We start from the raw sequence: 288,358 nt of genomic DNA on the forward strand, positions 1-288,358 counted from the left end.
GACACAGCTAGAGACACACTAACAGTGAGTATTCATCCAAACACACACACAGACACACGCCCATACTGAAAATCTTTGAATACTCAGCCAGAGATACACACTAACTCTGAACATCTCTGAATACTCTGCCAGAGAGATGCACTAACTCTGATCCCACAGCCAGGGGGACACTCACTAACACGGAATATTCTCCCAGACACACAGACAAACTCTAATCACACAGCCAGAGAGTCACACTATTCATGAATATTCAGCCAGAGAAACACACACACTAAACATTCAGCCAGAGAGACACAAACTTTCAGAATCAGAGAGAAATGCACAAATCTACACATCTCTGGATATGCAGGAAGACAGGCACACTACTGTAGCTCTAATCGCACAACCAAAGAGACACCCACTCTGTAAATTCAGCATGGGACACGCATCAACAACATAATCACTTAACTAAACAATCATTCAGTAAGAAACACAGCCAGAGAGACATGCTAACCCTGAACACTAAGCCAGAGAAACCCACTAACTCTGAATATTCAGCCAGAGAAACACACACTCTGAACATTCAGCCAGTGAGACACTAACTTTCAACATTGAGTCAGAGAGAAATGCACTGCCAGAGAGAAACTGTAACTCCAAACATCTCTGAAAATTCAGACACACTAACTCTAATCACAGACCCAAAGAGACACACACTCCTAAATTTCAGCAAGAGACACACTAACCTAATCACTAACCTAAGAAATCATTCAGAAAGAAACACAGCCAGAGAGACAAACCTAGCCTAAATATTCAGCCAGAGAGACACACTAAATCTGAATATTTAAGCGGAAAAACTTGCACACTCTGAACCTCCAGCTAGAAAGATACAAAACCCTGAACATTCAGTCAGACACACTTTGAAAACTGACTCAGAAGGAAACACACAGCCAGAGAGACACACTAAACCTAAACTTTTCACCAGAGAGATACTCTAACTGAATATTTGATCAGAGAGACACAGTAACTCTGAGCACTCAACCAGAGAGACACACTCATACTGTAAGACAGCCAGAGAGACAAAATAGCTCTAAAGAACTAGCCAGAGACCTTGAAAAGAAATGTGAGACAATGTTTTACCATCACGAGTACTGGACTGTATAACATGTTGGCAGTATATTGTAAATACTGTCCCCTGTTCGGTTGTCTTTGCTATACAATTTCAGCAGGACAGTGTTGTAATAGTTAGCATTGTGGCTCGCACCTCCAGGGTTAATGTTCCATTCCCACCTTGTGTTCTTGTACATGAAGTTTGCATGTTCTCCCCATGATTGATGTGTTTTCTTCAGGTACAAAGACATGCAGAGTAGGATAACTGACATTTCCAAATTCCCTTTATCAGTGAGTGTCTGTATGTGCTTTTGCGCTCTGCAATGCACTGGCTCCCCTCCCGAGTGTACCCGCCTCATTCCCTGAGTCCTCCGGGATAGGTTCCAGACCCTGTACAAGATATGCAGTATAGAGAATGAGAGACTGAATACATTTGGGTTGAAGATTAAAACATGACCATGCCATGTTTTAACTATTATTGCAGGTTTAATTATTTGACATTCACATCTGTGTTAAACAAAATGGCAACTTTGCTGGCAGACCTCCCAAATGTATACGGACAGAATTATGTTGTATGTTTTAGATCATACGAAGATCCTTTTTTCTTTGGATTTGTCATTACTGTGTATTAATTTAAATATAAATATACACACCAGAAAGATCCACTGCAACCCTGTGGGGAGAATTAATTGATTCTGATCTTAATTATTTTGGAATTTGTACATAAGTCTGTGTGTGAGTGTTTATTTTAATATATAGAATAAATATTATTGTATAGTTGTGTCCTGAAATAATATTCATATGTGATACATGGTTCTATTTTTATTTGATAAACATGCTTAATTTTTTTGTTATCTACAGTTGAAAACAACTGATTTAAATGTTACAGAATTTTCATATAGATACCAGTACTAGAGCTAAATCTTAGTTTATACTTTAGGTTGGCCCAAACGTCTGGACTCATAGGCCAATATTCCCTATGATATATATCTCATATATATTATATATAAGAAACTCTGTTTTCTCAAGTCAATGCTCTCTAAATTCTACCAACATGGACTTTGCAAAGAGAGGAGTTACTGTAACACATTGGATCTTGTTTACAAAACCATTCCCATTGTGTATGTATCAGAACTACTCACATCTCTGTTATACTAATATACAAACTGCTTGTCAGATGCTCCAAACTGGTTCTGGACCTTGTACTGATTTTACATGCTCCTCATGAATGTTTTAAGCACACTGGATGGTATATGTTCAAGAAGGCTGAAAACATTGGTGACGCCAAAAGTTTAATGAAGTGGTTCCTTCGAGTAAACAGGTTAGTAGTAAACATGGTTCAATGGTTCCAGAACAGATACACTGAGCATGTGGCAGGGAATTTACTACTTTTAGAAAAACTGCCTGACTCTGACACTGATGCCGATTGCTGAACAACTTCTATGCTAAGTTTGAGGGGCAGAATGATGAAGTAATGTGGAAGACCACCCCTCCTTTAAAGGAGCAGGTACTATATCTAACCACAGCTGATGAAAGGAAACCTGCTGGGCCAGACAATATTCCTGGCAGAGTGCTTTATCTCTACAAAATCCCTCTAAACAGTACCATAATTCCAATGCACTTTAAGGCCACCACCTTCATCTCCTATGCCAAAGAGTCTTCAGTGTCCTGCCTCAATGATTACTGTCTCATTATACTCAATGATTACTGTCTTATTATACTCACACATTATACCTATTCTTCATAAAGCATACTAAGATCTTGCTGCCTCCTTAACAGACCACATGCAGTTTGCATATCATCCCAACCATTCAACAGATGATCAACATTGGGTGTATGTTCAAATGCTTTTTATAAACTTCATTTCAGTGCTTACCAAATTTATTCTTCAGCATCTAATTATAAAGCTGAGCCTGCTGAGCCGAAATGCCTCCTTCTGCAACATAGACGTTCTGAGATAAGGCATCTTCAACACCACCACAATGAGCACTGCAGGGCTTAACAGACATGATGGAGAGCCAACAACCTGTCTCAGAACATGTATGTGGAACCTGGGACATGGTTAACTGTTACCTGCAGACAGATAGAGGGGGTGCCTGCAGGTAACACATAATGCTTTTTATCTGTTGTTCATTATCAAATTTATTTGTTGATGTCTTTTTGTGTTAGTAGAAGAGAGCTCAGAGCTGAGCAACACAAAGCTATGAGAGTGTGTGTGCATGCTTGTCTGTGCTTCGTAACTTTGCTGAGAGCAAAATAAAATAAGCATGAAAATTCAGCGAAATTAATTCACTACTGAGACTGAGAACCTCCTTTCAATCCTTTGGGTTAAATACCCATAAATACATTACACCAAATCCAAAACCCAGGTTCAAAAGAGATATGTTGCATCATCTGCTCCCTCCCCCCTATCTACAAAAAACAAAAACAAAAGCTCATCTAACTGCAGGCAGAACAGACAGAGCCCTTTAAGACCCCACTCAAAGTTCAAAGTGCAGGCAAAAGATCAGCAGGTTCTCCGGGACACGGTCCAAGCCGGGGATGATTCAGCCACTGAATCCATACCCTAAGTAATGCTTATGAGTCTTCCTGAAGTTGTTTAAACATCTGGCCAAAGCATGTGGCCGGCTGGCAGAGGAGCAAGACACTAACAGGATCGTCAACCTTGACATTCACTTGTGGTATTAACTGTGTGATGGTGCACAGTTAAAACAAGGACAATAATGTATGAGAGGTAGATTTGGACATTAGAGCAAAGCTTAATCCGGGCAAATCTCCTCAAACTAAAAAGTTTGCTGGCTTATCTGAAGCCTATCAGGGGCATTAGGCAGGGTACTGTACATAGTGCAAGGGATACCTATGGCATTGCACACATACACACTCCCACAGTAATTTACTCACTATAGGCAATTTGGGAATGCCAATTAGGCTACTTTGTATGTCTTTGAGCTGTGGGGGGAAATCAGATTCCTTGGAGGAAACCAACCAAGCACCAACCACCATGCCAGCTTGCTGGTCATAAACACCATAAAAAAGCTCAAGAAGCAGTCTCTGTTAATGTCCAAAGGAATAAACATCTTGCCTGTAGACATGGCTCAGCTGATGGACGATCTTGGATTGAGATCAGATTATTTAGAGGTCAGCAGTTCTGGAGGTCAGAGTCTTCCATATAGCTCAGTGATCAGGCATCCTTCTTGTTCCTTATCAGATGAATCCATGGATGCTATGTCTACAACTGTCCTTAAGAGCTCGTTCAGGCTGATAATGACATACCACCACTTTAAGTCTCATCAGTTTAAAGAAAGAGGTGTATGATAAATCTCACTGCAGGCTTAAATCAAGCTGTCATAGGGAACATGAAGATTGCTGTGGCTTGTGTAAGGTTGGATTTTTGTGCATGGCACCTGTGACAGCAGGGTGTTGCATACCTTAGTACAAGGATTTTATTGATAACTTTCATGGGGGATCCAGGCAGGCCACATGATGTAGGGTCTGGCGTACATGAGCTTACCTGAACTCTGGTAGGCCTCTATATAGAGATGTAGTCCATCCAAAATGCATCCACCCTCCTATTTCAAACCACATTAAAGTGATCTCAGAAAAAATGCTCTCCTACAACAGGACACATGTTCATCAGCACAAATCTAGGTTTACTGAGTATTTTAGCCACACCATCATTCTAGTGTGCAGTGTATGTAATTATGCTTGTCAATTAAAATAAAAATTTGCTGCTATGTCCTGTGTTAAGGGTGCTTTTACTGATGATTGTAGGTATATGCTTGCTTGGGGCTATATGCATTACAAAAGTAAGTAAGCATCTATCAAATCTATCAAAACACAAGGCTTAGACAGCATTGTGGCAATGAAGCATCATCATACCATGAGCTCAGGTATTGTTACTCAGCACAAAAATACACTTAGGTGGGCTAACCAAGGACTACCCACATTGTAAGCATTTTTTTCTGCCATCTCAAAGCGATCGTTATGTCTTAAGGAGTGATTTCTGCACTCAGAGGTGCTAGAGAAAATTTTAGCTACTCACTATTCGTGAGTTGACAAATTGTGGGTCTTCCTAGCAGAGCCAGATAACATGCAGGGACAGAATGCCCTAGGCCCATAACTGACCTCACAATTTATATTCTTTAGGAGGCTATAACACCAAGCCACGTTCCCACTACATCTTCAAAAAAAATAGTGAATGCAGTAAGAACTTGTACAACATGGCAGTTACACAGCAGAAACTGGCAAGGATGTAGTATTGTTTACCTTGATGTGGAGTGGTTTGGACAGGTTCAAAAAAGCCTGGTGAGAACGTGGTTAAAATAAGATGCAGAAAGAAATATGTACAGTAGTAACAATGGCATTGACAAGGTAACAGGAAAAATTACACATCTTAAGGACTTTATTCATGCTTTCCGAATAGACAGGAAAGATTGGATGTCTGAGTCGTTTTGGGGTTGTCCATGCATTGTTGTTAGGTCAATGGAGTTATCACAACAACTGCTTCAGTCTTGTGCTATGACCATGGTATGTACATGCCACGATGTAGAAGACCGCATTAAGTTCATATTATGGTCTTGTAGTGTTTAAACTTTTTATGGTACACATGCATCACATAGACATTAGTGTTTCTATGTCTTGTTTTGAGTTTTTAGTATAAATATTGAATCCAGTTCCTTATACCATCACTTTGTGATGAAAAGCATTGCACTTGTCACTGTATTTACACCATCCAACTGGACACAATGACAATGTAGTGTAGTAAGTGCATCATAAGCGTCTAGTAAAAGCATGGTGTGTTCTGATTGGACATAGTAGTAACCCAGGTTTTCTGCAGAGGTACTTCTCAAAATAATGTCTATACGGATTTCCACTGTGCCCTGAAAATATCAAACAGTGCAGAGTGTTCCCTCTGCACTCTTTGATATTTTCAGGACACAGTGGGAACTTCATGATCTCCATCAGAATGTGATGGCCCCCTACTTTTGTTCTGACCCCTCTCAGTTTTATACATTTTCTCAAATATTGCTAATTTTTACTTCTCTGTGCTGCTAGCCAACCACAGAATCAAATCCGCAGAGTGACTCCATGATGGCAGGCAAGACCTTGGTTCCCACTAGTACTTTTACTTCTCCGAACACCAAGGCACCAAAGCAGATTCATTGTTCCAGATCTCAGTGTGAGTGTCACCCTTCAGAATGGATTACTGACTGATACCAATACCATTTGATGAAGCACTTCCAGACTTCCTGATCACTTACAGTTATCTTACAGTAAGTGGATATTGTCCTGTTTAACCTTCCATCAAAGCACAAAGGAAAGAAAGGATCCCATAAACTTGTTTTTGCCTTTCTGTCTACCAAACCCCTCCACGTACATTGACTGGAACCTCTAATTGTTGGTCAGATGACCTTGGCGTACCCTGTGGTGTTATTTGTTTGACACAGCAGCTATCAAATTGCCAAGATGAACTCTTGGTTTACTATTATAAGTCATAGGGACCTCTCTGAGTGAAGAACTTCATCACCTAGAAAAGAACCCCTCGCCATTCCATCAGCACTACCACGCATTCTCTCGAAAGGAAGTTAATCGTGTCCCTACCAGTGGTGTGAGTGAAGCCGTCATCGCTGAGCACCTTTGACAAGTGTCCTAGAGTGAGTCTTATTTTTCATTACATTATTGGAAGATGTTACCCAGATGGATGTTACCCATGCTTATAATTTGTTACAATGGCATCTCTGCCCCCCTGTGAGAAACCTAATTCCCTCTCATTAGATTAGTTCTAATGCTGGCTCTAAATCAGTGTATTACATTTTCTCTTTTTGGTCTATCATTTCACATGGTCCCACAGAGATTTCAGTTCTACCTGTCAGTATATCCCTGCCTACATATCTCTAGCTTCCTTCTGCCTTACTGGCTACATACACACTGTCTTTCTGCCCAGGTCCATGATGCTTGTTTCCTTTCATCATTTGATAACTTTTGTTACTCAGTCCTGTACCCTGTATTTATCAGTTGCATCTGCCCAGACACTCTTGCTGCTTGTCCATATTTTTACCATGCATGATGAAACTTCTGGCATACCAACTCATAACTCACTCTGTCTTGAATTAGAATACATTTGCATTGTCTGTTTATTAAGATTTTGACTGTTAGACAATGCATCTAATTCTCAGTGGTCCCTTTCAAAGCTAAACACTTTCCAAATTTGCAGCCATTTTACTTTGAACTTTAAAGTCCTCCTGTGAGCGAGACTGGGCTTCATGATATAGATTAAGTAAGGCCTCATATCGACTTGCAAATGAGGCTGTCATTATCACATCCCATATACATCTAGGATCCTAGTGTTTAATTAGCATATCAGCCGTGTCTCCATGTGGGTTTTACTGTGGTCAATATCTGTTCTCTTCTGATAAAACAGGGCTGTCAACAAGAGACCTTTAATATTTAAATACCTCACAGAAAAATTAAGCCATTAAGCCGAGGGGCCACGGGTCTACTCAGACACATAACTCCTATTATCATCCAGTCAACACACACACACACACACACACACACACAGACACAACACCATGTTTGTCTTGTTAATTCTGTAAGAACCTTCCACTGACATCATTATTAATGCAGATAATTAGTACTATGCCTACACCTATATCTAACACTTAAACACAATAATAAAAAGAAGGAAACCATTTAGCTCTTTTATTTTTTCAAGTAAAATGAACAGACCAAACAAATATCACCAAGTCCACAAAGCATATTATCCTTTAAAATAATCTTTATTTTGCAGGGTTTGAGAAGTTAGAACAGTCATATGCACAGACTCATCAACAGCCAATGTGAGTCATCTCAGATTCCCTTCGCATTTGAGAAAACATTTAAGGCGACAGAACACATCAATATTCTCACAGGGGTGCAGTGCAGTGCTGGATTCATTAGACAGTTACCTAAACACTTTAATCAAAAGCAATCTGTAGCGCAATCTATGATAAACTCGTTTAGGTAACTTTAGTGCTACATTGGATTGCACCTGAATTAAGTTTATGCTTCTCTAAATTCACCAGGTAGCGTACCTTACTTTGATGTGAAAAAAGAAAATAAATTTGTTGTTGATTGTCAAATTTATTGATAGTCTTCTACTGAAAGAGACTACAAGGGTTCACTGTCTATTACTCCAACTGGCATGTGATTAAATAAAAATTTGCTTGAATGTATTGAGATCTTCTATTGCAACACTGCTCACTCAAGCATTCACCGCAAATACTGAAATGAGCAGTGTGTCTCAGGCACATGAAAAAGTCTGGTGGAATTATCCCTAGAGCATTCTCTGTAGTATCACAGTAAGCCCTGAGAGGCTGAAACATTGTTGAATCAGAGTTCTGTTTTTATGCCATTTAAAATAAGGTTTACACATCCTGCCTTGAATAATATTTCTTAGATCCTTTACTTATGTACCTTTGCTGCTTTTACAGTCTGACTACACCTTTCTGACTACATATGTTGTTTCCAAAGTGAAGAGAAATTCCCTTAACATATTGTCAGTTAGCACTGTAAGCATAAAAATGCTTTAACCTTGAGTTCCTGAGCCTGGCAAGCCTATAGCCTTATTATATTTATTGTTAGAGGCTTTCCCTAAAGTTGTCTTTCAAGGTATTTTTTTTTCTTGGTGCCTGACCAGTGACTTGTTTGTTCAAGTCATAAACAAAATGGCTGACACCACATACTGCTTTTTCTAAAAACCTTTTTACTTCTTAAAAGCATTCTTGCTCTTACAAAAAAAAAAAAAAATCATCTAAAAAATGGCCAAGCTAAGAAGGAGAAGCCTTTATATGTCACATATACATTACAGTAGAGTGAAATTCTTTTCCTCACATACTGTATGCCAGGTAGGAACCTGAGGTCAGAGCACAGGGTCAGCCATGATACAGTGCCCCTTGAGCAGACACAGATAATGGCCATCTGATTAGTCACCCATCTAGTGTGAACACAGCCAAAAGTGGAAAAAGTGTTTCAATGTATACATGTACATGTAAACAGTGTATTACAATTTATTACGAGAAACAGTGCAAACATACAATTACTGGCCACTTCATGATTGTTGCTAATATTTAGCCGATCAGTCAATCAAATTGCAGGAACTCAATGCATTTAGGAAGGCATCAGAATGGGGAGGAAAGGAGATTTAAGTAACTTTGAACATGGCATGGTTGTATGTTCCAGCTGGTCTGAGAATTTCCGAAACGGCCAATCTAATGGGATTTTCACACCTGATGATCTCTATGGTTTACAGAGAATTGTCTGAAAAAGAGAAAATATCTGGTGAGTTGCAGTTCTCTCTGTAAAAATATCTTGTTGGCGCCAGAGGTCAGAGGAGAATGACCAGGGTGGTTTGAGCTGACAGCAACAGTAACACAAATAATGTCTTTTTACAACCGAGGTATGCTTAAAAGCATCTCTGAACACACAGCATAATTTAAATACCACTACTTGAGTATTGTTGCTTACCAGGCCCACTCCTTGAGACAATGAGTTCACGGTACTCAAGTGGATGAAAAAGAGCACCTTTGAGATGCAGTGAAACGAGAGATTTGCCTCATGGATGTGCAGCAAAAAAACTGCAGCAACTGCATCATGCTATCATCTCAATATGGACCAAAATCTCAATATGGACCATTTCCAGCATTTTGTTGAATCTATTCAATGATTAAGGCAGTTCTGAAGGCTACCCAGTACTAGCAAAGTGTAGCTAATAAAGTGGTCAGTGAGTATATACAGTACTGTACATGGAATACTTAAAAAAAGGCATGAGCTTACGTGCAAAAACAGCTAAACCAGATGTATCTCAGGACCAGGAATACAATCACAATCTGCAGGATTTCAAATTAATACTGTTATCATGGGGACATTTTATCATAACAAAGGGCACACCTGGGTCGTCTATATTTGTATTTACACTATGAATATTATTTTTATGCATTAATGAAAGGGATGTTATACGCCCACAGGTCAGATGAATGAGTGATTCTGGTTTGTATTAAGGATTGTGTGTGAGAGAGCAGAAACAGAGCCCACAGAGTCAGAATAAACTCTTCTCAACAACTTCAGGAACCTGCAATGTTAATTCCATTATTGCAGTAGCAATCTGTTGTGGCTTCTCTAGGGCTTTACATCAGCTTTCCCTCATAGATAGCTAACTTCATTTAATAACTACACCTACTACACCGGCTTATCCAACTCCTCCAGCTTCTAAATGACTATATACTCGTCTAACATGAAATGATGCCAGCATGTTTTCACCTGCTGCCTTAGCCTTAGATTATAGGTCCTGGTTCTTACAAACGCCCCCTTCTGCGCCCAGTGCTACTTCTACAGTGTTTCCTCACTCACACTTCTCCCACCATTATTGCTCTCTCCTCCTTCTCCTCCTCCTCTCTTCTTTTCATCTGCTCTACTGCCTGCAAAAAAAAAAAAAAAAAGCAGACATGCTGTGAATATGAATAAGAATATGGAGCAATGATCAACGTGTTTCGGTAACACATGAAAACCCACTTGTGTTTTACAGTTCAGAGACACCGCACACACTCCCACTTCCACCCACACTGAGTGCTCAGAAGCACCATTAACACACAGTATTTAGAAAGCTAATTTGCCTTTCTTCCATTAGAGCAATTCCAATGCTCTGACAGACTCCATTTCACCAACGTAATCAACATAGATCAAAATACATTTATTCAACACAGTATACATACAGCTTCTACCTACACATACCCATGCACAGTTTATTCAGATTTCCTATATCAAAAACAGCCATCCCTGAGGGCATATGTAGTAAAAGCCAGGCTTAACATTGCAGAGCTGCACACTTCAGCTATGATTAAGAAATGAAACTCGCTTGTGCCTTGTGCCAAACAGCAGGCTTTGAAATCTCACCAGGAAGGCAAGAATAAGTTTTCTCTTTCCCTCTGTTGCTACATGATGGAGAAGCAAGTGGGAATGTTTCCCGGGGGAAGACACATCGATCTAGACACATCTTTATATATTTTCTTCTGCAAACATGGGCTCAATACGCTAACAATTGAAAAGAATAACTGCACTGTGTCTATCAGTCTATCAAGTATATCAAGTTTAGGGACACTTCTAAAGGGATATTGGTCCTCTCCTCAATGCAAAACATTTGAATCGCCTTTACACGCTTCGGTTTACATGCACAGAGAGTTTCAGAGCTGAAACAGATGAAACACATAGCTCAAAATGATCATTGCAAAACATGCCCATGTCCAAATCTCCAGGCAGAGGCAATCAGGTTTGGGATTGTAATGTCCTGGTACTCACCATCAGTCTTCACAGGAGCCCATGAATCACCTGCCACAAAACAACACCAAAGCATCACTGAACCAGATGCATATTTTACAGAGGGATGTGAGGTGTGCTTAATTTGTTCAACACCTATATATTGTACATATACATACAGCTTCTACCTACACATACCCATGCATAGAGAATGAGAATGAGATTGCATGAGAAAGGCTTTTTTCTTGAAACACTTCAAGAAAACAGTTTGTTGTTATGAAAGTGCTATTTAACAGCTGATTATGAAACTTGAGATATGAACTAACTAGAAGAATTTCAATCTGTGATTTTTTGGGGGGCTCTTTTTTCCCTCTTTTACCATCCTTTGCACTGTGTGGGTGGACAGTGTGTGCATGACTCTACTCCCTGGCATATTTCCAACCATTTTAGTCAAGGGAACCTTTTTGTTATGGCTGTACTTGGCCCTTATGGTATTTTATTCACTATTGTATTTTTATATCAGTTACCTGATTTGTGCAGGTCAACAACCATCTGTCTGTTTTGTGTTTAACAATTTTTAGCCTACACTATGATGTGGGAGGACATGGTTTTATACAGTATGTGTGCAGCTTCATTTTTACATCCCAATTAAAACAGTAACTACTCAAAGGCAACAACTGTGTTCTTAAAAATGGAAAGAAAAAAATGGTTTTCATTTCATTTATATGCAGCTGATTTAAAAGGAATACCTGTATTTTTGCTCATGCAGTTCAGTCCATTCAGCCAATCATGTGGTAGCACATCAGAAGATTCTGTCAGTGTTCGCATAAAATCTCACTCACTCTCACTCTCACTCACTCATCGTCTATACCGCTTCATCCTGTATTCAGGGTCGCGGGGGCCTGGAGACTTTCCCAGGAGGCTTAGGGCTCGAGGCAGGGTACACCCTGGACAGGGTGTCAATCCATCGCAGGGCACAAACACATACACACACTGCATAAAATATCAGACTTGGGCAAAAAGTATCTTAGTAAAATTGTGGCATTTCTGTTGCCAGGTGCCAGATGGGTAGTATTTCAGAAACGGTGAGCAGCACTTTTGTGTTGGAACACTTTATTAATTAGAGAATTATGTCTCCAGACTGTTTCATTGCCAATAGGAGAGTTATGGTAACTTATTTAAACACTCTTTATAACTATGATGAGCAGAAAAGCATCTCAGAATGCACAACACAGTGAACCTTGAGATTTATGGTCTGGACAGTCTTAGATCATGAACGATATGGTATGAGTGAGCCTGTGCCCATTGTGGCCATAAATTCTAGTTTTTCAGCTGTCAGAAGTGCAGATGATGGTAGTTGTTTGATGTTGTACTCCATCTCCTTCAAGGGTTTGCATGCTGTGCATTCGGAGATGGTTTCTGCTTAGGTGTAGAGAAGGTTTTTTATTTTTTATTTTTATCTTAGCCTTTCTGTCAGCTTGAACCTGTTTGGTTATTTTCTTCTCAATTCGTTCACCAAAAAAGTGTGTTCACTGACAGAACTGCAGCTCCCTTTTTTTCACACTATTCTGTGTAAACTTTAGAGATGGTGAAAATACTGGGTGATAACTAGTTTTTAAATGTCTTAAACCAACAACCAGGAAACAGTCAAAGTCACTGAGACCTGTTGCAATTCAGGAGTAAGAAGTTGTACAGATGTCCTGCATGAATAATATTTATTTTCAATAAAGCTGTTGTTCTCATAATGTCTGAATATAAATAATATTTGTATCAATCAGAATATAATCCTAAACCTTTTTTTTTCTTCTCAGTGTTGGAAAAACAGCCTGTCCACAGGTACATCTGCCTCAGTGGCAGGGAAATCCTGGCGTTGTGCAGCACTCTGACAGGATCCAGAGACGAGGATTTCCAATAAAACCCGGGCATGGTGTTCCCAGAATCAGCTGCAGAGCCGTCCACCACTGATGCTTTGATAATGAGCCCTTTGTCCTCCGTTCCTGTTCAGTTGCTCACAGAGCCTCCAGGAGAGATGATGCAGAGAAAGAGAGAGACAGGCTCATTCCAGAAGTGTGTGTGTGTGCGTGGCAGAGGGAAACTGTAAAGGAAAGGCTGATTGAGAGTGTATGTGTGTGACAGTTATTGAGACAGATGAGCTGAGAGATTGAATAGAATTTAGAGATAAGAGTGTTGCAGTGTTAGTGTGTGTGCTGTGTGTGTGTGTGTGTGCCTGACAGAGTGGGCAGCCAGGTGTGGACTTGTGTAACTGAATTCCTGAGTACAATGAAACAGAAATGTAAAATGCATTCTATTTTTCATCATGTCTCATACATTTAATAAAAAATTCTGTATGCAAAATCCAAATCCTGAGACATAAAATAAATAAATAAATTAATTAATTAATTAATTAATTAACCAACTGTGGAGCAGATAAAACCTTTTCTGTCTGTCTTTCTATCATTTTGATTCTGTCTCACTCTTCTACCTGTCTTTCCTTTTATCTATGCTTGTCTGATATCTCTCTTGACAATCCTGTCTGCTCGCATTACACAAGAGTTTTATCCCAATCCCCATCACTCTCCTTCTCTCTTATCCGATCCACTGTTGCTCTAGTATGTCTAGTGCTTTGCTGATACCTTTCAAAGAACCTTCACACACAACCGTTCGTCCGGTAAGTGCATAAGCAGCTCCTTACAGCATGTGACTTTGTGTGACATTTTTGTGTGACATCGTACATTTTGGACTTCAGTATAAATGTCATACAGTGTACATAGTCTTTATGAAGTCTCATATATGACTGCAGCCAGGATGGTATTTATAATTACTGTTAAAGAAAACCGAGATTATGAGATAAGTATACTGAGACTAAGCCGTCACAATATGTAAATATAATGTGCTCATTGTCAAGTCATAGGAGTTACTTTATTATCTGAAGATTACCCAAAACGTTTTGGTTTAACATACAGTACAATGTGGAAACAATGTGGCAAGTACAATTCTTTCTCTCTTTGACTCCCTATTATAGCAAATTGCCTTTAAGATAAACTAAATGACTGTAACAACTAAGGAGAATAGCCTGTCCATTTGGATATTTACATCTGTAATGAGTGGACCATGGGGGAATTTAAGCCCTTTTAATGAGCTCGCAAATGTCTGCATTCTAGTAGCAATTGCATCTCGAGTATGCTGCTGTTCTGCAAAATGACCAAAGAAAAGATATTGCTGCTACGAGTTGGGAAAAATTCAACTAAATCTGTAACACTCTAAATGGAAATTAAAAGTGTTTCACATTTGTTTAGTACATTTTAAAAAGCTTAAATATAAACTCTTTTGAGAATAGCAAATACTGCGATTCCAATAAGCAGAGCACAGAAAATAAAACAATAGCAGAAAAAGATCATGATACAAACAATTTGTACACGTGATACAAATTGGGGAAGCCTCAAGAACAGAATGGATTGCTAACAAGCACATAAAAGCAGCAGGTGTCTGTAATTTGGTGTAATATTCAGTTTAATTAATCTAATATAATTTAAATTAATTTCTGTCAGAGTGATGGGATATAGAATGAAGACATAAAGAAGATAAAAAAATCTTTATAAACCAAGCATACAGTATGAAGAGGAACATGAGACAGCTACAATTATGGCTGTAGTCATGGCAGAACTTGAACTTAAAATATCCTTATTACATCAAGCATTCTTCTGTAAATGTGACAATATAGTCATTTTCTTTGATGGAATGTCTGATATTTAAGGAGATTTAGTGAATAATCTCACATTAAATATACTACAGTATATAACAGAATTATAGAGGTACTGTATATAACCCAAGCAAGGTTGTATTGAGAGAATTTTATAGAAAGTGAAAGTGTGGATGTTAAAGGGTGCATGTTATGCAATATTTTTTATTTTATTTTAATTTGACCAAAGTCCAAAGTGGTCGTGTCATATTTCTTTCTTTATATGTTTACTTTATTTACTAAATCATGTGTGTATATAATATATAAAAAATTTTCTGCAGTGAATTTTTGTTCTTTAGGCCTATATGTTAGGTGACTTTGTTGTTGAGCTTAGACACTAGGAGGGTGGTCACCATGTTTCTGTGGAAAAGCTCATCGTGTAGCCAATTACTTTTTAACCCCTGACCCCTGCCTACTAACAAGAAGCTGGGATATGTGAAGAATAAAGAATTTCACTGTGCAGTAATGTATGTGTGACGAATAAAGGCTTAACTTAATGTTCTATTTGTATGAACAATTATATCCTCGCTTATATTTTTAAAGGATACTTTTGGATTTTTTCAAGTCTGGCTTAAATCATATTTGAGTTGCATATAAGTACATTTCTATTGATCCCCTAAAGAGACTTAGTTAAAAAAAAAGAAAGAATGCAAAACTTTTTCATGCTAAGCAGCAGGGGCAGCTGGTGCAATTTTTTTATTTTTTTATATAATCGCCAGTAAATAGCCATAAGAAGTGCTGGAAAAGCACAGGGTGTAAGCTCGGCCGCGATCACTTGACTGCTGCTTAGGTAGAAGATCAGGTCTATCTGGTCCAAGCTCTTTAACTTTTTTTTCTTCGTCCAATCGCCTTGCGAAGGGTTATTTAAGCAAAGAAATTACAGAATTATTACATAATTATTTTACATTAGATTCTATTACATAATATTACAAATATTACATATTTAGCTGACTTTCAGGTCTGTTCATTTTAGTGGTAGTACATTTTACCTGATAGTCAAGTAAATACAACCAGTTGTGTTCTTTTCTTACTTTTGAACTTCATGCTGCAGAATTTATTCCTGATTCATACTCAAAGGTGTTTCTTAATTACTTATTTGTTCAAATTGACTAGTACCGTATGACCTCTAAATATCCAACAATTGTCTCACCTTATTATACAGGAAAGATAAGAAACATATTTCTTTGTCAAAATCAATGTGTTTTGATTAGAGCTAGGTATATTATAAATGCTGCTATCCATCATGATTTTGCAGAGTGATCCTTCTCTATCCAGTATCTCATATGGGTGATCTAATTTGTCCATTCAAATGTATGTTTTTTAATGAAGTAGCCATTATCTATCAAAAAACCTAATGTTGTGTGATGTTTCCATATAAATGTAATTAGGTTGAGATGTCACCCACCCAAAACACAACCAAAACAAAATTAGACCATGTTTTTGTTGTTTTTAATGTTACTAATAAAATGATGTTGGGATAATGTTGAATGACCCCAAAACAAATAGAACAGTAAGACATCAGAACATCAGGTCAATACATCTATGTAGAGCATTTATACCAATTAACATCTTTTCTTACAACATACAAAAAATTCAGTTTCACCAAACAGATCACTGTACAATCTTGGCATGCTCATATTTCTGATGCAATTTTTTCCTTTCAGTTGCTTTTGTAGTTGCTTTTGCAAATGAGTGGTTTTGTGTTGCCTTTTGTTTAACAAAATAGTTAGAAGAAAACATAATAAATGTCACATTTATCACTAATCTGATATATCATGATAGATAATATTATATCTAATATTATAATGTTATCTAGATAATATTATAAGCTAAACAAATGTATCACTATTCTAATGATAAAAGCCACATTTTCAGACTTTTTCTAATTCTGGCAAATTATTTTCAATACAAGGTTGTCTATAACACTATAACAATTCTTTTACCACTGTTTATGTTTAGTTTTTAGTAAACTTCCATGTTTTATAAAAACCACAATATGGAATGACCAGATTGCTTATCATATTTTTATCTTTACATACCCTTCTTTATATCACATGAACTGAATTGTTGGCATTGTTTTAATATTTCTCGTGCTCTTCAACAATCTTTGTAATAATAATAATTTTTTAAAAATTGTGTGCATCCAAACCCACCACTGTTCTCCTTGCTCCAATTTTCTGCCAGAAGTTTGTTGCATTTTTTTAAACTCAGCTAACATATTATTGATACTAAAATGCATAACTAAATTACCAAAAATGCAACTGTAGACAGATGTACCATTAATCGCACAAAATTTCAACCTGTTATAACAAAAACAATTTTGACATAGTATGCCATTTGTGATTTTTATTATGCTCATATATTCTCTACTACTTTGCAATACCTCATGCTTTATTTGAAAAATAAGCTCCTTCAAAATGGAGTTCTCTCATTATGCTGTCTAAATATTTATACATTACTTGGCCAAAAAAAGAAAAGTCACTATTTTAGAAAGCAAAGAAAACAAGTAAGAAGATATGAACTGCACCTGGGTTAAGAATCCTTTAACAAGTTATAAAAACCTGGAAAGATTTTGCTGAACTGTCAGCTCGTCTATTTTTTTCATTAAGAAAAAAATATGAATGAAGGAACTTAAAGATTGGACCTTTTAGCAAAGGTCTGATGAGTTTAGATTGACCTTATTCCAGATGCACCCATAATGCCTAGTGCCCACAGTACAAGCCTTTTTCTTACTGATGGCACAGGAATATTCCAGGACTCAAATGACTTCAAATGGTAAAAGAGTGGTTATGGGAGCATAAGAAATAGTTTTTATTCATGAATGTGAAATGTTATTGAATTGAATCTTAGCGTGTGTGGTTTCTTATGTTACTCTGTCATATGTTATTGACATGATTCCTAGCACACCTGTTGGTTAAGAGGGGTTAGATAAAGCTAAGTGGGTTATAAATGTTAGTGTTGTTTTAAGAATCTTGGATAATCACAACCAGTGACTACAACCAGTGCCAACCCAATAACACTTCATGTAGAATTTTCCAGGGAAAGATTGCTGTAAGAGTGTTTATTGCAAATACTTCACCATAGTACATCGCTTGTTGACTTTATTGGAAGGCCTTGACAGGTGTGTATACACACAAGAAAGTTTCCTGGTTTTTCTCAACAACTCTGGGAATTACTTAGGGTGCACAGAACCACAATTATCTACATAAGTGACATTTCACTTGCCGCCGACAAATGGTGGTTCAATATCATATAAATCCAATCCACCTTTATAAAAGTTACTACAATAAGTAGATTTGCTTTATGAGCTTGTCCACACTTTTCTTTAGACCGAGGTGCTTACTGGGATAAATCTGTGCAGCATATCCAGAATTTCCGGGTTTTGTATAGTAATGTAATCAGGACTTATTATGTAAGGTTTGTTAAATAGTTTAGACTACCTTCAGGGTCTGTGTTCGATTCCCGTCTCTGTGTGCATGGAGTTTGCATGTTCTCTCCGTGTTTGGTGGGTTTCCTCCAGGTACAAAAATATGCATGTTAGGCTAATTGCCGTTCTCAAATTCCCTGTAGTGTGTGAATGGGTGTGTGAGTGTGCATATCTGTGGGCCCTGCGATGGATTGATACTTTGTCCAGGGTTTACCCTGCTCGTGGCCTAAGCCTCCAGGTCCCCATAACCCTGAATACAGGATAAAGCGGTATAGAAGATGAGTGAGTGAGTGAACAAAAGATCATTTAACCCTGATTGCTAAAAAGAAGTTCATTTTAACAGCTAAGTCAGGGCTTAATTTAGGGATTAATTTGTGCATGCACAAGCCACAGTCGCAAATCCTATATTTATTTAAGTAAATACAAAAATGTAAGCTAAATGTTACGTTAATTCTTATGCACTTCAATGCTTTTCCTGCTGACACTTTAAACCAGACTAGTATGGCTTTAGGAAGATTCCAAATATAGTAACTCAAATGAAAAAGCTCTTAGATTAAATAAACTAAGATGAAATAATTTATCATGCAGGCAGCCAAAGTGTTTTGGTTTATACTTTTGGAAGATTTTATCAGTCATCTCTATGATAAATTAGCCTTAGGATACACAATGCACTGCAAGTGTTTAAAAAGCTTAAGAGCTCTTCATCCGCATGGAATTATTTGGAGTTGGATTATAAAAATTGTCCATCGCAATGTTTTCTGGCTGATATGTATACAAATTGAAAATCTATTTTGAAAATGCAAATCCATACTTTTAATTGGCACTGCATTTTACTTATAATTTCTTTTATTTGTTTTTAGTTTTTATGGTTGTGTTTTGGGTAGAACAAGAAGTAGAAAAATAAGTAATGTTACAAATATCCTCACTGTTATCCTTATATTTTTAGAATTACAAGAGAATCTGTCGCAGCCACAAATATCTGCTGATTTCGTCACTTCCTCTGAAATGCATTGTGCACCAAAAAAAAAATCCCTCCCTCCCGCACTGTTTGATGGACAAGTCTACCTTGTTGACAGTGAAAATGTAAATCCAAACAGGATTGCAAGGGCATTTTATATTTAGCCATGCAGTGCGGGGATGATGAAGTGCAATTGCAAATGGAAGGATTGCTATTACTTTTTCAATGTGGTAGAATCACAAATTGAAATGCAATATCGAATAAATTTTGCATTTGCATTTTTATTTCACCAACCATTATACATTGCTGTGCACGAAAATGTAAATGCAAATAAACATTTTGAATTATGTGCTAACATATGCACATTTAAACAAGAAAAGCAAATGCAAGTATGAACTGCCATTTTCAATTTAGAATGTAAATAAGCCCAGAAGATAATTGGAAGTTTAGGGGTTTTGCAGTGTGACTTTGTGTCATGTTTAGTTTGAATTAATTCAAGAAGGGTTGTGCTTAGTCAGGCAGTGTCTCAGTTGATTGGACGTTGGATTTCAGATCCTGAGCTTTTGGAGTCAGAGCTTCAATACACTTGAATCTTTTTTCAAGTCACAGGTTGAAAATGTCAATTGGTTTTGTCTGTTGCATGTCCTCGGTTAGACAATTTTTATCTTAAGCATCTTAAAGGACTCCACTGCACTTCAAGAGACTCCACTGGACCTTGTAACGTGGGCAGATGACAACACTACTGTAATTAGACTGACACACAATAGCAGTTTGCTTGCAGGTTGTCGATTTAACAGTTAGTTTTCTGGTGTTATGATAATTTCTAACTCAAATTGCAATATGGTAAATAGCAGGAGAAACCCCGCATGTCAGTCCTCATTCCTCTTGCTCTCACTCACAACCTTAAAAGGCAGTCTAAGTTCAACTCCATTGACAATGCAGCTCAGCAGCAGATTTAAAATTGTGCAGTCTTCCTAAGTCTTCTCATTGTTGGTTCAGTGCTTCATGGCCTTCAACAAGTACATTCTCACCTCCTCCATAACAGTCTGGTTCAGCTCATTCGCCGCCCAGGACAAGGCCAGACTATAGCACATCATCAGCAGAGTGCATAATCTTTGAATTGCAAACTCTTCACAATCTTTATCTTTTTGGAATTATGAACATTTTGCACGGTAGGGCAATCAGAATCCTTACAAAATAATGTTTGTTGGTACAAGATGTACAGATTATATCCTCTGTTGTCTGATCTAGACAAAACCAAACATTGTAAACTTAATTTACTGTATATGGAAAAAGTTAGACGTTAAAATTATAACTTTTTAAATTTTAGCAAGCATTAATTAATATCATTAATACAAAGCAATATTGACATTATTTGCACCATATGAATATAAACATTATAATAGATGAAGTGAAAAGAAATGTCAATTGATGGTCAATAAAGCATGGAACTGTTTTGCATTGTATTATAAATATAATACATATCATGGATTTGTATTATATTGTATAAGGGTCAGTGACGTGACGCCCCCTTTTTCTGTCCGGGTTAATTTTATTTTGCAGAAAAAACTAAAAAATACATAAAAATTTCTCATCTACTTGTTATACCTTCTTTACCTACTAAACCACTCTAACTTCTCCAAATTTTTAAGTTTTTCATCATTTTTCTGCTATCCGAAGTGCCAAAACACCATATGGGCCGACCGTCCGGCCTTGACTTTAGTTAAGACCAGTTGTTTTATTAACACTTTAAATCAACTTAAATATATCCCTTTTCCTAGTTGGCATAATTTTAAACATGTTTTACATCATTGACAAAACTATAAAGCATTTGCTCATATATTTCTATCATGATATACAAACAAATGTTGTCCGAATTATGTTGATTCTATCCATTTCATCCGGGGCGACCATCAACAAACCACAATTTTGGGACCTTTATTTTAAAAAACATCTCAAGGATGGGATACTGCATCAGCCAGACACAAGTGAAGACCCCCTGGAAACAACTGTATAGTAAATCAGTCTCTCTCATATAGTAAGAAAAAGCTGTTTTTTAACGGCTGTGATGTCGTAGTCACTTTTGGTCATCATGTGGGGCGAACACCCCAAAACTGTGAATTATAATTTTTTTCCACAAATCTATATTTTGATGATAAATTTGATAGTGCTTTGTCACTAGAAGAAGCTAGTTTGGTTTCTAAGGCTAACTGTTAGCCTGTTATATTTGAGTAAACTTGAAAACATCATATGGGGCGACCGAGTATCATGTGGGGCGACCACTGCTAAATGTGTTAAATGATGGATATATGTCCTATATTTGTAGTTTTCATATTCTATACATCAATTATATACATAGAGTTAATTGTTTAAGTATAATTATTTGTATATTTTATCTTTTTTTTTTCTAAATTCAGCCACTTTCCATTCCTTTTATAGGGATAAACATTTATTTTAACTGGATAATGAAGGAGACTCTGATATTATAGAATAAACTTGTGAAATAATGGTTTTCATAAAATGAAAGGGCACTAAAGTTTATCTTTCTTCATCAGTTTATCTACATACTGATATGAGTTCAACTAGTCTTAATGATACATAAAAATGTGAATTCTGAGATATATTACGGTCGCCCCAGATGACTTTTTTAAGGCTATGTTTTATTAACTTAAGTGTAAAAACACTAAAATAATATTTTTTTTACTTTTCTTTATAAAGGCATGTGTACACTTCATTCCAAATGTTTAGAAAATGGCCAAACATATTCATATTTTTGGTATTTTAAAATTGGCCTATTAAAAAGTCTTATCCGTCAATGACCCATGACCATCAAGATCAAATTAACTCTACACACACAACAACTAATGCAACTTAAAATAATACACAATTACTATTTTCAGGCGTTACGTCTTAGAACTGGGCCAAAAATAGGGGCAACTGGGAATACAGTCCTTATCTTATTTAAACCATATTTATTTTCTAGCAGCTTGGAAACCTCTGCGACCCCTGAGATTAGGTCTCAGTCAAATATTTTGCTATTACATTTTGACACCTCTTGGCTAACTTAATCATCAATATATTATTAGTTTTTATATGCTGATGCCACATAGATTTAGAATATGTCTATACAAGAATTAGCAGTGATTCCATTTCTCACGGTACAATAAACCCTACAAACATGGCCACCTAGGAGCACAACTCACCTCCATTATAATCTCTCTCACATTCACATTTATACAACTTATCTCATCTATAAAATATCTTCTCAATCTCAGACACTACATACTGTATTGCACACCAGAATCACATAGCAAAGTAAACAAAGTTTTGATCCAGTTTATGGTTTAAACAATTTTCCCCTGCCTGCCCTAATCTACTCAGTTTGTTACTCACCCCTTGTCTGCATCCTTTTTTGTCTTTGACCTAAATCTTTGTTTTTAGATTAGTATAAAAAAAGAGTTTCAAGACTAATATTGTAACATACCAAATGATGGCAGCACAAGACTGTGTGCATAGTCATCTGAAGCACCAACGTTCCTAAGTCAGTGTGCCAAAAGACAATGTCCTGTGTACATTGGGAGCTGTGCAAGTGGTGATATTCTGACCACACGCATTACCATGTCTGCTATTTCATCATAGATAGCAAGTAAGAACAATAACAAATTTGAAACTCTTCATAAAACTGGGCAAATCTGCCAAAGAGACGTTTGACATTGGAATTGGTTAAGGTGTTTTGAGTGGCATGCACGCTTCAAGAGTGGAAGAACATCACGGGAAGATGACGAGAGATCAGGAAGACCCTTAACAAGCCCCAAAAATGTCTACACCATTTGGCAACTTGTGCTTGATGATCATTAGGGAACCTCTACACCGACCCCACTAAGTATGGGGAGAACATGCAAACTCCATGCACACAAAGACAGGAATCGAATATAATAATAAACTATTAATAAGTAAGCAATAGGTAATAAAGTATTTGCTTGTGGACATATTTAAACTTTGATTTTGATACCACTTTGTGGTAATTTAAGTTCTAATTTTAATAAAACACTGTCTGCCTTGACTTGTGTCTGTGCCTGTCATCATGACAGTACAACATCAAATTAACATTTTTTTAATGGCCTGTGTAAATGCTAATGATAACTTGATATTTGAAACCTAAATTTCAAGTTTCAAAACTTTGCATCAATATTTATGTCCAATTAGTTGTCCAACATTGGCAGGTTACAGTTCCCAATGTCGCCATATTCAGCACACAATGTGCAAACTTGCTTCAATGGGTATTGGCAATTCATTTCCCATTCTTGAGGAAAGTCGTCTATAAGTGTAGAAGGATCATTATTATTATTATTATCATTTTAGTAGTACTGTAGTAGTAGTTATGGTGGCCATAGTTTAAATAGTAGTAGTAGAAGTACTATAAAAGTAGTAATAGTAATCATAGTCATTGTCATTGTAGTAATAGTGTTAATAGCTCTTTAAAGCTTGAAATAAAAACAATTAATCAACACCCCAAAACACACTCCATAGGAGGCAGAAGGCAGTGCAGTGAGACAGTGATAACTAATATGAATATATAAAGAAATCCCAGCAGTGCAATTCTAATGCTTGATGGAGTGTTTTCCACTGTCACATTTTTTATTCAAGCTTTCCTTTATTTACTTTGAAACACCACACATGTCAGTAACAAAACAAGATTTCTTAGTTAGCTCAATAGCATCTATTACACCCACACTTTCTGCAGTGTCTCATCAATCTTTTAGCAGCCACAGTCCTTACAGGCTAATTGAATCCATCGTTCAGCACTTGTTTAAATGACAGACAGCCTGATACAGTTTTACAACAGGTAATGGTGTGAATATTAATGCCACAGCCACAAAGCAAATGCAAAATTTAAAAGTTGTGGCATGGGGAACACATGAAGTGCGGGATTTGCACAAAAAATGTACAACATTGTTTATGTTTAAATACTCTATGGTAGTATATTGGATTTTAAGGTAAACCATGCACATCTGGATAAATCCAGATTTAAAAATAAAATCCTAAGAATAAACTGCAGCATGGTACAGTACATAGATTAACAGTTTTTACAATTATAACTGCCAAATCTGTTAATGTGATAACATGTTCATTCAGTATATTCGGGTCATTTATTTTTTGATCAAATAACATTGCTGGGCCTAGACCTGATCAGCTGAAGTAGCCCCAGATCATAACCCTGTCTCCAAAGGCTTGTACAGTGGGCACTATGCATGACAGGTGCATCACTTCTTATGCTTCCCCTCTTACCATGACAGGCTCATTGGTCTGGAATAGCCTCAACCTGGACTCATCAGACCACATGACTTTTGCCGTTGTCCAAAGTCTAATCTGTATGCTCCTCAGCAAACTGAAGCATTTTGTTCTAATTAGCCTTACTAACAAGTGTTTTTTTTATGGCTACAGCTGTTCAGTCATAAAGCCTTTAAAGTCCACTTAAAATTGTGCATGTGGAAATGCTCTTTGTTTTACTATTAAACATAGATGTGTTTTTTTTTTTTTACAATGCAACTTTGATCTCCAATTGTCATTTATGATTTTTTTTCTGACCACAGTTCTTGCTGAGGTTGACAGTTCACCACTATCCCTAAAGATTTAAATAATGCTTTGATCTCCATATTTATATCTCCATATTTATTTCATTTGCTTTATGCAGGCCAATTACAGTATTTGACCATTCTGAAACAAAGTACATGTTTACCATGCCCACACTATATGTATTCTGACATGTTTTATATATATATATATATATATATATATATATATATATATATATATATATATATATATATATATATATTAATTGCTGCAGTAATTTGTTATCCAATCAAATGCTCTTAAACAAGTGCTTTAGTTAAAACCAAAGGCAACTTTTTTGGGCTAGTGTATTCATAAAAAAATTAGTCTGTGCAGGTTTAGGTGATATACATACAATGCACTGATTATGTAATAGCTGTATAATGAATTAAATATTTTGCAGAGTAATAAATAAGTAATGTGTGTAAGTGCAATAAGCACAATTAGTGACATTTAAGTACTGCACATAACCCTGTGCAAACCCTGAGTCAAATATTTACGCTCTGTACAGAGTTTTACCAGGTTGATGAGAGATATAATTTAGAAAAAGAAGTAATTTTAATATTTAATATCTGTTGACATTGCTGCTGAATTATATACTATGTGATGTGTGTTATATTTAATTACAATATACAGTGAAACCTTGGATTACAAACATAATTTGTTCGGTAAGCAGGCTCGTATTTCAAAATACTCATAAAACACATAGAATTTTCCCATAAGAAATAATGGAAAGTAAAATTATTCGTTCCAGAGATCCAAAAAATAGGTGTTTCTATTTGTGCGCGCAGGTGCTGTGTATGTGTTTAAAGCTAAAGTAAGGAGCCCCTCCCCCTTTTCCCCTTCTCGTCTTACACAGTTACCCTTCCTTCACTCTTTTCACACACACGCGCACACACACAACAGAAATTCTGTTTTATCTAAAAAATAAACAAGATATCTCTAACGACACTCGATTGAGCGACACACGAAATCACTGCTGTAAAGTAAAAATAAAAAAAATTAACCTGCACTTTACCTTTGAAAAGAATCTCGACAGAGCAGTTTCTGTGTAGAGCAGAGAGAAAGAGTGTGTGTGTAGCACGGTGTTCAATGACACGCGCGCACACAGACACAAAGAGCAGGCTGATACAGAGAGAGATAATTAATCTTTAACCTCTCTAATGAGACTTGCTTTTGCTTTACACGTGCACTGTACACGCAGGCATACAGACACAAAATAAAATATGTTTTACATGCACACACAAGGTCACAGTATTATAGTAAATAGTACACGCGTGCACGGATGTTGATTATACCAGTAAGAGACGTGTAATAACCCCAGCAGGGGAGACGATTAACCACAATTCCGCAGCGCAAGAGAGAGAAAAACCATTGGCTCAGTTGTGATCATGTGATGCTCTAATTCAAAATAAAAATATTGATACATGTGATACTTGATACTTGGTACTTGTAAACCAAGACATGTTCATTTTGCAAGTTAAAATTAAAAATATTTGCTCGTCTTGCAGAAATCGAATTACTCCAAATCCGAGAGTTCACTGTACATCACACCACAGTGTTAGATTCTCTCATTAGGTGATTAATTTACAGCAGCTTTGATGACAGTGCTGGTTGTAATTTAAAACACAGATTTAAACACTGCATGGTCAAAAAAAAAGAAGGAGCACACTTTAACATTTAACTCATTAATCTTTAGCCTTGATTACAGCACATAATGCGGTGGGCAGTTCATGTAGGAAAATGATTTCTCAGGCTCTTTCACAATTTGAGTCTGTGCCATCAGGAAAGGAAAACTCCATTAATGTGATACCTGGTCATTCAGTACATTCAGGCTGTCAGCTGACTTAATTTTGTTGCCACATAATGTTGCTGAGCCTAAACATGACACCTGAAACAACCCTAGATCATAATACTGCCTCCAGAGCCACCATGCATGATGGGTGCATCATTTTACCCATTTATTTTCTTCCACAAAGTGGACGCTTTAGCACTATTGATAATGTTCTGAAGTTTTCTCCAGCCAGTTCCAGTAGGTTAAAATCTTAGTTGTTTTGTTTTCGTGATGCAGCCCAATACTTTGACTTTCTGAAGCGATGACTTTTATGTTGATACTAATAAGTTTTCTGTAATTGGATATTTATGTAAATAGAAGGAAGCTCAAGTGTCAGGCCTAATAAAGGTTTTAAAAGTAAGTTTTCTCCTTATTAATAAAGAATTAGAAGTTGCTGAAAGAATAGCAGGTTATAGTCTATAATGTAACTGATAATAAGAAGTAATGTTACATGGACTTTCCATAGCATAATGGTTAAAAACTGTTCTGTTTTTAAGTCATTAAAAAAGGCAATTAGCTGCAGTAACACTTTTTGAGGGACATTTATGTGAAAATAATTTTAACAGAAATTTACCAGTTTTCCTTTGCACCACCCCTTACATTGAGTAATACTGACTATAACAGCACACTACTACCATGTCACCAATTATATACATTTTAAAAAGTCCTAGTATTTTCTTTTAAAAAACTAAAACTCTACGAATATATGCTTGACCTAATATAATATAATATATAAATAATATATAAAACATATTTCCTGTCAAGTTCAAAGTAGTCTAGATGTTTAGGCAATTAATCCATATAGGAATAAATTTTCCTTAAATTTTTCACTTAAAATGTGAAAAACAGCCTGAAGAATATCATGTTTAATTTAGAGCAATGTCTAGATTAATATATCTAAAAGATATTTTAAATATATCTTTTCTGAGATTGCATTATGATGGACTATGAGTTCAGTGTTGCAAATGTCATTTAAAGCATTCACAGTTAATTCATTAGAATTCTGACAATTTCCTTAAGTCAGCATGGTGCATGGATCAAATCAAGAGGTGTAATGCCATGTTGTGTACATCCACACACAAACCTAATTCCGCTGCAGATGAATGAAGTAGCCTACAGAAGCCAAGGTTAAGATTATACTGTATGTCAAAAGAGTATAATAAAGTATATACTTTTTATATGCTCTGTGTATTTATTTATTTATTTATTTTTTTTGTAAATAAACGGAAATGAGTCATGGTTCTGTAGGTTTTCACCATATTGCAGTGAATAATCCCTGCATTTATTTGTTAGTGATCCACTTAGTCAAGGTTTGGAGTAAAACATTGCCCTCTTGTTCCCAACTAATGCACTGCAGGTACATGGATGCTTGCAAGCCAGGTTTTCATCCTAGTAATGCAATTATGACTAAATGTTTTTTTTTTTCCCGCAAATCCAACACTTTAAATTTTACTGTCAGAAAATTTAACTGTGCAGATTTAATCAAATGAACTGTTTGAATGTAAATATTTAAGGAAACAAACAACAGAAAGTATGTAATAAATACTTAAACTAAATGGATAGTAATTAAAAAGCTGTTAAATGTTTAACAGTAAAACAGATAGAAATTGTAAAATGTTGTGAGAATTATACACTGGGGTGTGTTTGCCAAGTCCATGAAACCTAGTAAAGTAGAAATACCAGATAATGACAGAAAATTGCCCACAAGAGTTTCCAGGATAAAGCTTGTTTCATCAATATTGTGCCCGCTCTTACAGGTCTCTGGAAGGACAGAATGAAAGCAGGCACGCTTTTTCCACATTACTGTTTGCCAAATCTAGCAGCTACTAATATTGATAATGTAATCATCATTTAATAGCTAGCAATAATATTTCCATTTCCTTTCTGCCAGAACAATTTGGCTTCTGTAATAACTTTGAATGTTTAGCTTCTAAAGACCCATCTATAATTTAACCACTGAAAAACATTTTTCAATACACAAAATTACTACATGATTTATTTTGACAAGAGATGCTATACACAAGCAAATCTTGTCTTATGCTTTGGTGAGTCCAGTGTGGAAGATTTTTATCTTTCACTTGTTAATGTTACCTTAATTAATAATATTAAACAAACGCTGTATGTCTAGTCAAAAATGACCAAAGAAGACTCAGGACTCAGGATTTATTGCAGCAATAAAACCCAAGTGAGCCACACTTGCAATGCATAGGTCGTAAATCCAAGCATTATCAAGAGCAGACTGTCTAACAGTTACATTCAGGCTCATTATATACAGTTTTCAAGGGGAGGGATGCATACCTTATCTCCTCCCTTAGTCCTTTTTTTCTCTCACTACCAAATTATTACCCCATTATAGGCAAACTGTTTCCAAGGAATTCTCCCATTATGTTTATGTTTTTCTACCATATTGTTACATCATATACCTCGTCATCTGTCTCCCTACGCCTTTTGTACCTCGTGATTATATTTTTTTACATTATAATTAATTTTTCTTGCAGCTTACTTTCCATATTCTTTACACTTTTATCATTTGATTTATAAAAAAAAAATATTAGGGTGGCGCTTAATTTTACTATACATTCCTGTTTTTTCCAGGTTTATTCTACAGTTCTCAAGAGACAGACCATGTCTTTTTCAATATTTCAATACAAGACAGCACTTTTTCAATATTTTTGTCATGTTGGCATTTGTACTGACGTATTTTATTTTAATCTTTTAGCTGATTATACTTGGCTAAGTGCTCATTGCATCCCTCTGGACGACTCGGACACCATTGGCAGTATGGATTATAACCCTACCGAACCTGCCATCCAGGCTGAGTGTCAGCTGCCAATGTCCTTGATGCAGTTTCTTCGTGAGCAAGGGCTTACATATTACATTTAAATTTAGGCATTTGGCAGACGCTTTTATCCAGAGCGACTAACATTTTTATCTCATTATACATCTGAGCAGGTTAGGGTTAAGGGCCTTGCTCAAGGGCCCAACAGTGGCAACTTGGTGGTTGTGCAACCAATTCTGAACTGTGGCATTTCTGCTTTTGTTACCACTTATTGATCTTCCTGTGGGTGTTGTTCTTTTATTTTTTATTTATTTATTTAACCTTTATTTATCCAGGTAAACTGTTTGAGAACCACTTCTCATTTACAAACATGACCTGGCCAAGAGGCTACAAGAATCAAAAGGGACATACTGTACAACTATAAATAGTCAAATACATGACACACAAACAATTAATATGTGTATAAATATGTTTCATAATTGTCAGCAGGAACAAGAGTCAACTATGTAATTTTGGAGGTTTTGCTTAAAAGGTGGAGATTGGGATCAGAGATGTAAGTTTCAGGGTATTTTGTAGTACGTTCCAGTCATGTACTGCTGCAAAGCGGAAGGCATTATGTCCGAAGACAGTAGAAGTAGGAGGGGTACTAAATTTAATCAAATTACTTGATCTTGTGCAATAGGCGTTATGAGCAACATGAAGAAGAGATGACAAATAGAGAGGTGTCTTGCCCAGGATTGTCTTGTATATGAAAAGAAACCAGTGATGGAGCCGCCGAGTATGAAGGGAGGGCCAGCCCACCAATTTATACAGGTCGCAGTGATAAGTGTGAAAGGGTGCATTAGTGGCAAAACAGATGGTTGAATGATAGAGTGTTTCAAGTTTTTTTAAGGCTGTATTTGGTGCCATTCTATAAATAATATCGCCATAGTTCAAAATTGGCAGTACTGTCATCTTGACAAGGGTGCATTTGATAGCATGAGTAAAGAAAGCTTTATTGCGGAAAAGAAAAGCTAGTCTAACTTTAACTTTTATTTGAAGGTTATTGATGCGTGTAATGAATGACAGAGATGAATCCAACCAGATACCTAGATATTTATATTTGTTGACATACTCCAGAACCATACCATTCATGCAAGTGATTGTAGATGGAGTCACGGTGACTGGCTTTCTGCTAAAAAGGACACATTTTGTCTTACTGGTGTTAATACGGATGTGGAGATTGTCAAAGAACTGCTCTATAGAGGTGAAGCTGAGTTTAAGACTAGAAGCCGCAGAATTGGGAGAAGAACCAACTGAATACAAAATGGTATCATCTGCATAAAGATGAATCCTGGAGGTGCCAGCAGCTCTGGCTATATCATTGATGTAGATAGAAAAAAGGGTTGGGCCCAGAATGGAGCCTTAAGGCACACCTTTAGAGATATTAAGTGGGTCTGACATAATGTTTTCAACCTTCAATTGCTGGGCACGGTTAGTAAGATAATTGGCAAACCAAGCACAGCTAGAGGAGGACAGACCAATACTGGAAAGCTTACGTAAGAGGATCCTATGGTCGACAGAGTCAAAGGCCTTGGCGAGGTCTATAAAGGTGGCAATACATACCTGTTTGTTGTCTAATGCTGTAATTACCTCATCAAGGAACTTTGTAGTGGCTGCAATGCACCCATGTCCTGTCCGAAAACCAGATTGTATGTCAACTAAAATATGAATATATATACAATGGAAATTGGGCGATAACGATTTGGATCAGATTCAGAACCCCCTTTAAAGAGAGGAAAAATTATGGCTGATTTCCAATCAATAGGGAACTCAGAAAGCTGTAAGAACATGTTAAATAGTCTTGTGACGGGAGAAGAAATAATACGGGATGCTGCTTTTAAGAACATGGGATCAAGACCATCAAGGCCAACAGATTTGTTTGTGTCCAGCTTGGAGAGTTCATTCTGGACTTCAGAGGTGGAAAGAGGCATAAAAGAGAAGCCCTTGTTGCTTAATGGAGAAAGTTGGGCATCTGCTGAGGTTATAACTGAAGTATCCGTTGAAACTGGATTAGGGTTTGACATTGAAACTGTATGGGTTGCATTAATAAAGTGATGGTTTAGAAGTGAGGCCATTCGAGACTTCTCAGTAATAATGATGTCATTAAATAACATAGAAACTGGTAAATGAGGTGAGATAACTTTATTTTCTATTACCTTAACTATTTTCCAAAATGCCCAAGTATCAGTGCCACATGTGGCGAGTTTTTCTTTAAAATGCGAGATTTTGGCATTTCTGATAGCCTGTGTTGCTTTATTTCTGCATTGACGGAAGGCCAGCCAGTCAACTAGAGTCTGGGTAGAGCGGGCTTTTCTCCAGAGAGCATTTTTATGATGAATAATCTCAGCCAGGTCACTAGAAAATCAGGGACTATATCGATTTTTTATTCAAATTTTTTACAGAGGGGCATGCTTACTCAAAATCAGACTGAAAGTGTTTTTAAAAAAGACCATGCCTCGTTCAAGAGGTGGAAAGAATTAATCCTGTCCCAGGACACGCCGCAACATCTTTAAAAAAAAAAAGCTTGCATATCCAGTTTTTTTCAAAAAGCGCTTAGTTACAATTACTGGAGGCCTTTTGAATGAAAGGCCAGAGCGTACACATGCAATAGCGCAATGATCACTTATTTGACTGAAAACTCCGGCTTGATAGTTAGATGGATTATTAGTCAAAAGGAGGTAAATCAGAGTGGATGATGAGGAAGACTTAGGATTAAGTCTGGTGGGCTCAGATATCATCTGAGTATGGTTTAGAGCATCAAACTGTTGCAAAACTATATCTCGGGGATTGATCATATCCCAGTTCAGATCACCCATAAGGACAAACTCAGAGGATATGTATGGAGCTAGGAATTGACTAAAGGCTGTGAGTGCAGAAATTGGAGCTGAAGGTGCTCTATAGAAAACAGCAACAGAGGTAGAGAAAGTAGTTGAAAGCCTAAGCTTTAGTACCAGTAGTTCAAGTTGTTTAGGAACTGACTTAGAAACAACAACAGTACATTGCAGATAATCTTTAACATACATAGCTACACCACCACCTCTGGTAGCTCTGTCCTGATGAAACATTATAACCTGGTATAAAGATGTCAAGCTCAGTGTTTTCTTTTTAAGCCAGGATTCAGAGATAGCAAGAACATCAGGATTAGCTGTGTGCACCAATGTTTTTAAAGTGCTTAGAATTCAACAAACTGCAGATATTTACATGTAAAAAACCCAATAATTTACGGTCACAAAATTCACCAAATGACAACTGGGCAGTAACTAAGTTAGCTGGCCCAGGATTTGGATGAACATTACCAGAGATAAATAACATGAGAATAATTAACATGCTTCTAAGAGCAACACCAGAACAAATCGATTGTTTGTCTTTTACAAAGGGCAAAGCCAGTAACAATTTAGAGTCAAACAGTTCCTGCAGTAGCATAATTGAAAAATATGGAAGGGTTCGAAATACCTGGGTGACAGAAAGTCCGAAAGATTTAGTAATCCAATAGAATATAGGGCATCTCTCGATTGAAGAATGAAGTCTAATGTTCCCCGACAGTGAAATGCTGTGGCAGACCCTAGAGTGCATTTACCAGCAGGCCCTGGGTCCTAAAACTGTACATGCAGCAAAAAGGTAATGTAGCACAGGCTTCAATGTATGCTGGAAACAGGCCTTGATGGATCTTGATGTAAATCCTGATCCGAAAACCCCTGCCACAGATCTAGGCTGAAAGCGGGCCACACTGCAGCAGGTCCATGTAGGCCTCAGACCAGGTGGAGTAGGCCGAGATCCTCTCAGAATAGCTGTAGCCAGATAGCGTAGGCTTTAATGTGTGCTAGAAGCGAACCACAATGCAGCTAAAGATAGATGTTGTTTTCTTGCTGTAAATCCTATTTCAAGAACCCTCTGGATCAGAGAAGGTTGATGTTTGCTATTGATGCTTACCCAGGCCCCCTATGTTTTTTGTATTTTTATGTTGGGCCATATACTTTGTAATTTTTATATAAAATTGTTTATGATTCTCCTTGTTTGTCATTACGTAGATGCACATACTGGTTTGTTTTTGTATCTACTCTTTTGGTTGTTTGTCTATATTCTTACTTAGACATGTGTGGGCAACTGCAGGTGCACATGTAGCACGTGTATCCAACACCTTATCCAACATTTAATCCTTCATTAGGTGTGCTTGTGTCTCTGCCAAATCCCGAGCACACCTAATGAAACCTGGCGCCTTATCTTATGCTTGTGTCTCTGTCAGTCCAGCACCTGGCGCCTTTTCTTGTCTATTTATCATAGACATGACAGCTAATTATAAAACAAGTACAGATCATGTCTGGGTCACTCTAGGGTTTTTCCCATGTACTTTGGGTACACACTGTACACTGAGTATCACTACCCACCCTTTTACTGTTTATGTTTTATGACCTGTCTCATAGTCATCTGCTTTTCTTGTTTTACATCAGAGTGATCCCATTATGTTTTTTTTGCCCTGTCATACTCTGTCTGCTTTTCTTACTTTTAAGTGAACCCAGGATGTTTTATGACTTGTTATACTCTCTACCTACTTCTATATTATTCCACTAAGATTAATATTATGTTGATTAATATTATCATATTGTCATAACATTTATTTTATTTTGATTTTCTGTACGCGCTCGACTCTGTGCTCACTCAACTTTGTTCAGTGTTACAAAACTGCCACAAAACCAGCCAATCACAGACTTCCACACACTACTTCTGATTGGCTGTTCCTTCTCTATCAGCTGGCAATATCGACCGCATAACAGAGGCAATGTAAAAAAAGGTTTCTAAGTAAAGCAACCAAGTTGTCCGATTTGAAGACACTGGGAGACACTGCACGCGCATAGAGTGCTTTGTCTGCTCGAGCTGTTGAATCAGAATCGAGCTGTTGAGCGCGAAGTGGAGACACTGCATGCGCATAGAGTGCTTTGTCTGCTCTCAAAATGTCAAACTGCGTGCTCAGAATTGTGGCAGGAATATAACGCCATAGTCTGTGAGCTCATGCAAGCGGAAGGAGAGGATGGCACTGTCCTCTGAGTGTGTTACGCGTGAGCGAGCAGCTCGAAATTATGCGGTCGGCTGGCGCCACGTGGTTCGGAGGAAACACGTGTTAGTCTTTGGCCCTCCCGACTGAGTGGTAGTAGCCTTAATGTGGAAGCCCCCTAGTGACGGGGAGGAATTGGACATGACTAAATTAGGAAAAATCTGGAAAAATATTATTTTATAAAATATAGTATTTATAAATAAAATATAGTATATATGAATATAATGAGTATGTAATGGGTATAATATGAAGGTGAAAAAACCTTCAGTATGGCCAATTCAGAAGGAACAATTCCCACCTTGCCAGCTTTTCTGTGCCACCAGGACTCAACCCCTACATGACTCATATATGGTTAAAACATTGGTAGGCATTAGTGCCATTTAAACAGCATGTTAGGATCCCTGGGTCTTTCAGTCCCTTCTTCAGTCAATGTCTTTGGATCTTCATTAGTGAATTCGAGTACATACAGGTCCACACAGTTCAACAGCATTGATAGTGGAATTCGGTTTGGCCTGCCCATATCAAAACGTGGAAAATCTAGCCATAGTTCAGCTTCAGGAAGAGCATCCAGTGCACGTTGCAGGGGTGTCGGTGTACCTGTCCATAAAAAATCATCCCCCAGCAACACCTTAGTTATGGTCTTAGATGCTTCCATGTAAACGTTGTCAAACTCCACCGTCCAACAAACATCATATGCAGCCCAATCGTCATCGAGAGGAGTACCACTACAAAGGTCTAGTTCCAGGTGTCTTCCAAGATGATATGAAGTTATTATCAGACGAAGTCCTCGGCTAATGTCAAGGTCAAAGGTTTCCTGTGTCTTCGTTTTGATCCCATTGATGTCTTGTTAGAACATCAGCCATGATGATGAACTCCCTAGTTCCTCTGGGGTGTTATGGATGCCAGTCAGCCAGATCACTTCTCAAGTCTTCCCATCTTTTCTTTGGGGTCTTCTCCACAACTTCTTACCATACATTACAGCAGACTGAACAGGAAACTGTTTACCATGGGTCATGCACCGGTTCCATCCTGCAATACATATGTGTACTGTATAGCAGAAACAAAACACAAATACAAAACACACTGATTCTATGAAACGTTTTCTAATATGGTAACCTAAAACATAGATTAAATATGTTGGATTAAAATATGTTGTCATGCTAAATTTATTTTCAGTATACATGTGATTAATAAGTATATAGTCATTTGCCCATTATGCAACGTGGTTGTCCTTTTTACATTATCTGCATGTAGGTTGAGTCCTCCTCGCTCTTCTCGTATGGTGGCGTCCACCTGGGAAGTTCCATAACCACCACATATTGTCCTACCATTTTCTGAACACTCGCTTTGGCCAGTGGGATAACACAACATAAGACGATCAGTACACCCAGTACTACCAAGATCATTGTGCTCAACTTCACTAGCCATTCAAACCAGGTTGTAGACCTGGCCATAGTCTTGTATGTACAGCATTAAATGTCAGTGCATGTACAGCATTCTTCTCCAATTAAGCTACATACCCCTCATTGAGGTGCTAACACTGTGTCTAACGCAAACCTATGTTGCATAGCCACTAATGTTGTCCTATCCAATTGTTCCTGAACTAGTCCTAAAACATTTAACATGTGATTCCAAAATCTCTGTTGATTATACCATAGTAGGTTTAACCACCTTGCGTTTTTAGCAATTTCAACCCATGGAAGGAAGAATGTCGTAAATCCTGCTGCTACCCTGTTTACAACCTTATGCTCATTCGGCACGGCAACTGGAACGCCATCCCAGCACACTGTTATACCTCCATCTCTATCAAACTCTTCCCATACCTTTAATTCATCCATACCAACCTTATCCAAGAACTTTACCCCACGTTCACTCCTTTTATCTTCTTTGCTACACAATCCTATTACAATTAAATCTCCTTTTTTAATTGAAGCATCCACCCCATTCTTCTGGAATGGTATGTCTAATGGAGGATCCGCCACAGTACCAGACTATGTCCGCTAAAGGGGAGGTACCATATGTTAAATCTGGCTGTTGTACTTTTACAGTTTCTGAAAATGAAGGATCACTTGTTTTATTAGCACATATTTGGCGCATTTCTATGAAAAAAACAGCAGCTGGCTTTTCTTTGCAGCTTAGTGATAAGTTACCAACTTCTAAACAAATGCACACTTTATTGTGTAGGTGTCATTTCTCGTTGTACAGCATCTAGTGTTTCTGAGTGTGATAGGAAACGGTTGTAATTCACTATAAATTGGATTCTCCACACATTCCCTTGTTCCCTGTGTTATCATTACATGTGGGGGCTTACTGCCTCTGTCATGGCATACTATACATGAGTCATTAGTAGTGGTCTCAGCTGTAAATTTCAGCCATTGTTAGAACATGTTACTATTCCATATTGGGCTAGATTGGCCTTGGTTCTAAGATAACTTTTTTTATTGCATCTGGGACTATTATTACATAGGCTGATGAACTACAGTAGTATCTGATATTTTTAACTTTCTAGTTGGTCTATGTGCTATACATCCATACTTATAACAGTCTCCCTTTATTACACCCCATGTCCCTGTTTTAAAAACACACCAACCACTGTTTTCTGGAACAGCCACAATCATTCATGAACTCATTTCATTTAACATAGTTAATCCTGTTTTAATTTCTACCAAAATCTGCTTTTGTTCTTCTAAAGCTTTTGACTTATCTACCTGTATTTAAAAGTCTCCTTCCCATTTTCCTTCTTTATATCGTCATCTAGAGCTCTTGCTCTGGCTACTGCTGCTAAGGTGAATGCATCTCTTTTTCTCTAAGAGACAATGTGGACTACAAACATTATTTCACTTTGCTTAGGGTCCAGATGGCAGTAAAAGAGTGGTTTTTCCATCTGGATCACAACAGTGACATGTGGGTGTATGACCAAATAATCTACAGAATGTATTCTTTGGGGTACTTTTTGTTGGGTATGTTCCTTTAACTGTAGTTGATTTAATTAGCCTAATCACTATCTGTAGTTCATGTGAAGAGTCTTTGTCAAGTGTTTCTTCTTCTTCTTCTTTTTCTTCAATCTGCTTTCAAACTGTGTGATGGTCCACCTTGTTCTGCTTCTGCTTCCTCTTCTTCGAATTCTGCTTCCCAATCTTGTATGTCTTCTTAAAGCCACTCTGGATAGTATCCTTGTTCCTTCACCCAGGATAGTCCTTCTGTATATCCGTAAGGAGCTGGTACCTGTTGTCTGGGTATCTTGTTACCTCCTGAAGCAACTGATGGTCCTGCTTCTTTCGGTTGCCTTGGAGACCTCTTTTCATGGTTAATTCGATCTCTTGCCTTTTATGGGTTTGGAGTCTGCTGCAATGATTAAATGGTACCATACATTTTTACCTTGTACCTTTACAGCAGTTGGGGTTGCCAACACCACGTTGTATAGTCCTTCCCTTCTAGCTTGGTTCCACCTTCTTTTGAACACTTGGATAAACACCCAATCACCAGGCAGCATGGTTCTTTTGTTTGTCTTCTCTGTGTCACCAGCTTCGTCAGCTGTCCTCTGTCCGGTGATGTCATGTAATGTGGCTCCCTTAACCTGTTGGAAAATAACTTTGTGTATTTCAGAAAGGGGTTTCACATAATGATCAAGTTTATTCTGTAGTTTTTCGAGTGTAGGCAGGTGAATAAATGATGTGAGAATAGGTCTGCCAGTAGGCATTTCATGCGGGGTTAGATGTGTGTTGCGGTTACTTTGCAATCTCATGCACATTAAGGTTAGTGGCAACGCTTGAAACCAATTCATATCTGTATCTGCACATATTTTAGCCAATTTCCTTTTTTTTTTTATTCCATTCACTCTATCTACCATCCCCTGAGATTGGGGTGGTACACATATCCAAACCTGTGCTTGATCTTTAACCACTGAGTTACTTTTTGTACTATCCTATTGGTGAATTGTTTCCCATTGTCTGAACTAATTGTGTCTGGAATTTCAAATCTTGGTATTACTTCTCTGCACATAAATTTGCAAAACCGTGATGGCGTTCGATGAAACATAGGACCTAAATAAGGCGACCACCATGACTTTTGGATTCTTTTTATCACTTTCCCTTTTGCTACATGATCTTTACCCTTTTGCTACATGATCTTTTCTCCCTCTGCTGGAGTTATTATGCGATCTGCGGGATTTACTGTCTCGCACCTTCGTATACAATGGGGCAAAAGTATTTAGTCAACCACCAATTGTGCAAGTTCTCCCACTTAAAAAGATGAGGGAAGCCTGTAATTTTTATCATAGGTAAACCTCAACTATGAAAAACAAAATTAGAGGAAAAGAAATCTAGAAAATCACATTGTAGGATTTTTTAAGAATTTAATTGCAAATTATAGTGGAAAAGAAGTATTTGGTCACTTACAAACAAGCAAGATTTCTGGCTCTCACAGACCTGTAACTTTTAAGAGACTCCTCTGTCTTCCACTTATTACCTGTATTAATGGCATCTGTTATAAGTATAAAAGACACCTGTTCACAACCTCAAACAGTCACACTCCAAACTCCACAATTGTAGACAAATTTAAAATTCAAATTCAAATTTTATTTGTCACATACACAGTCATACACAGTATGAAATGTAGTGAAATGCTTACACGACCGCCAGTGACCTTAAAAAGAGAATTAAAACTTATAAGTAATAAATATCAATATAAGAAATATGATAAAACATTTAAATAAAAATTTAACTAGAAAAAATAGAACCTGAAAATAGAAATATATTGTATACATAGAACTATAATTTTGTGCAAGTATGCATAGAAAAAGTGACTTTGTGCAATGGTTATTAAAGTGACTTTGTGTAATGGTCCAGAATGTAAATGTGAACATGTAGTGTAGATGTGATGTGCGTGGAGTTGTCCATAGTGTCCATGGATGTATAAAGATTGATTGATTGATTTTGAGAACTGTAAAAATATTGTGTTAGTTTTGCCTAGTGGTGTGGTTGAGAGACCTTATCGCCTGCGGGAAGAAGCTCCTCCTCAGTCTCTCTGTGTTGGCCCTCAGGGAGCGGAATCGCTTCCCAGACCGCAACAGAGTAAACAGTCCATTGTTGGGATGGCTGAGGTCCTTCACGACCTTCCTGGCCTTGGTCCAGCACCGCTTGGTGTAGATTGAGTGCAGGTCAGGGAGCTCAATGCGGATGATGGGCTCAGCTGATCGCACCACCCTCTGTAGAGCTCGTCTGTCCTGCATGGTGCTGTTCCCGAACCAGGTCGTGATGTTTCCCGTCAGGATGCTCTCTATGGTGCAGGAGTAGAAATTCCTGAGCACCTTGGAGGGCAGTCTAAAGTCTCTCAAGCGTCTGAGGTGGTACAGACGCTGCCGGGCCTTTTTTACCACGGTGTTGATGTGACAGGACCATGTCAGGTCCTGCGTGATGTGAACACCGAGGTATCTGAAGCTGTCCACTCTCTCCACTGGGCTCCTGTTGATGATGGGGGTCTGCTAGTTCCTCTTCTGCTAGACATGGACCAGACTGGGAAGACTGAATCTGCAATAGCTAAGCAGCTTGGTGTGTAGAAATCAACTGTGGGAGCAATTATTTGAAAATGGAAGACATTCAAGACCACTGATAATCTCCCTTGATCTGAGGCTCCACGCAAGATCCTTCCCTGTGGGGTCAAAAAGATCACAAGAACTGTGAGTAAAAATCCCAGAACCACACGGGGGGACCAAGTGAATGACCTGCAGAGAGCTGGGACCAAAGAAACAAAGGTTACCATTAGTAACCCACTGCGCTGCCAGAGACTCAAATCCTGCAGTGCCAGACGTGTCTCCCTGCTTAAGCCAGTACATGTCTAGGCCCGTCTGAAGTTTGCTAGAGAGCATTTGGATGATCCAGAAGAGGATTGGGAGAATGTCATATGGCATATATGGGAGAATGTCAGATGAAACCAAAATAGAGCCCAAAATAGTGTTTGGAGGAAAAAGAATGCTGAGTTGCATCCAAAGAACACCATACCTACTGTGAAGCATGGGGGTGGAAACATCATGCTTTGGGGCTGTTTTTCTGCAAAGGGACCAGTTTGACTGATCCGAGGAAAAAAGGAAAGAATAAATGGGGCCATGTAACGTAAGATTTTAAGTGAAAACCTTTTTCCATTAGCAAGGGCATTAAAGATAAAACGTGGCTGGGTCTTTCGGTATGAAAATGATCCCAAACACCCCACCCGGGCAACAAAGGAGTGGCTTTGTAAGAAGCATTTTTAAGGTACTGGAGTGGCCAACCCCACAGAAAATCTTTGGAGGGAATGAGAGTCCGTGTTGCCCAGCGATAGCCCCAAAAAATCAACAGGAATGGGCCAAAATACCAGCAAAAAAAAAAAAAACAGTGTGTGAAAACCTTGTGAAGACTTCTGTGAAGAAATGTTTGACGTCTGTCATTGCCAACAAACAGTATACAGTATATCAAAGTATTGAGATGGGTGGTGTATAGCGTAAATGAATGTTCCGTATTAATTGATGATAAGCAAATGCTTCTGCTGCCATCCCTCGGTAGCAGGGAGGCATGCCTTTGTCAATATTATCAAGCGCTGTACTATAATAAGCAATTGGTTCCTTGCTAGGACCTTGTTGAGTCAGAACCCTTGTGGCAAAACCATTACACTCTGAGACATACAGGTGGAATCGCTTATTATACTCTGGGCTAGCAAGTGCTGTACAGAGTTCTCTCTTTAGCTGTTCAAAAGCTTTCAGTGCGTCAGGTGTCCATTCTAACACTGCGCTATTTTTCGTTCGTCCAGCTGCTTTGACTATTGCTCTCAAAGGGGCTGTTTTTTAATGCAAAGTCACAGATCCAGTCTCTACTAAATCCTTCCATACCTAGAAAAGATAGCATCCCTTTTACAGTCTGTGGTTTAGGGGCTTTCAATATTGCTTCTATATGTTCTGGAGATATGTGTCTAGATGTTTCTTTAAACATTCTGCCTAGATATTCTACCTTCTGCTTACAGAATTGCAACTTTTCTCTACTAACTTTATGTCCATTTTTAGCTAGCACACTTAATACTCCTAATGAATCTGCTTTACACTGTTCTGTAGTTGGACTACAAATCAATAAATCTTCACAGTACTGTATTAAAGTACTTTTGATATTTATCGAGGACAGGTCTTGAGCCAGCACTTGGTTAAATATCGACGGACTTTCACAGTATCCCTGAGGTAAACGGTTATAGGTTAAATGTTGTCCCTCGTATGTAAAAGCAAACAAGTGTTGTGATGCTGGATGCAGTGGAATGCTAAAAAATGCTGAACATAAATTTATGACAGTGTACCACTGAGTATCTTCCGGTATATTAGACAGTAGTGTGTGAGGATCAGGCACTACAGGTAATTCTGCTTCTACGGTTTGATATATGGCTCGTAAGTCATGCACAAGTCTCCATTTATTTGAGTTGGGCTTTCTGACAGGAAATATAGAAGTATTACAAGGACTTTTATCTATTGTATGCTTAATACCTGCTATAGCTTGAGGAGTCAGTGTGTATTGTCTTTGATAAGGCAATGTTGTATTTGATCTTATTTTTATTAAAGCTTGTCCTCCAGACTTAACTAATCCTACATCTGTAGAATGTCTTGTCCATAGTTTTTCTGAGATTGTTTTCATCAATTATTACTCTAATGTTAATTTTCTTTTACATCTATCTGCCATTCCATCTTAACTGACATTCATGTGTGCGATGACAGTGTTACACATCCCCCTCTGAGGGTGTGTTGACAAACTCATGTTCCCATCTATCTGTGTGCGTTGCCATTATTCTATCTATTCCTAAAAAGGTTATTTTTAAAAACCTTTGATCTTGTGAAATATGTGCAGATGGATTAGGTTGGTTCCCACCTAGTCACTTCAGCTGCTTGTTTGACCATAAGTCCTAATTCTTATGATTGCGTCTTTTTCCCCACTAATAGAGAAATGTGAGGTGCTATGTTAGGTACTTGATGCCTGTGTTTCATTTGTTCGGTCAGGTGTACATTGATGGCTGCTCTTAGAACTTCTACAGTTATATCTCCTAGTAACACATCAGTGACTGTGTTCTCCATCACATCTGACAACAATTGTGCATATTCTTCATCTCGTTCGTAGTACATAGTACAGTACAATGGCAAGGTTACTCTTTTGCAATCTGGTTGTCATTGCACAATCCATTCTTCTCATGAACTCTTGAAAAAAAAAGAACTGTCCTATTGTCCTATCACATCGAATTCTTGCCCTAAGTTTACACAAATTAACTGGAGTAGTAGGTGAGAATAACAATGGTGCTGTTATGGTAGTGTCTTCTGATGTTATTAATTGGAGGAAGTTGTGAGCCTTCGCGTCCTATCAACTTGGATTTTATTTTGCTCATGGAAACTTGGCTAAAACAAGGTGATAACAGCGCCTTTTTCGAGCTCCTCCCTCCCGGCTAATCCTTCCTGAGTATGCCGCCAGTGTCGCGTCGTGGTGGAGGACTGGCTGAGATTTTCAAACAAAAATTTAGCTGCTGTTTAATCCCATGTAAAAGCTACAATAGCTTTGAGCTAGAACTGGTTTTAATTTAGTTTGCATGTCCTGTACTGTGTGCTATTGTTTATCGTCCACCTAAATACAATAAGGACTTTATCTCTAAGTTTTCAGAGTTACACTTTAAATTAATGCCGAAATATGACAGCTTACTCATTTATGGAGATTTTAATATTCATGTCTGTTGTCCATCCAGCCAACTGGTAAATGACTTTTAAAGTCTTTTAAACTCCTTTGACCTGACCCAATCAGTAAATGACCCTACACATCAGCATGGCCACACACTGGATCTTGTTATTTCACATGGACTTCCAGTATCCATCTCAGAAATAATTGATATCTGTATTTCGGACCACTTCCCTTTTATCTTTGAATAGTCAGTTACAAATCCATTGTATAATGTTCCGACCTGTGTATCAAGGTTATTCTGTGATGAATTTCTTAATCATTTTGTTAATAAGATAGCCTCTGTTAGGCAGAATGTTAATGTCAAAAATTGGGGGGTTACTTTAGACAGCAGTTTAAACTTTCAGACTTACATTGACTCTGTTGTCAGGGCAGGATTTTTTCATCTTCGCCTCCTTGCAAAGGTCAAACCCTTTCTGAATCGGAGCGACCTGAGGAAAGCCATTCATGCTTTTATTAGTTTGCGGCTAGACTACTGCAACGCACTTTATGTGGAAATCACTCAAGATCGTCTACATCGACTGCAACTTGTGCAGAATGCTGCGGCTCGTATGCTGATCAATAATCAGAAAAATTATCACATCACACCAATCCTGTATCCCTCCACTGGCTTCCGGTACAGTTCCGGATTCAGTTTAAACTTTTGATGTTTGTTTTTAATGCGATTAATGGTCTGGTACCGTCCTACTTGAGTGAGATAATAAGTCTTTATCACCAAAGTAGAGCCTTACGTTCTGCAAACCAAAATCTGCTAGTGTTCCCTCGGTCAAGATACAAACAATGGGGTGATCGCTCCTTTGCAGTTGCTGGTCCTAAACTCTGGAACACCATTCCACCAGTGTTGCGCAAAATTACGGACCTCCCTTTGTTTATAGCACAAGACCCGCCTATTTAGAATGGCTTTTAATATTTTATCATTTTATGCTTTTTCATAATTTTATCATTTTGTTTTATTTATTTTTATTATTATTGTTATTACTGTTACTATCATTTTCATTTATATTGTTCATTTATTTATAACTACAGTATATGTTTTATTTTGTTCCTGTATTTTTATTTCAATTTTTATTGCTATTTTATTGTCATTTTTAGTGCTAATGCACACTTGTTTTCTACTCATTAGGTATGCTTGGCTACTGCGTTTTGGTGTGCTCATCTGTTTCACTTTTTCTGTTCCTTTTCCTGCTTCTTTTTCATGTTTAATAGTCATGTACCCTTTTTCTTATCTTTACTGTTTTTTGTTGATCACTCTCGATTACCTCATCTTCCTCTGCTCCTGCTTCATCACTGTCGGACTCATAAAGCGATAGAGTGTGGGATTCTCCAGGAATCTATGTTGTTCCTTCTTTCTAGATTTTCTCCTCTCCACCTCTCCAGGGAGTGCTTTTTTTTTTTTTTACTGCGTCCCGTAATACTTTTTTCAGGTGTGACTAAATGCTTATTTCTGAACCCCTGTACTTCTGACAGAAATTGTTCAATTTGTTTTTAATCTTTTCATATCTATTCCTCTTTTTTGTAGCTTAGTCTTTCTTGACTTCTGTGACTCTGCTGCTCTTTCTTCACTCCATTCCCTTCTGTTGTCATTGGGAGCTTGTCTAGACATCTACTCAGAGTCACATAAAGTCACTTTAATTTGTCCTGTCACATGTCCTTCAATTCCCCATGTTCCTTTATCTTGTTCATGCAGCTCCTGTAGTGGGTACATTCCCCTGACCACCTTTTGCATGTGTTCCTCAGTGTATGGTGGTGGTCTCTCTAATTCTAAGTTTGTCTTTTCTTTTCTTCCTTTCTGAGCTTTTTCCTTCCTGTCTTTACCACTTTCTGACTTCTCGTTCTTTTTTCCTACATGCGTTTCCTGTTTTTCTTTTTTTGTTTGTTTCCTTTTTTCCTATTCCTTTCCTTTATTTTCAAATCATTCTACAACTTATAACCTCTGTTTTAATTCAATCCTTCCCTTGCTACCCTTTTCCTTAATTTTGTATTTGAACATTTCCTTTACTTCTTTACAACATTATTCTTTAAAGGTCCCTCTTTAGGCCATTGTAATAGGCCAGAGTCTGGTACTCTAGCTCCTTCTACTCTAAGGCCTGTTTTTCATGTAAGTGTTGCCACCTAGACTGATTTTAAAGTGGCCGTTAGTACACAAACTAACGAGAGTGCAACTCTTGGTACCCAAACGGATTTTCCTCCTGCACCAATTCTGCTTTTGTCCCCCTTACTGATCTTCCTGTAAGGAATTTAGATTTATGCTGTTCTGGCTCAGAGAAGGTTGATTTTTAATACAGTGGAACCTCGGATTAAGAGTAACGCGGTTTACGAGTGTTCCGCAAGACGAGCAACGATTTTTAATCATTTTTGACTTGAAAAACGAGCATTGTCTTAGTTTACGAGCACCGAGTATCATGTTTCACGCATGCGCTTCTTGTTTTGACACCGAGCGTCACGTCATTACAAGTAAGCCAGCGGATTTTCTCTCTTTTGCAGCGAAATTGTAGGTAATCGTCTCTTCTGCTGGGTGAATACACACACACACGCTGTGTGTGTGTTATGTGCGTGCGTGCACACACACATTAACGGAGAGCCGTTTAAAACTGTTTAAAAATTAGCATGGAACATTGCTAGTCACACTCGCGTAAGCGCATACTAACGGGATCACTACTGTAAAGTAAAACAACAACAACCAAAAAAAAACCTAATTAAACAGCTCCTCGCCTTTGAAAACAGTCGCGACAGAGAAGAGTTTGTGTGTTTGTTTGGCAACCTGAGTGAAGGGGGCTGTAAATGCGAGCGAGCCCCCCTTCAGCCCCTCTTTGCCAAACAAACACACAAACTCTTCATTGTCACGATTGTTTTCAAAGGTGAGGAGCTGTTTAATTTGATTTTTGGTGTTGTTTTACTTTATAGCAGTGATCCTGTTAGTATGCGCTCACTGGAGTGTGACTAGGGATGTTCCTTGCAAATTTTTAAACGGTTTTAAAAACTGTCTATCCGTGAATGTGTGTGCGCACAAACGGAAACACTTATCTGTCTGGATTTATTTTTACATATTTTTTATGATAAAGTACAGGTTAATTTGTTTTATTTTTACTTTATATTTTGTATTAATTATTTTTATGTATTTATTTATTTGGGCTGTAGAACGAATAATTTAAGTTTCCGTTATTTCCTATGGGAAAATTAAAATTGGTTTACAAGTGTTTTGGAACACGAGCCCGCTTCCGGAACGAATTATGCTCGTAATCCAAGGTTCCACTGTATGCGATTTCTTATGCTTTTTGTTTTGCTAATGATGCTTACCCAGGCCCCCTATGTTTTTGGACTTTTATGTTGGGCCTTATACTTTGTATTTTTATATCGAATTTTTTCATGTATCTCCTTGTTTGTCATTATGTACAGTAGATGCACAAACTAGTTTATTTTTGTGTCTACTCTTATTAAACTCGTTTCCCCCCCCATGTACTTTGGGTACACACTGTACACACTACCCACCCCTTACTGTTTATGTTTTATGGCCTGTCTCATAGTCATCTGCTTTTCTTGACTCACCTCTGAGTCAACCTATAATGTTTTATGCCCGGTCATACTCTGTCTGCTTTTCTCACCTCTAAGTAAACCCAGTAAGTTTTATGACTGGTCATACCCCCCTACCTACTTCTATATTATTTCACAAAGAGAAATATTATGTTGATTAATATTATCATATTGTTACATTATTTTACTAAAATATGCTTACACAAGCATTGTATGCTGTAGAAATGAATTATATTAATGAAGATTCTCAGGCATAGAAATGAACCAAGAAATATAAAAGAAGAGAGTGATTTTTGTAGAAACATTTTTAAGCCTTTATTGGAATGTTTTAGGCATCGCATTTACAAATCCAAACCTGCTATAATTTGGTGTTCAATGAAATATAAAAGTCCACTAGATTAGCAATACTGGTCCGATAGTCATTCCTGTTCAAGCTCATTATAATCCTATTATTATTATTATTATTATCGAGAAATGCACTTTCATCCTATCAGAGAGGAAAATGCAAATATATGATATGATCGGAGGTAAAAGCAGTCACATATTTAAACCTAATTTGATGAAAATGCAAGAAAAAAAAGGAATATATTTTTTTAATTAATGAAAGCGCAAGAAGAATGAAAGCTCTGGAACAAACAGTCTTTTTTTGCCTGGTCTGAGCTCCCCCTGCTTTGCCTGTTAAAGGACATGAAGCACCTCGAGTATGACGCAACTTGGAAACAGGGGGAGAAGACTGCCATGGTCAATGTATTCGGGACTAAATCACTTGAGTCGCTTTTTACTTTAAACATAAACAACACCAGCAGTTTTCTGCATCAGTAACAAAGTGTCAATATTCCAGTTAAATTTATTTTTTACTCAGTGGGGGATTTTTTTATTTTATTATTATTATTATTATTATTCTTAGACACCCACAAATTACTGAGCAGAGGCAGAGAAGAGCTGGAGTCATTTTGGTCTAGTAATCGCATTTTCCCTTGTACTGGGAATAACATGAACAAACGAACAAACAAACAAACACAACATTCATCATCTGGATCCAGCAGACAGGTTTGGTGTTAACCGAAATGAGCTCTCTCTCTCTCTCTCCAGTGGCCTGCTCTTTGTTCTCCCTAGCCCCGACCACCCCAACCCCAATCCCTTTGTGTATATGTGTATGCGTAGGTGTGTGTAGGTCGGTGGACACTTTAGGACATGACACCAAAGACAGGGTTGTGGCGACAGATGCTGGGGCCGATTTCCTCATAATCCTTCTTGGTATGACACACCTGGTAGAACTCAGGCTAGTTGATGGAGGGAAAAGAACACACACACACACACACACACAGAATCATGTTATAAAGGCATGCTGACTTCCCAGTGGGAATAAATTGTTTAGTAGAGGTGTAACACGAAGACATCTGATGCAATTATAGGTTTAGTGTTTCAAATATGGACATCTAAAATGAGTGTGACCTAAAGTAGACGCTTTTTTGTTTGCTTGTTTCTTTCATTATGATTTTTATAAACAAATATGGACCTTGTGCCACCAAAAACAACAGAAATACCCTGATGTAGAAATATCTTCAAACAGCTATCAGGTCTTGTGAATTTTGCAGCACCTGTATCTGATGTTAGAATAAATGTAGTTGATTCCCTAATTAGGTGGATTTAAAAACACACCTGCCCATATCAGGATGTTACTAAGGATGCTGTAAATGCATCTATCTTGCTTTGTCCAGAATAAGTATTGTATTGTCATATTTGTATTTTTATTGATTTAGAATATCATTACTCTGTTCTGAGTAATACATCCCTATTGTGTAGGTTTGTGTGGTTTATCGCTGTGTGTAACTTACTGTTGAGGCCAGCATAGACCCTCCGAACCACACAGCATAGCGCTGCATGTGGTGAGTGATCACCTGCACATCAATAGGCTTGGGCTGCAAGAGAAACACGATCACATACATGTAGATCAACGAGCAACGGTTCAAAATATTACTTTCTTTATTCTAATGCTTTTCTGTCAGACCTTCAATTTGCCACCACTGAGTTCTTCGCTCAGTTTCAGACGGGCATCCACTGTCCTCTTCAGGTCTCTCTGCAGGCGCCGCCCAAAATCACGGAACATGGTAGAACCTCCTGACAGGACAATGTTCTACAGAGGGGACACAGTTTTGAATACACTGCATAAACCTTCTTAGCACAGATTTATTTCCTGAACATTATGACTTAACCTGTACAGTAATATTCAGGCTTGTGTTTATCTTTTTTGTTCCTGAACTTTAAGAACTTCAAGAGAAGACAAGTCGACATTTATTATTAAAGTTTAGAGCAAACTCTAAGTAGAATAGTCTAGTAAAAGTATCCTGTGAATTAGGCAACAGTTCAGCACTCAAAAATAATTAGGATGGCTTAGACAACAGTGTATTGCGATTTCCACCGATATAAAAAAAACAACAACAAAGTAATGGCACCTCAGAGAAAACATGACTGCTGTTGGCCTACACCATAATGAATATGAAAGCATTACAGTAAACAACTGCTCCCTTTCAAACGTACCTTGTAGAGGGGACGACGAACATCAATGGGACAGTTCTGGATCACCTCATCAACCACTTCCGAGATGGGCTGAGTGAAGTCCGGATTGGCAAACTGTCGAACACAGGGACAGATTGTAAGAGTAAGGTCTATAATGTAGTGCTGTTTTCAACACATCCATTGTTTTTTTTAACTGTGAGCACACTGTGTGCGAATCTCAATAACATAATTGATGCGTCCTTGATTCCTACGTTCTTTTAGTCTGTGACTCAGAAATCAATTGCAGCCATGTTTAAGCATGTGTCAATTCTTTAACTGCACTCACAGGACTCAAAGTAAGAGAAAATGATGCCACAAGATCATAGATTACAGAGGTGTTTTCAACGTCAAGTATTTTTCGTGAAGCAGATGATGTACGAGTACAATATGAATCCTGTCCCCTTTAATTTATTTAAACATTAATGCTAATAAACAAATCATAATAAATGAATAAATAATCCTCAAAACCATTTTTCACATACAAAGTGGTTTGTGGTCTTTTTATATAGATTGAAAAACACATTTGTGTGCTGTAATATTTCATTACGATTTATTCATTAATGTAAATCAAAATGCACTGTGCATGCAAATTTACAATACACTGTACATCATGTTATAAATAAATAATAATTTTAGCATTATTCCTAATTCTATGCCTTTTTTTTTTGTTGAAAACATTTGACCTTGATTCCTCCATCCTCTCCTCAGATGAAATGACTTGCAATTAAAGAAATGAAAAGCACCCGCTGTGTGTACATGCAAGTGATACAGACCTCAGGGTGGAAGAAGATCTCTGGGCCAAGGAAGCGCTCATATCCCACATCAATGGTAAACTCTTTCTTGCTGATTGCATTAATGCCGGTGTATTGCTTTATCCATTTAGAGCCATCTGTGTCGTACTTATTAAATTCCTTCACCAGGTCAGGGCACACATAACTGAAGCGCTCCTACAAAAAGAACACACGCACACATTTGTATTACAGTATTTTGGGTCTAACTCCTGAAATATATTTTCCCTCTGTACGCCAGTGAAAGGACTCGTCAGAACTAATGGCTCATGTCAGAGTAATGACTGGAAGCCTGGGGGAACAACTTCATTATGCGAAACTAAGCGAAGCTCATCCAAGTTAAGCTCCCACACAACCTTCCAGCTGCATGCACAGTAGGAAAACAAAACAGCCTGGCAATTCAGGACAGACGAAATAACTGATGCTTATGCAAACAACAAAACAAAACATTAATGCTTTGGTCTGAAAAACATCAAACATTTAAACTGAACATCATTCAAAGAAAATGCCAACCTTAATAGTTTTGTGAAAAATCACTTACATAAATTGCCCATTTAATTTCCTCAACACTGAATTTCTTTTAAAGAGAATTGCATCATTAAACCTTAAAACATGAAGGATACTCTCTCTCAAACTGCAGTAAGCTTCTAGCAAATAAGGTTTCATTAGAAGGCAAATTTTACATGTAATTCCTAAGGCTAGTCTTGAAATTGGATTGCTGAAAGTTATTTCCTAATTCTTAGTTTATTTTAGTTTTGATATACTATAGTTACTTATACAGCCATGATATTTCCATTTACATCATACATATTAATGCAAAAAATAAAAGTAACACACATCTATAACCCTAGATTCTCAGTAGGGAGTGTATTCAAAGTTTATTAAAAAGGGGGGAAAAAAGCTTTATTCTTTGTACTTAATCTAGTCTTTCTAGCAAAGATCTTTACAGGCACAGTGTTTGGGAAGACATTGACGCTGAAAATGTTATGCCTGTCAAATCTGTAACACTGATAAAGCTGCTATAAATCTGTGACATGTAAATAAACATTTAAATACCGGTCTGTTCTCTCTGAAATGTTACATGACCTGATATGCAAACATTCTCACCAATGCTAAGCCCTGTGCAGGCAACGAGCCACTTTGCAAGTCAATACGAGCTCCACTGTGACCTGCATAACGCTAGAGTTGCCCTAAAGCACTTTGAAGATTTACATGGAGAAGTTCTGTGGAAAATCTTCCACAGCATTTGTAATTAGGTTTTCGAACTTTCGTTCTGCCTTGCACTACACAAGCCAAATTAGCAGTGATAAATTAATTTTTAACATTAATTAAATTAAAATAAAGGGTTACTGTTTTAGTTGGACAATTAGCAGCTGGATAGCTCAGCTTCCAGGGAGTCATTAAAACAAAGAATCTAATAAGTCAAGACTCGAATGTAAGGTGACTCAAATCTAACTCGGTTACACAAGCAACCGCTTACCTTGACAGCCTTGGCAGTCTCAAGGGACTGCTCAGGTGGAATTCCCACCTCTCTCTCCCTCAACAGTTGCTGTGTGAAGTAGGTAATGTCACGGCCTGCGATGGGGATGTGCTTTATGCAGCTGCCAATCACATAACCCTCAGCCTAAAAAACACAGAAATACAAAGAAACAAAATCACCTTTGCTTACCAATTACAGACAACTTTACTAATCAAAAGTTACAATCACATTATTTACCAATAAAATTAAATTGCAATACAAAATATGAAAACTGACATTTTCTCTTTTAATATAAATACTATAATTATTGTGAATAAAAATGAACACATTCTTTTTTTTTAAATCAAGAAGTCAGTTTGCATATGAGCACAGCATGCAGTGTATGTTACTAACCACAGGGATGACGTGAGTGACTCCATCTCCACTGTCAATGACTGTACCGGTCAGAGTCCTTTCTCCAACCTGCCGAGAGGTCCAGGACGCTGCTAAAGCCAAGACTGCCTGAAAAACACACAACAGACTAATGTTAATGCACCATAATTGCAGTTAGAAAGAAGAAAAAAAATAAGTTCATCATGACTCTTCTTGTTCTGTTTGTATATTGTACCTGCACAGCGATATAAAGTCCCGGCACATTGAAGGACTCAAACATGATCTCTGCGGTGTATTCTCGGTTCTCAGGTGTGTTTAGAGGAGGCTCGGTCTGTAACAGATTCACCATCAGTGCACAAATATCAATACATATGCACTACCTAAATATCAACAATATCACACTTGTCCAGCACAGCATTAATATGCACTAAATTTGCATTAAATTTTCCTTGCGGAGTCATATGGTGTGTTTATTTATAACTGAGTGAAATCATGTTTTTTAAACTATCTAGTTAATAGAGTATTACACTGGTTTGTAAACAAGCATGCTTAATAAAGACGCAAAATCAAAGTTACATTAAGAAACTAATAGCTGTATTTAATCAATCTTCCATAACTGCTTTCTCCAGGTCAGAGTTGCTGTAATGAAGTATATTATTATTGCAGCATGTCTATATTTATACAGAGAGCATGTAAGGAATAAAACAACAGGGTGTGCTGTGTTGGGGAAATAATTAAAGACGCAGTGACGTGATGCACCCTTAAGCAAAGTGTTATTACTGGTATAATCCAGATTCTTATTCCTTTTCTAAAAAAAAATGTCATGAAATGTTTTATTCTCTTATACCACAGTTTTTTTTTGTTTAGATTTCGTGGGAAATCCATTAAACAAACCCAAATTAATTAAATAAAACACTCTATTTCGTTTAATTTAGTTTTATTTGTATAGAGCTTTAAACAAAGAAAATTGTTACAAAGCAACTTTAAAGAAATCTGAATTTTTATTCTTCCCCAATGAGGCAATGGTGGCAGGGAAAAACTCCCCGAGATGACAAGAGGAACAAACTCAGAGGAACCTGCCTTAAAAGGGAACTAAACTTTATAGGGTTGACACTGAATACTCTGATTATAAATCACTCATTTTATGTGACCGTATACTGTAAAGTTAAGCAGTGCTGTGACTGTGCTGTGACTGTGAACCGTTTTACCTAATGCTGTGTTTAGGCTATCCGTGCACTAACATTAACTTTAGTGTGTCTGTTTGTTGCCACATGCAGTCAACCAACGGTATTACTGTACCTCTGACTTGTACAAAGTTCTGACACTGGAAACGCCTTCTAGAAAAGCTGACTAAACATCTTCAGATTTATGATTACTTTTCTTTCTGGGGGCCAGAAGCCATACAAGTATGTGTACAAGTTGTTACTACTTTTCAGCTCTTGAAGTCTACACTGAAGTCTGTCTGATAACCTGTGATTGGCACAATAATATGAATAACCTTTAAAAACATATTGGACTACTCCATATTGGTCTACTAAAATAGCCAAAAAGTATTTATAAAAGGAGAAGTGGCCAGGCAAATTTTTAAAAAAAGGATTCACTATTTATAAAAAAAAAAAAAAACAGAACTGGAACCATGTTGCTGTGGTGCATCACTAACCAGCAGGAAGTAATGGTCCTCAGGCTCCGCTCTCAGATACTTAAAGATGACCTGCTCCATGAATCTTTCCATTAGATCCCAATCCTCTACAATACCGTGCCTGATGGGCCACTGCATGCAAAGGAGGAATATGTTATCTGCGGTGAGCGCATGTTTCAAGAGCAGCCCCACTATAATGTTTAACATTGCACTTGAAAAGTGGAGACTTTAGTGCAGAATTACAGCTAATCACCTTGGTTGCATAGGTGGGCTTGTCGATAGCCTCGTCCCCGATGAAGAAGTCGAGGTCATCCACGCCTTTCATCATCCTTCTCTGGGCCTGGTCTCCCACCTTTGCCGACTCTTTGATGGCAATGCCTGAGCAAAAACAGAGGATGATGGAATAAAATGAAACTGGCAAAAACTGGCATTACTGGGAATAGGGAAAAAATTATAAAGAAAAGAAATCGGATTAAACACAAATATTACAAGATTCATTTATTTATTTAAATTACAGAGGCAGCTCTTGGTTCAACTGTTATTCATGTATAAATATACATTATTTAAATTATTTAGTATTAAATAATTAATATAGTTATTGGGCTATAATGTCAATAACATCTCTTGCACGTAAAATATAACTTGAAGGATCTGGGAATGGAAAATATTTGGTCATTAAACATACATTGTTTGTACACAATTTCAAATTAAAGGGTTTTATTTAATTTGTTTTTAAAATTTTAACAGGTAAAATGCAATCACAGAAATCACATGGCAACGAGACAACCAATGCTGTAAACATTAAATCTTATGTTTTTATGTGAAATTGAGTACTCATGAAATTAAAAGCCATTATTGTCTTTTTGTATACATCACCATGCTTTAACTTTAATATGCTATAACCTTTCTCTGTGAAGATGATGTACACAGTTCATTTTCAGGTTCACCAAGTGGTTATCGGCCTATGAACAAATGATTATTCTTTGAAGAATTATCTGATTAGATGCCATACAATGTTTTACCCTTAACTGAGCAAAAAAAACTGAAACACTAATCACAGATCAATGACAAAGCAGCTATTTAATAGACAAGCTAGTTTTTTCCACTGGTATGAGATTTCAGCTGTGTTACTCATTAAAAACAGCCCCAAGTTGTTTTTAATCACCCGAGTATCAGGAAACTAATTTAGTTGGGTTAATGGGCTGCGCTATAGACTTCACAATATTACAAATTCGCCCACTGTGGATGGTACAACACATGGCTGCAGGGATCTTAACTAAAGGGAAGAGCTAATTTTATGTCTGTTCTTAAAGAATTACACTGGCTACCTGAGGCATCAAGAATTAGATTTGAACAACATAATTTCAAATTAAATCTTGACCACCCCAAGCTATTCAAGAATCATTACAGGGAAATTATGATACAGTTGTACTTACATGATGGTACGATGAACTGTGGTTCTGTGTTTCCGGCATATCCCAGCTTAGTATATCTGAGAGAGAGAGGGGGGGCTTTGTGTTAAACAGCTCTCTTAACAGCACACACACTACTTGTAAAATGTACAATTACTGCTAAGCAATTTAACTTTTAATGCAATTATGGGAAGCATAAATTTAAATTTGTTACATTTTAGATCACACAATTCATTTTCTATGCATTAAAATTCATTTCAGAGACCAATTTAGCTAATATGTTGTCGAGATCCCTGTGGCCAATAGCGCTCATCCTTGCAGCTTTACACCTAGCTGGCAACACAAAAGCCACAAACTTCTCAAGTTTACAATGTAATGCAAGCACAATCTGCAATGCTTGGCTTCCACCGCCACGTGCTGCCTGCCATAGAACAACAGCATGAGGTCATTCCGTCATGTCTAAGTTTGACAAAAACATCGGGTGTTGTCTTTAAATCCGGCGAGTACGCTCATGAGCTTTAGATCACACAGGCTGCAGAGCATCCAATACTACATCAAATCATGAGGCATGAAGACATTTATGCAATGCATGACAAATACTCTGTGCTCTGTAACGAACTAACAAAACTCAAAGAAAACCTTGGTTAAATTATACTTTTGTTTAACCTCTACAAGAGTGAATTAATACCGGTGTACTAAAAATTTGTACAAATATGATTTAGTACAACAGTGCATCATGCGTTCTGGCGCTTCCAATCAGTTTGTAATTTTTATAAAAATACAAACAAAATCGTACAATGGTATACGTGACAAGAAATCACATTATTAGTTCTTGAGATTTGCGACAGAACCGTGTTTGCCCAATCACCCAGAGATAGTGATTTCGATTCATGGATGATGCTATGGCCATCTTCAGCTAGGAGGTTAGCAAGCAGGTTGCCTGTGCTCTCTCTCAGCTGTTGGGGCGGGGTATCATACTGACATTCCAAAATCAATCACAGTGACACTATGGGCTCACGCAAGTGGAATGAGCAGAAAACACTTGTCTTTAAGTATGTTACGCCATTTCCTGATGTTGCATAAGCAGTTTGAAAAGATGAGTGAGTGCAGCAAGATAAACTCCTAGGTACCAGGATTTCATGCGACTATCGTGGATGCGAATCTGATGAGTATACTGGGCTTACAATTCATTTTTTTTAAACTGTTTTTGGTGCCACATCTGCTCCTTGCGCTTTTGATGTAACCTATTTAAACCTGCCTGGTGTTTCCTTTTAGATCCTGTGTAGTGCTGGTGCTGCTGTGATCTTTATCGTCCTTCTTTTTTTTATTTAAACAAATGTACGCGCTTTCGCCAATTGTGAAAGCTGTACAGCCTCCTCTGCTGCTGCTCTTCTTGTAGGTATACAACTCCAATAAGTTAATCACTATATCAATATTATATTCTCAGACTTGCTCAGCCATTACCATTATCAGCTTGCACATTTGCTGAAACTCAGATTTTAGGGTGAGCTAGTGAACATGCACGACTGCACCAAGGCTAAAAGAGATCAGCTTAATAAAGCATATTTGCATGTAAATCAGTCCACCATGAATTCAAGTGCATTTTATAAAAAAATTTCCTGACCACAGGATGCTGAGGTCTGTGCTTCTTGGCAAATTTTTAGAGCAGACTTACAGCTAGTTGTATGTATCTTAGCTGCATGAAGCAGACCAAAAAAACAATAAAGCTGTGTTTAAAAGGCTTAAGCTGGTCTCCTGCAGCCTCACTAGCTCTATAAAGTACTTATGCAGATTTTAACTTTTTGGATTGCAGATGCACTAAATATAATGGTAAGTTTTATCTTTAAAAAAACATTTTTGTCTTTCACTGTCGGCATAAGTAGTGTGCCTACCTTTAGCAGTGACATGGTGTGGAAAACAGAATGGTGTCTGAATCTTAATACAAATCCACACCTACCAAACCACTCTGACTGAAAAATGTCCATGCAAAAATGACAGGAGAAGAGCATTTTTCTGTTATCAGACATTCAAAAGGTATGTTCAGAGAAAAAAAGAAAAAAAAATCAACAGGTTTCTAAAGATGAAGTAGGAGGAAAAAGAAACAAAAAAAAATTAAGTCAGTGACTCAAGCAGGTTTGAGTTTAAAGTAAAAGGCTTTGCATAGGTTGGTTCTGAGTATTAAAATAGCTTTGTTTATTTAAGCTCTTTGCCTTGTAAAAAATGTATGCGTTATAACCACACAAAAAAGCTAAATATTTTCAGGGTCATTTAATATTACTCAAGCAAATACTACCTACAAAATGTTTATACAGAGAGAAAAATAAAAAAAGAAAGAAAATATGAACGCTGTAGGTTTGATTCTAAGAGCTTTTGAACAGGCTGTGTAAAGGGAAGTCGAGTCTGCCTAAGCATGATGTGGGTTATATTACTACATTACGTTAGGGGCCAGAGTTATAAAAAGCAGTTTTGACTAAACCCGAGGAGAAGTGCAGGTCAGCATGCGAGAGAGGATGTGAGGCTTTCACACATCTGATACACACACATGCACACTTGTGCACATCAGAAGCTATGAAATGAACTACTCTTCCTCATCCATGCAGAGAACAGATGCTGGTGTGCTTTGCTCAAAGCAAAGAGGGGGAGGAGGGAAAGGTATGCACCATGGAATGTTCAAGTCTCTACATGCTAACACAACCACTGGGTTTAAAACAAACCAACGACAGGACCAATTGCTTGTTATACATGTATATTTTTGTTAAGGGATAAGCAACTCTGATATTAGACACAATAACAGAGGTTTGATTTAGAGATCAGACTAAGGACAAGCATGGTATTGAATAATGAAACCATTTCACTAGGATGTTTGTGTGTGTGTTTTAGAGACACATAAAACAAGCTTGCACTCAGTCTTGTTTGTAAAACTTCTAAATTTAGCTAGATAGTCTGGCACGTATTGTCAGGAAGCACAACTAAGAACCACCTACTTTCACAAGAAGAGGTGTTTTGACAGAGTTGGTACACAACCAACCACCTTTTTTTGCAACTCTTAAATTATCTACCTTTAGTGTATGTATGCCATGGAAATTTGCTTTAATTCTATGCCTCACATTGTGCGTGAGTCACCTTTAGGAATGTACTGCTCCAGTACCTGTAATCTGTATCACTGATTTTATTTCCCCTTCCAAACCAGTCCACTGAGGTAGTTCATGGCTGATGTGTAAAAGGGCAGACGGACTGGGGCAGCTTAGTGGTTAAGGCTAAGGTTCGGAAGGTCCCATGTTTAAACTACAGCACCACCTGCAGTTGCCACTGTTAGGCTTTTAAGCAACTGCTAAAATATATAATGAGATAAAAACCTTGGATAAGCGCGTCTGCCAAATGCTGTAAGCAGTACAACACTAGAACCTTACAGTCTTATGACAGGTTTCATCCTGGTCCTGGAGCACATTTTAGTGTTTTTCCGACTCTGAATCTACCACCTCAAAACAGGGACACAATGATGTGTAAAGGACAGTTTTTCAGGACCAGGGGTGGAAATGTGTGGAAATGCTTCTAATTGTTAGTAGAGTCTGCAATAATCATGACATATCAAGTGATCCGATATCAGTGTCATGCCGATAAGTGTTTGGTTTGGACTCATTGAACAAACTCCTGTCAAGTATGTATATATGTATACATATAAACACACATGACAGCAGGTAATAGCTGGGGGTTTAGGGTTTCTTTTACCCTAAAGCATCATTAAAATGCATTATAGACATATGCAATATAGGCAAATACATTCACATATGTAATGAAATATTTCAGGATTTTTTTTATTGAAAAGATTTTACTGATTTTAAATGTATGTTGTCACACTATTGCTTTGAGCATAGTAGAAAAAAAAACATACTATGAACTAAGTTAAGGGGGAAATAAGCAAATTCTATCTGTGGTACAATGCAATTAATGCATTCAAAAGATTGCTGTGCTTAACCAGTTAGACAAACGTACAAAGGCTACCATAAAGCTGCTTTAAGGTGAATATAATGCTCTGTTTGTTCTTCCTCTGAGGAAGTGAATGGTCTGATTCGGAGACCCAGCTGCAGTATCACAACCAACATCTTTAGCTGAGTACAAAAAAAACCGAAGAGTCGAAATCCATTTTTCAACAGTGGCTTAAACGGAAAGCAAGAATATAGAAGTGAGGAAAACATAAACGGTACTAAAAGGACGGTGAAATGCCGAACACGACCATATATGGACTAAAAGACGAGAAGCAGGAAGCGGCGAGCGCTGTCAATAAAATTAGGAAGTTGCAACTGCGCGTGCGCAGATCATTAGAATGACTTTTGCAGAATTTAGCATCGATTAATATTTTTAAAAACGGCATTACCGATAAAAGCTTTTTCACCTATGCATCCTGTGACAACATGCACGACGTTTAAACGCGTGTCTTGTTAGTCAGTTCAATAAACATTTTCGAAACGAAGCTAGCAATCCAGTGAAGACAAAATACAGTCTAGCTAGCTAGCTATTCACATCGCATTCATGTTATTGTTGTGCCTGGTTTCGTTTACAAATCTATACCTCACTGTACAACACATTTCGAAAATGGTACAGAGAATAAAATGACAAAAGGCGTAATCAAACAAGACTATTTTAAACCAAGTTGTGAACTGATTACGCTAGGCAGTTAGCTCGCTAGCGCTACACACCCCAGGCAGAGCTGACAGTGCTGCTGCTGCCGCTGCTGTTTCTGCCAGCGGATCTGATTTACACACGGGTTGAAAATACTTTACCCTGTACCGCAGTCCACAACACACGCCGGTAATCTCCCAGCCATTCCTCCTGTTTCTTGACCGAAGACGTCTCACTAAACAACAGAAAAAATGGTAGAAGTGTCGGACACAGGATGAATGTAAGGCGGAACCCGTTCACCCGCACTGTGAAGTTTACAGTCACTTCCGCACTCGCTGAGCGGCGCGCGACGGGGAGAAAATGGCCGCCGCCGGTCACAGGGTGGGAGGAGGGAGGGGACAGGGGAGTTGTTATCATCATCATTTATGGAAAGAAACTAATATATTAATGGTTCAGTAAATATTAGAAAAGAACATGAACTTAAGAAAGAGAAAATACAAAAAGAAAGGGAAATGTGATGTACGGTGCTGTTGGCAGGCTCATTTTAACTCAAAACATTATGGCTAACTATATAATGTTAAACAATGTCAAGATAAATAAACACAGAAAGCTGCTATGTTTTGAGCTAAAATATAATATAGACAGGTTCTATTAAAGTGGTTTCTTGATTTAACAGGTCTGGCAGTAAGCAGGCCTGGGTGTGGCAAGTGAAATTCTATTTAGCTTTCCAAAAACAAAAATCACAGTTCATTCATGATTTAGCGGGTGTGTATTGGGGTGGGGTGGGGTGGGGTGGGGGGGTGGGGGGGGGATCTCTTTTTCACAGTTTCCCCCCCCTTTATTAATCTAATCATCGTTTATAAACTGGATTATGTATTTACACAAGTTGTCTTGCAATTCCAAAAATGTGTTTGCAAAAAAAAAGGAATGTGGCAAATAACTTTTTATGGCACTGTATGTAAAACAATGCTAAAGGCACCTAAAATAGGCTATAATCTCTTTTAAACAGTTGATATTAAGATGTGTTGACACAATATAAACAACTGTTTATATTGTATCAATATAAACAGTTGATATTGATGTGCTAGAACGCATAAGCTTGCTAGGACAAGCATAAGGATCTGAGAGACTGACAAGGGTTGCATTGTCATGGTTAAAATGCTGGCACATTAATCTGCTGGGCTAGCCTGTTCGGGCCAGTTTCACAGAAGAGCTACTGTAGAGGAATCTGCTGAAAAAGTTCTTTCTGGCTATTATAGGAAGATGTTAAAACCCACAGTGCATCACAGCTTGCTATGTATGGCATGCATAACCAGAGACTCATCAGAGTTCCCATGTCCACTACTGAAAGTTCCTACAATGCGCATGAAGCATTGACCATCCAGCAATTGAAGGCCTGACTTGATGGCTTTGTGTGTGTCACTTACCTAGGCTCTAGGATACATTATGGAAGGAAGGCATGTTTACAAAGACAGGGTGATGCTCTGAGCAATGTTTTGCTGAATAAAATTAGGGCCCTGCATTCATGTTGATTTTACTTAGATGTGTAACCATATGCAGACCAATTGTTTGCTAATGTCAGTGCCCCTTTTCAGGTATGACAATGTGCCCTGCCCCACTGCTAAATCAAGGTTTAAGGAACACAATAAAGAGTTACATATGTTGACTTAGCCTTTAAATTCCCTAGATGTCAATGTGATTGAGGATCTGTTGGGTGTGCTGGACTAACATGTCTGATCCATGAATGCCCCACCTTGCAACTAACAGGACTTAAAAGATCTGCTGCTAACACCTGGGTGCCAGACACCTCAGCACAGCTTCAGACGTCTTATGGATTCCAAGTCAGAGTTGTTTTGGTGACACGAGCCTTTGTTCGGGATTGGCAATTTATTTTTTTGGACTATTTGCAACTAGTGTGACAACTGTAGTGTAAGTTTATGGACATTTTCAGAATCAAGTAGTCTACCTATTATACGTCATATTGACACCCGGAAATCCTAAACTGGATTTCAGTGATTTAGTTTGTCAGTGAGCAGCCGAAAGAACAACAACAGTTTGTCAGTGGTATAAAACAAAAAAAAATTACAAATAGTAGATAGAGCAATAACACCGCAAAACATTTAACTACACGGTTTGCTTCCGCTAAAATGGTAGTCAAGGAAGTACAATTCAATTTTCAAAAAAGACTGATACGAGCGTCGTTTTTGGTGCATCCTGAGAAATGTAGTTTTCTACATGTGTCATTAGAATACTCAGTATTAGACGTCTACCAGTATTGAAACTACAAATCCCACCATGAATGAAGATCAACGCCAAACGAGTGAAGTGAAGTCATAAACATCAGCAGCGTACCTAAAAGTCATGTAAATATTTACTGCACCAGTTGAGCTGCTTTTTTTCTGACAAAGAATATTTGTTCTGCTCCGGTTCATGAAGAAGAAGGATTCAGAAACAGGTAATGGAGCCCGACAAGGTTTGGTACATTTATTGACTTTTTAATTATTTTAGAAATTATTTTTAGCTGATGTGGGCTCATGTGTAGTAGCTGTGTTAGCTCTGGTTCAGTGAAGCTGCTGGGTCTCAGTCTGGGTTTAGCTACATTTTAAACTGCGTTAATGTTTGAGAGATAAACAGCAGCATAGCGACTTACTGCACTCAGACTCTGGGCCAAAAGAAATCAGTATCTACTCAAATCAAAATGTGTTCATTTAGATTTATATTATTATTATTATTATTATTGCTCATTAAGCAATGTTACCGTCAGTGCTGATTATTTACCTGTGTAAAGATAAAGGGAAAAACAGGCTTATTTTATGAACTATTTTATTGAACAAATATTAAACGCCATTAGGCAAATGTATGCAAACGTGCAACAGTATATTTGTTTGTTTGCTAGATTTTTTTGTTTAATTTTTTAGAAGACAAATTTTTTATTTGAAAAAAAAGGTCAAAACAAAACAGGTTGTAGGTATATCAGTGTCAAAGTCAACAATCAACAGAACACTTCACCAGAATAAATGCACAATGTTAACAACTAGATGTTAACCATTTGTAAGCATTAAAAATAGTGCTTAGTGCATTTCTTGAATCACATTCTATAGATCGCTAAGACATACATCTACTTATACAAGAAGGATTGGAAGTGAAGAGTTTGGATTAGGAAAGGACTGCTCATGATCTGCAGCATATCAGCCTATCTTATGGTGTGCGTGTGTGTGCAGCTGTCCAGAAACCGGTTCTCTTGTGTTTATTAAGGATTTGAATACTGACAAGAGCAGTGGGATGATTAAAGTGTAGAGAGGTATAGATTATACAGTATGATCTGCTCAGATCCAGGCAAGTGCCTTAGAATCATTGCAGGGATTTAAAGCTGTATTTGATATGAAATGCTCTAGGTCTCAAGATTTCTTCCAATTGTCATTTCAGAGAGTTTTGTCTTGCCGCGTTTGCTCTCAGCTTGCTTATCATGGACAAACTGATCATTATGATTTATACGTGTTTCCTCAAACTCATTTCCCTTCTATTTTTTTATTTTATTTTATTATTTAAAGCTACTTTACGACAATGACCATTGTTAAAAGCGCTTTATAAATGAAAACTGAATTAAACTGAATTGCCTGTACAATGTCCAAGTCGGTCACCTCACCTGAATCAGGTTGATCATGGATTTCACTTGCTAAAAACAAAATATCATAAGAACTGGCAGGAACTATGACATCTGCAGTAAATAATTAGTTAAAATGAATGCAGACATTAATGCAAAAGATGTGCAACCAAGAAGTGAAAATGAGAGTAAGGGGAACGTAAATCCCCTTAAATTACAGTATGAAAATCTGCACATTGGGCTTCTATTTTTATTCCATTTTAACTCCAGGAAACTGTGCTACGCATCTTAAATAGCAATACTTGGTTATCCCCAAATATTGATGGATGTATAAAGCTATATCTAATTATAACTATAGTTACTATTAGCAGTTGATTAGGATGTCCACCACAGTAACATTAAAAGAGAAATTGTAGAGCCTATGGATATGATTATCCTTTGCTTATTAATTGATTAGCAACCAGATCGGCATTAGACATATACATATTTAAGATTATACATTTATGCCAGTGATTAACTTGAGATTCAGTTCTGTCAGGGGCATTCCATAAATTCCAGGACATCAATCAATGCAGTCTTTTTTTTACACACACAAGACTGCAGGTACAGACTGTGATGTGTTTCTGGTGTTGCATCGTGGAGAGAGAGGCTGGCAGAGACAGGCGCATCCAATTCTAATGCGCCCAGCACGGTAAGAGTCCTTTACTCCACCTCTGCTATTCATTTTTAGTTTGTCTTTACAGCATAAGTTATTCAAGTAAATTATATGGTAGTGCTGCATTGTATTTGTGTTTGTGAGTGTGTAGGATGAATTGGGGACTATGTGGTGCCCAGAAGAGGAGGTTGGTGCTGGGTGTCATTGTCCTGTTGCTTGTGGACATAATCTGGGTTGCTTCATCCGAACTCACTGTAGTAAGTACAACATTTACCATGCCGCGCTCGCTTCCCCACACATTTGGATTATAATACAGTTTTAAAAACATAGCTACAATGTAAGATGCATTTTACTAGTCCATTATGCAATATAATATGACAGCACAATTAAATGCACAATTTTGAAAGTATTGTATTATTTTCTATTTTGGCAGCTTGGCCTAATTTGTTATAGTTTATAGTAACAACTAAAAAAAGAAACATGTTTTAAGAACATCACACATAAAAACATTTTATAAAGAAGGCAATAATTGATATGGAAGGAGTGTCCCTGTCTCCCTAAGGGAGATAAAGCTGTTCCATTACATTTTTAGACGTGGGAGAGTCTTCAGGACAGATGACTTTGTGCAATAAATAAAGCATGACACAATATGCTGTTACAGAAAACTTATTAACTTTTGGGTAATTCATATCACCCTATTATTGGTTATTTTCCTATAACAGCATGTCATTTGTGTTCCTTTATTCACCGCTGTCCTTAATGCTTTGTGTAAGAATGGAGTATGGTAAATATAATTAAGTCTCACTCAGGTGTGTGTGTATGTGTATGTCAGTATGTGTTTGTGCAGCAGCAGTACAGCAAGCCCTTTTTCAGCACGTTTGTGAAGACCTCCATGTTCATAGTGTACCTGCTGGGCTTCCTGTTCTGGAAACCATGGAGACAGCAGTGTGCAACCCGACAGCAACGTGGCATATCTGTGAGTTCTGCAGCTTTCTCAATGTAGATTTCAACTGCTTTACACCTTATAGTGAGGCGAAATCCAATTGCATTTCACCCAGCAGTTAGCAGATGTTATAAATTCTGAATTAATAAAATGCTAAGCTTGGTATATAGTGTAAATCAGGTGTGTTCAGAGGTGGGCATAGTACGTAAATCCTGTATATAGATAAAAGTAGAGATTCCCTAGGGCAGCCCTTATTCAAGTCCTCCAGTCATTGGTGTACTTAAATAAAAGTTCAGAGTACTCACCTTTAAGTACCAAAAGTACAGGGCTTGTATATTCACAGTACCCTTATTTATAGAAAAAAAAATCTTTCTCTCTCTTTCCTGATTGTGAACGTGCTGTCTGTCAACCAGCTCTACCTCTGATTTTAAGCAACTGCTATGTTATTAGTCATGTCTTAACAGAAAACCAAGTCATGCAATTTTAAATAATGGTCAGCAGGTGGCTTTCCCCTTCAAATACTACACACCAATGTGGTCAGGTAACACAATGCTATGCGGAAATGTAGTTAGGTAGGAGTACAGATATTTACATTATTTTTGCACAGAGTAAAGGTAGAAAGTGTTATCTAAAAAAACTTGTTAAAGTACAGATATGTGAAATATATACCTGGGTACAATAACGAAAAACATTACTGTTACCTCCTACCTCTGAGTATACTTAATATTTACATTTAGTCATGTGGCAAACTGTATGTTTGTAGAAGAAACTTTTATTCAAAATTACCAACAAGAAAAAAAAAACAAAACATTCCAGCACAGAGCTGAGCAGTTACGTGGTTAAGCTGAGTTATTAAGGATTTATGAATATTGCTCAGTGGTCTAATAGTGGCTCTCAGTCAGTCATCACATTCATATCCATCACTAAGCTGCATTCTTTTTGGAATTATTCATGAATTCAATATGCACATTTTACAAACAAATAAATGGATGCAGCTTGTTGTTTCTTTTAATGCACTCTCCATTGTTAGTTCATGAAATAATATTTGAATGCCAACACTTTATCCATTTAAGAGAAACAGAGAGAATGTGGTGGGAGTGACAACTCTTGTCTCATATTGAGCTCTACTGTCTGAATTCTCATTTAATTTAACATAGAAGGTCATCATCTACAAGGAAATGGTGGAAGCTTGTGCACAAGATTATTTTTAAACTCTACAACATCTTTTTTTCACTTCTTATCCTGCCAGCTCCTCCTCCTTTGTCCTCTCTGACTGCTGATGACATTGCTATATTTTTTTCATGTGGAGATTGAAAACCTCTGTCAGACCTTCTTTGCTACCCTGATTCCTATACTAATAACTCAGGAGTCTGCTTAAAATAGTTTGACACGTTTTTCTCTATCCACGAAGAGATATTCTGCAAGTAATCTTGCTCTGCAAGCCCACCACCTGCCCATTGGTTTCCATCCCTTACATCGTGCTTTTCTTCATCAGTTCTTTAATTAATGACTCGTGATGATTTCCAAGCTGCATTAAAGCCTGCAAGGGTTATTTCCATTCTTAAGAAACTCACTCGAGTCCCCCTTACTTCAGTGACTAACAACTTGTCCCACTTCTTACTTTTCTGTCAAAAAATTCTCTAATGCACCATTAACAATCAACTGTCCCTCTATTTCACTGCCAAGATTCTACCCAGTCTGGCTTCAAAGCGGCACATTTCACAGAAGCCGTTTTTGCTGCCGTCACAAAGAAGTTCTATTCTGCTGGAACACCTAATCTACCATCACCCCTCATCCTCCTCAATTTTTCAACAGTGCCTGAAACTTTCAACACAACTGAACTGTCTTATCCATCCTCATGAGTCTTGGAATTGATGGTATGGCATTTTGGTGTATGTAAATAAATGCTGAAATTGCTAGAATCATAAGGTTTAATGTCATTTTCAGATTTCTGATGCTGATCCACCTGTGATTGCTGTCGGCACTGAAAACAACTATAATAATTCCCTAGTAAGTATATAAATTAAAATTTCTGATTCATGAGAAATTTAGGTGTCAGAATTAATAATTTCCGAAATTATAATTATGTATTTTAAAATATGATATAATTAATGCAGGGTTTTATTGACCGCACCATTTTAAAGGTTTCTGTGTCCTTTAGTGCCTTTGATGACCTTCATGTCTATTGTTAGAGCATTGTTTTTCACAGTGCATATAGAAACAAAGCCCCTACAGTATATAGAAAGAAAGTCTAGGTGGCTAAATGACTTAAGTCTACACTAGTCTGTGTACTAACTGTGTGTCATTGCTTTCTAGAGTGAGCCACTGTATGTGCCGGTGAAGTTTCAGGATGTTCCTGATAACAGCCTCAGTCGAGAGTCTAAGACTCGTAAGTATTGGTGCAAAAACTTTATCCAACATAAAATCGCTTCATTTAAGCGAAGTCAGTAAAGGTTTGTTGTTCTATATACAATATTTAACCTTTGTAATAAATTTTTTAACTTAGTTTTTATGATTTAATATTCAGTATATTAACATTTATGTAATGTTCACCCTTATACACTTTTCAGCATATACAATATGTGCCCATAAGTATGTGGACCCCCGATCATTTTTCAAACTTTAAAGCTTTTGTTTGCTGCAGCATTATCATTTACCTTAAGCAAGTCAAACCTGTTCTTGCATGAGCATACATCTGTGTACAAAGCGCAGTTTGCCTAGGTTGGACTGGAAGTACTTAAGTACCCAGCGCCTTCTTGTTCAGTGTTTGTGCCTGATGTGACAAGTCCTCTTGTAGCTCAGTAATCCCAAATCCCGATAGCCAAACTCCAAATCAAATGAAAATTCTTCCTTGGTGACCAGAAGATTTTTTTTAAAGCCAAGGGGACTAAATCTGGAATGGAAATTTTAACAAACACAAGTTTGGTACTCAGTGTTTACAAACTTGTGCCAAATAGGTTTTGTAATCTGGTTGTGTAATTAATTTATGTGCATGTATGTGTAAAAAATGTGAATCAAATGATTTAAATGGCTATAAATGTAAGGATATATATATATATATATATATATATATATATATATATAATTATTTCTAGCAATTTAAAATGGCATGCTGGCAAAAAGTAAAACCAAAACTATTTTTATTTCTTGATGCATGATGTTGTTTCTTTTCCTCTTTTTTTCTCCCCTGTGTGTTTTCATGTATCTGTGTGTAGCTGCAAGGAAGCAGAGAGTGAGGTTCAGCAATGTCATGGAGGTACGAGAACTTCCTCACTCTCAGGCTTTAGAAGCCAAACTGTCTCGAATGTCTCATGCTGCCACTTCACTCAGGATTATGGGTAAACTCAGCATCAGTGCTGTGGCCAAAATCAGCTTCTTCTTCTGTTTTGTGGTAAGAGCTCTTTCTCCCTCTCTTTCTTTCTCTTTCATACACACAAGTTCAATCAGTCTTGCCTCTTTCTTGCTCTCTGGGAAGAATTGTAGTTCTTATCAGTTGCCAAAACATTAAATGGAGTAAAGGAAAAATAATAGTACTGATATGTAAAAAATGAGACCGTTAAACATAGTTATTTATTTGTTTGTTGTTTGTTTCACTTATATTTACTATGCACTCAGAGTAATAATAGTCAATATAAAATAATAGTCAATATAAAGAAATGCGTACAGATTTCTCTTATATATTGTTTGATCGCATTTAGCTTTGATTAGAGCGCTAAGTGTGAAAATGAGTCCTCATGCTCCACCACTCTTTAGACCTGACCAACTGAAGCCACCCGGATCATAACACTGCCTCTAGAGGCTTGTACAGTATACACTATGCATGATGGGTGCATCGCTTCATATGCTTCCCTTCTTAAACTGACCTACCCATCACTCTAAAATATGGTCAGTCTGGACTCATCAGACCACATGACCTTTCTTCATTCCTCCAAAAATCAATCTTACAAACCGGAGCCATTTTTCCAACTGACTTCGCTACCAATTTTTGTTTTTATGGCCACACGGCTGTTTTGTCCTAATCCTGTAATATCTTGTCACATTGTGAGTGTGTAAATGCTCTGACCAGCTAAACTACAAAACATAAATGTGATTTTATGTTTCGTAAATCTTCTGTGGGAACGTACTGATTTATTCTGACCATTTTTTCCCCCAAAGTTCACTGTTCAGCACTATCCTTTTACTTTTTATTAATTTGTTGGATAGTTTGAACCTAATTCCAGTGATGTGTGTTTAGTCAGGTAATCCGCTTGAATGTAATGTCTAATCATCTGTAATATTCTAGTTTATTCTCTCTCTTTTTCTTTTTTAGTGGTTCTTGGCTAATCTAGCCTATCAGGAAGCTTTAACAGACACACAGGTGGCTATAGTAAACATTGTGTCATCCACCTCAGGTGAGACATTTAAACTTCAAGATGGTTAAAAAGACTTATTCCATGCTTTCCACATATGAATATATAAATATGCACAGTGCATCTCATAAAAGTTAATATCAGAATGCTTCTGGCTTATAGCTCATAAAAATATTTAATTTTGAGGCTTAATATTAATTTTTTTGAGATAAACTTTTTATACATGCATAAATAAAATTAATTGCACAAGTCTATTTAAATTGCTATATGTGTTTTGTGGTATTTGTTGGTTAAGGTCTCTTCACATTGATCTTGGCATCCATATTTCCCAGCAATAGCAGTGATCGTTTTACACTTTCCAAACTGCTTGCTGTTATTCTCAGGTGAGTTGACTATTGCTCAAATTTTGTCAAAATTTGTTAAAGGTTTATTTGTATCCATATTAGTAAGGTAATTTGTGTTTTTTCCCTCTTTTGCTAGCATGGTGGGAGTGGCTGTGGTCAGTTTCTCCGGGATGGACAGGTCTAGTGGAAAAGGCATTATTGGTAACCATTAAAATAACTTTAATTATTTGTTTGGTGTTAGTATGGCAATGTATTCATTCTTACTTTAAGTAATATAACATGGTAGGGAGTGCTATACTGCTGGATATAGCACAGTTGTAATACGGTCATAAACATGGACAATAGTTCTGCAAACACCATTTATTATCAAAGGGTTATGATTTGTTTGTTTATTTAACAAATTATTTTGCTTTGGGGATGTGCACCTAGGATGTGTAGTGATGTACAGTTTATAGTTTAATGTCTCAGGGGTATTCCTGTTCATTATCACCACTTGTGTATTGTAACTAATTACTTTCTTTCTTATGTAAAGAAGGAAAAATCTATTAGAGCAAAAGAAGTATAAATGCAAAGTAAAATGCAAAAAACAACAACTACAACAAAAAAAGTAAAGAATTAAACATAACAGCACATGTTGCTATAGAAGAATAACCAATGATGAGGTCATATGATGTGACGTGGGATCAGACCCACCTCAAGGATTATTTTTGAACAGGCCATCTTAAAATGTTTTTATCGACATTTTGGAACATGCTGTCTTTTTATATCATAGACAGAACAGTTTGCCAGCAATTACCTTGTTCTAATAATCAAAGAATGATACATTATTCTTTTATCAGTTTGTACTTAATAATGTAAACACTCTGCAAACAAGTTAGTTCCTGCCATCACATAACAGGATATAAACTGTTTCTTCACCAGCCTATTTTCTCTCTTTTGGAGCAATGACTGTTACAAAGCTCACATGAGATTTATTCCATATATGTTAAATAAACGTCACTTTGTAAAAAATAAAAAAATAAACTTCTTATCAACTATACATTTTTATTTTTATTAGCTCTTTATTATTTAATTAGATTTTTCCTTGAATTAGATAGTTCCTTGTGAATTAGCTGTGCAATATAAGATAATTATAATAACCTGTGATTTAAATTACTTTCTGCTGTAAAAACACTATAGTCAGAGTTGCTCTAGTGTTAAATTACATGTTAAAAGCTATCAGTATAAAATCTGACAAAAGATGATTTATGTTTTAGTGACCCTGCGGTTTTTGTGTAGGCTCTCTCTGGTCACTGCTGGGAGCGATCTTGTATGCTGTCTACATTGTAATGCTAAAGAGGAAAGTTGACCGAGAGGAGAAGCTTGATATTCCGATGTTCTTCGGTAAGTAGATAACACTAACCCTCTCACATCCACCAAAACCTCACAATAATATTCAGGGCGTCCATGATATATGTTATATGTCTAGGCTTTGTGGGCTTGTTTAGCCTGCTGCTGTTATGGCCTGGCTTTGTGCTGCTGCATTACTCTGGGTTGGAGCTGTTCGAGATGCCTAATCGGATGGTAATCAGCTACATCCTCATCAACGGCTTAATTGGGACTGTGCTCTCGGAGTTCCTCTGGTTATGGTACGTGACATGATGGTTTATGCTAGTGTAAAGGAGTAAGTACATGTTGTTGTATTGATTACATGTGCTTGCATAGAAAGGATGGCATTGGGTCAATTTTGGAGCAAACTGGGGAGAAACGTATTTTCACAAATAGTACTGACATAAAAATAAAATATTTTAAACAATACTAATGTATTGTCTAATGTGAACTGAAGGTGAGTTTTATAGCAGAATAATTAAAAAAAAACAGTGAATGCTGCTTGCCAGACAAAAATTTATCCTAAGTAACTCACAGCACCCAAAGGATCTGCTGGTAACATCCTAATGCCCTACACTGCAGAACACCCCCAAGGCGTTTGTTCACAAGGACATCCTAAACAACCTTAGGGGTGGTGGTCAGGTGTACTTTTGGACATTTTATATAGTTTAATTCTAGTATTTCAATTGTTTCAATGTAATATTGTTTCAGTTCTAGTGAAGTAATTGTTTCAATGTGATATTGTTTTAATCCTTAGCATATTGACATGCCCTAGCTTAGGTTGTAGGTATTGGTTTACATGTTGAATTGTAAGTTGCAAAAAAGAGCTTGTACTTAGTATAAATATACTATAGGTCTCAATACTCATTAAATTTGCTATATGTACGTTTTTCTTTTTACAGGGGCTGTTTTCTCACTTCATCTCTAATTGGGACACTGGCTCTGAGTTTAACAATCCCACTGTCCATCCTGACTGATATATGCTTGCAGAAGGTGAGGTGTTAAAACAAGTGTTTATGCGTATATATAATATATTATACAGTGAGGTCCATAAGTATTTGATCACCCTGTAATGTTGCAAGTTCTTTTACTTAGTAATTTAGAAATCATGGAGGGGTCTACAATTTTTAGCATCGGTGCATTTCCACTGTGAGAGACAGAATCTAAAAAGAAGTTACTTTTTAGTACTCTGTGCTCTGTGCCCCTGATATTAATGCCAGTAAACAGTTGTTAGCATCTCACTGCTATAGATAGCGGTTCAGTGGCTAAAGTAAAAAGTAAAGGGCTAAGGGGACAACTTTGTCTAGTACCACTTGACAGGGGGAAACATTTTGAACATACTCTATTTGTAATTATATATGCTTTAGGGCAGGGGTCTCCAAATCCAGCCCTGGAGGGCCAGTGACCAGCACAGTTTGTAATTTACAAACACTTAAACACACCCACTGAACCTAGTAATTAACATATTAGTTAAATCAGCTATGTTTAAAAAGAAGAATCACCAAACTGTGTTGGACACTGGCCCTCCAGGATTGGGTTTGGAGACCCCTGCTTTAGGAAAAGCATATAATAACTTAATCAGTGAAAGATGATGTATTCCAAAGCCGAATCTTTCCGTCACAGAGAATAAATATTTCCACTTCACCCTATTAAATGCTTTTTCAGCATCTAATGATATGACTGCCTGAGGGACAGGCATAGAGAATTTAGACGAGTAAATCACACCTAATAATTTCCAGATATTACAATAAGAGTGACAGCCACTTATATATGGAACTCCAAAGTGTTCAAAATTAAATAAATAAATAGGACATGATGAAATAAATCACTATGAATAAATAAAACACATATATGTAATATGAGAATGATATTGTGAAATAATGGAACATATTTTGAAAAAAAGCTTATTATTGTGAAATATATTGCACGCTGCTATATACATTTTCTTATTATTATGAAATAATATTTCATGGTCATTATTTTTTCCAATAACAAAGATTATTGCAGAGGCATTTTATTTAATTCATGCTGTTTTTATTTCAAAATGTCAATTTTTCAAAGTCAGTTTTTATTTCAAAATCTCGTTTTTCACGATGGCTTATTTATTTCATTATGCGACTTTTCAGCAGAATGAGTCGTTCCGTCAATCAAGAGCGATAGGGCGAAGCCAGCTGTGTGATTGGTTGCTCCTTTCAGACATAAGTATTAGCGCATGAAGTATCGAGTTAGGTCTAATGGTGCAATACGTATTGTATTATTCCTCTCTATTTGATCTGCTAAAATGAGCAGAACTAACTGAAGTTTACACCAGTCCGCCATCTTCCATGACTTTTGACTTAGCACACAACTTACTAGTATAAAAATATAAAGCAATACAGAAATAAATTCTTTTTAAATATATTATTTGAAGTATCACTGAACATACACTACCGTTCAAAAGTTTGGAGTCACTTTCTAACTCCATCATCGTTACTGATTTTTATTTCTTTCTACAGTGTAAAGGAATGCTGAAGGCGTCCAAAAATGCATTAATCTCATTTGAACAGTTGATATTTAGATGTATCTGCTACTTCTGCTCTGTAAAGACTTCATAACGCCTCTAATCTGAGGTGCTGTTAATTGGTCATTTTTCAGGCTGATAACTCTAAATGAACTTCTCGTCTGCAGTAGAGGTAGGTTTTGGTCTCGCCCTCCTGGGATGGCCTTCATGAGAGCCAGTTTCATTATGGTGCTTGACGGATTTTGCAAATGCATTTGACAATACTGTTCTTGCAAGAACTATTACAGAAAGGCTGACCTCTGTGTCTTCGAATAACAACTAACTGTTGTTTTTGTTACATAATTACCTAATTCTATATGTGTTATTTTATAGTTTTGAAATCTACAGTATTGTTGTAGTATGTAGAAAATGAATCACTAAACAAAAAGAAGTTTGCAAGTGACCCCAAACTTTTGAACGGTAGTGTATATTGAGTTATGTTTGTAAAACAAAAGAAAGAACATTAAGACAAACAACATATAAAACTATAAAGACAATATTTTAGGGGGGGGTCATCTTGATGCAGTCAGTGTTAGATACACCACTCATCAGTGTAAGCTGCAAGTGCAGCAGGTCAGTGATGATGAACCAGTGCCTGCTGATGATGACCAACACCTCTCCCCTGATCTACCTGAGTGAAAATAATGCCAATCAAACTGAACAGGTAATCTGGAATAAAATCAGTAGCAGCATCAGCTCATGCTAGTAATTATTATTGTAGTCAATATTATTTCAAAATAATATTTTCTCAGCCTTATTTTGAATTAATATTGTCTACAATAATAATTAAAATGAGTAACTAATTTACTAGCCCGAACTAATGCTGTCTCTGTTTTTATTTTAGTTTACCTGTTCAGTTGATTTTCACTTGGCTCGGGTACATAAGGGGAGAGGTGTTGGTCAACATAGTCACTGACCCTGAGGCTGCTGGATCCAGACTCGCTGTCCCTGACCTTAACGTTAGAGCTGTCAGAGCCCGTGGAACTGTAATTTCCCCTTACGCCAAAGGCATAATCTGTTCATTTGAGGAATTTCACAGAATCCGCTTTTAAAGCTTTTTCTTCTTGTTGCGTAAATTTATTTATTTATTTTTTCATCCATGGCAGTTATTCATTCTCTGCTGTATCGAGAAATAATCCATCTCTCTCCCTCTGTAAATTAAAAGTGAAAGGGGGCGTGGTTTCAGAACACGTATGAAATAGGATCACAATACATTCACATGCACTCAAACTGTGCCGCTTTGGGCCGGATAGTTCGGGGGGAAAAGAGCTCAGAGCCAACAATAGCGTTCAGCACAAAACATTTATCAGCCTTTTTCAGCGTCACAAAATTATAATACAAAACATACAGTAAAAGTAAAGAAAAGGGTAAAACAATAGAGCGTTTCTGTGGGGAGCAGCTGAGCTCCTGCTCCGTTCTCTCCTCATCACGCGCAGCAACTCATAAGGGGGCAACATACTGTAATACAACATAGTTTTGCCCGATACAAAACACGCTCTTTGTCTGCGGCGCTCGTACGATCAACGCACTCATCTATCTGCGTAAAAATGAGATGCAATATTATAGTTTCCGTCATTTTAAAAATAAATTTACGTACTGACTGGGCTGGCCACATTAGGAACATAGGGTGACATATAAGAGTGGAGGCAGAAGCACTCAGGTCGACTACATCTTGTGTCGACGTTGTAACCTGAAAGAGATCAGTGACTGCAAAGTGTTGGTAGGGGAGAGTGTAGCCAGACAACACAGAATGGTGGTGTGTAAAATAACCCTGGTGGTGAGGAAGGCGAAGAGGACAAAGGCAGAGCAGAGGACAAAATGGTGGAAGCTGAGAAAGGAAGAATGTTGTGAAGTCTTTAGGGAGGAGTTGAGACAGGCTATGTGTGGTCAGGAGGGGCTTTCAATTGACTGGACAACTACAGCCAATGTGATCAGGGAGACGGGTAGGAGGGTACTTTGTCTATCATCAGGTAAGGGGAAAGTGGACAAGGAGACTTGGTGGTGGAATGAGGAAGTCCAGGAGTGTATACAGGGAAAGAGGCTAGCTAAGAAGAAGTGGGACACTGAGAGGACTGAAGAGAGTAGACAGGAGTACAGGGAGATGCAGAGTAAGGTGAAGGTAGAGGTGGCAAAGGACAAACAAAGAGCATATGAGGACTTGTATGCTAGGCTAGACAGTAAGGAGGGAGAGGTGGATCTGTACAGGTTGGCAAGGCAGAGAGATAGAGATGGGAAGGATGTGCAGCAGGTTAGAGTGATTAAAGATAGAGATGGAAATGTACTGACAGATGCCAGGAGGGTGATGGGAAGATGGAAGGAGTACTTTAAGGAGTTGATGAATGAGGAAAACGAAAGAGAACAAAGAGTAGAAGAGGTGACTGTTGTGGAACAGGAAGTAGCAAATATTAGTAGAAGTGAGGTGAGAAGGGCGTTGAAGAGGATGAAGAGTGAAAAGGCTGTTGGTCCTGATGACATACCTGTGGAGGTATGGAAGTGCTTAAGAGAGGTGGCAGTAGAGTTTTTGACAAGTTTGTTTAACAAGATCTTGGAGAGTGAGAGGATTCCAGAGGAATGGAGGAGAAGTGTATTGGTGCCAATTTTTAAGAACAAGGGAGATGTGCAAAGCTGTGGCAATTATAGAGGTATAAAGCTAATGAGCCAGACAATGAAGCTGTGGGAAAGAATAGTGGAAGCTAGGTTAAGGGCAGAGGTGAGCATTTGTGAGCAGCAATATGGTTTTATGCCTAGAAAGAGTACATCAGATGCAGTATTTGCTTTGAGGATGCTGGCGGAGAAGTACAGAGAAGGTAACAGGGAGTTGCATTGTGTCTTTTTAGATTTAGAGAAAGCGTATGACAGGGTGCCAAGAGAGGAGCTGTGGTATTGTATGAGGAAGTCTGGAGTGGCAGAGAAGTATGTTAGAGTGGTGCAGGACATGTATGAGAGCTGTAAGACAGTGGTAAGATGTGCTGTAGGTGTGACAGAGGAGTTCAAGGTGGAGGTATATCTGCATCAAGGATCGGCTCTAAGCCCCTTTTTGTTTGCTCTGGTGATGGACAGGATGACAGATGAGGTAAGACAGGAGTCTCCATGGACTATGATGTTTGCAGATGACATTGTGCTCTGTAGCGAGAGCAGGGAACAGGTGGAGGAAAATTTGGAGAGGTGGCGGTATGCTCAGGAAAGCAGAGGAATGAAGGTTAGCCGCAGCAAGACAGAATACATGTGTGTAAATGAGAGTGACCCAGGAGGATCAGTGAGGCTACAGGGAGCAGAAGTAAAGAAGGTGCAGGATTTTAAGTACTTAGGGTCAACGGTCCAGAGCAACGGAGAGTGTGGTGAAAGGAGGTGAAGGGGCGGGTACAGGCAGGTTGGAATGGGTGGAGAAAAGTGTCAGGTGTGTTGTGCGATAAAAGAGTATCAGCGAGAATGAAAGGAAAGGTGTACAGGACAGTGGTGAGACCAGCAATGCTCTACGGCTTAGAGACAGTGGCGCTGAAGAAAAGACAGGAGGCAGAGTTGGAGGTAGCAGAGCTGAAGATGTTGAGGTTCTCTTTGGGAGTGACAAGGATGGATAGGATCAAGAATGAGTTTATCAGAGGGACAACCCACGTTAGATGTTTTGGAGATAAAGTCAGAGAGGCCAGATTGAGGTGGTTTGGACATGTTCAGAGGAGAGATTGTAAATATATCGGTAGAAGGATGCTGAGGTTGGAACTGCCAGGCAGGAGGTCTAGAGGAAGACCAAAGAGGAGATTTATGGATGCAGTGAGAGAGGACATGAAGTTAGTTGGTGTGAGAGAAGAGGATGCAGAGGATAGGGTTAGATGAAGGCAAATGATTGCTGTGGCGACCACTGAAAGGGAACAGCCAAAAGACAAAGGAGAAGAAGACTGGGCTGGCCAGATTGACCAGTGGCCCACCGGGAGAACGCCCGGTGCTCCAGATGGCCAGTCCGCCACAGAGCCTAGCACGTTGTTGCTAGCTGTAGCAGGTCCGCGGAGTAGGTATTCAGGGAAACTAATCGATGTTAAAAGATCAGCCAATAGGCGCGCAGGTCCAACCCACTGACGATGATTGACAGAACGACTCATTCTGCTGAAAAGTCGCGTTCTGAAATAAATAAGCCATCGTGAAAAAGGGGATTTTGAAATAAAAACTGATTTTGAAAAAATGACATTTTGAAATGAAAAAAGCATGAATTAAATAAAATGCCTTTGCAATAATCTCTGTTATTGGGAAAAATAATGACCATGAAATATTATTTTATAATAATTAGTAAATTTATATAGCAAAGTGCAATATATTTCACAATAATAAGCTTTTTTTTTTTAAATATGTTCCATTATTTCACAATATCATTCTCATACTACATATATGTGTCTTATTTATTCATAGAGTGATTTATTTCATCATGTCCTATTTATTTATTTAATAACACTTAATAACACTTCGGAGTTCCATACTTATAAACTCTTTTTGGTCTTTTGAGATCAAGTTCTCCAATACAGTATATAAGATTAAAGCAATTTTTGACAAAATTTTAACATTGGAATTTAGGAGGGAAATTGGCCTATAAGAATTATATTTTAAAGGATCCCTTCCAGGTTTTAATAAAATTATAATGTTTGCTTTATTCAAGGTCTGTGGCAAGCTACCCTTTTTCCAAAGAGTCCACAAAAATTTATTGAAGAATAGAGGCTAGTTTATCTGCAAATTTTTTATAAAAACCTATTGGATAGCCTTCAGGGCCAGGAGCTTATTTTGCTCTGCATTTGTATGATAGAGTTTAAAATGTCTTCTGTTTGTATGTGCTGATCCAAATAGGTTTTCTCCACTGAATTGAGTGGGTATATCTATACAGTCTAAAAATTCAAACATTTCCAAGGCTTTTGGAATTAACAAATTTAAGAAATGGTTCTTACAAATATTATTAATTTGAGTACGGTTAACTATTAAATCGTTGTTACTATTATAAATTTGGGGTATAAGTTTGGATCATAATAATAACAAATACCATTCAGTTTTGTTTGTTGATAACAGGTTATACTGAAAGTTTAACCTTTCCTTATATAGTTTGGATGTGGGCAACGTGGAATATAGGTAATCTAACCTTCAAACTTTGAAGACAGTTAGATTATACAGCTTTTGTTTGTTTTTTATTGAAAGTTGTTGTATATGAAATTATTTTTCCCCCAATAACTACTTTAAGTGTCTCCCATAGTGTAGATGCATAAATAGTTTCTGATCTATTGTATAAAAGGACATTATCCATAGCCGTTGATATAAATGTACAAAACTCATGATCCGATAAAAAGGTTGTATTTAGTCTCCACATAGGCTGTTCGTTATGCCTCAAATTACAAATATGATCTAATTGTAAAGGAACCTGGTCTGATTCTACAATAGGTAAATACTGAATTTGTTCATTATAGGGAAGTCTAAGATTAATATATTTAAAAAATAATCAATTCTTGAGTAGGAGTGGTGAATTTGTGAGAAGTAGGAGCATACTTTGCTCTGTGGAAATAGAAAATGCCAAGGATCAACAGCCCCCACTTGATCTATAAACGTAGACAAGGCTTGTGCCATCTTTAGGATAAGAATTTAGGGTTAGAAGGGTCAAGGGATGGGTCCATAACGCAATTTATATCACCACCAAAAAGATGGGAATTTAGGTCTGGCAATGAAGAAACCAGACCCAAATTTATTAATAAAACTCAAATTGTCCCAGTTAGGAGCATATACATTGCCTAATAAAACGGGGACCTGGGATAGCATCAGGGGAGATACAACATATCTTCCCTGCAATAGAAGCAGAGGCAGTAAATTGAATGTCCTTATGCATCAGTATATATTTCATTGAGTGAAAAATTTGTCCCACCCAAGATTTTTTTTATTCTGAGATGATCATCAATGTAGAGGTGAGTTTCTTGTAAGTATATTTTTTCAGATTTTGCCCCTTTTGTTAGGGCCGTTTAAGCCTTTCACATTCCAGCTGATAAATCGAACTTTCGAAAAATCAGCTATATTCGACATGGGCTAATATGAATTAAACCAGCAAACATAAAACAGAAATGCCAACAGCAATATACACATTTCCTCACTATTAGATTCATGTAAAGGCCTAAAATAAAACAAAAATTTTTTTAAAAATGTAACACACAACCAAACTTCCAAAAAAAAAATTCTATGCTTGCTTCCCCAGCAAGCTGCAGAAACCCTTTTACCCTTTTTGGCTCCCGATTATCCAAACTTACTTCTCGAGATACCCCCAACCACGATATTTACATTGAATCCAACATCCAAGTGTCGTAAACATTATACTGAATATTCTTCAAGGCAATGCACACACACACACAAAAAGATATACAGTGTCACCTAGTCTCCGCAGGACAATTGTGTGTAGAATGTACCTCGACAGCCACCTTACACCGAGAGCCGTACTTTAGTCCTGTTCGAGGATGGCTTGTAAAAAGCAGCCTCAGGTGAGTCAAAAGTGTGAGTTTCCTCTCCGAGTCTCACATGGAGACGGGCAGGATACAAAAGTTAAAACTTTATACCTTACGATGGAAGCAGACGAGGAATGGTCTTGAAGATTGCCCTGCTCCAGGTTTGGGGCGAGGTGTGCGATGCACACATTCCATTACAGGTGGTGTTTCAAAGTCACAGCTTAAATGCCACAGGCTACCTAAGTATTGCTGCTGACCATGTATATCCCTTTATGACCCCAGGATAACGCACCATGTCAAAAAGCTAAAATCATCTTAAACTGTCTGCTTGAATGTGACAATGATCTCACATGTCCATGGATGCACCATGGATGTGCAGCTAAAAAATCTTCTTTAGCTGTGTGATGCTATCGTTTCAATATGGACCAAAATCTCTAAGCAATGTTTTCAGCACCTTGTTTTATATTATGCCACAAAGAATTAAGGCAGTTCTGAAGGCAAAAGTTTTTTTTATATTTTAATTAAAACAGTGCTAGAATGTTATAATACAGACTGTCAGTTTAAATTTAAGGGTATTTCCATTTATATTGAGTGCACCATATAGAAAATAATACTGGGTAGTACTGGGTTTATTTACTCATTTATTATTAATATTTATTTACTGGGTAGTAATTAGATTAGACTATACATATATTCTCAGCTATACAAACAGTGTAACCTAATCTATGTTTCCAGACGAGTTTCTCTTGGTTATTCTTTGCTGGAGCAGTTCCAGTTTTTCTCTCCTTTTTCCTGACTGCACTCCTGAGCCAGTACAATAACTGGGACCCAGCGATGGTGGCGCTGCGGAGAGTTTTCTCCTTTTTCTGCCGCAAGCACAGGATTCACAGGTGGGGATTCCTTACTCAAACCTGAAATTTAGTATTAATTTAAACTCTAAGACTACAGTTGTATGCATACACATACCTCAACAAATTACATACAAATTTATTTATATGTATACTTTTAACAATGATCATAAGACGTTAACTCAACCTTTGCAGCAAACTGTAAAAAAAATAACGTTGGTTTTGTTTGTTAATGCATGTTGGATGTTTTTTTTTTTTTTTTTTTTTTTTTAATTAACAAAAAAATGTTATGTAGCCAGTCTATTTTATCTGTCTATTCTTGCTTTAGTAATTTAACTACTGTTGCTAGAATTATTTTTCTGGGAAATTCTTAAACTATGTACAGCATGTTTAAGACCAACCCAGTGATTTCACATAATATTCAAGTGAGGGGTCTGCGAGGGAGATTCCAAAAGCATTTCCTGGAGTAGTTTATGGTTGATTTTGGGGTGAATTTTGAATCATTGATCTGTTGTAGTAAATAAACTATCGTTGTCAGACTTTCTGTATTACATTTGCTTCGAGAATTTGGATAAGCCTAATTTGGTTCAGGGTGCCCAAACCTTTGCATACAGCTGTTAACTAGACTAAGAGTAATTGAATGGCTACATTTTAACAGAATCCTCTTTATCGTCTAAAGACCTTTTGGCTAATTATCCAGAGGTCCATGTTTAAGATTGTTTCATGGCCATTCCAAAGTTTTTAACATGTAATTTCAGAAAATCTGCTTTGAATAAGTGCATTGTACTTTGGAAGCAAGTTTTCAGACTTTGTTTGGTTCATATTTTCTTTTAGTCATCACACTTTGACAGCTCCTACCTGTCTTTCAGATTTCTATTGTATTTGAGAGGCAAATTACTTTTTTGCCTTCCTAAACAGCTTCAATGTGTTTGTAATGTCAGTGAAAGTGATTACAGTATTCTGCATTGAATCAGAATATAACCCACAGTGACAGCAGGATTAGTAATATATGAATGTTTTAAAAGCAAGCAATAGTAGTCAAGTAATATCCCTGCAACAAAGGAGGGAAGTATATGCAACTGTTTCTTTTGTCTTGAAATAAAAAATGAAATTCCTTATGGTGATTCATTGTCATTATTATTATTATTATTATTATTTTCATTATTGTTATTACATAATTCTTAATGAGATACATATACTGTACATGTTTATTGTGGTACATGTGTATGTATGGCCCATACAAACACAGGAAATCGTGAAATTGTAGTTTAAATTCATGTATATTTTAAAACAGTGAACTGTCTAAGTAAAAAGAATAAAACTAAGACACACAGATATTCATTGTTCGATGGAAGTTCTGTCCGTTTGATGTGTGTGTGGTATTGTGTGGGTGTTTTATAGATTAGCAGAGGACAGTGAGCAGTGTGAGAGCCTCATCCCTTTACAGAGCTCTGCCCTGGATAACAGAGGTTTCTGCTCTTGATTAACATTTTAAGAGGTAAGCTATGACCTTTGTACGTGCATGTGTGAAAAAGCGGCATAAGCACTTCCAAATCATCGTGTTTTACTTTCTATGGATGTTGTTTGCTTAGATTGTATTAAAATTGACCTTGATTTGTTCCACATAAAGTCTACAATTTGGTTAAAAACAATCCAAACTCATCATTTTGTCTAATATATATTTTATGGTCTGTTTGGAGTCTGTAATCACATTTGATTATGTTTTGTTATATGTGAGATAGATAGTAATGCTATGTAAGTGTAAAGACGGGATTGTAATGCTTGTGAAGCCATTTTACAAAATTCAGTGTTTGGTTCGGAGGACATCTTATTGCAAATTTTCCATCTGCTATGTGTCCTAAGACACAGGAATAAACAAGAGCTAAGGAATTCTTTCTTGAAGACAGATGGAGGGTTGAAAACTGTTTAGTTTGGGTTTCTCTAATTCCAAAGCAAGACAAGGCAATCATGCGTCCTTGGTAGCACATTACTCCTGAGTTAACTGACCCCATGTTCATTTTATTTTGAATACAAATTAGATGGAATGAATGAAAAAATGTGGCAAACTGCTTCTGTCTGTGTCTTTGCGTGTTTATACAAAATTTTCAGAGAGAAAATATGAATAACATGCCTCAGATTGAATCACCACCCACCTAGACACATGTTTACAAATTGACATCAGTCTGCTATTTTCCTTGTGCAACTAGTAATATTTAAGCCTGTATTTTAAGAAATACTGTTTCTTTAGAAACAGTTCTTTATCAAAGAAAGCTAACTAAAGTAAAACTTCTTTACACAGGAACTGAGAAGCAGCAACGGACAATCTAAAACCTGCCATTGTGCCTCGTATCACTTCTTCCTTCTCTTCACATATACTGAAGACCTGTGATTGACCATTCTTATCCTCATTTTGTTGGCTGTGATATCTCAGGGCCAAAAACTACGCCCAAGCAAGCAGCCTTTATCAGCCATGATGGATGATCCAGACACACTGACTGACTTTCCAATCACAGTATCACAATCCGAGCCCTTCCCAAGTAAAAATGGGATTGTGATCAGTAGCTTCTGAGCTCTTGTAGTAACACTTTGTGTGTGTGTGTGTGTGTGTGTGTGTGTGTGTGTGTGTGTGTGTGTGTGTGTGTGTGTGTGTGTGTGTGTGTGTGTAAAAATAGGATTGTGATCAGCAGAGTCTGAGCTCTTGAAGTAACACTTTGTGTGTGTGTGTTTGTGTGTGTGTGTGTGTGTGTGTGTGTATGTTTTCATCAGTATCTTACAACATAAATTTATACAGACTGCACACACTACATAGTTATTGTTTCGCATTTTGATGTACATGCAGATTTGCTGGTTTCAAATCACCAATACTCCCATGAAGTATAAATAGCCTATAATCTTTTTAATCTTTGTACTGTAGATAGTGTCTAGATGTCAAGGTCCTAGTAAAACTCGCACAATCCCATTTACCATTGAAGGAAAACACTAAAGCCATGTACTATTGTAATTAATACATTGTGTGTATAAATTACCATTTAAATGTAATTAATACATTTTGTGTATGAATTACTAATTATAATCCAATACAAGTAAACACTATAGAATGTATGTATTCTCCTGCTTTTTTCACCCTCTTTAGCACATGGGGGAAAAAATCCTGTTGTCTCTTTTGTTGTGTCTTTTGCACATTGTGCTCTGAGTTTATACAGACCGCAGTGACCATGACACATTCTAGTTTCAATTTTGAAGAAATCAGACTGACTCACTGGTAAGTGGTGTAGGAGTTGGTCTGTTGTTCACTCACCAGATTTGCACTTTAAAGAAATACCTCAGACTATTTCAAAATTTGTTCACAGAAATCTTTGTGGACCCAAAAATCTTTTCAAATTAAACCTGAGCCAAGTTTGTGATCCGAGATCAGATAAATATCTAGTATGTGGCATGAAATGAAACACTCAGATCAGGGTTCATCTGACAGTTTCTCAAATATAAATATAATTTTATTACTGGGCAACAAAAAAACAGTGTATGAAAGCAAACGCTACAGTATGTATCTTCTGTGCATATTTTTTCCCTAATATTTACCAGTCCAGAAAAGCTATATATGCCAAAACTAAGAATTTATGCTAAAAACAGGCATTTAAAAAGTAATACCAAAGCTATTTGATATACTCTAAATTTCTAACTTTTCAATGCTGTAGCAGTGCAGTTAAATTATTATTCGCATTATTTTTAATCTGGTTCATATTCTGGTTATTTATATTATCTCAACATTTTTTGTAGCTACATTATGGTATCCATGCCTAATTAGAGGTCTCATCTATAAAAAGACAAATTATGCACATTAATGTAACATATATACCTTTTAGTAAAGAATGAAAACATTCTACAAAAAATTGCTGGTTCACATAAACATTTACTGTAAGAGAGTTTAACATAAACAGGCTTTCTATCTTTCTTCTATTGGAGGTCTTAAATGTCTTCTCTTTGGTAAGCCATATGATAGACTTATTGTACATGGAGATTAGGTTAAAAATCACTAAGTTTATTTTTGGGAACATGCTGTGGAGACATCTGTCGAGTGTTAATACTTTGACAAAAAAAAAATGTTCAGAAGAGAAAAGACATAAGAATTATTTAGCCCTAAAGCCTCAAGAACCATAACTGTACAGCTTTTCCTATTATTTACTGTATTCACTAATTATTAGAAATTATCGTTTAAATATAGGATCATGATCTAATTCATGCTTTTCCCTTTAAAAGTGGTCAAAAAGAATTGTACAAAAATGGAATGTATCTCATTGTAATTTGTTTCTTTAGAAGAAAAAATATAGAAACCCTGTATATTTCCACTGATGCAGCTTCTGGAAGAAAGCCTGAAAGCCCTTGGCTCTTTGTAACACGGGGAACAAATTCTAACACAAAACTAAGACAAACACAAAGCTCCATTGCTTTACTACAGATCCTGACCGACACTAGTTCACAGTGTGTCAGCCCAGCCTGTACGGTGGCTTATCTCTGTTATTATAGCACTTTTATATATGTGTATTGGTTCAGTACTGAGCCCTTATGCTAGCAGACAAACTGTAATGTTAGATGACTTTATGAGCTGTTTACTTACTAAGCTGGTTATTGCAGCATTGCACATGCCTTTATTTAAGTATTACCCTTGCTAAATAATGTCATTTACATTTTCTGAAGGCGATTTTGTTACTAAAAAACGCACAAAGAACATATGAAATCAGTGCTGTGATTGAAAGCGTTTAGTGCTTTGATAGAAATATCTTAAAATTTCTTGACATTGCAGTCTGCCACAACCATGCAATAAGGATACCTTACAGGACTAGGGCATGAAGAAAATAATCTACTGCAGTTACTACATATGTCCTATGTGCTTCTAATGCCTGGTTAAGCATTTTAGGTTAATATAGGTATTTAAGGTATGGCGTAAACATAATGGCCTTGTGTTGAAGAAATCCAGTGTTTTGTTGTATCACAGCAATATGAAGACATTTTTATTTATTGAAGAACGTGTTTTTTATGCTTTTATAGTAACCTTTGAATCTTAATATACTGTATTAACATTGAATCCTGCTTTAAATACAGTCAGTGGTTAAGACATTAAGACTACTAATTAGAAGGTCACCGGTTCAAACCCCAGCATCACCAAGCTGCCACTGCAAGGCCTCATATAAGGCCCTTAATTCTCAACTGCTAAGATGTATATTGAGATTGATGCAAGTAGCTCCGGCTAAGTGTGTCTGCAAAAGCCATAAAGTGACGTAAAAGCTCCCGTTTACGAGCCTCTCTTTTTATTGTCGCTCTTAATGGTAATAAGACAAAACACCTCAAAGTGCAAAGCCCTGCATCCTGAAGACTTCAAGGTACAGCTTTACCTCTGTGTATTACAAAGCATTGGTTATAGAGACTTCTTCCAAAAACTATTTATATGAAACAAGTGTCTTAAATATCACTATGCAACACGGTACTGCAGTGACTGATGACATGAGAATGAGCAAATAAATAACAATCTGTTCCAACTGCTGTCACAGAAAATGAATTAACACCTTTTGAGCCATCAGAATGAAGAACTTGATCAAGAACTTATTTACATAAATAATTTTTCTTTGTCACCTCATTTCCAAAAAAATAATTTACAACTGGCTAATTTTCATGATGACCAAAATGACGTGTATTAATGATAGCATACTCGTAAAATGAATATGCACATGCTTTTTAATATGGTAAACAAATATGAGCAGCTGATTCTGTCTTCATTTCTTAAAAAAATCTGGCAGAACTAGTTGCTAGAAAAGCAAAAGATGCATCATTCCAGTTTCTGAAACTGGTTTTTTCAGCATTTGCAAAATTCAACCCTGTGCTGTATCTGTATAATTTAAACAATTTGTAAAGCAAAATACAGAATTATATTTGTTGTATAAAGTACATCATGGGCTTTTGTAAGTCTCAGTGTTCTAAAAAAATATTTTCTGATAGTTTAAGAGCATATGTTGAAGCTTAACACACATTCACGTTGCATAAATTTAGCATTAAACATGATTTACTAAATAGAAATGTGTCAAAATAAGAAATATGCTGCTGTGACAATAAATTACAAGGGGAAGTCAAACCAGGACTTTTGTTGAAATTACTCTTAAAGGCATAAAACCAATTGACATTTACAAAAGACTTCAAGCACAGTGCAGTGATGAGACTCCTAGGCGCAGTGAAACATTTGAATAGTGCAAATATTTTAAAGAAGGTCACACGCCCATGAAAGATGATCCTGGACGAGAAAAATGAACATGAAAAAACACCTGGTTTAATCACCAAAGATATTCTATTTTTTTTACAGGACAATGCACAACCTCATACTGTTCACCACACCTTTCCCCAACTTACATTACAGGAACTCAGCTGGGAGTAATTTCCCCATCCCCCATAGAATCCTGACCTTTGCTTTAAGGTTTTTTTGGGGGGCTCTTGAAGGAGTTCCTGGGAGGCCAGCATTTCAGACGCGAAATGGGCAGTGCAATCATTGCTTTACCATATGGAAAGACAACATTTCTGAACCACTGGCATAAGTGCATTAGTGTTGCAGGGAATAACATATAGAAATAAAGGTATTTTTTACTCTTATAACTGTGTTCCATTTTTCTGGTTTGATTTAAATACCCCTTATACATTTGGCATCTGCATGGGAATTCACCACCTTCTTGATCGTACATGTGAATTTGAGCCTTACTGTATTATATACAGGAATAATTCAGGCCACACCTCATATTTGTGCCATGTGACAAAAACTAACCACTTTAACCATGGCATCACCATTTAAGATATAAAATATTCAAAATCTTGGATATCTTGCATATCTTAAACTCATGATGACCAAATTAGGTTAAAATTTTATAAACCTTGGTTATTTTAAAGTTTTATTACATGCTAAAACTAATTTTCATCAGAATCCATAATGGCTGATGTCCTGTTGGGAGGAGATTATAAATATTTTGGTATGTTTTAAGAAGACCTGTATAAATACCAAATGTGGTGTATGTAGATGAAGCTAGATCCCCATAATTAAGAATAAAATGTCAACCAACGGCCTTGTTAAAGTATTTACCACACCCTGACAGTCAGGACTTGTGATGCATATGCCAAGTCTCATAAATTTTTACCAAGAAACTAAAAATGTCAGGAAAATGAGAAAAATAATAATCATAACACATAAAATAGGGTCTTACAGTAGATTAAAGCTGTATTTCTAGAAGTGTGGTATTGATTTAGCTGGTTTTTCAAGTATGAACTAAACAAGGGCTCTCTGCGATTCTGAGTTCTTGGATATGAAGCATTAAGCCTTTACCTTGACTTAAGGCAGATGTTCTGATGAATAATTCAGGATACAGTATATCCTGAAGAAAGAGGATGGAAAATGATCGTTTTATCTTTCTTATACTTCAGAAATGAACAAAAGGTTAACAAGGCTCATTAAGTAAAACAAACAGCAGAATGTTTCCTGATTCCAGCTTATCTGCCTGTTTCATCCATGTTGGACAGATTCAAATTGCTGTTTTCATCCTGTTTACGTTAGACAGTTGAGTCAGAGGTGGGGCCCAGCATTATCGGTTTGGCTTAAAGTGGGAGGCTCTGCTAAGACTCTGATTCACTGAGACGTTAAGACATGTTTGGAAAACTTTACATGACTAATGAGAGTTTCTTGTGTGTGTTCTTGTAGCAGCCTAATGCATGTTTGAGAAATCAGTGTCTGATTCCATATGGGAAAAAAAGGATGTGTGATATGAAAGTCATCGTTTCTTAAACTTTCTATCTGATTACAATGGCCCAGACATCATACTGGGGTAAACAGAGAACATGTGACTCAAAGCTCCAACTCATACAGAGGTGCTGTGGTTGTAAAGTGAGGGCCAGTCCACTTAGCTCATGCTGATTAACACACATCTACACACACACACACACACACACATGCATACACACCCTCTGCCTCTGAGTTAAACTGTAATCATTAACTCAGGTGGCCTCAGAGGAAGAAAGAGAAGCACTGCTTGCTTGAACAAAACCAAGCCGAAATTACATATTAATGATCAGAAGGAAACTTCAGCCAGAAAAGGAGGGACACCCTGAATCTGGTGTTTATGGAGGCGTTGTGAGTTGGGGAAGCTAATGCAGGAGTGCTGGACTGGTCAGATATGAGAACTTAACTTAGAAGGTATAAACTCTACATTGGCTTTTAATTCTTTATAGAAACCTCGCCATGGTTCCAGCGGTAGTTTGATGATTAATAGTGCTGATATCAGCGTAGCATTCCTGGAAAGATAAGGCAATCTGGGCTAAAGTCAACAGGGTAGATTGGAGCAGAGAGCCCGAGTGAGAGAATATGGACGAACAGGAAAGAGAGCGAGACTGGCGAAAGCTGGAGACGCACTTCGAATTGAAGGTCTTCCTCACGGTACTGTACAGCCTCATTCTCATCCTTGGAATTGTAGGAAACAGCATCACTATTCACGTGACGCAGGTGCTTCAGAGAAACGGGTACTTACAGAAGAACGTTACCGATCACATGGTGAGCCTGGCCTGCTCTGATTTGCTAGTGCTACTGATAGGCATGCCTGTGGAACTCTATAGTGCCATCTGGTTCCCCTTTAGCTCTGCTTCTGGAAACGCATCCTGCAAGATCTATAACTTCTTGTTCGAAGCCTGCAGTTATGCCACCATCCTAAATGTGACCACTCTAAGTTTTGAGCGCTACATGGCTATATGCCATCCATTTCGCTACAAATCGTTGGCACACGCCCGGACCGCTCATCTCATCCTTGCTGCATGGCTCACCTCCGTCCTTATTGCTGTGCCACTGCTAATTACTACTGGAACACAAGGTCATGTGGTGGAGCCAGGAGGTGCGCCAGCGCAGAACCTGACCTTCTGCACCAATTTGCATGAATACTGGGGAATGTATCGTGCCAGCGTGTTCACAGCTTTCATCCTCTACCTGCTGGTCCTTGGCAGCGTGGCTTTCATGTGCAGGAGCATGATCGTTGTCCTCAGGGCACCCATGATTACTATGGACACTTCAGGTGCTAGCGTGCCTAAACACGAGAGTGCCAGAGTCAAAGCATCCCGCAAGCAGACCATCATTTTCCTAGGTAAATCACCTCATTTGCACAACAGATTGATTACATAAAAAACTAAATGAAGTGTTTATATAATATGCACACATCCTCACACATCTGCAAAATCGGTGCTGAGATATCTTTGATAAAGACAGCGGACAGGCCGTTCTCTATTACAGTTGAGTGCAAAAATTTGCATATCTGCATAATACAAGATTTTGATATTTTATTTTCTTTGTTTTTATTATTAAGGAGATGCATTATCTATGAAACGCATTATGCCATGACATCATAGATTGTTTCGCTTTACTTAAACTGACAAAAACCTAAAATTATATATTGTAAGGTATTAATTCTGAACAATCTTTAAATCATTTCTGAATACCAAAAGCTAAGATATCTTTTTTTGTCTCTCCTGATTTTGGCTTTGAACTGTTGACATAATGAAGAATATATCCATGTTTATTATGTATAAAACATTTTTTTTATTGTGAATACGTTTTAAAACACAATACACTGGGATCCTGGGTAAGGTAAATGAAAAGCCTTTGCCATATTTTTGGAAGATGGTGATATTAAGTTGAAATGTATCTAGGGACAAGGGAGCAAAATTGGCCCTAGTGTTTTGGTGCGTGGAACAGCACATTCTTTCTCCTGTCAATTACAGCTTCACTAGTCAGTCATGGCTTTATTTAAGCTTTTGATTATCAAAAACATCAATACTGCATTCCTCTATGTATGTGACCGTAACATAGCACAAGCTTCAGATTGAAAAGATGTAGGTGGCTGACGTCATGTTTCTCGATGTGTTGGTCTTCATACTTTATAGTGGTAGATAAGAGAGACCTGACTGGTGAGTGGGAAATGGCAAGTCACAGAACTGGGGAGAAAAATGGGGGGAAAGTAGACTTCCCTTGTTTATACAAACATAATAATGGAGTATACAAAACTATGAACCCAACATTAGATTTTCTGGACACAGGGACAGACTTTTTTTTCTTTCCGCTCTAGTTATGTAAATCTTTTTTTTACACAAATGCTTGTACAATGCACTGAATATAAATATTTAGTGCCATATGAATACATCCCTACTCATTTGCACTCGTGTGTTTGTGTGTGGGTGTCTCTCTCAGTGCTGATCGTGTGTGCGCTGTTCGTATGCTGGATGCCAAACCAGGTTCGGCGCTTGATGACGGCAGCCGTACCCAAGGATTCCTGGACTTTGAGTTACCTGGTATCATACGTCAAACTGCACCCTGTAGCTGACACCTTCTTTTACCTGAGTTCCGTGCTGAACCCTCTGCTCTACAATCTCTCATCACGGCAGTTTCGCACAGCCTTCCTCCAGACGTTGTGTTGCCGTCTCTCTGTCACCCACGTTAACAAGAGAACGCTGGAGAACAGCAAAGCTTCCCACGTCTCCAGCCATTCGCTGCGTCCGCTGATGTGTAAACAATCCCAGCGCAAGAGAACGCAGCCTTCCAGCAGAGATGCTGAGACTCTGACCCCGAGTGCAGAGAGCAGCCCTGCTGTTCAGATCTTGAACACATCTCCACCTGTCTCATCAGAGACGGAAACATGAGTCATGTCAAGCCTCCTACTCCACTAAACACCCTGGAGCTCCAACAGGCCACTATTTAGACACATTGTTGGCTCACCTTATAAATGCAGTTATAGACTATTTCTCATCCTGTTTTTTTTTTTCATGTAGAATTTGTCATCAGGGATCACAGGATTGCTGTTGGCTGAATGTTTCTGGTTGGCAAACTGTTTCTCAGCTTAGCGATGACTCACGTGATATTCACATGCCAACACAACACATGCTGCCACACTGCTGCTGTATTGAGAATGAATCATGACAAGATATTATCTGTTCACCAGTCCTTTTTCAATTATGAACAGGTTAAGTGCAGGGTCTGTGCATTGTGCATAGCAGCAGATAGGCTACACTCAGTCATCTAATACTGCATGTATGAATTCACTTATGTGGTAAATTTACCTAACAAAATGGGTACCAACAAGAATACCTTAGGTGCCAACTCAAGGCTACAACTGGAAGCTATAACAACTTACATTATTTACTGCATTGCTTTACATGAACCTTGACATCCTATTTGAAATCCTAAATATTCTTAACAAATATAACACATACATTAACTGACAATTGTTTAGATGGTTATGGATTACATCTGGATTAAATATATTTATTTGTTCCATGACAAAAAAAAGGGCAAACATTTTAATCGCGCCATCTTCTTAAATGCTGATTGAATAAACTCTAAATATCTTGGATCTAAATTGTGACAGTTAAATGTTACAAAACATGTTAATTAAATGATTGCTTCATAACACTCATTGTGAGCTTTATTTTATGCACTTATGGGATAAACATTGCATAACCATTAATTTATTAAAACAAATTTTATCAAGTAATAGACGTGTTAGTAACTTTGTTAGGTAATGTCACTTAAATTAATTTTTCATTTTTTTATACTGTGGCGTAGCGTCAAGGGTTCAACTACTATCTGGGGTCTACGTGCATGTTTTCACTGTGCTTTGTGGGTTTCCTCTGGGTACCTCAGTTTCATCCCAAAGTCATCCCAGTTTCATGTCCAAAGACATGCAGATTAGGCTAATTGGCATTTCCAAACTACTCATGTACCCTGTGATGAATTGGCACCCCGTCATGTCCTGAGTCACCTCCAGGTCCCCCCATGACAGTAAACAGGATAAGCCATATAAAGAATGAGTGAGAGAGTATTCATTTTTACCAATTAATGTATGCCAGTCATTTTGTACAAAAGATCATAAAAAGGTCCTATCTAAACGATTTTATTATTATTATTATTATTATTATTATTATTATTATTATTATTATTATTATTATTATTATTATTATTAACTTTATAACAGACACAAATTCCAAAGAAGCACTATCATTGTCTTGTGTTTTTATCTCAGAGACTCAGGACTTGTTTTCTGTTGGTGTGTTAATGAATTCTGTCACGGGCCTTAATTAAAAAGAGGCAGAACTATATTTTTCTTTATTCTATGTATTGTTTACTAGATTATTTTAATAAAATGCAGTCATGTTGTAATAGTAATGTGTTACAACAAAACAACATTTGTGTCCATATTGTTCAGCTGTAACAAAGGTCATCCAAACACATGTAAGATGTAGGTTTCTGTTCTTTATTAAACAGGACATCTCCATTCATGGCCATTGATGTAAACAAAGCTGAGTTACAATATGTGGTATATCCTGAGTCAGCTATTAGATATATTAAAAAACTTATTATTTTCATAATAATAATAATAATTATATATATATCAAAATATATATATATCGTTCAAAAGTTTTAGAACACTTTCTAACTCCATGATCGTTCCTGATTTTAATTTCTTTCTACATTGTAAAGGAATGCTGAAGGCGTCTATAAAATGTATTAATCTCTTTGAACAGTTGATATTGAGATGTATCTGCTACTTATGCTCTGTAAAGACTTCATAACGCCTCTAATCTGAGGTGCTGTTAATTGGTCATTTTTTAGGCTGATAACTCTAAATGAACTTCTCGTCTGCGGCAGAGGTAGGTTTTGGTCTCGCCCTCCTGGGATGGTCTTTATCAGAGTCAGTTTCATTATGGTGCTTGACGGATTTTGCAAATGCACTTGACAATACTGTTCTTGCAAGAACTATTACAGAAAGGCTGACCTCTGTGTCTTAAAATAACAACCAACTGTTGTTTTTGTTGTTGTTACGTAATTACCTAATTCCATATGTGTTATTTTATAGTTTTGAAATCCCAAGTATTGTTGTAGAATGTAGAAAATAAATCACTAAACAAAAACAAAGAAATTTGCAAGTGACCCCAAACTTTTGAACAGTACAGTAGTGTGTATATATATATATATATATATATATATATATATATACATACAAGTTTTTGTTTTCTGACTATAAACATATTTTTGGCTGAAAAATACAGTTGGCTAAAAGATTCTCAATGTTGGTAAAGAAAGTGTACATTTTCATACATTGCAATACAATATTGCAGTATTGACCATATTTTAATGCTTTATTTATTTCAAACTTGCATGCATTTATGTTTATCTCTTACTTAGATGCACTATGAATAATGCCTTAAACCCGTCTGTTGCATGCTTAAACAAATATATTGTTGTTATTTAATATTTACTGTTGCACTACATACTGTATAAAATCTTCATTTGTGTATGCATATTTTGCATAATTTCTTTCTGTCTCTGGAGAGGGAAAGCTGTGCGTGTGGCCCCTAAAAGCCTAAGGCTTGCCATATAATGCATACTTGAATGTGAGCAATCTATTATTGTCTTTTTTGCAGAAAATATATACAAAAGTATCAAACAAAGAAGATTTTATTGTTATTGTTTTTCTAAATAAAGTGAATTTATCCTTAAATATTGCAAGTCCATTTTTTTTTTTAAAGTTGTCATTGTTATGGAAAAGCACATTACTTTTAGAAAAACCTTGAGCACAAGTTTCTTGTACAGGCCATAACTTTCCCAAGAGATTTCTAAACTCTGTAGATGCATGTGTGCTAGAGTTTATGGTATTTGAAATTAAACTGCACTTGCATGTCTTTATCTGGTGAAACAACTCACCTTCTTTTCTTTTGTATATTGTGTAAAATGTGGGGGAAAAAACAGGATGATGTTTTATTTAACATAACTGAACATTTTTGTGCCATTTTCTAGTGTATGAAATCAGGTAGACAGAAGCCAAGTACTTCAGTTGATTTTTACAACAAACATCAGAATCTGGAAAAAAAACCAGCAGTGATATCAGTGATTTCAAACTTGACATGGTTGTTGGTACCAGCGATTCTGATATTTTCTCACACGAATCTCTCTTATAAAGAGAATAATTTGGGGAGACAAATAAAAAAAACAGTGAATGCTGGTTCTGACAAAAAAAAATGCCTTATGGATGAGAGACTAAACTGACAGAAAGGGTATAACATAAAAAAAAATCCCTCTTTACATCTCTTGGAGAAGAAAAGCTCAGAATGCCTAATTTAATAAATCTAGAGAACTTCAGATAAGTCTCAGTTTGGAATTACTCAAAAACATCAATCTGACACCAACAACCATACCATCATACCATGGTCTCTGAGTCAGTGGGATTCTTCTCTCATTCTGATGTTTGATGTGTACATTGTGTATGCATTGTGCTGCTGCCACATGATTGACTGACTGTATAATTGACTGAATGATCCTATTAAAGTGAACAGTGACTGAATCGTAATAATGCCTACCACACTTTTTTGAATAGCGCAAATGTGATATTTAACATGTATTTAAATTAGGCTAATTAAATTTAGGGTGCATATGGCAATGGTGGCTTAGTGGGTAGCACTGTCGCCATGTGCTTTCAGGGTCCGGATTTAATCCCTGCCTCGGTTTGTCTGCATTGAGTTTGCATGTTCCCCAGTGCTTGGGAATAAAAAATATTTTTCATTCATATTCTTATTACTTTATTGATTATACTATTCCTATTAAATCCTTCTTTTTAGATCACAGGCAGTTGTATAAACATTTCACTGCAAGCTGTACTTTGCATGGCAGTGTATGAGACAAATACATTTTTTATTTGTCTTTGAATTTAATGTACAGTAGACCGTCAACATGACTTCATTTAGTAGACAAATGTCGGCAACGATTAGTACCACCAGATGGCGCGCTGTCCACTAAAATAGGCTAAATACCTACTACGACTGTACTGTTGTCAAATTTGGTTGCTTTTTAAAAAGACAAATGTTTATGTTTTTCAATCTAATCCAATTTATCCTGATTTAATGTAATATAGTATTATTATAATATATTACTTAAATAATTTTCTAAAAATATATATCTAAAGTTGCGTCAAAAGAATGGTCGAATTTGTGTGGCTCCTATAAACCCCCCAGCCTGGGACTGCCCTTTACAACATGCTTACTGAATGCATTTTACTGTGTCGTTTACCCCATATGTGGCAATCTTACTACAGAGAGGTGCTATCACTCTGTCTAGACTCCCCTGTGTGGGACTAGCAGCGTTGTCCTGTTGAACAACTGAAACACACAGCAGACAGACAGCAGACAGACGGAGGAGGGAGGAGGGGTGAACTGTAAAAGCTGTTCGGCCCATGAGGAGTCGACTCCGAATTCGATTCCAAGTATTTGGAACAAAAAAGAGTCGACTTCAGGAGTCGGTTCCACAGAATAAAACATACTGTATTATGATTAATATGAACAACAAGAGTTCTTTGTATTTTCAATAATATATTTATTTAGCAAATGGGTAATTAGTTATTGTTAATTAGTAATACTAATAGGGAACAGTGAGGAATAACTATTTACCCACTCAAACTCTATTCCACTTTATCCTGTATACAGGGTCGTGGGGATCCGAAGCCTATCTCATTCGACTGAGGGCATGAGGCGGACTACACCCTGGATAGGGTGTCAAACCGTAGCAGGCACAAACACTCACATGTTCACACACTATGGCCAATTTGGGAACGCCAATTAAATTCATGTCTTTAGACTGTAGGAGGAATCTGGAGCAGCCAGTGGAAATCCACCATGCACAGGGAAGAACATGCAAACTCCACGTACACAGACACTGAGGCGGGATTCAAACCCTACACTCTGGTGTTGCAAAGTGCTAGTGCTAACCACTACGGCACCATGCCATGTAGTCAATGGCAATTTGCTGGGTCAGGGGTAGCTCAGTGGTTAAGGCATTGGACTACGGTTCGGAAGATCTCAGGTTCAAACCCCACAACCACCAAGTTGCCACTGTTGGGCCCTTGAGCAAGGCCCTTAACCCTCAACTGCTTAGATGTGTAATAAGATAAAAAAAAAAAAAAAAATGTAAGTCGCTCTGGATGTAAATGTAAATGTTGTCATAGTGTTTAGGACTGTAGCATTCCACCTCTGGGGTCCGTGTTCGATTCCCGCCTCGGGTCGATACTAAGAGGGTTTCCTCTGGGTACTCTGGTTTCCAAAGACAGGCAGATTACGCTAATTGGTGTTTGTGTTTGCCCTGCAATGGATTGGCATCATTCCCATGGTGTACCCCACCCCATGCTGTAAGTCCTACTGTAAGTCTCCTGCGTTAACCACCCCTCCCAGCACAGGATAAAGCTGTATAGATGATGAGTGAGGGTGTGAGTAAAACATAGTCATGAGGTGCTTATTGTTATGTTGTGTTTTACAACCTAAATCTTCTTTGCTGAATATTTGTCAAAATCTCTCTTCAAACCTGAAACTTGAGCTCGTACAAGCTGTGCAGTCCTGTAATCAAGGAATCGACTCTTAAAAAAAAAGAAAAAAAGAGTCGATTCGGTTCTTCAGTGAATCGATTCCTCCAGTTTGCGTCCGCGTGCGTGAACAGGAGGAGAACTTAGCGAGAGGTCGCGCGCGCACGGCTGCGACTCGCAACAACAACTCATCCATGCAAAATAGCAGCGCGATGTCTGACCGACTCCTGACCGCGCGCACACTCAGTCGCTTCCACTCAATTTATATGGTTAAAAAATAATATCATTTCGCAGTTAAACGTGTCCTTTTCCCTCCCTTTTTGGATAAGAGAGTCAGACACGGAGCTATTTCGACGCAGTTGCCTTCCTGAGAAGAAGTCGCTCTTGCTTGGAGAAAAAATTTTTCCCCCTCAGACGGTGAAGGAGCTCGACGACGCCGGTGCTGGCTGAGTGTGTGTGGGTAACAGATAAGTTCAGTTTTAACACAGCGACGGTGTTTGAAGGAATATCTGAAACGCGAGTGAGAAAGTAAATAATCCTGCCAGGTGCTCGAGGTGTCCCTAGCTGCAGGAGCTAGCTAACCAACCGACATGGACCGTCCCGACGCTCGGCAGCGCGGAGCTGACCCACTGCTAGTCACTTTCGCTAGCAAACTTTCCTCTGCTTAGCAGCCGAGCTAAATCCTAGCTACATCGTCATTTTAGCTAAGTGACGAAGACGCGATGCCCGTGAGTCACAGAGCAGGCTGGCTAATCTTCCCACAGCATCAGGGCGAGACTGTGGTGCTAGCAGGCTAGCTAGACGGATCGATTAACTTGCCGAAGCTAACGAACTTAACGCAGCGCCTGGGGAAGGAGTCGGAGTCAACACCGGGCGAAGTGTGTGCGCAGGGGATCATGTACTGTCCGTCCACTCACTCCGGTGTCGGACTGTTTCATCGTCGCGAATGAACTCGGATACTCGACTGGGGGGAAAAACAAGAGGAGGCAGATAATCAGCTGGGAGCACTGGGAGCACTGGGCCCTGTGTGACTGAAAAGATGTCTGTCCCAGTCCTGACTCTGGGGCTTTACGCCGTGCTTCTCCTCAGTCCTGTCGCAGGTAAGACTTATGGATGCAGATAGGATCTGTCCTGTCCACACAAAGTCCACGGCCTAAAGCTGGTCCATTTTAACACACAGTATTAATGCTGTTTGTTCACCTGATTCTGACCAAAAACTACAAACAAACACGTCTCCATCATATCTTCTAGCTCATCTCTGTTAATATATTATCAACTCTGTGGTGTAGTTCCTTAAAATGTAATAAATATTGCTTAGTAGGTATAGTAGATTTGGTAGGGCTTTAGTGGCTTAGTGATGGGTTTTATCACCTGCCAGATGGAAGGTTCCGGGTTCAGTTCCTACCAAATGCCCGAACCCAAGCCACTGGATGCAGTACAGGCCCTGGTAAAATGGGAGGGTTTAGACAAAAAAAAAACCTGAGCCGAGTTGTTGTTGGGCGGAACAGCCGAAAGATATATATATATTTATAAAGTGTGTATGTATGTATAGTGAGAGAGGTTAATTATGAAGTTAGTTGTTGTGAGAGAAGAGGATGTAGAGGATAGGGTTAGATGGAGGCATTTAATTTGCTGTGGCGACCTCCGAAAGAAATCAGTTTGAGGGGCAAAGAAAAATAATAATAATAATAATTTTATATATATATATATATATATATATATATATATATATAAAGTCCAGTCTTGTATTTTAGGTCTTTTATTATTTATTTATTTATGTAAAGCTATAGAAACATTTGGCATCACTTGGTTGTACTCCTTCTTAGCGTTTAAGTTCCACTTAAAATCAGCTGCGAGAGCGTCGTCTAATTAATCCAGAGCCATTTCCTGTCTTTCTGATTAGGACTTACACTCTTAGGTGGAAAGCTTTAAGCTGTTTTTTTTTTTTTTTTTAACTGTCCTGGAGATGAGATAACACGTGTAGTGCTAAATGATTTGTCATTAAATCTTCCTCTTCAAACCAATGTAAAACCTGATAACAGTTACTCAGACAGTTTGGGAATTTAATCATTGTTTAGTATAAAACGTTGCTATTTAGATGCCCTGAAAGCGTTGTGCACTCTTGAAGTTCAGTGGTGACCTTTGTCACTGAATACAAGGAGTATTGACATTGAGTAATGGCTTTATTTTTATTCACAGCAGTGAGTTCCCCTTGCAAGTCACTAAAACCAGTTTTGATTAACATGACCTTTGTGCAACGCACCCTTGTCGAGTTAAGGAACGTGAGTGCAGGCACGACTCTCCTACCTCACGTTTCTTCCCTTATTTCATTCATTTACACGTTGTGAAGTAATTGGAAATCTACTTTTTGTTGCATTTGGTTTGTTTCAAAAGTCACCCCTGGAACAGCTTTCCAGCCGTCGTATCCTCTCTTTCACTTCTGCAAACTCGCAGCATTCCTGAGGAGATGGAGAGCAGCGTCTGTGATCAATGGTCACAGGGAATAAGGATGATCGTGGATCTCTGATTGATGTGATTGTTGCTCAAATGCTAATGATGCAGAATCGATTTTCTGGAATTGGCTTGTATTGAGAAATTAATCGAGATCAGTCTGCAGCTCGTCGGCAGAATGGGGCAGGTTCCCACAAAAATGCGGTTAGATATAAAATCAAATCTAATCTAATGTGTTCACGCCAGATCCAGTAATGCATTTTTTTTGTAGTAGAATTAGGCTTGCTTGTGCCGCTCTAATGCAGTTGACGTTTAGCTTAGCCTGGACTTTGATAAGTATCTCTCTCTCTCTTTCTCTCTCTCTCCCTCCAATGCTACAAGGGGACTGAAGATAATAGAGAAGGGTATTCTGAGAGCCTGCTTGTCTGAATTATTGTACAATACAGGGAAAAGAAGTAGATTAACAAGTTGGGGAGAAGTCATTGTTTATTGTTGGAGGTCAGGCAGTTGTTTTGTAATGTCTGTTCTCTGCGAAAGGTCATTCATAAGAAATCAGTGTTTTGTGAGGCCGATTTGTGATTTCCTTTTTTTCCTCCCTGCAACTAGGCTCAGATAGTACAAATGTTGCAAGCACTCTGGTCTTTACAGTCTTGGGGAATTGGAGTCTCATTTTATGTCCCCTGGTTTTCTTTAAAACCTAGATTCAGGGACACAAATAGCTGGAAATAAAATCATCATAAATTTGGGCGATCTGTACTAAATAAAAAATAAATCTTAAGTGTTTTTGTTTTGCCTTGACCTAGAAATATTTCTCAAGGGTCAGGTTAATGACGATTTCATTTCAATGTGTATGCTGAATTCATGCTTGCATATATTTTGTCGGAGAATTGGTGCACATTTGGTAGACTAGATCTGATCTCAAGAAACAGAATCAACTAAATAGCTTTTGGTTTCCTGGAGCCTTATTAGGAAAACGTTCCAGGTCTGAATGCTGGCTCTCTTGGTCTCCTAGAGTCGGTTGTAAAATTGCCCATCAAGTTCAGCCCCAGTGCTTTACTTAACAGCTTAGCCAGTTGCCTCTCTTACTGCTGGTTGATGGCACATTAGGAAGCCCAGCACAAATGTGGCACTGCTGTGATTATTCTCCATCACTCTGAGACTGGTGTGTGAGAACGAGGGAGAGAGCCATTACCCTGTCTCTGACTTGTCGATTCAGCATGAAGCCGCGGCTCCTGTTCGCAGTCTGCTGAGCCCGGCAGCGCTCATTACCCTCTGCGGTGAGGGAAGAAGCCAACACACATTAGAGCTGTCGGATTTTCCCAGAAATGCCATTCAAACGGTAAAGTTATGAATGTACAAATAGAAAGATGGAAGGCCAAAACAATTACTCATATTTTAGTGCGTACGCCTTTGCATAGGAAATAAATTACACAACCTTGTCAGTGTTATTCTCTATAGATGAACTAGGGCGAGGTTCATATGGGACAAAGTGAACCAAAAACATCCCCAGTTTTATTTTGTTCATTAACATGGCGGGGCGTTGTGTTCTTTGTGTTGCTGTGTGATGTGTATTTCTGGTTTCATTCATTCATTTTCTTTAACCATGTCTTATTTTGGTAAGAGTGTGATCAAAACAGTCTCTCTCTCTCACACACACACACACACACACACACAAACACACACACACACACACACACACCCCATGTGTCCATGTGGAGGTGGTTGATGTGACGAAAAGCCATTTGAAACAATTTCATTCTACATCATCAAGCAACATCAGGAGATATTACTACTGCACTAAATTAAAAAATGTTGTGTGTATTAACAATCATAGAATATGGTATTGATCCAAACTTTATTTCCTTTGTTTAAATAGTTTTGTTGGAATAAAATAAGGCAAGCCTAAACTGCAATAGTCCTTGAGTAACAATTTTGCGATATATATTTTTCTTAATGTACACAGTCGAGGAACATTTGAGTTACAAATTACTGCAGATATGGAAGGACTGCGGCTGTATGAACATTTGTAGATGTGAACAAATCTCAGAAGTAGCTCAAGATTGTACAAAAAATAAACACTGCAGTGCACCAGATACCAATATTTACAGTTATATTCAATATTTTTAGTGAGTCAGTAAATGTATAAAATGCATAAAGTTCAGTATATTGTATGTGCGTCCATGTAGGGGTGCGGAGAAATTAGTTGACCTCATCGGTTTTAATGAAGCAGTTTGGAAGGACGATGGTAGAAAATGGCTGGTAGTAAAGCTGTCCTGATGGTGAATAATCCTAATTTTGAATAATCCTTAATGAGACAGAGTTTACAGTCTGAAACAAACAGCTCTGATACAAAATGGGGTCGGTTCAAATGTGCAGTTAAACGCCATGTAGCGTTGTCCTCCCCTGACGTCTTCCCGTCTTTTTTTTTCTAATAATATACATTTGTATATTTATGTCAAAGGAGTATAAAACAACTTGCTCCCAAATGGCTCCCAACTTGCGTATGCGCTCACAGAATGTAACTTGTTCATAAGTCGTGGACTTACTCTATCGGCCCCGCAGTTTATTTCATGTAGTGCGATATTGACATTTGACTACAGGACTATAATGTATATATTGGGGGGGAAAAAACCCTACAGAGTGTTTTTAGTTATTGATGTTAGTGTTTTATCGTCTTATTGCCATATACGTTTTCACATCAAGCCAAAAACAATTGACTTTATACGACAGCATGCTTTGTTTTTGTATAATGATAAGTATTTCCAGCTGTGACATGAACATTAATATTATTGCTCTTGTTTCAGTGTTATTTATTGTTTCTGTACAGCTCATACCCGGAGACTTGTATGACTGATGTCACATTGTAGATAACTAATAATAAATTGACTTGAGTGTGTAAAAAGTAAAACTTGTCAAATTGTGTCGTATTTTTATAATGAGACATTTATTTTTCTGTATATAAAAGGAGTCCTGGTTGTGTAAGTGCTTTCTAAACATGTTGAGGACAGTCTTAAGTTTACACTTTCCAGATTTCTAGTAAAATGAGAAGCTGTGTTTGTAAGGAAAAAAGACAGAGAGAGAAGGGGCTGCTGTGTCTGGTGAGGAAGTCACTTTATTGCAGCTGTAACGTAAGTGAGAACATGAACTAACTTGTTTTTGGGACATTCCACGGCATCAAATCTGACAATAAATGCCTACAATGTGTGAGTTTTTGTACGGTAATAAGTGAAACACTGCCGAATAGATGTGAATTTAAATTCAATTCAATTCAATTTTATTTGTATAGTGCTTTTAGCAATTTTTATTGCCGCAAAGCAGCTTTACACAGTCAAAAGAATTATTTAAGTTTGTATGAAATGTGAATTTGTATGAATCAAAATGGTGAGTTTGCCCCTGGTGAGCAAGCTGAGGGCGACACTCCAGTTCATGCTGTCTTTTAAAAACAGTGCTCTTCAGGAGTTTGCGGGACATCTCACTCCGCAGTGGTGATTATTTTTGTACACCACCACGCTGAGTCTTGTGTTGTTCCACATGTACAGTAGTATGGATTAGTAGAGTAGAACCTAAAGGATTTGATCTGTCCTTGCCTATTTTTTATTTTTTTTGTTTTGTCCTGCTAATAAGAGGGATATGGTAAAAATGGCTGGACATATGTTTATCTCCAGTCATCAGTGTTAGAAAGAGTTAACTCTTTAAGGCTGTGTGGCTTATTCAGGGAGTATAGGGTTAAAGGGAAATTACACACAGGGAATGCTTGCCTTGAATTGGAATTCCTGTCCTGTAATTACCACAATATGCGAGACATTTTCATCTGGGATGAATTGTTATTTCTATTCAAGTCATTTTGTCTTTCAGGCATGTTTGGTGACTGAACATTTTGGAAGAATTCTAATGTGACCTCAAATGATACTGGGCTTACAGTTTTACTTTTTTTTTTTTTTTTTTAAAGAGATGTCAGCTATGCAAAATGTCCCAATGATGCCTTTTCTTTTTTCTTTTGTGTGTGAGAGAGACAGAGAGAGAGAGTCCAGCACAGGCGGCATGAAGAAATTTGTCTATTTGTGGGGTAGGGCAGGAAGCAGAGTTCGAGCATTGGTTGCACGCTCTCACTGCGTCATGTTATGCCATGTTTTTGATTTGTACTCTGATTGTGCGAAAGAATGCGCAGGTCGCCAGTTCACCGAACCCCGCGGTCCTTCCCGTTTGATACCCAGCGTGTTGTTGTGTGTGTGTTTAGCGTGTACACCACGGTTACTGCCTGAAAATTGAGTTTTGTTTTTGTTGTGGATGCTTTGCAGGATAAATAACATTGTGAAAGTAGGCTTTAACTTTATTTTATGCCTGTAGGTTAGATCTCCTCTGAGGGTAGTTAGATACTCTAATCAGCAGTGTGTGTGTGTATGGGGGGTGAAGGGGGATGTCTGGTGTGTACAGTGTGGCGCTCTGTAGCAGCAGGGTTTAGACTAAACAATGTGTCTCTGCCTGGCTCCATGGCAGGCGGAGTAGCGTGGTGGGGGGAGGACCGTGTCTTCTGGTGAGGAGGGGGGGGGAGGACATTCCCTTGTGTTGACGCTGAGACACGCACACCAATTCACCAACAGCTGAAAAGATTGAAAAGTCTCCTGTTATTATTTTTTTTTTAATCCATGAAGTTGTAGACACTCCGTCATCGCCTTGCAAACGCATTTCGCACGACTGTGAAAAATGACAACATGACGAAACTCTAAAAGCAGATCTGCCCTTTTCGAGTGCCTACTGTAGGTTTTCTGCCCCTTTTTTTATTTCATAAGAAAAATGTCCTCGTTTCCCAAATGTCATAGTTTTTGCCTAGTTTCCTGTGCTGTGTTGAATGTGAATCTAATACAATTATAACAATTCCTGCTAATTCCTATAAACGTTCCTCCCACACAGTTTTGTAAACACGCTCATGCTTTCTCCCACTCGCTTGCACGTTGCCCACTATAAAATGGTGTCTCTCAGTTTGGCTGGTGGCCACAGTAACTGCAGTGCTCGTCTTTCCCAGCTGCCCCTGTCTGCCTTTGTGCTGGGCTTCAGAGGCTCGGATCACTTTACACTCACTGTGACATGAAGGAAAAAACAGATGCCATGTTAATCTCTTGAGTTGATGAACTGTTGTCATTGGAAGCAGGAAATGCATTTAAATGTGTGTATATAATTTTTTTTTTCTTACCAAGCTGGCTTTACTTTTTTCCACGTTTTACATATTCCTCCTTCACACAATCGTTTAAACTTATTTTATGAGGCAGTTTCCTAATCTAAGGAAGTACACTCTCAGCCCTGTCCGTGTCAGAGATACAGTGGAGGGAAATTGACATTACAAAATAGGCTTCCTGTGGACCACAGATAGCGATTAAGCTGCTTTTAGCCCTTGAGACCGGAGAGCCGGGTGCACAGGCATGGGGAGCTGCGCTAGGAAAGCTTTGGCAGAGTCGTCAGGTCATGCAGGGGGACGTGAGCAAATCTTCTGCCAGCAGCACCCACACGTCTGGGTGGCGAGAAGCGAGTGCAGAGTAGTGAAGCGAGCTATCATGTGGGTGTGTGTGTGGGGGGGTATTTGTAAAGGGCTATTTCAAAACCTTGGCATTGCCCTCTGTGGTCAGAGCTCAGCGGTGAAGCTTTTCGCACCGTATTTTGCTCTGCCAGTTGCCTGACTGACCACAGGCTGTGGAACAACTGACTAATGCGCGAACCTGTAGCCATGTTAAATTCCCATGAACTTGTTTTAGTTGCAAACCAGAAGTGGGACAGGACCAGGTGTAGCTCTTTTTTTCTGTTTTTTTTTTTTTTTGCCATGTGGTTTTCTTGAACAGAGACGGGTCTGTCTTGTAAAGGTGTTTGTACTGAAGGAGACTTGTGTTTTATTAGGAAATATTTACAATCAGTCTAATTTTAGGATTTAAAAAAAAAGGAAGTTTGTGGCCAAGTTTGTGTTTTTGGTTAAGTTTCGTGTTCTTTTAAGATTGTTAGTGTCTAAGCTGATTGTTTAAACGTCACCACCACCACCTTATATACTAAATGATCTTTTTTAAAAACAAATCTCTCTTCCACAGAATGTGTTTTAATCCTTTTGGCCTCATCAGGCCGTTATCTATGTTTTGACTGTGTGTAATTGTTATGAAAGCATTGCACTTGTTTTGATTGGAATAGCACTTTGCTTGTTTGAGGTAAGTAGCTTTAAATATAATTTTCTGCCATAAAAACAAACAAACAAAAATGTCAAGACCTCATTTAGTGTGTAATGTGTAGTCTATAATGGCTATCCTGTTGTATTGTTTATCACCTGCGCTAGAACCACCGCTTTGTTGCTTCTTAGCATTTTATTTTCCCTTACTGTATTTTTATTTTTATTTTACTAGAGCTCTTTGTGCTTTGTCTATAATCTGTAATTTGTTGTTTATTGTACTGCAACCAAAACATTTCCGTTAGAGGTCAATAAATCTAAACTAGCAGGGGAATGGTGTGCGCATATTTTTATGTATGTTACAGTTACGAATTGCAATTTCTTTGTGTGCTGATTCATGTATCTCCACATTGACTTTAAAATATATTTTTTAATTATTTAATTATATTTGTAATAAAATTGCACTGGTCGATCAGCCAGTGACGGGAAGTGTCTGTTTCTCAGTTTGATTAGCCGTGACGCATCAGCTTTGGACATCACCGATTCTGTGCCGAGTACAAGAGCGTCTGAGCGCTGCAACAGAAACGCATTTTTATGGCGTTACATTATCAGAAGTTGCGCATGTTAAAAAGTCTCCCGTCTGCTTTTTTTCTTCAAAATTTCCCAGTGAGTAAGTCTCGAAACACACATCAGTAACTGCATTGCACAACCGCGTGCTCACTTTGAAGGCATTGGAGGCGGTAAAACGTCATTGTTTCTTTGTGATCCTGTAAGTGGCGCTCTAAACTATTCACACACACTCTGGCATCTTTTGCTTTAGGAATTAATAATTTCTTAGAATAAGTTATAAATTTTAGAAATAATCATTATAGTAGTAGAGAGAGCAGCATGCTCAGTAAAAATGTGTGCATATCAATCTCAAAAAAGATATTTATAAAATCGTGACACAGAATCACAATGTTAATCAACATAGCTGGCAGACATCGTGATAGTGTATCGGTCGTGACTAATGATTCCACTCCGTAATATAAATGTATTTTAAAGGTGAGAAGTTTTACTTTATTTTTGATTCTTTGCAAAGCTGTGTTAATTTCACATCACTCTGTAAACAGAAAAAAAAACTTGTATTTCAGAGTAATACATCACCCTTTACTCTGTCGGGAAACAACGGTTGATCTGAGTTGTGCAGAAATTAGTAACCGAGCCATCAGCAGCAGCAAGTACTACAAATGATATATATAAAGAAATCCTTTAAATACCTCTTACCTGTGACTGATTGTGCATTCCTTACACGTGTGTTCAGGGAATTATGGCCAGTTTGTATGTTTACAGGTTAAATTCATAATTTTAAAAAAGCTTTTTGAATCCTGCATTCTCCACTACAGCAGATAAACTTCCCAATTTCCAAAGGGATTTCTTTACCCTGGTCCGAATCAGTAAGGAAATGAAGCTTGTTGTGCTATTTATAGCTCTAATAGAGCTCTGTTTACTTAATGAGTCTGTTTACTGAGTTTGAGCGAGCAAAAATACAGTTCAAGTGTTCGCAAAAAAAAGTATTTTGCTCAAGAATGGGTCATAACACTGTTAACATGTTTAGCCCTGTGTAATGTATTGTAAACAATTGGTGAGTTCGGCAAAATGTAGTGTTTTAGGTCATCTGCAAGACTTGTTTTGTGTTATCTAATTGTAGAGGATCATACAACAAGGGCAAGGCAAACCTGACATAAAGGAGACCACATGATGGCTATCACAAGACCAAGTAATGCATACTGTGATATTTTTGTATCACAATAAACATGTTTTGATATATTTCCCCATCCCTACTGGCTATTAGTCTGTCTGTTGTTTAACAAATATGCATATAGAAACAGAGGAGCCCCTATTTCTGTGGGGTTGATCCAATTCATGTTATTCAACAGATTCATGATTTGTGTAACAAGTTATTGCCAGTTTTCTGGGGTGTTGTCAGTTGTTCAGGTTTGTATTAGAGATATTTAACTTAGTGAGTGAGTAAGTAAGGGTTTGTGTCTTCACTATTCTGTATATCTTAAGGAATGTGCTGCTGCTGAAGTACCAAGGTTTTTTAATCTGTTTATTAACTGAAGGGTGCGCAGGAGTATAGTCGGTTAGTGTCTCCCTCTCAGTAACAGTTGGGGAAAAGATCCAGTCGCCTAGTTACACTCCAGCCAACCATGGCTTTTTTTTTTTATGTAATGGAAGCTTCTCTGAGCAGGTTCCCATAGTGACAGCAAAGGAGCTGTAAAAGGGTGCGGCTGCTTTTCACAAGATGGAAGAGGTTGTTGGTGTTAGTCTGGTCTTTCCTTTCTGTGCACACAAAACCCCCCTCTTACATGTCAGCTTGGCAAACCTGTTGATGCACGTTCAACAAGTTTTAACAACCCGGCGCACATATACTGTATAAGCGTAACTTGACCATTTGTTGTGATATGCCGGGGCGTCTTTATAGCTTCCAGTAGATAAACAAGACAGATTGCTGGTATAAGTGGTTAAAGGTGCTCTGATGGACAGGTGAGTGAGGACGAGATGCTGTCTGTTCAGCAAGTCACACAATTCCACATGTTATTATCAGAATCAACATTCTTCACCTGTCTGGCAATGGGAGCTAAATGTATTGGTCCTGCAGGGTCTTTTTTAATTTTTATTCATGCAATGGTGTTTCAGACTAAGCAGCGTTGAGTTGTGCAGCTCATGGTTGTAATGGCTGATGTTGCTAAAACAAAATGGATATAGATTAATGTGGAAGACAACCAGCAGCAGGTGGCGAGGTGGGGACTAGGGGTATGAGGTTTATCAATGTTGATTAATCTCAGTTCTGTCATGTTAATTGACTCTATGATGATGCTTATGAGTAAAAGTGCCATTTTGTTTTTGCACTCAGTTCTAGAGGATGTATTTCAGGCTTCGCTCTAAATGAAAAACATGCTTGGTTGTCTTTAAGACTTGAGACTCTACAAAGCAAACATGTTGCTCGCAGACTTCCGAAAACGGCCTTTCCTAAGGGCCTTGACTTGAAGAGGTATGTTATAAAAGTCTCACAGTTGGCGTTTTTTTTGACGAGCAGTCGTAGTAGTAGCCAGCACTGGATCTACTCCTTTTCTCTGTGCCTCCTGTAGAGCCGACGGTTTCAGAGCTGAACCTCCTCATCCATAACAGCTGGACATCTGAGGAGCTGTAGGCTTCCTGACATAGAGCTGTGCATCAGTACCTCCACGCTGTGCCTCTCCTTTCCACCCCGCGCTTTCTATCTCCTGCATTATCCTGTATCATAGCCACACACAATCCTCACGTATTTATCCGGGGTGAACAAATCCCCAGTCCTGGGACAAGCTGATTTCATAGTATTAATTAAACCCCCCCCCCCCCCCCCCCCCCATTCGTAGCGCTGTGAAGTACCAAGAGGCTGTAACTGTAGCGCACGCTTCTGAATCCCACCACCTGCTTCACTACACACATTGATCAAGTTGCAGCATGGATTTCACTAAAGAAAATTATTATTTTTTTTTTTAGGCTGGAGCCACTAGGGCAAAATTAAGTGGTTCATGGTAAAGGTCTCATTTAGCTTTTTTTTTTTTTTTTGCATAATCCCCCCCCCCCCCCCAAAATAAAAAAAAAATCTTAAAAGGAACACTAAAAAGGTATGTATAATTTACTTGTATACAAAGTTTATATTGAGAGGGTTTTGGTCTGCTCTTATTCTTTCTACTTGTAGTCACTTCATAGTTAAACATATTTGAAAAGACATTTGCCAGATTTGAATAAAGTCTTTTACATGCAAAGTGAGGACAGAATATCATGGCTCACAGCTGAAACATGTGCTAATTTATTTATTTATTTATTTTTGTGAGGTGCAGAGTAACTATACATTTTTTTTTTTTTTTTTAATACCCTTAGTCAATATGTGTGTGCTTGACTTTCGAGCTAACTTACTCAGCATTGTTATAACATGTTATTTGTTGTAACTTGTTGGTTAGTTTTTCATGCACCAGAAATATAAGACTGATCACACTGCAGCTTTCACTTGCCTGGTAAGCAGTCTGCTGCATTTGTTACTTGCTTACCTCTGGTCATGTTTTATGGCTTTTGTGCTTCGAGCCTTTGCCACTGTGGTAAAAAACATTATGTACAATTTAAAAATTTGACTGTTGGGTTATTGATTTAAAGCGATATTAACTAGCAGTAGTACGTTATTGTCCTAACCTCATATCAAGCTTTAATGATTTCTGAACATTTGACAGCTTTTGTTCTGCCCTCAACTCAGACAGCATTTAAATCTGTGTATAAATATGTAAGGACGATGGGCCTCCGAGTGGTGCAGTGGTCAAGAGCTCTGCCCAACTATCTGGAGATTACGAGTTTAATTCCCGGGAGATCCTGTCCCCTCTTGCATTTGGAGGACTGGAGAAAGCTGATTGGCTGAGCTCTCTCAGTGGGGGTGGGATGGGAGGGACTTGACTGTCTCACATCAATCACTGCTCTACAGCCAATCAGCAAACTTGTGAAAGCGGAAGAAGCGGTTAATGATTTTGTTACAGCGCCCCCAATGGTGCGTGAGCATGCAGTTAAAAAAAATATGCAGTCGGCTGGCAGCATGTGGTTCGGAGGAAACTCCCTGATTGAGTTGTAGCCTTGATACAGGAGTCCCCTAGTGACGGGTGGGAATTGGATACGACAAAATTAGGGAGAAAATCTGAAAAAAAAAAATGTAAAGATGTAAGTAAGTTTTATTGAAGGGGATCACGATTAATGAAAAATATACTTCCATCACTGTATTCCGCTCATAATGCCAATCTACAGTTTCTTTTACTCTTTTTTTTCTTCAGTATATTTTTTTACTTTGTCACTGTTTACTTTTTCTTTATTATTTTTGCTTTTACCCATTTCTTGCTTTAATTTCTTTTTATTTTCCTTTTACCTTTTTATTTCAATACCTTTTTCTTTCATTCTTTCATTACCTTTAGAATATCTCCCAGCAGTGTGTCTTGGAAGAGAGCCTATTGGGTTGGATAAATTTAATCTCATTTGAGCTTGGTACTTGTATTCTGAGATCAACACGATTAATTCTTTTTCTTCCTTTCATCTCTGCTCATATCTGTCACTTCATAAACTGGGTTGGCATCAATGTTTAGTGCTTTGCATCTCTTTTATTATTCAAGTGTGTGTGTGTGTGTGTGTGTGCGCGTGGCCAGTAACCAGTGTATTTTTCAGTACGCTGTCTGGAGTATGTTTGCTTATTTCCATGTATTTCTTCTGTCTATGTTGTGTGTGTATAATTTGTAGCTTTTACTGAGCTACGCGACAGTAAGAGATTGTAGTTCCTGTCTGCCGGCCAGACACGCCAGACATTGTGTGGTATGTTTTTTTTTTTTTGTTTTTTTTTCCTCTCTTACTGCACCCCCCCTCCCTCCTTTTTTTGTTCTTTTTCATGTCCCAAATGGCGTCGGCAGTGCTGAAGGGAGTCTACAAATACTCATTAGTGCATTACTGAAGTTTGGAGTACTGCCAGCAAGTCCATGCAGCCTTCCTTGAGAACTTGGAATGAGGTGGAGAGGATTGAGGGAATGAGGTGGGGATTCACAGGGTGGGAGGAGAGAGGAAGAGAAGAAACCCCCCACTGCAACATTGTGCGGATTGTGCGTTATGTAGAACTGAATCCTCTTCAGTGACTGTCGATATCCTTTCCTTACTAAGTCCGTATGAATACTGCTTGATAAAGCCCGTATCCTATGTATTGAGAGGCTGACGAACACTTTGTTGAGAGAGACGTGTGTTGTGTGTGAGAGAGAGAGGACACTCAGAGAGAGAGAGGAAGAGAGAGTCTGTGTGTGTGGTGTAGGCATGGGGTTTGCTGCTGTCATGAAGACCTGCAGGTAATTGGATTCAGCAGCATCAATCAGGAGGAGAAGGGCAGCCGCTTGCCATGGAGCTCAAATTTCAGTCCATAAAGCTAGAGAGCAGGCTCAGCACCGGCTTCCTTTCTCTCCTGCTGCACACTTATTCTGTGCCAATGCAAGCTGTGCAAAAAAATGTAAAATAAATAACAGACTTTTGCCATTAACAGAAGGCTCATCTCGGTTTTTATGCATCTGGTCAGTTAATTAAATCTTTGCATTCATTATCTTTGAACCTTAAAATTATAACAGGATTCGCCTAAAACATCAGCATGTGTAAGATTGTCTTAACAGCACATTTGGTTGCAGGACTCCTTCTGTCCACTCATTCATTCATTTATTCATTCATTCATTCACGTTAAGGAACTGCTTTTTTGGGGTTAGAGTTATAGCTGATCTGGTGTTTATCTGGATTAGGTGGATCAATTATATTCTGCTTAAATATAAAACGTTTAGTTTATTAGGTGACTATCACTTTGAGTGTGACTATAATTTATCTGTCTTTTATTAAACATATTAATATAAAGGTTTGTCCTCTGTAGTAACCTGAGGACTCCTCGAAGGTGATTCTGACGTCATTTTATGATGAGGTATACCCTGTCTGGTTTCATCGTAACCCGATAATGCACTTTGTCATAATTACATTCTGTGATGTGTAAAGGCTGCTGTCGTGCTGAAGCTCCTTATTCAGCGACTGTGTGGTTTTTGTGTCTTTAAGTCTCCCTGCCTGAGATCTTTTTTTTTTTTTCCTCCACATGTTTTATTAGCCTGGGTGGGAGTTGCAGGAGGATTTAGTAGAAAGGGGGGCTATCTTTGATCTATTCTTTTGACATAGATCACAATGCAGGGATAGAGAACATGATCCTAGAACAGCTCAGCTCTGGCATTGTTACTACAGTCCCAGATCATTTCTGCACCCTGTCTCTTTCTCACATGCATTTGATGAATGCGCATCGTCTAACTGAGGGTTTGGAAAGTGCAGGACGTCCCTCCCTGTCTCCTGTCATGTATGTATCAAGTTCTAACCTTTGCTTTAGACATTTGCTCTGAAGACATTCACACAACAGTCCTGGTCTCTGCTGATCGTCACAGGAAGAAATGTAAAACGAGATTTAGTTTTGTTTTGCATATGAATAAGCAATTTTGCTCAGGAGTTGTGGCAATAACTAGGGCTAATTCACATTTGTCACCTTTTACAGCCTGATATGACATGTTGTGCTGACCTTTTGATTTGCACTACAAACAGTTGTTTTAGTACACTTGTGCAGTCGCCTTGAGACACTGATGAGCCATTAGGAAAACACAGGAAGTTGTAGACAAGCTGGGTTCAAGCTAATGTCAAATCTGACCAGGAATATACTTATGATTTGGGTCACAAACTACATGACTAAAGTAATGTTTCCAAAGTAGTTTCAATAAGCTCGGACAGTGTACTAGATGGAATGTATTTGCGTGGCAGGTCTTGTGCGCAAGAACAGATCTTCTACTCTATTCTTCTATCTTTACATATAATAATTAATCTGAGAAGTTGTCATATCTGTACATAGAATATATTTGCAAAAAAATATTTTTTGGAGAAGGAAGATAAGTGACAGAACACATCAAGATGTTTTCTTTGGTAGTTTTGTCTGTTTATTTGTCCACACGTCACATAAAAACTACTGAAACTATTTTATCACGAGATTCAAGAGAAGATATGCTATTTTAAAATTAAAATGAAAAAATAATGTAAAAATGAAATGAAAAATAAGGTAAAAAACATGTAATTTTATTTTAGTTTAGACATTGTGCATTTTTGTAAAATGTGCCTCAGTGTGCAATTAAATTTAACTCGTAAGAAGTAGCAGGCTCATCTAGTTAACAATACGAGACGTGGTCCCGTTTAGTGGATTTAGTTTTTCAATGTTGTACCGATTTATTGACCAAAACCGTTGTATGGTCAATATTTACACAAAAATAAGAAATATATTTTTGTTGGGCTGTGTAAGTACTGAACTCTTATTTGGTATGTCGCTATTGTTCACAGAATAATCTGCCATGTGTGGAAGCTTATATTAAAGATTGTTTCATAAACAGTTATTTTATAAAATGAGGATTTTTTTTTCTGGCACAAAGATAATAATGGGGAATTAATAACAAAAATGAAGCAGAATTTTGTAATCGGTGCATCTCTCAATGATGACCTGTAATGTTTCCTCTTACAATTCTTAAAGTGAACTAACAAGCAAGATCAAGCTTTTTCAGCTGAAGGTAAAATGCTTTGCTAGAAGTGCTTTGCATGGATTATGTTAAATGTTGGTCATGGCAGCAAACAAAAGTGAGCTTTATAATCAGTACATGGACAAATGTGTGTGAACACCTTAACATCACATCTATATGTGTTTTCTGAACATCACATTCCTGTTATAACAAACTTCACTCTTTAAGGATTTCCGAGCATGGCTGTGGGAATTTGCTCGCTCAGCTAAAAGAGCATTAGTGAAGCTGGACACTTGTGCTGGATGAGGAAGCCAGTAAAAAGTGAGTGTTTTTCAGTTCAAGCCAAAGGTGTTCAGTGGGATTGATGTCACAGCTCGTTGAAGACCTCTCCAGTATTTTCTCATTACCCACATTAACCTTGGAGAGAGAGGGAGAAGTAACTAGTGAGTGGAAACTGACAGGTGACCAAAACAGGGGAAAAAATACATTTTATCGTCCTTAGTAACTTACTTAATATCTAGCATTTTTACAAATCTACAAATAAAAAATAATTTTAAGATTTATCAGTTTCCTCAACTGAATAATTTTTAATTGATAATGCGGTGGACACAGCCATAAATATGCAGTCATTAAATACCACTCAGGTATCCTCAGTGGAGCAAGATGGACAGATTGGAGAACGTATGGAGAGCTAGAGGATGAGTTGTTTCCAGATGGAGAAATATGGCTGGCTGAGAAAGAGCAGGTGCTGCCCTCCGTGTGGACGCGAGTCGTACTCCTCGGACCATGTCCATCTCTGGCAGACTTCTCAGCCACATGCAGGCGGCTCAGCGTGGAGCGTGGAGTCACTGAACATCAGTCACTGAGTCGCCACACTAACTGGATGAACACCAGCTAACACACAGGGCCAATCCACAGTCTCCATGTGCATGGCCGGAAGAGTGTGATCAGAACTTATCATGACCCTGTTATTCCTAGTTTCACCATTAATCATTTTAATTAGACAATTAACTTATCGCTTGAGACAGCCGAAAAGGTGTTTTGGGGGATTTTGTATGTTAGTGTTTATTTTAATTATGTCAGGCTTGTTCCTCTGGTTGGTTATTGATGAATACAGATTGATAAACCCTCTGTTTTCCCACCATGCTGTTCTTTAGAATATATGGCCAGAATAAAAATATATATGTTTGTTTAGCTTTTGCCGTTTGTTTTATTATTATTAATATTTTATTATGCAGACTACAATCTTTGATGACTTTTTGAGTTTCAGAGTCAGTCAAAGGGCTAAACAGTGAATGCCAGCAAGAAAACCTGGCCATGGTTCAGAGTCTAGTTTTTTAAACATGAACTGGCTCACCTTCTGTATCAGATCGTCTGTCGTGGCACATGCCTTTATGGTAAATTATTTAGCTGAAGGCATCAGACCAGAGACTAGCTCTAGGGCTGGCGATACGTTAAGTCGGAAAGACGTGTACTTTTACAAACCTTCACAGACCGCCCTCAGCCTATTTTATTTTCCCTCTCTAGTCTGATCTATAAACTCGAGTCATGGTTTATTTATGAGTAGTCCGTTTAAAGTCTGAATAGACAGAAATAATGTGTTTATTAACCGTGAATCAAATCAAATATGTTGATTATGTAACTGGACGTTACTCGTAGGATTTTTTCCCCATTGAATTCCTGTCTTACAGAGTTGTCTGCTGCATATACATTGGTGTGACGGCTCCTTCAGGTGACTCAACACATGAGATAAATGAACAAAGCGTTTCCTGGTACTCTGACTGATGTCACAGACATGCCGCAGACAGCCGGGGCTAATCAGTCTCCATATCATTCATTCTCTCTCAGCCACTGCACTAGTCCTGTGAAAAAATATATACTCCAAGTCTCTTTCAGGTCAATAATTTAGAGGTTGACTGAATGGAAATTCTTTTTGCCTTCCTGAATTGTGATGTGTTGGTATTAAAACTATGGGTATATTTACAGTATCTGGGATGCAGTTTCATGTACGCTGTATGTGTGTATATATATATACACACACACACACACACACACACACACAAACGTATATATGCGCGCACAGGCATAATTAGTGTGTATGTCTATGCATGTGTGCACATGGAAGTTCAAACTGAAGTTGCTCATGAGAAGCTGTATGTACGTCCTCTTTCACCTAGAGACAGAGACTGGATTGGTGCTGTCTGTTGCCTAGGTGACAAACTGAAGGATGGGATGGCTGCATGCTCTGGACACAGGCTTTTATTCTCTGCTCTCTGTACAGCAGCAAGTTCATGTTCAGATATGCCATTGTACAGCATTATTCTCAGCATCCGTCTTTCCTTTGTTTTTTGTTTTTTATTATTATTTATCTATTTGGTTGAAATGTCAGTACGGTTAACACAAATTAAAATTTATGTAGTGCTACAAATTGAGGCATCTATTATTCACACATTAATGGTCCACTTATGACCATCCCTTCTTGCTCACTTTAATAATGCATTTTTAAGAAATGTGTCTCACACATAAATATACCCATTTCCATGCATCTGTGCTCAGAGAGGGAGCTTTTTTTCCTTTTCTTTTTTTTCTTTTCCAACCTTGACCTAGACCTGAGCCCTGTTCAGCCCCGATGCTCTGTTTGATTTGTCAGGATGCAATCAGCCATGTCGGTCTTTAGGGCGAGGGAGTCTAATGGACTGCCGGCCCAAGTAGTTTTTTTAGGAGCCCACAGTGATGAAGCTGAGTCGAGTGTTGGATTAGAGGGAGGGCTTCAGACAGGCTGAGCGGTTTCCTCCATAAATGTTTTGCGGACCCACCCTCCTCCAAACCCCAGGTTCATACTCGGACAATCACAGTCCAACCTTTCTGGCATTTAAAGTATAGGATTGCATTAAGGGTGTGAAAATTTTTAGCATTGTCTTGTGTGTGCTTAAAAAGGACTGATATATGCTGTGTGTGCGTGTCAGTCATAGTGTCTCGGTAGAGAATGTATATTTAAGTGTTTTATACGGTTACATTTCCGTCGTATGTTTTAACTCTTTCTTTTAATTAATTAATTATTCTTATTGTGTTTTTTTGGTTTTGTTTTTTACCCAATAGCCTTGTTTTGCTGAGCTATTTCGCTGGAATGTATGTTGATTTCCCAATCTAGTCAAGTGATTAATGTCTGTCTGGGGAACCTCTGTGTTAACATCACTGTGGTATCCAGTGTACCTTTCTCTACAGACACCAGAAAAACTTGATGCTTTATCTCTTTTTCCACTGCATGGGTGGTCTTTGTCAGCAACCTTAAATGAACCGTGGTTCAACTCTGGCCTTCACCGAAGCCCTGAGGTTAGGTTCATTCTAAGGAAATTACTTTCTAATAGGGCTGCACGATATTAGGAAAATATGCGATATGCAACATTGTTGAATATTGCGATAACGATATTTCTTGCAATATAACATTTCCCTAGAGAAATGCATTTTTTAATTATTTTTATTGCCTATTTTTAAAAATCATTTATATGTAATGATCATACTAAAATAAACAGGTAATAGATATTCGTCTGATGTAATTAAATCTTATCCAGGCTAAAAAGAAACCTTATGTCAAGGAAGTTGCAAATATTTAGACTTCAAAACACTATGAATGACTTAAAACCCTCAGCAGATATTCTGATTTCTGGTTTGCTGTTACCATAGACCTGCCAACACAATATGAATTACTTTCAAACATTTCTTTTTATTTACGTGTAACCATACACTCATCAAGAGTGTCTTAAAACAAGAGCATCTTTTAAACAGAATATTTCCTTTGGCTTGCCTGTTTTTTTTTTTTAAGTAAAAATAAATATTATTAAACAAAAATTAAATAAAAAAATACTATTAAGTATAAAGATTGTCAGGAACTAACCGGAGCTGAACAGAAGACGTAGCGATTAGCAGTCAGCCCTTTGTAGCGTGGATGGTGAACCCAAACGCGGAAGTGACACGAATAGGCAGGATAACCACGCTTGTTATTTTTAGGACTCTCCCGGGTAAAGAGCAAGGTAAAACACAAATTAACCCGCGTCCTAGTGACACACACTCAACCGAGAAGATTACCAAATAAGGTGAGTACTCACAGATTGGCCGATGTAGCTCATGAAACGACATGGGTGAACTCAATGACTGAGCGATGTGCCGCGACATGTTTACCCCTCTTATACTTCCTGGTTCACGACCGCATTACTTTCGGGTCCTATTGCCGGTCGCGGATTGAGGTATAAGTATAAAGATATAAGCGGGTATAAAGATAGTAAGGGTCCGTCTGATTGGTCAAATTTGGACACACAAATGGTTGGCACATAAATTAAATTTCATTTATCGCAACTCTTTGTGATACAGATATCGCTTATACCATTATCGCGATAACGATAATTTTTCGATATATTGTGGAGCCCTACTTTCTAAGGAAAACTGTGAATTCGTATATACACAAGATAATGAGACCTCCTGAACGTCTGCATGAAGGTCGCTGACTAATGCCAGCGCCTCTGACTTGCAGTGTGATTGACCATGTGCCTTTATACTGTATTTCCTTCATACTGAAAGAAACCTTACTGTATTTATTATTGTTTAATTTAACTTCATCTTAGCCAATCCATTGTTACTGTTAAATAATCACTTTCATAGATCTGAGGCCTATTTTTTATATAATATAGGCTTTTTTTTATATATATATTTTTTTTCATTTCCACATGTTGCAGCTAGTTTTAAAATAGAATAAAACCTCATCTTTTGAATTTTATTTTGATCGCTGTCTATTTTAAATAAAAGTGCTTTTTTCATCTCGCATGTAGTTTTGGCTTACAACTGAGCACTTTGTTGAAAATACCAAGATACATATTGTTTATTGCCGTTTGGCCTAAAAATACAGAAATACTATTTTTGTGGTCCATGTCGCCCACACCTGCCTTTGATCTAAACAAGCCCACACTAATCTGATGCTGTATTTTATATGTAGGTGGGGTGAAAATAGTTTCAAATGGTACTACTAACACATGATCACTTCATATTGTTTATTTCTTCTTGGTTTTATGCAGCAAAAAGAAAGTTTCAATATCTTAACTGTATGGAGTAAAAAAATATTAGAAACACTTCACACAGTTGATGTCTGTGTATTGCAACTTATTCTGCTACAGATTTTTACTTTGGAGATTTTGCAACAAACGTCTGCCTGCCAAAACCTCACAGCACTGTATATCAGTCAGCTACAGCGCATTGGCGGCGATCACACTCACATTAACTAGCAGTAATGAAAGATCAGCACAGACGGATCAGAGCTCATTTGGTGGAACGTCTTAGAAGCAGTTAATAAGGAGACAAAGGGTTTGTTTAAGATGACAGAACGTTATCGGGTGTCTTTTCTCGCTGAAAGTTTCTTTGACTGGTTGAGAGTGTGGGTTTTGGCAGGCTGCTGCTCTCAGCTTTTTCCATCACTGTGGAGCACCACTTTAATCTTTCAGTGGTTTACAGTACCAGCCTGTACCGGCCTACTTTCACCCATGTATGTAGGTGAATCACATTGGTGCATTACATTTTCCAAAACAAGCAGTGTCCCTCCTAACTCTCTTTTCAATGAGTGTGTACCTCAATTATGGTAAAAATACAAATGGCGTATGATTCGGCTGAAGGCAGCTCACAGGAGTCAGGTTTACAGGGTTAGGGACAGTACCTCAAAAGGACAGAGATTATACATTTCATTTGCTCTTTATTTTTGGTTTAGGGTTAGTTGGATGAGTGTGGGAATGAGAATATGATGACAAATGGATGGATTGTTATTAATTTTTCAATACAACAGAAGCTGACCTGTTTAGACACAGAAAATGAAACGTCAGATGCGCTTTGCATTTGAATTATACATTTGGCTGCCTTCCTATGCATGAATTTGCTTTGCCAGAATAAATTTGACATAAAATGGATTTAAAATGTCTTGTTATGTTATTCTTGCTCATGAGGGGAGGTTAGCTGCAAATAGTATTTTTTCAGTTTTGTAGTTTCTGATTAGCATTTGAATAAAGTCTTGAAACCATGAAGGTAGGTATACTGAACAGATAAAGGTTTTTTTTTTTTTCATTGGAAAAACATGGATATAGTGTTCTGCACATATCTACATCTCAACCAGAAGACGATACTGGCTGTTGCCTGTTTTTAAGACAAAGCGGGATGAAACACAGAGTACGAGAATAAAGGGGTGAGGGTGCGGGGATGTCTGAAGAAACTAATGAGTAAAGTTCGGCCTGATCTGAGAGTACAGACAGTAGAGTCGTTTCATTGCTAGACCGCACATACTTTAACTAATGGTTTTAAAAGGCTGTGGTAAACTGGGTCTGAGTTAAATTTGATTGTACTGTACTTGAAGTGATGTCAGGGCATCAAATACAAGTGGTGCGTGTCGCCCGAGGTGATGTTGCCTGCAGGCGAACTAGCACTGCTTTCTCCTCAGGGAAATAGTGGCTTTGCCAGCACAAACCATATGATTTAGAAAATCGCCAGCAGGCGGTAGGGGTTTAACATCTTGTTAGCATTAGCATCAATTCATGCCATTTTGTAAACCATGATGGGCAAAAGGCTGAGACTAAAGTGTCCTGTCTGTGTGGTGCTTTGTTTTGTTGTGTTTTTACTTTACAATTTTCACATTGTAACTTCAAGTCGTATGGACATGCCTACACCTTTTTTGACAGAGGAAAAAAAATATTTCCCCATAAATATTCTAGCCTACATTTTGGGAAACATTGAAAATTGAAGTCAAGCAATGTGAGATCCATGGCTGCTTTACCATGTAGATCAGAAATGGTAATTTTTTTTTTTTTTTTAAGTCACCTTAAGGCCAACTTTCCAGTATTTGGAGAACTTTTCCTTCCCACCTTAGTCAGTCAGTAAAAACAGCCCTGTTGATACTTTTTTATCCAATGACGCACGCATGCACACACGTACACACACACACACACACAGCAGGCAAAGAGCAGGCTAAACCTTGAGCAGAGGGAGAAAATGGATTTTTAACGTCTCTAATAAGACTTTCATTTGCTTTACACGCGCGCGTTGTACACACACGCATACAAACACAAAATAAAATGTTTTACGCGCACACACACGTGGTCACAGTCTTATAGTAAACAGTACACGCGTGCACGGATGTTGATTATACCAGTAAGAGACCCGCGTTGCGCGACACAACCACGATTTTAAAAATAAAATGTGTGTGCGTAAATTTGGAAACATGAAAACTTTTAGCAAAACAATAATAAAATATAGTACGATGTAGGGCTGTTTTTATTAATTTTAAAAGCTTGCGTTATGTTTTTGTGCAATTATTTGTTGACGGAGCGCATTTGACAAAGTGCACTTCCCACAAAGCGGAGGAGACGCAAACAGTTAACTGTGTATTAATTTGGTGGCGCGTTCTGTTATGGGCTGCAAAATGGAAAGGAGCGATTAAAAATATCAGCGAGCCAAGAGATGAGGAAACCGGCAAGAGAAAACGACACAAATTTTCAGTAAAGTCTTATATGTTATACCTGAGATATAGATTTTGAAACTTTTAGTCCTGAAAGTTTAGTTGCACACCTTAGTGTTTTTGTATAATTATTTATTTTAATGTGTGCCTTAGTTTTTTGATCCTTGAAGGCATTTGAAATATCTTTTTTTTGTTTTTGCATCCGATAAAAGGCTTTAAAATAAGAATGTATGGCACTATAATGCACTTAATTCATCTCAGGCAACTTTAATACCCCCAATCTTACCTACGCGGTTTCGCACGGTGGCCGGAAGTACCACGCATCATGATTCCCCGCGAGTTTTGGCGCTGCGATTAAGTTTCCATCTTCCTGCACAAAAATTTAAACACGTTTAAGCTGCTTTAAAAACATGGTTTTAACTTTTTTGGCGGACCTTACAGAACTTTGCGGAACGACGGCGGGCAGTCGCGCCAACTCACAGTGCCCAACACCGCATCTCACCGTGAGTCAAACCGCATAGGTAATATAGGGGTATAAGCTATTCCTTGTATTGTGATTAATGACAGTGTTTATTTTTGATAAAATGCTGTATGCATTTAAAAAATAAAAGTAGATTTTTCGAAAAAGAAAACCAATTAATCATTGTTTCTTTTATATATTTTACATTGCTGTTTAATTAAGCAAAAGTACATTTTATCGATTAATCGATTAAATTTGTGGTAGGATACTCGATCACTAAAATATTTGATTGCTACAGCCCTAGTACGGTGCAGTGTAGAGCTGTGACGAGGCCCTGGATCTCTAGTTCAAGAAGTCTTTTATTGTCATTTCAACCATACATAGTTTAGTACACAGTGAAACGAAACATTTCTTTAGGACCGTGGTGCTACATACAACATGAATAAACTAAAACTAACTAGCTAACTAAGAAACCTAATTAGTCTCAATGTCTAAAACTACACTCTGTTTACTATAGGTTACATTTACACACTATGTGAAAACAAGTGAAAGCGAAGCACTTGTTCATTTTCTCTGTAGAGAACTTGTGCTATCAAAATGAGGACAATGCATAATACCAGGCTACTCCTCTTTCTCTTGGCGTTCTTGAATGAGCTGCCCCCTCGTCTCGTTCCTCTTCAGTCTTCCCATTCAGCACTTCTCAGCTTGCTAGCTAAGTGATAAAAATCAGATCAGACATTGTAGTTTAACATGATTTTGGTTTTGCGTTCTCGGCATTTCAAAGAATGATTTGCTTTCATAGCATTGCGTCGTTACTTTGACTGTTATTAGCCATAATACAGACAAATATTTTCTTTCTGAACGTGCTGGAGAAAATCCAGCTTCTGAGAGCCGCAGTAATGGCAGCTTGCGCGTTTTATGAGAACTGTTCCAGTGCTTTGGCACATTTCACACAAAGTTTGTACTTTGTCTGTTCCAGTGTGACGGAAAAATCTATTTCCAAGCCTTTCTAAGCCACAAGCCTAAACACTCGTGCCAGACAATTATATGGCCTCCCTTTCCACTTGCTTGGACAGTGATAGCCATCTTGCATGCATTGTCTGTTCTGAAGGCAGTTGAATAGGTTTTGTATTTCAGTATTATTGTCAGTGTGATTTTTTTTTTTTTTTTTTTTTCCTCCTGATTTCTAGCCTTAAGTATGTCGGCTGCTATTTTTCTTTCTTTTTTTGGCTTTTAATTTAGGTTGTAATCAGTGATATCGCTCATCAGACTGAAAGCAAGTTTTGCTAAAGCAGTGGACTGTGTGTGAATACTGACATGGAGCTCGCAAGCTTTAAACTTAAACTTTTTTTTTTAGCCAGACATATTGTCATGTACATTGCTCATGGTTTTTTATGTAATTATCTAATTAGTTGCAGCAAGATACATTTTCATTCTTTTTAAACTTGTTTTAATGGCAAAAAAAAGTCAAGAAGTGTTGAAACCGGAGGAATCCCACCAAACGCAGAGAGAACATGTAACCTCCACACCAATAATCTACTGCACTGTTGATTATATTAATATCTTTAATTAAATGTTATGATACAGTGCTGCACAATTAATCGCATAAAAATCGTATTAAAAAAGGGTTTCCAAAAACAGCGTTTTTTTTGTTTGTTTGTTTTTGTTAAAGTATCAGATGATTTCTGACCTACAATTTTTCTGGTATGGGCGCAACACTAATTATGTGCCGTCCTTGTCTTAAATATTGGATATAATGTTGCTTGTGCGGAAGCAGATGGTCCTGGAAGCGCAGAACACTTCCCCTTCCTTTAATTCTTCAGTCTCCCTAAGTCCAGATCAAGGGGCGAGATCTCCGCTCTGTGCCCTGATATCAGTGCTCCCTCCTGCTGTCACTCATCTGAGAGCCAGCCTGGCATCTCCACAACCTGGAGAGAGAGAGAGATGACGCTTGTGCCAAATCCCCAGACAGCCCTTATTAAAACACTGAGACTCTGGCCCTCTGGCCTTATGGCAAACGCTGCCTCCGCTTTTAGACGGAATAATGAGGATTGGTATTCGATTTGGGTTTAATCCCTTTCGAAAATGTTACAGCAAATGACGCACTGTTTTTTTTTTTGTTTGTTTGTTTTTGTTTGTTTTTTTTTTTTTTTTTTTTTGAATAGGGCAGTGCAGGCTGCTAAGTAAAAAAAATAAATAAATAAAAATTTTCTACAGAAATACAGAAGGAGAAGGGTGGGGGTAGGGGTGTAATGAAGTTCTTACTAAGGCAGAGTTTTGTGTTATCTTGGAAATGCGGCAAAGCTAACCTTGAGCTTGAACATAAACAGTAGCAGAGCTGGTACAGCCTGCCTCTACTGTCCCGAAAACAATGAAATCACCCCCTCTTCCCCTGCTCCCCACAGCCATATCAGCTTCCCTGGGTTAGGAAGGGCGTAATGCCCCCTAGAGCTGGGCAGGAGAAGCGATGTGGAAATAAAAAAAAATCTCAGGTTTGAGTTGAGTATCAGAAAGCTAACATTGTGAGATTTTAAACATAACGGGTCTTTAATCTGATTCATGTTTTGTGCTCTGCCCTTCTCTACGTCTTTTACGAACATCTCACTACTAGGAACCTGTTTTCCAGCAGAGGCGGTGTGTGTGTTTTTCTTTGCTCTCTCTCTCTCTCTTTTTCTGCTGTTTGATTGGACAGCAACATCTGTGTGAAAGCTGCCTTGTTCTCCAGCCCTCCGCTCCAGAGCTCTCTGGTGGCTTTTAACCCAAATTACAGGAAACTGTCACGTCTAATAACCTCTCTCTCCGCTTCCACAACAAAGACACAGGCTAGAGCTCACCAACTCGCACGTGCACGTAAACATACACAAGGACTGGGTGTTTTTTTTTTTTTTGTTTGTTTCTTACCCTCTACCCCAACAAAACAGTAGAGGAGGAGTAACCTCTGCTCTAACGAAATCCAGAAAACTGTAAATGTAATAATTTTGTTACGTACAAGTAACTAACATGCAGGTTTCTAGCATTTAAAAATGAAGCACGTTGAATTATTTAGTTTGGTTCGTAATGTAAGTTAAGTTTTTGTGCAGGCAGAAATGCCGCAAGCGAAAGAAGTGCGGTGATGAAACCTTCATCTGCACAAGCGGAGAACAATTTATACCCATCAATAGATTTGTGACTCTCTTACAGAAGGTGCTCAAGATTTGCTTGGAAATTTGTAATACTCAGTTCGTTGTTTAAAGTGACCATCGCCGGGGTGTGTGTATGGCAGGTGTGTGTGAGTCCAAAAAACAGAAGTAGACTAAATGTACCTGCTCTCAGACTTTTATATTGCTCATTCTTTCTGTGTGTGTGGAGAGTGTGTGTGTTTTGGGTTATTACATTGATGTGAATTGCATTTCAGTGGGCAGAAGTTTTTTTGTTGTTGTTTTTTTTCCTCTCTCTCGGTGAACAGTCCAGTGAGTTTGTTGAATTTCTCATGTAGATGAAAGCGCAGTCTGTATAATGAGCAGCCCTGTGGTGTCAGGCAAACCATCACTGTGTGTGTGTGTTAAGAGTGGGGGCGTTATGGTGATTCAGATGCAGTACCATGGTAAGGAGGAGCTGGTGCAGCCATTTCAGACTTTTCCCCGTGGAGACGCAGCCCTCCCCTGAGGCCAAGCATCTCTTTCTCTCTCTCTCTCCCTCCCTGTCTCTCTTATGTGTGTGTTTGTGTGCTTCATCTGCTTTCTCAGCATCTATGAAGTAGCCTTCTTCATAACGTGGGTGGAGTACAGGATGGACGCTTAAGTGGCCCCACCCCCAATACTCGCCTGCCTGAAAGCTGCTGATTTAATAGCACACTTCTATGACTTTAGCCAAGTTGATAAACGACCGGCACCACAATTTTTTTTCCCCTCTGTGTGGACTCCGGTGTGGTTATTTGCATGACAGGGTTTAGAGCGAGGCTGGCACAACGGAACGGGGAGAGGGAGAGCAAAGCTTAGAGGAGGAAGAAAAAAAGAGTAAATGAAAAAGAAAGTGTGAGGATTAATTTGCTTGGTACAGGTGGGGTGAGCGTAGGCCAGCTGCAGCAGAGATTGCTATCGGCAGACAGGCAGGCGCACGCGGCCGTGTATGGAAATAAGGGCAGACGATTTCACAGCGCCTTTATCGCTAGACACGCTTTTTTTTCTCTTTTTTTCGGCGGCATTAAATGCTGCCTGAAAGTTCCTTTGCCTTTTCTTTAGGAACCAATGAGCCATGATGAGTGGCTAGGATGCTAATGCTTGGGGATTTGGTCCCAATCGAAAACCTCAGTGGTATAAATGTTCAGGAACATGATCATTACCGATCTGCATCTATAGATCATCTGGGTTTTAAACACCAACATAAAGAAAATGTATGCTGTTTCTTAGAGGTGTTCCCTCCCACCTCATACTGTCGTAGCACTTGTTGAAAGCATCTTTTTTTTTTTTTTTTTCCCAGCTTGTGGGGCTCAGCAGGTGCAGAATAGGACACGGGTGCTCTGTTGTTCTGCTACCATTGTAGGTGTTCAGACCACCAACAGACCTCTGCTGATTAATTAAGATTTTATACGTTTGCTCTTCTTTGGCCTTTAGTGTTTAACTGTTCCAGGCGGATTATTATTCTTAACGTAAAGAAAAGTTCGCTTAAAGGAAAAGTGAGTTTGCTCAAATTATGTGATGTTTGTGCTTATTTCTGTTTTTTTGCCCCCCTGCAGCTGCCCAGAGCGAGGAGAGGGAGTGTGCGTTTACCGACCAGCACCAGCAGTTTGATGAGCAGAGTGTGGCTGGTGATTGGCATGTGTCGCGAGAGAACAACACCATCCTGTGCAGCAAGAGCAGCCGCTGCTACGGTCTCTGGGAGAAAACCCATGATGGCGACATTCGCCTGGTCAAACAAGGTCCGCTAACACTCCTTTTGTTTTGACTCGTAACTGACAGTGTGATGTGATGTATACATGTGATTTTCTGCTCACACACACTTACTAATAGTTGTCAACATTTCATCACAGGCTGCTGGACGTACATAGGTGACCAGCAGGATTGCCATGACGATCGTTGCGTGGTGACCAACACGCCGTCACAAATCCAGAATGGCACGTACCGTTTCTGCTGCTGCAGCACAAACATGTGCAATGTGAACTTCACTGAGAACTGGGTGCCCAGTCCCACCAGCGCCACCATACGTGAGTTCTTTTCTCACACGGTTTCATGCATCTTAACAGCACACACCAGGGTTCATGTATAGCATGAAAATCAGCTTAGTGTCATCACCAAAGTCACCATTAGATTCGATTTGATGCGTGCAGCAGACAGTAATGGTCACTGGGTAATGGCTCAGTGCTTGGGGTTCTCGCCCTTTTTTGGTATAAAAATATGTACCAAGTTGTAGTGGACAGTCCGCTGTGGCGACCCCTCGATGGGAGCAGTGAAAGACTAACAATAACAAAAAAACATGAGTGCAGTAGACAGTAACTGTAGCTTATAAAGGCAAAGGTTTGAAATTAATTTGCTCTTACGGCGTTTTCACATTAAGTGCGATTGATTTGTACCATGCCCAGGAAAGCTTGCACTGGCCAGTGTTTTAGTTCACTGTTCTCAAGTACACTTGTGTATGTACACTTTTAAATTTGAGAACAAACTAGTTAACTTTTGCACTATGCCTACTAATAGTGATGTTTTTGAAAAGATTTCAAGACCTATATTAAGATGTCACCAGAGCTCTCTGGGTTTAATGTAAAAACGCCTTTAGACTTAACTTTCCTATATTTGCATGCATAAGCAAAAATCAGTCTGCTGTCTGTAACCTTATTTTTTGTACTCACACGTTTATCCTTGTCTTTTAGTGGAGGAATTGGGACAGAGGTCAAAACCCAGATTAGTTCAGAGGCGCCAGTTTAGATAGAATTTGCAATATCAACTGTAAGACTGGTAGCTGTCATGTGACACAAACCAAATTCACATTTTAATCACCTTGGATCCACTCAGTAAAGAATAATCTAAAAGTATAGTAAGTAATTTTGAGTCGCTTGGATATGAATTATCTAAACAAAACTGTAGTATACAGTAGCAAGATAAATTTAAATGTAGATCCATGTTTTTGTACAAAAGCATTCCTGCTCAAGGATGAAACTATTGCTCTCAACATTTGGCAGTAAAGTAACACCATAACTTCAGGCCTAGAGCAAGATAATATGATTAGGGATGAAAGATTGACTGGTTTCACTCTGGAAATCCTCTCATGAATAAAAACATGCTGTACAAACAGCCTTCTGTTGTGTAATTGATTTGAGTATACATTTTTCAATCAAATTACATGGTTAAGAGGTTGATTTTCTGGTATGAGTTTTGCTTGGTTTCCTATAATCAGAAACGGGGGTGGGGAGATTACAGGATGTCGCCCTGACAAATCTCGATGTAACTAATTGTACGCTTGACAGTAAGAGGCTCTGGTTAATTGCACAACGGTGTCAACATTCTGTTCGTGTCTTTGTGGCTGTTGGACTTTTGTGTACATGACTCTAATGCGCGTGGTCGTCTGGGTAATCCCATGAGAAAGGTCCTGAGGAACAGGGTTTGAGCGGAGTTTCTCTCAGGAGTATGTGATATCAAGAAGATAAATTGCATTCGAAGTTTTCAGGGAATTCGTGTTGTGTTTAAGTTAAATAATCACAAAATCAGAGCATTGTCACTGAAAGCATAGGGAGCTCCATCCTGCACAGCTTGTACCCTGGAGTTTGAGCTGCTCTGTCTGTGGCTGAGAGCCCTCTCCATAGAAGCAGCGCTGGTATGTTCTGCAGCCTCACCATGTGTCCAGCTCAGTTTGTGTTCAGCTCAGTTTGCTATTCAGCTCAGCCTCTCTTTCCAGCCCGGAGCTGTGTACTGCCTCGCCTCAGGACATAACCCCATGCTTGTCTTCTCTCCGTGCTCTCTCTAGTATCTCCGTAAGAGCCGTCATATTTCTTTTTGCTCTTGCTCTCTCTTCTGTTTCTCCTTTTCCCTCTTTGTCATTCCTTCCCCATGTGCCTTGGTCTTTCTCTTCTCTTTCTTCGCTGTCTTTCTAGCATCCCCCCTCCTCCCTTTTTTTGTGTCTTACAGCTTTCAGATCGGCTCTATAGAGGCAGTGGGCTTGTTGAAAAGATGGGACTGAATCACAGAATAAACATGGCAGTGCAATGAGCTGAAAAAATGAATTAAAAAATAATAATAAAAATCAGTGGCCATCAGATTTTGTAGCTCAGAGTCTGCTTCAGCATAGCCAATATTTGTGTTGTCTTGTTTTTTTTTAACGATGCAACTACTAATCTTTTTATTTTGCTTAAGAAAAGTGTTGAATGCAAAGTAGAATAAAAAAAAGTTTAATGAAACTAAGCATGCAAACAAGGCTTATAAATGTTTATTAATCATTTTCGTGTTTTCCTTCAAATAGCAATTACGTGTGTGTGTCAAGGGATTGAGGTAGCCTTCATTTTGGCCTTGTGCCAGCTTTTGGGGCCTAGAGAAGGTGAGCTGAAAAGGAGAACAGATTAATCAGGAAAAGATGGATATTCTTTGTGGTAGAGAATGGAACCCACCCAGTGTTATTCATACTTTCAGAATTTATCCCATTACTCAAAAATAGTGCCGCATATTTCATGCTCTCGGATGGAACTTAAACATTTTGTGTGTGTTGTATCAACACATGTTAAGCAAGAAACCGCAATACTAAAAAAACAAACAAAAAAAAACTAAACAACATGCATGCCATGTAGACACCTATATAATGTGTAGTGTAACTAATTAAATTACAAAATTACTGTCTTAAAAAAGTAATCAGTTACATTACAGCGTTACTTTCTGATAAAAGTAACTAGTTAGAGTACTTTTCCACTGCAGAAAATGAAAACTCCTTTGTGATTCCTCACGCATGTTGTTTTAGTCAAGACCTTTATAATTATTCTACCATTATCACTCAGCGAAATTTGGCCCATAATCTGTTAACTACTAATACCCCTCACAAAAATACTAAAATCTCACCCATGGGGTTTCGCACGGTGGCCGTAAGTAAGGTTCATCATGATTCACAGCGAGTTTTGACACCGTGATTACGTTTCCATCTTTCTGCGCGCCGGTCCTCGCAGAAGCTCGCGGACCTTGCAGAACTTTGCAGAACATCGGGCGGTCACTTGCTGCGGCTCACGATGCCTAACCCCGCCTCTCAACGCGAGTCAATCCGCACAGGTAAGATAGGGGTATAACAGCAGGAATAACATAGAGGAGCGGGGCTTGTTTCCCTCTCTCTCTCTCTCTAACACACACACGTGAATTTATTTGAATTTATATTTTTTTATACTGTAAACAGTTCACATAGTGCGCAAAATAAGTTAGAGCTATAAATAAGTTACAAAAAATCCACAAGTGTCCACAGCTTCACACACTGTACAAGGAAACGTTGCTGTCTCCATTGCTTTGACTGAAAGCTTTAATTGATCTTAACCTCTAAAGTCTTTAGAGAAGACTCCTTGTACGCAGAGCTCTACGTATCACATCTGCTAGTTTCTGGTTTATGTTTTTTATCACCCATGGTTCTAATCGGCTAACCGTTTATTTTATTTTCCAGCTTTTTGAACACATTAAGCAAGAAGTGGCTGAAAGGTAGAACTATAAATAAGTTACACACCAAGGTCTTGTATTCCCAAATGACTTGCTCTCGCCCGATATAACTGAGTGAAATAGAAAATTACAGAGAAACTGAAGAACACATTCTTTTGGACAGTAGTCAACTGTGTTTGTGTGCTCTCTAGTTAAATTAAAAATTAATAACTGAGTAATTAGGAATAATTACTGTAAATAGTGTGTTGTAGTGCCTATAATAAAGGTATATCTTATCCTAATCATCTATCATTCTGACTTGCATCCAGTTACTGTAGAGCGTAAATAAACGTTCAGTATAAAAAGCTAAAACTCCATCAGTCGTCATACAGGCAGCAGACTCGCTTGACGTATTTGATGCCAGTTTAACCCTGATGTCGTGCCGAATGTGAGTGACTGGTACAGGGTGGCTCTGGCTCATCATATTAAAGCCTTTAGATTTATGTAGTTAATGTGATTTACCTTGCTCATTTTTTTAGAGATGAAAACAGATTTTAAATCTATGTTTAGTCCACTATGTTTAGTCCAGTACATTTCTATTAAGCCCGAACACGGCTCTGAGACCCATTTGTTTTTTCGCTGCAGTTTGCGGCAGATCTGTTGTGTCGACATGATCAAAGGTCTCTCGTGAAGAGCCTGGGCAAAGCTGAGCTGCATGTCTGGTTTTGAAGAACGTTGGCAAGAGGAGGTGCTAACTGCCTCAGGAAAGGATGAGGATGTGGGCAGGGATTGGTGGAATGCTTAAAATATGTTTGGCTGAATAATAAATGCTCTATCGTGTATCTTATTACAACATAGAAAATATAACCAGGTAGTCGAAACTGTGAACCTTGCATAGTTCCTCTGCATGATTCTCGGTGGTGTTCTTTGTGTGATGATCTGAATGGTGAACCCTACATACAGTACATACTCAGTGATCAACATGAATGGACCAGAAAGATCAAACTGTTTAAGCTATATATATTCAGAATGCCTTCGGTGTGCAGATGACGCAGTCATAAGCTTATATTAAAGAATGTTTGCAGAAACGTTTTTGAGTTCTGAGTGCAGTGGGGTTAACCAGCCACCAGGACCTTTAAAACATTTTTTATAAGTTAATAACTTAATGTGTTTTAACCAGTAATTAAGTAATCAAGCTAAGTGAGCTAAGCTTAACAGTAAATCTCATTGCAAATAAGAGTCAACTCCCCCCCCCATCATTTCCCTGCTGCCATAATCTTTTTTTTTTTCAAAAATACGCTCATTTCACATAAAATGTATTATCTGCCTGCTACACCCTTCCCTGCTATTAAGTTAACTCTGCCTTGTTAGCAATTTCCTTATTCAATTAAAATATCAGTGTTTTTTTAAATAATGTAGCAGCACAGTAATTCGCACTATTTTGCACTTTGAATTACTTGTCTCCAAAAGCTACTTTAATCCTGGTTAATGACATGCCAGTCCATCACTGGTAAAACAGTAATAAAACAGTAGCATGTAAAAACATCTATTTATGGACTGAATACTATGGTGGCCGTGAAGTGCACAACAAAATAAAAAACCAAATACAAAATAACAAGGATTTTTCTTTTTGTTTATCGGGTTTTGTTATATTGTTTTTTGGCTTGCTTTTGTTGTTTTATTTTGTTTCGCACTTTTTATCCACCATAAAATACAGATCCTTATGCTTTAGGCGAAAGATGAAACGTTAAAGCTACAGTTCAAGACATCTTATACAGGCTTCACTGGACAAAAAGACACAAGTGAAAAAAATTAATAAATAAAAATTACGATATATTCAACAGGTCGACTAACTGACGTTATTTCTGCAGTAGTTTGTGGTTTCAGTGATCAACCTTAATGACAAATTTGTCTCTGCTGCTGTCTGACATTTACTTGAAGTGTGTGTGTCACATTTTACTAGTTTTTCATCATATTGATTTCAGAAACGACCGTGACTTGTATCAGCACAGCACAGAGGCCGCAATTAAGCCAGCCTGGGTAGTTTATGGGCGCTACCTGCAGATGTCCAAGCTACAGCTTTGCTCTGTGTGAATGCATAGTTGAGCAGACTTGTCACATGGCCCATTCCTGCATTCTTAACCCAAGTTCACACGACCTGCATGTGATACAAAGCTGTGTTAATAATACATATTAATAATACAAATTAATGTTAGTCATGCGTTTGACTTTGCCATGACACTCTTTTCTGATTAGCTGAACTTTATGGATTATTAAGTAAGCATGCTTTGAGGCCTTTATGTTCCCACTTACAGAAGTTTTATATGCTACATCCTTTGCTTCTCCCACCACCTGTGGTGTGTGTACAGGTTCACCTCGTAATTAGTATTAGGTAGTACAAGCGCAATATAAACCGATAAGCCATAACATTAAAGCCATTAACATTAAAGCCCTTCTAGGTTTCCCCTTGTTCTGGCCCTTTGGGGCATGGTTCTGCAGGGCCTCTGGGCGTAAGCTGTGGTGTCTGGCACTAGCACTTTGGCAGTGGATATTTTGGCGCTGTGGTTCTGATTCGTTTGTCTAGTGCAACCCATGGGTGCTTGATCATACTGGGATTTTGACTTGTCAGCATTGCCTGTGGTTGATTCTGATCACCTGTCACTAGTTATAATGTTGTGGCTAATGAATGTAAGCAGCAAATTCACCTTGCCAGTATTTTGTATTGAGAGATTCTGTCTTATGCCTTTGAGTTTGTATTCTGAATTTGTAACGCCTGCATGCTTTAGCAGCTGTTTGCCCGAAGGTTAGTAAGCAATCCAGCTACAACTCAATGGCCAATTATCCTTCTAGGTATGAGGCATCATGTTGCTTGTTTAGCTTAAGTAAAATAATATGTTTTTTTTTAAATATATGCAAGGAAAAACAGTGTGACAGCTGCACAGTTGTATAATTATATTAAGAAGGGTTTGAGAATATATGATATAAATGTAAAATACAACATTTTACACAAACAGACTTTTTTTTGTTGTTCTTGCTGTGACCTTATATAAACTCAAGTGTTACTGCATCACTAGTGTTTGTATTGCAGATGTAGTGACTGGAATACTGAATGCTCATGTTTGGGCAGAGGTAGCTTAAAGACGAAAACTTATCCTGCCCTCCACCCCATGTTCATGGCTATCCGCTCACACAGTCTGTCTCATCTTTGTTCTCCTAAAGCCTACCTCAGGCAGTTTGCATCAAAAGTTTAGGAATTTTTATTGAGTTTGAAAGCAGTTTTTGAAGCATAGTAAAGTCTGAGGAACTGATCTCTGCTCCACCAACTTGTGGAAAGAAAGAAAAAAAAAAACAATCAAACAAAAAAAAAAGTAGTAGTTTGGGTTGAATTACACCATACACAAGGCAATGAGCTTAGCTGTCGAATTTAAAGGGAAGAAACACAAATTAAATACATTAAGCACATTAAAATTTAATAAATATTGATAAGATCCTAAAAAGAAAGATGTGTACCCGTTACCTTAGATTTTCCAACACTTGTGAAAAATTGCACAGTGTGTTGGTTTTGTCTGCGGTAGAGGAAGGAATTTGTCTGTATAAATGAATGTATGCACGTTAATGACCGTATTTAAGCCAAAGGTGAAATGCCTTAAAATAGGGCCTGACTATTGTAGTGAGTATTTTTCTGCTTATTAGTCCAGTGCCAGATGCGGCAGCTCATGGCGTTGCCTTTCGGAGAGGGTTAGATGGTGTTTGAGATTAGGCTGATCTCTGGGCGTCCCACTGCTTATAACTTCTGTGTTTTAATGTTCCTTGCATGTTCGTCATCAGTGAACTGTCTCACAGTGAGGAGCAAGCCTGCAGTGCTTCTACTGAGCTAACCGACCCACATAACTAACTAACTGTATCCCTCTGCAGCCAGTAAAGCCACGAGGCAATGTGTGTTTGTTTATCTAGTTCTCTTGTTGGTTAGTAATGTGTAATAATGCCACTTCCAAACTAAACTGGAAATAAAAACAACCTGGCTCTTGCATGCAGCGAAAAAAAAAAAAAAAAAAACACCTCAACTTTGTTGGAGAACATCTGTTATGCATTATGTTGGAGAGCATGTGTGAAGGCCACAAGAAGCTGATTGATCAAACATGGATTAACCTTGGCAGATAATTAAATTGCAGGAGAGTAGCTGAAAATATGAGCTCCCTCCAGGCACTGTCTTCACCATTCTCTGCTTTCCCTCAGCCTTAAGTCTCTCTCTTGTCTCCTCTCTGATGGAGCCATAAATATACACTTAAAGTCAACCGCTCTCACAAAGGCCTATCTTTCAGTTTTATGAGCCTCCTTTCCCACTCCTTCCTTCCATCAGTTTTCCAATTATAAAGCTTTAGAGCAGGATAGGTGTTCTATCTTTCCTGAAATGTAAAGCATATGTGTGTGTGTGAGACACACATATATGTGGAAGCAATTTGGGGTCACAGCAGAGACATTTCTGTTTGTACCTAATGATGGGCTTTAAAGTGCAAGTCTGTGTAGATGTGTGGGCGGCCTACAGACAGAACGGCAACTCGGAAGAATAACCTGCAGTCACATCTAAATTTTTTTAATGCCAATGGCTTTTAAGCTGCCTGTCTTGTGTAAGTTTTTAATAAGGAAAAAGTTAATGTAGCCATTAGCATTGTTCTAATGAAAAGTATTTCAGTCAAGCCATTTCTGTTCATTTTATTTAAGTAGTAGCGGTTTGAACAATAGACATTGCATGTTGAGGATTTAGCTACTTGAGCCAGAGATGGAACCGATACTAAACTCACACGGTTATGATATCAGGAAGCACGTTCCTAGAGTGAAACTTGACTTAAAAGGGAACTTTTTCATTGACATGGCATTCTGGGATTATAAATCTGTTCAGTTCTATATCTGTACATAGCCGTTCTAAGGTAAAGTACGTGTCTGCTGTATCTGGTCGAGATTGTCCACTGAGACTTGCGAATAGACCATTTTTTTTTTTATTAAATCCCTAATTTATATGTATTTGTCACATACACAGTCATACAAAGTATGATATGCAGTGAAATGCTTATACGACCGCTTGTGACCTTAAAATCTAAATTATCAATAGAAATAAATTAGGGAATGAAATAAACAACAAAATATAAAATATGGGATATAAAAATATTTTTAATAACCTAGTTGTACAAAATGTACACAATAATGGCTGTACAAATAGGCAAAATATATAAAATGTACAAAAGTAATTGAAGTGCAGTCAAGTGACGTCCTATTCTGGTGGAATTACTGAACATGATCTTATGCTACATTATCATCTACAGTTTTATACGTCTTACACACGGCCTAAGGCAAGAGCTAAAACACATTAATTCGCTGTAGTCCTGTAGTCGAATCCGGCCGACTGTGACTCTGATTCATGACCATGTCGCCACTCTCTCCACTGGGGTCAAACAGGTCAAGTGGCTCAGAGTCACATGGGTCATGGTCACAGACTCTCACCACCCCGCTGTGTGAAATCTGAACTCGCACATCCAGCTTGTCTGCCTTCTTGTTGATGTCTAGACACTTAGGCCCTTACTGCGGGAAGAGCTTTTCTCATTGTGTTGAAGAGCATTCCATTCAGTAGTAGGCAGGTCGTCTCAATACCGTTCAGGTAGATAGAAAGTGTGGCAATTTTAAAGACCCAGCTAGTGGTATTTAATTTACACAGAAATGAGCTCTGTCTGTACAAATCCTCAGTTATTTCTAGAGCACCAAACTGGTCAGGTTAATGTTATCGGACACTGCTATAATTATGTAAACATGCATTTGCAATAATTTGTATGTCTCGTCATGATAGCGATCACAGAGGGCTCAGGGAGCCCACACGGTTGAAATTGTGATATCATCAAGATGAAGATAAAAAAATACACACACAGCACAGAGAGTCTGTGTGTATGAGTACTGGAACAGCAGCCTCAAGAGAGTGCATGAACGTGGTGTGTTATCTTGTGAGGAAATGCTTCTTTGGCAGTGCTGCTACAGGGCTCTGAGACGGAAGTTCTTCGATAGGAGACGTCTGACTCTGTGTTTAATTATTTACAGTGACAGACGTAATCACCGTAAAAGGGAAAAGACTGCGTGTCAATAAACTGGAGAGGAAAGACTCGGTGTCATCACTTGCTGACAGACCGCTGATAGCCCTGCTGTATCCGTAATTCATTACAGCCGTAACACGCGAGAGCGGCTTAGACAGTGGTGCAAAAAGCAGAGCTTTTTATGTTAAAATAAATAATCATTTTATAGTGACACAAGCCTGGATGCAGTACTGCAGTTTAGTTTCCAACTACTGGCTGATTAGACTTGTTGTTCGAGCTTCTGCGTTGTGGAAATTTTATTTTATTTCCTGGATGCTGAAGATGGATTGAAGATGGAACAAAAGGGGCTTTATGGGAATTATTAATGTTCTAGTAATTGCCTTATCTGACTTGTAAGGCAAACGAGCAACAATTGTTTCTTCAGAGCAATTAGACCAATTCTGTTTGCCAAACTAGACTACTGACAGGAAGCCCTACACCATTTTCTCCTGTTGGAGGCTTGTGAATGACAGAACTGCCTGACTGTGTTTGACTGGGTAATTTGCGCGTAGGTGGAAATCACCATATACGTCAGTCAAAATGTGGCGTGGTCTTTAAGTCTGTTATCAAATTTCAAATTATGCTTTGTTACGAAGCAGCTTTCCTGCTGCGGAGAGTCCTGAGGAACTTTGTAGTCGAGAGCAGCAGCACATTTCTGGTTTATTTGCAATACTACACCGAGCACTGCAGACACGAAGAACAAAGAGTTCAGCGAATGTCTGCTCTGCAGACTGGTCCAATTGTGAGAGGTTATAGTGTTTACAGATCAAAGCATTTTTGGTTTGAGGTAGAGACAGGTCGAGAGATTCAATGTTAGAAGTTGATTTGTTTCAGATGAAGCGGCGTTTCCTCTAACATTAGGGTCAATGGTAGGAATCAACAGCTCTGTGATTACACTAGTCAGATGACACACTGGCTGTTAAAGCCCCTGCTTCAAAACAACCCTAGGTTCAAATTAGACACAGCGTATATTGTTCTTTTGATTAATTGGACTTTTTTTCTGCCTCTAACCATCTGCCTTGGCTTTATCTTCTTACAGCTTTGTGATGTATCTGCTCTGTGTGTGTTGCTACCGATAGCTGGGCCTCTTTATTTTCCCTTCAGCAGTCCACATTATTTCTCTCTCTCTTTTTCTCTCTCTCTCTCTCTCACCTCTTTCTATCACACATATATGCAGACGCGTATCTTGGGGGGAATTATTTGTAAAATCGTTTGTGTGTTAAAGGGGGGAAGCACGGGATGCCACTTTTTTTATGGGTCAAAGACTGTCATGGTGTTTGTTTTGTGTATGTCTCCCATGCTACCATTCCAGTCATTTAGGTGCCTGTGCTTACAGCCTACCAGTTTGGCTCCCATCGCAGGAGAATGAACTTAATTGAGATGCTAGGCACCATAACTCTTATGCCTTTATACTCATGATTAATAACCGCAAGGATTATGAAATAAAAAAAAAAATTCTGCATCTTGAGCAAGACCATGTATAGCCTTGTGAAACAGACAAAGTTGCACATGCTTAACTATGTAGTAAAAGAACATGGTTCATATTGTTCAAGATATATGTTTGTGTTACAGGTAGTCCCTGACTTATGAACATTCAAGTTACGAATAAAAAAAAACAGACACTGCAGTGCACCAGATACCAACATTTACAATTATATACAATATTTGCAGTGTGTAAGTGAATGTATAAAAACCTCATCGGTTTCAATGGATCAATCCGGGAGCACGATGATAGAAAATGGCTGTCCCGGTAAGCTGTCCAGAGTTCATAGTCCAATACAGTGGAAAACAGCAACATTTTACTGTGAGAGTTATTTCCTTAGGAACGATTACCATTTTTGGCCACATGATGGGAGTGTGAGGAAAAGTGACAGCGATTTAGTCAAGTGGATTGGGATGCTTTACATTGTATATTGTGTCAAGGGCGTATTAGACTCACTTTGTTGGACTTGAGAACAAATCGGACTTACGAACGTGCTCCTGGGATGGAACTCCGACTACCTGTATGTAAAAGATATTAGATACCCTATGCCCATGATGGATTTCACCCTACAGGCTCTGCAGTAGATTTTTTACAAGTATTTGCATTACGTAAGCTATGTTGACCAAAATTATTATTAACTTTCAGATTCAGGGAACCAAGCCTGTAGTTATAAGAAGTAATACAAATAAATTTTACTTCTGCAATAACCCTGCAGTTTTCACATCTACAGTAGTTACCATATCAACATTCAGATAAGCTGGTATGTTAGCTAGTATACTGAAGGTTACTTAAAGATGGAAAATTGAGCAAAGCTGTTGACACTAAATGTGCCCAGAGGTTTTTTTTATATTATAGTTATGCATGTATGGGGTAAAGACATCTATATAGCCACAAATCTGTGTATCCATAGACAGTGCTTTAGCAAACCACTGCTCATTCACGGGGTGCAACTAGAGATTCTGGGCCCCTTGAAAGCCTAATGTATATTTTTTGAAGGCACTCTGCTTAATTAATCTAACTACACATAAAGCCAGTTACAAATATACATTTTTATTGCTAAGCACTAAAGTCTCCAAAGGTATGTACAGTAGCAGCAGCCCTACAGGCATCCCCAGACTGGGGCTTCAACAACTTTGGCAAAAGGTTCCCATGTATAATTATGTTATACATTAAATAGAAACTAAGCTATGTTTATTAATAGTACATTTGTAAGGGTATGCGAGTGATTAATTAGAATCGACTGAGGATGCACACAACTGTGCGCTTCACACATTCCCGATAAAATACACGGGAGACGTCCTTCTATCCACTGCCTAAAAAAGATTTAAGGGGTTTTGTTGAGGCAGTTCCCCCCCCAAGCAAGATTTTTAATAAAAGTTGAAGTAGTTTAGTTTGGGTGAAGGAGAGGAGTGTGATTGACGGTGCTGCAGCTGGGTGTGGGTTGCTATGCAGTTTGGGAGTGAGAATGTGATCTGTGAAGAGAGTTGGTAGCCCAGGGAAACTGCAATTGCTGCCATCACCGTGTTGTCACAGACACGAGCGAAGAGCAAACCACATTAGGCAAGCCAAGGAAGAGGACAAGGACGTAACATAATAACGGGCATATCAATACTGGCACATTGCGGATGTCTTACAACCGCCAATCTGCCTGCTCGCTCTCTCTGTGTACAAGGTCGATATTAGGGTTCAATCAATATTTTAGTCTTGATGGGATGCATTCATTAGCTCCAGTTCTGGTCAAGCCAACAATAAAGTTGTGTCTACACAAAACTGAGCCAAACAGTGGCTGTATAATTAGTCTGTTATATCAGTCGTGTGTAATACAGACACTTGTATAAAATTTGTTTATTTGAACATAGAATAAGGAGAAGAAAGTAAGTGGCTAAATGGTCTGCTCTACTTCTACTTCTATCCAACCTCATGTTCAGTACATATGGTACCCAGGTAAAGTAGATAAACTGGTGTGTGTATATATTACAAAACAGGATTTGTTATTTGCCATAATATCTAGTGTGTTTGGGGGGCGGGGGGATGCTGTGTGTAATTTACATACCATAAACTAGTTATTAGATTGTTTCAGATATTTTTTGTTGTTGCACTCTGTCAGCTCATTCTGCATCAGATCACTTCATCAAAGCACTTCATGCGTCCGTCATTGGACCAGTAGCCCATCAGTCTGACTTGCAGCTCTGTGTGAAAGGCAGGGGTATACAAGAGGGAGTAAAAGAGCGGGGATCTGGAGCAGTGATAGAGAAAGGCGTGCGAGATGAGCGGGGCGGTCAGGACTGATAGAGTGCGCTTAAATAAGCAGAGAGGAGGAAGTAAGCAGAGAGCCCATAATGGATGGAGTGATGAAGAGAGAAGTGCAGGAAGTGGAAACAGGGGAGTGAATGCATAGGCGGGACACAAGGAAAGGCAGGCAGACATTCGGCCTCCAGGCCAAACACTGCTGGCTCCAAGACACGTAAACAGTACGTGCACACCAGTCTGCGTGTGTGTTTTGGTATGATTGTGTATAAGGGTAAGAGAAATTAACATTAACATTTACAGCATGTGGTGACTTACATACCAACGTGACTTGAAATCTTCATCAAATCTAATCAAATAGCATATCCTTATGCTTGTACTAAAAGGGTCATTGTCTGAGAACCTAAAACCCTGTAAGAGCGCAGCTAGCACAACAGGAAGATACCGCAACAAGAACAGTACAAAGATTATTTCAGTCAGATTTCACATCTTTACTGCTGAAAAACTACCAGTGTTAAGAGACCGAGCGGATGTTCCAGCACGGAGACTGGTTGGATCTGTTTCTAGACCCTTTTTTTTTTTTTTTTTTTTTGGTAGCTGGGTGGCACTCAGGGGAAGAACTTCCAGGAACGACTTGCAGTAGTCCAATTTGGAGTTATCTGGAGAGAAATGGCATGATCCTTCTGATATTTTTGTAAAAAGGAAAAACATGCATGACCAAATCCTACACACAGCTGTTACATCTGTGCATTTAAATGAAAATGTTTGTGAAATGTAGACACCCCTCTCTTCCTCTGTCTGGAGTGCTAGGAAAAGAGGGATTGTGTTATTTGAACCATCTTTGTTCAAGCACACGTGTGAGGGGAATAGACTCAGCAGGACAATAACAGCTGATTATACTGGAAGCATATTTGTTTTATTAGACTAAAAATCATAAATTTTAAGTATAGGCACATTCATTTTTTTGTGCTCTTGATCACTAGTGTGCGGGACTGCCAAAATGGTGTGCTTTGCAGGTTCAGTGCAGAGCGTAATGTGTGTTTATGTACAGTACGTTTATTTGACGTCAGAGGCAGTAAAGAATGCATTCCGATGCTGCAGCTCAGTTGGCGTGACTGACTCATATACAACATTTCCAGCTTATCCTATGCAGCGGCCTAGTCACATTTTATTGTTCTGTCAGACTGTCTGCTTTGTTGTGACCTTTTTTTTTTTCTTTTTTTTTATACTGATTTATTACCAGCAGTGAGGATCTAGGCTGTTTTATATAAATATGTGCATATATATATATATATGTATATGTAGGCCTGATTTAGCACTTGAATTTGTTCTTGTGAATTTTGACACCTTCTGTAAGCTTTATCAGAACTGACTTGTCTCAGGTCAAGTCAAGTAGACTCTGTCACTTCAACCTTATACAGTTTGGTACACAGTGAAACGAGAACAACGTTCCTCCAGAACCAAGGTTCTACATACAACATAAATTTACAACATAAATTAACAGAAAACTAACTAGCTAACTTGAAGACCTAATTAGCTGGCTAGCTGGGACAAGACAGATTGACATTTAGGTTAACAGGGAATTATCTACCTTTTTATACAAAAGAGACAACACAAAGTACACGTGCAAATGTGCGAACACGGGCGAGAAGGTGACAATGCGACAAACCTGACATCACAATACTCTGTGGTGATGAATTGATATAGTGGGAGGAGAAACGGTAAACACTCCGTAATTAGCAGCAAGGTGAACAAGTAATGATACTAACAGTACCTCTCTCTCCCATTAGTAGACCCACGGCCTCTGCACCGCGAGGATGCCATTATCATCACCCTGGCGTCTCTCTCAATCGTAGCCGTGCTCATTGCGGCGGTCTGCTTTGGCTATCGCATGTTGAGAGGTGAGATACCTACTGATACCTGGTGACAGTAAACCTAACTGACATTGATGTTGTGATTTGATCTGGGTGTATGTGTCTGTTTTTTCAGGAGACCGTAAACAAGGTCTGCACAATATGGACATGATGGAGGCAGCAGCATCCGAGCCCTCAGTTGATTTAGACAGTCTGAAGCTGCTGGAGGTGAGCGTCCTAACTCTAATCTACAGCCCGCTTACTATCTTTCTATAAAAAAAAAATTCGGGTTAGGCCTCCGAGTGGTGCAGTTGTAAAGTGCTTGCCCTATCTAACTTATCCGGAGATCATGAGTTTGGTTCCCGGGTGATGCTGTTGTCTCTTGCAGCCAGGGGCCTGGAGAGAGCTGATTGGCTGAGCTCTCTTAGTGGGGTGGGATGAAAGAGACTTAGCACTCTCACATCAATCATGGCTCTACAGCCAATCAGGGTCGTCTGTGACCTGCCCCCAAACAGTGCGCGAGCGAGCAGTTAGAAAAGATGCGGTCGGATTGTGTCATGTGGTTCGGAGGAAACACGTGATCGTCTTCGGCCCTCCCTGACTGGTAGTAGTAGCCTTAATGTGGGAGACCCCTAGTGATGGGAGGAAATTGGATACGACTAAATTAGACAGAAAATAACATATAATTTATACTTTATATTATGTATAACATTTCTCCGGTGGTCTTTTTCAGCTGATTGGCCGTGGCCGCTACGGCTCGGTTTACAAAGGCTCTCTGGATGAGCGCCCGGTTGCGGTAAAAGTCTTCAGCTACGCGAACCGTCAGAACTTCGTCAACGAGAGAGCCATTTACAGAATCCCCCTGTTAGAGCACGACAACATTGCACGTTTCATCGTAGGAGATGAGCGCCTGACGACAGACAGCCGGATGGAGTACCTGCTGGTGATGGAGTATTACCCACATGTGAGTGACCGATCCATTAGCCACTGCATCTACTCAAACAGCTCTGACTGGATTGTGTAAGATAGTGTAGAATTTCCCTTGCCTACCTTCAACTGACCTTATCTCTTTGCTTTCGTTTTTTTAACCACCTCTTAATATTTTTGGCCATGATAAGAGAGGAGTCAAATGTCCTGCCAGTAACACAACTATCTGGGCTGGTATTTTTATAGATGATTCAGATGGGGTTACCACAGGCAGTGAAGATGGGTGTGTTATGTACTAGTTCATTGTGCGCCCCCCCCCCCCCCCCCCCCTCTTGTTTGTTCACCTCTTTATGTTGGGTTATGATATCTAGCTGCATTTAAATATCAGAATAACTTCTCTTTTATTTGTCTCTTTTTTTTTTCTTCCCCCTTCGTGTGTGGCGAGCTGGGTGTGGAGTTATCCTACTACTATGAGCTGTTCAATCAGTCTAACAGTTTAATCATCCATTCCGTTGGCAAGTTAGATTAATGTCATACATGCACTCTGGCTAGAACAACTGCGTGTTTCCTGTATCCTGTGATCTAGAAAGGAGCGCATTCTTGTACAGAGTAACATGTTACAACAGGCACACCTGTCTAGCATGTGTGTATGGGTGTGACACAGGAATGAATGTCTCTTCTGTTGTTTCTAAACAGACAGACATTACGCCGTTCACACACTGCCACGTTTGTTCTTGTTCCGCTTCACTGCTAATTATTTACTTTGGGTGGAATTACATTATCAGCTTTAAACTTGGGGGAGGGGGGGGTGTTGAGGTGGGGGTGGTGCTAAACTTAAAGGCAAATGTTTGCATTTCCTCTCAGAAAACATAGCAGCTCTTAGACTGATTGAAAGAACTCAAACGACTTCTTACGTGGTACAAAGTGTCCCCAGTGGGCTAAGATCTAGCGCCTTGTGGTTTTTTTTATGTCCACTTACACTGTAGAATTGATCATTGTGGGTAACCATTAGCATGCTAATCATCGTGGCCATTAAGTCTGCAACAAATAATTGATTAAATTAATGCTTACCACTATTTAGAACAGTAAAAGCACTTGTGCAGAGTATTGTGGAGAGAGCCTAAGACTCACGTCCGTCTACAACATTGTATTCGCATAAATGTAAATACTACTTTATGATAGAAACTAAAATCTTTTAAGCTTTTTATTATAATAGCCTCATTACCCCACCTATAGCACTGGTGACCTTTTTCTCAGATAGATTGTTTTGACTTTTTGTTGGTAGCAATAAAATGCATTTCTCGTTTGTGTCTTAACATTTTGATGTATAAAAGGCAGCATAAGCTTAGCATTAGCATTAAACCTGTTGCATTCCAGTTTATGATGTTGAAAATCAGCAATTTCTAAACTGGTCACTAAATACGTCTTGTTTTTGCTTAACTTGCTTTATGCAGTCAGTACCTAATTCTAATAAGACTAATCCTGTTCCTAAAAGCTTTAGAGCTTTTAAGATGATGTGTCCTCTATGAGAAGTGTTGATGAGTGTGTCATAACTTACTATGTCTCAGCCTAAAGTGTGTGTGTGTGTGTGTGTGTGTGTGTGTGTGTGTGTGTGTGTGTGTGTGTGTGTGTGTGTGTGTGCATGTACACTCTTGTATAGGGCTCCCTGTGTCGTTACCTGAGTCTGCATTCTCTAGACTGGGTGAGCTCCTGCCGTCTCGCCCATTCGGTCACCAGAGGACTGGCCTACCTACACACCGAGCTGCTAAGAGGAGGTCAGGGTCACCTTCAGTTTCTGTACACATGTACACAAACATAATCTCAATCTCGACAGTGTGTCAGATTCACATTTAACACCCATGCATTTCTCACACACATCAACTGCGATGACTAAAATGCTGCACATGTGCTGATGGAATCATTTGCAAGACTCACTTCAGATAAGACTCAGTGGCCATCTGTGTTTGCTCATCTTTCATACAAGTAAACTGTACATGTATATTGCGTGTATGCGTTTGGTATCACAGAATGAAAAGGTTTGATTTATAAACACTCTAACAGTGTCTTACTCCTTTCTTCTCTCTTCAATAAAGAGCATCTCTGTTCCCTTCTGCTATTAGAGAAGAGCCGGGCGAGCTCTCTGTAGTCTTTAGTTGGATTTGTACAGAGTGAACAGGGTATACAAGTCGAGTCCACGCTGTTGTCTGTGGTTGTTACATGCCTCCAACCGCACTGGATTAAAAAGCGATGCAAATCCACCCATGGGCTGGTTGTTTGAAGCCACCTCAGGGACGCTCTGATTTGCACATCTAGGTCACACTGTTTTTATTTTTTTTTATCATTATTTTTCTTTTATTTTGTGAGATGGGTTATTTTCCAAGCTGCGTCATTTTGTTAGCACTTGTCAAATCCCAAGAGTAGCACATGTCATGTACCAGTGAAAACTATATTCAGACAGGCGCTGCGTGTGTCAACTGTGCTGCTTATTAGGGCTGAGGATATAGGATGAGGAAACGGTAATGGTGAGAGTGAGCTATGCAGTCACCTGGTTGTTAAAGGGCCAACAGCAGGAACAGTGCACATAAGATGGGGCTAATTTGTGTCTTTTGCTCCTGTAGTTGCCCTGGTAATGGCAATGTGCCAGGGAGCTGTGGCAGGATACCATGTGTACTGGGTCTCCGTCTGTCTCAGCTCTGTGCTGACTCTCTCTCTCTCTCCCTCTTTCTCTCTCTCTCTCCCTCTTCCCCCTCGCCAAGCTTTGACTTCATTAGAGCTTGAAGTTCAGACACAGACACACAGTAAGCAAGCATGGGCATTCATGGCCAATTACACCAACTGCTGCAGTGCCACCTGGTGGCCGTTCATATGATGTGCATCTGTTGGTATTCATGGGGTTTGTTTTGTTATACTGCAGTATTTTAAAGAAAAAAATGTCTGTCAGACTTTGTGTAGAATATGTGCCTATGGCTGTTTAAGTAACAGGAGTTTTGCTAAATAAGGAGCAAGAGATTAAAATCTCCTCTGGTTTGCAGTTCTCAGATTAGCTCATTATATCATTGCCTTACCTATAGCATTGGTGACGTTTTGTTTTTGACTTTTTTTGGTAGCAATAAAATCAATTTCTCCTTTGTATCTCAACATTTGGGTGTATAAAGGGCAGCATTATCTTATGTATGGCATTAACCCTGGTGCAATCCAGTTTATGATGTTGAAAATCAGCAAATCCTAAACTGGTCACTGAATAAGTTTTGTTTTGCTTAACTTGCTTTATGCAGTCAGTACCTGATTCTAATAAGATTATCCTGACTAAATTTTCTAATTTTATTTCATTATTTATTGGTGGGGAGGGTGTTTTATACACTATGTAGTGAGCAAATACAATTTATATCAAATTTTTTAAAACTACTTTTTATGGACACTTCACATTGTTTAATCAAATCAATAAATCCATACAGCATATTCTTTGCTAAAATAATGATATTGCTTTCTTATGATTTACATTTCTTAATAAACATACTGAAATGTGTCATAATTCAATGCCTTAATTCAGTATACTGCATAAAATAAAGCTAATGAAAACCTCTCTCCCTTTTCTCAGATTTATATAAACCTGCAGTCTCGCACCGAGACCTGAACAGCAGAAACGTTCTGGTCAAGAACGACGGCACGTGTGTGATCAGTGATTTCGGTTTGTCCATGAAACTGACAGGAAACCGTCTAGTCCGACCTGGAGAGGAGGAGAATGCTGCTATCAGTGAGGCACGTTGATAAAAAAAAACAAGTGCACGTGTGATTTATTATTATTTAATATAAAAGCTCCATTTTATTGTCAGATCTTACCCTGAGGTGTAGTGTGCAAATATGCTGCCATCTCATTTCTTCTTTCTCGGAAACTTAAGCACTTTTGTAAGTCGTTCTGGATAAGCCCATTTTACCGCCAAATACCTGAATGTAAATCTCTGTTTTGTGTCTATGTGTAGGTGGGGACAATCCGCTACATGGCCCCGGAGGTGCTGGAGGGAGCAGTGAACCTGAGGGACTGTGAGTCTGCTCTAAAGCAGGTGGATATGTATGCCATCGGCTTGATATACTGGGAAACCTTCATGCGCTGTACAGACCTTTTCCCAGGTGAGATCTATGAGTCTATACAAAAGGCATTTGCTGGCTTAGCAAGACACGAGTTCCAGTAGAGCACACTATGTTGTGTACCAGGGATGTGTAGCTAAAATTGACTTAAATTTCCTTGCTTAGTTAGGACTGGATAAGCACTGAACATAATGAGTGGTGAAACAATTAATCTTTAATGTTTATCCATTGATTTTACTGATTACTGGTTTATTGATGTGATAAAATTAATTAAATAATATTTTTTTATAGTGGTGCGCGGTATGTTGCTTGTTTTGACTAGTGGCATGGACGGCTACCTGAATATAGATATATGAAAAAAAGAAAAATTGTTGAGGGGAAAAAGAAATATAATTAAAAAAAGACCTAATGTTTCTCACCTTGTAGTCAGTCTTTGGCCTGATACCTTTAGCTGAACAATTACATAATGTAAATGCACATAATTAGAAGAACCAAAAACTAGAGGTTAAACTGATATGTAATGCTTTATTGAAGTGTTTTGTTCAGTCCACTGAAATACTTTGCCTGGGCGCTCTCATAGTTTGATCTTTGCTGTTGATACTTTCTCTTCATCAGTTATCATGGTTTTGTTCAATAAGGCTGTACTATGTAAATGTTTAAATCTAGCCTTAATAAGATAAGATAAGATAAACCTTTATTAGTCCCACAAGTGGGAAATTTGTTTTGCCACGGCAGCAACTTGACAGTACAAAGTTAAAAATTAAGAAACAACAGAATAAAGTAAAATAAGATAAAAATAGGGGAAATCAAATAAAATAACAAATACTAACTGTATAAATGTATACTATACAATCTGGCTATAAAATATGGACATCTGTGTAGTAAAAAATATTTACATAAATATATATTTAGACAATAAGTAAACACAGTTGACTAAGTAATATGTTTGTACTCAATGAATATATGTATACATACAGAGAGTGAATGACAGGCATTTACAGTAATATTCTAAATGTTGCACGTTTTACCATAGTATTGCACATGACTGGAGATATTGCACATCACTATAAAGTTTAAAATGTTCCTTCATAATATTGCACATAACTACAATGGTGTATTTGATGTGTGTGTTTGTTCGTTTGTGCGTTTGCTTGTGCGTATGTGGTCAGAGTCTAAGTTGTACTAATTACATTTTAAGACTTGCTACTTTGACATTTATATAACATATGAACATTCTAAACAGAGTGAAATGAGTTATTTTCATGTTATAACTGTGTGTGTGTGTGTGTGTGTGTGTGTGTGTGTGTGTGTGTGTGTGTGTGTGTGTATTTCCAGGGGAAACAGTACCTGAGTACCAGATGGCTTTTCAGGCGGAGGTAGGAAACCACCCATCTTTTGAGGACATGCAGGTTCTGGTTTCCCGAGAGAAACAGAGGCCAAAGTTCCCCGAAGCTTGGAAAGAGAATAGTCTGGTGAGCAATGCTTAAGTAAGAGAAACAATCTAATTTCTGGCACCTTGATGTGCTTCTGATCATCGTAGCAGCTCAGCATGTGTATTGGTTTCTTTCAAGTACAGGAGTTAAGAACGCACTCAGCTCAGTATTTGTGGCTGAGCTGCAGGTAATCATAAAAACTGCAGGCACTGGGAATTAGCATGGTTCTGTGTTTTAAATTTTAAAGTCAGATTTATTTTACCGAAGTGGGAGATTGTTTTACAGGGGATACAATTTTAATCTCTTATTTTTTCCCCACGTCTCATATTAGGCGGTTCGTTCGCTGAAGGAAACGATGGAGGATTGTTGGGATCAGGATGCAGAGGCTCGATTAACAGCTCAGTGCGCAGAGGAGCGCATGGCAGAGCTGCTCCTTATCTGGGACAGGAACAAGTCAGTCAGCCCCACTGTCAACCCGATGAGCACAGCTCTTCAGAATGAGAGGTCTGCTAATACACATAGTCCCCTGAGCTTTCTGTGTGACATGACACTAACATGTTTTTAAGAGCACTGTCCAGTTGTCCTATCTACTTTGTTATAGGGATATTAAATACGATTGTTTGTAAATTGGTTGCTTTTTGTCTCATTTGTAGGAACCTCACCCACAGTCGCAGAGCTCCAAAGATGGGGCCCTACCCAGACTACTCCTCCTCCTCATATATCGAGGACCACGACGGCATAGTGAAGAACCTACCTGGAGACATGTCCACCTCAGGCACGTCGTCAGTGAGTGGCATTGGTTTGAGTGGCCCGGGTACAGGGGGCACAGGAGAAAAGAACAGGAACTCCATAAACTACGAGAGACAGCAGGCCCAAGCGCAGGCACGTCTCCCAAGCCCTGAGACCAGCGGAACCAGTCTATCCACAAGCACTACCACCACCACAGCAGGACTCACCCCCAGCACGGTCATGTCCACCATTTCTGAATCAGTCCCATCTGAGGAGGCTGGAGCAGGCCCAAGTATGCCCGTTTGCCTGCAGCTCACCCAGGAAGACCTGGAAACCACCAAGCTGGATCCCAAGGAGGTGGACAAGAACCTGAAGGAGAGCTCTGATGAGAACTTAATGGAGCATTCTCAGAAGCAGTTCAGCGCTCCTGATCCACTCAGCACAGGCAGCTCCAGCCTGCTTTACCCGTTTATAAAGTTAGCAGCCGAGGTGAGTGCAGGGGCGGGAGGTGGGCATCAGGTTGAATATGGAGCAGGTAGTAATGCCACACTTGATGCCCCACCCAGCATGTTTCCCCTTCCAAAACAACAAAATCTTCCCAAGAGGCCCACCAGCCTGGCTCTTGGCTCCAAAAATCCTAGCAAGGAGTCTTCATCCTCTCGGCTTAAATTTGGCAGGCACAAGTCCAACCTGAAGCAGGTGGAGACGGGTGTGGCTAAAATGAACGTAGTGGCGGCAGCAGAGCCTCATTCAGTTACCCTAACCAATAATGGGCCTGGAGTGAGAAGTGGAGCTGGAGTGCTCCTGCTTAACGGCTATGCAGGTGTTCCCAGTAGTGCTAGCAGCTCCTTCGGGAACACAAACCCAGCCGGACCGCAGGGTGAGGGGGGTGGCCTGCCTTTGCTCCAGAGCCAGCACAGTGGGGATGACATCCGGCTAAACATCAACATCAACTCTAGTCCGGATGAGCACGAACCGTTGCTGCGCCGAGACCACACAGGCCGCACCAACTCCAACAACAACAACAATAGCAACATCCACGCTGCACATTCTGCTGTGTCGGGTACAACCAGTACAGCACCTACAGGACCTGCTCCACCAGAGCTGCAATTACTGCAAGTGAAGCAGGAAGCCCCACTGAGGCAGGACAAGCCCAGAAGACCAGAGAGACCCAACTCCCTGGACCTGTCGACCACTGCACAGGACTTTTCTGTTTCAGGTGAAGCTCTTCTTGCTTGCATTGTTTAAATGTATGTGGTAAATGAGGCTAGTTGTTTATGGAAAGAAAGCCAAATTGCCAAAGTTAAGCTGCTCCTGCTGCTGGAAAGACATAAGGCCAGAGCACACTGTGCTGCATTTCTTGTTTTATACACTTCAAGAGAGAAAGACAGAGTTGTGAGGGAACTTATAACTTAAAGAAACTTATTTTGCAGATGTTCCACAACATTAAATGTAACTATAAATGGGTAAAACATGTCCTTGTCCATTTGTACTAGAATGATGTCATTCAACACATGTAAAAAAGTTGGGAAGTAGCAGTTGGGGAAATTGCTGTGGAATAAGAGAAGGAAATCACTTTGGGATGTGTAATTAAACTTCATGGTGGTAACAGTACCTTGGCGTCACTCAGGGCTCCAGACGAACATGAATCTTTAGGACACTTTAGCTCCTAAACTCAAAAGATTTTGGAGCCAAATTAAAATTTTAAAGAACCAAATGTTTAACTATTTTATAATGTAAGCAGGTGCACTTGTGTGCCCACTCTGATTTAAACTGAAGCCATGGGTAACACAAAAAACTTAGTTAGCTGTACTGTAGATTATCTGATTATTACTATGAGTTGCCACTGGCGACTGCCTGGATAAAATTTATTACAAAATAAAAAAACATTAAGTGGAATAACATAATAAAGAGAAGAGAAAAAAAGAGTAAATGGGTGATACATACATACATACATACTGTACATGCATACATTATTTATCCTAAACGAAATTCCAGCAATGTAATAGATGCCAACTGCCATAAAACAAGAAGAAAAAAAAAACATTAAGTGAAACATGGGCGACAGTTTCAGTCACCATCTTGAGCCTTGATCACATTAAGCAGTAACACATCACTTTGTTGTTGATTATTTTCCTGTTTAGGCATGCCCTGCTGTAATTTATTCATAAATACAATATGAATATAAATACAAAATTATTACTAGTGTATTAATGAAAGGCATAACTAGTAGAGCCAAAAAAGCGTACTAGCTAATCATCAGTTGTCCTTCAACACATACCAACATGATTACCAGAGATAGGAGTGCATGTGATAGTACAGCAGGACTGCAATCAATAACAAATCGCTTGTGAATTGTTCCAGTTGTATGATAGTTGAATGGCCTGATGAAGTTCGCAAGTGCTCTCGGTATTGTAATCAGCCTTGCTGTACTATCACGCATGATTCTATAATGTTAATAATTACTAGTGTACTAATGGAAGGTGGCATAACCGGTAGAAGAGCCAAGAGAGCATGCTAGCTAATTTGAGTAATCCATCCATTGTCCTTTAACACATACAAACATGATTAACCAGAATAATTCACTTAACATTATTGCATGGCTTAATGGTAATGGTAAAGTATTGTACATCGCTGTTACATCATCCTTCATTTTGCCTTTTAAGCTACTAGCACATTGATGTCCACTTCAGGATTTGTTTAGTATTATTTTTAATATGCTTTGTCTTTGAGGCAGAATTGCTTTTGACAAAAAATTGATAATTTCCATTTTTCCAAAAATATATATATATATTTTTTTTTTGAGAATAAACCTTTTGGCCTAGATTGGAACATGTAAAAGCTTGCTCTTATTATTTTTCCAAGGTGAACAAATCTGTCGTGCTGAACAAATAAGCTGCATATTATTATATTATCTTTTACACATCCCTGAACCAGTTTTTCAAGTCTCTGAGGATCACTTGGGAGCATGCATGTTTATTTTTTTAAGTTCTTTTTTATCTCACTCCTATCTTTTATGGTATATCTGTTTTTTTATTTGCCCATGCTCTACATTTCCTACCTAGTGTGCGTGCCAGCGTGCCCACAATCAGCATCCTCCAGAGATGGACCCTGTGTGTGTTCCTGCACTTAAGAATCCTTCTCTAACTGGTCAATTATTACTACTCCTTTATTTAGCAAGAGACACTGGACTATCTCTCTTCCTTCCGCTCTCTCTCTCTCTCTCTCTCTCTCTTTCTTCCTCTTGTTTGCCTGAACTGGAAAGGGAGGGGAACCTTCTCTATGTGATAAGGATTCAGAGAACATTCTGCTGCAGTTGTAAACAGTAATAATATACAACATTTGTAAGGAGATGGGAGTGCCATACAGCAGTACCAAATAACATGCCACTCTTGCATGGTGCAAGGTAGCTATTGTTTATTCATGTTAGAGATGCTTTTAATTTTTGTAAAGTTGTGGGTGAAGCACCATATATAAATAATTTACTGGTTAAAAAATGTAAACCAGGAGAAATCTTTAACCACCTCTTTGCATGCTGCATACATGGAAACAGATACACACTCCCTGCAATTAGAAACCAGGTTCATGCATATACAGTAGCATTGTGAGAGAGAGCTGCCAGAACAAAGGGACATAACCTTGATTACACTGTTTTGACAACAGTGCAGTCCATTAGACATAAAGTAGACATATTTTTTTCTGAATGGTAGCTGAACAACAAAACAAAAATTAGGAGAAGGCTGGAACAGAAATAATAAATTTAGAGTAATTAAGGATATGATCTGTGTTGGTACTCCCCTTATTAATGAATCCCTTGGATTAATTTCAGGGTCCAAGACTACTCAAACATTGGTCATAGATCTTTGTATGACACCTGTTAAAAGCGTTTTTAGCATGCTTAAACAAATGAGCATTAAAAAAATTTTTTCATTGCATTTCCATAAAAAATATGTAGTATTTCTGCATCAGAATATAAACTAGCACTGTAAGTACCTTTATGCTAAAGTCGCTACTCTCTTTTGCAGCATGCATTCAGAAAATTATTTACAGTTATGTGTAGTTTGCTCACTTCCTGTCCCTCTTTTTCATATAGGTGAGAGCTCATCTCAGGAGGGAAAAGCAGCGTCGGCTGAAAAGATAAAGAGACGTGTGAAGACTCCTTACTCGTTGAAGCGGTGGCGCCCCTCCACGTGGGTTATTTCTACAGATACGTTGGATGGAGAGGTCAACAACAACGGGGCAGGTGGGGGGCAGGGTGCAGCAGGTGCTACTCGTTCTAAATCCAGCACTGCTGTTTTCCTGGTCGGAGGGGCAACTGCCACGGCAACGCTTTCCTCTGACCCGCCTGGCATGACCTGCCTATAACCTTTCACCCTGCTAAAAAAAAAAAACGGCTACAAGCAGCTTATTGATACTGGAGGGTTTGGCAGCATGTTATAGGAGGAAGAGAAAACCATTTTCTATGATACACTTTGCAAGCACTTAACATCATGATGTTTCTTGATTCTCTGACCTTTTATTTTATTTTAATTCTTTGTAAGTAATTGCTTTAAACCGAACCCAGCTATGCAGCATCATTGGCTTAAAATGCTTCCATTATTTTAGTCGTCCTGTTAAGTAAATCAAAGTATGATTCATGTGTCTGGTTGTTTGATAATTATTTTCTTGTATTTGTTGCACTTTTTTATAATTATGATCTTAATCACATAGTTATGTCTGATTTCTTGGAGCGTTTTTAAATCGGGTCTTAAAACATGGAAAAAAGATGACAATTTGTTGATTTAACAATCAAGCTAGACGGCTCATATGGACATAAATGAAATCTAGTCCGTATAAAAGTTGATAGAAAATGCAGTGGTCTCTAAGATCTTTGACTGCAATAGCATTTATGTTTTATGCATAGTACATTCAAGCATCTGTTGTATGTAATATATACATGTATCCCCCATTTTTGTATTACATTCTGAAATGTGCAATAGGCTTTAGCTTTGAGGTGCTCTTCAGTACTTTTAATTTTGTTGGATGTTTTGCAGCATTTTCCATTTTTTAACATAATGTTGCAAACTAAACAGTGCACTTACCTGCAATCTTCTATCTTTTTAACCGCCATTGTGTGCAGTTAAGAAGCATCTCATGGATGACAATCCCTTCTTTTCAGTCCCATTCATCCTGAGAGGGAAAGGTAAAATGATTTCTGTGCGAGTGCATATAGGTTTTTCTCCTCTGTTGGAGGTGCACAACGACAGAGGACAGTGAAAAAATGTTTGAAAGTTTGAAGAATGGAGGATTTTTAGTTCTGTTACAATCTGAATTTAGATCTATCTCAGTCTGATCTCTGGAAAATGTTCTCTTTTATTACCAGACTCTGAAGTGCATACTTTATTCATTTATTTTGAGAAGACTTGGACTAGGCTTCTACAAAGTGCGGATCCACATAAACATGTCTACATTACGTTAACAGTCTGATGCGTTACTTTCTGCATACAGATCTGTGTGAGAGCACTAGATCAGATGTGATCTTTGACTTCTTATTTCTGAAGAAGACTCGTATGAGAAACGGACATGTCGCTTAGGTTAGGTTGTTGCTCTCTGCATTCCAGTCACAAACAGCACCATGGACACCAAGTATGTACTTCAAATGTAATTTATATCTAATGTTAAACTACATAGACCTGGAACTGATTGTGTACATTAATGTGCGCATTACACATTACTTCTGTCGTGAAAGCTGTACTGAAATGACAAATATAGGGTCAATTGTGGTCACAGTCATGTCTCGGATATCAAAGTAATCTTAAGTCTTGGTTGTTAGCTTTTATTCCATTATTCATACAATCAGAGGGAGGCCGAGTCCAGATGAATGATAAGTGGACAAAATGATGCATATACAAGGCTGTTACTTCAGAATTTAGTCATGTCGTTTTTTTTTTCTTTTTAACAGTGCCAAGGGCCCAACCTCAAGGCTGTCTGTCCAGATTTTTTTTTTTATGTTCTATTATATTATTCTAATGAATATCATTATATATTGCATCCATTTGGAGTTTGTTGGTAGTTTAAGGGTTGCACTGTCATCCATCCTTGTGCTTCGGTGTCATTCATGTTTATGAGCAGTTTGAACAAATGTTGCTGGATAATCCTGGCAAATTAAATTTTAGTGCCACCACACTTAGCCTAATTAACAATTGGTGTATGTTAAATATTGCGTCATGGTTCATTTTAAATATATAGTTGTTGAGGAGTATAATTTTTTTTTTTTTTTTCCTTGACCACAATTACTGATGCATTATGCAGACTCTGACATGAGCCGTTTAAATAATTACATAGTGATGCTCCATGATGGGAAAATTTCTTATACTGCAAAGCAAAACTCAACCTTAGAGAGACTGACTTAAAATGCACAACTAGCAAACTGTATGCTGCGTGAACTTAGTAAACAATGTGCCACTTATCGCATGCCAGTTTGTTAAAGACTATTCGTCTTCTGGACTGGACTACACAACAAATAACTTTCGCAGACAAATTTATTGTTTAAGAAAAGTACCTGTTTCGCTTCCTTTGTCCAAGTTGTTGGAGCTGAAACCTTAGTTTTGTATGTATGTAATATAGCGTCACCGATGTGGTGTAAATATCTGTATAGTGTGCTTTCGCTTGCACATATACAGGAGGCTCAACTGTTGCTGTGGGACCAAGAACAATGTTATAACACTGTGATATTTATCTCATGATAAAATGGCACAGTTATGTCAGACAAATATGATTAAGTTTATGTACATGCAATTTTTCTTCTCAAGCTACACAGAAACGATTAGCATTGTAAACATGCAAATATGTGACTTGTTTTATTCCTATACCTGTAAGTTCTCAATTACTAAAATGCTGACCTAAAATATAGTATTGGGATTATTGATTATTGGATGTTTTAAATTAGGGCACTGCTTTTTACAGCATATTGCTAAGTAAATATGCTACAAGGTACCCATGTACAAAGCTGATTAGACTAAAATGCCATGTGGATTTTGTACTCATTAAATTAACTTTTTTTTTTAATAATTCAGTTTGCCCAAGTCACCTTAGAATAAGATCATAACGCTTAGATTTTGTTAATTGCCAGCCATCATTTACTGTATTATGCTCAGTAAAAAAAAAACAGGTTCACGGAGATCCCCCTTCTCACAGAATTCTGTTCCAAACATAATCCAGCTCAGCTGTTCCGGCTGATCAAGTAAACTGATTATCTGGTACACTTGTACTGGATTAGGGCTGAATTCTGTAAGAAGGTGTGATGTTCAGAAAGAGGGTCAGTGGTTACTTCCCTAGATGAAACGTGACAGCTTTGGTAATCATGGTATCCCGTTCTAAATCTATTCATTTTTAAATGTTTAATGTAAACACAAGCAGTGTTTATTTTAATAACAAAATGTGTCATCACCTAAACTGTTCCTATTTATATCATATGAATGAGTCCAGTTAAGAATTTTATACAGATGTGGTGTTGTTTTTTTTATTCCCCAAAATGACTGAAGGCAAAATGAGCTGTTTCATTAATACCACCCATGGCAGGTCTTTTCAAATTCAGGCATGCTAATGGAAAAAAAGTTTGTCCTATTATTGTTAAGAATCTAGAATAACAGATTATCTTTGTGTATGTAAAGAAAGAACGGAAAGTATTTGTTCATGATGGGCTGCTGTTTTGTTTTTTGTTTTTGTTTTTCCTTTTCCTTCTTGTCATTGAATTGATGCTAACTAATGGCTCCACTGAGATCTGTGGCTAAGATTATTGCAACAAAAAAAAAAGCCACTAAAATATTTTCTATTGCAGCTTGTAAAGTAAGTGCTTTGAGGGGGAAAAACATTACTCAGTTTAGTCTACTCAAAAAGATATACGTTTTAATGCCATTTAGAAATAAGCTTGCTGTACAACCCTGCATTACTCAGTTGATTAAAGATTATATTACAGAACTAATGTCTCTTATTTCCTTCTTTAACATGCAAGCAAATAATGGCACACATTCAACTCATGAACATATATTGAAGTGTACTCATTTTCAGTGTAACAAACAAACATCATGATGAGCAAAACAGAGATGGTTGTAGTAAAGAATTTTTTTTTCTAACATTACAAGGGGAAGAAACCTTGAGAGAAACCATACTCAACAAGGGAATCGATTCTCTTCTGAGAGACCCTGGATAGTGTGATTATTATTCATTACACTTTCACAACCGTATACTAGTCAACGAGTATTTAGTGTGCTGAAAGGGTGTTCGGTATGATGCGTATTGTAAAGGGCTGAGTGCACGGCAGGTTTTAATGATCATAGCAGCAGTTCTCAGCACCGTACAGGTGAAATTATTCACTGGGGATGCTGTGAGACTTGGGTATAAAGTGTTTTGAGGAAGTGTAAGTGACGAGGGCATGGATATGGGACTATCTACAGAAACACAGGGTAAATGGAGTTTTGCAAAAGCTCCAGGAGGGGGAGATGATCCTCAGGAGTGTCACAGCATTTTGACCACAGGAGGGTGTTAAAGCCACAGCATCAATCCACAAAGCACGTGCTCCCAACAACAAAGCTTTGTCCCAAATCCCTATAAACAGTAAATAAACTAAAATAAACAAACACAAATGTCAGGGAGATAAATGTGTAAGCAAGCATAATCTGTCCTGTCCTGCTAGATTAGATGCTTAATCCACTGTGCATTAAAGGATTTCATACTGACACACACTGACCTTTGTAAAGCAGTTTCTTGAAAATAAAATGGCAAAAAAATATTATATATAAATAAAACGTGACATGAACAGCTTTGTGGAGTTGTACTTTACTTATTTATATATTTTTGTAAAAGATCTACAACAGGTCTGTACAACTCCAAAGAGTTAAAAGGATCTTTTGACGAGCCAATGAAAAGTTGTCTTGTATTGCGAGTGGGCCAATCAGAAGGGGCAGTGGGCGGGGCTTTGGCAGGAGTTGACGGTGCGTGGCTCACACTGCTGTGTAGTTTACTTCAGGACGGGAACGCTTCTGCGCTGCATACACGGTGCGGAACTGAAAATAATAATAATAATTTAAAAAGTAATAATAATAACTAAACACGCTGCATGGAGTGAAGCAAGACGGATAAAAGAGTGTCCACGACCTCACGCACACCTGGCGTATGCATTTTTTTCGACACTCCATCCATTTTCGGCAGTTTGTAACAGCGTCATGTCCCAAAGAGTACGTAAGAACGGCTCGCCGACGTCCAGCTGCAGCTCGGTGAGCGCCGGGAGTTCGAGCGGAGCCTCGGGTCTGAGCGCCGGGGTGAGTTTACTGAGCCGCCTGCTGCCCATGAAAGCCACCGTGCCGTTCCAGCTCAAAGCACAGCCACAGCCCCCCCTACTGACCAGGATGGCGCTGTCCAACGGAGCAGGAGGAGGAGGAGGAAATAGTGCTAACGTTAAATGCTGCAGCAGCGGATGCGACGCAGCCGGAAGCCGCTTGTGCGCTTCGTCTCGCGCCGCGACCTCCTCTTCCTCACCTTCCTCCTGCGCCGCTTTGAGTCCGTCCGCGTCTCCTACGTGGACATCATCGTCGGCACTCAGAAGTAGTTCTCCCGTGTCTCCTCACCCGCAGTGCCCGCAGGTCAGTGTGGCATCAGCTCATGCCGGCGTGCCTTCCCCTCTCAGTGGCTCTCACTCGCCCTCCCTGCTGCTCAGCTCACTGACAGACAATCTGGTGCTCACAGCTGGCTCGCATCCTCCAGGGCCAGCCTCTTCCTCCTGTATCCCCTTTTCCTCCTCTTCCACCTCCTCATCTTCAGCATCTTGCGGGCACAGGGGCAAAGCCCTGGCATCTTCACCTGAACATGACAGACTGTCACCTGAGAGAATAAGCCCGAGCTCACCTGTGCACAAAGGTAACCTGCCTAGATTGCTCATTCAGTATATGAGTAAAGATATTTTTTTTTTTCCTCCAGTTTCAGTTCTATCTATACACATCACGAAACAGGCTGTTCATCATTCATGCATGCAATGATTTATCTAGGGAACATCAGACTCTCTAAATAAACCCTGATGAGGCTGCTTAATCCATTGGGCAGTTTGATGATGGGGATCGTAGTTTTTTTTTTTTGTTTTTTTTTGGTTTTTTCCCCCCCCAAATTCTCAGAAAAGCTAAAAATGGAGCAAAACTTTGCTCTTTACTGTTCAGAGAAAATTAAAATCAGGGCTCTGCCATGATACAGCACCCCTGGAGTAAATAGGGTTAAGTGCCTTGCTGAAGGGTCTGACAATGGCAACCTAATGGGACTGGGGCTCAAACTGCAGACCATCTGATTAGTACCTCATTAGTGCCTTTTCTCTCTGAGCCACCACTGCTCTGCTTTCATAGTTATAAAATCACTGATAGTCATTTTATAACTGTCCCAATTCTAATTAATATCTTGTCTTATTTTGTTCTGATAATTATTTCCTCCAACCACACAGAATCATGTGCTGCCTGACAAAGTATGAATAGTTTAGAGCACACCACCTACAGGATCATACATGAACAGCAATGTCTTACCACACCAGTCAGCCTAAGCTGCATGTCTTTGAACTGTGGGAGAAAACCAGAACACCCTGAGAAAACCCATCCTGTAATGTGTATGTGAATGCATGTGTGAATGTTTCAAACATTCACACTTGCATTCACATACACACTACAGTTGTATACATGGGAATAAATGCACTGGTAATCACCATTGGCCTCTAATTGGACTACAGACGTTCCTAGATGGATGGGCTGGAGCGTTTTTTATATATATAAATTAAAATTGAATTGACAGAAGTTAATTCTGGAGTCACTGTGGTGATGCATGAATTGCCACACAAAAGAATTGCGATCCATTACGTAATCGATTTTCCCCCCATCTAAATAAAAGCACAGCTAATCTGCTTCCTATGAGTAACTACTGCAGCCTAAGATACTGGTTTATGCTTCTGTTTGCTTTAGACGTTTGGATGGAAAAATTTTTGACGTAGGCATTTTTGATTCACTTCTATAGAAATATGGTTTCTTCCTGTTTCACAGATTTATTCTGTTTTGAGGCCTAACAAAACAAGTTGGATAAAATGGACTTTTTCCTAAACTGGCCAAACACAGGCTTCTAAGCTTAGCTGTCAGCCATCTTGGATTGTTTTCACTGAAACTGATCTCCTACTAGGTTTCAAATCCTCCCATTAGGAATTCTCCAGTTTGCCAAATCTCCCTCCTTGGGATAACCGTTGTTACGACAGCCTTCCTTACCCACCTCAGGTGTGCTGGGAGCTAAAACATGAAAACATGCACTAGCTGCGAGTCCCCGAGGAGTGTATTGAGAACAACTGGTATAATGGTTTCATGTGTGCCGCTCACCTTGAGCTAGTTAGGAGCCTCTATAAGGGGCAGTTGGGCCCCCTTTATTGTCATGTCAGAGGACAGGAGGGCATTAACATGTCCATCATGGCATTGGTTTATCCGATATTGTCATTTTCATTTCTATTCACCCTGAAGATGCTCCACAAATCCTCAGCCTCTTCCTCTGCAGTTTATCAGTCGTCCCGTTTTACCCTGCCACTGTGCCCCACCTCTCAGATAGAACTTGTATTCCCCCTTTTCCTGGGCTGCTGGGTAAAACCCGATTAGGCCTGAAAACCCCCATCTGCTCTTTCAGCCTGCCGAAGGGGGAGGGGAGCTGGTGGAGCTCCAGAAAGAGAGGCTCCAACAGCACAAACCCGCTAACTTTGAGCTCCACAGCACCATATTTTCTCTTCAAATGGTGCTTAATGCGTATCTGGCACAGTTTTTCTTTTTCTCATGCAGACAGCTTATTTGTAAAACTGTAGCAAGGGCACTCGGCCAGTGTTGCCACATGGAAATATGACAGGGGCCTCAATGTGTTTGTGACTGCTAGAGGAGAAGTGTTGTGTACACGGTAGCCATGTGTAAGTTTACCCTTTTTCCCGACGGAGGTTCATTATGCATCTAATGTGTTTGCTTACAGGCACGACTGTGGAGATTGTCTCCTAGCGATCTTTGTCAAAATTACCCCTGCGTCATGTCATTTACGACAGTGTTTCAGTGATGTCGTCTGTAAATTGATGTGCGGTGCTTTCGAAGCAGCAACTACGTTTTCCCAACTTAGGGAAAACAAAAACTCAGCATGTAGAAAGAGTAAGGAATCAACGTGTGCGAGCCGATCTGTAAACACGAGACTGCGGTTCTACACGCAGGGGATTATTTTAATACCAGTGTTTGGTGATTCGGGTAATTTGGGGTCTGAAATGTAAGCAGACATGGCCGATAGCAAGGTTGTTTTAGCTGCAGGAGCTGTGCAGTGCAAAGACAAAGAAGAAAATCTTTCTCATCCTTTATTTCTCTCAGTTTTAGCAAAATGGCTCTGTTCAGAAAGGAAGCCCGGTGCAAGCCCTGCGTACAGTATTACAGTATTACAGTCTAAAGCTTCTAGCCTTCCCCTCGTCTCACCTATCCTATTGTCCTCTTCTTAACAGTCTGCTGTTGTTCCTGTGAAGTCTAGTGATTTTCCAGATCAACAGGCTTACCCAAGACCCTTTGAAAACACTATTCTCAGCGAGAGGGAGTGAAGGATGAAGGAAGGGTTTGAAGACAAACAAGTTGAACTAGAGAAGGGAGGAATATGCCTGTTTGAGGGCTTCCAAGCATGAAATCTGTTTTCAGTGAACATATCCCGCAAAAGTTACCAATAATTGCAAACATTCCTCCAGGCCGTTAATCAAGCAGGCCTTGTAAACTCCCACGTTTCCTCTCAAACGATCCCTCTCCATGATGCACCTCTAAACAGACATGCTCAGGCCTCAGTGTCTTGTTTTTGCAATTCTCTTAGAAACCAGTGGTTTAATGAAGTTAAGCACGTAGGAATGGTGAGGGCAGGCCACAACGAGATCACACCACATGCCTAAGAAAAGAGCCCAGTGTGGTAGTACAGCCACCACTGCGCCCACTTCCACGCATATCAGCCCTGCTCACTCATGTTCATCTGCTCCTCTAGATTGTTTGTTCACCAGCACAGAATGTGTTGAGTCTGGTCGAAGATTAATTTTACTTTTCCAGCCCAAACAGGCACTCGCATTCTTCTGACAGTGGTGAGGTGTTTTACTGTTTGCATTGCGGCGCAGAAGTATCTAGCGAGGTGTGCTATCAAGGAACGAGTCATAATACCGGAAAGATGTGTCAGCTTTGATTGGTGAGATTTGGGCGTTCTCAGGGAGGAGGTGTGCACGGTAAAGGAATAGTCCAACACAATCTCCATCCGCCAACTTTTTGTGTACTGAGAAACTAACAGGTAACATGTTTAGAGGAAATACAAAAAAGCAGATGTTGGTGCAGGCAAACCTGTTATTGTGGAGCACTTTATAAAGCTTGATGTGTTCAGTGTGTAGAAAACTGAAACACTTGATGAAAAACCTTAATGCCAGGTATTGTTCCAGTGATTAAAAGTTACTTATATGAGAAGATCATTTTGGTAGGACTTTCTCTCATGGCTCTCATTCTGCAGTATTTATCAAATGTAATTCTGGTAGGTTTAAATTTGAATTATATACTGTCTCATATTTATGCTGTATTTATTCATTAACTGCCTGATATCTTGAGTCGACTTTTTTTTTTGGTTCTATTCTCAGTATAGGGAAACGTGTAACTTCTTGTCTCTGGTTATTGTGTGTGTGTGTTTGTGGTCGTATAATGTGTTTGTGTTTGAGTGTTACAGATGCAGAAAGTCAATTCTGGAATTTGTGTATTAGTAGACGAATTAGAGTGATAGAGCAAAGTTAATTGCGTACTCGCAGCATCATTTTATTGCCTGTTCTGTGTAAGTTCTAAGCGATTTTAACATGTCATTTCAAAGCTTTTGGTTTTTACTCGTCAGTGAATGATTGAACAGTTTACCGGATGGAGTGTATCAGAAATAGCATAAGCAGTGCTGATAAGCTGTTTTTAGTGCCCAGGGAAGCATCTCCACCTCATGTACGCGACCTCATTTAGCACCAGAGCATACATTTAAACTGAATGCGACAGCCTGGACGTTCACTGCTCTTATCTTCGTGCATGCATGTGTGCGCTCACGAGTGAGAGTCGTATGGAAAGAGAGTCATTTTGTGGCTAACGAAGCGAGCCATTGGGAATTGCTTTTGCTAGCTACGTTTATTAAGGACTTCATACAGAGGAAAGTATTCACACATGCGCGCGCACACACACAGACAAACAGACACCCAAACATTATGACACCTTTTTGTGTAATGTAACGTGCCAAAGACCTCACAGGCTTATTTGTTCCCATGTGAGCACATTAACAAATGCAAACACACACACACACACACACACACACATATACACACACACGCACGCGCGTGGTTAAGTCTGCAGCTTGACCCAGTACTGCTTATTTCCTTACATATGCACACAGCCATACTTAGTGATCATGACTTCCTCTGAAATTTCTCCCAGGTTCCTCCTCTTGAAAGCATTTCTGCAATTTCACAGTTCTCCGTTTCAAAATACAAGGCAAAAAAAAAAACTAAAAAATCCAGTTCTGCTTTTGCATTTTTTGATGAGTTCAGTATCTGATGTCACCTCCCAGTGAAGTAAGGGACCCTGCTAGCAGTGAAAAGTTGCTGAGCTTCTTGTTTTGTGAGTCAAGTGTGTGTGTGCGCGCATGTGCTCCTTAGAGTAATGGTTGCAAACAGCTTTAACGATTCCCCTCTGATTTGTTTTCCTGGGAGTGGTAGTGAATACGCGACACACAGACACATAGTGAGGGATTGACGTAACGTGTGTGGTAAAAGTTTTGTGTAAGGAGAGAGCAGTTGTGCTTTAAAGCAGCACTGAAAAGCCCATATGCTGGATTTCCTGCACCGGCTCCAGCTCTTCAGAGCAGCACAAAAACGACAGGTGCTGCGGCTTCGCTCGTACTGTACGCCTCACCCTTCTCGAGTGTATTCAATGGAGCAGATTTACATGAAAGAATGGTCTTTAAAAAAAAAAAAAAAGAAGCAGGCGAGAAAGAGAGGGATAGTGGGAGATTTTGTCTGCAAGCGAGAGAGAAAGCCTGTTGATTGTGTGGTGGAAAGAATGGGTGAGGGAGAGATGGGAGAGGAGAGGGAGGGAGAGAGGATAGGGGCGAGTGCTCGCGGAGGCTCAGTGAATGTAGGTCAAGACACGAGGGCCGCTTCCTCGAAGCCAGGCTGCCTCAGCCAATCAGAGCCTAATCAGCTTTTCCTTCATTAAAAGGCCTGCTGGCTACTATGTTAATGCCGTCTCAATCTGCCGAGCTTCGCTGATTATCACCAGCAGACCTCGCCGTCTATTAACACTGCAGGCTGCTTCTGCTCAAAACTACACACACACACACACACAGTTTTTACTTACATAATCTTGTAGTATTTGCTTACCAAGCAAACAATACTGATCACAGACCTTTTTAATGAACTGATCCCATTTCACATGTTAAACTCCTAATACTTGTTTTTTCCCTTCTTCTTCTCTCTTCCACTTTCCATCTGTTCCTATTTTCCTCCCCCTCTTGTTAAACATTTCACCCACGAATTTGGCCCCAATCTTCTGCCATCTTCATCTATCACAGAGAGGTGCAGAGTTTCACTGGCTGGTCCAGTGGGAAGCAGTAGCAGCAGTGCCAGTATCCGCCGGACTTCCTCCCTGGACGCCCTGACAGGCCCCTATCTGTCAGGCCACTGGCCCCGTGATGCCACCCACGCCCCCTGTGTACCCTGCATGAGAGACAAGGCCACCCAGGTGAGCTCGACATGCAACTCTTGCGCTAGGATAAATTTTTTTAACGGGTTCCACCATTTATACATTATGTAAAACACTATGTGTCACTTTACTTCAACATTTCATGAGTTTATTTTTTCCAATATACTATCCAGTTTTTGCGACTTACTAAGGTGTGGGAATAAGATACTATGTAGTGTTGTTTTAGGAAGTCATGGCCATAGCATACCATCTCGTTTCCACACCTTAGTAAAGTCAGGGCCACAGCATAGTACATTTTTCGAACACCCTAAAAAGTCTTGGCCACAGCATACAAACTCATTCGCACACCTTAGTAAGTCATGGCCACAGCATACTATCTCGTTTTATGCATAAGTGAGTCTTAGCCACAGCATAGTTTCTCATCCCAACACCTTCCAGATGTTCCAAAGATGTGGCTGCAACATAATCCTGTTTCCACACCTTAGGGCCAAAACATAGTTCCTTATTCCAAAACCTTAGTATGTCTTGGCCACAGCATACTATCTTGTTCCCACAACTTAGTAAGCCACGGTCACAACATAGTATCTCGTTCCCACGCTTTAGTAAGTCAGGGTTACAACATGAGGTATCTCATTCCTACACCTTAATAAGTCGTGGCCACAACATAGTATATCATTCCTACACCTTAATAAGTCGTGGCCACAGCATATTATCTCGTTCCCATGCCTTAGTGAGTCGAGGCCACAGCATACTATCTCATTCCCACGATTTATTAAGGTGTTGGCAGGAGATACTATGTTGTGGTCACACCGTAGTATGTCATGGCCCAACATAGTATCTCATTCCCACACCTTAGTATGTCATGGCCCAACATAGTATCTCGTTCCCATGCCTTAGTAAGTCACAACATAGTATCTTGTTCCCATGCCTTAGTAAGTCGTGGTCACAACATAGTATCTCATTCCCACACCGTAGCAATTTATGGCCACAAATATTTTTCCCTCGATGTCACCAGAGGGGGTGTGTTTTTTTTTTTTTTTTTTTTTTTTTTGTGCTAATTAAGTAATACTTGGATAAATCATAGATAGTAGTTTCTTTCTAACAGGAGTCTAGTTTTACATTGCCGACTAACAGAACATCCATCATACACCTTTACTTCTTAAGTTGTAGAACAGTTACAGCTTTGTGTTATTTATTGTGCAAGGTTTTCACAACATTTCTATGACATTATTCTTTATGATGACATGATTACATCACATACATTTAAGGATTGGTCAGCTAAACATTACCACTTGCATGTTGCAGCAGAAATGAAGATTCATCAGACTGAGCAACATGTTCCCAATCTTCCTCTGCGCAGTTTTTGTCGGCATGCGCCCATTCTAGACTCAGATCCGAGCTCTTGGCTAACAGGAATGTATCCTGATGTGTGCGCAAGCACCTTAAGTTTTAAAGTGTTGTGCCTTCTGGAATGCTTTTTCATTCGCCATAGTTGTAAGTGGTGACTATTTAAGTTACCTGTATTTAAGGTACCTGCTGTAGACTGCCTGTCAGCTGGAACTAGTCTGGCCATCCTCTGAACTGACCTCCATTAAGTTCAGTGTTTCCATCTGCAGAGCTGCATGTTTGTTTTCATCAGTCCATTATTTATTATTATTATCATTATTATTATTATTTTGACATATTTTTAACAATTGAAATGTCAGTGTAATTAAAAATACGCTGCATCCAGCATTGAACTCACATCAAAAGCCTACAATTAACAGTCCGAGCACAGTAGGTGTGCCATCCACCCCCCCACACACACACACCTATACATGTACTTAGATTTACCTTTAGCAAAAACCCTTATTTACATTGACTCTCGATTCCAGTGCAATTCATGGAAACATCCTGTGTATCTTTACCGCGCAGCCAGCGGTAACTAAAACATACTTGTGGAACTTGCAGTGTATTCTCACCTTTACACACCTGTGTGATTATACACCAGCGGCTCCAACCACGTCATGCTCTTTACATTCTGTGCATTTCTACAAAGGTCGCTTCTAAGAGAGTAAGCTCTCACTCGTGTATGTGTGTGTGTGTATGTATGTATGTATATGTGTGTGTGTGTATATATATATATATATATATATAATGCCAGTATTGCAATAGCAGTATAAAGCACACACACACTCCTCACGCTCGTCTGGACCACACACGCACACACGTATACACACAGGTAGGGAGATGTAAAGATAAAGTGTTTTCTCTTCGAGAAGCTGTTACCACAGATTACTGTGAGCTTTTAATGTGGTTTCCCCTGCATTTCTCAGATCCACCTCGGTGCTGAGTGTTTACCTAGCTTTCAGGACTGTGATCAACTCTGAGCACGGACAACTTCATCGTGTGACAGGAAGCAGTTTTTTAACTTTAAATAGTTTTTTCCTTTCTTTTTTCTGTAATTGCAATACGCTTTTAGCAATACAAAACTTTAGCTTTTTAGGAAGGAAGAAGGTCAGCGGACAGCAGGACTGATAGACATGAATCGCGTGTGTGTGTGTGTGTAAGAGCGCATGTATGTGTGTGTATGCATTTGGAGGAAGAAAGGAGGAAGCCTCTCCCTGACTAGCTGAAAGATGAACGGAAACAGAAGCATATTTTTGGTGAAGGCAGAGGCTGGCCGCCATCGCAGCTTCATTCTTTCCTAAAACCTCATCTTTTTCCAGTACTGATCTACACCTGGAGTTACACAACAGCTTCTACCAACGTTTTAATTTTGCCGTTTTAAAGTACACATGTACATTTCAAAGTGTAAATGTCGTTTTCTTGTTTTGAATTAAAAAAACAAAAACAAATGGGTTTTCTGATTACACAGGATGTGATATCACAGCATCGTTGATTAAATCTGATTCCTAATCAGTTTAATCACATCAAAATGTAACACGCATGTCGCAGCTCTACTGATTACAAGCTTTGGATTTCCAGAGTTTTTTTTATTGTCCACAGCATGTGTTTGTGCGCACATTGTACTTCCTTTGGAGATTCCAGACCTCCACCCATCTCTCTCTCTCTCTCTCTCTCTCTCTCTGTCAGCGGCACCGTCTCACAATAAGAGCGAAATAACACAGGAACCGTGCAACAGAGCGTGGAGAGAATGTGAAATTTGCACATGATTTGAAGCACCCTGTCTCTTGTCCTTACTACAGCATCAGGCCAAAATAACCGTGTCTTGGATCAGTATGGTGGTTCGAATTGCCATGGAGCCATGGAGAGTTCACACCTAGTGACTAAACAACAACACCGAACTGAGCCTTCCCCTCGCTCGTTGCCTGGAAGAAATATGCAGCTGACATGCTCGACTCTGGCAGGCGATGGAAGTGTATCCAATGTGAATAGCTTTTTTTATGAACTTTTATAGGTCTTGCAGGAACATCCTGTTTACAAAACGGCAGGTGTTACAATACACTGTCGATTGTGAGGTGCATGAGGACCTGCGGTCGCCATTGATGTTACATACGCTACCGCTCAAAAGTTTGGGATCACTTGCAATTTCTTTGTTTTTGTTAAGCGATTTATTTTCTTCATTCTACAACAATACTGGGGATTTCATAACTATGAAATAACACATATGGAATTGGGTAATTATGTAACAGCAACAATAGTCAGTTGTTATTTTAAGACATGGTGGTCAGCCTTTCTGGAATAGTTCTTGCAAGAACAGTATTGTCGAGAGCATTTGCAAAACCCATCAAGTACTATGATGAAACTGGCTCTCGTGAAAATCATCGCAGGAAAGCAAGACCAAAACTTACCTCTGCTTCGGAGGAGAAGTTCCTTTAGAGTTACCAGCCTCAAAAATCACCATTTAACAGCACCTAATATTAGAGTTGTTGTGAAGGCTTTATAGATCATCAGTAGCAGATACATCTCAACATTACCTGTTCAAAGGAGATTATTTCATATTGTGGACGCTTTTAGCATTGCCTTCATCAGGAATGACCATGAAGTAAGAAAGTGATCCCAAACTTTTTAGCAGTAGTGTATGTACAGAGTTCGGTTTTGAAGCATTCACTTTCGAATTAACACAACATTTGGCAAGCCACATTTGTTAATTTAGTGACTTGTGCTAAATGTAAGTACAAATACAATATGTAATCTTTTGTTTATGTGTTAATGTATTTTAGCAAATAATTTTGAGGACGGTTTCTGATGTCAACATTTTTGGCTTCCAGATATTAACCCTTTACCAAAGCCACATAAAGAACTTGATGTGTGCATGCTAGTTAGCAACTGCAACCCTCCACCATTAGCTGGTCCATTTCTTCATTGCATCGTTATTTCCAGGTTGCCTAGCAACAATTTGCTTTTGATTTTAACTGCTTAAGCAGCTATTGTTCGTTTCACCCGAATGCATTACTATTTCTCAAAATATGTTTCATCCCAGTCTTAGTCCCTGAGAAAGTGTAGATGAGGGAACTTTCATCTGAGCTGTACATGAGTCATTTTACTACACACATCCATAATTATGCTAATATGGAAACCTGAGCAGACGTGTGCATCGACAGCTGTTAAGAATAGAGTTTGCCCTGAGAAACCAAAAGTTCAAATTTGACTAATTTCAGAGACAGTTCTGCTGAAATTCCACTAGCGTTTATCTTTAGGGAGAACTCCATATCCTCTCAAACAGGCAGCATTTTAGAGATACTTTCACATGACACAAAATGTCAGAGCACGTCTTGTGTGTGTCACTGAGGAAGTCCTAAACAAGACAAAGGAAGAATATGACCACAAAACCACATCTTTTTGAGCTATACTATCCTATACGTTAGGCACGTCCTTTAAAACCTAATTAATTAATTTGACCTGTATGATCCGGAAGTAAACACACAATTAAGAAAGATATGTAGATACAAGCGGTTTCTTGCAGATTCATTCTGAAATAAAATAAACATACTGTAATTTGGTAGATGCCAAAAACATGATTATCTGATAGTGGTTTGGCTTCTTCTGTCGGGTCTCTTGTCAGATTATGTTTCGGCTACAAAGTGAACATGTACCTGAGTAGAGCAGAAAGAACCAGAGGCTCTGACAAGACTGCCCACATCCCATGCTGTGTCTGAGCGCTGTACGTCTCTGTCTTACAGCCAGCTTTGTTGCCCTTTAACAAGAAAGGGCTTTTTGTCATGCTAATCCCTCCCATCATGACTGACGGCCTGAAAATTGCTGCCATTTTCTGTCTCTAGTATGTTCCAAAAGGCCCTCGGTGAACTTGGCCCTCTCGCATTGACATACCTTCTGCTGCCTACAGAAAGTAAGCCATGTGTGAATTATGGTTCTACTGAGGGAAATTTGTCTGTGGGAGCAGAGCAAGCCATGGCAGAGCTGGAGACTGACTTAAAAGGTGGGATTGTACACAGAGTGGTTTTTTTTTTTTTTTCTTTTCTGCAACCGGCCTGATCCCTCCATTTCACCTCAGGCTCACTTTTACACAGCAGCTGTTGGCTCAGTGTGAAAACTGCTCAGAAGTATTGAATCATAGCTCTTTTGTGCTTCAACTGTTTTCTAGAACGTTCATGTGGCTTATACACATGTAAGTTGGGAGCTTTCCAGAGCAGCGTTACAGATGTCCTATTGTGTTTATGAAGCAATATATGAAGAGGCAAATGACAGGAAATGCAAATCCTGACATTTCCATATTTCAAACGGCATCTTTTTTTTTTTTTTTCGTTTTCAGTCTCAACCTGTAGCCCAAGCTCATACTTGTTTTATTCCGTCTTTTGTAAGATGGGCGTGTCGATTTCCCTTCCAAAGAGTTTCTCTACCGCTTATTTTTTTTTCTTTCTCCTACCATTATGTTTATTAACCAGCATTTCTAACTTCCTTTTTGAGGATCCACTTGCAGACAGGCGTTACGTCACAGCCAAGGCCTCTTCTCAGGACCTGGGCATCAAAGCAAGCCTAAACGCATGGCCTGCACAGAAAGAGCTCATTGTCTCGAATAGTTTACTCTTAGCAGAGCCCAACTGTAACCACATGCAGCGTGTACACACAAGGGAAAAAAGAATACAAAATTTTGTCTGCATTGTGATTTATGTGATTTTTTTTTTTTTTTTAAGGCTAAAAATGTAGTAACTGGATTCTGCTTAGGCCAATCTGGGTCAAATAGAAAAAGTAACAAACATTTTAATGAAAGACTAAAGGCTAAGAAGTATGTTTTTAATGTTGCGTTTTAGTGCACAGTAATCCCAAATGACATTCTATTTACCGGTGTGTTCTTAATGCAGAAGTAATAGCGTGAGGGCAGAAGTGGAGATTACTTTATCACTTTACCCCAAACCAACTCTATAACAATTATTATATTCTTATGATGTCCTATTTATACTAGTGGAAAGATCTTTGTGTATGCATGTATGTATGTATCCATATTTATATGCATATGCACATACACACACACATTGATGGATAGGTTGATTTATTAGAAACATTTATTTCTGTCAGACTTACTTAAATGCCATGCTTTACCATTTATTTATATAGGAAATTTGACAAAGTAGAAGTTAAAAACTTTTTTTCTATAAAAAAAAATCATTTCTAATAATGTATCAATAATATGAAGGTTAAATAAATAGTGAATAATTGTGAGTATATATAAAATATAGTAGACAATGAAGTAAAAACTGAGTGTATCCAGATGCACAACGAACCATTTCTTTGACATTCCAACAACCCAAATTAAAAACAAATCAAATTGTATGCTAATGATTTGCATGTGTACTGTTGACTGCTTTTTAAAGGCTGATCAGATATATGGACTACTACAGAAATCTGAAAGATTTCCCATCATTTTGTAGGGCATGTGCTCGCTTTGGTTGGGTTGTGTGAAGTTTGGTTAGTAGATTCAGTAGAAGGGCCACTGAGGGCACAGAGCAGATAGAGGAGCATACCACAAAGCATGGCACAGCTGCAAAACAAGTGACAGCAATTTGTGTGTGCAGGAGAGAGAGAGAGAATGTGTGTAACCCTGTCTCACGTCAGTCATGGTTTTGGCAGCCCTAGCAGCCAGATGCTCCCCCCTGCTCTGTGCAGTGTGTGCGTCGCTGTAAAGTCGCCACAGCTGCTGAACAGAGCGGTGCTTGTGCGCTCAGCCAGGCAGCCACGCTGGAAATCTTAAAATCGTGGGAAGAAGGAAGTGATGTCTGGCTTTCGGCCTGGGCTCTAGGAACGGCTCGGGAGTGCAACGGCTCAGCCATGCATCACACACACAACGAAGTCAGTCACAGCGCAGCAGTGCTGAAAGACGAGCTCGCTGACACACAAGCACTCACACATACACACATGCAGGAGTCGCAGGAGCAGCCACAGAGAAAGAGTGTTCATTATTTATCATCTTTGGTCCACTGTGTGGACAGATACGCACGTCCCAAGCTGCGTTTGAACTTTCCATGGAGGGAAAGGAGAAATTATAGGCTGGAGGAGAGAATCCAAAATGGAGCAAATAAGTGTAAATGGCAGTGATTGAGCGGGTTGCTATGCAGGGATGGAGCTTATACATTTTACACAGGGTGGTTAAGGTGTGACGGTTGTTGCGCATGTACACAGGGTAACAACTCAATGCAGCCTCCATTTTGTGAGCATGTTTGGTTGTTTCAGCAGCTCAGGGTCTACAGAGATCACCTGTCTTGGTTGGTAAATTTCTAAATAAAAGGAACATTGTGCATAATGAAAGGTTTTATGACATTTCTTAGGGTTGCAATCCAGGTGGAAAGCTCCATAGACGGGTGTGATTTGTGCCACCCTGTATATTCGCTATCAATAGACTTCAACTCTATGTTATGGCATCAAATGATGTTTATCCGTAAATTCTGATGTCGTTAACGCATTTGATAACAACCCACTGAAGTCATGCTATGTGAAAAGAGAAAAAAAAAACTTTGTTTAGCCCTGCATCTCTTATAGAGACAAATAGAGGAAGTCAGGAAGGGTTTTGGTTTCTTTGGTTTGGAAGTGTGCCAGCATATGCAGGGGATCCCATTGGGTCACAACCTTTTTAAAAAACGAACACCTGTATTATGTGCATATGGGGCGCTTCACTGAACAAGGCATTACTGTCACTAAACTCTGATTAAACCTTCCTCCGACATTCACCATGGTTACTAAAGAAAATATTTGGTCTCTTTTAGGGTTGCAAATGAAAGCTGTGTTTATTCTGAAGTATTTTTTCCCTTATGGACTCAGTAAAAAAGTTGTGGTTGTTTTAGGTTTTCTTGTCATAGTGTGGAAATCCGGTTCTTTAAGATGAGTTCTGCAGAGTATACACAGATACATGCACACAGGAAGAGAAGCTCTTACAGGCGGAGGACGTCTACTGGGAGTAATACAGAGTGGTGGGAAAAACAGCATGTTGAGGGAGCGCAGTGTAAAAAAAAAAAGTAACGATAAGGTACATAATGGACAAGGTCACTGGCAGAGAAAGGTGTGGACAATTCAGATTGGATCTAATGGAGTGAAGTGAGAAGAGTAAAAAAGGCTAACATTTCAGCACACATTTTTTCACATACAGAATGTCTGTATAATCTCTTAATTTTTCATAATAAAGCACATTAGATGTATTTCTGTTGAAATATTTTGGAGTAGAATACTGATTTGTTGGTTGGTAATGTGTTTTTGGTATTGCTGTAACAAGGTTAGACATTGTGTGCTGTACTCGTGTCACAACTGTCAATGCAAGTGTATTTACAGTGGTGCTTAATGAGAAAGAAAAAGTTAAACATTAGGTATAGCTTTCAGGGTTTTGAAGTAAGAACAAAAGAGAGCAAACGTTGGACCTTGTGTCCCAGAATGCAGTGCTGCTATATGCCATGGTTACTCTTTCTGAGTTCTGGCAGAGATTCAGCTGGGGGGTATTTGGGTCACTCCATGAAAAAGGCAGCCAAACTGTGACATGAGGGTAAAATTCCAGGAAAAGGAATTCGGATAAACACTCCCACCCTTATGCTGACATTACCATCAGACATAATATCATATGGGGTAAAAGGAATGAGTTATGAGGCATCACTTTAACTGTAACAGGGACAAAAATAATACTATAAATTTATCAAGAAGTATATAGGAAAAAAATATAGCAAAACGTTTGACAAGATGGAAGTTTTAAAATAACCAACAATTTGGACCAGTCTGAAAACTTGATTATTTCAAGATAACACTTTAGTCTATTTGCAATCCTAACAGAATTAATAAAAAGCCCTAAAGTTGAGATTTTCATCTTTTACTTTTTATCATGATAATGTAATTGCAGTATATAAAACCTGAGAGGCTTCACCATACCCTGGATGAAATTTGAGGACCCATTCAACACGCTACAAGATGATAAGCATGATGGTGCTGACAGTGATGGCAATATTCGCATGAAAGTTGAAGCCTTAGGAACCTGATCTGTTTGAGCAGAGAGTACCGAGAGAGCTAGAAGGTCTTTACGAGTAAGGCACTGCCCCGTCGCTCTAACATTAGGGAATCGTTTTTCCCGAAAACACTTGACCTCAAAGTCTGATTCATTTTGATCAGTGGGAACACAATAGCTCCGTGCTCGGGAACCGTGATCAAGTCTGCTTGAAAAAATGGTCTTTTCTCGGCACCTCGCCCTCGGCTTGCTCATTAGGGACAATCTGATCATTTTGGTTCAGACACATTTCATACATTCTGTAAGGCTGCTTTGCGAAACTGACCCTTGTTAAAAGTGCTATACAGATAAAATACTGGAAGCTCTCAGCAGGTGGCCAAACCTTTACATAACTGAAAATGGATCAATAGGATGAAAGAACAAAAGATGTTTACTCCGGGTTTTTATTCCAAAATCCATCCAATCCAACCAACTGATGAAACAAGATTAATGCGCAAGGGCGGTTTTCTCCAACAACTTACTGTTCTCATACACACACTCCCCTTAGCCATGGGGTTTTGTAGCCCGCTATTCCTTCAATGAATTTGTTGTAGTAATCAACAGTATAGTATACAATATACAGTGTGTGGGGACACATCTGGGCTTGTCTTAGGGCTATTGACAAACGAATCTAATGGCTGAGGGTGACAGGACGAGCCTCACTGTGTATGTTTGTCACGATTTGCAACAACCAAGGCTTAATGAAAGCATGTCAACGTGTCTGGCTGATGAATGAGTTTACTGATCGCTTAACTTCGCAAGGGCATGGGTGTGTAGAAGAAAAAGACAATATGTGTAAGCTACACGCCGCGTGGGAAAAGTTCACGCTCGTAGATGAAACTCATCGCGTGCTCTGCGGTAGAAAGGTAGGGGCGTGAGCGTGTCAGGTGCTGTGCCTTTTCCCCGGGTCTGCTGGCTTTCAAAGTAGTATTAGAACCCAAATGAAAAAGGATTTTTAACTGGGTGTGAGTAAAGCCACGTGCTGGCCTGAGCTTTGTTACAGCTGTTCTAGCATGTTGCTGGGTCTGGACATGCTTCACTCGCTTGACGTGTACAACCACTTTGCAGCTTATTCTTTCCGTAGAATAATGGAAAGAAGTTTATATGTAAAAGAAAAACATTAAAAAAAAAATTTAATCTCAGATTAAGAGAATAAAACTGGTAGACATTTGTTTGATCTGGTGAGGATCTAATCACTTGGTAAACATCATTTAAGATGACTCTTAAGATGTCTGGTGCTGATATATTTTAGTTCCCCTTGTGAGATATGATTTTCATGACATGCAACTCGAACACACACTCACCTCCTGAAGCGATGGTTCTCCAGCGTTAAGTGTTATCAAGTGAGATAAAACAGCAGTCAGTTGGATTTGATTTTTATGGTACCCTACATTTGGGATTGTATCGTATAAGTTTCTTGCTGTCGTTATTAATTAAAGCTGCCACCCACTTATGTTTTTTTGTTTGATAGTTTTTTCTTGTTTGTTCAGATGAAAACTGTGTGGGTTCGTGTGTATGAAGGTAGTTAGTTGTTAGCTGTATGTTCTGCTGTCTGTGTGACATGTAAGCTCGCTGTAGTGTGTGACAGTCAGTTATCAGTAAAGTCTTGCATCATAGCATAACAGCTGTCGGTTTTACCTCGGTGCCCTCTGTGCATGTTTTAATGCTTTTCATATTTTGCAGCAGATATGAGTGGAATGCGAGTCTCCTGTGTGGAATTATTTTAGTTTTAAAAAAATTACTAAAAAAACTGTGTCTGTACAGGCTTGTCAGACTGCCTCGTTATCGGATTGGGGGCTGATACGGGATGGATTGTGGGTGCATTACAGCCTAAAGCCACAGGTAAACCACACACAACTGCAGCTCTTAGAAGGGAAAGGCTAGAACTTTCCAAGAGTCATTTACGTGTGTGTGAGTAATTGTGAAGTTATGAAAGCTTTGGATCGCTCTTTCTGTTCCGTGATGCAAAATATCGATTGAAGAATCATAGGAGGATTTGCCGTACAACAAATATGTAAATATGTAATGATGTTACGATAATCACAGCTGTGCACATAAAGCACAACACACACAAGGTTTGTTTAGAATCTGAGGTTTCTTTGTGGTTCAGGTGTACCTGAATCGTTCCAGCGTGTGTGTGTGGTGTGTTACCTTCCCTTCCACATGTTTTTGTCCTCACATTGCAGGCAAATCAGTCTCAGTTTGTGTGTTTGTGTGTCAGAAGGCATTACAGGTGTGTTGCTGTAATTATCTTTTGCAGGAATGAAGTTTAACAGTGTAAATCAGGGTCTATAGTGTGGTAAATGATATGTTAGATGTATTGTGGTTCTGTGTGTGCGTGCATGTGTGTGTGCGCACACGCGCGTGTCTGTTTGTGTTTCTGTGGCCGGTTCTACAGGCCCAGGCTGGTTGTCGGTGTGACTTCTTATTCCAGACAATACTACAGTGGAACACCGTGTTATGTGTTGCCCAGCCCTGAGATTTTAGAAGATAAGCTGAACATCCAGGTTTCTGTGAGAAGTGCTGCAAAGAGAAAGAGTCTAAGAGGTGGTGGGTTTAAGCCCATAGGAACCAGATACTTTGCTGTCTGGCAAACCGACCAGTAAATGTAAAAGCTCATGGTAATATTTCATAGAAATAAATAAAAGTATCAGATCAGGTATACTAAAGGAATACTGTCGTTAATACTGACCTACATATTCTTTCGTATATTCCTAGTGTATGGATGATTTTAGAGCTTTCAGGGTTAAAATGATGACGCCAAACACTCAGCTTTACTTTAGTATATTACTAATGATCAGCAAGTATTCATGTTTCTTTTTATAAGTCTTACTGGTCTTATATGTTTTTATAGGTTTTCTCCCATGTCCTCCCAAATTTCTCAAAATCCCCACTCACCAGCTAGCTCCTTCACAGCAGCGCTGGGAGGGTGAAAGCTAATATCCCTCCTCTAAAAACCTTAAAGCCGGCCACCATATTGTGCCTCTTTACTAAAAACTCATTTATAACTTTCATGATTTTTTTTATATGAATCAAAGCAGTTTTAAAATCGTGGCTTGCCGAGGCTTTCACATGCTCCGACTCCATTAGCTACAGCAGCGCAGCGACAAAGGCAGAGCTAAAGCAAAATACAGTGAAACTGTGTAAAGTCAAGGAAAACCAGTGATTTGTCTTGGTGATGCCACAGATGACCAAAGTGACTTGTGAATAGCTCTATTAAAGATCCTTATCTGTGATCACTGATTTATTAAGAACTTATTAAGAACCGTTTTTAACCAAAGTTAAAGAAAGAAATATTAAAGTTCTTACTTACTTAAGTATCACACTTACGAGTGATACTATTTTGACATTTAAAACAAAACCACTAAGGCTGTCTACGGTTGACTATGAAAGGCCATGACCATGGACAGGCTTAACTCATAGTGGACCTAGAGCAGCCCTAGAGTTGTCCCTTTATAGCCAGCTTATAGCAAGCTGCAAATCACCCTGACACACGCTGGTAAGCCACAGTCTTATTCATCATGATTGGGGAATTTTTAATATTTCACAACAAAGAAATCATGAGTGTAGGTACTGGAATTCAGGCAATAAGGTGGTGCAGTACCAAATCTATTCCAGCCTCTCAGTTCCAGCATTCCCAGTTCAATGTTTTGCAGAGTTTTACATGTTCTCTCCATTGGATGCTTTGTTTTCTTTCCTTCTCCCTAACACACCGGTAGGTGCTTAGGCAAATCTAAATTCCCCCTAGATGTGAATGTATGAAAGAGTGTCCATGGTGCCCTGCTGTGGAATAAGATTCATCCAGGTGTCATGCCGATGGTTTCCAAGGTCGGAAAACATGTTCTTGATCACACTGTGTGTTGTTTGTCAGTTTCAGAGAGAGCTTCAAACAGATAAAGAAAGGTACAGTGCTGTAGTGCAGCTTCATATTTCTGTAAGAAACCAGACACCTTAAAGGCCCTTTAGGTTTCTTTGTTGGGGGAGAGGAAACCATGAAGGAGGAGACATGACAAACCTGCTGATGTGGTCTTGAAGCTTCTTGAATACAAAACTGTTTAGACATAAAACTGAGGCGCATGACAGTGTGTGCGTGTCTCTGTGTATGAGTGTGTGTGTGTGAGAGAGAGAGAGAGAGAGAAAGAGGGCCTACAGAAGGAGTGTTCTCTTGCTCAGAGAGCACAGGCGGTTGCATGGTCTTTTATGACTGTGTCACCAGACTGCATCACTGTGAGGATGTATACACAACACGAGATTGTACAGATGTTGTCAAATCTAGAGTCTGCAAATGTTTGCCATATTGTAAACTTTAGTTCCATATATACTAATTTCTGTCTGTCTTCTCTCTCTCTCTCAGACCCCCAGTGCCTGGGCGGATGAAAGCGAAGACAAGAGGCGGAGCTTTCACCAGCGCTCGGCGTCCTGGGGCAGCACTGACCAGCTTAAAGAGGTCAGGACGCCTTCCTCCTCCCCCACTCTCTTGTATTCAGGACGAGGCCGGTGTTCTTTTTCGATCTCCCAGCATTCAGCAGGGAGCAGACGCGCGGCAGCGAGCTGGGAGGAGACCATGTCAGGATTAGAATAAAGAAGGGTTCACTGAAGCACAACCAGCGCTGTGTCTGCTCAAATTATAATAATGCCACGTTTCTCATATGCATGCAAGTTCCTCCTCTTCCCCGTCACATCCTCTCCACTAGGGGTTCCCAGTTTTTTTAAATTTGCATATATACCATTGTGATGATTTGGATCTATTTTAGATTTATTTCAAATGAAATATTGAATGAATTAATTATATGATCAAACAATCCAATTCTGTTTGAGTGGTTGTCCATAAAGCCATGATATTTTGACTTTGTCAAACAGATGCAGCTGATCAAACGCTCTCTTAATAGTTGTACAATATCACACAACAGGAAGAAATCCGTAGCAATTAACAGGCTTTATTATTATTAATATTATTATTGCAGTGCGAATGTCTGCATGAATAGACAAATTAAAAGAACTCTAATTCCGGTATAAAAACCAACCAGTTCTTTTTTTTTTTTTCGTAAGTAAAAATGTAAACCAATGATTGATTGGATTTTTTTTTTTTTTTTTTTTTTTTGTGATTTGATTGAAAATTTTCGACTGATATTTGGCCCCAAACTTTGAAGTAGTATTGTAGTGTAAAAATTACCCACATATAAATAATGTATTTAGCTTTGAAAGATGATTAATACACATCATAAAAAATAAGACCCAAGTAAAATCACGGACCCCTCAGGTTCTACATCAGAGACTCCAGGGGGTCCTCAGACCCCCACGTTGTGAACTACACCTCTATAGCTGCTTTATAAACTGCTCTAGCTATTCAGGCTTTCGTTCCTGCCCTCTGTTGTTTTATCTCTCTTCTTCTTTTCTCTTCCTCTGTCTCTCCAGTGAGAGTTCCTCCCTCCCCCTCTTGTCATGCCGCTGATTAATTCCACATCATTTGCAAGCGATGGAATATCTGCCCGACGCGCGACCTTGCGCTGCGTTCTGTTCCCTGACTGCTATGCCCCGCGTGCACTGCTACACATTCACATCCAGCTTCAACCAAGTTAATCATTCTCTTCCCAGTCACTAGGTCAGCTGTGTACGCACACACACACACACACACAGAGTAGTGAAACTCCAAACTATATAGCTCGTCTCAGTGAGGCAGCCAGCAGTGCTCCTCCTGACCCACACACACATGCACACGCACATGCACAAAGCCTACACAGACCTTTTGAGGCCTGCTGGATCGCATATGCATCTTGGGAAGTTAGCGATTCTGCAGGCCATTGTTCTGGGGCTGAAAGAGATTACGCGAACGTGTCATTAGCTTCTCCACTCCCCACCATTACTCATTTATTGATTAAATGTGCCTGGCACTTCATTTCAGCCAGTTATCTGATCTCTTCATGCCGCTCACCATCCTTGCGCCTTTGGAAGGTTGTGTAGCTCATAAAGCAAGCAAAATATGGCATGTATTTTTGTTTTGTATGATGCATGGGTCCTGGCTTACATAATTGTACGTTCCCACGTGTATATGTTTGTTGTGTGTGAGATGCAGTGTAGCGACAGTGCCAAAGGTAATCACAGAGGAATCCTCTTTCGGGCTGCGTGGGGTCTCGTGCCTCTCTCTGTGCCTTCTTTATTTCAGACTGCTTATGTGGAAGAACACAGCTCTCTGTGCTCTAACGTAGACTGCGCTTATGCGGCCATGCTCTGTCTGTTTCGAATGATTTTGCGCGGCTGTCTGAGTGATTGGAAACAGAGAGACCCTGGTGAAGGTTGAAGCCATTTTGAAATAGAGGTTAGTGACAAGTATGTTAACAATGTTTCTTTCTTTCTCCGTCCCTCAGATTGCAAAGTTGAGGCAGCAGCTCCAGCGCAGTAAGCACATCAGTCGGCACCATCGTGATAAGGAACGCAAATCCCCCTTTAATGGCAACCATGCCGCCATTAACCAATCACAGGTGAGCGCTCTCTCTCTCTCTCTCTCTCTCTCTCTCTCTCTGTCCTTCTCCTTCTCTCTTTCACCTTGTCCCTCGGCTAACAACTAAGAACTCCTGCAGGACATTTCTGCATTGCTGTGTTGCCAGTTGCTACAGAGACCTAGCAAACTCTATTGTATTTCTGTCTCGTTTTCTCAACACTGTTCTTCCCGTTCTCCATTTCACCCTTCCTATTTTTCTCCTTCAGTTTTGTCTGTCTCTCTCACTTGCTTGGTCTTTTTCTGCATTTCTCTTTCTCTCTTTGCCTGATTTTCTCACAGCACCGAAGTGAAGCAGCTGCAACTCTTTCTCGGTTTAGATGAAGCATCATAAATCACTTGAGTGTTATGAAAGTTTCTGAAAGTACCACAAGCACAAATAGGTTACAGAAGGTTGTGATGGATGATGCATCATGGGATACGGCCACGGTGTGATAAACTAAAACTCAGGTTGTGTCGAAGATCCCACTTCCCTACAGACACGCAGATAGACACGCAGTCCAGACCAGACTGTTTATGGAAGCTGTATCCCTAATGAACTGTCAGGATGCATAATAGCAATGTTAATTACTCCATCAGTTGTTGAAACAGATACCACGCACGCACACACTCTCGCACATGCTCACAAATAAAGAGACTGAAAAGTGTTCGTGAGGGTGAATGAGGGCGCAGGACAGCCGTGTGTGAGGTTTGATCTGCGAGCGTGTGTGTTGAGGCTTAATCAGCGAGGCCAGGTGCAAGCATGAAGGCTCTCGAGTGTGAAAGGCTTCTCTTCATGAGCGGGGAATTAGTGAATAAATTACGGCGATCACATTTGGGTCGGTCTTGCTCGCGCTCTTTCTCTCTCTTTTTTTTTTTTTTTTTTTTGTCTCTGTGTGTGTGTTTTGTGTTTGCTCATGAATTAGGCCTGCGTGTGGCAAACGTCCTGCACGCCTGCTCTGTACTGTACTATGGTTGCCAGCCGGTCAATTAAAGGCCGCCCTCTGTCCGGCTGTCCCTCTCTGTGGGTGTCGGGTGAGGGAGACGAGCTTGTTGCGTGGCTACCTTTTTGTCTGTGTGCCTGTGGCAAACTAAAGCACCATCTGTCGCTCCAGCGTATTGAGCCCGGCCCTACTGTACAGAGCCGATTCTTCTGATCTCCAAAGAACACGAAATACCGAGCTCGTCGGTTGAATCGGTTGTGGCGCGAGTGTGTCATTAGGGTCCACTTAGGGTGTAGTGCAGAGGGCACAGGAATGCTGGGTTGGTTTAGGAGAGGGCTTATCGAATTGTTTTTGGTTCAAACTCTCAAGGAAGTTTTTATAGTGCTGCCTGGGTGAGAAAACACGTGGAAACATGGAGGTTTCAGTTCCAAAAAAGCATGTCTGACATGAGGTAATTCAGTCACGAATTGCACAATTTCAATGCCTTAATTATTCTTTGCAGTGAGTATTTTTATTAGCAATTGCTGCCAGCTCTATATAGCTCTATATACCCCCCTCCCTTCATGGAGAGTTTATTGTCTCAGTGAGGTTTATTTGCTTGGGGGTTCCTTGACTAAAGCAGCTCTGCTTCACATTAGGCTTAATGAAAAGCAGGTGAGACTGAATTGGCTGTATTGCCATTCTACTTCTACAAGACGCGGGATTCGTCTCACCCAGAGGGACACCGTCGCTCTAATTCACTGTCATAACTTAGGCAATAAATGTGTGTGTGTGTGTGTGTTCTGGATTTTGGCTGATTTGTGTTTGTAGGGGCATTATGGTAAAAATACTATATATTAACTATATATATTGTATTGTGATGCTTGAATATTCTTACGATACACACCGTTTTATTTTACAAAGCTGCAGTGCCATGTTGGGCAAGTAAGAAAAAGGGGTATAACCACGCTGAGGTCAAATAAGGAAGAAAACTCAAACGGGTTCACAAAGGTCACAACATTCTTAATATTTCTTTTTGGATTTGAGTGAAGACTTTTTTTTTCCATTGTAAATTGACTGTCAGATGGGATTTATGATGTCAAATGAATTCAAATTGCCATAAAATCTTTTTTTCTCCGAGTTTCTTTTTTTAAAGTATTACCTAATAGCGATGTACTATAATTCAATAAATGGCAAATCCAGCTTTAAAGTTTTGATCTGGATCTGTAAACCGCTGACTTCAGACGTCGCCGTGCCTCTCCTATACACACAGTATAAAGGAAGTTAATGTGGAATGTTCCACAGCATTTACCTCATTTTGTAAGAATTAGTCTGGCATGGCCTCTGTGTTTTTATTCCACTCTCACACAAACTGCCACCCCTGTTCTAATCAGAGGGGTACCTACTTCTCTCTCACCCACTCACCCATTTTATTTTTTATTTTTTCACTGAAGTGGAGGTGCAGCCTGAATGACACACATGACCCCTTGGACGTGTACGCACCAAGTGGGCAAGTGTGTGTGTGTGTGTGTGTGCTTGTTTTGGTGTTGCTGGAGGCAGGGTTAATTGTAAAAGGTTATGGCAATGCAGAAGCCCTGTTCTGTTGGAGGTGTGTGGCCTAACAACAAACAGCTTTATCAGTGTGACTGGGGTTAACCCTCTGCTAAAGTACTGTACAAGTGTGAGTGCTAATCATTTCAGAGGTGTTAAAAGTCCACACGCACATGCCTTGATTGTTTTAAACAACATGGCTAAAGTTTAGTCTAAAGGCCTTTAAAACACACATGCGCACACGACACACACAAACAAGACTTGTGCTGTTTTTCCCCCTCACTGTCCACCGAGTCTTAAGCTACTCAACTGCTGTCAGAAAATCAATGCTTTTCCACTGCAGCCTGATCTTTCCTGCCACATAAGAAAATGTCTCAGCATAGCTGGAGCGAGGCAAACAATTTCCTGTGCAGATTCGATCTCCACAGTGCCCCCTAGTGTCAGAAACAAGAAGCTTCCAAGCCATGTAGCTCTTGGCACACTGGGAGGGGGGAAATGATGAAGCGCTCTGCACCGTTCCGCTCAAGTTTGATCCGATTGCAGAGCGAGGAATGAATTCCACTCCGTCAGTGCCCCTCTTCTGTGATAGCTTGTGGTTTCACATGTGTTTTTCTTGGATTGCTGCATTCGTGAAGAAGAGTGGCTCGTTTGATGGCTGGTGATTTGTTTCAGCATTTTATTCAGATAGCAAGCCACAACAAACGAAACAGACTTGAATTTAGTCTAAACTATGCTAAACTGTTGCTGGGAATGCATGGGTGGTTTTGTAGTCAGGCTTATGAATGTGTAGCAAGTCTCTGGAGGAAGAGAGAGGAAGTATGTGTGCGCGCGCGTGTGTGCGGTAGTGCCTTTGTATTTTTAAGGTTGTCCATAGTTCAGCTTTGGTAAACAGCCGTGGCCTCGTGAATCTCCTGCTTTTTATAAATGCCACGGCGGTGAAACAAGGCCGCGTGTGAATGTGACTGTGGCAGCTATCAGAGCCAGGGGACGGTTCAAAGGGATTCTTCTATCTGACCTCCACATTTAAAGGCAGGGTGTAGTAACCAGAACAAACCCTGGAAAGAAAGACCACTCGCTTGCTGCCAGTAAAAAGCCTCACAATGACACGAACAAACCCACTTTACCGCTTAGAACAGCTACGCTTTGCTCCACCCCTGTGATGATTTATGCCGATTACAATTATTTCTAAACTTTCTGTACTTAACTACCCTGTAATGTCAACCTCGAACCCAAGTACAGTACGTAATCAGACTTTTTCCATCCTAATCTCTCTTTATAATGTCTAGCATATGAACAATTATCATGGACAGGAATTCTAGCATTTCTCTGTTTTGAGGGGGAAAAAAGAAAAACATTCTTACTAATTATAGAGCCCAAGAACAGGCTGCATCAATAATCTTTAAAAATTAGTTTTGTGAACTTAAAACTCATTTGCACACAATCAATCAAACAAAGTAGTAGAATGAGAAAGACATGCAAGGAAGTCATTGTTATGGAGTCTTTTTGCTTCAACTGTAAACACTAGAGCAGTACTGTAAGAGTAATTCTGGTTATTTATTGCCTCTCTAAAAGGTTTGTGGTGTCCATGGGCCATCACACCCACACATCAACATCGCTAACACGTAACCTCAAATTCCTCTTTTCGAAAATGCAGGAAGAATGAATAATACAGATTTTAAGTTGAATTTACAAATGCCTTTGACTGAAGAATGTTAAGAACCGTTTTAGAGTAATATGGAATTTCCTTCAGAATCAGTCACATATCTGTCGTGGTTCTTGAGTAATCTGGTTTTCCTTTTTGTCTCAGTACAGGAAATGTGTTCAAATTCAAGTATGGTGTAATCACTCACACGGGACAGATGCAGGAGCTGTTGGTTCATTAGAAAGTTATGAGGGACGTTTAGGTCAAACCAGGACTTGTGATGAAATTTCTCATGAATGAAGGCGTAAATCCGATTGACATTTACAGAAGACTTCAAGCACAGTACGGTGATGAGACTCTGAGCCGCAGTAAAAGATTTGAATGGTGCAAGCGTTTTTAAGAACACCGTATGTTCATGAATGACTATCCCGGGCCAACATGGCGCTGAGCCCACTGCAGTCGCTCCCATGAACATTCAGTGAGTGGAACGTTCTCAGGGAAAATAAATAAATAAATTGCCTGGTTTGATCACCAAAGGTGTTCTGTTTTTGCACGACCTCACACTGCCAACTGCACTATTTGCACATTACTGGAACTTGGCTGGGAGTTACTGCCACATCTCCCGTACAGTCCTGACCTCGCTCCAAGCAATTTCCAATGTTTGGACGACTAGAGGAGTTCCTGGGAGGCCGAAGTTTCAAATGTGAAGCAAACCGGCTCCAGTGTACTGAGAAAACTTTCTACATTAATGGTATCCAAGCGCTAGAAAAATGCTGAAATAAGTGCATTAGTGTAGCAGGAGATTATATAGAAAAATAAAGTGAGTTTTTAGTCTCATTACTGTTATGCTATTCTGCCCCGTGGTCCTTGTTTGACTTGAACACACTTCATAAATTACTAAAGTATTTTTGACATAACATTTTAGCAATTATGCTTTAAGTAGCATTTGTATACTGCAAGCCTTTATAAATCAGGAATTATATTAAATATGTAACTGGAAGGAAAATAGGGTTGTCTGTGGCACTCATTTAAATATTATTAAAATTCTTTTTTGTGGTTATTGCACATATCCTCTTTATACTGGACAGAAGTTGGAATAACTGTAGTGTTCATTTAAAGTTTAACTACCTCTAGCCTTCTGAAGTCTTACCACTCATTCATTCTTTAAGACTCGAGAAACCAGGAGCTGCAGAGGCAGAATGGCTATTTATAAGCATAAAGGGGTATTAACCCCAGTGTTTTCATGGCTCCCAGCCTCTGACCTCTTACAATAAACAAACAGCAGAGCACAACTCCTCTATGGGCTCGACTCACACACCTCAAACCTCAGGATCTGCTGTGTGCCCTCTACAGTGCAGTGCCTGGTGTCCAGTGCCCTTTGCTATAGTAATCACAAAGCGCTGGCCTCCCTGACCTTCAGCCACAGATCGTCCTGATCAGATCAATGGCTTATAGTGTGGGAATGACCCATAGGGCCAAAAGCACTTTGTCTCATCCTGCATGCCAGTAAAGGCCCTGCCACTTCAGACCAGCAGCAGTACCCGTGTCCCAGGACAGCTCGCCACTGGAAATTTGACACGTAAACAAATATTTGTCTCCTAGTGAGCTGTTGCTAGGAAGTTGCCAGGAGTTGGACAGCATCACTTAACCAGCTTATTGTCTTCGGGTGACCTCAGAGGTCATGGTTTGGCACAGTGTCTGCCTGTTGGTTTTACACAGGTCGCATGTTGCATTTAAAACGTCAGGAAAAAGAAAGAATGTGTTCTGTGAGCTTTGAAATTAAATTATTTAAATGCGCAGACGCCCCTTTCACACAAAGGTCCCGGATAGGTACCGTCCTGCGCTGGACGTAGCGCGGTGGGGTGACGGGTGGAGTGGTGTGGCGAGTTTAAAGAGGGCCTGGATTTATAGAGATGTTAATGAGGGTTCAGGGTGCAGGCTGATCTTCCATGCTTAAAGGCTGTCACGACGGGGCCACACAGCTCAGCCACATCCTCCCAATGCACCCACATTGTTCTCTTCACCCCTTAGCAAAGGGGGAGGGAGTCAGAGAGAGAGAGGTGGATGATTTCTAGGACAGGCACAGCTAAAGGGGGAGGATAAAATGGAGAGAGGGTGTGGAATGTGGGAATGGTAGAAATGGAGAGAGGATAGGAACTCAATGGAGGGAGGGAGCTGGGAGAGCGAGGCAATCACAGAGCATGAGCTGAGAACTGCACAGAGCAGAGGGGGTGGAAGCACAGAAACTGGAGGAAGACGAGAGAGAGTCCTGCATTTAAGATGACCGGAAGTCTGCTCTCAGAAAAGGTGACTCTTTTCGTTTTTGCCATCAGATTCGGATGCGGTCACTAAAGTCCAGCATGTACATGTTTTAGAGGGATGTGCGGATCCGTCCGGGTTTGTTTCTAAATGTCTGAATATAGCCAGGAGCTCTGTGGCTCAGCAAATCAGATGCCAGAATCAAAAGTATGCCAGGGAGACAATGTTACATAACTCTGGGATCTGCAGAGAAAACACTACACCGTGCTTCAATGATTGCCTGCAGTCTATGTGCCTGTGCAGATTTAATGTACTGTCACATGCACTACTGTTAGCATATGCTTATTATTCAATGACAGTTTGTTTGTGGATTCTAAGAGCTCAGTTGTGTGTCTGCTAACTCTTGTGTACATGTTTTCATATTCATGTCATTCATTATTTTCCTTATCTCCCTCAGAGAGGACATCATTGTCTAAAACGCACACACACAAACACTCGCCCACACGTTAAACCATGCATTCTCAGCACATAGACACACTGTATTAATGCACTCTCACACAAACACGTTTTTCTGCTTTCCCCTTTACACGGCATCATGGCTCTGCTCTGCATGTGTGTTTTTCAGGCTCCCATCCCAAAGAGCGTCCTGATCCCCATCCCCATCTCCAAAATCTCACGCTTCCGCAACAGCATCGAGGGCCTCAACCAGGAGATCGAACGCATCATTATCCGAGACTCAGGAGAAAAAGACGAACAGTTTATTGTGAGTAGCGGTTGCTGGTGTGTCGCATAAACATGGTGTTGCATGACACTGGAAGCTCATGGGTTTTGTGCAGAAAATATGTTTCAGGCTCTTAAAACAGAACATGCATAATAAATAATGTTTTTTTTTTTTTACCTCCTGTCAAGCTCCCATCCCCAAAAGTATGGCCTTTGGGTTTCCTGATCATCTTTGGTTTGTCTTGGGGTGGAGCTAATTTCTAGATCAGAAAAATTTTCACAAAGCACCTAAAACGAATAATCACCCAATGCAATTATATTAAATCGTAGCGTATGTTTGCCATTATGTGACTTAGTGGCCTTGCGACACATTTAAATACACTGCATCTTTTTATCTGCAACGCTACTGCTCAAGTGAGACTAGAAATGTCATTGTGGATATCGTTCCCCTGTCTGCAGCCTCAGGATGCCCCTGATGGGCACCGTGCACCCCCTCCACTGTGCCAGCGCAGCGCCAGCTCCCGCAGCATCGACACACAGACGCCCTCAAGCATCACCGTGGGCAGCAGCCATAGCAACAGCAGCAGCCGGTCCCAGTCCGTTTCACCCGCCTTCCTGAGCGTGCCCAATGAGCCCTGCAGTGAGAGCCCCTCTCCCAATGAGGACCCACTCAGTGACTGTCGTGATAAAGGTACAACACGCATGCAGTTTTGTATACTTGCCTAGTGTTAAAATGCATATTTCCACAGGAATCCAGATTTGATTTTAAGTCTATAATTACATAAACATTTTCAGTTTTTGCTTTAGAATAGGTAGATTTAGGGCAAATTTGACAGAATAATTTTTTCTTTTGTTTCTAACTCAAAAGCAAAAAGATACTTTGATGTCCTACTTTTAATGTTTGTGGAAGTGCCATCTGTAGTATGCAGTTTGCGTCATCTGTAAAACAGTAAGAGAGCAAATCAGAAACGTGTTTAGGATGCTGGGTTAAGCAGTCATACACAGGAATAGACAGACACACGTTTTTAATCCCAAAAGGAAATTGTATCAGTACAGTAGGCATTCACATATTGTACAATAATAAGCAACAAGAATTGGAGTAAAGGGGAAAAAAACAACACTAATGTGTTTTCTGCTAACAGATTTGACTCCTGGATCTCCTCTGCCCAAGTACGCATCTTCTCCGAAGCCCAACAACAGCTACATGTTCAAACGCGAGCCTCCTGAGGGCTGCGAGCGTGTCAAGGTCTTCACAGAGGAAACACAGTCAGTACTCCTCCTCATACTCTTTTTTTTTTTTATTATTATTATTTATAATCTTTCTCTCCCTTTCCCACATTTGTTTTTGGTTCTTTCTGCATCTGTTGGTCCTTGAAGTGATGATGACCGTGTATGGCTTTGATAGTGTCCTCAGCGCTGACTCAGTGTTTTTTTTTGTTTTTTTTCTGTTTCTCACTTCTTCTCCGTGTCCTCTCTGCGTGTGCCACTCAGGGCCAAACCTCCGCGTGAGATCCCGCAGTTCCTGTGCCCAGACAGAAACAAGGTCAACTTCATTCCCAACAGCGGCTCTGCATTCTGCCTGGTCAGCATTCTCAAGCCACACAGTCTAATGAGCGTCCCCGCTGAGGCTGAACAAAGAGTGTCCCGCGGCACCAGCACCCTGTCCCAGTAGCCTTCCTCCTCTTCTTCCTCTTTCTCCTCCTCATCCTGCCTCGCACCACATGTAGGAGACACAGAGAGCTTGATATGCAATCAATCAACCAATCAAGTTTCCTGGCAATCCTGTCCCCCAAAAACTAAGCACAGCACGTTGTAAATCAAACTAAAAGAAATCAAACAGCAAAAGAAAAGAAAATGTAGGGCTCTATTTTGGCAACACTGCTTATATTTGATAAGATAATGCCATTTTCCTATTTGCTATGCAGCTTTTTAGGTCAGTACTTGTACTACTTAAGGACCAGGAGGACATGGTTTGTGATAAGCATAGATATATTTTTTATTGTTCCTCTACCTTTGATAAATATGAGTGAGTGAAGATGTATGGATGAATATTTTGTATCTCTCATAGGACACCCACGCAAAGAGAGCTTCTGCTCACGTTTGTTGTTCTTCCTTATTCACTCTTGAGTGTGAGTGAGGCTTGAGAGACTGAGAAAAAGTCTAATTTTCTAATAGCTTGCAGTGTATCTCTTTTAGAGAACTGGATTTTATAGAGTTAGAACAGTGCATCATTGAAAACAAATGATATCTGAATATTTTGGATGATCTGACAAGACCAAGAGACCTGGTAATGTAGAAGCTGGGTTGATGAAGGCCTCTGTCTTAGTGAGTGTTTTTTTAGCCTGCGTCCCTCTGTGTGTTTGGACCATGAGGCGGACAGCAGGAGAGACTAATATCGGACAGGCTGAACTCCGCTGGCCTTTGACACCCATTACCCCCCTTCCCTCCCACACACACACTTCATGGGCTCTGTGAGAAGAACGGAAAGTGCAGTGAAGAAAAATAACAAGTGAGTGTGTTGGAGTTGAAGACTGTCAGGAGACAGCAGCAGAAGATCTCAGCTAACAGCTTGGTTTTAAAGCGCATTTCAAATGAATTTAGGTCCTAACACCGAACTTCAAACACATCAGGGAACAAAGAATGTGTACAAGAGAGAGAGAGATGCAATGCTGACGGCATGATGAATAAAGTGCACATGTGAGCGGGTGCGGGTTCTCTCTTTTCTCACTCACTCACTGATAAGTCTGAGACAAGGGTGCTTTGACACTGAGAGAGAAAATATAAAATGGCATCAGATGGATATTTACTGTCACATGACTTTGCTTTAAACTGTATTTAATTTCCAGTTTGAACATGTATAGGATTGTCATGGTCAAATCACAGTTAATTTTAATAATTTAGTTTGAAAATTTAGTGTGTTCAGAAAACCTTACATTTATATCCAAGATACTTCATGTGGATCATATTAACTTGAAAGTGCACTATAATGTCAGATATTGTGTTTCGAAAGGTAGCTGTCATACCTTTAGTGCACGTCTCGCACATCTCCATGGAATCTATCGGCTTTCACGTCTCTGACATGATCAAAAAAACACAACGATTCAAAAACTGCTAAAACTGTAATCATACTCCGTCTCTGGCTAGTACTTGGCCACGTCGTTTTTCCTCCGTGTCACAGAGCTGATTGAAATAATAAACACTGCTTGCCAAGTGTCTGTCATTCATGTTCTCTTGTATGCTGTAGGCAATTTTCATTTTTATTGTGTTTTATGTTGAGAACATCACTGTTGTAATAATCAAGTCTTGGCTAAAAAAAATCATTAACAGGCTGTTATGATCACTCTGTCATCCTGTCCAAAGAAAATGGCTGCAGTTGAAACCAGGACGTAGAGTGATGCAGCATAAAACGATGATTTAGAGACAGTTTACTGTTCTGCAGTATCAGTAAAAAAAAAAAAGAAATAATAATAAGAATCGGACTTAAACCTTTGTAAAGTTCTAAAGAGGACCAAAGCCGTGGAGTGCCTGCTTCAGTACGTTACACTAGTGGCTTGGTTTCTGACCTTCACTCGTCCCCTTGTTTATCAAGCAGGCCTGGGTTTGGGCTCAGGATCTTGGGTGGAGCCCCACACATTTCTGTTGTAAGGGTCAGGGTTTTTTTTTTTTTTTCCGTTTGTTTGTTCGTTTTTGTTCACAACTGTTAAGGTATTATTTTGTGCTTTAAATGAAATAAATAATGAACTTGAAAAAGAAAAAAATGTCGCACTTTTTGCCAGTGTTGCAGATCAGTTAGGCCCCATGTGGCTTATAGCTTTGAACACCATTTCTAACTATTCCAAGGTTCTAATCTTCTGAAATCAGCTGATGGTTATTGCTGTAGGTCTGTACTCAGGAATGTACGAACATTAAGCTCTTCCCAACAACTACAAAACAAAAAAAAACATTTACAGCTCTCTGTTCTCAAAATGAATTGATGTATCTGCTTAGTATATGTGCCTATATTTAAGTAGAGAAGTATGCTCAGTGTAGAGACTATTTTAATGCATTTTTATAAAAAAAAATGGTGGCCTTTATTTTCTCTTTCTAAATAGTGTATTTGTTAGTTCGAAAGAATGAGGGGAATGAGAGTGTCCTACATGTTAGGGTCACATTTACATGCTCATACACATTCAGAGAAGCTAGACAAGATGATCAGATTAGACTCGTGTTTTAGAGAGTTCTCTTCATGTTGCACATTTTAGGTCTGCTCAGACACAGCTTAAACACTGTTGTGTAGGCCTCTGATCTCTTACTCTGTGTGAGACGTCTGATCTGTTCTGTTTTTTTTTTTTTTTTTTAATATCCATACAGTTCATGTACTCTGTTATGTTCCTCTGGCTGTATGTACCTGAAAAAAAGTAATAAAGTTGCAGCTGCTCTAAATACAAAGTGAGAGGTGGTGCTTATTCTTTTTTCTTGTCTGTGTACAGCTGGGTGGAAATCACTGTGTTTTCCAGTGACCAGAAAATAAGCTTGGCTTTATTAAATAATCTGAAACATGATTGCAGGTCAAAAGCACTTAATCTGAGCTCAAAAAACATTCCAAGAATGTTGAACAGGATTAGAAGAAATGTAGATCTGACCCTGAAATGAGGAGAAATCTCAAGTCATGTAAGCCTGTTTCTTTTGGCACTCAGGTTCATAAAGACAAACATAACACTTTCAGCATGTTTTTACTCACACACGCCACCTAGTGGAACAACAGGGCAGGTCTTCTGTCACAAGGTTTCAAGGAAAATTCCCTGACTTATTTGCGCATTAACCTTTATAATGAATGACATCTTTAATAGAGTCCATGCGGTAAAATGAAATTGTGAATTGGCTTCTTTTTAGTTGAAACATGTTAGTCTGTTTTCTTAGGTTTCTCCCCTCTTCAGCTGTACACGCTGCTAAAACAGTTCAACTACCAAGCTTTTCATCATAAATACATTGTTAATTCCCCACTGTGTGTGTGTGTGTGTCACTCATAAATATCCGAATGGCCACATCCCTGCCGAAACTTAGTGAAACTCCATTGTATAGCTTTATTGCATTATGGAAGTTTGTAATCCATTGTTTGTCAGGAATTCGACGCCTTAACATCGTTACAGAATGGGGTGCTAGAAAAGAAGCTCTTGTTCAGTTGTCGTTGGGTGTTAAGAATGAAAAGTTATTTATGGGAGGTTGGGGGAAACCCGAGAACCTAGAGGAGACCCACTTGTATACAGGGAGAGCATGACAATCTCCACAAAATCAGCAACCTGAAATCTGTAGACCCCGGGGCTGTGATGCTACAATGCTTCCCATTGTTCTAAAGAAATAACAGACTACATTTATACTATAGTGGAGATAGTATAACAAGAAGATATACATTATACTACTGTCTATAAAGTATATTTAGCTTTAATTAATTAAATTACATATTTTTTGTATAACACTTTTAACAATGGTCAGGGTCTTAAAGCAGCTTCACAAAATTGAAAGAAAATTATTGAAATGTGTATGAAATGTGAGAAAATGTATATAAATCCTAATGCTCAGATAGTCCCTGATGAGCAAGCCGAGGGCAATGGTGGGAAGGAGAAACTCCCTCAGATGGCAATAGAAAGAAACTTTGAGAGGAACATGGAACCCATTCTCATTTGTGTGATAATGGATAGAAGGGATTGTTTTTCAGTCATACTATGTGTCGGGCGGCTGGAGTTTCAATATAGCAGAAGATGTTTATAACAGTTTGTTATTGGAAATTTAGGTAGACTGTTGGAAATTCCAGTCCTGAATTATTGAGCGACTCCAGTCACAAATCCTCAGAGAACAGTGGTCTGCATCAGCCGAGGCCAGGCCCGTCTTCATGGTAAAGTGGAACCGTTCCCAGTCACCACAAGCATCCCAAGCAGACCGCAGGGGCTTTCATGTGATGAGATCTTCAGCCAAAAGCAGGGTACCAGGATGAGTCAGACAGGTGCCAAGGGCAGAGGGGGTCCGGATCACTGGGAGCTCAGAGTCCAGCTGGAGCTGGTTCTTCTCTGGATGCCTCAGGATCCTTGCAGGGTTGGCCTCTGTCTAGTGGAGCTGGAACGAGATGCCTCGGGATGGGTAGGAAAAGGAACAGGTGGAAAGGAATTAGCGTAGCCACCGTTCATGATATAAGCAGCACTAGATGATAATGTGATTATTTGAAATGTCTTTAATCACCTGGGAGACTGTGAGCCCCGAACACTGTCAGGAAGGCTATTCCAAAGCTTAGGAGCTAAATACGGAAATGCTCTACCCTCTTCTGTAGACTTTGATATTCTGGGATCTACCAGAAGTCTGGCTAGCTACATGAGAGCTAAACCATTTAGAGAGCCTTACATAAATAGTGTTAGTTTGTTTTCAATTCTAAACTTAACAGGTAGCCAGTGGGGTTATATGATCATATTTTCTTGATCTCGTGAGAACTCTGGCGGCTGCATTTTGGCCAAACTGTAGCTTGTTTATTGAAGATGCAGGACAACCACCTAGTGATTCATTACAATAGTCCAGTCTGGAGGTCATGAATGCATGAAATAGCTTTTCTGCATCAGATACAGATAAAATGTTTCTAAGCTTGGCAATATTTTTATGGTGGAAGAAGGCTGTTTAAGGACAAATTGCTGTCTAAGATCCTGCCCAGGTCGTTCACTGTCGAGCTAGTAGTAATACTTCTAAATGCAAACTGAATTGTGAGAGCTTTTGTGTACTAGTTTACACTGTCATAGTACAGCCAATTTTTTGTGTGCAGTGTTACAGAGTTCATATTAGGGAAAGCCCTCAGCCATTCTCACCACAGACTCTGTGAGCGTCTTACACGCATTAGGTTGAGAAGTGTTTGAAATTGTGCAATCATGCACGTTGTCCAGCGCTCAACCTCACGTAATTTCTGGTGTATGTAGAAACAGAATTATTCACACAGAGGACAGTCCTGAGACCTTGTACAAACAGTTTTTTTTTTCTCCTGATAAGCAGGGCTCATTAACCAGCACTCTAACAGGGACAGACAGCACAATTCCTGCATCTCACAGATCATTATCACATTATCAATGCAGCTAACACAACCCAAATCACACTGAGAGACAGTATAACTCTATATATAACAGATTTTACAAAAGGCTTATACAGAAACACAAAACCCAATGATGAGTGAGTTGGGGGGATGGGATTGAATTATCCAGAATCCATTCATTCACACATCCCAGGCTCAGGCAGTCTGGTGTGCCTATAAGAAACGTCCAAGGAGGCCATTTAAGAACAGGTCACATAATTGGACATGGCATGTGATTAGCACAGCAAGGGGTTTAACTGAATAGAAAAGGATCCCCCTCACTTTTTTATAGATTTAAATTACAATCTGCTTTTGTGAGAATCCACAGGACCTACATAGTTCGCATACATGCAATGCATTTCCACCGATGGCGTTACACATGCACACACACACACACACACACACACACACACTCTCACTCGCAATTCACTTGTCTTTCTCTCACCGTCTCTCACTACTGCTTTTAGGTCGAAAACAGACACAAAAATAATTTTTCCTTCAATCGTATTGTATGAGGTTATGTGAGACTGCTCCTCTCCATGTCCCAGAGCCCTTCTTCCTCTGACCTCTGTGCACATGCACCATATGGGGGCAGGCTTTACACCCAGCCTAAGATTACAGAACCAGATTCCTCACTTTTTCCCCTTGCCCAAAGTGTGCAATCCCTCTTTGTTCCAGGCTAAGCTCAGACTCAGTGATGTTGGTTTAGACCTGAGAAAGGATCAGCTGGTTCAACACAGTCCGTGACACCAAGTCCACTTCTTCAGGTCCAGTGCTTCAACCAGTCTTTTCCTGTTTTTAGTTAGTGGAATGCCGAGACAGGTTTCCTGCCTAGAGACAGACAGAAGGTTTAGTAATTGTGACCAGTCTCTGTGAAGAGCAAATTCCACATGCCATCTTCCAGTTAGACCTCTCAAGCTACAAAACTTAGACCTTATATTAAGTCTTTTACTTAAAATTTAATGCACATTAGCACTAATGCGGTACCAGGGAATTTCCATATCTTATATCACAGAAAACATCAATAAAGTACAATATTCTGTTAAAGTACAAGTTTTATTAACTCTAGCATCACTTATGTCCAGACCCTGGAAGCAGTGCACATACAGTGCATCACTTTTGCTATGTTACAGCCTTATTCCAAAATGGATTAAATGAATTATTTTTCTTGAACTCCATCATCCATAAATGGAAGAAGTTTGGAACCACTAGGATTTAGAGTGAGCCGTACAGCCCACTCGAAAAGTCCTAGTGGAGAAGAGCCTTAGTGGAGGAGGTGACCAAGAACCCAATAGTCATAGCTAGCTTTTCTTACTTTTTTTTTTTGGTCTTTGGTCTTCAGTGCTGATTTTCCATTCTTTAAAATTCTTCGTCCATCTGTGCACATTGCTCTTGTTCATGGTGCCATCTCTGGAAACATTCTGTAGACCTCTGTGCATGTTGGACAGCCTGCACCTCTCCTTCACCAGGACCTCAACCACAGAACTGGAAGAAGAGTTTCTATAGCGGATGAGTTAGTTTTCCAACATGTGCAACTTTTGAAAGACCTGTGCATTACTTTCGGTACAGCCTTCATATAAATAACCTTAAATCACAGTAGCACGGTCAAGCATCCCAGATGCCAAATTTCACACAAACAGGTTAAATTAACATTCAATTTAATATCCTAAATAAATATCCATAATGCATGTGTACACACAGTAACAAGTAAGACATTTGGCAGTGTCACAATCTAATTAATTAAGTACATGATGTTAACCATATTTAAGGTCACTGTAATTTGCTGAACTTGTTCACCTCTGCCAAAATGGCTTACATTCAAACAAACACTCATAGCTAGACGCGGCCAGACATTTAAGTGTTGTTTATGTCTAGCTAACTATGTTGTGTATAATAAAGCGCTACCAATTTGAAAAGTAACATGTATTTGGGAGGATACCAAATGAGTCCAGAAGCTCTCAAATCAAATGAATAACACCCCAAGCATTAAAGCCGGCTTGTCAGTTTCCACACGCTTTAAAGCTCTCAGGTCCGTCTCGTTCTGAAAAGCCACACTAATGTTTACTGAACTTATCCTGTTCTGGATACATTCTTTCCCACTGCATTCTTCATATTCCTTAGTGGTTGTGTTGACTAACCTCTCATTAGCAATAGTGGCTGAAGCTTTTATAAGCAACTTATAATTGAGCAGAGAGGTTTAAGGCCTTGGTTATAAACCCAGCTGTAGCTTGGTTTCTTGTATATGAACTTACAACATTCCAGTCAGCGGTGCAAAGCATTAAGCACTGAGATACATGCGCTGCCAGCGTATAATTATTAAGCAGAGGGCCTGCTCCTTGCTGTCTGGTAAAATTGTAAATAAATTAAATTTTATTTGTCACGTACACAACCATACAAGGTATGATATGCAGTAAAATACTTAAGCGACTGTCTGTGATCTCAAGATTTCACTACAGTAAAAAAAAAAAAAATGCACTAGCAAGTACAATTGGTAGAATTTCCAATAAAAATAAAATCATTTAAAAAATAGAGGCTGGAATATAAAAATATACAAAATAAAATAGAATTATAATAAAAATTAAAATATGGCAGCTCGTGGCTTAGTGGTTAGTACAGTTGCCGTGCACCTTTAGGGTCTGTGTTCAATTCCCATCGGGAATCTGTGTGCATGTTCTCCCCATGTTTTCCACCAGATACTCCGGTTTCCTCCCACAGTCCAAAAACCTGCAGATTAAGCTAATTAGCGTTTCCAAGTTTCCCATAATGTGTGAATGAATGTGTAAGTGTGTGTCCTGCAAGGTATTGGCACTCTGTCCAGGATGTACATGCCCTAAGTCTCCTGGGATAGGCTGCAGGCCCCTGTGACCCTACGCGATAAAGCGGTATAGATGATGAGTGAGTAAGTGATATATAAAATACATAGAATTTAATTTTAATGTACTATGAAAAATGAAATATAAAAATATAGTAGGATAAAAATATAGTATGTGGGTACGACAGCAACAGCATGATTGAAACATGAAGTATGAAATGAAATGGTATGTGTGTCTGCAGTAGTTCCAAAAGTTGTCCATGTTCCAAAAGTCGGACCATACTTCATATAGCCAGACAGACATGGAGACTTATTTTTTCCTCAGAACATCTATTTTAGTGTAGCTGTCAGGATATAAAGACAATTGTAGCTACAGCATTCTCTAAAATGATTCTAGTAAATTTAAATATTGTATGTGGAGTGATCCTTCTATTCTAGTTAACTTGGATGATGAGATGTGTTTGATGTGGAGCAGAAGACTGGCAACTCCTTCCATGGTTACTGTAATACAGACACAGAGCTGGAGGGTGTGTCGTCCCTGCATACGCAGCTGACTCAGTGTGTGCTTGGCACCCACCAGTCGCTCTCACCAGCCAAACCTGCCAACCGCCTTATGTGGCTGTTTCAGTGCCTTATGAAGATATTCCCTTGTAACTAATTCCCTTGTTTCTTCATGCTGATTATTTAGCTTCATATAAATAATATACACAGAATGTTGTCATTGTATTGCTATTGTATTACTTAACGAGTAGATGCATATGTATCAGGGATCATATCGAACTGCAGATCTGCAGGGATTATGGGTGGTGCTAAAGTTGTTTTTTTCCCTGGAGACATTAATAGAAACACTGCTAACTTATGTAATAACTTAAAGGCTAACAATTTAGTTAAATCCTGATTTCAGACATGTCCTAATGTCCTGATATGAATAAAATCTTGAACAAAGTCTAAATAGCTTTGTACTAACCTGTTTATATTCACGTTTGGTTTTTCCCTGAGCTTTCTCCTATTTTTTCTGTCTTACCCTGATTTTAAACATATGTTAAGTACCAACATGTTTCTTTTTCGCATAGTCTTAAAAATATGATTGTACTGAACCAGTACAAAACTTTATACTCACCCTGCAAGTTATTGTTCCATATTTATTCTGCATAAAAATATTAAGATACACTTAATAGACTAATGTCTGTCTTATTAAAAAAACTCCTGAGCAGCCATGAAAAAAATTAATGGCATTAAAAGTCTAATGTATTAAGTATAACCTTAATTTTCACACTTATTCAGAAGTAGTTGTCAATGGGGTATAATACAGTGTGTTATAGATTTCTCAGTGTGGTAGGCTGTGTAGTTGCAGTTAGCCCTCTTGTCCAGCAGAGGGCACACTCACACAGCAGTCTGTTTCAGCACTGGAGCCCTTGAGCTTGTGGCTACAACAACACAGTGGGCTTTTTAGGCCTTGTATGGAACCTGGAGCCCTTCACATGGCATACTTGGGATGGCTCAGATTGATTGTATTTCCAGTGCAGAAGTTGAAGGAACTGAAGGTTTTCTCACACATATTACTGGAAGTTGAATAGACAATACAAATGCAACATGACCAATCCAGCCCTTTGAGTTATCTGTAAAACCCTATTATATTTATTTTACTCAAGCAGGATTGGAAACAGAGAAGAGGAGATCCTGTATGAAAATATTTTTGCTAGATGAATAAACCATTGTGGGATAATGGACAAACCTTGGGGCGTACAAATTCACATAGTTGAATCATGAATCCTGTTTCCTGTTCAGTTTTCCAAATCCTTTTCCAAAAAATAGCAACAGAGGCTACCGTACAATGCTATAATGCTGAGGAGAACTAGCCATAGTTCAATGAATATTCACTCGCTTACTTAGATAAATTTCTTTATCCTGCTCAGGATTTCAGTGGAACCAAAAGAACTCTAGACTGGAGGGAATCAATCTAAATCAATTTAGAGATCCACATACTGTAGCTTTCTACTTCTTTCTATTTCTTTAATAGCGGTGCCATGCTTCTAGTAAATGTTCAAGATTAGATTGATATTTTAAAACCACTTGGTGTTTCATAACTAAATAACTTGACAAAGCCTACAGTTAAAGATGAAGATGGGGACTATGGTGCAAAAAACATTATTGAAGGTTAAACACATCTTGTTAGATGTTCAACATATCTCAAATTTTTTTCCCCTTAATATAGTTGAGTATTTTTTATTACATAACTGTAAAAGTGGTCAAATATTTACAAATAAATCATATGAGTGCTAATATTTTGCTACATTATAATTTTTCCCCACAATTTTTAGGTGGATCTGAACTGGGTGTTTATCATTTATCAAAAGTCACTGTCCAAAATTGTTGCATTATATAAATAACCCAGGTTGTCTATGGCAAGGATCATTAAACAGTTTACAGTCAGGGACCACATAACCTGTTTTAAAGTAAAGTACCTAATAATACACTTGCTTTTATTTCCATCAATAAATCACAAAAATAGGCATGTTCTTTTAGACGCATACCATAATAATTTGATAAATTATAGAAGCCAGAGATATACATTTTTATTTCCAGTGAATATTATTTATATTTTTATTAATTGTGTTTTATGATAACCCCCACTGTAGCTAAACAATAACATCACTGACCCCCTGGGTAGGCTTTATGTAACCCTGGGTGCCCTGAAAACCAAAAGTTCTAGGGAAAGCCTTTAATAATATTTACCTACTCATCATTGCAAAGAACATTAATACTTAAGGGCCCAAAGAGAGGCACCAGATAAACTAACTTACCCAGATTATTTGATCTGGTAACACTGGTGGCTAATGACATTTAAAACACTCAAAATTAAAGTAAAATTATAAAGTTTAAAAAAATTATTACATTTCTTAAAAATTACAGTTGATATCGAACTCAATAAAGACGGTATCTGTTTTTTTGGTTGTAACATGGACATAGCTGGAGGGTCAAGCTGGTGATGTGGAACATTTCTTACTTCAAGTACAAGTGATACAATAGGAATGTATTTTAAGTTTCAGCAAATTAGATAGACATGATACGCTTTATTTCACTCCTTGGACGTATTACAGTTTTCTAAGCCGAGCCGACTGAAGTAGGAAAAGACCCAGGGCCGAGAGATGCTCTGCTTCTGTTTCAGACCCTCTGTCTCTACAAAAAGTTCTCTTTGGAACTGGAGAGTTTGTTCCAGTGCTGCCCTCTGCCTGAGAATCAAAATAGTGCAAGGTATTTAATCAGGCCTCACTTGTAATTGTCAGCACAGTATGTTTTTCCTTTCATTTAAGTACCTATTGAACTCTTCATCCCACATGGCTGCTTCCTCTTCTGCTCGTCTTCTCTCCTCTGCAGCCTTCCTCCTCTCCTCTTCTTCCTCTCGTTGCCTGCGTAAGTACTCCAGTCTTTCGCTCTCGTCCATCTCCTGCAATCTCCTGTACTCCTCCTCCCTACGGGCCTCTTCCTCCTCTTGTTGACGCTTTAACTCAGCTACACACCACACACACTTGTACTTATCATCATAATAATCTTATATAAACAATGTGTGAAAGTTTACACCCCTTATTTTTATTTACGAATTACAAAAAAACACTCATTTTTTTTCTACCACTTTATCCTGTATACAGGGTTGCAGTACACCCTGAACAGGGGTACCAATCCATCGCAGGGCACACACACATACTACAGGCAATTTAGGAGTCCCAGTTAGCCAAATCTGCATGTTTTTGGACTGTGAGAGGACACTGGAGTACCTCAAGGAAACCCACCAAGCATGGGGAGAACATGCAGTCACATGCACAGACCCGAAGTGGGAATCGGACCTGCATGAATATTTTTGATATTTGTAAAAAGTAAAGGTGGCACCAGCAAACTTAACCTGCCTTGTTTCTATGAAGTAAAATTGTCTGTTTGCAAACTTTGCATTTAAATGTAACCTGGTATTTTGTGCAATATGTTCATTGTTTTTGAGGGGTGGTATCGTGCTCTCTCTCTCTCTCTCTAAAATCGCTAATCTTTATAACCACCAGTAAGCACATAAAAGTGTACCTGCTCTTCTCATCTCCTCTTCATGCCTCTCTTTTTGAAGTCGCTCTAGATATCTCTTCTTGTTCATTGTTTCTTCTTGCTTCCTCCTCTCCCTCTCCTTCTCAGCCTGCTCACTCCTCTGTCCTTCCATCTCTCTCTCAGCCTGTCTCTGTCTCTCTTCTTCTTCTTTATGCTTCCTCAACCTGGAAAATGCACCATGAAAGAAGAATCATTGGTATTTATTATGCATTATTGCTGATTTCTGAAATGCTTTTGATATGAAACTATAATGGAGTGTGTATAAGAGGTAAACCTGGCCTGCTGTGCCCTCTGTTTCTGCTCCTCCTCCAGCTCCAACCGCATTCTCTCTTCTGTCAGCTCCTTATCCTCCTGTCTCTTCCTCTCGTGCTCTTTCTCCTCTTCTTTCTGCTTCCTCTTCCTCTCCACCTCCAGTCGGCGATGTTCAGCCTTGGCGGCCCGAGCTGCCGCAACTCTGCTTTTCCTCAAGTTGATGGCTTCTTCACTGCCCTTAGCCTAAGGAGATGTAAATCATCAGAGCCATACATTTCCACTAATGATCATATTCAATCATGATTATACCACATTCTCAACTGTGATTGGTCAGGAGGTTTTCATAACAGCAGCTCCTGTAGAAGTAGAAGTCCTGTGTCATCACGGTGCTGTCATTTACAACATGACCGATCCTTGGTACCGTGAAGATTTTTTATTTAACATTTGTGAAAGGAGTCCAGGATGTCAGCAGATTTTCAAAGATTTAAGGAAAGACAATTTCCTTAAATTTTCCCACCACAGGAAATTCTTCAGGGCTGAGGGCTGTGTTTAGCTGTTTCTTGGTAACATGACAAGCTCCATTTTTGTTTTATTAACTTAGAGTGGGGAAAAAAGAAAGCTGGTGAGGAAAGGGCTTTTTATAGCCGTTACAAATAATTACAGAAACAAACCTGTTGCACGGATGTTTCACAACACTAAATATATACCTATAAATGCACCTCTAAACTGAAGAAAAAAGTTTAAAACTTTTTTTTAATAAATAAAAAACATTGTGATCATTACTAAAATTGAGAAGCCAAACACTTTAGAACTTTAGAAAAAAATCGGGTGGCTCTTATTTTTTTTTTAAACAAACATTTGCTGGACTGACTCAAAAATTCCACCGCAAATGTAGAAAAAAATCTTATGCCGGTTATCATGGCAACAATAAAAATGGGTAAAATATCATGCACCTGTTTTTCATTCAAAAAAAAGTGATTCTGTAAGCATTCACAAATAGGTAATCTATGTCATGTTTAAGTTTGAGAGTTAATTTTAATTAAAAGTGTCTATTGTTTTATCTTGATAACATTATTTTTTAAAATTAATTATAGCTAGAAGGTGTTCTAAATGTTTTAAAAAATCTGTGTATTTTTGAATAACTGTCCAGTTGTGTTTTAAAGAAATTGACCATGATTCATTGTGAAAATCTCAACCCATCAGTTTTTTTTTAAGCATTATACAACCATACTTATATAAGACCCACATCAGCAGCTGAATCAGACTTGGCAGGGTTGGATGCGGGATGGTGTGTTGGGGCACCCAAGCGTGGGAAGCGATGCGGAAGTTGTATTGGGGTGAACATCCCCGTGTCTGATGATACACTGGTTCTCTGAATACTCCAGGTGCTTGAACAGGATGACTTGGCAGAGCTGTGTGATCTGGAAGAAGCTGCAGATACATCATGTTCTTGGAATTCTGAGATTCGATCGACGTCTCCAGCACCACCCTCGTCTCTGGAGACAGCAATCAGATCAGTCTCCTGGCTGTGCCCTGCTGCACCCTTCCTGATATGGGTGTAATCCTGATCAATGCCTGGGCTGTCTCCAGCATCGTGGGTCTTTGGGGCAGTCGAGGCCTGGCTGCTTTTCATTTCATCCACAGTGTATTCAGAAGAATCACAGGAAAAATCGTTTTCCGATTTGTCCTCTGACTCATTCGCCAGTGTGTTGGATATTGTCTTGTCCTGTCTCCTGGAACCATATTTACTCTTTTCAGTTTGCAGTACTTCCTGCGACTGCCTCGGTTTGCCTGAGACAGATTGGACAAGATATAACATTTGCATATTGCTCTACATATAGGAAATTAGAATCAGCGCTCATGAGTCATAGCAAAACTTACCTACAACAAATACTGCTTGACCTTTGGACTTCTTTTTTATTTTTTCTGCTGCATTTTGCGACTTGGTGGACTTTGCTTTGTCACCACCTGCCTTTTTATTCTTCTTCTGCAGACAGAATGTAAGACACCAAAAGTTAAGAATGAGTGGGATGCATTACTATTCACTCTTGCTACAGTAATCTCTAAAGTAGGACTCACTTGTATTGGACCAGAAACTGTTTCTTCACTAAAACTGGTGTGTTGTGACTCTGTGTCCACATTGTCCACATTTGGTTCTACTGTCTTCTCCCCTGCATAATTAACATCGCTGACTTGCCTCTTTTCATTCCTTATGTGGGGGTCGTTTGCTTTGTCTAATTTACCTGCTTTTCTGGACTGGCTGCTAAAATAAGGAGGAAAAGCATAAAACATTTAGCTGTCGTCATCTAATTGACAGTGATGAAGTATCATTGGGGCGTTGGGAACTAAAAATTAAGCACTAAGAAAGTGAGGGAGGCAGATGGAGAGAGGTACTCCAATCCCTGCTTTCTCACAGAAGACCAGGAGGCCGCGGCTGAAACTTAACACGCAGTCAAAGAGTCATGGGAACAAAGGCGGATGCTGACGTGAAATGGGTGACGGTGAAATGCAAACAGTAATTAGACGGAATATTAATGACTCCAAACTCCACAATGCAACATTGCTTGACCTTAACCCTGACCTTTGGCTTTAAGTCTTGACCTCCAATGGGTACACCCAAAAGAAAGGAATTGTTCGTTAATGTAATGCTATGAAGCAGAACATTTAAAGACAAAAAAGTAGAAAAAGTAAAAGCTATTTTTGAATGTCTAAAGGGTGTTAGCTTTCAAAATAGTCTTTTCTCTGAATATTTTTGATAGGAAAAACTATCCTAAGGATCTACAGTACCTATGCCAGTGACACCAATCAAATGAAAAGCAGATCATAAAAACATTTTTCGATATAGCGTTGTTCGAATGCAAAGAGTAAAGGTAAATTACAAAAATGTATGATGTTAAAAAGAGATACATGGGAAATAGTTATTATTACCATGAGGAAGTTTAGAACAGCCTGTCCACCTATTAGGATGTTTTGTAGAACAAAACCATGGAATCTATAGGAAACTCGTGTAGACACAGTGAGTCTTGGACTAAAATGAGCAAATGTATTACTTACACATTTTCTTTTAATGACTCTGTCTGACTTCGGGGAATTGTTTTATCAATATATTCATCGGCAGCACTGGAGGTGGAAAGAGCTGTTTCTTGAGTGGTGCTAGCAGACCCTGGTCGAGGTGATGACCCAGGTCTCTCTCTTGCCTTAGGCTGTGGCCTCTGTGTCCTTCTTCCTGTCTGTTGAATGATATCTTCCCCTGAGGAGAAAGCCCACAAATCTTTATGTCATGTGAGTATGCTGGAAACCATGGTCCATGTGTAGTAAATGTCTCAACTGAACCCAAGATAAGGTACTACAGTTTGGAGAGACGTTTAGATTTACTGATAAAGTACTCTAGGAGGAAATGAGCATATTACATAACAAGTCCACAAATTAACATTTGAAGGGTATGATGGTGAATTGTTTCGAAGGATTTACAGCTCAGATGCGTAACAGACTGATTTAAAACTATCTACCATGAGTCCAGCTAACCTTTTTTTCTTTTTACATTCATCCAGTAAGTCTGTCAGTTTTCTGTTCCACTCTTTGTCTTTCCTCCAATTAATTTTAAGCAGACAGGAAAATAGACTGTAGAGCCAAAGAGTCTAAAAGTGTCATCAGGTCAATTAAGTCTTAAAGTTGCCAAGCTTTACACTAAATAACTCTTTGTTCCAGTAAGAACTGAGCCAGGACTGAAAAAAAACAAAAAAAAACGTGAAAGCACTCAATGTAGGCAGTGTTCATTGGCTCTAGATATAGGCTACAAGTGGAGTGTGAAATCCAGACACTGACTTGACAGGTATGTATCTTCTCATGTAGCCTATCTTATATTAACAAAAAAAAAAGGTCAAAAAGAGAGTATATAGAAATAATTAAAAGGTTAAAGCTAAGAATAAGCTGATCACAGCTTTAATGTAATCAGTGATATTATTTTAGGTTGAAGCTCATGTATTGTACGTCTCCCTGCCTTTCTGCACAGCGGAACTGTCTGCTTAGCTTATTAATACAAATAAAATAAAATTTTGAAAAAAGTCTTACTTTTTTCCATTGTCTGCCAAATGCACTCCCTGTTTGGTAATCAGAGGTGAATCACAAGTGTATGTGTTTAGTTCCGGCACATAACTGATGCTTTTATTTACCATGTTGATTTCACTTATGGTGCAGGTTAAAGTTCAGCCAGATATGTAAGTACTGCAAAAGTTTCTTCTATCTAGTGATTTAAAATGCACCCACAGTTTAAGTCATGCGCAGTACTCTGTCAAAACTTGCGGGTAGCAATCTGGCACATAACTGCTCATAACTTCACTTATACTAAATATTTAATGTATGATTTCATTTATGGCACAGGTTTACCTTCAGGCAAATATATAAGTACGGCTCTAAGTTATAATATAAGTTCAATTCTGTCTAGCCAGTTTTGCCTGATGCTGTGACAATACAGACATACAGCTTGGTTTCAGGTCCTTTAATGTATGAAACATAAAGACATAATTGAAAGAGAGAGTTTCTGACACAACTTTTCTTTTATTTATATAGATTAATTTATTTTCATTCATGTTTGTAGCGGATCTGCAGCCTATCCTGGGGAAATCCTGTGAGACAGGAAAACTTCCTGGGTGGGATGCCTCTCCTTTACCAGGACACCATGTGCGCATACACACACTCATGCACATCTTGGGGCATTTTTAAGCTGATAGCATGTTTACTAGGATTTACGATGAAAACATAAAAAGACAAAACAGCATGGGCTTGGAGAGTGAAACTCCACTGTGGCAGTTAAAGCAAGATGAGGATTGAACCACTGGGTCAGTCATGCAACAACCTCTTATGCTAGACTGAGTTGTGTTTGTGCTGTTTCTCATGTTTAGCTGGTGCCTTAGCCATTACTTGTATAGTAAATTCTGATCTTTAACTTGATATAAGACTAAGACCACCAGGAAACCACAGGAATCCAGAGCAATGCATCTGTTGTGTTTGCCAGGTGCGGTTGTTACTGTACCTCTGCTGTAGGGCTGACTTTCTGTACAGTTGTTTGTCTTTTCTTTTCTTTGCTCAGGTATACAAGCCTGGGAAAAAAAATCAAGAGATTAGATTGGCTACAATTGTGCTAGACCAGAATGAGTAGCATGGTCTGATAAATATATTCAGGTGAAATGAGGTGTAAACGTTTTGGTGTTTTTACATTTCTGAACAGTTCACTTGAGATTCACACTAGAAATATCTATTATCGCCTAACTAATTAGCACAGCTTGCTATCTAGGTTTATATCTTGTAGAAATAAAGACGGATTTGATGATGGTGAGAAGACGGTGAATGGCCTAAATCAACTGAACTGAAGCTGCTTGTCTGACTTGACTGTATAATGACAGTTGGAGGAAACCATTACTTCACATACCAGTGTATGTGACAACTTGTCCTACCTTATCATACTGTCAGATCATAGGTCTTTAGGGGAAAAAACACCACATATTTGTGTTATTTTGTCTGCTTTATTACCGGGGCCTTATCAGAAAATGCCACCAGCAAGAAAACTACAGGTAGCATTTTCCCCATGAAGCTATGGGTAGCATATTTTTGGGAGCCATCACACCACCTTATGATTACATTCATTTGTACTTTTTGAACATCTCGTATCTGTTATTGGTGTTGCATTAAAATTTGGAGTGTGGCTGTACGAATTTGTTCCTTGAGCCACAAGAGCATTAGTGAGTTCGGGTGAAGGGGTGTAGTCGGCATTCCAGTTCAGTTGGACTGAGATCAGACTCTTTATGCATTGTCATGATGAAACCATTTTGGGCCCCTTAGTTCTAGTGATTTATAATACTGCATCATAAAAGTTTTTCGTTACAACTTTGTGGCAACATGTCAGCAAGACCTACGAAGTGGTGTGATGTTCAGGTTTCCACAAATCGTTGCCGATATAGTGTACATAAAGCATGAATTAATAGAAGTGCAATGTGCATGCACACATTGTAGGGCATTTAGATTTTTCAGAACACTGAACACACTTATTTTTAGTTATATTACAACGCTGGTATAATAGAAATAAAAAAAATAATAAAACACCATGCTATAAACCTTTTTACATTACAAAATTTGAAGATAAAAAAGGCCTCACCTGGCCCTTCCTTTTAATCCGCCTCCTTCCTTCTATTCTTTCTGTGCCAGAACATTCTGCCATCTCCTCCTCTGTGGTATGATCATCCAATCGAGATAAGTCCTTCAAAACCAGAAACACGTGCATCAAGTATGATGGCTAATCATCTCTCCATTGTCAGTCTCCACAGCACCATTAAACCATTTAACCCATATCTTAGTTTAGCTGGCAGGTCTGTTTCTTTTCATTCAGCTACATGAAGATCCATGGATCATAAGCTCTGCTTGGCAACAGTACACTGGATTCTGTTAAGACATGATCCTTGGTTCATTTCGAGACCATATTTCATCAGTGTTTATTTCTCTGTGCTGCTGAGGTCACTTAACTTTATGGTCATACTGTACACTATAGGATGTGCTGTGCTGTGCAGGTGCAGCAGGGCTTTTAGTTCAGGCTCGTACCTCTTGCTTAGAGCTGGTTTGTTGTTTTTTGTGACCTCGCTCCACTTCTCTGTCATCCAGTCCTCCTGTACGAGGAAAACAGATGCATGAGTGTTTGACCTTTATTGGGAGACATGGCTGCTTCCAAAGAAAAAAATGAAATAAAAACTGTAAATAAAAAAAAATGTTTTTCCCCCCTAAACTTCACATACTGCCTCTATAATGTATGTGTGAATACTACTGACAAGAGAATCAAACAAAGACTTAAAAGATTACTGAGAACATGTTTATAGTGCCTAAAGAACTGGAAGCGAATTCCAACTAAATTACTAAATTAAAATACACTATGAATTTATATTTTAAAAATTATAGTTTTAATCTATAAAATCTCCATTTCCAAGTTATTGACCTGCATCTAGAAAAAACAACAACACTATTTAAATGACTAGAATTGGGTTAAGACCCATCCAATATATTATTAAAGCCCAGAGGCTTTACTGAACTGTCAAGAAGGGATGTGTTTGGAAAAATTAATGCTTATGATTGGATTGGAGATCACTTAAACACTTAGTGAAGCATAAATTACAGATAGAATTATTAGTGAAATTAAGAGCATTTCCACATACACAATGTGACAAAAAGTCCCAGCATCTGGACAGCTGTTCGGCCATAAGAAAACCACTTGTTAGTAAGACAAATTGGGAAAAGGGTTCAGACTGACCCAATTCCAGAGTGACGGACACACCAGAATAAGAAGGGAAGCACATGAAGCGATGGACCCTTCATGCATACTGGCCACTGTATAAGCCTCTGTGTTGCATGTTTAGTAAGACTATTAATCTGATGGTTCGATAAAGTAATATGTTTTGTTATGTTAGTTGGATAAAAAAGAGCGTCGGTTTCTTAAAAGGGTTAGGAATGAAATGATGTAGCGGGGGGGGGGGGGGAGGGGGGTGTTGGGCTGAACGAAGTGCTCTGGAAGGTTAAAAGTGTGTGTTGAGATTTTGTTGTGATTTAAAGAATCTTAGAAGTTCAAGTGCGAGTCGTTCTTACAGATATAACACTCTGGAAGGAGTGTTATGATCTGGGGTTGCTTCAGCTGGTCAGGTTTAGACTCAGCTACATTATGTGGCAATAAAATGAAGTCCACCGATGACCTGGTTATCTAACCATTGAAGTTTTTTCTTCCCTGATGGCACAGGAATATTCCAGGATTCAAAATGTGAAAGAATGCTTCTGGGGGCATGAGGAATCACTTTCACATATGACTTGGCCACCACTGCTGTAATCAAAGTTAATCAAGATATTAGACTGCATGTTGAGCTATACCACTATAGCTGTATGTACAGGTTATCTAGTGAGCTACAAGATATTAGACTGCATGTTGAGCTATACCACTATAGCTGTATGTACAGGTTATCTAGTGAGCTACAAGATATTAGACTGCGTGTTGAGCTATACCACTATAGCTGTATGTACAGGTTATTTAGTGCATACTGGATTTTGTAATAGTAAATGCACACATGGTACAGATGTGATAAATAGCACTGGGTTATATATAAAGAAATATTAAATCATTAAATGCTCCATACCCACTTAAAGCACTAATTTATTTATTGTCACCATCTGACGAAAAGGAAAAATCTTTTTTGTGTAGTTTGTTTACAGCATTGTACAGTAGCTGTAACTTAACACCGACCTACCGCTTGAAGTAAGCAGGTTATAATTCTTATGCCCTTGGATTAAACAGAAGGATATTTTTATATAACAATGACATGCTGTATCCAGTTGGCACGGGAAAAGCGAGAACCCTATGGCTTTGTTGAAAGTATATCTAACCCAAAATCTGACCTGTGTGACCGGTGAGGTTTCACTTTACAGAAGCCCCAAACACTGCACATTCCTGCAGAAGCGCTGATGGACACAGACTCACTAAAGTAAGTCAAGATTGACTTAGAAATCAGCAGCATAAGCTTATTAGACACGTTTACTGGATTATGTGTGCCACCACATTGTGGGCAAGTCAGCCATGTAGTAATATATCTTCATTCCACTAGAGGGGGTGCAAAGATTAACACACTTCACATCACTGCCATGTATTTTAAACTTAGAGAAGAGAGCAACTATACAACAATGGCTAAATTGTTTTTAAACTGTAAAACTTTAGTTTTGCATTAAAACCAGCCTTTATAGAACCATCTGTCCATCCATTAAATGTATCACGACAAAAGGTGGCACCTTCAGTAGTGAAATTGACAAACGGCATGGGTAACCCTAAGACCAATTTTTTTCTTTCTTTTTATTACTGTGTTTGTTCATTCACTCACACACACACATGCACAGGCAGACACTCTTTAAAATGTCAGATGTTTATGTACTCTTTGTCTTGAGCCCTGGGAGACATGGTGAGCATGAACAGTGTTTGGCTAAAGAGTGGTGGTATTTGCTTTACGCCTGTGGGCAGTAGATCAGACCCAGCAGAGCACAGCAGACTGCACCTTACAGCCTGCACACACAGACACAGAGGGGCCAGCCCTCCTGCACCACCACACCGATGAGGCACCGTTTATTTTTCAACGAGTCTGTCTGTTTTAATGGGTTCCAGGGCCGCTTTGAAGTTAGACAGAAGGGGAAAAGAGTGTGTTAAGAAGATATACTGAAAGAGAAGGGAAAGGAGGGGGACAAGTTCAGCTTTTCTCTGTTGAGTGCAGCACTGACCCCAGAGAGCCGGGCTGTACCATGTCTGTGTCTCTCCACGCTTCACTCACTGCTCCATCTACTCTGATCCCACACTCTTACCCAATCATCTGTTCCTATTATTCATCTCCTCTGACTCAAATCCCCCATAATGGCAACAGAAATATGACTATTTCTTCTTCATTTCAGTCTCTTTTCTGTCTCTGACTTCCAATCACTTATGCTTTTTTCTTTTGAGAATCTCTTTAGCTGAGTTGCTTTACTTCATCCACTCTCTCACTTATTCACTTATTCACTTTTACTACTCACTATTCACTTCTTTTGCACACTTTTCATTTCTTGCCATCGTGCATTTCATATCTCACATTTCTCTCTCTCTCTCTCTCTCTCTCTCTCTGTCTAAACCTTTCCACCCTTACTGGACCCCTCGGTAAGCGCTGGAGCAACATGGAATGTAGGCCACCACATATCACTTTAACCTGAAGTGGCACTTTTATTTCACACCTTTCTTCTCCTATCAGACTCAAGCCAAAAAAGTACAGCTGTTTAAATGTTATTTCCGTCGCTATTAACGGTGCAGGGTGATTTTAAAATTTCTAACCAGTTAAGAATTATGATGTGGGTCATAATTTTTAAAAAGTGTTGTCAGTGAAAGCACAGTATCATATGACATGCTTCTCATCACATGCTGTTCTCTATTAGGAAGACGTATGTAGTGTTGAAATCGAGGCCAGGTATTTGATTTCAGTCTGAGACTAATTTCTGATGTAACCTATGAGCACCACATATGACACATGAATGCTACATATTTGACAGCACATTTGTCATTTATATCAACTTGGGATCTTTCTTAATCTAGTACAGCATACCTTTTAATTTGATTGTTTTCTTAATGGATTTAAGGACAAGTCAAGAAGTAATACTGCCCCCTAGAGGCCACTAGATGTTTTGGATATGGTTATATGACTCTACATTTTTTTCAGAGGCATTGATTACAAAATGAACTAGTGTGCTCATCAGAATAGTTTATTTCAGTGATGAATAATTCTGTTATTTCTTTTAAGCAAGCATCCTGCATCCAGCTTGTTGATCCGTCTTTGCAGTTTGGGCAATCCATGCTTATTTTAACCTCAACTATCTCTGAAAGCAGACCAAACTACTCAGTCAGTGAGCTTTTCTTCTAGTTAAAATTCTTTTGAAAGCATTTCAGTTCATCAGTTTTTTTCCTAGGAAGATATCTGTAATGCATGCCAACAGCTCTGGGATACGCCTCAGATCACAATGTGTTGACTTTGGACCACCGGCTATTTTTGGTTATGAACTTGTTAGCACGTTGTCAGTGTCATGACAGCCAAGTGTAAAGTATATTCTGGTAATTTTAAGGACACACTTATTGGCTTTAAACTTCCAGTTAATATCCAAAGCTGTCTTCAGCAGTGATCCATATGAATGTAAATAATCTTGTGTATCTTGTATTTGATTTTTTATTAATTGTCATTCAATTAAAAATTACAAGTCTAAACCTTGCCAAATTAAATTGGTAAAAACTATTTCCCCATACACTACATATCCACATAAGCTTTTGAGATTTTATATATAGCCCACCGCTGGATTGCATTGCTCCAGCCCATGTAGCCAGTTTTGGGCATTTGCCTAAAGAATCTTTATTTAGACAGTGTCTTTTTCTCTAGAGGCCCAGCTTTCGTGAGGAAAGGGGGAGAAGCGGGAGTTGAGAGGGGATGGGGGATGGGGGTTGGGTGGGTGAGGTAGGGTAGGTTCGGTTGGGGGGGTTCGGTTTTTGACCAGTGACAGGATAAAGGAAACAGAGCAGCTCTAGAGGTCGGCTTGAGAAAACACAGCCTCTGTCAGTCACACAGACTCCAGGGCTGGGATTAAGGCCTGGCCTGGAAGGAGATCACGTTTCTCCGGCCGGGATACCTCACTGCTTCAAAACACTACCAGATGTGGAGCATTCATGACTTGGGGGAGGGGACTGTATATATGTGTATATGGTATTCTTTAGTTTTAGACTTGGGTGCATTCACGTGCCAGTGGAATGTATTCACATCGAGCTAAAAAGTTGAAATCTCTATTAGAAATAAAACATTTAACGATGAACATAACTGTGGTAAAGGCAAGGTTTCTATCTGCAGTTAAGTTGCATCTAAAGTTACAGATGAATTGAGTGTCCAGTCCATTTATACTTCTAACAGGAGTGTAGTATGCCTTTTAAACTGTTCCTTTGTGTATTGTAATACTAGCATTTATAAATCTATAAAGTTGTGTGAGAATAGCATGGCAGGTAAAACTGAACTAAAGTTCAAACCCAACTTCCTGCAAGGTTTATACAAATTTCCATAATGGTGATTTATTTTTTTTAATTTTTTTTTTACACGCAAGTATGTTTTGTTGATAAAGGTCACTAACCTGTATTTTGTCATTTTTTAAAGCACAACTGATTTGCACTTAGTGGCACCCACAAATATTCCTTACAACACAAAAACTCAGGGGAAAATAACGACTACTCAGTGTGATGTGTGCTGATGTTTCCAGGAACACAGCTTAGCCTTGAAGCACATCGGCTACCATCCTTATTTTACTGGATATCATTTATTTTGGTGAATATATACAGCTCCGGGGGGAAGAGGTTACTGTAATATGATCAGTTTCTCAGGTATTACTTTTTCTCAGTATGTATTTTGGTAAAAAAAACAGTTTTGTTTTTATTGTAAACTACTGACAATTTTCTTTTCCAAAAGCCAAATGAAAATGTTATTTAGTGCATTTCTTTAAAGTAAATGACAGCCCTTTAAAAAAAAAAAAAGATGCAGTCCAGTAACTTGGTGAACTTAATGCCACTCTTGGTGCAAAAATTCAAGCAGCTTAGCTTTGTTTTTGCTGGCTTATGACTTTTCATTTTCGTTTCTCTTGATCACATTCCAGAGGTTTTCAATGGCGTTCAGGTCTGGAGATTGTGCGACATGACAGGGTCTTGATCTGGTGTTCCTCTATCCACACCTTGATTGACCTGGCTGTCCTCAGAGACAATCCTTAGAGTTGGGAAACACAGTCAGAGCAGAAGAAAGCAAATATTCTTCTATGATAACCTTGTGCACGGCTTGGTTATTGCATCGTTCACCAAGACAAATCCGCCTGATTCCAGCCCCGTTAAAGCACCCACATCTCACAGTTGGTGTGAGACACTGTGGCTTGTAGGTCTCTCCAATTCTCTGTTTAAACATAAGATGACAGGTGTTGGCCAAAGCTGAAAATTGGACTCATCTGAGAAGATGACCTTACTTCAGCTCTCTACAGCCCAATTCCTGTGGTGAAAACTTCAACCTGGCTCTTCTTTGGTTTCTATTGATTAAGGGCTTTTTCTGGCTTTGTATGACTTCAACCTTGCTTCTAGGATCCTCTTTTGAACCGTCTTGAAACTAAAGCACATTTGTAAGTTGTTCTGGAGAAGAGCAAATGGCTAAATGTAAATGTCTTCACCATGCACTTCACCCTAGCTTCAGTTTGGCATTGTGATTGAAGGTCACTTGATGTAATTCGTGGTTGTTAAATGACATTTGAATGAGTTATGTGTATTGGCATCTTTTAAAATTTTAAGGATAGAAGCAACCTGATGCTCACTGTACGCCTGTGCCAGTAAAGCCAGGATTGAACCTTTCTTTACCTTATTTTATACCTCTATTTTCAACTATTTTGGTGGGGCCAGTTATTTGAGGTATTAATCGCTCTGTTTTTGCGATACAGCTGGTCACATTGTAAGAGGAGGGTGATGATCCAGGATGATAAACAGCGTTTTTAAAAAATATATATTTTCTTATTAAAAATTATTTGGTTCTACTAATCAGTTTCTCATAAAGTATATTAAGGTATACTCTCATAAGTATATAATGTTGAAGTTTAACAGACACTGGAATGGAATTGTTGACATGCATGTAAAGATACTGATAAAAAAGGTTCGGGGTTCTCTTAATTTTCTTCCAGGCCCATATACAAATAAATGAATAATCTATTCAAATAGGAAAAGGATTATTAGTGTTTAAAACTAAAGTAGCTCATCTACAATTACAGACTTTGAATCCAGTCAATCAAGGTTCACAATAATGCATAACCTTTCCCCACAGTCACAGGAGCTTTTTAGGATTTGAATGATTCCCAAACTAGGATAGGATAGTAGGAAGTAGGATAATCAAGTATTTGATGGACAGATATTGACCTGTTTGTGGAGCTTGCTCTGCTAGTTGCTCCAAGATGGTCCATGACTCCTCCAAAACACCTTCAGAGGTCATAACCCTGACAACTGAGATAAAGATAAAGACATTTTCACACAGACATTTTATTTTTACACCTTTTCTTTCTTCCCTGCCCTCACTGTCTGCCTTTTCCCTTCATTTAGTTGACCTCCTGAACAGCATCACTGTCCTTGACCTAATGCTCCACTAAATGACTGTGACTGGCCCTTGTATTACATTTGTATAAACCATCTTTAAAACAGATTATAGGATAAAAGGTGACATTATAATATTCAACTTATGCTCCTCTTTTATTTCAGAGCATCTTAAACCACAGTGCTGACTTTTTGTGGTGTGTGGACAGAAGGTAAAAGCCGGTAAAACACTTCATTACCATGCTCTCTCGTGGCATCCTTCAGGGCTGGGTGGTCCTTTGTGTCAGTTAAGGCATCCCAAAAAGATAAACATATGATTTCCCCAGCAGGATCCATTATTAAGGTGCCCAGAACTCCGTCTTTCTGACACTCTGAAAACACATGCAGTGGATGAGCAAGAGAATAAAAAATAATATCACAGAAATGATTGTATTACTTCCCTTTTTGTATTGCTGACTCATTGATAATTAATTGCTTAACTAATTGTCTGATGTGCTGATTAATTCTCTTTTCATCGGGAGCTCTGAAAGTAATGCCGTCTGTAATTCAAATGTCCGCTTATTATTAGTGCTATATTAATGCACTGTTTTTAACACATGATTATTGCCATGGAAACTGTCCATTCACAGGGTATTGTGGGTGTGACACATAATCTAAGCTTAATAACAGTTGGATAAAAACATGTTTTAAAACATGTAATCTTTAATATGACATCTTTGCATAATAAATATTTTAGTTTTTTTCTGGTTTCTTCATAACATTTTTTTAGAGATTAAAGAAGAAATTGGTAAAGGAAAGACTTATTATATCTGATGTAAGTGATAGCTGGAAGTAACTTTTTTTGCTAAGTTTCCACATTCAAGTAACATAATAAATTGAAATAAAAAAACTCACAATATTAATTAATATATGAATAACGGTAATTGTTATGGTATAAAATAAATCAATCAATTCAGGATATTCTTTTAAAGAAAAAATTTACAATTTCAACATGCATGTCAAATTGTGTTTCATTTCTTGGCTGATTGCCTTTAAGATGAACTCGATTCAACTTCCAACTTAGATGACTATGATACAGTATGTTGCAACCAAATTCCTTTGAGATGATATACCTCCCTGCCTTACAGCGTGATTAGCAACTTTGGGCTAGATCTCATTTCTAGGTTTTAATAGATCACTTGTGAGATACCTCTCAGTTCCAGAGGAAGAATGCCTCTGATGATGCCAGGCTGAGGCTCAGACTGATCTGCCAGGTCACGCGGGTCTTGTCTGTGGAGTGCCATTGAGCATTGTTTTCCGAGGCCTCTACGACCTATAAATGGTGGCAGTAGACCCACAGCAGTCTGATGCTCTGCAAAATATAAAAATCATTCAGGAAAATTAATAATTGAACATGCTGCTTTACCGTTTGTGTAAATGAACTACTGCTAAGTCACCCCATCCAGAGAACTGCAGAGCTGAGCAATGAACGGAGGAGTGGTATCTTCTTATATGAGGTCACAGGGGGGAAATCTGTTTGGTTTGTTTAAATGTCAGCCAACACAAATGGAAGAGAATAAAAAGAAGGGAATATTATTATTTCTTTATATATATATATATATTTACGTTTTGTGTTTGTCACACACTGGATACCCTGTTTCTCATTGTCTAAACATGAATAAAAAGAGAAATTTTGCTTAGTAGGTGCCTTTTAAAAAAGTGAAAAAAAAAATTAACTTGACATAATCATATTTGCCTAATTATGACAGGCTCTCAGGAAGGTTTTAGTACAATTTGACGTGAACAGTGAATGTAATTAATATCCCCTTAAACATTATCCTTGACTTATATGCATTGCTATGATGATAAACTCGTTACATTTTACAAAAATCAGGGTAAGAAGAGAAGCAGATGAAGTGATACACCCATTATACCTAGTACTACTGTACCTACTGTACAAGCCGGTGGGGGCAGTGTTATGATGTGAAGTTGCTTCAGTTTCAGGTCTAGGTTTAGCAATGTTATTTGCCCCCAAAAAATGAAGTCAGCTGATGAACTAAATATATTGAAAAAAAAAAGTTTTTTTCATCAATTTATTTTTCTTCCTGGATGGAACGGGCATATTTCAGGATGACGATGACATGATTCATCAGGCTCAAATTGTGAAAGAGTGGTTCAGGGAGCATGGGACATAATTTTTACACATGGATTTACCACCACTAAGTCGAATATACAATGTGTGCAATACAGCCTCTGAAAATGTGCAATACACTATGTATAGTTTATGTCTAATTTCCTGCATAATATATCTCTGACTGCTCCTATTTATATTCATGTATATACATATTTATACCCTCATATTTATATTACTATGCTATCTCTGTGGCTTAAACGGGACCTGGGTCCTAATTTCGTACCAGAACATGGAAGTGTGCTGGTATGACAATAAAGCTCCTTGAATCCTTGAATCTTATTGAAAATATTTGAGATGTGCTGGAAAGAGCTTTACGAAGTGGTTTGACTCACCCATCATCAATACAAGATCATTACATTACATAGGCATTACATAAGCATATCAAAACAATGCCACGGCTGTAATCAAAGCAAAAGATGGTCTAAAATGTGCTGTGTACAGTGGTTTGTTTTAGCATCGGGTCTCTTACTGAAGTTTCACATTCAGACAGTATGTGATTTCTGGAAGGTAAGACATGGAAGGCACACCATTTATTTGAAATACTTCATGTTTTGAATGTGACATCAAAAAGAGAAGCAACTTGTTTCTCATTCCTCAGTGACTACTTTGTTTCCATTTAAAAATATATATATATTCTTTTATAGTCACTACTGTTTTATGGTATAACAGCTTTTTTTTCAGCTTGGAGCAGTTTTAAATTTAGATACAGGGCCTCATTGATAGTTTAAGAACCCTGATTTACTGAAAGGTAAATTTTCCTTTCACTTGAGATGTTTTCCCCGTAAATGCCTCTTATGGGAAAACAGAAATGAAAGATATGATGTAATATATTTAATTTTTTTTTCCTTTGAAATGATTTAATTTTGATGATGTGCTGTGCTTTTACATCGTACAGTACATCTGTCCTCCATTTTAGAGGATCCGAAAAAATGACGCTCGAGTTTCTGTGAGCTTGTTCTGCTCGAGTACAAGATGAGATCTGACTCAGTTTTACTCAAAAATCTGCTTTCCCCTTTTAGGTTGGTCTCTATGCCACTCTAGTGCTCTCTTCATTTCTACACAGTGTTTTGGCTTTGGTGGTTTGGCCTCAGCACTTCACGGGTGTTGACTGAACTCCAGCTAGTCTGCTGTTATTTATAATATCAGCCCCAGAGATCTCTCGTGTACCCCACTGTCAGCACAGCTCAGATCTCCCACATCTTATGCCTGGTAACTGTAGCTAGGTCCAGGTTAAACTATACACTGACAGGCTGTGATCCCTCCTCAGAGACAGAGCATACAGTATATATTTCTGCTGTTGTTACAGTATAGATTTATTCAAGGAGCCACTTCAGGTTGGTAAAGCTTAGCTTGTTTTAATTCCACTTGGAGCTCTTGTATGTGAACTAAGAAGGAGAGGAGATGCTGTCAACACAAGACGTGATATTAGTCTCCCTGTCTGTATGTAATGGTATGTTGCTGTGTACAGCCTTGCTTCACTTTTTATTTGGAAATGCATTCCTTCTTAGAAATGGCAAGTTTTAGGACATAACCAGCCAGTAAAAACATTTCCCCTCATTCTTTCCTCAAGAGGTTCTTCCCTGTGTGATTTTATGGTTGAAATATCTGAAAGCACTTCAGAAGATTTTCTTTTTTTTTTTTTTTTTTAGAACAACGCCAAGAGTGGCGCTTTGTGCTGTTTAAATGCTTGTATAGCAAGGTTAAAACTCTTTCACGGCCAAGCATTCTTACATTTTATGTTTTGGTTGACCAGTATGCGATACTTTCATCACACCACATGAAAACAAGATCTTTGATGATGTGAATTGACCTAAACTGTAAATCACTCATCAGTAGTATACAATTCCTTTGTAATATGTTTAGATATTTAACATTTGTTCGAAATAGCTGAAACACACCCATCCCAACTGTGCAAATAGAATGGGAATTTAAAGCAGCATTTCTTTTCCTTCCTCCAGCTCTTGTAGCTTAAGACATAATATTAGACAAATGAATATGAAGTGAGAATATAGTCAGAGATATTTGCTTAGAGTTATCTGAATACCTTTGTCCTCTTCCGGTTCAAAACCAGTGAGGTTATCCTGTTGAACTACTTTTAGCCTGTATCCATGTTCAGTAATCCTGTTCTCTTCCTTTCTAATCGACTCCACTTTCTGTTCCACATCACTACACAGGACATCCTCAATTTCTTCCTTTTCCTCAGAAAGGCCACAGAGACCATCTGACAAGACAAAGGCAGGAGAAAAAAATAACTCTAAATGCAAGGTCTTGACACTCAAACAAAAGAATTGAGAAGTTAATGTGTAGACATAAGTGATGGGAACGGGAAGCTGTCCAAGTTCTGTAGCTGCTTCAAATCACAAATGATTTTGGATTTACTGCAATTAAAGTGAGGTGTGTGCCAACAGAGAATACTGAACATCATGCAGTTCACCAAGATCCCAATCCCAGTTCAGGGATTAACTTCCAGTGCTGAAGTTGCCAGAGGTATTAACTGTGAATGGATAGTAGTTATTTATGCAGCCCCGGGGTCTTACCTTGTTCCAACGGGAAAGGAAGCAGTACAAGCACTTTTTTAAGTGCAGTTCTCTCTGGAGGTTTGGAAGCAGCCGCCTCGGTTCTGACCTCAGGCTGATATATATCTGGCAGTTGTGGTACTGGTTCCTTGTGGTTTTCTTGAGTCGTGCTCCCAGTTTTGAGCTTAAAGACATATTATAATCAAGTAAAGTTCCCTTTAATAGGCATAAAATACATTGATTTAAAAGAAAAGCAAATGAGCTTACTGTATATAAACACACAGGTTAAAGGTAATTGAAGTAAAAGATCCTAGTTCTTAAGATGTTTTTGGGCCACCATGGGCTACCAAAAGCTTCAGTCTACCCTGGCACACATTTTCACCTTAGAAACTAAAATTTGGCAGCAAATTTGTCTCAGCATATAAACAACCGAGCCAGTCGCGCATACATCCGGTTTGTGTGTATTTTCTTTTTAGCAGCCGATCAAAAATAGTTTGTATCAGTGGAAAGCCAAGCTCATTGATTTTATATATAATGTTTTGTTTTTTGTTTTTTTGCATATTGTGCAAGATTTAGTAAAGACATGGCACCATGGTTCCCAGGAATGACAAGCAAGAGCTCAGCAAGAACAAAACAGAGCCACTTTCAATTTCTTTTTTAAAGCAGCCGATACCAAGAGGGATCATTAATTAAGGTAAAGTAAAGTAAAGTTTAATACAGTATCTATTTATTTCATACTTCATTTACAGGTCTTTTTTAAATGTTTTGAATGATGATAGTGTTGGAAACTTGTAATATTATTTCCTATTGTGTTTCGCAATAAGAAACTACGCCTTAAGAACTCGCCTCCGGAACAGATTAAATTTGTAAGGACCACTGTATCAAAACACCAATTCTAGAAATATGTTTTGGTAGTATTTTGTTCCTCCCTTCATTATGGTTCCAGAGTCTTGCATAAGTGATCATTAGAATCATTGAAAGTGTTCTGCTAATTTCTTAATAACATTTTTTCCTTAAATTTTCTTTTAATTTGTCATCAAGTACAAAAATATATAGTGTACTTTATAGTTTCAGTTCTTTCACGGCTTGTATTTAATCAATAGCACCTAATTATTGTTATGTCCAAAAACACACGTATGGTTTATTTACTTCATTTTAAACAATTGTTTATTATAAAAGTCATAACTAACTTAAGGGTTTGCATCATTTGATCTACTAATACTTTAAAGAAACCTAAAGTAAATATAACAAAGACTTATTTGAGCTCAAAAATGCATTTGCAATTTTTGTTTCAACAATTATTTTGACTTCAGTGCATACACATTCAAGTACCTCAGATTTTTATCTGCATTGTCCTTTTAGAAGTCTGTAGTTCTCGTTTTGAGCCTATTCTAAGACACAGAATATATAACAAACAAACGTTTGTTCACTAGCGAGAGAGACTTACCCCATGTTCCTTGCTGTCTACGTCCACATGAAGCAGTTGTTTAATGGGGGGTAAATGAAGGTCATCCTGTTTCACTAAAGCAGAAATACAGCATTATATTTTAAGTTTTATACTGACCATGTGACTGTGGTAGGTGGATATGTGGAAATGAAATATAGTTTTTTCATTGAAACCTTTAAATGGCATAAATAATCTAACAGAGTTTATTGAAAAAAAGTGTTCAATTGTTTGTCTATTGTGGTCTGTTTTGTCAGGGTAGATGGTGCTCACCAGGACTTGGATGCCAGCCCCCCTCTGTTTGTCTTCTGTCACTGGAGACTTTTGAAACGTGACTGCGACCCAAAGAGAGGTTCATATAAGATGGTCTTGGAGCGTGTCCACCTTCCTCACCACCTGTCTCTATTGCACTCTGTGTCCATTGACTGTTTAAGTCCTTTGGGTAGCCAGTCGAATGCTCTGCAACCTGGTGAGTTTGTGTCAAAATAAAGGGGATAAAAGCTATTGAGGAAAAGGTTAAGTTCTTAGAAGTAATGGTCAAATTGTGTCCAAAGAAAAACTTAACTGTTTGAAAAGTTTCAAATAATCAACCTCAAATAGATGCCATAAATGCAGTTTCTTTTCATTCTGTTCATTCTGTTCATTCTGTTTAGTCTTTTTTATTTCCACATTAAAAGGCCAAATGTCTGCCAGCAGTGTGATGCATCGTATGAGAGACACTGGCAAAGAGAGTGGAAACTAATGACATTTAGGGTCAGATGATTGGTTATAAATCGACATTTTCAGGTTCCTAAACTAATGATATAAAAAGAAACCACAGGAAACTGTGGTCATGTTTTAAGAATGTCAGATTATAGTAGATTAAAATGTTAGGAGGGAAAGGTAGACATTTACACAGTGGGTACCATTTTAGTTAGGTCACCACAACAAAAATGTTTATTTATATTTTGGGATATTTTCAATCAGATATGTTCATATTTCCTTAAGTTCATACCCCTTATAATCATCTCCTTAGATGATTCAATGATTCATGCTAAAATATTGTTTTCCTATAATCTGTTGTTTGCTGAAAATAGGTTATTAACCTGCAGTCTTAAAATTACTTGTTTTTCGTCGATCATTGTTCTCCATATAAATCCATAGCTTCACACACTGCTCCAAACTTTGATATGTGGTTTTCTTATTATACTAATTTCTGGTTTCTCCCACAAGTCTGAGAAATAATTGTATTTTAATAAACTGATACATGAAGGCCTGACAAAATGGATTTATTGTTATCACCATAAAACAACAAACAAATTATTCCAAGCCAAATCCATTTGCTTAAAATGTATTTTAGTGATATGCAAATGAACATGTTTAATGATCTATTGATCTGTACTTTGATGGAGAGTACAAGAAGAAATAAGCCCTTTACTGTTTAATACATGGCCTTAAACCAGTTTAAGCCAAATGCCACATTGATCTTGTGTATTAATTTAATCTCAGTAGGATGAAAAGAAATAAAATGCATGCAGCATCGGTTAAAGACTGTGCCTTACCATGTAATCATTGTGATCCTCAGGCAGTTCTATCTTTTCCTCCAAAGCATCAGATTCAGGCATTGGGTTCCTCTGAGCTCTGGGTGTCACTATCTCTGTTGTAAAACTCTTTTTTCTGCCTTTGGTTATAGAGCGCTCCTCTGCTCCTGTTGGCTTAGACGTTGCCGGCTCGCCTGTAATTAAATACAAATTGAGTGGCTCTTATGGGAGCATGACTAACAATTAAGCTGTGAATTATTAAATAATTATTCTCTTAGTTCTAATTATTTTGTTTGGATATCCTAGTTTATAGGGAACTAGGATCAGCAATGAAACAGCATAAGAGAGCAGATGGTTAGAGGTCATGCACAATGGCCCAATAGTGGCAGCCTACTAGTGCTAGGAATTGAATTCTCAGCGTTCTTATTAGTAACCCCCAGACTTAATCATTGACCTTTCACTGCAATAAGCATTCGTTTTTATTATGTACAGTGCTGTATATTACTAAGAAGTTGTTCACTACTTTATGTTGTAATATTGTGAAAATGGCAAGGAACAGGCCGGAAATCTTGCAATGTGGCCATTACTTTCAGCCATGAATTAAAGGCATTTATAGACCTTCATATTTTAAATATGTAATTAGCTTCCTTTGGAATGGGATGCAGTAAAATTATGACTTAAACCAGAAGACCAAATTGCTCTTTAGCAAGATTGCAAAGCACTTCTGTGAATTAGGTTTATCTAAACAGAGACTGCTCTTGAAACCAGTCAAGCTTTATGTGACTGTAGCAACACCAGTTACTTAGGTACAGCAATTAGTAAACATATACCTGCTGCCACATGAGGCCTATCTCCACCATGTTTGGGTGCTGGATTTGGTGTTATAAGTGGGAGAGGACCAGGCGGAGGTCTATTAGGCCGGGGCATGCAGAGGAAGCGGGGCTGATATCGCACCTGCTCTGTTTTGGGGTATACACATGTACTTTGATGTCTGAAGAAAGCACGATCCTTCTCATTTTCTGGAAAACAATACATTTCATTTATTGGAAACTTAGGAAGGAAAAAAACACATCAGATTGCCTAGTTTTAGCAAATAATCAATGACAGAATGGTATTATATGGGCCCAGAAAAAAATAATTATTATAATTGCACAGCCTGTAGTACTTTACTGTGTTTGATACTCAAGAGATTCCAAAAAAGATTCCATTTATGGTACAATAAATTAAAGTTGATGGTCCACAATTTTTTTTTCCCCTTGATTATTGATATGGTTTGTCTTTTCTTGGGTAAATATATATATTTCACATTTTTGCAAGGCGTCTCTACTGTCAGTTCTTTGTTCAAACAGTCAAAAACATACATAATTTAAAAAAAGTGGACGTCATAAGGGGAATCACTGCATTTATTATTTCTCAATTATTTTCCAGCTTCTAAAAATAATAATTGTATAAAGGAACTTCAGCTGTTGTTCCTCAAATATTATTTCTGACTTGTGTGCTTTATACAACAGTGCATGTGCATTTGCTTAAAATATTAACAGATGAACCAGACTCTTGACAAACAAACAACAGTGGCTATATCTGGTCACCAGATGTGTTTCAGGATGTACTGACCTTCACCAGTAGTCTGGGTCAGATAGTAGCACTCATCCCCAGGCCTCTGATGTGACTGTAAGTACTTAGTGCCAGGTTTGGGGTCTGCCAAAGTAGGTCGAGTAATACTAGTATGACATTCCACCTTGGCCTGAGACCATCAACCAAAAAAGGATAAAAAATAAATACATTTACTCATCTTTCTTCTCTAGTTCTGCAGTCTAAAAATAAGAAGATTTTTCTCAAAACATCTTAATAAAATGAATTTCTGCTAATGTCTTTGTAATAGACTTTATGTCAAAATGTGAAAAAAAACTGCTGGCATCCTCTGAAGTGAACATTTAATTGCCTTAAAGGGAAGTGACAACGTATTAAATACTTCAGCATGCAGATGTATTGTTTCAAAGATTTAACCTCAGAAAACCCTTAAACAGAACGAGGATGAGAGTATAAAAGGTTGGCATTGTGCTATATAGGCAGCCTATAGTTTATAAAACATTTGTGTGTTGTTTTCTTTTACTTGCATGCAAAATTTGTGCTAGATTATCACTTGTGATGTAGTGATTATTTTGTCTTTGTCTGCATAGCATCATCTGTCTACAAAAGTATGAATATGATTTACATGAATTCAGATGTGCAGTGATAAGAACTGCATCTGCAGTTGTTTGGAGTTCCTGACTGCCCGGGGCACACCTGTGTTGTTTACATTCATCTGTTGGCAGAACGTGACAGATGGGGCGCTTTACGCACTGGCCACCCACACCGAGGGCTCGTCTCCATGCTGGGGCGCGTCCCGATCCGTAAACACTCTGATTACTACATTCAGCTCTCATCACCTGCAACATTCCCTCTTTGGCCTGACACTCTGTCTGTTTGGGTCACACACTCCAGCTGCTCATGCAAGTGCCTCTAGCACCCCAGCCTTATTACTATTAATCTAAGACTATCTTATATACACCAAGTTTCTGAGTAATAAAAAGCTTGAAAGATTCATTACAATGAATAGCCAAATCCTGAAAAGTTTTTCTTTTATTTCTCAGTAAACAATTTGGTTAATATAGAAGTTCACAAGAATTTTGAAAGATTACCTTCTCATGCTGAATATATATTTTAGAAGTTTAATACAATGTTACTATCTCTATCTGCTTAGCAATCCAGATAAATGTACCTGCATTCAGATTTAAATCTGAAGACCATGTGGCCTTTTCAAAAGAAAAAAAAGAAGAAGAAAAACTGGAAAACCCAGGTAAAAATTGCAGCTCCTCAGCATGTCAGTTTCTCAACCTCAGCTACATCACTTAATTCGTAAATGATCTCAACTTAAGATGGTCAAAGACTCTTTTCGTTTGTACCTTTATGTGAATCAAATGAAATTTAATTTGGATGGTTCTCATTCTCATTATATAGCCAGATAGTTAGCTTAATTTACTGTACCACCATGACCTGTTTATTAAAGATGAATTCATGCTTTACATGTTATGCACAGAACCTTAGGTTAATGCTATGATTTTTTTTTTTTTCATTTAAGGTTCCTATCTGACTTTGCCTTTTTTTCTTTTTGCATCCTGTGAGACCCCAGTAGCAATGATGATGATCTTCATCGTGAGCTTTCTTTATAAAAACAGGTATCTGTATGGGATTTGTTTATAATGTATGCTGGTAATTAGAAATAAAGCATGTATTTGGATCTATCTCTAATTTATGTCAGTATCTTTTATTTTCTACAAGACTGAGTGCAGTATCTCTTAGTCTGCAACATGAAACGGCTCGCTAACTTGCTTACTAGCCGATGGGAAAGATTAATGTTCATATAATGAGGCAACAGCTAAGGCCTGTGGCGCATTTGCAGATTGTCCTGGAAAAGAAGCAGATAGATTATGGACTGTCTGTTAAAGACTCCTAGGACAACTTTATTAAGATTTGCAGCTCGTATCATACTGAGGTCAATCAGGATAATGTACTTAAATTGGCAGTTTGATTGGCTTGAAATGTAGGGAAATTGAAGACACCTTGAGCAGTGAGAGTGTGTGGAGCATACACACGGCAGGCTTATCAGCCAAGCCCAGGTGCTGCTGTGCAGCCGCTCTGAGAGATTAGCGAATGAGACGTAAAATTAATATACGACACTTAATCGCTTTGCCTTCAGGATGGTGTTAACTCTCAGGACCAGAATAGAGCTCTTAGGCCTGGTAAACTAATACCGCTGTGAAGGCTGCCACCCTGACCTGAACTGGAGTTTAAACACAGTTAGGCAGTAAAAGGCTGGGAGATTTACTGCAGCTTGCCCTCTTGCTTTAGTTTATGTCCTACTGCTCGTTCAGTCAGCCATATAGAGTTGATCTCAGCCAGATCTACACAATGGTTCATTTGTCACAGATCTGGACCTCTTAACTGGCTAAACCTTGCAGAGAAGTACCAGTGCATACATCAGGCTATAGTTTACAGTTTGTAAAATTACTTCTTTACTTATATTTCAGTCTGATATATGAGTCAGTAATAAAAGAACCATTAAAAAAATATTCTTATTTTTAAAGCTTTTTTAAAACATTATTTTCTAGCTTAAAGATATATATAGATATATACATATAGGTTATTATATACTTATATCTTCTATATATTTCTTTCTGTACAGTAATGATCTCTTTATGAACAGTGGGTCTGTTGATTCTCCGTTTTTGTGTTATGATGATTCAGACATTACCTGCTTCTTACAATATGTTAATGCAGCTTCAGTCAGATCTTGAAGAGAGTAGAATTCAAACTCGGCTTCCTCTCCGGAAGCCCTTAAAACACGCTCCTTCCTGTTGACTTTGTCAGGTTGTGAGGATGATGAGGCAAAATCTTCTGAGTACAGAATAAGTGGCCCTCTCCTAGTGGTGTAGGTTTTAGGGGGTGTCGGCTCTACTCCACAAAGCAGCGTTCCACTCCTGGATAAGCGAAGCAGAGGGGGCTGGGATTTCCAGATGAAGTAGTCCTGATTAGAAGTAGATTGTATTCGAGAAAAAAAAAACATGAGGCGGAGTCAATGAAAACATTAATTGATTGATTAATTTAATCAATGACATTTGTGAAACAAGGGCTAAATTTGATGATATGCGCTCATGCTGTTTTGCCCCTTTGAGCATAATAGATTAAATGTATCCTTATCTTTATTAATTAACTTTACTTTTTGACAAACACAAGCCTGGTTTATTCTGTTTTTGGGATGTATTGATTATGTGCACCTTGCATTAAATACTCTGATGTTATACTGCTATATCTTTCTCTTAATGGTAGAGTACAAAGCAGCCTGTGTGCAAATGGTGCTCCCGTGACTAGTTCTTGCCAAGTTGCATAGCACACTAAAGAAACTATAGATGTTCAAGTTTCTTAATGGTATCTCAGTGCTGATCATGTGAAAAGCATGCTACAAACTGTTTTAGGTACATCTTTAGATTTTTATTCTATATAGTCTATTATGAGTAAAATGTCTTCTGTCACGATAGGAGGACATCTTTCATGTCTATAATAATTTCAAGACATTTGATTAGCTTTCTTATATATGATCTAATGATGCAACAAATTAAAGCCAGCCAAAAACAACTAAATAGCCAGTTATCTATTTTAGTTTGAACTCCTGAAATTGGGGAACATATAAAAATGTATAGATTCTTTCAGTATAGATTTAAATATTCTCAGTCACCTCACAGTCAGTGAACATTTAACATTTTTTAATGTACATGCAGAGGTAGCTGTGTTAATTTACTTTATACACTTGACTGCTAAACCTAGTCAAAATTCATTTATTTATTACACCCACTGTGGTTAGTGAATACCTCAGGTTCGTAACAGACTTCCACTCTTCCATATTGTCTTCTGCCATCCGTCTTGACCACATGACTATATCCTCGACTCAGGAGTGATAGGACAAGCTCTTTCATGTTGAAACTTATGGTGTATTTCTTAGCGTCCTATCAAAGAGTTCAGAACTTAACAGTGAAGATTGAAGTGTTTTTTTTCCTCTGCCTGTATGTCAAAACCAAAGTCATGGAGGAAAAGTTAAACACATTTCACTCACCTAGTGCTGTGTTGTCTCATCACAGTTTATGTTTCTGCACTCTCCTCCTAAGCGACCATCTCCTTAGCATTCTGGGAATATATTCTGAAGCCTGTTGAGTATCAGTGAATGGGAATCGCTGCTTTTACACTGCAGCACAGTCATGTCTGACTCCATTTGATTGCCTCTGTTTGCCGTTGCTAGGCTTTGCAAAGCTCTTTGAGACAGGACTGTTTTCATGTTGCCTTGGAACCAAGAGATTACCTCCTGGTTTAGGCTGCTATTTTAGGCTACCCTTGTTGTACCCATCCCGATTTTCAAACAAAAGGGAAGAAAAGGCCTGCTTGAGGGCAGGATTTCCCACAACTCTTCTTCACTTCCTGTCAGATGGTCCAGATTGGGTACCCCCTAACTATAGTTTTTGATTGGTGTACTTTTGTCACTTTTTAGTTTCTTCCTCCACATGCGCACCTCCCTCTGACAGTTAGTGTAATATATCCCCATAAAAGCAGAGAGGAGGTAGACACAAGGCCAGGGGCCATTTACTTAAGAGGGATGTGTGCCAGAAGAAACTAATTTGAATACTTTTCCTATAGTGAACTTATAGTCTACTTCTTTAGAGAGGTTTATGGACAATTCTAGCAAAAAACTAAAATAACTGAACTGCATTTGATTTTGATTTATCAGTAATTATTGTGCGCATATTATTTAAAAAATCCAATTGTTATACAGCTTTGTTATATTACTTGAGTATGTTAGCATTTGTGTTAACACAGTTCCAAAATTTAATTTAAATCAGAACAGTTAAATCTTATAACTATATGATCAGCTTTTTGCTAATATCAATTCCAAGTGATTCTTTTACATTACTATTTTAGAATGTTTTTTATGACAAAATGTTGAAAAGGATGTTTACTGGTGAGAGAGAATCTCTCCTCCCTGCTGAAGATAGCTGCAAGTCAAAACATTTATTCTAGCTTTTGCATTTTCTCTTAGTGTGTATATCCATATTATACACAGTAGTTTTATAGCAATATGACCACGCACTTTCTATTTCCAGGCTTGTTAGGAAGATTAGCCAATGTTAATGTGTAGAGTTCTTTACATCTTTTGTTCAAAATCAGTAAGCATAATGAAGACTTTTAAAGCTAGGGTGCAGTTAACAGGTTGCAGATAGACCGTTGGTAAAGAACGTCCTTGGAGTGATAAATTATCATGTATAGTTTGCAATATATATATATATATATATATATATATATATATATATATATATATATATATATATATCTTCCTTCTTTAAAAAAAAAACATATATATATATATATATATATATATATATTCTTTTTCTTAAAAAAAAATTGTGAATGGCCTCTTGATCCAACCTGTGTGTTTCTGGTTAAACTAACTAATCATTATAAATGCAATACACCTTAAATGTTATTTACTAAAATTAAATGTCCTTGAGCGTAAAAAATACATGCCTTATAAGCAGAGCATAAACAGCTATTTAGTACATTTGGGCAATGATCAACATCAGTCTGTCACAGCTCTAAACCAGCTGTTTCATAAATATGCTTTGGATGCAACACAATCCTATATACATATAGTGTGTGTGTGTGTGTGTGTATTTTAAAGACATCAGAATTACAAAACATTTTGTGGAATACATATATAGAAAGCAGAAAATGATTTTTTTTTATCATATTTTAAATAGTTCAAAGTGGCCACTGTTTACAGTGAAGCAAATTGTAACAATGAAGTAAAAAAAAAAAAACTGGCAGTAGTAGGTGTCTACAAAATTTACCTGGTACATCTTTTAAACCTGAACGGTCATGTGACCAGTTAACTAAGGTTATAAGTAGAATATGATAATTAATTCATATTCGAACTATCTGCTAGGCTATATATTATTAGAAACCATAGTAGTTTACCACCCTAATTAAGTAATTAAAATAGTAATCAAAAAGAGATTACGTGACTGCATACATCCCTTGACCTATTTTGAGAAGCCCAGGTTCACCGTCGATAAAGCGCGCCTCCTTAACACCTTGATCCACCGATTGGGGGCGCTATCTCACTGGGGTACACTCTCCTTTGAGCCGTTACTTTGCGATAGGCGGCTATTACTGATGATAAAGAGGCGGTTTTGCAGTTCTCCCTGGTAAAATAGCACTGTCTTTATAATACGTTTTAATTTTCTTGTTTATCTGTTTATGTTCTATATAAGAACAACTTGTACTAGCCCCGTTTACCCGAGTTCATGTAGTCTTTTAATTCCCCTGACGAAGAACTAGCTCATTTGTGGCAGTTTTGACTTTAAAAAAAATAGAAATGCGTTTACTGTATCTGATCAATAATAATAATAATAATAATAATAATAATAATCTTGGGATAAGGATAGTTGTTTACTGTTTAAAATGAACAAATGGCCTAAATCATCTCCAAAACGGCTGAAGAAATACATATTTATAAAGCAGATAATTAAAAATCTAATCATTTTTATTCGGTGCAACTGTACATATACAAATGTCCTCTTACCAATTCCGTTTTTTAAAAAATCAAGTAAAAAAACAGCAACAAGATTATCTTCATAAATACATATATTCTTTAAGAAAGGGTGATTATTTACAAGTTACGCAGTTTAAAAGGAGCTTGCATAATTTCCCTGCTGGACACATGCATGTAGCTCTCCATCCCCAAACCCAGCGCGCTTCTGTGCCACTTGAACCATGCATGATTGTCAGCGGGTGGCTCTGAAAGTCATACAAGTCCATAGAAGACGAGAGAGGATACATCTTTAAAGCCAAACACTGTCAATTTTCGTGGGTAAAAAAATAATAATAATCACCTTTCCACAGTAATGAGCTCTACATGTACTATGCCGATTACAGCGCGTGAAATGTAGGCCTTAAATGTGCAGAGATCACATGTGTAAAATATACTGTTACATAGAGGCAAAGAATCAACATTTTTCATTCACATGGGAAAAAAACAAAGGCAAGTGAGCCATACATTTTGGGAAAACATGTTGGCACGTTTCGTCCACAGTATATCGTTTCTCTAAAGACAAAGCGGACTCGGTGCAAAGTGTGTCTATTTATAACGTTCTGTGTTTGGGTTTGTTAATGAAAAATGTCTCAAAGAAATTTTAAAATATAAAAAAGTGTCGTCCAGGCTCGGCAAACCAATTTCCTCAATTTTTTCAGTCTTGTGTGTTAACTCTCAGGGTCGTGTCCCGTTTTCATACGGTCGTCTCGCCCTGGTTACTGTTACTGAGTCTTTTGTAAAACCTGCGCCACGACTGCAGCGTTTTGCCGGACCAGATCCAGAAGCCAGATGTGATGCCCACGATCATGGTCATCAGGTACTTGATCATGAACACGGTGAAGTCGGGCGACATGGGCGCGAAGTTGCTGGCCGGGCAGGGCACAGCGAAGCGCTTGCACGTCTGCATGTGCCACGTCTTCTCCCAGTGCTCGCGGAAAGCCTGCTCGTAGAAGTAGCAGGCGATCACGATTGTAGCGGGCACGGTGTAGAGCACGCTGAACACCCCGATGCGCACCATGAGCTTCTCCAGCTTCTCTGTCTTCGTGCCGTCGTGCTTCATGATGGTGCGAATGCGGAAGAGCGATACGAAGCCTGCCAGAAGAAACGACGTGCCGATGAAGAGGTAAACGAACAGCGGCGCCAAGACGAAGCCCCGCAGAGACGCTACGCTGTATATGCCCACATAGCACACCCCGGTCAGCATGTCTCCGTCCACCTGACCCATGGCCAGGATAGTGATGGTCTTGACCGCAGGAACGGCCCAGGCGGCCAGGTGGAAGTATTGCGAGTTGGCTTCAATGGCCTCGTGGCCCCACTTCATACCCGCTGAGAGGAACCACGTGAGGGACAGGATGACCCACCAGATGGAGCTCGCCATGCCGAAGAAGTAAAGGATCATAAAGAGGATGGTGCAGCCTTCCTTCTTTGTGCCCTGCGCCACCGTCTTGTAACCATCCTCGTTGAATTTATCAATGCAAACCACCTTGTCCTCAAGGAAGAAGCCCGCCGCGTAGGCCACGGCCACCATGAAATAGCAGCCAGACAGGAAGATGATGGGTCTCTCCGGGTAGCGGAATCGCCTCATGTCCACCAAATAAGTGAGCACAGTGAAGAGGGTGCTCAAGCAGCACAGAATGGACCAGATGCCCACCCAGAGGCGTCCAAACTTCACCTCTTCTTCACGAAAGTACATGAGGCCGTTAGGCTTGGCAGGCTCACACGGCGCGCCGCAGTCCTTCTCACCCATGAAGTAGTAGTTGAGGTACGAGGGCACTTTGAGCTGCAGGGGGCAAGTGAACTGCTGATGGTTTCTACCCGAATTGGGCGGCAGTGTGATCAGGTCTGGCACGAACGGTGTCGGGTCGGATGTCGGACCTCCTGTCTCGGATGTGTTCTGCCCCACGCAGATCTCACCCGCGCCATGAACTGGGAAGTTCTCGCAGCGCAAGCGCTCGGGCCACTGGAAGCCGAACTTGTTCATCAACGCCTCACAGCCCTGTCTGGCCCGCTCGCACAGAGAGCGACACGGTGGGATGGCCTGCTCCAGGACTGTGCACACGGGCGCGTACATTGAGCACAGGAAGAACTTGAGGTCAGCCGAGCACTGCACTTTTACCAGAGGGTAGAACTGGTGCACCTCAAGTCCGGCGTCCTCCTGGTTGGTGTGACCCAGAAGGTTAGGCATGATGGTCTGATTGTACTCAATGTCCGTGCACAGAGGAATAGAGATGGGTTGGCAGAATCCGTGCTCCGGAATCGAGATGCCCTTCTCGCCATGGTACTGACCGCTGCTCGGGGTGCAGAACAAAACACACAATGTCGCGAGGAAAAAAAATACACGTTCCGCACGCAGCGGCATTTTGGGGAAAGCCGATGTTACTGGACAAATTGAAGAAAAGTTGAAGACGATATGTTGGTAAAAAAAAAAAAAAAAAACAGGCCCGTTTAGTCCACCACCAAATTTCACCCAATTGCTCAGGAGAAAATCCTTTCCAGCTGTTGCTCTTCGCTTACGTCGGGTTTTTCTTCAACACCAACTCACTCTGAGTGTCCAGGCGAGCATGGTAGAACCATCAATATCAGCAAGTCCGCAAAAAATATCTTAAAAGCAAACAAACCAAAAAAAAGAACAACGTGCACGTTTTTGTCCTTTAAAAGTCACTCTTGCGATCACCAAATTGCTCTAAAGCCCATTATAAACTCGGTTTTTGGGATCGTAACAGAAAATCCCCCAAATGTTAACTTTCCATGGCTTTCTTGGTGTCCTTGAATCCGTCCTTTCTTGCACGGAGGATGTTTTGATCAGCGCCTATAAACTTTTCCCCCAGGTTACGGCTGGTTGTTGGTAGTAAAGCGACTCGGAGCGCTTGTAAAATCGCGTCTCTGTCTCTGCACGGTTTGAGCGCGAGCACCCAGGGCACACTGTAATGTGTGCCGTCTGTTTCAGGGCGCCCCTTATTCAGAGGCGCCGCTCGTCACAACGGGGCGCCTTGAAACTGAAACTTCTCAGACCAATCACAGATTTTGTTTTCCTTCGCCTCTGTCCTCTGATTGGTCGAAGAAAGTAATTGCAGAGGTCCACTAGAAACTTTCCCCCTTTTGCCTTTTTTCTCTCTTTTTTTTGCTTAAGTGAAAAAAAGTCAGTTAATACTCTTTATAACGCAATCTATAAGGTATTTGATAAGAACCAAATGATTTTATTATCCTGGAACGGAATGTGGACTTTTATCTAAAACCTTTGTCATTTGATTATCTTTATAGCACTGACTGGTCATCAAATGGCCAATCACCTTTAAATGAGATTATGATGGCTTAATCAAATTAATATTAGATAAGATTTTGATAATAAGTACATGCAATACATTTGCAATTAATTAGATAACATTTCAATAACATAGCACACAAACAAAAATTTTAATGAGGCAGTGTTGAAAGGATTACAATTACAGATGTTTTTAATTTTCGATATGTCTCATTTTATATAATTTTTTTTATTCAAACAAATATTGAATATTCACTATGGTAGCATGCGTCTCTTATTTTTTTCCTGCTCTTTTCTTTTTCTCTTAATTCTACCAAATTGAGTAAACCTAATTTATTTTGTTTTAAAAAGAGAGGGAGAGAGAGAGAGATTTCTTCCAACAGCTCATTTAGAAATCTGAAGGTGGTAGTTTCAGCATTACAGAACAAAGACACACCTGTTCACACATGCACCAGGAGTTGTTTCAGTCTTGATGGATTGTGTGGGATTTGTTAACTAGTAAATGGTTGGTTCTTGACGTTTGAATTTGTTTCATACCAATTAAAATTAGTAGTAAGAAATTAAAAACCACTTTTTAAACACTAGAAAATTTTAGTCATGTACTTGTATTTTAACAAAAACAGGTGTCATTAAAAGTCCCCTTTGTGATTTAGAGTAAAACATTTAAAGAGAACATCCTGATCACACATTACTCGTCTGAAGCATAGCATCCATCCTACTCGGAAAATGTTCACAGCTTAATCTGGTTATCAGTGGATCAATTAATAATCATGCTGATACCAGATAGACTAAGTTATTGGCTTGTTATTTAATAAGTTATTCTTGATCATGAATAAAAAATCCCCTGCTCTCCACTGGAGCAAGTTTTAAAAAATAGATCTGAGCTAGAGAGGCAAAGTGTGAGATTTCTCAGTATGTAAATGTGAGGGCTGAGGGAGATAAGCTGCTCCATGGACTTCAACATCAATCACAGAGAAGCCAAAGCTGCTGCCTCGCCTCACAACCAAGCTGCCTGCCATACTCATTCCCATTCTCTCACAGTATTATTTCTGCCCTGTGTCTGATGATTGTCCTACTCCTTGTCATTACATTTCAGACACACGGCATACTATTTTATATTCCAAACGTATTCTTTAGGAATTTTCCACTGAAAATATACATGAATTTTCCTAAATCATTTTCTCAGTCTGCATCAGAATGTTTTATGCTAGGCCAAAATTGCATTTTTTTTCTTTTCTCATACCAGTACATCTGTGATTTCTGTGCAGGCTTCTGAAGTCTTGTCCAAAATAACTTTCTATATCATAAACAGGCAGGGTTTAAGTTTCACGGATTGATGTATACTGCTATAATCCTGCTTAAACCCAGCACATACAGAGTCAGTAAATTAGCTAACGAAGCAAATCTTTGCCGACTGAGTGTTATCAGATTCACAGTGCCGCAGTTGATTAGGGCAGTTGGGGTAGCGGAGGCGAGTTGTATTTGAGCTCATTAATGTTATGTACTCTCCCTCTGGACCTTATTAGCTTTCAAACTTGGCTTCACCTCATATCTTCAGTATTCCTTTGCTCAAGAGAGAGGGAGAGAAACAAAGAAGGAGCAAAATGTAAAGGAAATTTAGTAAAATAAAACAAAGATCGCAAATGTTTGGTAGAGGAAAAACCTCTGGCCAAGGAGTAACACAGCACCTCTAAGTTATCTATATATTTACAGTGTCTATAAATCACTTGCTTGGTGTAATGGGCTTCTGGCATAATTACACTTGGCTGTTAATCACCTGCAGAAATTGAGCAGTGTTAAAAATTGGCATGTGTAGTGTCAATATATGTCTTGGTGCCAAGAATCCATAGTGCCAGTTAGGACAGTGTCACTACTTTCACGTATAAAGTGACGGATTAGTTTGAATATGGGCAGAGAGAGGCATTCTGGCCAACATGGCAGTTGCAGATGAGTTTATAGGGCAACATGTTATTATATATTTATGATATTACTAGTTTTAAATATTTAATTCATCACCACATATCTGTAGTAGCTTTAAGGAAAATGTGCAAAGAAGGCTTTAATGTTAGACCTAGGGCTCATAAAGTCTAGTAAACTGATGAAATCATTCTTCTCAATTGGTTAGGGCCAGCGTGCTAATTAAGCTCGTGTTTTATTCACTGATAGTCAATTATGTTGTCTTTATAAAAGGTCACTAATTTTGTTGCAAGCCCTTTCTGATTTCCCCGGAGTGCAACTTAGACAAGCCTACCAATAATCACAGGATCCCTGGGGTATCTCCAATTACAAGCCAGTGAAAAAAAAAGCATGAGATTAAATAGAAATGTACTTATTTCTGATCGTATTTCTGTGATGATAAAGCGAATCAACTAAGAATGTTTTAAGCATTAAATGCCCCAGATTGCTTCATGGTATTTTATGGAATAATCCCTCCTTTTGGCTGAATGTTTAAGATTAGAGAGGATGTGCAGAGTTTACTTTGCAGCTTTTGCATGTATTTTATTTTTAGAGGCTCTTTTGCAAATTCATGATGTCTGAGCCATCAAAGTCTCCAGCTAAAGCCATATCATAGCCATGTCTCCCCTCGGGTGATTTCCTCATTTTGGACATACGGAAATCTCATTATGCCATTCAGCATTCACTTTCTCCATAATGTTTTTATCATACACATTCCTCACATACAGATCCCTTTTTCTTTGTGTGTTGGACATGTTTGATGTAGTGGCTGTCAGGACAGCATTTACCAGGGAATGGAGATAAGAACCGGTAATTGCTCTGGAGCTGTAGTCAGCAGATGATTATTATTTCTTTCAGAACTCCTTTTATTTGTTCCGACTTTTCTCTGCACTTTCTTGTTGAATTACGATTTTATTCAATTAAATTACTGCAACAGAATCTTTGTGGCTTTCACTATTTCTCTCTCTTCATTTTATTCTTTCATCCTCTCTCTTCCAGTAGCAGGTCTGTAAATTTGTGGGTGAAAGCCTGTTTTGATTTGGTCAAGTCCTTGGTTTGCCGTAATCTGGCAAACGTGCGGGTATACTGGAGACTGTGGTGCATAACTCAGCACAGAATATACAAACAAGCCAAACGAGAATGTTTAAGTGCAGTCTGTGAGTGCTTCACGTCACATCTTCCTTGGACAAGTGTATATCACTGTGGTCAATTCCAAGTTTTGCTGTGTGTATAGCTTTAGCTGAGGCTTTTTCCCTGAGGTAAAATGTTCAATTCAATTCAATTCAATTTTATTTATATAGTGCTTTTAACAATGGTCATTGTCTCAAAGCAGCTCCACAAAAATGAAAAAAAAAATATATATATGGAAATTTGTTTGTGTGAAAAAAATGTGTTTGGATAATAATAAGATTGTCCCTGGGTGTAGGCGACAGTGGCAAGGAAAAACTCCCTGAGATGGCAATAGGAAGAAACCTTGAGAGGAATCAGACTCAACAGGGAACCATCCTCATTTGGATGATAACAGATAGAAATTATAAAACATCATGCAGCTGAAAGATCAATATAACAGAAGTTATTTAAATTAACATGATGTCCAGTTCAGCACAGGGACGAGTCAACGGGTGCAGAGGGCAGATGGGGTCTGGATCACTGGGAGCACAGAAGCAGCATGTGTAGCTCCAAACCATTAAGAAGCAGAATCCAGCTGGAGCTGGTCCCTCTCTGGATGCCTCAGGATCCTTGCAGGTTTGGCTTTTGTCTACTGAAGCTGGCACAATCTCCAGATGCCTCAGGATGGGTAGAAAAATAAAGAACAGGTGGAAAGAATTAGCGTAGTTGCCATCCAGGGTAGATGTACTGGAGTATGAAGTTATGGCATGAATTACGTATGCCAGATTAAAGAGATGCTTTCTTGAGTCTACTTTTAAACTGAGCTGTGTCTGAGCCCCGAACACTGTCTGGAAGGCTATTCCAAAGCTTTGGAGCTAAATATAAAAACGCCCTACCGCCTTTTGTAGATTTTGATATTTTGGTAACTACCAGAAGTCCGTAGTTTTGTGATCTTAAGGAATGTGGTGGATTGTAGCGTATTAGAAGACTAGCTAGATATGTGGGAGCTAAACCATTGAAAGCTTCATATGTAAATAATACTATTTTGTAATTGATTCTAAACTGAACAGGTAGTCAGTGCACGGATGATAATATTGGGGTTATATGATCATATTTTCTTGATCTAGTGAGAACCCTGGCGGCTGCATTTTGGACTAACTGTAGCTCGTTTATTGAGGATGCACCTAGTAATGCATTACAACAGTCCAGTCTGGAGGTAATGAATGCATGAACTAGCTTTTCTGCATCAGATACGGATAAGATGTACCTAAGCTTGGCCATATTTCTAAGGTGGAAAATGGCTGTTTTTGTAATATTGGAAATATGATTTTTTTAAAACAAGTTACTGTCTAACAATATGCCCTGTTTTCACTGCATATTCACTGTCGAGCTGGTAGTTACAATTCATCCTTATAAACGCAAGATATTAGAGGTTGAACTTCCATTATTTTCTTCCTGATACTATAGATTTTTTTTCTTTTTTTTCATTTTAGAAGTCTTCACTTCTAAACTGTGATGGGATACTCTCTGCAGACATCATAGGTTTGGTAGGCGAGCCACTATACTAAATAAGAACCTGGTACTGTTTTGGTTTCTTGCTATCAGTCGGCTCAGATGCTCAGCCCTAGTAGCTTCTATAGTTGCACATACTATTTTTACACGCAATTCGGAAAACTCCTAATTTAGTTTTTTTTTTATTCTATTTTTGCTCGAGGTTACAGGTTGCTCTCTTTAGGGTGTGAGGATGACCATGGTGCAAGTGTTTTATCTCTGACTTTTTTAATCTGATGGGAGCAACAGTGTCTAATGGACTGGTCTAGATCGCCTGCATTTATGGGTCTAATAATAAATTGGGACAGATCCAGCAGATTATTTGTGGATCTGTCTTTAGTAGTCGAATTCATATTTTTACCAAATCGATAACGTGGAGAGACACAGCTAATCTGTTCTACAGGTAGAGTATATATCAGGAGGTGATGATCTGGGATATTATCACTTTGAGGGGAAATCTCTATATTATACCATGGGATATAGTTAAATCTAGCGTATGAATAAAGCGCCAAATTGCTCCATTTATATTTTGTTTAACCTCAAAGGAATTTAGCAAATCCATAAATGCAAGTGCTAAGGCGTTGTTAGAATCATCTTCATAAATGTTAAAGTCCCCTACTATCAACACTTTGTCAGAGGTAATCAATAGGTCTGACAGCAGATGTCCAAACTCTTTAAGAAAATCGACATATGGCCCTGGGGGTCTGTACACGGTGGCCAGGGTAAAATATAGAAAGGGTTTATTATGTAATTCACTGAGTGCAACATTAATGATAAGCACTTTAAATGAGTTAAATCTGGGCCTTATTTTCTAAGTAACAGTGAGTACATCATTGTAGATAGTGGCGACACCACCACCAGTTAGACGGGGCTCGTGCTTATGGAAATATCCTGACGGAGTAGACATATTCAGACCAATATATTCATTTGGTCTAAGCCAGGTTTCGGTGAGGCAGAGTGCATCAAGGCAATAATCTGAGATAATTTCATTAATAATAAGTGCTTTAGGCAAGGGATCTGATGTTGAGAAGCCCAAACTTTAAAGGTAGATTTTGATTACTTATTTGGCCTTTTTCTAGTTATATGATTATTAGATTATTTCGAGCGAATTTAACGAATTCATTATTTTTCCTCACTATCCGGGGATACAATTTCTATAGGACAATCCAGTAGGATGTCTGGTGCCAGAATATTGACCATGCTTTCAACACTTCTGCATTGGCAAGAAACATTGGCTCTTATCTACCCTCAAGCAGTGCAGAGGTGTGAAGGTGATTGTGATGGATTAATGAAGTTGGGACACTTATCTTTAAGCATGAATGTCTGACTGTGTGTGTGTGTGTGTGTGGGTGAGAGAGAGGGGGAAAGTTTACATGTATTACTTAGTTTTTCTAGACCTGCAGAAACCATTGCAAGCTGTTTTTCTCATGCCTGATAGCAACATCATGTGATAAAAATCACTAGGACCCTGTTTTCTGTATGCATACCTATTCATATAAGTCCTCTTATTTATTTATTTCTCTCTGTCTGTTTTCTCCCCATGACCTATGCAGCCTATAACTTATATAACTTATGTCCATATATATAAACAGAAGTTATATTTTAAGTTTTACACACACACACACACACACACACACACACACACACACACATGACCCTGATCTATGAATAACTGTCCATATAGGACTCTGTGTATACACTGATCTATAAACCTGTCTACATAACACAACGGGAGAGGGTCAGCATATATGTGAACAGTTTAGGCAACAGCGGAATGAAGAGATGCTACTAGGAATGAGAGAGAGAGAAAGACAGGAAATGCAGGTTTCTCAGGACTCTATGTCAGGGCTCAGGGTCAGCTTTCAGGTGACACATTACTGAGAATCCTAAATGACATTTGTTGCTGGTAATGAGCAACAGGTTCAAATGTCATGATGAAAAATAACCCATCACAAGACCACAGCCATTGCAGTGTTTTGTGCCTTGTGTTTTAAGACAAAAATAAAGTGTGAAATCAGTGGCACAGGGTTACATATGTATGCAAACTATAGTTGAGTTTTTGGCCTGAAAGGAGCACCTCAGTAATGGTTACGAAATTAAATGTAACGGAAGAATAGGGATGGAAATCATTGCATTGCTTTTAATTAAGGTTCTGTCTTAATAAAATATGCAGAAATATGAAATCAGAGGATGGATGCATTTTATCTTATGAAAATTTTAAAAGTTAAAGGGAAAGAGCACTTTAATGCTTATTTTAATTTACAGTTTACACTGTAAAACCCTAATGCTTAAAGTAATTGAACATATTGAGTATTGTTAACTTAAATAATAACAATTAGTTTAAATTAATAGACCTTGGTGAGTATTTAAAACTTTTTGGTATTTTTGAGTTTGTAAAAATGACACGTTTCAAGTTAGCTGAACAAATTTGATATTTTAAGTACTTAAGTAACAGTAACTGTCACCTTAAAGTTCCACCAACCTAAAATCTTACAGACTAGCGATTTTGTGTCTGACATCATCAGGGCAATGGGGCACTGGTGGCTCAGTGGTAGGTGTTTCGCCTGCCATGCAAAAGGCCTGGGTTCGATTCCCAACAACTGGATGAAGTGCCTGTCCCAAGCCCAGATAAAATGGGAGGCTTGTGTCAGGAAGAGCATCTGGCATAAAACCTTTGCCAAGCTTGTGTGCGGACCGGATTGTCTGCTGTGGTGAACCCATTACCAGGAGCAGCCAAAAGACCAACAATTTATTTGATTTGCAACAACTAAAAAAAAAAGTTTGCTATTAAATAGTATGAGTAAGGCTACTCAATAATGCAAGTTAAGAACGATTAATATGAATGCGTACAAAACACAAAAACTCAAAAACATTATACAGTGTATAATGTACTGAAATTTTAGCTAATCATTTGCTTACTCACTCATTTTCTACACACAGGACACAGGGGGCCTGGAGCCCATCGCATGGGACTTGGGGCACTCGGCACAGTCGCCCTGGACATGATGCCGAACTATCATGAGTCACGCACACACACACACAAGCACTCGCTAATTTTACTACAGCCGATTTAAAAACACAAATAAGCCTAATCTGCATGTCTTTGGATTTTGGGTAGAAAGGTGGAGTTCACTGAGGAAACCCATCAAGCACAAGAAGAACAGGCTAACTCCATGCACACAGAGCTGAAGGCAGGAATTGAACCCTTAACCCTGGAGATGCCAGGGCAAAGTGATTGCTTTTTTTTTTTTTTTTTTTTTAATGGGGTACAATATATTGCTGTTTAATTTTTAAATACACCTTTTTAAGTTTAAAAGCTGTGAGGGAAAGTTTTACATTTCTTGTATGTTAAATCAAAACCCAGAGCTAAAAAGATGTCATTATTTCATGCCCTAATGACCAGATTCATATGTGTATATTCATATGAGTGAGTGTGTGTGTGTGTGAGAGAGAGAGGATCATACAGCTGTTATTATTATCTGTTATTAGTTTAAGTAGTAAAGTTTCTATACCAATGAGTTGTTTCCTCCTCATGCCCAGTGTTTGTGTGTGTGGGGGGCTGGGAAAGGAGACAAGAACCTTGTTTAGGGTGTATCAGCATCATTGCAAACAGCTCTACTGCACCCCTGCTAGAGGCTGTATATAGATATATCACCATGTAGTGTATAGTTTGGTTTGTTGTTATAATTCAGTTTTGTCATTTTTATCCTTAGTTTTATCCTTTGACACGTTTCTGCTTTCAGTTCATTTAAAAGCTTTCCCTGAATGGAAGACGTTTCTACAACATTTATCAAAGTCAAGTGGCCAGCTGTCGAAGACCATGCATCATTTTGATAATCCTCTAATTCAACGAGGCCCTTTCCACAGTGAAAGAAGCCCTCATAAGGTAAACACTCCATACAGTTAACTTAAACACAGCCGTCTGCCAGCGTGCTTTTTAGGTGAAATAGTTTAGAGGAATGGGGGATCATCAAAGTCCAGATATAATGGAATTGTTCGCATGCCTTTTCCTTCACCCCCACACACTCTCTCACACACCCATACTGCATTAACTAGTCTGAATTTAATTGGAACAGCTTTCTGCAATAACTGATTGTGAGGTGCCAGAACAAAAAAAAAAAAAGTTTTATAATTAGTCAAAATGTTTCATTTTCATTCGAGTTTTTCTTCCTTTAGCTTTATGATTAAACATTATAGCTCAGCTTGCTGTAACGTCCTCAACATTTCTGCTGACTAAACAAGCCAAAGAGGGTATGAATGAATAAGGTGGCTGTTTAGGCACGGCCTGCTTTCTCCTGATGGCTGCTGTGAAGGTGGCAGCGATGAAGTGCACCCAAGCTGGGCAGGAATGTGGGGCAGAGTGCCGTACTCCTGGCCAGCTGGCTCCAATCCGTCAGCGCTTTACAGAGCTGCTACAGTACAGGCCAGGGGTATATTACCTACAGCAACCTGGAAAAAAAAACATGGCGCCCAGAGAAGTAGGAGGGGGGACAAGCGATGAAAGAATGATTTATGCAGCACAAACACGCTGCATGTATGCTCCGTTGGCAAATGAGCAGGAAGGCTGTTCTGGCTGTGCGGCCTGGTGCTGGGGTGCCGGTGCAGAGGGCAAGAGGCAGGGGATGTTTAACAGGCTTGTGTAAACTAACAGGGGTGGGGCTGGCCATCTTGTGTTTATCACTGGAGAGAAAAAAACAGGGTCGAGGGCCCCCTCTGGGAATCTGCGCTGTTTGAAAGTGACATTCTGATGTAAGATTAATAAACACGGTGACCCTTTAGACGGCAGGAAGAAATACACACACATGCTACATTAGGAGGAGAAAAACTTCTGTTTACTGTCTGAGTGCGTGTGTGGACATGTGCATTAGCCCTTGCTGGTGTTTGCAGACTCGTTTCATGTGAAGGTCGCACAGAAAACGTTTTTATGCAAGCGGTTTTGTGATCTGATTCCTTGTAGACATGATGATTTTCCTTGCTAAATTAAATATGCTTAAGGTTATTTTCATTGCAAAATTAAATATGCTTAAAAAAAGTTTCAATGTACTGGATAAAAGTTACATCCAACCAAGCCAAATGCAAACAAGCATCCCTTGAGAAGACGCATATTTGCAACTGTATAATTGATATAGTCTTGCAAGATAGATCTCTAGCAATCACTAGAGTCTGGTATGTTTAACGAATAAACATTGTTCATGGTCAGATGGCAGATGACCAACCACAGGTATTCTGGTAACCCACTGGTAAACATGCAAATGACCTCATTTATTCAAGACTAAGTGTTTCGAAAAACTTTTTAAGTATGTGTTTCTGTAAACATAAAACAGAAGTCTAACAGTCTGACCGGTACCTGACATAATTCAAAACTGTGGCATTGATAGAAAATGTGTACAATATTCTTCCCAAGTGGTTTTAGGATGAAACAAAGGAGTTCCTGTGCTGGAGTAATATGAGGTAGGTATACATTATCATTTCTTCCACTTAAATCTGGGTTAAATCAGAGTTCTCAGGGAGACTGGCTGTACACGACCTGTGGAGATGATATTTATTTAATTCGGTTAAGGTTGGTGCTCCTGCTGTATCTCACTCATTGCTTTCTTCTTTCTTCTCGAAACTCCTTGATTTCACCAAACTCTCACTCATGTAAGAAGCTATAATTGACTTTGAGGTGATGATCAGGTATCATAAAAATAGATGTCATGTGTCTCTGACTTTATTCTCCAGTGCTACGTGGTGCTGGTATTGGCCTGGCTGGAAGAACAATGGCTGCGGGACGGCTGGTTCTCAGCACCTGAGGAAGAACAGTCAACCGCTGCCAGACAGGAAATCGATGGGCTGAAATGTTCACTCTGCCCACTCGCTCTTCAGTGCTTTACTGTGTCAGGCTGTAGTCTTTTAAGAGGTAGGAACAGTGCTTAGAGCTGTGGATTAGAGACTGTGTGTGTGTGTGTGTGTGTGTGTTTCTGTGCGAGTGTATTTCTTTTTAGGGGAAAGATGGAGGGCATTTACATAACCCTGAGTACCAGGGCAGAGCAGGGTGTGGTATTGATCTCCTTCTCGCAGTAGGCTTGCAGAGTTTGGAGCGTTGCACTTGGGATATTAGCACATCCAGACAAAGGCAGCAGCAAGGGAAGGGGGAGTAAGGATGAAAGCAGAGCAGGCTTGTGCGGTGTGGTAGAGAGCAGGGGGCACAGTCACTCACCACCGCATTCAGGCCTCTCCACATGGCAACTCTTTAACACTGCTTAAGCTGGATAGGTAAATGTTTTGTGTGTTCTGTGTGAGTGGGTTTTCCTCTGTATCAGTGTGTGTGTGAGTGTGTGTATGAGAGAGATTGCTGTCTTTAAGGAGGAGTGTGAGATATGCTCTCCTGCTTGGAGACATGCCTGTGTTAATCAGTCTCAGAGGAGCCGAGCTCCTGCTAAAGCCCCTCTGGCTATACCGGCTGGGAGAGACACATGCGTGCTCTGTGTGTATGAGTGTATAAGCAAGATTTTTTTTTTTCCTCAGGGCTGATTCTACAACAGGTTCCAATAATAGTTTGGATACTAGGATATAGGAAGAGAAAAGTGAAAAACAATTCATAATCCAAAATAACCTTAATTTACTATGCTCATTATAAGACACTGGAATTTCTCTACAATCATGAGTAAATCCAACAATTTAGCATTGATGATTAATCTTTCTTATTAAATTCCTCCCGTCACCCATGTGTAAAATTTATTTTTAAAATGAAATCTCTCAGCTACACAGGATTATATCTGTAAGACTTAGATTGACTAGCGAAATTTTTATCAAGTTATTATTGTTGCCAACTTTTTTTCTTCTGAAGTTCTCTCGCCTTAAATCTAAAAATCCGAAAAAAAAAATGCTTTATTTTGTGTGTAGCACTGATAGCAACACCGTATTTCATTTATATTTCACAGCAATGTTTAAGGAGATGGCTCAGGTCTGACAGACAGGAAATGTTATGCAATGATAAATTACGTTATTGCCAGCAACAATCATGAATGCTAGAAATCGAAAAGACATTTGATGGAAAGCCTATGTTCCAAACCCTGGTGTAGTCAGGTAGTGACGCTGCCATGCAGCTCCAGGTTGACATGGGTTTTGTGTGACACCTTTCTAGCATTTACGGCAGTGTAGTTCACAGCCTAGCCCAATGGCTCTTAAAATGAAAACTAGTGGTGGGTATGATGAAGGGATCGGGAGATGTGAGCTGACCTTGAATGAAAATTCTTTGAATTTTAACCTTGAACAGGAATTCATGCCTTTGTATAATATAGGACTGTCTTCATTATCATGTTATCTTTATGAATATTCAGAATATGTCTCTTTCCATTTGACTCTCATATGCCATCTATAATAGCTCTCGGCATTTCATGGTGTCTTTCTTCATGCTAATGTAAACGTTCTGACATAGTAAGCATTGTACCACCAGGAATTTTGGGCTGGTAGCATATTTGCTGCCAGTGACTATGTTGAACAGGTGAACAGCAAGTTAATATAGCCATGTACGTTTGTCAAATAGGTGTTTTTTTTAAACGATGGTACTGCGTAAAATTATCAGACTATTAATGAGACCATAAAACCTTTTTGAACTTTAACATCTAAATCTTCCCATTAATTTTAAATTCATGCATGTTTTACATTCCTTTAGTCATAAGGAACTGTTATAATTTACAGTATATAATATTGCTATCAGAATCATGGAGCTGTGTTATTACTTTATTATTACAACATACAATACACATAAATCAGCAAACTTCAAACTCTAGTTGTTTTTCCCAGTTTAGAGAAACTAATGAAATGGTAACAGATCAGCTCCACACTGACCATCCCTAACGTGTGTGTCCGCGTGTGTGTGTGTCACGCACATGTGTGCACAGTGAAAGATTATGACACTCTCTCCATCTCCACATGCTCACCACTGTAATCCTGAAATCTGTGACTTAACTTGTGTGTGTGTGTGTGTGTGTGTGTGTGTGTGTGTGTCTTGTTCCTTTGGTCTGCTCACACTCAGAGACATGCAGCCTAGCACCACAGGCCTCCAGTTTCCATGACAACTGTCAAATATTTTCCCATTATTTTAAAGAAATTGAATGTTTTTTTCCCCCTTTGCCACCAATACTGATTATTTCTCTCTCAATTTGTAATAATCTTTCATTTTTGCTTCTTTCTCAAGTTTCAAAACCATGTTACATTCCTGTCTTTTGGTTCCAATTAGTGTTGTAGATTATCAAAATGACAGAGAAATGAGATGACTAAAGTGACTGACATGAATACACCAACAGATCATTAATTGATGAGTGGCTATCAGATGTGTTTTGATCATCATCGTGAAAGCTCCTCTCCCTGGATTTGTGGATATTGCATGTGGTGATGTTTGTGCAAGTGTATTGATGGATAGCCATAACAGCTAGTTTATAAATTCCATTCCTGCACATTTCCCCTGTACTCTCCAGTTGTACTGCTGTGGTGATTGCAGAAGTCTCTAGCCTGGTAGAACACTTCTGACAGCTTCCGTGGTGAAGGAGCACACTCCAGATGAAAGGAAAGAGAAAGGGGGACAGAGAGAAAGGGGGTTGTTTTATCAATAAACTGACAGAGAGTCAAACTGCACTCCTGATAGGAGTCGGCCTATTGAGTTGGCCAAAGTACATTCCGCAGATTCCGGGATTGATAGGAGGCGAGATATTGTAAATCTGCTGTGTGGCAGTCAGAAGACGAAGTCCAGGACTATCTTCTGCTGGCCTTTTCCTCTTTTTTTACTGTATCTCAACAGACGTTCTGTCTCGCAGCTGTGTGGGATCTTCATCAGGAGGGATTGTTTGTTTTTTTAAAACTTTTTTAAAACTTTTTTTTTATTTTTTTATTAAAGCTACATATTTCAGGCCTTACAAATATCTGCCTATTGTGGGGAAAAAGACAGGAAAAGGTCAAATGTACACAGTTCTTATTCAGACCTTTTTGGCATTTTTATGTGCTCTGTTTATTGATTGTTTTACAGATCTTCTTTCAAAGCTTGCTCAACATGCTTATTCAGCATGTTGCTGACTGGAAATTCTCCACCACTGAACCAATACCTACAAGCTAGACTTATATAGTGATGCATTTGTTCTGCATTTCGTGATAAATCTTTCTTACTGTGGATTTACTCCAACACCTATGGTTCATAGTCATATGCTGCTAAGATTTAACCTAGTTCTTTTTCAGAGTCTTTCTTACATATAATATAATTTTTTTCCTCTGTTTCTAATTACAGATTTTTCTTATGTTAAGAATAAAAAAAAATCTTGGACCTTACATTTACTGAATTCCTATTACTGAATTCCTAAACAATGTAAAGGTATACAACTGTGAAAAATGTATGAATATAGAAATAATGTATTTGTTTGAAACCGTATGCTGCAGGGTTACGAAAACCTATAAATTACTGCATATACTGGATTATTGTTGGAATGTGTTCACTAATTTAGATGCTGGAGATTTGCTGTGTACAGTCACATATACATGTATTCATGGTTACATTTAGACAAATCTAGTATTATATGCCTGAGGTTTCTTTTCCATCTTTTAAGCCAGAATCTGACTGATGAGGTGCTGGATGAGCAGGATTTACTGTTTATCTCTATCTGGGACAGTCTGTGTTAACGTTATAAACTAAAAATGGAGTTTAGAGATCTGAGATCAAAGCAGTGTCAGACCTCTATGTGAATGAGTTGTGAGAGACTGAGGGATAAGGAAAGGGGTTAATAATGGGGCACAGTAGAAGGCAGCGGACTGAAGCTTCAACATGGCCAGAGATTCTGTCAGATAGGTCTCGGTGGAAGAAATGGGCACGAGACCGATGAGTTTAGTTCGGGTTTTAGCTGCTCTGATGTGGTGAAAGTAAACGAGGCTCTTGGTTTCACTTAATGGGATAGAACTGAGCAACTGTATCAAAGCAAACTTTTTTCTTTGGACTTTTATTAATAAGGAGATCCCTTCAAACCATGATTCAGTGGCTGTCATGACTCTCAGGTGGGAGCTTATTGTGATAATTACAGTGATTGAAGGTTTAATGCGGTAAATGTCAATGTTGGCCTGTTAAGTTTTTTTTTCTTTTTTTTTTATAAAGTACTTTAATTTGCTGGAAAACCTGAGATGTTTGCCAGGTTTATTCTTGAGTAATTTATTTCTGAACAACAGAGACGTTTTATTATAAAGCTGTGAATCAAGTGACTCTTTGATGAAAAAAGGTTTGGGAAGAAAAGCCGAATGGCCAGCACCCCAAGCCCCCTGGCTCAGCCCACTGGCCTGCATTGTAGTGGGGCAGGAGGGTGGCTCTCCCCCTCTGACCCTGTGCAGCTCCTCGCACTAATAACTGCATTATGCCCTCACACCGTGCAAATGGGCCCTTTTGTTGGCCTGTCGTGGAGCTTGGGGGCTATGGGTAGGGGCGGGTGGGGGAATCTCGTAGGGGGCTGCCATGAGGATTTACTTTGTCATTTAAAGAAGGGAGAAAACTCAAAACACAGGGCCCAAAAACAGGCACTCCTCAGGAAGGCCAAGAGAGAACCCTTTCTATACACAGCATTGTTCATCTGGCTTTGTGGCTGGAATATATTATCATCCAAAACTCAAAATACGTGCCTCAGCTGTATAGGAGATGATACCCAAGAGAGAGAAAAATAGAGTATTTTAGGGAGTCAACTCATTGCAAGAGTGTGGGTCACATGACAAGGTGCAGGATGCCAATGACTGCAGATTATTTTAAAAGTTATTTGGGCTGAACATTGATCTTTTTTTTTCTCTCTTTCATGTTGTTTCACTATTCTTTCACCAGTGCTGAACCTTTACTGAACCCTTCCCAGATTCAGGTAAATTTGTCAGGATTAGCTAGTCATATGGTTTTGCATATGATCCTGGGATTCATAAACTTGCCTGAAATATCTACTGCACGCCAAGAATTAGATCATATTTACTTAAAGTTCAGCTCTAAAACTAAAGCTTTGTATTTCTATGTGGTGCACTTGGACAAAATAATTGACTGTTAAATTATATAGCATTATATTACTTTACACTATATTATTTTACTTAGAAGGCAGATTAATTATGCAGTTTGTTAGAGTAAAATCGAAGATAGTAGCAGCACAGTCCTGGAAACTTTATTAGCTTTAGGATTGGAACTTGAGTATGTGAGTTGCACAGCTCAACTTCGAAGCATGATGCAACTGTGTGAAAGCAGAAAAAGGAGGAATACAGAATTTGTGTTTGTTTCTAAGATGGAATTGGTGCCTCTATCAAACAAAAAGAGAAAGCTTTTTTTTTTTTTTACCTCTTTGGCACACATGTGCATGTGTGTTTATCATCAGTGATGAATGAAGTCTCTTTGAGTTTGCATCTTCCTCAGAAAAAAAGGAAGGAGAGCCTGCCTTGGAGGAGTGAGGAGGGACATGGTGATCAGAGGGAGAGAAAGATAAAGGGAATTAAGGGAGGAAGAGCAGGTGAAACAAAGGAAGAAAGGACAGATAAAGCTATCAGCTGGGATGAGCCTGGCAGGAGGGTGACCCTCCATCCTCCTTCCTTTCATCTGCTGTCCATCCATATCTCTATTGCTCTTTCCTATCACTCCATCTTATATCTCCTTCCTTCATCATGTCCTCTAACCCTCATGTCATACTAGCTCTCATTCTCCACTGTTTCAGGCAGGAAGAGCTGATAGGATGGCATCAGGGGCACGTACAAGCTTGACCTTGCCAAGCTGTTTGTGCGGACCACAATGCCACCAACAGCTCATTTGCTTCAGGGTACAGCTCTGCATGTACTTTGATGAGGCTAAATTATTGGAATGAAAGCTGTCTGGTAGCTCAGAATGGATAAAGTTGATACTTAATACTTTGAAATTCAATGTTTCAACTTTCTCGTTTTAAAATAATGACTATAGATTATAGTAATTATTTGTTTTATGGAATCAAATTTCTATACGACAATTAATAGCTACTATTTATAGTCCTTTATTTAAAAAAACAACAGCTGGAACCAGGTGGGAATAGAGTAAAAAAAGACCTCTGCAGTACTCTGGTGTTACTTGCTTAATCCATACCTACACCATTGCTCCCTAAAGATCATGTACACTAGACTGTTTCTTGAATGCTGCCACCTTTTCATTATTGTCCAACGGTTTTCTTTTGGATTTCAGTAAGGACATGACTTACGGCATGGCTCCAGAAGGTGAATATCATTGTCTCATGGCCAGTTTTTACAGATGATTTCACCATAGTGGCACTAAAGTCAAGCCACAAGATTAGGTTTTGAATTTAGGATTAGAGTTTTGAGTTAAGTCCTGGTTCATAATGTAGAGAGCCTATTGTTTGCAGTAGGATATGTCCCCTCAAATCATAACCTTCTCACAGTTGATGTGGTCCTTTAGCTTTTGTGTTTCAGAAAGTAATAGCTTTGTGAGTGGCTTTCTACTAGGGAGTTAGCATTCTGCCTATGATAGTCTTAGTCGCTGGTATAGAACCCCCTTCAGGTAGCTGAGAGAGTGAATAGATAACAATGACACACTTGGGTTCATTGTGATCAGTCATCTGATCTTATTCTCAATTGTTTTGGAGGTTATTCTTGGTCAACTTCAACTGAATTCTCAGTTTGATTTTTTCTTTCAGCAACCTATTGGGAGATGCCCGTGATATTGAAAGCAGATCAGCAAGCTGAATGTCCAGCATATATAAATTGTTTGTAATTTGCTTAAGAAGTTTTAGCCATTTTATGCAAGGGGTGGAAAAGCTGACTTCAGAAAGTCCTGCCACATATTTGTTCCATCCATTATCTAAATTGGCTATTTTTATTAGCACAACTCTTCAGGCAGCTAAACTCGAACTAATTAGTGACCTCACCTGTTTTGTGCACTGGGAGAACTATACTACAATGGCATATGTTGGTCTTAATACTTTTGGCCACCATTGTGTATGAGCTCTTATGACATAAAATCTATCATAATTATTAATATGGGTTATAGTAATAAAATAATGAATAATGAACACTATGTTTGATTCCCAGTGCGGGTCTGTGTGCGGGAGTTTGCATGTTCTCCTTTGCTTGGTGGGCAAAAATTAATAAGAAAGAAATAATAAAATATGTGGTAAGTGAATGTAGCTTATGAGGGTAAAGCATACATGTACAGTCAGTCAAAAATACCAATGCAGGGATAATATATATATATATATATATATATGCTTTATATCTATATATCTTTGCTTATTTTCTTTTCTCTATGATTTTAGAAGCTTCTCAACTGATTTTAGTTGGACAGCATGGACAACAAAGGTGAATAAGTCCTTACTTAATATCCATACATGAGATCAAACATATTTTTAAGATTAGTCTCTTGTATTTGTTGGGTTTCTCATTTATCTGCATCATAGGTTCACTAATATGTTCTTTGCATTGTCTTAAATCTTGGACTATCCGAAATATTATGATTAAAGGCTGCCAGTCGTATGGCTTAGCCTCTAATCCCTTAATGACGGTGGAGACAGCGGTGTGTAATGGCTTTACGAGCTCTGTAACGGTGTCTGAAATAGCTGCTGTCAGTAGGGAAGGCTGACTAAACCTTCACCCTCCATTACCTTTAACTTCCAAGAACTTAACCAAAAGCTAGAGAGTAGCCCTTGTGTTTCTGAAAAATCCTTACCTTGTCCTTTGACCTGTATGTACAACGAAAAATTCCCTCAATCCTTCTCTCTTTGGCTTGTAGGGTGGGAAGGGGGGGGTGTTAGCGAGAGAGAGAGAAATGAGGTAGAGAGCATGACAGGGAGTAAAGTTTTGAATGTGTGTGCTGTTGGTGGTATGTTAAAGAGTATAGCGGTATTTACATCCCATTACCACATCATTCAGAGCCATTACCATGACAAGCCAAGCTGCAGGGCCCCAGGCTATGCTGGGAGAGAGGGAACAATAGTCCTTCTTCTGCATGTCCAGAGAGAGAGAGAGAGAGAGAGAAAGAGAAGGGGGAGATGGAGAGGTAAAGATAAAGGCGATAGGGGAAAGATACATTTGGGAGGGGTAAGAAATGAAACTAGAATAAAACTCTCCTTCAAGAAGGGGAGCTTGAACACAGGATGTTGAGCATTTGCCCTTTGGGCTGCTAAGAATGAGAAGTAACAAACTGAACATGCCAAATACATTTGTTTTAACTTTTGACCATATTCTGTCATACATAAGGTGCAATGCCTGCATTTCACTATAATAATAAAGTTGTCTGTATAATTCGCTAAATAATAAATCAGTGTCTGTGATGAGACAGAATGTTTGCCTACATTTAGTGTGATGGCCAAAAAAAAAGACTAATAGGCTAAACTATTCCACGCTGGGTTCTGATTTCTATTGTCATTGAAAGGGGAGTGAGTTTGGATCATGTTCAGAACTCTTGTCGGCTTGAGAAAGGCTGAAGAAAACTGATATCACCCCCACTTAGGGACCAGCCTCCCTTTTTTTGCCTCTCTTCTTAATTTGTTTGATGGAAAAGCAGAAGAGCCCCCCTCCTCCTTTGTCCAGCACCTCTCTTTCACTGCTCTGTCTTCCTCTTTCTTCCCTGGCCTTCAGAGCACTAATGCATTCATTCCCCTGGCCGTCCCACCTTTCGTGAGAAAAGCACAGTCCAGCACAAAAACACAACTGTTCCCAAATTCATGCATATTAATCAGTCAACACCCCTTTCCATTAAAACTCAGAGACTGCTACTAAATTGGTAACTGGCAGACAATCCTCCTCCTCCCACATTCCCCCACCCTGCTCTCTCTCTCTCTCTCTCTCTTTCTCTCTCAGGAGAGGCAAAAGAGAGTCTATCATCAGGCTATGCTCAATGTCTTGACCCGGGACGATTGCAAGGTCAAAGGTCATGAAGTGGGGACCTTAACTCAATTGTGCCATGTTTCTTTGAAAAAAAATACACCCTTCTTTCCTTTTTTTACTCTCTATCTCTCATTCTTTTTTTCCATGTTGAAATCGGAGCTTGACTGATTTAGCCCCTAAAACAATCAATAGTTGTCCTAAGCATATACTCGCTGCAAATTGCATCCAACCCTACAATATACAAGCCTGTGTCTTTTGTTTTCACGTACAAATATCCTAACAATAAATCTATCAGAATATCTCCAATAGGACCTCAGTGTTGATGTATCATATTAAGAAATCAACGATTGAACGGGAACATTTGACTCTTTTTATTACACACATATGGATTTAAAACTTTCCTCAGTTGCTCTCTAGCTTTCATCTAACTGACCATCAGGTTGTTAATATGACCCCTGTGCCATAAGATAGCTCCCTTGTTGCACACAGACCTTATCTGCAGACCACCCCTCTGTGGTGACCGCCTGTCGGAGACATGAGAATATGGTCCCCTTCAGACACTGCTGTGCTTTATGTTTTGCTCGGGTTTGTCCAGACACACACATGCACTCCAGGATTAAATAACAGCCCCTGAATGCAGTCATCCATGAGACTGCAATTTTATTGGCTGAACCATGACTTAGGAAAGGTTTCAGATGTGCAGGTGATGAAAGACACTTTTAGCCTATGGTAGTCACAAAAGGCAAGGCTTTGACTTAAGACACAGCTCATGTCACCAGAACTGTGGATAGTTACAAATACAATATGTCACAAAAAATGCTTCAGTAATTCAAGCAAATGCAAAATATTATAGCTTTAAAGTTATTTATACTAAACTTTTACACATTAAGTAAATAGAGTTCTAGAAAGCAATCAACAAAATCTATATTTGGTTCATTTAAGGGAAATTAAAGTTTTTTTTCCCAGATGATGAGGAAATCTGTTAGCTAACTAGCTAATGTTGTTTAGCACCAGCTAGCTAAAAGTGTCAGTAATTAGAAGCTGGTAGAAACACAGACAAATACACATCATAGAATTATAGTTTCTTGAACATGATCAAATAAAAAAAATGAAAAGGAATATCTATACATGTATAATGTTTATTTTTTTTTTAGTTTATACCATGTCGTACATGTGTCTACATGCAAGGTTTGCACAGACAGTGTCTGTTTCTTCCCTTTCTTCTTCTTCTTCTTCTTGTCCCCCTCTCTCTCTCTCCCTCTTTCTTTCTCTGTGTGTGTGTTTGTCAATTGCAACCATTATACATTTTGGTCTAGCTAATGTGAAAATTTAACTAAACTTGCTAGCTAAGCTAGATGTTGCTAACACCCCCTGTGAGCTAGGCTTCTACAAGCTGTATTTGCGGTGGTTGTCAGTGGTGATTTGCCAGTTGTAATAACGTCATTCCAAACCTTACCCATTCAACAAGCAAAGTGGAGGAAACTGGGCGTTTTATGTTTGTGCTAAGACATGTTCTTACCATGCTTTTACAGTTGCAGAAGTTACAGATATAAGTGGCTATGGGTATTGTTCTCCTGAAGCGAACCCATGGATTTTTAAACATTAATGAAACAACTCCCAGACTTACAAACAAGCTAATTAGCTAACATAGTTATAATTCTAATAACTTTCTCAAAACTGCTATAAACTAGCTTGAATAAAGTTTATAGCAGTTTAAACATTGTTCATGGTGTGTTCACACATACTGATATGATGTCACTTCGAAAATAGTGAAGGGAGTGGTAGTGAGGAGTTGAAATTGCAATTTGTCAAAGGATTTTCACTAAGTTTAACCAGATGGAGATGGAAGTTTGCCTTGGGTGCAGCATTATATATACCATTCTATTCTGGTTATTTCCGGAGTAAGCATGGACTATAGCAATAAGTATATGGGTAACAGTGTGTAACATTGCAACAAGGACTTCAAGTGTTCATGAAATGGCTTCTGAATTGTGTATGTTGATTTACCTGCTTTTGGAACCGGAAGAAAAGAGTTTGAGGCTTTAACAGGTTTCACAAAAGCAAGTAATGTTTGAGGTATACCATACCTCTCAGTGTCCTAAGTAGAAACAATACTGACTTAACACATGGGGTTTTCACTGTGTGTTTGGCTATTTGACAATTTGTCCATGACTTTGTTGTCTTTGAGAATAGACTTTCAGAAGTAAGATAAAACTGCAATAAGATTCTTTTTTAGGACTCTCTCTATCACTCTCTCTCTCTCTCTCACACACACACACACACACACAGACGCATACACATTATAGAATCATAGTTTGAACATGATCAAATGAAAAAATGAAAAGGGATATCTACAAAATATGTTTGGCATTTTTAAGAGTATATTCCATATGTGTTTTAAGTGTGTCTACATATAAATATCCCCCCCCCCCCCCCAAAAAAAAAAAAAAAAAATATCATAGGAGCTTTTTTTTTTTTTTTTTTAGCAACCATGTAGTTAGTGGCAACAGCATCAAGGGAAAACTGCTAAATACTAGAATTGTTAGTTAGTAATGTAAATTAATGTGACATGAAAGATGTCGTGGAGGTTAGCAAGTTACTGTCTAAAAAGATACCATTATGTCCAATCAATTGAGGCTTAGATAAAAAATAAATAAAAAAAATCTGTTTTGTGCTGAGGTATAACTACAAACATCAACCAAAGATATAAAGCTTGATATATTTTTTTTGGTTTGTTTTCACATTCCAGGGATTAGGTCAGATTTTTTGCTACCTTGTATATTATTGGATGGGGAACATGTGCATATAAATATAATACATGTCCCAAATCTGTCTTTTTGACTGGGCTGCTGCTATTTTGTGATGTCATTCTCCAGGCCACTCCTACTTGTCTGAGTAGTGGGAATATGCCACGGATTTTAATGTTTGTTTCTCAACTCAGAGCTGCAAAGCTTTCAGGTTGTCTAGTCACCTGAGCGGGTTATCCTGTATGATGCTACCATGCATAGATGATTGGATTGTTTTTAAAAAAGCACTTGAATTATATCTAGAACTGTCTTACTTTAGCCAGTTTAGCAGAGAGTTTTGTGCAGTATTTAGCTCTTTGTGGGGACCAAGTGTTTCTTTGCTAAAACGAATACATCATGTTTGACAGTGTGAATTTAAAAGCAACAAGAATTAGAAATAGGTATACGGTTGTTACTGTAGTACAGATCTCAGTGAACATCCCATAGTAAAGGCTCTTTCAGTGTGAATCTGAAGTTGATCTGGCGAGATCGAAAGAATGGGAAGATGACTCCACATATGTCTTGTAGACAGTGTAAAGATGTGTTTACTTAAGGAAGCAAAACTTTTTATTCAGCACACCACTCAATTGTTTTTTTTTCTGACTCCCACATTGCTCATTCTTTCTGCTGGGATGTGAGACTGGCTAGAGCGAAGGAGAAAAGGAGTAAAAAAGGTTTGCAAGAAAAAGAGAAGTGATTTGTGGCAAGAGAGAGAGGTCGATGTGGTGCTGCTTTGAAGTTGGATGAATTAGTGTGTGTGCGTGTGTGTGTTTGTGTGCGTGTGTGTGTGTGTGCGTGTGTGTGTGTGTGTGTGTGTGTGTGTGCTTGTTTGTGTGTAAATCCCCAAAGCTGGGTCTTGGGGGGGTGGGGGGTGGGGGTGTATTTCTTTGAAAGAGAGAACAGAAGCAAAGAGTGAAAGAGACAGTGAAGGCTATGGCCAAGGGACTGATGGACAGAGAGAGTAAGAGGTTTGAAGGCATCACACTGGAGTTAGAAGCTGACTACCAAAATCCTGTATCATTCCTCACATTATCACTGCATCTCTAATGTTTTCATCTCTTCACTGCTCCCTATCTGCCTCTCTTCCTTTTACCATCTTTGACCTTGCCAGAACTAATGGTGTGTGATTTACACCCCGGTTCCATTTAACAAGAAAGAAACCAATGTCAGACTGAGCTATGTGCTTTAAATTCTCTTTTGTCCCCCTCTTTTTCCCATTTCTTCCTTTTAATTTTCCTCCCACACATTCTTTTACGACACCCACACTGTCCCTCCTTCTCTCCCACCATGCCTCCCTTGCTCCCTCTCTTTTTGACTCTCTCTTACATACAGCATTCCTATACCCCACAAAAGGCTAAGTGTATGTATGGAGGCCCTCTTCCCCTTGGCCACATGACTGCCTGATACTGAAAATAGGGTCCAGATCATTGGGCTGCCATGTCTCTCTTGTTCCCTTCTCTAAATCCCACTCGTCCTGTCGACACTGGGAAACTTCACCATATTTACCCTAAAATAAATCACACCTAGTCAAAGTGTCAGCCTTGTTCTTTATAGGTAATTTCAAATAAGTGTGCACCATATAAAATCTATATTTGTCACCAGGATTGATTTAACAAGCCTTGCTGCGTGTGAGTGTGTGAGAGAGAATTTAGGTTCCTTGTTGGCGTTGTGTGCTTGGTACACATTGAAAGAGGTTACTACAGTTTGTGGAGACGTTAGCATCTGACCACATGGCACTGGGCTATTGAAAATAACTGAGTCCAATGTAATAACCCCTCCACCAGCATGCTGCATACACACCCTGAATAATCTCTGCCAATTAAACTACTGACAGTATAATTAACAAACAAACCTATATACACATACAAATATATTTCTTTTAATAGTCATTAATAGCCGTTATTAGCTGTTTTTATTTCTTGCCTTCTAGACAAGACTTACACTTTGGTGAATATATAAATAATATAACAAAGAGAATAAATGTTCACATTACTGGACTGATGCCTTAAGTATTGGTCATGTATCTTCTTTCTTTCTTTTGAGTGGATTGAGTGGGGAAGGGTTGCTCTGTATGTGGGACATGTTTCCTTCAGATTTATTACATGCAGACAAATGTTGTTTGTTTTTGCAGGGTTCAATCCTTTGGCCCTGCTCCAGACTCAGTGAAACAGAGACAATGACTTCATGTGGTCTTGTATAGAAAAATGAGTTGATCCATCTGTTAGATAGATGGCCAGAACATGTATTTTCACTAGAAGTTGTATTGTCAATGATATGCACATTTTGTATGGTTTTCTAGCTTAAGCATAGTATGTTAAATTTATACAAATAATAAGAATAGCATTGTTCCGAATAATCTTTAATTTAACTAATAGGGGAAACAATATAACTTTTCTAACTTAATACTAAGATCTTCCTGGTGTAGCCCTATCACGACAGAATGTTAGATCCCACATGTCACTTCAAAAGGTGTGGAATTTGGGTGTGTGTGTGTGTCTTTTCCAGTCCCATGATCTCTTGGGTGCCTCAAACAGCTGCATAAACAGCACTAAATCTTGGGCAGCCTCTCGGCCCGGCTGGGGGTCACTGTAAGGTCTGTCTTATTTTTTTCCTTTTCCCCTCCTCCATGAGTTTTTTCTACTAGTTCTTAGTTTGCTGTATTTCTTAGTCATGCTTTCTTTGTCTCTCTTCTGAAGTTCTATTGGCATTGCAATGTGAAAGATAGATTGATATTGAGAACAACCTGAACCGAGTTAGAAATTGGTACAAATTCAGACAGCTGAGTGTAGATTTTGGTAAGTCTTATACAAATTAAGTAAGAAAGGGTTTAACTCTAACTTGATCCTAATCTTTTTTTATACAAATTGAGTTCTGTAATTGTTACAAATTTGCAAATGTGATGACAGTTGGATAAGAAAGATAAATTTGCATGCTCCTCGTCAGGCAGGTATCATTAACATATCTTTAATGATATTATAGTCTGTGTTGCAACTGGAGGCTTGGGTGGGTCCTGAAGCAGCAAGAGCTAAAATCCTGATTCATAACTCAAGAATTCAGTTCAAATATCAATTCATAGATTCTTTTCATTATGCATTCCTGTTAAGAGATTCTAAACAGTTGTTGTGCCCCCCATTCTCATTCATACTTATTAGACAAAACAAGCTTCTGAGTGGTTTGGGTCTATTGTACATGTTTACGTTATACTCTGGAGCTGTCTCTAGTGATGGATCTGTTGTTTAGCAGCCTGAGGCAGTTTCCTCTCCCCAGACAGGCGAGAGAAGGTTCTGCTCTCGGAGGGCAATTTCAAACCTGGCTTGCCTGTATGTAGGTTTGGGGTTTGGGAGGGGGCTCTCACGGTCTTATTGCAATACATGGTAAGGGTGGAATGAGTGTTATTGCAGGAATGTAGCGCAGCCCGCCGCATCATGTGAGCCACACAGACTAGGGGAACCCCCTTGAAAACTCTTACAAGGCGTCTTCGAATGCTAACAGAGTGTTCATTTTGAGCTATCTGATGACAGATCAGGGGGCCTCCTGAGAATGTTTTAGAATTAGGAATCGGACGGAGACACAGATCTTGAGTGAAAGTAAAAGGTTCATTTATTCCCACAGTTTGTAAAGAAATGGTTACCTTGGCATGTTGGAGCAAGGTGTCTGATCTCAGTTTATCTGATGGCACCGATCTGATTATGCAGTGTTTGTTGAGAACTGCACCACTTTGCTTGCTGTTCTTACTCGTGTGTCCTCTTGGCTCTCAGCATAGCCTGCAGTGTTTGCGTTTAGCAGATCAGCATGCTCACCTATCTGACAGATCTGCAGGGAATAGCAGTGAACTGCAGCAGTGCTGGCAGGGTTTTTTTTTTTTTCTAAACCGTTGGTGTCTACAAGAGAAGAAACGCAGGAGTGTTTGCATTGCTCTAAAGCCCTCCTCAAGGTACCCTGCTGGATCAACAGAGAAACAAGACCCCTGGCTCTGAGCTCTTGACCCTACTCTGGCTCCTGCCTGGCTGAATCTGAGGCTGCCCGCTGGAGTTTTAGCTGTCAGCAAGATACTATCTAACAGGCTGCTTTTTGAAAGAAAGGCTTGAAACAGCTCTGAGACATTCGGAAAATTGTGCACTGAACTCCATGGGACATGGCAGCCATGACGGGAATGCTTAATTGTTGCTGAGTGATTTTTTTTTCTCCTGCAGCTGAACAAAGTTCAGTCATTGCAGCCAATTTCCTGTCAGAATCTGTTTTCTTTTTGTTATTTCGCACCACTGTCCTCTCGCAGCACCATCTCACTTTTCCCTGTCTCTTTGTAACTTTCCCACTCCTTTATTCCTTCTTTCCCCTCACACTCCTATATGTATTTACTGTTACTCCACACCATTTGGCCATTTTGTCTCCATTTTAGTGGCTCATCAATTCAACACCTTCCTTCCTGTGCTTTTGACTCCAGACTAGCTTTTTGTGCGAAATCCTTACAACCATTTCCCATACAATCCCATCGATTTTCAGCTAAGTACCCCATATCAAAGCTGCGACAGGCCTGTGGTCTGTTTCATGTGTTTCTTAAGTAAAAAAAATTAAACCCCAAACTGTCGGCTGTCGCAGGAAAACAAGAAGCAGCAGGAAATTTGGAGAAATAAAGCAGGAATCTCTTAATCTCTTGTCCAAGTAAGAGGGGATTAAAATACCCCCCAGGGCCTCACAGCAGGGCCTCCCCCATCACCCCCCTAAAACCAGGCTCAATGGCACGCCAGGCTGAACACGACCCCGCTGGCCTCTTCTGGCCCAGCCCAGCTCTTTGGAGCAGGTCCTGAGCCCTGTCAGTTCACCCTATTGTGGCTCAAATTAACCCCCTCTGCATCTCAAAGACACTCCTTTTCCTCTGCTGCATTCTGCCCCCGCTCATAGTTCCTCTAGCTCACTCAACCCCCTGATTAGCCTCATTCACCCCCATCTTCTTCACCCTAAATGTGTCCGAACCACTGTTGCTTCTCACCAGCTGCTGTTTAGTCACCAACTACATTTGCTACACATTAAACATTCCTCAGCAGGAATGTTTAGCAATGCTCTCTCACAGCTTCAGGGCCAGAGCTCGGGTTACTGTATGGAGTTTCACATATTATTTTCATTTTGATGTGGTTTTATTTTGAGTTCTCCAAAATATTTTTTTATCCCAACACGACAGCAGGTAGATTATTATTTAAAATCCTGTTCCAAATTGTTTATAGTTGTAAACTGGCGTCCCACTGAATGTAAGATCCGGGGATAGGCTCTGGATCCAGTGCATCTCTGACTGGCATGAAGTGGTTACTAAAGATGAATGAATGAATATACGTTCCTCAGTTCTAAAGAGTAACCTGGTATCATACACATACAGCTGTACTCAAATAGTATTGTGTATGTTATGCCATGTTTAAGTGTATCAGTCCTTCCTATAACTATAACCGAACTCCAGCTTATCCCACAGTACTTTCTCTCTTTACAAGATTGATGCAACTAGGACATGTGATTTTTATTTGTTTGTTTGTTAATTTCTAAAGTTTATTACATTCAAACATAATAGCAGGTGGGGATGAGAAAGGGAGGGAACATAGATTTTGGAAACACAGATTATGAAATATCTCTGTGTGAGAAGTTTCCTTAGAAAATGTACTTCTTTCAAACCAGGAGGGGGGAATAAACTAAATATAATCAGTCTACAATAGTAAAACACTGCAGCTGGAAAGGCACATCTGTATTTATTTTTCTTTTTTTAACACAACAATCACTTATTCAGAGTCAAATATTTAAAATATGCTATGCAAACCTGTTTTTTTTTCTTTTTAATTAGAATTTGATTCATTGATCCCTGTGTAGGAATATTTTTTTTTCATTAATTACCATTGCATTTTTTTTTTTCATTCACATAATCTTAGCCAGAAATCAATGTTTTGTTTTGAGTTGGAAAAATTACCATTAAATCCAGGATGTCATTAATGAGCTTTCTTTAAAAAAAAAAAAAAAAGTTCATAGAACACAGAAAATGTACATGCAGACAGTTTATCTTTTTTTCACATGGTAATTATTTCATGTGTACATATTGCTCTTCTGATAGTTTTATGGGGAAAAAATCCTTATAAAATATGACTCCACTAGTATATACCACTAATGGATTTCTTATATAAACCATCTTATATTCTTGAAATGCATTAGCTACAAACATAACTATTATCACAACTAAGCGTTCATGATAATTACAGAAAAGCCTTTGGGGGACTGGTTTGCCAAGTGAGACATGAGGTTCCCTCTTAGCCGCAACATTATACTAATGATTCAGCCCTCCAGCATTAAGATCTCTGCCTGCTTCTTCGTAACATGTCTGAAGACTGGCTCCATGCTTCAGCTGATAGTATCTTTGGGCTGATGCGTGGGCTGAGAGTTTGGAGTTCCTTATGAGGTTAAGAATGGGGCTCATATAGGGCTCTACAAAGCACTGGGGCTCAGACAGAGCACTTTAAAAGACATTCCTAGGAAGCTTGTGAAAAGTGTGTACATTTGTGTAGGAGAGAGCAGGAGCATTTGATGTACAATCGGGAAATGCTCTGTAGTACTTCCTCAATGCAGTGCTAACACTGAATATAAGCTAGTAAACTGAACTGTCTTGCTTATCCTCTAGTTGCTGCTGAGGACGGCCCTGTATGGTCTGCTTGGGGATGCGTGTGGTGACTGAGAACAATGAAGATGGTCTTGGACTTGACCGATGCAGGCAGTTTTTCTGTGATTTGATGAAATTGCCATAAACAGTTTTGTACCCAAGCCTCCATCAGTAAAAGTGGACTTTATATCAACTTAAACACCTTTCCTGTTATATAATTGAACTTTCAACCTTATATCACACAGAAATAGCATGGATTGATTTAGGGCTGCACTATCTGATATCACCCAAATGACTATTGGATCCCTGTTGAGTCTGATTCCTCTCAAAGTTTCTTCCTATTGACACCTCAGCAAGATTTCCCTGTCACCATCGCCCAGGACTAGCGCATCAGAAAGAGTTATAATTAGAATTCATACTTTTTCCTTACATTTTTTTTATTCATATCCATATTTTTTTCCATAAAGCTACTTTGGAACTATGCCCCTTTTTAAAAGTGCTATACAAATAAATTTGAATTAAACCGAATTGTTACCATACACCATATATTTTGTGTTGGAATTAATTCTGTTTACTTTTAACATGTTTTAAAAGGATAGTTTGAAGAGTATTTATTTAAAACCTGACAATTTTTTTTAACCAGAGTTCTACTTTCACAGGCATTGTTAAGTTGCAAGGTGAACCTCTGACCCAGTCTCAAGTCTCTTGCAGACTGCTCATTGAATTTACTTAATTCATCTGCGTACATCAGGTCCACGTGATTGGATTGAGTTACGTTGACATAATTTGATTGTGTGCATCTAAATGATTTGATCATGCAATTTCAAAGCCCTGAATAACATCAAAGCCTGCATGGTCACCCAAGTTGAGGATCAACCCCAGGTCATTGGTGTTGTGAGACAGTGTCATTTCCTGCTGTGCTATTATCATATGCTTGGTTAATTACATTAATTTTAAAACTATAGTCTTTGTTTCTGTTGGCGCCAACATCCTCACAAGATTTTTTAACATAACTGGATCACATTAGTATTTCATGCATTAATCACATTCACTCTACATAACTGAACCAAATAATTAGAAACCTGAAGCAATTTAACCACATTTTGATAAGAAACGTTAAATTGGACATACTGTATTATATTTTTTTTGCTTCCTCCAGCTTACCATCATCCATGGGTGAAAGTAAACTGGTCTTGTGCTCAGTGGCAGTACACAGTACTGGAAAGAGTAAAGAGTGGCTGCCTGCGAAAAACCACACTCAAAGCTAGTCACGGTAGCATTTTCAGCAAGAAAATACACCTGATATTCCTATGTCACCTGAAACAACATTATATTTTCTAAGACATAATGAATAGCCACCTTTGTGTTGTGTTTCGATGTTTCATTGGTGCTAGTTAGCAAGAGAATAAGCTTCCACCAGCATGCTGACAAGTCCATGACTCACCTTCACCCAAAACAGCCTCAATTCATTGTGACAAAAATTTCACAAGATTTTTAAAAAAGGATTCCTTTGAGATTCTGGTCCATGTTAATGTGATTGCATCACTCAAGGTCTGAAGATTTTTTTTGTGTGTGTGTGTGTGAGTTGTGACTCTTCTGTTCTACCACATCCCATTTCGGGTGTTCTACTGGATACTGGTAGAGCCATTAAAGTCATTATCATGTTCTTGCGATGATCTTTGCTATGTGACATGGTGCTGGAATTAACCAACAGAAGATGGGTAAATTGGGTAAATTGTGGCCCTGAAGGGATGCACATGGATTCAAGTTTGGGTGCCAAATTCTGACCCTACTGTCTCTGTGGCTCAGCAGAAATCAAGATTCGCAGACCAGGCTATGTTTTTCCAGTCTTTGAGCTGTACATTGTTGGTGAGTCTGAGCCCACTGCAGGCTCAGTTTTCTGTTCTTGGCTGAACTCAATGTGGTTTTCTGCTGTTTCAACACATCCTCCTCAAGGTTTGACATGTTTTGCATTCTAAGATGCTTTTCTGCTCACCAAATTTTTACAGGGTTGTTAACTAAGTTACTGCAACCTTTTTGATGGCTTGAACCAGTCAGAATAATTCCCTGATGACATTGTTCCCATCAACATAACTGCTGTTCACAAAAAAAAAAATTCTTTATTGCACCATTCTGAGTAATACTCTCAAAGCAGCCCATGTGGCACCAACAGTTTTTTTCCCCATTCTAATGACTGAATATTTCCCAAAACTTCTTGCCGTATCTGCAAGATTTTATGCATCTTGCTGCCAAATGATGGACTGATTAAATAATTCCATGAACATGTAGGTGTACAGGTGTTTCAAATAAAGTGCTCAAAGAGCATATTCTACTAGACTATCTACTAGACAAATTTTTTTTCCCCACATTTCACAGCACAACATTTTAAACACTTTATATTCTGGCCTTAGGTCCTTTTTATTACAGCTATTTTTAGTGACGCAAAGAAAAGGACACGGCCGTGCTCTCTGCATGGTGGCGCTGAAGTTATTAAAAGATTTCCATAGCGCACACATTCCTTTGTGCATAACAATAAAAGAACAATATCAAGTTTCCATTATACTGAAATTCATTTAATCTGTCTGGCAAATAATCACCACAAAACCATGCACATCATCAGCTCCTTCTATATAATTAGATCATAGCTCAGTCCCTATAGAATGGATGAAAGAAGTGGCCAACTGCCCTGCTTAAGCACATTCAGAGGCTCACAAAGCCAGCTTTGAGGTCATGTGTACATGCTAACATAGCCTCCCAGTGATAAAGCAGTGGTAATCAAACAGCAAGGCCTGGACTTCATAGTAAAAGCTGAAAATAATGAAGGTTGAATGCAAAGGCATACTCCAGGGTGTTAAAAAGCAGTTTGCAGACTGGCCGACTGAAATGCCTTTATTTGACAAAAATGATGATAATGATATTCATTATTTTGAATAATTAATAAAAATATATTTTAAAAAAGACCATTATTTTTTACACTCTGTAGTTCTTCTAGAGACAGATTAGAATCATTTAAAGGGAAAAATGCCACAATACAGCAGCTGATCAAGACAATTCATACTCTTTTCATTGTAGAACACAAATTTACTGGTGTCACTGGTATTAGTCTTTACAGCTGGAGTAGCACCTTTAAAAAGAATCTTCTTGCCCATGTGTGCTTCCATGGAATTATATTCCTATAATCTTTCTCTGTGCAATCTTAACATCTTAAAGACTGTACATTGCTTGTAGCAAAATGTAACTGCTCACGTCTATCCACTGCGTAGCTTTCTCATTAGCGCTTTGTTTGATCAGCTGGATTGTCAGACTGCAAGCCGAAGGTCTCATCCAACTCATCTAAATCCACAACCACCCACTCACACAACACCCCTACCCTTTCGTTCTTTCTGTTTATACTTTGAATTTAAAAATTATAGGTGCATTTTTGGCAGGTGTATGTGCATGTGTGTGAGCTGGCCACTGTCCCTCTGATATTGGCAGCCAAGGATGTACTATACTGCTGGTGTGTAAGCAAAGATGGATGAAAATCCATCACAGTTTGCTGTGGTGCATAATGCAAATTTATTTATATTTCAGATGTGCTGATCTGTCTTGTTCTCTTGTTAAAAAAGTATTGCATTTTTTTTTCATTATGAAGAGGGTTGAGATTTGTGCTGGTCTGTGTTTATCTGAACAACATTTTAGCTTCAGTTCAGTGTGGTAATGTCTAAGGCTTATCAAGAATGTGATTTTGTTTTAATGCACTAAAGATGCATCTGCATCAGTAAGAAACACCTGCTCACAAAACACACCCACATTCTTTTTACTGCACTGAGATTCTTGTAAATTTAAAATACAAGGTGCTTTTTTGCATCATGTCGTTCCTGAGCTGCCAGTGATCCAGATTCAATCTGCCCACTGGACCTGTCTGACCCATAGTGGTGCCCCACTTCTGGTTGGAGATCTCATCACATGGATGCTTGACTTGGCTGCAGTTGCTCGAGTTTATGACAGGAATTTCCTACAAGTCTATCTGAGCCTACAATAACTACCTGGACTTCATATAAGCGTCAATTAACATCAACTGTTATAGCTGAACTGCCTGCCACGTAACACAGTATGAATGCAGATCAATTCCTGCTCTTTGTTTCACCCAGATGAGGATGGGTTCCCTGTTTAGTCCGGTTCCTCTTAAGGTTTCTTCCTATTACCATCTCAGAAAGTTTTTCCTTGCCACTGTCACCCTCGATTTGCTCATCAGTGACAATCTGATTATTGTTAATCATACACATTCACATACCAACTTAAATAATTCTTTTGTGACAACTGTTAAAAGCGCTATACAAATAAAATCGAATTAAATTGGCTTGAATTTTTTGCGTGTGGGTCTGAATGTGTGTGTGTCTGTTTCTGTCTGTTTCTGTGTGTGTGTGTGTGTGTGTGAGCTGGTCAGTGTCACTGGATGCGCAGATTTCTTTGCTAGTGTTTAGCCAGGGATGCACAAATATATAACAAAACATGTAATCATAACACAGTATGCCTAAATGTAACACCATACAGAACAAAATACTGCACAGCACTTTTGTGTAGATTTAGTAAGCAGGGAAGAGGGATTGCAGTCCTTAAGGTTAACATTAGGTGTTTTGGACGGCTAGTTACTCAACGGAAATCAACTGAGATTCATACAGTCATCAGTTTAATTATACAGTCTCTATCTTATAAAGTAATGCTGTAGCATGAGAGTTAATCCACTATGATATTTTTCCATGTGTGTGGCTGAGGTTTATTATAGCTGTGTATAAGATTATGAAAGTTTTGTCTGAGAGCTAGCATCTAGCGTGTTGTTAGTCTTTTGGCTGCTCCCGTCGAGGCGTCGCCACAGCAGACCATCTGATCCACACAACAACTTGGCACAAGTTTTACCCCGGATGCCATTTCTGACGCAAACATCCCATTATATCCGGGCTTGGGACTGGTACTGCATTCAGTGGCTTGGGTTTGGGCATTGGGTGGGAATTAAACCCAGGCCTTCCGCAAGACAGATGAAAAACCTACCACTGAGCTCACTAAGGCGAAAGAATGACTAATAGGTGAAGTGATTAGTGATCAAATAAATTTAACACCAGTTTTTACATCATGATGTATTTTATTCGCTATTTTATACAATCATCAAAACAAAATGTTTTTTAAATTTAATTTATTGTACTTTCTTTATATACAGTACATGTAGCAGTCATGTGCACCATGTGTACAGCATGCATCGTGTAGCCATAACATGAACAGGGGATTTTGAATCCAGGATGCTACTTGGTGCTAACATTTATAAAAAAAAAATTGTTGTTTTCTACTCAGTTGATCAGAAAGTGCAGCGCAGTTTCAATTCTGTTTTTGATGCAATATCTGGCAAAATCTTTATTTTATGGTCAGGCAAGATTTTGCATCCGAGTGTTTCTTTGCTTGTGCATGTATCCTGGCAGAGTCTCCTAGTGGTTGTTCGAGTCACTGTGCTCGGGTAGTTCTTAATGCCATACTGGGCCAAAATAGCACTTATTTTCCTCAGTGGTTTCCCATTCTCTCTGCCTCTCTTCCCCTCAGTTTCTCCTTTATATAAACACACACACATACGCACACACACATGCAGTCACATAGAGGCTACAAATCATCTGTAATCTTCTTATTTATTTAACACTAGTGCACACTGTGCTTCATTTTAACATGCTTGAAGGGATTATCATGACTTTCTAGTGAACTACAGGTTCACTCTGAGGTCTTGTCCTCCAGCTCACTTTCATCTAATGAGATTATTTATACGCGCTTGTTTAATTTAATGATTGTTGATTACAAAAATATTCATATAAAACAGTTTAAAACTGATTTTTAAACATAATTTTAAACCATCTATGATATATAGAGAATGATGAATAACTAATTTTTTTTTCGGTCTTGTGTTGTTACGGGTAGATACGGGTGGGTTTCAGGGTGTCGTCCTCCAATCTCAAGCATGATTGATTTCACCTGGAAAAGCTTAAGAACTTTGTGATATCACAATCTGAACTATTTATTAACAATCTACTTCTACACTTTACACTACCAGTCAAAAGTTTGGACACACCTTCCAATTTCCTAACCCTTTCCATATCCAAAATATGCAATAATCTCCCTTGAATAGTTGATATTGAGATGTGTCTGCTACTTAAGCTCTGTAAAGACTTCATTATGCCTCTAATCTGAGTTGCTGTTAATCAGTGATTTTTGAGGCTGGTAACTCTAAATGAACTTCTCTGCAGCAGGGTTAGGTTTTGGTTTTGCTCTCCTGGGCTGGTATTCATGAGAGCTAGTTTCATCATGGTGCTTGATGACTTTTGTGATTTTTGGGTGTGTTCTGTGTTCTTTTGTGCTTGACAATACTGTTCTTGTAAGAACTATTCCAGAACAGCTGACCTTAGTGTATTAATATAACAACTGACTGTTATTTTTGTTGTTGTTACTTAATGACAGAATTCAATGTGTTATTTCATAGTTTTAATATCTCCAGTATGCAGAAGAAAAAATCCACACTTGTGTCCAAACTTTTGACTGGTACTGTATATAATTGGACATTTGTGTTGCGAAGTGAAGCAAATGTCAGTTGCTTTGTGTAACCATACTTACATCATAGACACTTCAAAAGAAGAAGAAGAAAAAAACTCAGGTTTGCGGTTAAATATGAGAAATTTTGATAGTCAGCTTTGTATTATCTTCAATAACCCATAAGCCTATTAGGGAATTTCACTGGCACATGTGTGAACGTGTGCGTCACTTGCCTTATGACGCACTATAAGATTGTGCTTTAACTTCCATCACTCTTCCATCCCTTTCCGAGCTGAACTACATTTACACCCCTTTATACTTCATTATCTGCGGCATGTTGGGCTGTTCTCTCTGTCTTTTTCTCCCTCTTTGAGTTTTTCTCTTTCTTTCTTTCTTTCTTTCTTTCTTTCTTTCTTTCTTTTTTCTTTCTTTTTTTCTCTCTCTCATTCTCTACTAATGAGTGTTTCCTTCAGCTCTGAAAGCCTCCTGCTGAATTGTGACAAAGTGCTTTATAGCCCTAGCTGTAAATACTTACCCACAGACCCTGTAATGGCCAGTGTGAGTGGACAATGTAGTCCCATTTAAAGTCACTGACCTCCCAACCTACATACGTGCGTGTGCACACACACACACACACACACACACACACACACACACACACACACACACACACACACACACACACACACACACACACCTATCTTTATTTGTGCTCAGTCTTTTTGGAGCTATAAAAGGTCTGAACGTTTAGCTGTGTGTCTGAGTGATTTAGAGCGGAGCCTCCAGTTTGAGGCTATCATTCAAGGATGAGCCGTCTGTAAAGTTTAGAGGCTAGATGCTTTGCAGACCTGTTCAAGACGTGGTCCATTTCCTGTTGTAATTCTTTTTCATTCCAGAAACCTGTTGATTTTGGAAGTAAATAAAAGCTTATCCCCTTCATAAAGGCTGCTTTGAGTTTTGATACAGAGCCATGCCCAGGTTTTCGGACGCCGCATGGCAAACGAGAGCACACTCATGGGGGCGTGCTTTAATGGAATTGCTTACAAAATATAGAAGCATGCGCAAACATTTGTTGCTTGGCACAAAATGAATACACTGGCATTAATTAAACATGGTGATGGGACATTGTAGTGCTTTCCATGTAGAGATTTCGTTGAAACAGTTTACAGCTGTGTTTATTCGTTTGGCTGACCACTACCTTCAAGGCTAACCATTAGATAAAATCAGATTAGGTCTTTTATAGTTTTTGTGACATCAATATAACAATAGTTAAGAGTTAAATAGTTAAAAGTCCCACCATCATCTCCTATAAAATGTTTGAGTTCATTCATTTTAAAAATGGTGCACGTTTGTGGCTCTGTAACAAATGCATTAAATGTGGTCATGACTCATGGTTCTGCCTTCATACGCCATTGTGGCTCCTCAATCAGTAATTTTTAATAAAAATAATAGTAAATATTTTTTATGGAATTAATAGCATCTTATCAATTAGATAAATTAAATTACATATAAGCCTACATATAAGCCTACTTTGACTCATCAGATGCCACCTGGTGATGATAAATGTCTTTATTTTTATTTATAAAGCGCTTTTAACAATTACCATTGTCACAGAGCAGCTTTTCAAAACCAAAAAGTAAATAATGGATCCTTGATCACTATGGTTATGTTCATATTACCAGCCTAAAATTACTAAATTCAAATTTTTTAACCCTGCATAGACTGCTCCCTGATTTCAGTAAACACCAGTTGCATGGGGATTTCATAGTAGGGCTAGCAATATGTGATAAAACACCTAAAATTAGGCATTTGGCATTATTCCTTCTTCTGAACTTCAACAAATACAGCTGATGACCACTTGCCATCCTCTAGATTAAAATCGAAAACATATTTTTTTTTGCTACGATTGCATTCATTGTTTGGAATTAATCAGTGGTCTCACTCCTGACATGTATTAACTTAGGTGGGGTGTGCATGCCATTTCAGAAAACAGACACATCCACATTAGATTCATATCAATTTCACTTGTAAATATAAATGTAAATTATCATTACATGCAAATCCGATCTGACCAAAAAAATCTGAACTGAACAATGTGGCTTGTAATATGAATGTAGCCTACCTGCACCCTAATGCTCAGCCTTCACTTAAACATGTACAGTACAACATGGCTCCAGACACCCATTGCATCTTTATAACTTTAAAGTCTAAAAGAATGGATAAGGGCAGTGGTGTGAAATCCTGCACGGATGAAAATGAATCAACATTCCTAAGTTACTGTCAAGTTGCTGTCTTCTTGTTTCAAAAGAAAATTTGACAATAAATGGTATTTGGGGATATTTCAGGAGTCTTTCAAGATCTTTTTTTTAAAGGCCATCAGTGATAGACTTGTGGTCAATCTGACAACTTTCCAATCTGTAGTCTAGAGCCCTTCCTACTGAGTCACTAGCACCTGGTTAGTTTTAATGCTTTAAAAAAACATGTACTCGATGTGATTCATTAGCACTGCATGACTTTTGTGGGAGTAATAGACATCTGAGAGAGATTTAATGTTAACTTTGGCCAACATGTGGCTACACCTCTGTGTTAGGAAGCAATGCTCGGCTCTCCTGAGAACCTTGGTATTTCCAGAGCACTAACACATTTTCCGTGTGTCTCGTTCCAGAAAATTAAATGAGAACAGGTTAATTAACATTTATTAACATGTCTGGAATCTAATATGGTGTTATTACACCATGAATGATTAAAACTCACACATATCTGAGGTGGTTATATCAGCATTCGCTTCATGGTCTTCCACTTATACAACAACAATTCAAGTCAATATTGGCTCGGGCTTCCGAATCAGTTGAACATTAATGAGCTGGCAAACACGGGTCAGTAGTCTGCTTCTTGAGTTCAGAAGTGCAAAGATTTCAGCACCTTATTTGCATCCAACACTCAATATTTGAAGACTTAGTCACGGACGCAGGTGGAGTTGCAGCTGGAATGGGGTACTCCCGTACGCACGTGTCGAATGTGTTGTAGTGGTGTAGCGCTTTGTGGAAGGGAAGAGATAGTTTCCTTGTGTGGTCCCTTCCTTTTTGACTGTTAGTTCTCCTTGTTTTTGTTTATACAGTTCTGTTTATTTACAGTCTAAGAAACAGATGATTCTGGCTTCTGTTACTCCAGTGGATACATCCCTGCTGGTTTGGTTGGGGGGGATTGTGGGTGTGTATACACCTCAGGCAGTCAGGATGATCCCCTCCTCCACCCACTGACACACTGAAAAAGGTTATGCTAATACATGGGGGAAGGGGTGCTGTGTCTGCTAACAGAGAATCCTCCACTCTCCCCACCGAGGAACCCATCTGCTCCAGCCTGGTGTGAAACACAAAGATAGCACCAACCACTACAGGAATGAAACCTGTTTCCTCTTTTACCATTGTTCTACTTTTCTGCTTTACGCTTTAGTTTCTGTCTGAATATCCAGGTTTATTTACTGGAACCATTGCATGGATGAATTAGTTGTGTTGGGTGTGCTGACCGAAAGGCATTTTTTTCCCTTTCCTTTTAGATTGAAACTAATGCATTTGGTGGTCTCTCCCCCACCTCCGTTCCATCCTGTGAACCATTCTAACGACAAAAGGGAGTTTTTACCCTCTTCGGTTCACCAGGCCCTGCCATCTCCATCAGAAAGAAGGCCTGTAGTTGACATGCTAATTGCTGGGGGGAAAAGTAAGTGAAGGAATCCATCACAATGAGACACCTCTGCAGTCATGTTTCCACCAAAATAATGTTTACAATGGCATTGAAATTGATTTATGTCCAATCAAAATTATGATTTAGGTGATTTATTTCTGTTTGACTCAATGGAATGGAAACCATGCTTTGGTTTTAAGGGAAAAATGAAAGTAAAAAGTTATTATGAAAAACAGTCTTGTTATAGTTTGCAGGTTTCTTTTAGTTTATAGTAATCAAAATCTTACTTCATTCACTTCTAAGCTGTTACGCAGGTCACATGGACTTTGGCATTATTCACTTTTTTTTTTCCTTTGAATAAATGCAACCTTAAATATGTCTAATGTTTTTTTAAAGCTATCCAAAACTATTTGTTAATAATAAGATTAATACAGTTTAAATTTAATATAAAAGTCCGTTGACTTGTTAAGAACAGTTGGTGGAATTTAAATAGCACTACTTTTTTTCTTAGCTTGGGGGACCCGAACATGTGACTCTATGCCGTATAAATATGAATAGAAATGCTCCAAAAATAAAATTGTCTTTTTTGTCATTGTTAGAGAAAATTAGTATGCAGTTTACATTTTTCATCAATAAGTTTAGTTAAAAGATGTTTTTGAGCATATGGAGTAATCATGTAAACTTTCCTCAGTAAACTTTAAACTTTTACTTTTTCCTGCATAGAATTTAAGTAAAATGCACTGAGAGGAAAGTGTGTGTGTGTGTGTGTGTGTGTGTGGACAGCCATTTGTCTGCGTGAGTTAATAACTGTGGAGGAGAGGAGCAGACTTCTGGAGAGAGGGTCAGTGTTATCGTGCTGAGAGAGCAGAAAGCAGGCCTTAGCCATATGGTCAACACTGTTTCTTCTTCTGAATCATCATCCGCTCACTCACAGCATGGCTTCTTCAGGCCGTGCTTCAACGGGTCAAGCTCACTAAGTGCTGGAGTAATCAGTCTCTGGCAGTCCAGAGGGATCTCCACATGGCTGAACCCAACCACCGAGATTAGTGTCATGACATTTGAAAGAATAAAGTGCTTTCACATAGGTTGTGTGCAAAACGCCTGTCAGTTCATTAAAGCTAACATGATGAATGGTTTCACTTCCAGGCAAATGCTAGGTTGATTAATATGTCATGTTCTTTACGTGTAGTCAGCTATCTGTTTTAGAAAAGAAGCAGAAATCAGAATAGCACAAGAGAAAATACATCCAGCCAAAATGAAATGTTACCCATGCATCTCAGTTTCAGTGACTGCAATGAGAATGCACATTATTATTCCAGCAATCAGGCATAATAATTAAAACTTAAATCATTATGCCCATTATTGTGTAGGTTCCCTCTGGGCTACCAAAACAGCTTGGACCCTTCGACACATGGACTCCACAAGACCACTGAAGGTACGCTATGGTATCTGGCACCAAGACGCCAGTAGCAGATCCTTTAAGTTGCAAGGTGTGTTCTCTATGGATCAGACTTGTTTGCCCAGGACATTCCATGGATGCTCAATTGGATTAAGATCTGGGGAATTTGGAGGCCAAGTCAACACCTTGAACTTTGTGCCTGCTAACCCTATTCACAGCAAGCTGTGATACACTGAGTGTTCTCATACCTTTCCATCACAGCCAGCATTGACTGTTTTTCAGTAATTTGTGCTACATTGCTTTATAAGGATTTCCTATGGAATCATATTGTATAGGATGAGCTTCGGTCTACACGGTTATAAAGCAGTCTTGGTTACCCATTATCCCATCACCAGCATACTGGTTTGCACATTTGCATGTGCACTTTGTTGCCTCTTGTCTATTGTTGTCTGTTTTTGCATAGAACTACTTCTTTTAGGTTAACTTAAAAAAAAAAAAAAGTGTGTTTTAAATTCATTTTGTTGCATGTATTTAGCACCTTGGTGCTGGAGGAGTGTTGTTTTGTTTTACTGTGTACTGAACTATATATGGTTAGAATGACAATAAAAGCCTACTTGACTTGACTTGACTTGATATAATTGATAATCGATTAAATTTAATTCACCTGGCATCTGTGTTAGTGCTATGGTTGATCGGTGTATATACCCATGTATCCAAAGCTGACCTGAGTAACAATAAAATTAATAATGATAGTATATTAGCCTTCCAGCATATTAGATAAATTATTACACCAGTTTGAGAAAATCACATTATACTGTGTTCACATTATACGCTGTCAGACAAAGACTTGTTTTGGACTGAATTCTGAAAGGATTTGTTGTTGTACTGTATGAACGTTTAAGTGACTTATGCTTATTCAAACAGGTTAGTAGCCAAACTATTAGAGACAGAACATGATTGGGTTAGCTAATTGGATAATGGTCAGATTGCCCTGCCTGTGTGTGTATCTGATTTATCTCTTAAGATACAATATGCTAATTTATATTTTTTATTTATTTATAATTTGTAATTATAATTGATACATTTATAGCTATTCACATTTGTGGAACTCTCACTCCCTCACTCATCTTATATAACATTTCTTTGGATATCTTTGGACAGTGGGAGGAAACCTCAGTACACAGAGGAAACCCATCAAGCACGGAGAAAACAACCATAAAAAAAAATTGTGGAACATCTGTAAAAATAAGTTAGCACTTGTTATCATGGACATTACAACAATTATGAACATTCATTCCGTAATTAGTTTCCTTTTTTTTCATGAAGGTAATGCCTAGAAACTGCAACGCCTTTATTTTATAGACAGTTCTTTCTTATCAATTGTGACTGTTACAAAGTGCTCACACATGAGCCTTCTTTGAAAATGCTAAATAACTTCAATATTTCAACATCATGTGTATTCAGTCCAATTATGTGTGACACTCTCCATACAATTCCTCGTTACTGTAGAAGTGACAACATCTTGGAACAAAGGCATTAATATTCATTGTAAATTGTCATGCAGCCAGATCTACTGTCAAATCTGATGACATAGGAAGGTACGAAATCTTTTGACTAATCAGAATTGAGAATTTAAAACTGCTGGAGAATAAATAAAAGTATTACTTAAACATTCAAGTAATACAATAACTGCAGTAGTATCACACGAGATATGGGAATAACAAAGAACTTTCTCTGGTTCTTATTTAAAAAACAATCTTTCTGATTAAATCAAGTATTTTCCTTAGGAGTATACTTCAAATACTTCAGTGGCCCGCAAAAAAGCTACAGCTGCAGCGTCTGGTAAAACCTCAAAAGATTATGTGGCTGGTGAGTTTACATTACAGTAGCTTTTCGTAGTTTTGTAACAAAGCCAAAGCACTTAGTGGATGAAGAAATGTACACAGCATGTCTGCAGAGACTTGGAGTTCATCAGTAAACTCAATTGTAATGTGACTTTGATTTTCTGTATCTGTAAGTCAGCGGAAAATGTTGCAAAGCTGTGAGATGAAGCCCCAAATCAGATAATGCTCGAAATCCTTAAAAAAACTAGGTTTTGCCTCGTGCGTACCAGTGTATACTACTGAGTATCCTGGTGTGCAGGACCAGAACTCCATGAACTGATATGTCCTCTCCTGCAAAAAATATGTTTTGGTTTGGGGGGAAACTGTGGCAAAAGTCAGAATGGTAAAAAAAAAAAAAAAACACTCAGATAAATTTGTATTACATTATTAGCTGCTTACATGCAAAGATCACTACAAGTAATGAGATAGATTTAACAAATGCAGCAGTAAACGCAGTCAGTGTATCGCAAAAGGTGTCAGAAATGCATTAAATGGCATACTTAATAAGGTTTTTGCATTTATTGTACATCTATAAATTTTTTTAACCTGGCGGGTATGCTTTTTTGTTTTTAAACTAAGCAGATAAATACAAAAGTAATCTTTCACTGGTACTTGAATGAAATCTTTAAACAACTTTCTCCCGGTCTGTTACTTTTTGAGTAACAATCTTTTTAAAATGCTGAAACTTTACAATGACATGCTTAAATATGAATTTGTATGTTTGAAGCATAATTTGATCAGTTTTGGAAGATTTTCCAAGAAAACCACATATACTTTATATTTCCTATTGTGTTACATTCCATCCCTTGTTTTAAGACTTAATGCCATTAGCACCTCCACGTCACATTAATAGCACCAAGAAAGTGTTCTAGCCCATTGTTTAGAAGTTTATCTTTCACCAGAGAATGAATCCACATCACCCAGAGAGAGAGAGAGAGCGAGAGAGAGAGAGCGAGAGAGAGAGAGATTATAATTAAGGGTGTGATTAGATTTGAGCTCTGCAGGCAGCACAGTGCAGATGCTGACTCTGTAAACAAGCATATGACTTCACAATGCCCAGGAATGTGTGCTGACTCAGGACAGCTACAAAACAATCGCAAAACTAAATCTTAATGATTGCTGTAATACTTCATTGTTCATCCTGCTTAGGAGTACTGATGAGATAAGCAGCACTGAGATGTGAGATAGCACACCCCCTGGAGGTCAAAGAAAAGAACAACATGTTTGACCTTAAGCTTTGTCAAATGGCTTTGAGACTTGGAGCAGGTGAGGTGTGCATGCTCTCACCTCAGTCTCGCCACAAATGGCAGCGTAGGAGGTGAGGATGTAGAAGCGTTTGCTAAATTTCTCACCTGGATGCCGAGGGAGAGATGCGGTGTTTTTGAGGGGTGGTGGAGGTGAGGAGGGGGTCAACACATGGAGCTAACGCTAGCCTGGCATGTGTTTGTCTATCCCTTTAACTGGATGAAAGCAGGAAAGACTGATTGTTGCCACACACCCATTACTAACACAATACACATGATTAAACTGACGGCTTTAATTGGATGTAAATAGGGAGGGTTTGTTTAGCATGTGTTGTAGTTTAAACCTCACTGATTTGGTAAGCGGGTCTAATAAAATGTGCAAATTGCATACATGTTCTCTGAGTAACAGGGAAATGAAAAAATAAGTTATTTGTAAAAAAAAAAAAAAGATAATTATGTTAAGAAAAAGTAAAAATAATTATGTCATAATTATGTAATTATATCCAAAACAACCAACAACCTCATTATGTTTAAAATCTTGTAAGTGAATACTTTAGAGCATCTCATAACCACAATCAGTTCCTTAAATGTCTTTTTATTATTATAACCATTTTGAATGCAGAATGATGTCATGGCTCACAGAAAAAATCAACTTTCCTCTCTTTGTGATAACTCAAATTTGAACATGCTGCTAAATTGATTGAGACTGTGTGTGTGTGCTTGTGTGCATGTGTACACACACTGAATGATACTGTCTTTAAGCAATATTTATCCAGCATCATTTGATGTGTGCCTGCCTGTCAAACCCGACTCCCACATGCAGCCTGAGTCTGAGTCCTGAGCTGAATAATGATGATGAGGAAACAGCCATCTGGCTCTCGTTCTCTCTGGGTCTGAATATATTTATATTTACTCTGATGATTAAAAATAAATATATTTATAATCTGTTCTGTTCATTTATGACCAGGCAGGCTTTACATCTTTTTGCAAACAGCAGTGTAAACAGCATGTTAATAGGAATTGTGTGTGTGTGTGTGTTTGTATGAGAGAGAGAGAGAGAGAGAGAGAGCGGCCCAGTCCAGGGGTAGACAGAATCCCAGGGGAGACAACCATCAAGCACAGGTGTCATGTGACCAACTGGTGTAACACTTTTATCCTTTTGCAGCACCCTGTGTGCCCACTACACACACAGACACAGACATCATACACACACCCCCCACCTCTCTCGCTCTGACACCAGTCTGTCATATGCAGGGCTCTGATAGGCTCAGTCACACCCACAGTGACGGCACATAAAGAAGCGAGGTGGCGATGCGGCTGCAGCTGTTTCACAGCCTCGCTCGAATGGCTTTACTGACTGGCCAAATGTCCCACCTGTGTAGACAACATCAAATAAAGATACACACACTTCATTAACTATGCAAAGAGATAAAAATAACATTACATTCATGTGTTTGTAAACAAAAGAGCTGTAAAATGCAACAAAATGATAATCATAATGGTAATCTCGGTAGGCTAATTAGATTTTATTGTTAGTTTTTTTTCCTATTAGAAGATTTGAAAACAAAAAAAAAAACGACCTTGAAGGTTATATAAATTGGAGTGAGATTACAACAGAATTTAATTGCTGTCTGAGTGGTGTAAATAAAATGCATACATACATGTGCACATAAATAGATAGCTAAAGGGAAGGATGGACGAATAAATGGATGGATGGATGACCCACTGATCCACCTTCACCTATTTATAAATATTTTTTTGCCTACCTTCTGCCGTCAAGAAATGCAATACACTTCCATGTGGTGATAATAGTGGGGTGTTTTCGGTGTGGGTCCCAAATAGAGTAATCATGTCTATGTATCTCAAACATGCACAGAATAGTATTTCTGTATATCTCAAACAGAAGAAAGAGAGAATGTCTCAGCTTCTTGTTACTGGTGACATTCTCAGCAGAACATATGGCTCATGCTCATAGCATTGATAACACAGAGACCCAAAGCTGTCAAATCTAGATACCATTTACATGTTTATTTACCTAACACCCCAAACACACACATATGTCAGAAGCTCATAAATAGCCCTATCATTCCCTCCACTGGGTTCTGCATGTACGTGAACAAGGCTTAAAGAAAAGCACTTTGAGGAATGATATCTTTACCACTCTGCTCTGCATCTTCTATCTAATCATTTTGATTCATGCACATTCACATTTTATACAAACTTCCATCATTTTCTTTTAATTGTGTAAAGCTGCTTTGTAACAATGACAACTGTTAAAAGTGCTATACAAATTAAATTTTATTGAATTTTATTGAATCTTTAGTGACCAGGGGACGATTGGGAGAAAACGTCAGTCCAGAAATTTGGATTAAGGTAAACCCTTAAATGGGGTAACATAGTACGGGAAAGATCCTAATCTCATCATATCAGCCTTTTAGATGTTTCAGGCATGGGACACATCTGTAGGGATTTATCTATGTAAAATAAAGCTTTCTTGTTATCTACGGTATCATAGGACTGATGTACCAGAACTAATTTCACGAGCTAGTCATGGCTTGCCATTAGTTCCCTTTATGTAGCTTATTGAATTTTCTGCATGACTAAAGAGCAATAGCTATGTACAACAACAAAAGCAAGTTCTAAGCTGCATTTGACTTTAGCTATGCAGTACCTGTTTTCTCAGTTCTGGTTTCCATGTTACCACAAGCAAAATTTGCTGAACAGGAATTTATTCCAAGTCTTTGATGGCAGTTTTTTTTTTTTTTAGCACCGTCTGTTGTTCTTTCTCACAATGCCTTTATGCATTCTCCCTATATGCACCCACAATCAAGGGGCATTGATGATTGAAACTTAAGCCCAGTTCCATCTTTAACAATTTTTTGCTAACGATCTTTATGATTTAATGAAATGTGATGAGCCGTAAGTAGTCACTACAGTAAGATTGTGGTTTACCTGGGTGACCTGTAGTGATATGCACCTTGCCAGAATGGGCTTTTAATGGCATGTATGTCTACCATAGGTCCACTGTATAATTTTGATCATTCAGGACTTTTTTATTTAATTTATTTATAGACATTGTAGTGCTATGACACATGATGGCAAGGGGTTTTCACTGCCAGGATCCTATCACTGGTAACTTTTTTTCTTAGGAATGAATGACTACAGTTAGGGTTTCTGAGGTGTCCAAGTGGTGGCCTGCTGCATAGAGACTGTGATGATGTCAGAGAGTGCCTATGAGAGAGAAGAATATAAACATGACTGCCTGAAAATGAATTGTCTCACGGTGGAACTACTGGCACATGTTGATAGCAATCGCGCTCATCACATATGAGGTATAAAGGCCTGGAATGCATTGGGAGTGTTGATGCCCTGTGCCAAGGTGAAACCATTTAAGTACACTGTGGGTGGATGTTTGCCAAAAGTACTAAAGCTATTAACTGTAAAAACTTGGTTTTGTCTTATGTGTGTTTTTTTTTTTTTATTTAAATCTAGTTGTTTGGAGTCAACAACTAAAAGTTTAAGTTTATTTATTTGTTAGTTTTATTCCTGTATAATACACTACCTACTTTGATTTATTCAGGAACTACGGTAAAGTTTATAGTTTAAGGTGTGTAGTTCCATGAATATGGAGAATATTAAGGGGTTAATAGAGCAGGGTCTCTTTATGTTTTTGTAGGTATAATAAAATTCAAAAAGTATCTGCAGAAGGAGTGTTACTTTTTTATCCTCTCGTAGATAATGACAATGATTATAGTACAAATACCATCTACCGTTTTGTTGAAGCTTGATGCGTTTTTGTTTAAACAGAAAACAAGAGTTGTGTCTGCATCCATCTGTTACTACTTCCTGTTTACAATGCACCTTGGTTTGATGGATAGTCTCCGACCCGCTTAGAGGTCTGAACTTGAACATCCATGGCTTTTAGAAGATTTGGCCAGATATAAACCCAGATTAACACATCTTTCCATGTTTTGAACAAAGCACAAAACACAATCTGTCAAAGCCTTTACAAGAACAGTGTTAAATCTCTTCGTCTTTACATTATGAGCTCAATTTTATGATTTTGTCTATGATAGTTTTGTAAAAAGCTGATAAATAAAAAACATTTGACATGGCATGTAATGTCAAAGTTGAAACCACATACTGCTTTATATTTACTGCATTTAACATACTGTCAGTATGAAATTTGTAAATTATTTTGTGTTTATTTGAATGAGACGGAGAGATAAAAAAAAAATAGCAATTACTGTGGCTTATCAGGAGGAATTAAGGTGCTAGTGACCGTATCAGACGTGAGACCATGTTCAAAGAAATGTCAGCTCTTTTGTACACAGTCGCTATTTGAGGCCAGACTCAGAAGAAATATCAACACTGGAAAAAAAAAAATAAAACAAAAAGCAGTGCCCACACACCCCCATTGCCCCCCCCCATTGCCCCCCCCCCCCCCCCCTGCAAAATTTTTTTTAAAAAAGGTTCTAGGTTAATTATAATGTGATTGTCATTCACAGTTATACAGAAGAACATGCAGCGCTTGTTTTTGATAGTCTAGCACACCTTGTTCAGTTTAAGGTAATTATTTCATAAGCTGTTTCAGCTCCAAACTGAACACATCACTAAACTCTTCAGAAGTTCGGAGAAGAAGTACATCTGCATTTGTGCAATTATTTATTGTCTGATTTATCCACAGTCCTGGTCCCAACTCTATTTCACACAGTCTATATCAGACAGTCTGGGTGGGTTTTTGGTTATCTTGAATTTCACTTTGAGCTCAATGCCGAATGCTTTGGTCAACATTATTTGATTAAATGAGCTTTTGCACTTTCTTTGACTCTCCTTTTCTTCATCATGTCATGTCTTAATATTTCAGTCCCTATTGTAACACATGTTAATAAACTGAGCTCATCCTCTTGGCGAGAGTTTATGAGTTATTAATCTTTCTCATCTCCTGCCTCCTGCTGTTCTTCCTGCTGTTCTTCCTGCTGACCCACAAAAGCAGCAAAGCAGGTTGGGAAATATGGGCCCCATCCTTGCTACCCTTCCCCCCTACTCCTGACCATGGCTTAACAAAACTGCAGCGTGTATATGCATGTGTGTATATGTCCAGATGTCCTTATAATTATAGGAATAACTGACTGTATTGTGTATTCACTATTCAATATTGAATGGCTGGTGTCCCAAAAATAAATTTTCAAACTAGTACAGTGTAATTTATTAAAATAAAAAAAGGAGCCAAAATGTGTCCCTTTGTTTTCTTACCGTCAGGTAAGTGTAACGTAACTTTAATTAGAAAATTAACATGAATACGTGTATGCAGGTGTGTAAGAGAGGGTCGATTAAAATACTATTAGACAAAAGTCTACTCATTCATTCTGATTATTTGGCATAGTACAATGTTTTCTAGGGATTGGTAAATAATGTCTGCTGCTTAGATTTGTAAAGTTACATGGTACCATCTCTAATAGGAAAAGGCTCTGTTCTACACAGGGTTTTACACAGAGCCTGTATGGGCTCCCCCATATAGCACTTTAGGTGAATTATCAAATTATTAGATTAATTATTGTATTATTACATTATATATACATACAGATATACGGTGTACATATAATAAAAATCATGACATGATAAGATTTTATTTTGGTGTTGATATATATATATATATATATATATATATATAGTGTGTGTATATATAAGAGAGAGAGAGCTTAGTAAAATGTTTTCTAAGGAATGCTTACATCCTAAAGTTTCTAAATAGTGTGTGCTTTTCAGAAATAGCCAAATGTAACTAAAAATAGAAATGTGACATTGATTTAAACTGTAATACTATTCTTGTTGCCCATCAGAGCTGCTCACTGTTGGCTGTTGTTTTCCTGTAGAGAGTGAATAGTGACATGATTTTGCTATGGCTCTGAGTATGAATAACACCATTTGGCCTACCTGGAGCTGTACAATGAGATTATCCCTCTTCAGTGGAGCTCTATGAATGAATCCTCTATGGCGTGATGTAATGCATTTAGTAGTAGAAAGAGTCCCCAGTGTGATGGGCTGCACCTGCTGTGTGTGATTATGTGAGGGATGCTGTGGTCTGATTAGTAGCTGGCACTGACTTTGGCAGGCTCTGTGTGTGCGCGCGTGTGTGTGTGTGTGTGTGTGTGTGTGTTGGTGCGTGCGTGCGTGCACGTGTATGTGTGCGTGTGTGTGTTCAGGAGTCTTTCCTTCTGCTTCCTCCTTGGCCCAAGAGAGTCTTTGACCCATAATGGTACTCTCAATTCAATTTGATTCAATTCAATTTATTTGTATGTTGCTATTAAGGTAGAAATTATAACAACTCTCCTTCTGTTTATATTGTTTGACAGTAGTTAAGAATATCTAAAGTTAGATTTCTAATTTACTGAAGAAACTGATTTTGTATGACCTGTGTAATTCTTAAAATCAACATTTTTTATGAAATGCTCTAACCTTTTAAAGCCTATGTTATTCTCTCTATCATTAAAACAATTGTATAAGCCTGGTTCACATGAAGATCTGGATCTCTTGGCATAAGAGATATTGTTAGACAAAATATTTAAACTGGATTTTTATTCTCAGGTACTTTTATAATGTTATGTAATAAATTCTTGTAGAAAAAAAATGTGTAAAAAGGTTCTTTTGTCTGGACGGGCCAAATTGGCTATCCTAACATATCAATGCAAATGACGAGGAAAATGTTAATACAGTGGCAGTGTTTAGATCACCGCTAGAATTACAAGTAGTTGTTGAGTACACATACTTCCAGCACAATAATAGTGAAGAGCTTTTTCAACTGAAATTGGGTTTTTGAGAGGCACTTGTGTCAGAGAGATCTGGAATCTGGTTTTCAGTGGACAAGGTTTAAGTATGAAAAAAGGTTTAATTTTCTCATTTTGTGTGATTTTTAAATCTCTCTCTCTCTCTCTCTGTTTAAGGCAGGTTTATGGTGTAGTGAAATATCAAGATATAATATATAACAGGCATTCCTTAGCTAATCTCCATCATAATTCACATTTCCCTTTAGATTGTAATTGTCCTTATAAGAAATTCTCTATAAGCTCCGGAGCAATGAGGTGAGCGACTATATGGATTTGCAGTGTAGGTTTCTGCATGAACACACCTGTTACTCTTCTGAGTTGTCAGGATATAAAGAAATTGAACTTTCCTTTTATATTGAAAGAGTCGGATGACACACATTAATCTGTGCTGATGTCCTTCAGCCTTTACTGAGACACAAAGAAAATGAATTTTCGTTTCAAATGAATAACACATGGCTATTTTATTAAGGTGACATTTGATTATCTTACTGCAGGCTTTAATTGATTGGTTCACTATTGAAAACCCATTAATTTTACTTATTTATTGGCATCAAGTATTTGAGAAAATTAAATGTAATTTACAAATTATGATGAATAGATGAGATGATGAGACTAAAGTGATGAGATAATAAGAGAGGGGTGGGGTGTGAAGAGAGCAGTCTCATTTACCTCCCCTGCTTAGGTTTAAATATCTGCATTCCTAATCTCTCTTTCCTGGAACCAATTATACAAATCCCATTAAAAGTGACGGCCCATGCGAGCGCGCACACACACACACACACACATGCACCTTACAAATATCCAGTACCACTGTAAACGCTATTTTTGATATCTATTATTTTAAAGGAAATTTTAATAAATGACAATAGAAATAACATTTAACTTAGCTAAACACAAAAATTAGAAATCATTAATTTCCGATCATGCTGTAATGTTTCAAGACACTTACCTTTTTTATTATTTTTTTTAATAGAATCAGTGGCCATTGAAATTTGTGCTTTAACATTACTGTAGTTAAACCATGGTATGCTTTTTTTGCTGTTGTAAATATTTAAATGTGTCTTTTTTTTTCAGTTCACCAGTGTAGGATTCACTTCATATTTTATACTAAATTCCATGGTAAAGTAAATAAGGTACCTTAAACCTTTGATAAGACATTATCATGTAGCTTTACTGCTTTTGACGCTTTTGCTGTGAAATGGTGTAGGTTGGTTTGTTTTCCTTGTGCTTTGTTTCCTCTGGGTTTCCTCTGGGTTCTACTCACAAGCCCAAGACTGAGTAGACTAATTTGCATAAGTTGTCCATATGTGTGTGTAAGTGTGTGCCTTCCATAGATTGGCGCCCTATCCAGGCCTGTCCTAGGATAGGCTCCAGGCCTCACACGACCCTGTACGGGATAAGCGTTATAGAGAATGCGTGAGTAAATCTAATTGGCTTGGTGTTGGTTACATTTCTACGCATAGTTCAGGTTCTAATTCATATCACAAGCTTTTATTCTTATAGGCCCATTGCTGGCTCAATGGTAGGTTGCTGTAAGGATCAGATGGTCCACTGTGGCGACTCCTTGACAGGGGCAGTCAAAAGACAAACAACAACAAGTTTATATCCTAATATGTCTTTCTAATATGTTTCTGCTTCTATAGTAATAACTCATTCGCAGGACCTTGTCTGGCAGCAATGTCATACAGTATAACTTCAATTGAATTCAAATAAATTTTATTGGTATAGTGCTTTGAACAATAGATAATGTTGCAAAGCAGCTTTGCAGAAATATAAATTCTAGATAAAAATCAACATAAATTTGGTTAATTTGTCTCTAATGTGCAACCAGAGGCTAAAAAAACCTCATTGAAATTGTGTCAACACTAAAGAATAATAATAAACATATAATAAATAAGGCAATATAATAAAGGTTTCAGTAATAAAAAAATAAAAATAAAAAAAAAAGCTTCAACATTTGTGGAAGGGGTCTTGGGAGTCTTCCCTTTGTAACAGTAATACAATTTCTGACACAGGAAAGTGGTTTGGGGTTTTGGTAAGAGGACAAGATGACAACTGTACTGTTTATCTTATTTACTTCCAATGAAATGGAAAACAAAAATACTGAGGCTGTTGAGGGAGTAACTGTTTATGACTGATATAATGTATGTAATAACAGGAACTAACTTTCTTCGCGGAAGTTCCACATCAGTAACCATAACTATAAACTGATAAAAACTGTTATATCATTCACTGAGTTTGTGATCTTTGGAAAGAAATCCTAGGAGGTGAAAGAAGAATGAAACGTAGTAAAAAATAAAAAGCACCTTCATGGTGGTAACAGCATCATGCCACACTATTGTGGATCATTTTCTCTATTTTGTGTTATTCGTTACTTATTATGCTGACTTAACAATATTGCAGTTAATAGACAGATAGCTAGCTTGATCCGAAAAAGAGTCTGTCTTTATGAATTCTTCATGATGTTCTCATGTCCACAAAGAGCAAAATCACTGCTGTCATGGAATAAGTCCATGTGGTCGCACTGGGTCCAGTGAAATGGTAGCGCCGGGGTTTTTCACCTCATACCACTCGGCCAGAGGGTGTGTGTGAAGGAAGTCTTCCACAGCTGACCAGACTGCGTAATTTAGTCTTTAGGCCACCCAGGCA

At 38.8% G+C, this 288,358-nt stretch overlaps 7 protein-coding genes and 1 long non-coding RNA gene across 9 annotated transcripts; 4 read left to right on the top strand and 4 right to left on the bottom strand.

The window, feature by feature from the left end:
- Positions 1–47,365: 47,365 nt before the first annotated feature.
- actr3 (actin related protein 3) lies at positions 47,366–60,278 on the bottom strand. Its single transcript, XM_053496390.1, has 12 exons — positions 60,107–60,278; positions 55,350–55,405; positions 54,167–54,291; positions 53,935–54,045; positions 52,510–52,605; positions 52,296–52,403; positions 51,903–52,046; positions 50,408–50,581; positions 49,617–49,709; positions 49,087–49,212; positions 48,914–48,997; positions 47,366–48,358 (listed from the first exon to the last, which is right to left on the bottom strand). The coding sequence occupies exons 1-12, from the start codon at positions 60,148–60,150 to the stop codon at positions 48,263–48,265; spliced, it is 1,257 nt and encodes a 418-aa protein (XP_053352365.1). The 5' UTR covers positions 60,151–60,278; the 3' UTR covers positions 47,366–48,262.
- A 2,002-nt stretch (positions 60,279–62,280) lies between these two features.
- Positions 62,281–84,157, top strand: LOC128524183 (solute carrier family 35 member F5-like). Its single transcript, XM_053496593.1, has 16 exons — positions 62,281–62,400; positions 64,146–64,240; positions 64,356–64,461; positions 65,037–65,180; positions 67,095–67,157; positions 67,464–67,536; positions 68,363–68,538; positions 69,457–69,538; positions 69,792–69,879; positions 69,977–70,041; positions 71,119–71,223; positions 71,309–71,468; positions 72,111–72,201; positions 80,935–81,089; positions 82,449–82,545; positions 83,347–84,157. The coding sequence occupies exons 2-15, from the start codon at positions 64,227–64,229 to the stop codon at positions 82,528–82,530; spliced, it is 1,404 nt and encodes a 467-aa protein (XP_053352568.1). The 5' UTR covers positions 62,281–62,400; positions 64,146–64,226; the 3' UTR covers positions 82,531–82,545; positions 83,347–84,157.
- A 4,947-nt stretch (positions 84,158–89,104) lies between these two features.
- Positions 89,105–92,984, top strand: gpr39 (G protein-coupled receptor 39). Its single transcript, XM_053496594.1, has 2 exons — positions 89,105–90,199; positions 91,300–92,984. The coding sequence occupies exons 1-2, from the start codon at positions 89,434–89,436 to the stop codon at positions 91,746–91,748; spliced, it is 1,215 nt and encodes a 404-aa protein (XP_053352569.1). The 5' UTR covers positions 89,105–89,433; the 3' UTR covers positions 91,749–92,984.
- Positions 92,985–97,609: 4,625 nt separating this feature from the next.
- Positions 97,610–157,494, top strand: bmpr2b (bone morphogenetic protein receptor, type II b (serine/threonine kinase)). 2 transcript variants are annotated; one of them, XM_053497243.1, is made up of 13 exons: positions 97,610–98,550; positions 126,809–126,991; positions 127,103–127,276; positions 142,298–142,408; positions 142,497–142,588; positions 143,094–143,324; positions 144,948–145,062; positions 146,886–147,046; positions 147,268–147,415; positions 148,709–148,845; positions 149,138–149,310; positions 149,460–150,754; positions 153,629–157,494. In XM_053497243.1, exons 1-13 carry the CDS (start codon positions 98,490–98,492, stop codon positions 153,898–153,900), a joined length of 3,153 nt encoding a protein of 1,050 aa, XP_053353218.1. In that variant the 5' UTR covers positions 97,610–98,489; the 3' UTR covers positions 153,901–157,494. The 2 variants fall into 2 exon arrangements, with proteins under 2 accessions (XP_053353218.1, XP_053353219.1); XM_053497244.1 differs by having other exon boundaries at positions 142,301–142,408.
- Positions 157,495–158,571: 1,077 nt separating this feature from the next.
- On the top strand, positions 158,572–192,693 carry fam117bb (family with sequence similarity 117 member Bb). The gene is made up of 8 exons (XM_053497245.1): positions 158,572–159,429; positions 165,151–165,320; positions 179,054–179,146; positions 181,065–181,178; positions 188,175–188,312; positions 188,729–188,960; positions 189,412–189,535; positions 189,761–192,693. The coding sequence occupies exons 1-8, from the start codon at positions 158,739–158,741 to the stop codon at positions 189,939–189,941; spliced, it is 1,743 nt and encodes a 580-aa protein (XP_053353220.1). The 5' UTR covers positions 158,572–158,738; the 3' UTR covers positions 189,942–192,693.
- Positions 192,694–200,733: 8,040 nt separating this feature from the next.
- Positions 200,734–228,183, bottom strand: LOC128524351 (titin homolog). Its single transcript, XM_053496886.1, has 22 exons — positions 228,120–228,183; positions 225,440–225,569; positions 224,656–224,844; positions 223,847–224,019; positions 222,579–222,771; positions 222,309–222,382; positions 220,883–221,045; positions 220,390–220,566; positions 217,362–217,523; positions 216,412–216,543; positions 216,002–216,085; positions 209,095–209,159; positions 208,655–208,756; positions 207,536–207,602; positions 205,558–205,753; positions 204,583–204,766; positions 204,385–204,490; positions 203,750–204,294; positions 202,526–202,746; positions 202,234–202,415; positions 201,480–201,675; positions 200,734–201,395 (listed from the first exon to the last, which is right to left on the bottom strand). Exons 3-22 carry the CDS (start codon positions 224,750–224,752, stop codon positions 201,242–201,244), a joined length of 3,273 nt encoding a protein of 1,090 aa, XP_053352861.1. The 5' UTR covers positions 224,753–224,844; positions 225,440–225,569; positions 228,120–228,183; the 3' UTR covers positions 200,734–201,241.
- Positions 228,184–228,193: 10 nt separating this feature from the next.
- On the bottom strand, positions 228,194–229,595 carry LOC128524352 (uncharacterized). Its single transcript, XR_008360507.1, has 3 exons — positions 229,476–229,595; positions 229,234–229,368; positions 228,194–228,392 (listed from the first exon to the last, which is right to left on the bottom strand). It is a non-coding gene; the product is annotated as an uncharacterized LOC128524352 (long non-coding RNA).
- Positions 229,596–231,932: 2,337 nt separating this feature from the next.
- Positions 231,933–234,918, bottom strand: fzd7a (frizzled class receptor 7a). The gene has a single exon (XM_053496659.1). It carries the CDS (start codon positions 234,358–234,360, stop codon positions 232,696–232,698), a length of 1,665 nt encoding a protein of 554 aa, XP_053352634.1. The 5' UTR covers positions 234,361–234,918; the 3' UTR covers positions 231,933–232,695.
- Positions 234,919–288,358: the final 53,440 nt, after the last annotated feature.

The sequence above is a fragment of the Clarias gariepinus genome, chromosome 5, assembly GCF_024256425.1.
Source record: "Clarias gariepinus isolate MV-2021 ecotype Netherlands chromosome 5, CGAR_prim_01v2, whole genome shotgun sequence".
Lineage (NCBI taxonomy): Eukaryota > Metazoa > Chordata > Actinopteri > Siluriformes > Clariidae > Clarias > Clarias gariepinus.

Bases quoted from the DNA above. Each gene is read 5' to 3' on its own strand.
- gpr39 (XM_053496594.1), top strand. From the start codon at position 89,434: ATGGACGAACAGGAAAGAGAGCGAGACTGGCGAAAGCTGGAGACGCAC. The intron at 90,200-91,299 runs GTAAATCACCTC...TGTCTCTCTCAG, and splicing joins GCAGACCATCATTTTCCTAG to TGCTGATCGTGTGTGCGCTG.
- LOC128524351 (XM_053496886.1), bottom strand. From the start codon at position 224,752: ATGCCCCGGCCTAATAGACCTCCGCCTGGTCCTCTCCCACTTATAACA. The intron at 222,772-223,846 runs GTAAGGCACAGT...CAAACTCACCAG, and splicing joins AGGATCACAATGATTACATG to GTTGCAGAGCATTCGACTGG. The intron at 204,295-204,384 runs GTAAGTTTTGCT...AATCTGTCTCAG, and splicing joins TCAAGCAGTATTTGTTGTAG to GCAAACCGAGGCAGTCGCAG.
- LOC128524183 (XM_053496593.1), top strand. The intron at 64,462-65,036 runs GTAAGTACAACA...TGTGTATGTCAG, and splicing joins CTTCATCCGAACTCACTGTA to TATGTGTTTGTGCAGCAGCA. The intron at 70,042-71,118 runs GTAACCATTAAA...GTTTTTGTGTAG, and splicing joins TAGTGGAAAAGGCATTATTG to GCTCTCTCTGGTCACTGCTG.
- actr3 (XM_053496390.1), bottom strand. From the start codon at position 60,150: ATGGCTGGGAGATTACCGGCGTGTGTTGTGGACTGCGGTACAGG. The intron at 52,404-52,509 runs GTACAATATACA...TGTGTTTTTCAG, and splicing joins GACTTTATATCGCTGTGCAG to GCAGTCTTGGCTTTAGCAGC. The intron at 52,047-52,295 runs GTTAGTAACATA...TGTGTTTTTTAG, and splicing joins TCACTCACGTCATCCCTGTG to GCTGAGGGTTATGTGATTGG.
- bmpr2b (XM_053497243.1), top strand. From the start codon at position 98,490: ATGTCTGTCCCAGTCCTGACTCTGGGGCTTTACGCCGTGCTTCTCCTC. The intron at 143,325-144,947 runs GTGAGTGACCGA...ACTCTTGTATAG, and splicing joins TGATGGAGTATTACCCACAT to GGCTCCCTGTGTCGTTACCT. The intron at 150,755-153,628 runs GTGAAGCTCTTC...TTTTTCATATAG, and splicing joins ACAGGACTTTTCTGTTTCAG to GTGAGAGCTCATCTCAGGAG.
- fzd7a (XM_053496659.1), bottom strand. From the start codon at position 234,360: ATGCCGCTGCGTGCGGAACGTGTATTTTTTTTCCTCGCGACATTGTGT.
- fam117bb (XM_053497245.1), top strand. From the start codon at position 158,739: ATGTCCCAAAGAGTACGTAAGAACGGCTCGCCGACGTCCAGCTGCAGC. The intron at 159,430-165,150 runs GTAACCTGCCTA...CATCTATCACAG, and splicing joins GAGCTCACCTGTGCACAAAG to AGAGGTGCAGAGTTTCACTG. The intron at 189,536-189,760 runs GTCAGTACTCCT...TGTGCCACTCAG, and splicing joins GTCTTCACAGAGGAAACACA to GGCCAAACCTCCGCGTGAGA.